Raw genomic sequence first — 259,881 nt, 5'->3', positions numbered from 1 at the left:
CCCACCATGAAACTCAGCATGGACTATGGCCTCGAAGCTGGCCAGATTCCCCTTCAGGGAAACCAAAGTCAGAGTGTTGGTCCCAGAAAGTGACTTGGCTTTTGTTCTGGGACACAGGGAGGCTCAGGGACACCCCATCGGAGGCTGGTCTCAGGGGGCTGACGCCACAGGGACTGCGCTAATCGCTCCACACTTATAGGTGGGTGTTGCCATCCCCTCTCTACAAGTGAGGAAACAGATTCCCAGAAGTGATTCCCAGAGGATTCCAGCCTGGCCATCTGCCTACTCCACCCTGATCCCTAAATCTGAATACCCAAGGTTGGGCTTAGGAGCCTCTATTTTTAACAAGCTCCTCTGGGAGAGTCCTCCAGACACTGAAATCCTCTCTTCACTTCCCCCACGATGACCTGTGCCCTGAAGTCTGCAGAGAGAGGGTCCGGCGTAGACAGGGATTAGGAAAAAGCAGGACATGGTCAGATAAGATGCCTAAACTCAGACAAAGATTAGGACCCATGAAGTGGGGGGAAGGGCTGGTCCTCAGGAATGTATTCAGAGCTGAGATTTCAGGAGAATTAGAAAGATCCCCCCGCACCCCTAGACCCAGAGTCCAAGTTTAGCTTCACAGCATGAAGGCTGCTTCAGGAAAGCTGATACAGCAAGAAGCAGCAGGAACCTAATACTTCAGAGGGGCCCAGCATCTTGCCCAGGGCCACCCTACGGAGACCTCACAGACCTCAAGGCTATGATCCAGGCCTGCTCACTCAACACCTGGCCAGCTGGGCCCGGCAAAGGCAGGGTGGGGCTTCCAGCCGGACCTGGAGCTTCATATAACTCCCCGCCACCAACCCCTCTGCCTGCCAGACTAAGGCATGGCTTTCCCTGGAGGAAGAAGAGGGAGTGAAGGTCCTTGTCTCTACTCAGGGATGAACTGCCCCTGTTGCAGGAGAGGAAGGGGAGAGGGGGAGGGAGGAGGTCAGAGCCAAGACCACATACACTCTGGGGACCCTGCCGAGACTGCAATTCTAACATTCCATGAGTGAAAGATTCCAAGACCCTGAGGTTGCAAAACCTCCTAACTCTTAAGATTCAGACAGGAGGGGTCCATGTTTTTAAGATTCCACCACCATACGATTCTAGGCTGTCAATTCTTGAAATGTCAAGTCCCATTGTTCATCACTGATCCCCAAACCGGAGGGTCCCAGCAGTGACAAAGCACAAAGAGAGAGCAAGACAAAGACAGAGAGAGAGACAGGGAGGGAGACAGCTCAAAGCAAACAGTAACAGCTCCATCCTTTGAATCTGAGTCAGAGATCTTGGCAAGGACCAAGGACCCTCCTTTTGAGTGTGATGCTGGATTTCCCTCGCTGGGAGAGGGACAGAATTGCCCACACCTGGCCCTCCCAGCGGCCAGGGGGCTGACTGCCCCAGGCTGCAGCTAAGCCCCACGGAGGCCACAGTGCCCACTGGCAGGAGGGCTAGACTGCTCAGTTCAGGAGCTTAGGAGAGGCCCCAGTGGCTCAGCTTAGGGAGGAACTCAACTGGGGTGGACACCCGCCACCCCCTTAAAGAGGAAGCTGCGGGCCAGGGATTTGCTGAGGAATCTTCCCCAAGCACCCCACCTTCCTGTTCAGAACCAGAGTCCTAACACCAGGCAACCGGAGGGTCTTGCTGCCAACTCCAGAGCCAGGTGCCTTCCCTCTGACACACAGGATGCAGCTTCCATGGCCACATGGGCCCTGCCCTCATGCAAAGGACCCCCTCACTTTCCAACTGAGGACACTGCCTATGGGATCTGGGAGACCAGCCCCAGGAGGTGCTTTTGGATTACTCAGAGCTCAGTGATCAGTCTGGCTGCTTCCCCTTCGGTGGACTGGGACTCTGGTGGGCAGGGGGCACAACATCAAGCCCCTGCGGCTGGCCCAGGGTAGGACTGGCAGGGACACTCACTCCCAGCCAGCCTTGCTGGACTCCAGAGAAGAGCAATTACAGGTTGGCCATGCCCAGCCCCAAACCCCAATCATAGCTGCTATTTCTTGAGTGCCAACAATGTGCCAGGCGCCATGCTTAACTTTTTATACAATGTCTTGCTTAACCCTCACACAGCTCTGTGAAACAGGTACAATTATTACTCCCCCTCCACAGACTAGGAAAGTCAGAGCCGTGAGTGGTGGCCTTCCCAGGTCCCACGGTCGGCCAGTGCTCTCTGACCGGCATCTATCGTTGTAATCACCATGCTATGCTGCTACCAGTGGTCCCCACGTAGCCCCTCTCCACTGTCAGACTCTTTACCAATCATATCCAGATCCCGAGAAGCACTCTGTTTGGGTACTCAGACACCCCTCTGACCTTGGCCTCCTGGAGCTGCTGTCCGAGCCATGGGCAGTGGGGGTGAGCGCCCAGACTACCCGCTTGAGGGGTTCACTTTAACCTCGGCCATGCAGGCCAGAGCTCTCAACCGGGACCTGTGGGGTCTCATGTAGTTTCACAGAACTCTGTTTCCTCTGGTCACAAACATGGGTTTTCCTGACAATGTTGGGGAGTTGGGGAGGGATGTAACTGGGGCTCCGACAGTCATGGGTCAGACCCGGCTCCCCGGACCCCCGCTGTTGTGACCAAGGAAATCTCACCAGCTGTGTCCATGGGCAACCCTGACCCTGTTACTCCAATGCCTTTGTAGGAGTATTTTTAGCAGAACTTTTCTTTTCCAAAAATAAATGTGAATTGCAAAAATTATCACTTGGACTCACGGTATTATTTTCTCCCCCCTGAGATTCCCTAGGGAACAAATGGGAGCTCCTAGAGGACTTCAGCAGGGTTCTGAAGAGTGACTAGGAGTTCTCCGGGGCTAAGGACGGAGCCAGGGGTCGGGCTGGGGCTGGGGTGGGACTTTGACCTTGGTTCAGGTAGGTGTTGAACTTGTGCAGTAACTCCTGAGTGTTCTAAGAACACTCATTCATGTTTAAGAGTCTGAGCTCTGCTGTCACAGGTCCTAGGATTTGAATCCCAACTCTGCCATTTGTTAGCTATGTGTCCTCAGAGAGGGCACATCATTGCTCAAAGCCTCATTTTCATGTCTGTAAAACGGGGCAACACTGTCAAACTCCCAGAGTACAGGCGAGGATGAAATGAGACAAAGCACAATGAGTGCTCAGTGCTCACAAACACAAGCTTTTAGCATTTTGCTGGCGGGAGGCAGGGCCCACGTCACGCACGCTGCTGTGTTCTCCGCAACTAGGACAAAGCCGGACCCACAGGAGGCTCTCAGTGAACACTCAGCAGGTAAACGTCAGCTGATGTTCTTCCTACTTACTCCTTCTCACCCATGGGACAGCGGAGACCTCTCTTTGTCCCTCCCGGCTCTACATGGGCACCCACAGGCTCAGTCATTTCACAGGGACAGAAGCACTGTCACTGCCACAAAAGATGTCATCAAGGAGAAAAAGGGGAGAAGTGGCTTCCCGCATAGTCTCTCACTGGTCTTGGTATCTGTAAGGAGCCCACCAACACCGCCCCAAGTGGGACTGCAGAAAAAGTCCACCCCTACCCCCTAAAAGCCCCATCAGACCAAAGTGTCTGCCTGGACCAGCCTTGCCCCAGCATCCCTGATGACTGGAGTCTTGGCACCACCAGCCGCCCCTGCCCTCCACTGCTGACACCTCCTCCCCTCTGGCCCCCGGATAGCACAACGGCAAAACTTGAGACCCTGTCACTACTGCTCTTGCTGCCACGGCCTCTCCTCCCTGCTGATGATGAAAGGTCCCAGGACAGCAAGAAATGTACTGCAGGCTGCCCCAGCCCCTTGTGCCAGCCCCGCCCCTACACACTCACAGCCATGCATAAAGACACACAGACACACATTCACACATAAAGCCATAAAGTCCCACCTGCTCACACACACATACACATAGGTGCAGGCTCACTTCCAAACTCACCCCACACCCTGCTCAAGTCATGTAAACACACACTCACTGCTGCATCCTGACAATAGATAACATTTCCCAAACACCTCCTTTCTGTCAGGCACAGTTCTGAGAGCTCCATGTATATGATCCTAATTAATCCTTAAACCCATGCTTCTCAAACTATCTGTGGTAAAAGACTGGGTTTGGGGGGCTTTTTGTTTGTGTGTTGTTTCTAATTTTCATGGGGTTTTTTTGTATGTCTATCCAATATGTGGTCTGACTGTGAATTCAGCATCCTAACTTGTCAGTCATATGCCCTCACACTTGGACCTCATGGCAATGTCACGCCACAGAAGTTTCTAAAATGTCTGTACCAATCTCGTCACAGACCGGAAACACACTGTCCTAGGACAGACACCAGTCCGTCTATATTTTGAGGAGCACTGCTCTAAACATCCCAGAAAGTGGACAATTGGCATCACCCCCATAGATGTGAAAACTACGGTTCAGAACTTTGCAGGAACTCACCCACAGTTACACAGCTAGGGATGACAGGAGCCAGGATTAGAACCCGGGTGGTCTGCTCCAGAACTATCTTATCCTTACACACTTGGGCACAGAGTTACATCACATACACAACAGAGGACACACACCTGCAGAGTACACACGTGTGGACTAGTGCTCCAGACACAGACGTGCCTGTATCTCTCCACTACCATCAACACACATGTACACACACAGAAATATGGGCACAAACATACAGGTACAGTACAGCACCTGGCACACAGCAGGCACTTAGAAAATGACTTGATACCTTCACGCCCATTTACATTCCTTCCATAAAGACACACACACGTGTATAGACTCTCAGACACAAAGAGACTAAAGCAGCCGGTTAAGAGCACAGTCTTTGGGTTCAGGCAGACGACAATTTGAATCCTGTCCCTGCCACTAATGCTGTGTGATATAGGGAAGTCACTTTACCTCTCTGAGTCTCAATGTCATCATCTAGAAAATGGAGATTTATTCACTATTTACTAAACAAGTATTGCTTGACTTCTACATGTGATGGTCAGTTCACCAGGCACTGGGAACAGAGCAATGAACAAAACAGACAAAAACATGGAGCTCACGTTCAAGTCGGGGCAGACAGGCACTTATGCAACTGAATACAAATAATATGTGGGGGGAGACGAAGTCATAAAAGTCATTGTGGGAAAGCAGTTTGGGGAGTTCTGGAGGGGGGTTGCAATTTTAAAATAGAGTAGTGGACACGGGAGAGCACATAATCTAAGATCCACTGGTGAAAAGATCAAGAACAGTCAGATTAACCAATGGTGACAGAATTCATGAGTGCGGAGAACGGAACCTTTATGAGGGCTGGATGTGTTCCACTTCTTGATCGAGGTGATGGCTGCACAGATACAGGTATAGGTAAAAAAAAAATCATCAAGTGTAAAGAAGAGTGTACAAGACACACTTGACAGTATTTGTGTTGTCCCTCAATTTATAAAGATAGGGTGGTCAGGGAAGAAGTCGCTGAGAAGACGACATCTGAGTGAAGAAATACCTGAAGGGGTGAGGGAGTGAGAGCACTGTTCACTGGAGGGAGAACTTCCCAAGCAGAGGGGATGGCGGGAGAAGAGTCTGGAGGATGCTGGGCACGTTCAGGGACGGCAAAGAGGCCTGGGTGGCTGGAACAGGAAAAATAAGAGGGAGAAGAGTGGGAAGAGTTGTAGTCCCCTGCAGGCCGTGAGAAAGACTTCGACTTTTCTCTGAATGAGAGGGAAGCCCTTGGAGTGTTTGAAAATACAAGTGCCCAGATGTAACTTCTAAAAGGATCACTCTGGGTGGGAAGTATAGCTCAGTGGTAGAGTGTGTGCTCAGCGTGCACGAGATCCTGGGTTCAATCCCCAGTGCCTCTATTAAAGGGAAATAAATAAAAGACTGAAAATAAAAGGATCACTCTGGTTGCTCTGCAGAATGATGGCTGGGAGAGTGTCAGGTTCTCCAGAGAAACAGAACCCCTAGGATTTATATTAAAAGATTTCAGGGAATTGGTTTACACGATTTAGCTGGCAAATCCAAAATCTGGAGGGTAGGCTGGAGATGCTCAGGCCGGAGCTGCTGCTGCAGTCCCGAGGTAGAATTTTCTCTTCCTCGGGGAAACCTCAGTTTTGCTCTTAAGGCCTTTCACTGATGAGATGAGGCCCACCCAATGGTCAACAGCAAACTCCTTCACTTAAAGTTAACTGATTACAGATGTTAATCACATCTACAAAATACCTTCACAGCCACACCTAAATGAGTGTTTACATAACCGGGTATTATAGCCTAGACACGTTGACACATAAAACTAACTACCAGAGGTGGGGGACACGAGTGGAAGTGGGGAGACAGGAAGTCACCATACTAACCCTAGGAGAGGATGCTGGCCTGGAACAGGTGGTAGGATAGTGGGGATCCAGGAGGCTGCCCTGAGCAACAAGAAAGGTACAGTGGCCACCAACTGAGATGGGGCAGACTATGGGAGGAGCAGGCGGGGAGGTGTAGGCAGTGGGAACAGTGGGGATTGAGAGTTCCACTTTGGATGTAAGTTAGACATACCTCTTAAACATCAACAAGCAGTTGGATATATGGGTCTGGAGTTAGGGAAGCAGACGGGGTAGATACAAATTTGGGAGTCTGGGGTTTGGCCAAGTGATTGTGGTAAAGCCAGAGAGGGAACAAAGAAGATGAGAGCAAATGCACGAGTGACAACAGTAACGGGTCTTGGGGCCAGAGCTGCTACAGAGCGCAGTGCAGCATGATGGGTGAGGACAACACAAAGGTGGTGGGACCAACACATTATTGTTGGGGTGGTGGAGGGAAGGAAGTGTTGGAAAGAGGATCCTGGAAGAAGTGACCTAGGAAGATAGCAGACAGTGGCTGGAAATTAGGGTGCTTAAAATTAAGATTATGGAAGGGTTGCTGTTTTCAAGGCAATGACCAAAAGAAGTAGGGTGGATGGCAAAAGAAGGGTCAAGGAACTTGACAAAGGGCCAGGGTGTTGGCAGCATCATCCCATGTGGTTTTTGAAAGCATCAAGAATCAAATTGGAGAGGTTGGAAGGCATGACATCAAGCCAGGAGCTAAAATATTCAAGGCATGCGGAGTAGGGATGCCCAACAAGGCGGGTAGTGGGAGGTCTATCTGATGGCCTGACATTCAAGCAGGGAGAGTGTAACAGACCCTACCTTGCAGACTTTCATGAAGGTTAAATAGTTAACAGGTGCCAGAGTGCCCAGCAGCAGACAGCCTGGCACATAGTGGGGGCTCCTCAGTACTTTCTGCAGGAGCAGCCTGCCATGCCAGTTCGGATGAGAGGCAGGAGGGTGGACTGAAGGTTGAGCTAGGTCTTCCTTCCATGGAGCTACTCTGCCCCCTGGGGGTAGGGGTCGGTAACAGGCAGTGTTGAGCCCCAGAGGAAGCTTGGCATCCTGGGGCTGGTGGGGTGTGGTATCTGACTCCCTGTCCCCTGCTCCCTACCCCAGCTAAGGTCCAGGTGAGTGTGTGCGAACCCAGAGACACAGTGATGGGGCCGGAAGCAGAGAAGTTGAACCAAAGGTTATCCATGTATCAGCTGCCCTAAATGCCCCTTCCAAACTCCCAACTCCTGACTTAATGATAATACTATGTCTCAGGTCCAGGCTGTTGGCCTCAGAATTTCTCTATAGTAAGAACTCAGGAGTATCCATTCTGGTTGAGATGAGGAGCTGGGAAATTCTTCCCAAGGTTGTAGTTACCCAGCCAGTAGGCCACTTGTCTGTAGATTTCAAATTTATTGGGAATGGCTCAGGGAGGAGGCAGCTGATGAAGAATGACACCCCTTGGCACTAACACCCACATTTTATCACTGAATGCCTGCAACCATCCGGAGATGCTTACTACCAAGGGTATGCTATAAAGTGTGTACCAACCAACCCGCCAAGCATACTTCATGAATGTTGGCTAACATTTCCATTTGAGTCAAGGAATAAGATAAGAGAGAAACAATGGGGGAGATGGGTGGGTGAAGGGACAAGACAGGGGAATGGGATTAAAATATATAAAAGATATAAAATATGTAAAGTACAAGGATATAGCATATAGCATAGAGAATATAACCAATATTTTATACTAACTTTAAATGGAATATAATCTATAAAAATATCAGATCACTAAACTGCATACCTGAAACTCATACAACATTGAAAATCAGCTTCAATTTTTTTTTTAAGTGAAACAAAGAAGGTTTATGTTGAAACTTTACACAATGACATGGGTGACTTCTTTGCTGAATCAGATAATAGTTTTCCAATACTGGAAGAGAATTTCCTCAAATTTTTGTGCTATTCACCATGTCACATTTTTAGATTTAATCTGCATTGACATGTTATCCATTACTTTCTCAGGTCTAGACAACCAACAAAACGATACACAAATCAAGCCCTGATGTGTGGCAATTGCCATTTTCCATGGTGGAAATACTCCCACCAAGGTCAGTTCCAAACTACCAGTGTGAGTCACTGAACACAGAGTTTGGAAGAGATGCTCGGTAACATACTATTTTTTCAATTTTTGGCTTACAAACAACAGAAAAGTGTTTCTCACCATTGTGGAGCCTGCAAGTCCAAGATCAGGGTCCCTGCATGGCCCTGGTTCTGGGGAGGGCCCTCTTGTGTGGTGCAGACTGCCGACTTCTCATTGTGTCCTCGTGTGGCAGAGGGCAGAATTCTGCAATCCATCATCACACAGTATCCCCCAAATCCAGACACAATAGACGTAAATAATCTCAAGAACACAGACAATAGTAATACATAGTAAAATAACTCGGCAGTGACTCGTTTTGAGTGTTGTCTTTGTTTTCATATAATTTGTGCTACCGTAAATTTTGCTTCCCAAAATTCCTGGAACTGTTAACAACTGGCTCTTGCCAGCCAGTGTGAACTGACTGCAGCACCACCCTGGGCCCTTATCCTGTTCCACAACGGTGGAAACTGAGGCTCACAGACACAAGGTATCTTATCTGTTCAAGGTCAAGCTGCATCCTAGTCGGGGTAACGCTCAGGTCTATTATTCTCTCCAGCTGAGTTCTTTCACCTGTTCCCTAGATTTTCCAGCTCCCTTCTCAGGAAGATCTGGCACCTTCGCTCCCCACATCTTTTCTCCGTCCCTAGAGCACTTCAGTACAATAGACAGAATTTCCTCTTCCTCCTCCTCCCTCTTCAAAACCAGTCCTGAGGCCGGACCCTTCCTCACACTGTTCCGGGGACACTAAACCCTGGAGCCTCTGAGGCCAGAGAAGGAAGAGCAAAGGACACCCAGCGCTGTCCAGCCAGCACATGCTCGAGTGCCCCATTCAGAAGGTTCGTCCTTAGCTCTCACCTCTAGGTGGTAGAAGAGCCGTGGAGCCCGCAGCGCTGTGGTGGAACCCCACCGATACACTTGTGCCCTTGGGCAAGTCACTTCACCTCCCTGAGTAAAATGGGGCTTATAAGCCCCACCCTCAGGGTTGACACGACAACTATCTAAACCCTGCCTGACTTCTTTTTTCAGTTTCCTTAAAGGGCATGATTCAGTGGATGCTGGAAAGCCGCCCACTTGTCCCCGAGGCCTGGAATTCCACTGTAAAGGGTCGCACCCTGGGTTTTCAGCACTGCCTTCTTCCAACTGTTCTTAATGCCATTACACTCGGAGAAGCAGCTGATCAGTCCTGAGCGTCCTCAGGAGTGACCTTCTTCGGGCGCCTCCCCTGACTGAGGCCCTGGGCTCTCCCCCTCTTCCCTCTCTCTCCCTCCTCTTGGAGGGAAAGCTGTGGCCTGACCTCCCCACACCAGGCCCACAGCCAGAGGCCCTGGCCTGGGTCTTCCCTTTACGGAGTCTTAGTCTTACTCTTACCGGAAGGGAAATCCCACCACGTTACCTGCAGTCCCTCTAGGTCATCCTGAGAGGCTCGTGGTTCACTGCAACCAGCCTTGAATGTTCGTCCCTGGACAGTCCTGATCCCTGATTAGCAACTGAATTCCCCTTTGCCATGTACCCTTGCATATTCAAAGGTTCTGGAGATTAGGACATGGACAGCTTTGTGGGGGCCAATATTCTGCTTAAGACAGTGGGTTACATTTCCATTAACAGACAACATTCTGATGCTCAGAACATTCCTCAACCTGTTTAATAACAGGCTCTCCTCTGATGCCCCTTCTGGGGTCCCCTGCAAATACCAGTATCTCTTGGGGAAGGGCCTGGGCAGTATCATTTTGCTAGTGTCCCCCATCAAGTCCCCCCAACCCATAATTCTTCCTGTACACTCCAGGTCTTCAGCTGCCTCAAACAGCAACGGCAGGTACACGTATTAAACTCCTGTGCACACTAGACACTGCTGGAGACAGGCTGGCCTAAGTTTGAATCCTGCCCCACCATTTGCTAGTTGAATAATCTTGGGAAAGTGATTCTTCCTACTCCTGAAGCTCAAGCACTTTGTCTGTAAAATGGAAATATCCCTTCCTTCATGGGATTTCTGTGTGGCTAAAACAATATAACATATGTAGAATGTCTATCCTGGAGTCTGGTAAACACCTATCCATCTATTCATCCATCCATCTGTTGAACTTTCCATTGAACCATCCATCCCTCTATCCTTTAATTTACTTACCCATTAATTTATTCATTAATTCCTTTGTCCTCTCATCTATTATCTACCTTTCTATCCACCTGTTCATTTGTTAATGTATCCATCCATCCATAAAACCATTCATTGAACCATCTATTCATTCAACCACTTACCCAAAAGAAAAAAAAAAGTGTGGGGGAGAAGCATGCTACATGCTTTAAATACATGACCTCATTTAATCCTCACAGTCCCACAAAAGAAGCAGTATTAGTGTTATTCCCATTTAATAGGTGATAAAACTGAGGCACAAGAGATAAATTAATCTATGTAAGACCCATTAAGTGGTATAGCCAGGAGTGAACCCAGCAGCTGGGCTTTAGAACTGTAAACCCTAAACACTATACTACCCTGCCCCTAAACAGGCCCAAGGAGTCTCTTCACCCCAGTGGAGGCAGATTCTGAATTCCCCACAACCCAGGCCACACACTGGACTGTCATTTTTGATAAGACTTTACCAAAGGTTCAGGAATAACCAGCAGAATGTTCAGGGGTATACAACAGGGGGACATGCCAGTCTGGCAAACCCAAATGGCTTCACTCACAACATGTTTGGAGCTTTGCAGGGATGGCTGGGAGGCTGGGCTTGTCTGGGACTGTCAACCTTAAGTGTCTACATGTAGCCCCTCCAGCACAGTGGGCCTCAGCAGAAGCAGACTATAAAGGCTCAAGGCCCCAAGAAAATATCCAAGAGAAGAAGTGAAAGCTGCCCGGGTCTCAAGGCCTGGGTCCACAAACTGGCATCTCATCACCTCTATCATATTCTGTTGGTCAAGCAGGCCCACCAAAACAGACTATATCCTAGACCACAAAAACACTCAACACATTTTTTAAAAATTGAAATCATACAAAGTGTGTTCTCTGACCACAGTGGAATCAAATTAGAAATCAACAGCATAAAGCTAATGGGGAAAGCTCTGAACACGTGGAAACTGAGTAACACACTTCTAAATAACGCATGTGGTCAAAGAGGAAATCTCAAAAACAATTTTTTAAATGCACTGATCTTAATGAAAATAAAAATACAACACATTAATATTTGTGGGACATAGCTGAAGCAGTACTGAGAGGAAAATTAATTGCACTTACATCAGAAAAGAGGGAAAGTCTTATACTCGTAAAGTAAGCCTCTACCTTAAGAATTTAGGGGGAAAAAAAATTCTAGAAAAAAGAAGAGCATAGTAAGCCCAAAGCAATCAGAGGAAAGAAATGATAGGAGAACAGAAGACATCAGTGAAACTGAAAACAGAAAAGCAATAAAGAAAATCAATGAAACAAAAAGTAGTTCTTTGAAATGATTAATAATTGACAAACCTCCAGCAAGACGAACAAAGAAAAAGAGAAGACATATATTAGCAGTCTCAGAAATGAAATGGGATATCATGACACACCCTGCAGATGCCAAAAGGGTAATAAGGGAATACTATGAACAACTCTACAAGTCAATTTGACAACTTTGATAAAATGGAACAGTTCTTGAAAATGCACAAACTGCCACAACTCACTCATATGAAACAGACTGTTTGACTAGTCCTGTAACCATTGAGGAAACGGAATTCATAATTTTTTGTAATTCCCAAAGAAGGAAATCTCCAGGCCCAGAAAGTTTCACTGGAGAACACTACTCAGTGTTTTAATTCTCCTTACAATCTCTTTCAAGAGATAGAAGAGGATGAAACACTTCCCAACTCATCTTATGAAGCTAGTATTACCCTGAGACCAAAACCAGACAAACACAGTAAAAAAGAAAAGAAAAGAAACTATAGACCAATATCTCTCATGAATATAGATGCAAAACTCTTTACCAAAATTTAGCAAATAAAATTCAGCAATTTATGAAAAGAATTATACACCATGACCAAGTTTGTTTATTTATTTCAGGGATATGAGGCTGGCTCATTATTCAAAAACCAATCAATGTAATCTTCAGATTAACAGGCTAAAGAAGAAAAATTACATGGTCATATCAATTTATGCAGAAAAAATATTTTACAAGACTCAAACCTTTGTATGATTTTTAAAAATACTCTCAGAAAACTAGGAACAGGGGGAGAATTTCCTCAACTTAAGAAGGCGCATCTGCAAAAAAACTTAAGTTAAAAAACTAACTTACAGCTAATTTACAGCTATTTCGTGGTCAAAGACTGAATGCTTTCTTCCTAAGATCAGGAACAAGGCAAGGACACCGACTCTCACCACTCTTATTCAACATAGTACTGGAAGTACTAGTCAGAAAAATAAGGAAGGAAAGTGAAGTAAAAGGCTTACAGATTAAAAAGGAAGAAAAAAACTGTCCATATTTGCAGATGACATAATTGTCTACATAAAAAATCCCAAAGAACCTAAAAACAAAAACAAAAGGTAAAACAAAAACCTTCTCAAATGAATAGGTGAGTACAGTACAGTCACAGAACACAGGATTAACACACAAAAAAACCCAATTGTTTTTCTATATACCACCTATAAACATGTGGCCACTAGATTAAAACTATAATACCATTTACAAATACTCCCCCTAAAATGAAATACTTAGGTTTAAATCTAGCAAAACATATATAAGACTTCTATGCTGAAAATTACAAAATGTTGATAAAAGAAAGCAAAAAAGATGTAAATAAATATACTATATTCATAGATTGGAAGACTCAACATAGTAAAGCTGCCAGTCTCTTCAGATTTAATAAAATTCCTATCAAAATCCCAGCAAGACTTTTTGTAGATACAGACAAGATTATTGTAAAATGTATACGAAAAGACAAAGAAAAGCTAAAACAATTTTGAAAAAGGAGAATAAGGGAGGAATCAGTCTACCCAATTTCAAGGCTTGCATTTTATCTACAGTAATCAAGACGGCACGGTATTGGTGGAAGGACACACAGACCAATGAAAGAGGATGGAGAACCAAGAAATAAGACCCCCCAACAAATATGCCCTACCGATTTTTGACAAAGGGGCAAAAGCAACCCAATGGAAGAAAGACAGCCTTCTCAACAAGTAGAGCTGGAATAACTGAACATCCACAGGCAAAACATTAACTTCAACCTAAATCTCACACCTTTTACAAAAATCAACTCAAACTTAAATATGTAACGTAAAATGATTTAAAAAAAAAAAAAAACCTTTAAGAAAAACCACAGGAGAAAACCTTTGCAAGTTAGGGCTAGGCAAAGGGTTCTGAGACTTGACACCAAAAGCATGACCCATAAAAGGAAAAATGGATTAATTAGTATATTAGTTTCCTGAGCTGTTGTAACAAATGACTGCAAAATTGGTAGTTTAAAACAAAAGAAACGTACTCTCTCACAGTTCTGGAGGCCAGAAATCTGAAATCAGTATCACTGGGCCAAAATAAAGGTGCTGAGAGGGCTGTGTTCTCCAATGGCTCTCATTCCTTGCCTCCCCTGCCTTTTGGTTGCATCATTCCAATCTCTGCCTCCTTGGTCACACTACCTTTTCTTCTTCCATCTGTGTTAAATCTCCTTCTGCTTCTCTTTTATAAGAATACTTGTGATTTCACTCAAGGTCCACCTCAGTAAGCCAAGAGAGTCTGCCATATCTCCAATATCAATAAGATCCTTACCTTAATCACGTCCAGAAAATCCTCTTTTGGTCATATGACATAACATTCATAGGTTCCAAGGATTAGGATGTGTACATCTCTGGGGGGCCGTTATTCAGCCTACCATAATTGACTTGGTCAAAACTTAAAAATTTTGCTTCATGAAAGGCCCTGTTAACCGACAACATAATGTCATTTGCAGCAACATGGATGCTCCTGGAGAATGTCATTCTAAGTGAAGTAAGCCAGAAAGAGAAAGAAAAATACCATATGAGATCGCTCATATGTGGAATCAAAAAAACAAAAACAAAAACAAACAAACAAACAAAAACAAAGCGTAAATACAGGACAGAAATAGACTCACAGACAGAGAATACAGACTAGTGGTTGCCAGGGATGTGGAGGGTGGGAAGGGACTACAAAATTGTAGAATACATAAACAAGATTACAGTGTATAGCACAGGGAAATATACACAAAACGTTATGATAACTCACAGAGGAAAAAAATGTGACAATGAGTGTGTATATGTCCATGAATGACTGAAAAATTGTGCTGAACACTGGAATTTGACACAACATTGTAAAATGATTATAAATCAATAAAAAATGTTAAAAAAAAATAAAAAAAAAAGGCCCTGTTAAGATGATGGAAAGACAAGCTACAGACCAGAAATTATTTACAAACTATGTATCTGACAAAGGAATGGTACCTAGAATATGTAAAGAATTCTCAAAACTCAACAATTTTTTAAATCCAATTAGAAAATGGACAAAAGACGTAAAGAGACATTTCACTGAAGAAGATATACAAATGGCAAAAAAGTACATGAAAAGATTTTCAATGTCATTAGTCATTAGCAATTAGAGTTACAAAAATAAAAACAGTGACAGTACCAAATACTTGCAAAAATGTTGAGAAACTAGATCACTCATACACTGCTGGCTGGAATACAAAATGGTACAGTGACTCTGGAAAGCAGTTTGGTAGTTTCTTTGAAAAAAAAAAAGATACCATTCGGCCATCAGTTGCCCTCCACGGCATTTCTTCCACACAAGTAAAAACTTACATTCACACAAATACATGTAAATAAATGTTCAAATCAACTTTATTCATAATAGCCTAAAATTGGAAACAATCTAGACGTCCTTCACCAAGTGAACGGTTAAATAAACTGTGGTACAGCCACACCATGCGACCACTACTCTGCAACAAAAAGACGCAAACTGTTGATACTTGCAACAGTTCAATGAATCTCCAGAGACTTATGCTGAGTGGAGGGAGAGGGAAATCCCAGAAGATTCCATACTGTATGACTCCTGTCAACAGAAATAATCAATAACCAATCTGTAATAAGAATAAAGGAGAGTTTTATTTGAGCCAAACTGAGGACCAAAGCCCAGGAGACAGCCTCTCAGGTAGCTCTGAGGAACTGCTCCAGAGAATCATGGTTTTCAGCACAGTTTTGTATCTTGTCAGAACAAATAACACCAAACATGACAGGGGTACGTTCCATCAAAGTTTCAAAAAAAAATACAGATTAGCAGGTACACAGCAAGTCAGGATGGCCTTGGCGCCTAAGGAGGAAGACTTATCAAAGGAGTAGTAGCACTGACATCTCAGGGAGGGAGGCATTTATCTCTGTCTTCAAAACCTACATTCCTTACTTCTGGACAATACACACTTTTCTTAAACAGTTACAGAAAAGCAACAATGCAGGTTTGATAGGTCCCAAGGCAGGCTGTTCTAGTTAGCATAAAGTTCAAGCTAAGTCATGTATAAGCCAGAATGCCTGCCCCATACCTCAACATGTGAAAATTTCTTCTATCTCTCCATTTATGTAATATTCTTGAAAGGACAAAACCACAAAAATGGAGAACAGATTGGTAGTTGCCAGGGGTTAAGGAGGGAGTGGGGTTGATAAATGCGTGGATGTGGCTAGAAAAATGCAAAAATGAGGGATTCTTGTGCTGATGAAAATGTTCTGTACCATGACAGTATCAAAGTCAATAACTTAATTGTGATACTGTACTATAGTTTTGCAAGATGTTTCCATTGGAGGAAACTGGGTAAAGGGTACACTAGTTATTTCTTACAACTGCATATGAATCTATAATTATCTCAAAATTTAATTTTTAAAAGGATGTGCGAAATATAAGCCTAAATTTTGTATTAGATTCAACAGGCATAAAATTCATCAAAATTTAAAAACTTCTACTCTTCAAAAGACGCCCATTAGGAAAAGGAAAAGGCAAACCAAAGACTGGGGGAAATCTTTGCAACACCTATATCTGACGAAGGATTTCTACTCAGAGCAGTTAGAGAACTTTTACAATATGATAAATACAATGCAATTAAAACCACAGTGAGACAGGACTTCACAACCACTAGCATGACTAAAATTGAAAAGACTAATAATGCTAAGTAGTAGCAAAGATGTGGAGAAACAGAACTATTGGATATTGCTGGCGGGAAGATAAAATAGTACCAGTGCTTTGGAAAACTGCATGGCAGTCACACACAGCTATTTACCCACGAGTAATGAAAGCATATATTCACATACAAGAAAGACTTATACAGGAATGCTTTTTCATAATAGCCCCAATCTGTAAACAACCCAAATGTCTATCAACAGGTAAATAGATAAACAAACTGTGCCATATCCATACAACCAAATACTATTCAGCAATAAAAAGGAACAAAATACTGTTTTACACAAAGATTTTAGAACCTCAGAATGAATGAACCTCAGAAACATCATGCTGAGCAAAAGAAGACAGACACATAAGATTGATTCCATTTATATGAAATTGCAGGACAGGCCAAACTTACCTAAAGTGATAGAGTAGATAGTGGTTGCCGGGGGCTGAGAGCAGGGGAGGGGACTGACTGCAAAGCAGTAGGAAGGACGTTAAGAGGGTGATGGAAATTTTCTATATCTTGACTGTGGTGATGGGTATAAATATTTCTCAAAAATCATCAAACCAATAATGTGTGCATTTCACTTTATGTAAGTTATAACTCAGTAAGGTTGATTTTTACGACACAATGCTAGACTATTTTTTGGTCTTAGATTCAACAAACACAAAAGTACTCTGCCAATTTGCTATTAAAGTTTCTAAATGCTCACTAAATTTCTGTACTTAACTCTTCCGCTCCCATGGATAACAGTTTGCCAGCCGGCTGTGGTCCACGGACCACACTTTGAGTAGCATTGCCCTACCCAACTCTGCCAACTTCTCAGGTATTTTAACAGACACCCCTGCAGCCTTACCTTGCAAAATTAGGTTGGAAAGCTGGGAAGCAAGAGAAGAGGGCACTCAGAAGAGAGCCCAAGGTCACTGGGTCTTGAATACCGGCTTGTGCGGCAGCCGCAGCACCCGGTACGTGTTAAGGCCCGGCACGTCGAAGCCGGGGGACAGCCCGTGGCGGTCCAAGGGATAGAAGTTGACCAGCTGCCCATGCTGGGCCTCGAGGGACAGCCAGGAGTCGCCGAGCGGCAGCGCGCACGGAAACTCGCGCGCCACGTGCAGCTGGAAGACGCGGCCGCGCAGGTGACGCAGCGCCAGCGTGCGGAACGCTGGCGGCACCAGCGCCTCCACCCGGGGCCCGAACTGGCGCAGGCGCAGCTCTCCTGCCGGCCCGGCGCGCACCTCGTAGAAAGTCAGGTTGCCGAAGGTGAAGTAGCCCGCGAAGGGGTGCGCGCTGGGCGGCGGGGCGGGGCTGAGCTCGGCCTCCCGAAGGGCCCTCTCCATGGCCGGCAGGAGCACGTCGTAGGCCTGCGCCACCAGGTCAGGCCCCGGCGGCCGCGGCCCGGCCAGGAGCAGCACGAGGCCCAGGCGCAGCGGCGGCACCAGTGAGAAAGTGGCGGCGTAGCCGTCCAGGTCGCCGTCCTTGCGCACTACGCGGTAGCCCCGCTGCGCGTGGAACTCCCACGGTGTGCCCGTCTCATTGGCGAAGTAGGCGCCGGGGCAGGCCAGCAGCGGCGCCAGCAATGTCTTGGCCGCATCGGGTCGCAGAAGCCGCCGGGGCCCGCTGCCCAGGAGCACCATGGCCAGCTTGGCCAGGTCGGCGGGGGTGGAATACATCTGGCCCGACGGGCGATACCAGCCGAGGTCGTAGAGTGGCGCCGGCCGCCCGCTGCCGTAAAAGCCAGCTGCCAAGCGGGCGCGTACAGGAGGCGTAAGATCGAAGCCCGTGTCTACCATCTCCAGCGGCTCCAGGACATTCTCCAGTATCCAGCGCTGGTAGTCACCATGGGCGGTGTGGGCTGCCAGGACATGAGCCAGAAGCGAAAAGGCCAGCGTGCTGTAATGGCATCTGGAAGAGGAGAGGGTGAAAGCTGGGATGCAGCTGAGGAGGGACATCTTTAGGCCCTAAATAGCCTCTTCCTACAGTAGGCTCGGACTGAAAAACCACCAGTTTAATTGAACTTGGCGGGACCTGCTTCACTGCATCCCAGGTGGCCAGACCCAGCAGAGACTTCGGAAATCATTAGCGACAACTCACTATTCTACAACTGGAAAGAGGAAGGGCCAGAAAGGAGCAGAGAATTGCCCAGGGTCACAGCATTTTTGGAGGAGACCTGGGTTTGGCAATGCATCTGGGAAAGTGGTAAAACAAATCTCCTCGGTCCTTTACACTAATTACTTTATCAAATGGAAAACTGGAGTCTCAAACTAGCGGGGGTTGGGGTTGGGGTGGGGGGGAGTAATGATAGCTATCATGTCGCTCAAGGATAACAAATAGGAGGCGGGATTTCACCCCTCCCTTCTTATATCAGCCATGGCAGACACCAAAAATGGGTAGGAAGTCTCTTTTCTTTCCCAGAGCAGATGCAGTTTCAGAATGTCTAAAATAGGGCCTCAGAAAAACAAGAATGGATGAAAGTGCACAAATCCTACTAGACATTCCTGAACTCCAGCCCAATCTCCTTTTTTTAACAGATGAGGAAGATGAGGTTCATAGAGGCAAAATACTTCCTCTGAGGTCATACAGCAAGTTAGTGGCAGAGCTGGAAGGACTCTAGCCTACATATGCCTGAGTATTACCTAGATCCTTTCTTCCCTAAGAGAAATGGGGCCTGAGGTTCAGCACTTGGAGAAGCAGAGGGGCAAATTTAGAATAAGGGCACTGCCTAGGGCCTGGAAGGGAGCATCTGAAGCAGAGGAGTGCCAGCTGTCCTCTGCCCAGCTCCACAGCCCCACTGCTCCAGGGTTTGGGCGTCTCTGTTCAGTGGCTACTCCAGCTATCCCCTCCCTATCTCATCAGCATCCCATTTATTTTCAGCATTTGGCAAAATCTGTATTTATCTTGTTTGTCTTCTCACTGTTAAGATGTTCACTGTCCACTCACAGGAATGCAAAGTCCATGAAGAGTGACCTGGTTGGATCTGTTCACTGCTGTTATCTCAGTTTAGCACACAGTAGGTGCTCAATAAATGCTGAGTTGATTAATAGAGAGAGCATGAGGTTCAAACAGAACTGGATTTGGGCCCAGCTCCCCACTGCCTTGCTCTGTCATCCCTCTGTGGGCCTCAGTCTTCCCAGCTGTGGAATAGGGGTTATCATTAGTGATCTCTGAGGTCTTTCCTGGCTCTGACCACCTAGGCTCTCTTCCAGGAGGGGGTGTGTCACCTTCTGAGGTTCCTAGCATTGGCAGAACATCAAGGCTCACTCCTCACCTGGTTCCTGGGTCTGCCACCAGCACATCATCCTTGAGCAGGCTCAGGGCCTCCTGGGTGCTGCCCCTCCACAGCAGCGAAGTCGAGCGGAGCCTTCGGGGCAGCCCTAGAGGGGAGCAGTGGTCAGACCTGCTGGGTCAGCTGAGGGTGGGATGATGGGCCCATGGGTGCACTCCTCTCTCCACCACCTCCCATGGGTTGAACAACAACAACAAAATCACCTTAAAAAAAAAATGTCTAGCATGGACTCTAATCCTGCCTGTGTTTCACTGGGCAAGCCATTCAACCTCTCGAGCCCTAATCCCTTCATCTGTATATGAGGGAAATAACAATTATATCATAGGGCTGGTGTGAAGACTTGGTGAAATAAAATGCTAAGCATGGTGCCTGGTCATAGTAATTGCTCAAAAAATAATTGTTATCATCACCCATAGAAGTTTGATTCCATAAAATTGTTAAGGTCAGTGTCCAAATAGGTTTTGTGGAAATTGCTCCTCTGACCACCTGGAATTTTCTGGATTAGGATTCTTGCCATCTATTCACTCAACAATAGTTTTCAAGCATCTCTTTTGTGCCAAAGACTGTTCTGGGTACTGGAATTCAGGAGTGAACAAAACAAAGTCCTTGCCCATGTGGAGTTTACATTCTAGTGGAGGGGACAGACAAGAAGCAAATAAACATTCATGGTATCAAGAAAAATAATTCCATGTATGAAGGGAAGGATTGTTATTTTATAGTAAGTTGTCAGAGGAAGGCTTTTCATGGAGAAGATGACCTGGAGGTGAGACCTGGAGGACATGAGCAAGAGAGCCACACAGCTCTATGAGGAAAGAATATCTCAGGCAAAGGGAAGAGCAAGTACAAAGGCCCTGAGGCAGTAATGTCTTGGTATGTCTAAGGATCAGCAGGAAACAGCCAGTGTGGCTGGAGGGGAGTGAGAAAAGGGGAGACTTTGGAGGTGAGAAATACTAGGGGTACAGGCACCAAGTACTTAGGGTGCTATAGGCTACTGTAAGGATTTGGCCTTTTTTCTGAGTAGGATGTGACCACTGCAAGGATTTGAGTAGAGGAATGATGCAATCTGACATATATCAAGGTTGCTCTGACTGCTGTGTGAAAACAGACTTTGCGGGGCACTGGCAGAAGCAAGGAAGCCTGTAAGGAGACCTGCAAGTGATGGTGGATTGGATGAGGGTCCTAGCAGTGGAGGTGATGAAGAATGGATGGATTCTGGACATATTTTGATAGTGGAGCCAACAGAATTTGCTACTGGAGGGGGTGTGGAGGGTGTGGGAGTGAGAGGTATCAGGGACGCCTCAAGGCTGTAGGCCTGAGCAACCCAGGTTTGGAGTCCCAAGTCCTGGGTTTAAATTATGATTCAAACATTTCTTGCTGTGTGGCCACAAACCATGTGCTTTACCTATCTGAGCCTCTACTTGCTCACATTTAAGTGAGCTGAAGCACCTGCAGTGGTTTTCCTGAGGTGTTGCAAGACTTAACTAAAAATGGATGAAAAGCTCCAAGAATGGGAGAAAGCTCTAGATGAGGGTGAAGGTCAGTCGTAAAAGACACTGAGAGCCTGTAACAGAGTTATTCAGGAAGCTGTATGCTCAGCTGGCCCCTTTGGGACTGAGAGGAGACATGTAAGGTGTTTTTAAACTGACTACACAGAGCCAGCCTAGTACTGGGTTCCCCAGGTATAGGTGACCAAGCATCTGCAATGTACCCCTAGAGGGAGCCCTGGGTCAGATTATAACCAGGAGTGGATGTAATAGAAGGCTCATGGAGCAAAAGCTCTGGGACCCCACCCCTGCATGACCCCTTCCAAGGCCTGTATCCAAGTTTGAATTTATAATATTGTATTTTTAAAGAGGACCCCCAAATTATATCTGCATCAGGCCCCAATAAATCTACGTCTATACCTGGCTGGTAATAACCAGAGCTACATTGACAAATACCTGCTGTGTGCCAGATACTCTGCTATGTGCTTGACATTCATTAGCACATTTAATCCCCTAAAATAGCAGGAACCAGTCATTTTACAGAGGAGAAAAACAAGGCTCAGAGCAATTACGTGACTTGCCCAAGATCACACAGTTAGGAGGAGGCAGAGCTAGAATTTCAGTGCTGGTGCCCTTAACCGCTGGGCTGACCTCCCTGAAGACTCTGATCCTGTCCTGCCTGGGCAACTTCAGGAGGCTCCATTCTCTAGCTGAGCCTCAGGTTCACCATCTGCTAATGGGAGTGATAACCAGCTATTTCCAGAGCCTGAGAGCTCAGGCCTGAACACACTTTGTAAAATGATGAAATAGTAGGCACTGGAGAAGGATTCCTACCGTCTAGAGCTGATGGGTTGATGACTGCAAATATGAGCAATAGAAGGTATTTGGAGTGGTGCTGATGGCGCCTGCCTCCTCCCCCTTCGCTGGGTCAGTCACCACTGCAGCACAGCCCCCTGCCCACCCACATGCACAGCTTCTCTCTAAACCAGCCCTCCTCATTCACAGGTGGAAAGTGGGCATAAAAGGCAATGGAAGGTCCTTCACAAGCTCCCAGAGCAATCCCTCAGCATCCAGCCCTTTCCTGAGCCAGTCCTGCCCAATTCCTGTTGACTGGTTTTGTCTTCCAGTATCCCAGCGTGCCTTTGCCCTCCCACCATGTTGACTTCTTGACTTTTTAGCACCTCTTTTGTTATCATTATCGTCAGTATTATTATATAATTTATTTTAGTAATTCATCTACATGATTCAAAATTCCAAAGACACCAAAGGGTACACAGTGAAAAATTTTCCTCCCACTCTTCTCCCCAGCCACCGAGTTCCCCTCCCTGGAGGCAACCCAATGTTTCAGTCTTTTTAGTTCCCTTACAAAGATCTGCGACGCACATGTAAACATATATATATAATCATATACATAACATATGTGTGTTATATAATATGTACATTATACTGATTATGTATATACATTCATATGTATGTGCATTATGTGTGTACACATTATTTTATTTATTTATATGGTAACATTCAGTATGTGCTGTTATGAGCTTTTCTACCCACTTAACTTTGTATCTTAGTGCATCTCAGTACATAAGGACATTATTACCCTTTTTTTTAAGGGCTACATAGTATCTGATTGTATAGCTATGTCATAGTTTATTTAGTTATTCCCCTATTTACGTTTAAGTTATTTCTATCTTTTTTTCCCTAGTACAAACAGTGCTATAGAATAACTGTGTACATACCTCCTACTGCACATGTGTGAATACTCTGTAAGAGAATTTCCTAAAAGTGTAATTGCTGAGTCAAAGGATATATGCATTTTTGTGGTGGATATTACCAGTAACCCTCCATACAGGTTGCACCAATTTAAATTTCCACCGCTCATGTAGAAGAGAGCCTGTTTCACCATAACTTCACCAACTCAGTACACCCACCATCATGGCCTTTACCAATCTGATAGGGGGGAAATGTCTCTCAGTAGATTTAATTTGCATTTATTTTGTTATGAATGAGGTTGAGCATCTTTTAATATGTTTTAATATTCATAAGAGCCATTTTTATTCCTTTTCTGGGAACTATCCTGTTCCTCTCCTTTACCCATTTTTCTGTGGAGTTATTGGTCTTTGTGTTGATTTATAGGTGATCTTTATGTATTAAGGGAAATTAATGTATAATTATAGAATATATATAAAATATGTAATTTGTAGAATTGTCTCCAAAATTCACTTGTTGAATTGTTCTTGATCCAATGAGCAGATCTTGACCTGTCAACTTGCTTTTGACCTGCCAACGGATTTTGGTTTCTCTACTTGATCTAAATTCCCAGGTTTCACCTCAGCTTTTTCCTCGTCAGCTCTTTCTACCCTTGGCCCACCATCCAGGGAGGGTGAAAGGGAGGTATGGCCAGTTCAGAAAGAGAGAGTGGGCTCAGCCTGGCTGGATGAGAACCTGTTCCTTGGTTCCCCGACCTGAAATGGTTTGGGCTGAGCTAGATTAAATGCAGAGCCACTCACCTGAGAGCTGGCTGGCCATCCGTCGGAGGGTGACGGGTGATGGCCTTGGAGCTGGGCCCACCTCCTCCAACCCATCCATCAGGTTCTGTTGTTTGGGGGCTGATGCCATGCCCAGTGGGTTGTTAATGGTGAAGGTGCTCGCATAACGTTCCAGAGGGTCATCTAGAGAGGCTACGATGCCCTCCTCCCACAGGCGGTACAGCATGAGGACGGGAAAGATCTTGGAGATGCTGGAGATCCTGGAAGGGGGCGTGGAGGGGAACAAGGGTGCACAGAGCATCCTGTTGGCCCCACAGTCCACCTCCACCCTGTGCCTCCAGCCTCCAACATTCTAGTATAATAGGAAAATGCTGAGTCTGCCCTTATTCAGTGTCTCAGATAGAAATTCACTAGCCTCTGCTAGTGAATTTGGGATGCTAGAGAACATTCCAGAGGCAGTGAGGCTGGGCCAGATGACACTCTTGAGCACCTACCCCATGCTAGCCCCTTCATCAGGCACTTCCCACTCTTGGACAGATCTGCCTCTCAACAGCTGAATGGCCTTCGGCAAGTACTAGACTTTCCTGAGATTCAGTCTAATTGTCTGTTTCATGGGTTGTAGAAAGAATTGAATGAGATTGTGCATACAAAGTGCTTGGCCACATACTTGGCAGGCAATAAATGCTCAGTAAGTGATAGCAAATGTAATTGTTGCCCCCTGCCTGGCACATAGCAGGTGCAGTGTGAATGGAACCCCTGTAATCCTCACAGCACCTCTGGGAGCAAATGTTCACTTTGCGTGGTGAGCTTTAAGGATCCTGCAGGCAACACCCAGGAGGGCAGACTCTGGGTGTGCAGCAGATTGTCCCAAATTGCTCCCATATGGGCCACTGCTGCTGACTAGCAGAGACCTGGGATGAAGGCCCAGGAACTGGCTACAGTTTCTTTGTGGCACATGGAAGGGGGGTAGGGTGGGACACAAAGGAGCCTTTTCTGATTTGGGTATAAGAGCTCTCCAGAAGGGATTCCTTCCTGACCTGTTATCGCTGTGGTGTGATGTTAGGCACTCTCTGGTCCTCTCTGGACCTCAGACTCCTCATCTATAAAATTGTCAAGACTTAATAAAGGGCTCTGATAGCTCAGACCCCAAGTCAAGATTCTCTTGAGTCCCTCTACCTTCTAAGTCCCCCTTTTCCTCCCATCCTTCACCCCCTCCACAGGACCCTGTTGGTCCCCAGCTGACCTGTACATGGTGTACTCATTGGGGGGTCCAGAAGCCGGGTCTGAACCATTCTTCCTTCCAAAGTTCCTGGTCCAGAGCACAGTGTCATTGTGGATGACTACTGCAGACATAGCAGCCAGGCCTGGTGCAGACAATGCCTGGCGCAGGATCCTGTCCACCTTGGAGGAGAAGCAGGTGGCTCAGAGTATAGGTGCAGAGACAGGCCCCTCCCCCTGCCCACATACCCCACTTACCATTCTGTCCACCATGGGATTCAGCCTGGTTCCCACCCCACACCCTGACGCACAGCACACCCCACCTGGCTCCCCTCCATTCTCTCCCCCTGGTGGCTGGAGGGGATCCCAGTGAGCCTCTAGGTCTCAGGTTCTCAAACTGTGTCCCATGGAGAGGGACCCCCTCCCAGCTGCAATCAGAGCAGTCCTCTGGAATCTGCTTTATGTGTAGGGTTTCCTCATAAGACTTTTGTTCAAAGAAACATTTCCTTGGAAAAATATAAAAGGAGGGAGGGAGTAAAACTACTAATCTAATCAAGCCTTTGTCTGATGCCTTAGAAAATCTCCAGTAGGCCTAGTCCGATTCCCTAGTGTTGGAGAATTCACTATTTATGGAGGGCCCCTAGGCACTCTTTGAACATTTATTGAAAATACCTAATTATTTTCAATGATGAAATATAATGATGATGATAAGAGCTAACATTTATTGGATACTTAGAATGTGCCAAACACAGTATAAAATGATTTTCGTACATTGTCTCACTTCATCCTCATAATAAGTCAGTGCTAATTTCTCCTCATTTTGCAGATAAGAAAATTAAGTCTGTGAGATACAAAATGACTTGCCCAAGTGGCTGTTGGTTAATGGAATCAGGATTAGAACGCCATGTAAACTCCAACCCCAGTTCTTATTAACTGCCAGACCATCTGGTTGAGAGGTTTCACATACCCTGAACTAAGCTTGGTCTACCTGTAGTTTTCACCCCTGCACCAGATTTGCCTCTCTGAACCTCAGTTTCTTCCTCTATAGATAGAGATCCATGAAGTAGTCATTTAAGAGGTTAGTGAGGTGCCTGGCATATACTAGGTGCTCACTGGAAGGCAGCCATGGTTATTATTGTTGCTTTATTTTTTTTAATTGCTTTGACCCCTGGGAGTCACATAGCACCCTTCTGCTCCCTCTCTTCACGAAAGCTTTCCATGTATTTGCAGGCAGTCATTGTTCTCTCTGCATTGGCCTACACCCTCTTTTATGTGGACACATCACCTTTGTCCCCTTCAACTGTTCCTTGGACGAAGTTTCAGCACCCTCTCCGCCCGCCACCGCCAGGCTGCTGCTCACACACTGCTGATCACGTTTCATTTGTCTGTATGTCTCCTGAGGTGAGTGACCTAAGTGGGTAGGGGGTAGGGTCTGAATGGCACAGACTGGAGCTGGCTGACAACCCCCTCTAGTGTTGAGCCATCCTGCAGTGGTAAAAGTCGTGCTGTGGGGTGAGTGTCTTTAAGCATATTTCGATGGCTTCTGTGATCCTCTCACTTCCACTTATGGCCCTACCAGGCTGAATTTTCCTGCAGTCCTCTTTATGTGCCTTATACTGACTCTGCTGCCTCTGGGCTTTTGCACATGCTTTTCCCTCTATCTGGAGCATACCCTTCATACCCTCAAGCTCCCTTATTGTAGACATGCCTATCCTTTGGGTATCTCCTACTTATTCACATCTCATTTCAGACAACACTTCCTCCAGAAGCCTTCCCTGAATCCAAGGCCAGTTCTTTTGTGTCCCCATAGCCCCCTAAACATCTTCTATCCTCACAGTTATCCCTGCGTTATAGCTGTCTTAACTGTTCCCCTCAATCCAAGACTAGTAACTCCTTGCGAGTAGGACAGTATTTTCTTCCTGCCATGTCCCTGGTACCCCGCACAGAGTAAGTGCTCAAGAATTATATGTTGACTGAATGAATGAATGATTGCTGCTACCAGTGCAGAGGGTGTGCCCTCCCCTTCATCAGCCGGGCCTAGCTGACACAGCCAGCCCTCTCCAGGGACATCACTGACCTTCTCCAGGGCCTCCTTCAACACAGGTAGAGGATGGACCAGGGGCACAGGCTCAGGGTGCTGAGGACACATCCTCACGGGGTCAGAGGTCACTTCTGGTCCCAAAGAACCTGGAGGGAACATCACATGGTGAGTGGAGGGGACAGAGATCAGGATAGGCATCTCAGGGTCATCAGAGATGAGGTGGAAAGGTGGCAGCAAATGCCAGGCTCATGCCTTGGGGCCAGCCTTCCCATTTGGCACAGCCTCACCAGGAGACATCAGCCGTGGGCACCAGTGGGCAAAGGGCAGGGTATGCCCGGGAGGAGACAGCACTGTCCCACACTCACCACCCGCTGCTTGGCCTTCAAGATGCCACCCTGGCCACAGATGCCAGTTCACAGCCCCTCTTTCCCACATGACCAGCTTCCTCCTTCCGTGTGGTCAGCAGATTCAGACAGGGTCCAGGTCTGTGGGACAGGCTCAGCCACGTCTCCCAGTTCTGATTATATATGTGGGTGGAGAAGTGGACTCGGGGCCCTACTTAGGCCTCAGACCTAAACCACCAGGAACAACTCATTCCATCCCCAGAGCTGGCATCCAGGCATCAGTGTTTGAGTCCCATTCTGCTCTTGTTCAAGTAGATGGCTTCCTTGGAACCTCAGGGAGAAGGTGTGGGCCTGGGCAAGACAGGATTCAGGCTGTGAGCCCATCACAGTGGCCCCCAGACCTCTCCATATCCTCTGAGGTCGGTGCGGGGTGGAAAGGGCACAAGAACCCCCCAGGAACTGTACCCTTCTCAAAGCCTTTCACTGCCTCCAGGGACCACCCAGAACTGGGAGAAGGCTCCCTGAGGGAGGTTCACTGTGGATGCAAACTCTTTAAACCCTCCCACCGCTTGAATCACACTGCCTCTGTGACTTCTTGTGGCCAAAATAGAATGAGGCTGAATTGATTGTATGCCTCCCCCAAAGCCACGTCTTAGTCGGCCTAAGCTCCTGGGGAACACTGCCCCTTGTGGACAAGCCTGGGATAGCGAGCTTGAGAGGGAGGGTCCACATTGGGGAGAGGCCCAGCTGACTTGGCTGCTGCATTGGAGAGAGCCCAGGTTAGACCAGCAGCAGAACTGCCAGCCAGCCCATAGACTCATGAAGCCAGTAGGTTTGGGGTGGTTTGTTACTCAGCATTAGATAACAGATATGGTCCCGAACAGGAAAATTACAAACTTTACAGAAGCTCTCTCAACAACTCCATGATACAGGTTTAATAATTGGAGTGGGGAGGTCTCAGCCAAAGCCTAAGCTTTGCTCAGCCTGGGACCCCAGGTCAGCCCGGTGTCTACAGCCGTGCCTTAATGTGCACTTTAACGTGCACAAGCTCGAAAATCGCCTGGGAATCTTGAAATGCAGATTAGATTTAGTAGATGTTGGGGTAGGGCCTGGGTGTCCTCATTTCAAACAGCCTCTCAGGTGATGCCCATGTGAGGATGAGGACATAGATCACGCTATGTGTAGTCAGCAGACCCAGAGCAGGTCCATAAGCTATTTGTTTCCCACTTGTGACAAATTAAATACAAAATTTGAAAGAAAGCATTTAGAAACTTTTTATAGCAGTTTCTCAGACTAATTTTGTGTCTGTTGAATCTAATTATTCAAAACTTTGGCTTTTATTCTGTGGTCTTTTTTTTCCATTCAATTTCTCTAATAATTCATTTCTATCTAGTAGTACTGGTCTACTATGGATTGGTAGTTTGATAGTTTGAGAAGCATGGCCCTGGGGGACAGATCGACCTGCTTACTTGGGGACTATTTGCTTGAGGGATTAAGATGCCCCTGATAAAGGAATTTACCCTAGAAAGAAAGGGTTGGGGTAGGAGAGGAAGACGCTGGCAAGAAAATAAAAGGAGCCATTTCTGCAAAAATCTATGGGACTTTGGGAGCACAGACCACCTTGTTGAGCCTTTGGCATCTGTATCACAGGATGACTCAGAGAAATGGAGAGAGACATTCTCCTCAGCTTTAGCAGAGACCTGAGATTCTGGACCATCCAGGATCCCAGCAGATTGGAAGGTCCAAGGGTTGCTTTAGCAACAGAGGGCCTGGACATTACCAGCAACGGAGGCTTATTTGCTGAGCCCTGACCAGCCCAGGGTGGAGATGCTCTAAGAAATGGCAGCTGCTGTCCATGGACACCTGTGTTGTTCTTTCCAAGGCATTAGATGTAGCTGAGGGAGGGTGTTTAAAGGAGGGCAGGGCCTGGAGATCCCATCATGGGGATTGAAAGCAGAGCAAGAGAAATATTGTTGGCACTTTTTGGGTTTTACCTGAGTTTTACCCCCAGAGTCAGTGGCTTAAGAAAACCCCAGTGGCATTAGACTCCGTTTATACACAAGGACATTGAGGCACAGAGAGTACAATGAATGGCCTAAAGATGCACAGTTAATGAGAGTTGGAGGCAGAATGGAGGCCAGATCTTCTGAGTCTGAATCTTATGGTCTCCCCCTGCACCCTCAGATCAAGAGTGGCAGCTCTAAGCCGTGAGGACCCCTGGGGTGGGGAGGAAGTCAAGGATGTTCCTATACTCACCAGTCTGCAGCTTGGGGAGGTAATACTGCCACAGGAAGCAGCCAGTCATGAGCACAGAGAGCAGGAAGAAGAAGCTGCAGGAAGCAGGGAAGAACCACTTCTTTTTCACTTTCAGCAGACTGAGCTTCCGGCCAGCCTGGAAGGGGAAGGATGAGGCATGCCCCCATGGGGATCAGCCAGAAGGAGGAGAGATGGGGACCCCTGCTCTGGCCTTGCCTATGCCTTAGGCTCACCCAGACATCAGGAGAGCCCACAGCTTGGGGTAAATTTCACACCTGTAAAACCAAGGCCCTTCCCACTGTGGCCTCTTCAGCAGCTCTGCCATGCATGCACCTCTGTACCTTTGTGCCTTTGCATAGCCTGTTCCTTCTGTTGGGCATGCCCTCTCTCTCCTATGCACTTAGTTAAATATCTAAGAACAGCTGAAATGCCACCTCCATCCTGAAGCCTTGCCCAACTCTCCTTCCAAGGCACTTGGTATAAGCCTCCATCTTGGTGCAAATCCAGCTCTCTCTGTAGAATATTAGCTAATCCATCTCATGGAGTGTGAGTTCTCCAAGGGAGGGGCCACTTCCTCACTTTCTCTCCTCCGTGACCTCTGGTTTATCCTGGATGCTCAGTACACTTTGTGGAGTGAACATGTGGGTCCTGAGAACATAGGACAAGGCTTTCCAGGAGACCCGCTTCCCTCCACTCCTTGCCACACACCCACTTTCCAGAACATCTGCCAACAGTGTGTCCTTGAACCTGGAGGGAGCACAGCAGGCCTGTGCAGAGCCCCCAAAGTGTGGTTGGCATCTCACAGTGGTGGCTGGTTCTGGGGAGCTGGTCACATCACCACGTCCCCCATGTTGCTCTGTCCAAATGAGTATAAAAACCACTGTAGTAAAAAATTAAAAAGGGACCTGCTGGGAGATCTCAAAGAAAGGTGGAGCCCAGAGAAATGGGGCCCTTTCCCTCAGACAGATTTGGGGGCTGAGGAAGCACAGCTAGGGAGGTGGGCCAAGGCAGGAAACAGGGAGTGTAAGACAATGCCAGCAAGGCCTAAAGTCCAGCAGAGAGAGGAGAAGAGGCCGGTTGGGGAAGTGGCAAGGTATCTGGAGAGAGAGCATGTGTGGCGACCTGGCCCCAGGAAGAACCATGGGTTTCCTCACAGCCAACTTAGAATTCGGGAAACACAGTACCACCTCCAGTTAGTGTCCCAGAGATGGTGCTAAGCCTTTTAAGAGGAGTGTCAGAGCACCCTGTGGGATGGGTGCTATTAGTGCCCTGATGTTACAGATAAGGCTCAGAGAAGTTAAGAGACTTGCCCAAAGTCACACAGCTATTGCAGAGCTGGGATTTGAACCCAAAGTTCAGTCTCTGACCTAGTCAGCCGAAGTTGTGGAATAGCCTTCACGATCATTTGTAGAACCTTCTCATTTCCAGGTGGGCAAACTGAAGTTACAAGAAGGAAAGGACTTGTCTAAAAAATAATGAACATCATATGTTGAGTGCCAACTTTATGCCTGGCCCTGCACTGTTCATTTAACAAGTATTACCCTCAGCTCCTTCCCTGGGAGGTCTGCAGCCCAGAGACGCTCACCTCTTTTCCCCTCCCTGTCCACTCTGGGACAGGCCTCCTTGTCTGCTCATTCATTCAGGATACAATCCCCAAGAGCTGGCTGTGTGCAGGGCACAGTGCTACGCCCTGAGGTTTCTGAGCCTTTGGCCAACATCTGTCTCTGTTGGAGCCAGCAGGATGGTAGAGAGGTTAGACACAAGGTCTCTGGGGCCAGGTGAAGTAGGGCTTGATTCTGGCTCTGCTGTGGACAAATGATTTCCCCTCTTTAGGTCTCAGTTTCCTTGTCTGCTTAATGGAATGACCGTTGTTCCTACACCTCATAAAATTTAGGTGAGGGTAAATGAGATAATTGCATGCGAAGTTCTAGAAACTGTCTGCTCACAAACTGGTAGCTAGTGTCATTGTAATAATTTCTCTGAGAGAGAGATGTAAACAGAACATGTCAGAGGGGTCTAGGGGCTCCGAGGTACCCATGAGCTCAGCCTTGGGGTGGGAGGGGGAGGACAGCTTCACTGAACAGATAGTTGGGGATAAGTTGGGAGCACTCAGGTGAGGGGCCTGGAGATTGGAAAAAGAAAAACAATCAGTTTCTGGTTTGTTTTGACAACTCAATGAGTTAATATACATAAAACACTTGTAACTGTTCCTGGCCTGTGATGCAAACTCTAGAAATGTTAGTGATGACAATGAAGGTGATACGGGGTGATTAATGATTTCGGCCAATATTTGATGCAAGCCTTTGTGGGGCTGCGCCTCACCTGGGTCTTCATTCTCTCCATGGTGTGGAAGAGTCCAGCCCCTTGAGGATTCAGATCTACAGCCCAGTAGACCCTGTGATCGGGAAATTGAGTCAGTGGAGTGACAATAAAGAGAGGTCCTGAAGGCTGGAAAAGGGAGGAGGGGAACAGAGAAATGCAAGAAGACAAAGAGGGGGATTGAGGATGGGAGGGGGGCCAAGCAACCCCCCATTTTGTGAAGCCCCACCTCAAAGGCAAGGGAAACGAGCTCAGAAAAAAACTTACGAGGGTGGCTGACTGTCCGGATCTGCCCAGATCTCAGATCTGTCCTGATTTTAGCACTGAACATCCCAAACCCCTTAGTCCAGGGGAAACTGGGCCAGTTGGTCACCCTCCCTATCATTGCCTCTGCTTCCAGCTCCTCCTCCCACTTCAAGCCTCAGAAACAACCCTGCCAGACCCCTGGGTGCTTGGCGCCAACTCACCTTCTTCTGGAAGGCTCAGGAAGGACGGGGCAATTCAGTTCTAGCCATGGTTAGACAGTGCTTCTGGGAGTCCCCTGTGTTTCAGGGGACAGGGATGGCTTCCTGAGCTCTAAGGCACAGGCTTCACCCAGGCGCCCCAGGGGCTGGCAGATGTGGCGCCTGATTTCCCAGCACTAATCCCTTCCTGTGTCCTGCACCAAGGGGATTAGTTCCTGGGGTCCCTGAGCAGCAGGGAGGGGGGCACATCTGTCAGGGAGACTGGGCAGCACCACGTGACCCAGGATGTTCCAGGCTAGCGGGCAAAGCAATGCTCTCTCCAAAAGGAGTGCCTGCCAAGCCCAGTGTGTGTAGGAGAGATGATAGGGGCCGCCAGGAAATAGCCTGGGGCTGACCCACAGGCTTCCCGGACCTGCCAGCCCCAGCTACCTCTGAGGAGCCCTGGGCTCCAGAGAACACAGTTTGAAGACCACTGAGGTCAGCCTAGTTGTTACATATTCAGAAAACTCGGTTCAGATCCGTTTTGTAACTTCATGTCCTCTTTGGGGTTTTTTTTAAACCTATAAAGGGGATAATATCTATGTTACCGTGAGGATTAAATTGCAATGTGTATGCAAAGCAGGTAAGCCCAAGACCTGGCACTAGTAAGGGCTCTGTTAAAGCTAGCTTCTTTTATTTATTTTTTTTTAACATTTTTTATTGATTTATAATCATTTTACAATGTTGTGTCAAATTCCAGTGTTCAGCACAATTTTTCAGTCATTCGTGGACATATACACACTCATTGTCACATTTTTTTCTCTGTGATTTATCATAACATTTTGTGTATATTTCCCTGTGCTATACAGTGTAATCTTGTTTATCTATTCTACAATTTTGAAATCCCAGTCTATCCCTTCCCACCCTCCATCCCCTGGCAACCACAAGTCTGTATTCTCTGTCCATGAGTCTTTTCTGTCCTGTATTTATGCTTTGTTTTTGTTTGTTTGTTTGTTTTTGTTTTCGTTTTTTAGATTCCACATATGAGCGATTTCATATGGTATTTTTCTTTCTCTTTCTGGCTTACTTCACTTAGAATGACATTCTCTAGGAGCATCCATGTTGCTGCAAATGGCATTATGTTGTCGGTTTTTATGGCTGAGTAGTGTTCCATTGTATAAATATACCACTTCTTCTTTATCCAGTCACCTGTTGATGGACATTTAGGCTGTTTCCATGTTTTGGCTATTGTAAATAGTGCTGCTATGAACATTGGGGTGCAGGTGTCATCCTGAAGTAGATTTCCTTCTGGATACAAGCCCAGGAGTGGGATTCCTGGGTCATAAGGTAAGTCTATTCCTAGTCTTTTGAGGAATCTCCACACTGTTTTCCATAGTGGCTGCACCAAACTGCATTCCCACCAGCAGTGTAGGAGGGTTCCCCTTTCTCCACAGCCTCTCCAGCATTTGTCATTTGTGGATTTTTGAATGACGGCCATTCTGACTGGTGTGAGGTGATACCTCATTGTAGTTTTGATTTGCATTTCTCTGATAATTAGTGATATTGAGCATTTTTTCATGTGCTTTTTGATCATTTGTATGTCTTCCTTGGAGAATTGCTTGTTTAGGTCTTCTGCCCATTTTTGGACTGGGTTGTTTATTTTTTTCTTATTGAGTCGTATGAGCTGCTTACATATTCTGGAGATCAAGCCTTTGTCGGTTTCACTTGCAAAAATTTTCTCCCATTCAGTAGGTTTTCTTCTTGTTTTACTTCTTGTTTCCTTTGCTGTGCAGAAGCTTGTAAGTTTCATTAGGTCCCATTTGTTTATTCTTGCTTTTATTTCTTCTAGGAGAAAATTTTTGAAATGTATGTCAGATAATGTTTTGCCTATGTTTTCCTCTAGGAGGTTTATTGTATCTTGTCTTATGTTTAAGTCTTTAATCCATTTTGAGAAAGCTAGCTTCTTTTATAACTTATCTTTTGTGCCACAACTTCTACCCAACCGCAGTGGCAGATATCAGATCTTTCTCAGTGAATATTCTGGAAAGTCACTATTTATTGATTTTATTTGGCACACTAGAATTACCTGGAGAGCTTTCAAAAACCACTGGTGTCTGGTTCCCAGGGAGGCAGCGTGGATTAAAGACTCCTCAATGATTCTATTGTGCAGTCAAGGTTGAGGACCATTGTCCCACACTATTGTGTCTCCACTCATTCTAAATGCGTGTAGGAATAGCCTGAGGATCGACTTAAATTTCAGGTTCTGAGTGGATGGGTCGAGGTGGGACCTGAGAGTCTCCATTTCTAACAAGCTCCCAAGTGATGTTGATGCTGGTCCGTGGAACACACTTCGAGGAACAAGAATTCTCTGCAATTCATGGATTGCACCAGCATCCACATAATTATCTCAGTAAAGCCTCACAATTGCCTCCTAGCCACCCTGTGGTTGGACAGGTCTTGAACTACTCTATTTTGCTGATGCTCAGGGTCAGGTACGTGAATGGGTGAAGATAAGCCTTTTGAATCTTCTTCTGTATCCCCCATGGCCAAAAATCTGGACTGACCCAGAAAAGAGCTTGATAAATTAGAGTGAGAAGAGATCTGAATAGTTTTGTCCAAACTCCACATGTATGGCTGGTGAAACAGACTCAGAAAGGAGGTGACCTACCAAGGTCACATAGAAAATTCAGTGACAACAATGGAGCCAGGTTTTCTTTTCCATTGTATCTGGCTGTTTGGTTCATCTTTACTGAGGCTCTGAGCAGACTACCTCTGAGTCACAGATTGAATGCTGACAATGTGCCCTATATAGGTGCTCAGTGCTTTCTGTTACCTCCTTTGATCATCACAACAATCCCTTGAAGCAGGTTTTATTCTGTCCCCATTTGACTGTGAGGAAACTGAAGCTCTGAAAAGTGAAGTCCCCAGGAAGTTGCAGGCCTGGGATTCGGACCCAGGAGTCCTCTCTGTTTTCCTGATGCTAATGAGCCTCCCATGTTTTTTCCCCCACCAGACTATGAGATTTTCTTAGTTAAGGACCATGTCTCATTCTGGTTTATGCCACCAAACCAAGGCTGAATATTTGAATCAGTAAACCACTCTAGGGTTCTGCACCTCTGCTGACAAAGACCTTCATCCCCAGGACACTAACTCCTCTCTGGGAGCTCCTCCCTTAGCCCTTGCCCCTTGCCCCAGTGCAACCATTTCTCTCCACCCAGACCAACCCCCCGCGACATGACTTAAAATTAGCCAGACCAGAACCCACATCATGTTGTACAGCAAAATAGCCACGTGGTGGCAGTAGATGCCCATGTGTAAAATCTTCTGAACCTGTCTGCACCTCCTAGAAAGGATCATTTATTTACTCGCTAAATGGTTTTCTTTCTCCAGGCATTTGTCCAAGAGCTTTCCATCCATGAACCAAGATAATCCCCATAATAGCCCTGTGCTATTCATCCTCTTTATAGTTGAGAGATCATGTTAGTCCTTTGCTGAAATAACCTTCCATGGCTGCCCACTGCTCTTTGGAAAAATCGAAATCCTTACCTTCATAGTCTAAACCCTACCCAGTAGACCCTTAAGTCAGACTGCTGGGGTTCAAATTCCAGCTCCACCACTCCTTACTTATGTAACCTTGGTCAAATTTCTTTGCTTCTCTTGAGCTTCAATGTGCTGATCTGTAAAATAGGGTAATGAGATAGAATCTACCCCCATGGGGGTGGGAGTAAGGGTTGTATAAGATGAGACACCTAAAGCACAGAATTCCATGGCTGGCATCAGCAAGTGCCGGACAAATGGCAGCCACTGTGATTACCATCAGACTCAAGGGCTTTGTTTAATGGCTAAACTATTACTATTTTGTCTTGCTTGACTGTTTTCCTTTGTTTCTACATTTTCTCTCTTCTCTGATTAAATTTATTCTTTGGAACTTGGGGAAGGCGTAGGAGTCTAAAGTCTTTCTACAAATGAGGTTGACAGAAGACATGGGAAGATTCCGTAGGGTCCTGCTAGGTTACACACGTGCAACTCAGGTTTTACTAGGGAAACTCAGAGGCAGCGGGCAGCAGCTGAATGAGGCATTGGGTCGTCCAACCTGTGGACAGAGGTGTGGGGACCCCCGCATACCTGGAACCATCCTGAAAAAGAGCCCCTCCCGACCCCGTCCGTCATTAATTGACTTTTTAATAGACACGTATGAGGTAAGTCAAGTAAAGAAAACCTGGTCTGAGCTCAAGCTCAGGGGAATCGTTTGCAGGGCTAAGGGCACCTGGAGACCCTGTAGGAATTAGAGACCATGTGGAATCATTTCTGCTTTGGGAAGGGAGCTCCCTCTGGAACCACCTGCTATCTCATTGCTGGGTACCTGGAGTGAGCCCCTAGGGTCTTCCAGTACAATCTAAATTGTTTTTCAAAGGTCCATCCCTGACTGAGGAGCTCATCCAACATAATCCTGCCAAACAGAAGTAGAAATCAACAGGGGTAGAAAGCAACTGGGCTTGTAATGAGACTTCCAATGGTGTTGGCAAGGCTGGAGGAGACATTAACGCTGGAGCAATAGTACAGAGCCCATCATGGAGGCCTGAGCCATCTGGCCATGGAGTCCATGCCAAGCCTGGGAAGAGAGCCCCATGTTCAGATGGAGAAATGGCCTGGAGGCACTGGGCTTGCTCCTACAGCAGCTGCATGGGCTTCTTGACTTGGCTGAACATGTTAACCCAGAAGCAGCAGGAGCTATTGGCCAATGTGGCTACTCCCCTGGCTGGCTAGTAAATAGTCCAAAGCTGTGTGGTTATCCAACGTAGCCTGAGCTAAAGAGTCATGATAACCTTCTTGGCATTGAGAAACCTGGCTGTCCCCATAGTAATTTCCTTCCAGAGTAGTTATGTATCATGATTCTTCCTATCTATGGGAGGAAAACCTGCATGAAAACCACATGCTTAATACCAGGAGTGTCTTGTGTCAGTGGCACCAGAGGCTGGAACTGGGAAGGTTACCTTTCCCGTCGGTCTTGGGTTATTAGGAAAGCTCATATGCAGGTGGCATTATGTCCAAGGAGAAAGCAAGGCAGGACCTATATCCAGAGCACAAAATGATTCTGTGGTCACAAAGGGCACTGCTCAGTATTCTGTCTGTAGGCCTTAATACCATCCCTGCAGAGAATGAGAACGTGGTTGTAAAGGCCCAGGGCATAGCAGTTGGTGGATGTGGCCAGCTGGGAACAATGCCTTTGCTATTGTCAAAGAGTGAGACACCGATAAGATCTCCCATAGCTGGGTACAGTGGGATGGGGAGAGTGGAATATTCAGTACTGTGATGGGTTCATGCCATGGGCCCTGGCCTGGGCAAATACTGGAGGCTGTTCAGCATTGCCTGTCCAGATCCACTCCTCCACCCTGGTCTATTTCCTGCGATTGCTTGCATATGTTCCTGCTAGATTTGCTGGGGTCTGTCATGCTCCTGGGATGATCCAACGGATCTGTCCTTTCCCAGAGTATTTACCTCCATAGGAACCCAGGAGTCACTCTACTGCCTGACACATCAGGTGAACTTGGTTCCCTCCTAGGTGCTCCCAGAGGATGATGAGGGAGTGGCTAATGTAATTGCTCTTTAAGCCCTCCACACCAAGGCTCGTTTATACCCACCACCTGCAGGTGGCAAGTGTGGAAGAGCAAGCAAATTCCATGTTGGCAGCTGGGGGGCAGTGCCAGAAAGATAATTCCATCACCAGATTGTATCAAACCAGGAAATCCCAGCACATGATGGAAGTGCTTATCAGAATGTGAAGAGTCTAGGTGTTACCTCCTTGGTGGAAGAGAACAGCCACCCCCATATGCCTAAACCATGTTCACAGTGTCAGAATCCATGGAAACCAATTGGCTAATTGTAAACTGGCCAGATCCAAAGGTCATTGTGTCACCTTGAGCCACCATGAGACACATGCCAATGTTACTGGCAAGTAATACACATTCCGTGAGCACCAGTGACTTCACAGGTCAAATGGGTCCTCATTGGGCCATCTCGGCCCCCCCATGGTGGTTTCACTGTTATGGTGGGTCCAGGCATGGATCTAGTGTACTAAAGTGTATATGATGGCCACAGAGTCTTAATGAGCTTTTTCAGTCCAGATGCTCTCTTCCAGATGAGGCAGGAAACCCCATAAAAAGACCAGCAGTACCCTCAGGCAGGGCCACTACTCTCCTGCCAGCACCATCCGGTTCCCTGGCTCAGAGGCTCTATCTCACTTTTTGCCTCTGAAACGGCTTACTTACCCCTAAAATTCTATTGGTTCCCTGAGCTCACTCCTGATTAGTTATTTCCTTCACTCCTGATTGGTCCACTTCCCTAACTTCTGACTGGTCCATTTGTAGTACTTCATTTGCATGGAGCTCACTCCTGATTGGTCCATTTCCCTCACTCTTGATTGGTTACGTCTCTCCCTCCTGATTGGTCCACTTCTACAAAGTTTGTAGTCAACTTCCCTTATACCTCATTTGCATACGATGTTGCAAAATATAAACTGGCAGCCTATAAAAGCCTGTGTAAACCTACAGATGGGTTCCAGAGTTTGGAGTGTTAACTCCTCTGGGCCTGCTGGCTTTATAAACCTGAGTTCTCCAATTCTCCAAGTGCTGCTTTGTCCCTTGCCTGGATCCAGATTGCTGTCACATCTCAGCTGTAACACATTTTTTCTGCAACACAGACGCAGTGCCTTACTGTGGGTTTGTTCATTTATCACATATAGATGGAGTTTGTGGCTGAATTGTTGCACACCTATCTCCACAGCAGGTGTTATACCATATGGACATTCTCCTAACAGTCCAGGTCTGAGTGATCCAATGGGCCTGGCCATACAGCGAGACCATTAGCAATGGCCCATGAAGCTATATAAAAGGGACTATTTACAAAGGTGTAAGCAGGCCATAGGGAACCCTCAAGGGTGAGGCAGTACTCCTGGGCTCATAACAGGGAAGATGCTACTGCCCTTGGGCCAAAAAGGAACCTGGGAGAAGGAGAGAGAGCCTCCCTGAGAGGAGGAGTGACCCTCTGTGAAAGTACCCAGCCAGCCCTAAACCAGCCCTAGGCAACCGCACAAGTGGGAACTGGGGAATGAGCACCTCAGCCTCCTCCTTCCCTCTCATACCCTGCCAAGGATCCCTGTTGACCAAACTCAACTGGAAGCCACAGGGCAAAGGCGTATGATGGTGCAGTCCGTGCAGGTTGGCCCCCTGGTGGAAAAGGCAAGAGAAGGATGGAGAGTGGGCCTCGAGGGAAGTGGGAGAAACCGACACACAAGGGAGAGTGCTGATCTTAGGGCAGTCACAGGAGTCTTCACTAGGAAGGGATCATTTGAGCAAAGACCTGAGATAGTATAGTAATTCATCTAATCCTCACAATTGATGAGGAAACTGAGGTACGGCACTCAACTTAGTTTTTGTCCAAGATCACACAGCTAAGATTTGACAGAGCTGGGATCTAAAGTCAGGCAGCTTAGCTCCAGAGATCCTGCTCTTAAACAAATTCGGATATAGGAAAGTCATCATGAAATGAAAGGGCAGAGAAAATGTCAGGACATATAAGACTGTAATCGGCAATCATAGATGTTATTTATTGAGCACTAACTGTATACTAGCCACTGTTTTAGGTGCCATGGGGGGATATACAGTTGAACAAGATGCTGTCCCTGCCCTCAAAGAATCCATCATCTAGCTGAAGGATGGGGGTGGAATATAGAAACGAGTACAAATCAAATCCCAGCAGAGTGTGTACATTCTATAGAAGAATTACAGATAAAATGCTGGGAAAGAGGAAAGAGACTTATCACAGCTGGGTTGAGGGAAGCTTTCTGGAGGTGGTGACTTTGGAAGAAGTGAAGAATTATAACAGCAGAAAGGGGAAGATAAGGGTTTCCAGGGGAAGAAACCATGTGAGCAAAGATGTGGCTGCATTTGGGGGATGGCCAGTCAGTTGGATTAGAGTGCATGAGACTTTTGTGGGAGAGAGATGATTTTAGGTGGGCCACCAACAAGGCATTAAGTCACGCTGGATCCCACAGTGAGGTAACTTCCTTCCCAATTCTTCCTGTTGGAGAAAAGTCTCAGGTTAGGGCTGGCATATCTTTCAAATGTTAACATTTGCTAATCTCCCTTTTTAACCCAAATTTTACAGATTTGGATCTTCAAAGCAGGCAAACAAGCTCTGGATGGAACTTCATAACATCGTTTTGTTTTCATTGTCTTTAGTTTGCAGTTAACTTCTACTTGAAGCAAATGATACTGGTTTTGTTTTGTTTTGTTTTACAGATAAATTATTTATTTTTAATTATTTTCCTTTACAGGCAAATTTATTAAGGAAAAATAGTCAATTTAAAGGGACAGCATTGAATTAAACATTCAAGTGGCTTACAGTTACGGCAAAAATCACCAAGGTGGTACACTAATGACCAATGTTTAGGATACTCTGGGATAGAGAATAAAGCATGTGAGGGAGAGTGGTGGGGAGAAAAGGCTGGGAAGGGAGTCAGACCATGGAGGGCCTGAATACTAGGGTAAGGAGTGTGGCTTTTATTCTGTCAACAATGGTGAGGCGTTGGCTCAGGAACAGGCAATGAACATGCCCAGAGCCATGCTTGGCCTCTGAGTGCAGGTGAAGGGGAGACTAGAGGCTGGGACAGCACCGGGGAGGCTGCTGTAAGACTCAAGATGAATAAATAGAAGGCCCTGGACCAGGGTCCAGGTGGTCCAGCTGAAAGAGAGGAAGGGCTGGGTACTAGAGCCCACGTCAGGTTGGGTCATACGGCGCTATCTGGCTGACCTGGTGAATACAGGTGTCTTTCCCAGAGGTGACCGACCTTTGAGCCTCCAATCCTCCTCTCCAGTGTGATTTACTAAGAGAATCCAACAGTCTCTGACTGGGCTTTACTGAGAAAAGGTAACATCAGAAGAGGCCAGCCCACCACCGTCTCTGACCGCGTTAGGGGGAATTGGAAGTGCAGTCAGACAGGATGGAGAGAATGGACTCACGCCTCCTCAGTCTGTGTTTCCCGGCCAGAAAAGTGCGACGTCGGCTGGGCCGCTTGTGGTGATTCATTCCATTCCACACGATGAACATCTGATTTTCTAAGACCTTCAGCTTCATTTCACTGAACAAGAGCCGTTCAAGGATCTTGTCCTGGAGGGCAAAGCAGGCATGCAGTTTCTCAACTTCTTTCATGCTCAGGGAGTGACTGTTGGGTTTGGTTTCGCAAGTCTTTGATTTCTCTGCCTCTTCCTAAACGCCCCACCACCAGGAAAAGAGGAAGAGTTAGTTAATGGTGATAATCCTTTCCCACGCCAGGTGATTTACAAACTTCATGTGAATCAATTCTCACGACAGTGGGAAGAGAGTGGGGCCCAGGGAGGGAAGTTCCCTTTCTCAGTATCTCCCAGCCTGTGTGACGGCCCCCAGACTCCCAGGACCCACAGCTGCCTTTGGTTCATAGGAATAAGTGAAATGGCCCACTAATCTGTACTCAGAGAGGACACAAAACCCTTAACCCAAATGTATCTGCCTCCAGAGCTTGTTCTTTTCCCAACATGCCTTGCTGAGAGTTTAGTCAGGCCTCATAAAATCTCCAACTGTCAAGTCTCAGTGGTCTCATGAAATGCTCTTATCTCTATAATTACCTGCACCCCTCCACCATGCAGTTAATAATGACACTTAATTTTTTTTCTTTTTGGATTCAGCTACAAACTCCTGGTCTGTAAAACCGTTTGAAAATTAAATATTTCAGACGTGCAAAAAAGTAAATATTATAACAAATGCCCATGTTCCCACACCAGCTTAAGAAATAAAATGTCACAAAGTCTTCTGTGGATCCCGTTTCCAAAGTGTTCCCCTCCCTCCCTGAGTCTTATCTCAACTGCAATCCTGAATTTGGTATTTATTTTTTCCAGCATTTCTTTGTACTGCTTTATACTAGTCCTCAGTGGGAGACTATTTTGCCCTCCCTTGGGGACATTTGGCAATATATGGAGAAATGGAGAAATTTTTTGTTGTCACAAAAGGGGTGAAGAATGCTATTGGCATCCTGTGGGTAGAGGCTAGGGATGCTGTCCAAAATTTAGCAAGCACAGAACAGTCCTTCGTAACAAAGAATTACCCAGCCCCAAATGTCAGTCATGCAGAGATTGAGAAATCCTGCCTTAATATACTTTCACTATACACAGGCATCCATAAACAAGACAGGATATTATTTTGCATTGTTTTTTAACTTTATATAAAAGATGTCATAATCTAGGAATGTTTCTGCTGTCTTCATTTTTCCATTTTAGAGATTTATCTATGTTATACTTGTTTTAAAATTTATCCATCTTAATTTTCCCTACTTTAAAGTATCTGTTCCCATTACCAAAGCACGTTGACATCAAACATGAAGTAGGAGAGTCTGGGATGGGCCCTATTTTTCAGCCCAGGCAACTCAAGCTTTGTGAAGGAAGTGCTTTGTCCTCCATCACCCAAGAGGGAGCTGAAGAGCAAGCTGTTAGAGTGGAGTCATGTATTCCTCAATCTGGCCCCCTTGTCCTGACGCCTTCCCAGTCTCCCCACTCTCTAGTCTAGCTGTGACTCTCCCATCACCCTGAGCTGAAGCTAAGGGCCCTCTTGCTCACCTGCTGGGGCTCTGAAGGGGTGCGCTTGAGTTCATACTTGACCAGCCAGTTGCTAAGCAACAGCAGAAGGAATAGGAACCCAAACAAGGCTGGCTTATAGCTGATCAGCCAAGCAATCAATGCTCCTATGGTGCCTGAGGAAGCAAGTATCCCGTGGAGACTCCTAAAAAGAGACATTAGTTCCCCCAGCATTATGACTTGGAAGCACCCAGGCCCCGAGACCCTGCTTCAGTCCCCCATCTAAGACAGTTGCCCTCCATGACAGGAGTCATGGCTGCCCCCTCCCCTGAGTCATAACCAACCCCTACCCCCAGCTGCTGCATAACAATAATAGTAACTACTTCTATGTCTTAAGCAGCCATAGTGATGTGCCAAATTTTGACAGGCATAATCTCATGACATCCTCACAATAGCCAAGTGGTTTAGGCCTTCGTGATACCTCTGTTATTCAACAGTAGTTTTGGGCCCAGTCACTGGGAATCAAATGACCAGTGGTACAGAGCCCCTACCTTCATAGGGAGGGAGACGACAAAGAAGTTACCCAAAACTTGGAAACAAGGCAAAAAGATTTCTGCAAGCTAGTTCACAGTCATACTAGGAGATCATTTAACTGGCCCACTTGTTGGTCACCTGATGCTTTAGGGGAAGATAATTTTGTTGGGCTTACTATTTAATACTGATTAGGGTCCTGACTGTAAAGTCAGATGGATAAATTGCTCCAGCAGTTTCACATGGGTGTACATCTCAAAGAATTGAAAGCAGGGTCTGGAAGAGATGTTGTGCATCCATGTTCATAGCAGCGTTATTCACAATAGCCAAAAAGTGGAAGCAACCCCCAAATCCATCAACAGATGAATGAATTAAACAAAATGTTGTATATACATGCTGTGGGATTAGCCTAAATAAGGAAGGAAATTTTGACCCATGCCGCAACACGGATGAACTTTGAGGACATTATGCTAAGTGAAATAAGCAAAAAGACAAAAGCTGTTTGATTCCACTTATATGAACTATCTAGTGTGATCAAATTTATAGAGAGAGAAAGAATGGTGGTTGGCAGGGGTTGGGGGTGGAGGGGAATGATGAGTTACTGTTTAAAGGGTACAGAGTTTTACAAGATGAAAAGAGTTCTTGAGACTGTTTGCAGAACCATGTGAATGAACTTAACACTAGTGAACTGTACACTTAAAAATGGTAAAGATGGTAAATTTTATATTATGTGTATTTTACTACAATTTTAAAAATTGAATTAGTTATTTCTGGGAAAAAAGTGTAAGTTGCAAATGATTTTTTTTTTTGCAAATAGATGGAAATGAGTTCTGTCTGATAGAAAAGATAACCTCAGAAGTTTATCATTTTATGGCCCTGTGGGACTTTTTTTTCTTACTCAACTTTGCAATCTTACTACAGCATTCTGTGTTCCATAGACCTGTGACTATATATCAGTTTCTCACAATCTCCTTTGAACCAGCTTTATCATCCTGCTGGTTCTCTCAATAATGAGTTAAATAAATCTTTGACATATGCTCACTGTTTTGTATGAGAACTTTATGTTCCAGTGTAAATTTTAATGGCTATGATATTCTAATATATTCAATTAGTTGCCACTTGTTGGGCCTTTAGGAACCTGAGATAAATACATTGAAGTTAAATCTCTGTACATACACTTAAAACTTTCCCTAGAATGTTTTCCTGAAAGTGAAATTGCTGGGTCAAAGGATACACATTTTTTTTAAATCTAATTTTAAATTTTATCAAATTATTAAATGTGCAAACCAGTCAGACAGAACTACAGGATTTAAAACAAACTAGTTTCCATCTCCTGTCTCACCCCCTCCCACCCTCAGGTTCTATGACTCAGACAACCAAATCCAACTCTTTTAGCTGTTTCTTCTGGTATTTATCTTGATATATCTAAATCATATGCTCATACTTTTATTTCTGAATTCCGCAGTTTTGACATTATATGCTATCTTTTTATGACGGAAGATGGGGATTTAGCTCCCTCCTCCATTTAGAACCTCCTCCGTTCCCACTTTGTCCCTCTTCTGTAAACCTCTCTCATTGCTCTCCTCCACAAACATTCTCCTCTCTCCATTCTCTCAATAAAATCCTATCCCTTTGCTTAAAACAATATTCATTGCTTATGTTACTACGGACATGTCAATATAGTTCACAACTGAACCATATATGATTGTATGTGTGTACATTATGATGTAGTGTGATTACACTTTCTTTCTGGCATAGCTTCTAGTTTTCTTGAAGTCTCATTCTTTCTGTTTGCTTAGTTTAAAAAAAAATTGACTTCACTGATGTACAATTGACATAAAATAAAATACACCAATTTTACGTGTATAGTTCAATGAGTCTGAACTAATCTATACCCACCCCAATCAAGGTACAAAACATTTCCATCACCCCCAGCAAGTTCTCCCCTGTTCTTCCGAAGTCAGTCCCACCCTCATCCCAGGCAACCACTGATTGGATTTTATCATTAGAGATTAGTTTTTACCAGTTTTTGAACTTCATATAAATGGAATTTTATTTTTGAAAATTATACTTTGAAGAGACAGACTTGTAAAGAAACAATTACAGCTCAGTGTCCTAGTGGAACTAAGCTTGAAGAACACAAGGCCTATTCCAGTGTTGGGTCACTGAAGGATTCCTGCAAGAATTAAAAGAATAAACCACCACCACCATCATGGACGTTAGAAAGAATTAACCTGGAGTAGAAAGATGTCCTGTGTGAGGGGACAGGGAACATAGTGGGTGGGAGGAGGTGCGAGTGAGGAAGTGCGAATGGGGAGAGGGACTGGATAAAAGGAAGATCATGAACAAAGCCCCGTAGGCAAGAGCAATCCCATTTGGACTCATCTGGATTTCCTAACTTCTGTCCATTTTATTACCACGAAAGCCATTTGCACTTCAAGATTTCCCCAGTCCAAGCAGGACAATTATGAATAGTAAATAAGACGATCTACAAGTTACATTTCAGTGTTTTCCCCTCAGTAGACCGTAAGCTCTTTGAAAGCAAGAACTTCATAATTAAACCCTTATCAAGTGGTAAGCATTAACCAATATTGGTTGAATTGACGAATGAGTACGTGAATGAATGAATGAATGAATTTATGAATACACGCAAACGGCTGGAGGAAATGGTCGTCCTCGGAGGTGCAATCTGACTCGGAAGCCCTAGGATGGGGGAAACAGGGCTGGGATCGACTCCAAAGGTCAAGGAGACGCTCTAGGAAAGCTTCGCGCACTCGGCCAGGGAGCCGCTCTAGCCGCCAGGACGCCGCTCTATGGCAGCGGGGAGGGCGGGGCCGTGGGCGTCTCAGGTCTTATTGTCCGGGCGCGGCGGGAGCGCGCTCGGCGCGTGCGTACGCTGGGGCTGTTGGCAGCGCGGACTGTGTGAAGTAAGGCGAGGCCGGGAGGCTCCGGACCCACGGACCGACAGACAGAGCGGCCCCTACGGCCGTCGGCGGCCAGGCGGCCGGACATGTTGTCTGGGAAGAAGGCAGCAGCCGCGGCGGCGGCGGCGGCGGCAGCGGCGGCGGCCGCCGGGTCGGAGGCGGGTGCCGGGGCAGCGGGCAGCGCGGAGAACGGCTCCGAGGTGGCCGCGCCGCCCGCGGGCCTGTCGGGCTCTGCCGAGACTGGGCAGGGGGCAGCCGGGGAGCGCACTCCCCGCAAGAAGGAGCCTCCGCGGGCCTCGCCCCCCGGGGGCCTCGCCGAGCCGCCGGGGTCCGCTGGGCCTCAGGCCGGGCCTACCGTCGTGCCTGGATCTGCGACCCCCATGGAAACGGGAATCGCGGAGACTCCGGAGGGGCGACGGACCAGCCGGCGCAAGCGGGCCAAGGTGAGGCCCGACCCCCTCCCTCAAACCCCAAGTCCGGGTGCCTAGCTTCTCTGAGGTGACAGCCCCTTTACCCCCCACCCCCCGCCCGGGTCTTGGGCCTTGAGCCTCGCGCTCACCCCCGACCTCCCGAGTCAGCCTATCTCCTCCCACCTCCCCTCTAGCTGGCTGGGTGGTGAGAGAGGGGATGGTCTTTGCCAGCGGTGAATGCGTCTTTGTGCTGGGACTGGGCGGTCCTGGGAAAGGGGGATCGAGGGGAGAGTATTTTACTCATTACTTCTTGTACCCTTTTTCATTTTCTTGACTGGAAAAAATGGCTCCCTGACGTGGAGTTAACGATTGGCCTTGCTGGAGACGTACATCACTTATTTGTCCACAGATGTATCTGGAAGCTGCTCAGCAGTATTTATATGTTTCACCTGGCAGCGCACTGGGGCTGTAGGGTGATGCTAAATAATTTACCTTAGCCATGGAGACCCGAGGAAAAAAAAAGGAACTTTTTTTTTTTTGAGCCCTTGCTGTGTGCTAGTTTTCCTCTTTTCTATCCTGGACGCCAGATGCTGTGTTCACAGCGTTACCAACATTTTATTTTTGCTAAATACAAACTGGCAGGCATTGCTACCCCATTTCAGGAATGAATAAACTGAGGCACACAGTTTGAGCAACTTGCGCTGTCACAAAGCTAAGTAAGTGGTGGAACTGGAATGTAAGCCCTGCACTTAAAATGTGATAAGGTATCACTAGCCTCTGAAACAAAGGACCACATGGGACGCCAACAGTGTGCAGGGCCCTGGGGCAGTTCTAGGGCACAGACTTTAGACTTGGGCCCTTTTCTGGAGATTCATGGTACAGTAGAAAAAACTGGAAATATGTAGTTTTAAGTAAATATTTAAAATCACACAATTTGTGTAATTTGTAAATGTTAACAGGTTTTCTATCTTTATGTAATTTAAATGAGTGTACCAGCACAGTGTGTATGAGAAGCCTCTTGGGAGCCTGCAGATTGAACTGCCTAGTTGAGAGATCTCTCACCAAAAATACCCTGTGCCAGGTGTAAAGGAGAGAAGTCTTTAGGGGGTGCTTTTACCAAAGCATGAGTTAGAAAAAGCACAGAGGTTGGTGACTCCTAACTCTCAGAAATGAAATAGAGGGCCGAAGCCCAATTAGTTTTAATTTTACTATTTCAAAAGAAATTGTGGCCAGAAACCAGGTGAACAGATATTTTTAAAAACAGGCTTATTGAAGTAATTCACATACCATAAAATTTACCATTTTTAAGTGTATAATTCAGTGACTTTTATCATTTTCACAAAGTTGTGCAGCCAGCACCACAGTCAATTTTAGGACATTTTCATCACCCCCAAGACACCTGTACCATTAGCAGTCACTCCCCATTCCTCCTTACCCCCAGCCCCTGGCAGGCACTGGTCTACTTTCTGTCTCTGTGGATTTGCCTTTTCTGGACATTTTACATCAGTGGAATCAAATAATATGTGGCCTTTTGTGTCTGGCTTTAGCATGTTTTCAAGGTTCATCCATGTTGTAGTACTTCCATTCAGTACTTGATAGCTCACTGGCCAAATAATACCCCATTGTACGAATATACCACATTTTGTTTGTCCATTCATCAATTTATAGACATTTGTGTTGTTTCCACTTCTTGGCTATTATGAATAATGTTGCTATGAACATTTGTGTACAGTTTTTTGTGTGAACATGTTGTTGGTTCTCTTTGGTATATGCCTAGAAGTGGAATTGCTGCGTCATATGGTAGCTCTGTTTAATTTTTTGAGGAACTGCCAAACAGTTTTCCACGGCAGCTCTGTCATTTTACATTCCCACCCGCAACGTATGAGGGTTCCAGTTTCTCCAATCTTGTTGACACTTGATATTGTCTGTCTTTTTATTATAGCCATCCTAGTGGGTGTGAAGTGGTATCTCTTTGTTCTTTTTCAAGACTGTTTTGGCTATTTTGTGTCCCTTGCATTTCCATATACATTTTAGGATTAATTTATCAATTTCTGCAATAAAGGCAGCTGAAGTTCTGATTGGTATTGCATTGAATCTGTAGATCAATTTGAGGCATGCTACAAGATTTCTGTCTTTGGAATTCTCCTGTGCTTATTTTAAATTTTCTTTCTGATTATCTGTGAAACTCTCAAAAGAAAAATGGATTACGTGTTTATTTGGAGAGCAACTACAAAGTAAGGAACTGGGGAAGCTGACCTATATATTCATAGCTAGTCTTGGGAGCCAGAGGAAACAGACCTCAAGGGATAGAGTATCCATAAAAGAGTAAAATGAAAACTGAGTCCAGTGTAGATAGGCTATGCTTCAAGGGTTTTTAGGTAAATGCAGGGATATATCTATACCCTGTGGCCTGGGAACTTATTCAGTTTGGGGGGAAACCTCTTTTTAAGAAATATATATACATAAACACACAGATGTATATAACATAGATATAATTAGGTAAATAAGTAAATGTATATATAATTGTGTAATCAAAATTAAGTTCAGGGTATTGGAAGGAGTCCATGCAATTAAGGGTCCCTGACATTTAAGTGTCATTAGTTTCAGAATAAATTAACCTGAGTGTGTATGCTAACATTATGGCAAACTAGGGTTTGAAATTGTTAAATTGGGCTGAGACTTTAGGAACACCACATAGCTTAAGGAATGGTGGCCTTAAGCTGGTCATTGAGTTTTTTAAAGTGTTCTGGAAAAGAATGGACTTCAGGAGTTAACTCATCCTCCTATGATTCATTTTCCTCAGGAAGATACATCCTATCTTGTAAGGTTATTAGATTTAAATACAGTGTAAACATAATGCTTATTGCAGTGCCTAGCATAATTAAGCAGGTACCCAGTGATTAAGTACTACTGGTGGAGAAAAGGAAGTAAAAAATGCTTGGAATATAATACAAAGTGGTTTGAGAAGCAACGGGGATTTCAGAGTGGACAACTGAATGTTGGGAACAATAGGCAAATAAATTTAATTGGAAATGAGGTTTTTCTAGGAGCAAGATAAGTTGGAGGGATCGGTGGTGTTCGGGTTGTAGAGTGGTGTCTAAGTTGTAGAAAGCCGAGCACTAAATCTGTGCTGTCCAGTATGGTAGCCACTAGCCACCTGTGGCTGTTGAGCACTTAGCCTGTGGCCAAAAGACTGAGGAAATGAAATTTTTTTTTTTCATTTTTACCTTCTCCTTTGGAGCAAATCAGTTTCCAATCACCAGACCCACATGTAAGCAAATACAATTACTCTCTATATAGTTTTCATGACAGTATGAGCGCCCTCACCCTGGAGAAACTTGGAACACTGAGGCTAGTTGTCAGACTTAGAAGAAAAGTCTCTCTTTCAGTTGTCCTTGAAATATTAGTCCTTAGTTTGAATGATTAATGAGACTTTTATTGAAAAGAAATGAGGATGGGTGTTTCAGGTAAGGAAATTTCATATAGAGGCACAGAAATACAAGAGGATATGTAAAATTAAGGAGCTGCATGAGGATGCTAATATCAGAGTCCACTCTGGTGGAAAGTGCCTGGGAATCAGCCCATCTGATGCCTCGTTGCCCAGCCCTGGGGCGTTCTGAGAGCAATGGTTATAAAACTGTACCGAAACAGAGGAACCAGGAACCGTTGGTGTGAATGATGCCGGCTGACGAACTAACATAACCTAAGCCAAGCTGTTGTGCTTGCCTGTGAGAACTAGCAAAATTCAAGACCGCTCCTTACATTCCAACCAGGCAGCTTCCTCTTGCCTATCAGTAAATGTGCAATAACCTGACTGCTCACAAAACCACGTATCAATATTGAGATAAGGAGACTTCTGAATTTCTAAAGTGTCTACAGTTGTACCTTTAAAGATTAGACTTCAAAATTTGCTGGCTGTTGTTTTTCCCCCCTTTCTTAGTTATTGCTCTGGAACAGAACTGTTTGCTGAGTTAAAGGTACCGTATGTGACTGCAGCCCATGAGTCATGTTAGCACCTGCCTCATCCAATGTCAACACAGGATTTTGCTCTTCCTCATCCTCCTTCATCTGCTCCCGAATTTCAGCCAACAGTCAAGATCACACCATGGTTCTTGGCAAACCCAAGGCCCAGATGCTGAATAGTTTTTAACAGTTAACTCATTACTGATGGTATTCTCATACCAACTTTTTTTTAACATTTTTTATTGAGTTATAGTCAGTTTACAATGTTGTGTCAATTTCCAGTGTAGAGCACAATTTTTCAGTTATACATGAACATACATATATATTCATTGTCACATTTTTTTCGCTGTGAGCTACCACAAGATCTTGTATATATTTCCCTGTGCTATATGATATAATCTTGTTTATCTATTCTACATATGCCTGTCAGTACTACAAATTTTTTTTGTCATTCCTTCTTTAAAACCTTTAATACCTTCTCTATTTCTTTTTCTTTTTACCATTTTTTATTGATTCATAATCCAGTATGGTAGCCACTAGCCACCTGTGGCTGTTGAGCACTTAGCCTGTGGCCAAAAGACTGAGGAAATGAAATTTTTAATTTTAATTTAATCCTAAATAGCCAGATGGTAAGTACTCACTAGCCACTCATGGCTAGTGCTACCTTATTGGAAGCACAGATGCAGAACATTTCCATTATCACAGAAAATTCTATCAGAAAGCATCGCACAAGACTTTGAAGTGTAGACTGTCCATGCTGTGAGAATTTAGAGAAGGAAAAGATGTATTTGTAAGCTTGGATATTTGGGGAATAATTTGCAGAGGAGGTGGGCCTTGACTTTTAGGCAATAGATTTACATAAAAAGGAGAGAGTGGCTTTTAGAAGTTTAGGGATGGGTAGAACAGCATTGAGGGCTTTTTGACTAGTGTGTTAGAAAATGATTGACAGGTAAGTTTGGCTGGTTAGAACCAGTTTACATGCTGGTATGAACGTTTTGGTGTTCATCTGTTACACTATCTGAAAATATAACATATTTGGAAAATTAATCTGGCAGTTGTGTCCTAAGTGAATTGAAAAAACAAAACAAAAAGACTGGAGCTTTAAAATGGTTTGGAAGTGAATGAATCACTGTAGCAAGGGTGTGGTGGAGAAAGGAGACTAAAGATGTAAATTTGAGATTCATGAGTGTACAGGTAAGAACAATTACCCTACTGACTCATAGCTGCCTATTGGGCCATCTTTATGTCCTTGGTTATAAGTAGGTGCAGAACCTCTGAAGTCTCAGAGGATTTTACTTAGGGATAAGATATTCCCAGTCCTTTGTGTTCAGAGCACCCATTCTCTTTCTCAGGGGAATGAATAGTTTTTATTTTCTAGAGTTTGTATGATTCATTCAGATGATTTTTAGTCAGTGGAGAAATCTTTTTTTACAAAATATTATTTTATGCATAATCCCCAAATAAATACTATTTGCCTGTTTTATATTGAGTTTAAATTTATAGCATTTATTTTAGTTGTCAGTCTTTGAGACAATGAGGCTGTTTGGTGAAGCCAAATTTGAGAATGGAGGGTAAGCATAATAGTTGCAATCTTGTTTCAGCCTCATTTTCTGTATTTTGTTTATGAAATATTGTGACGATCCAGTACTGATTGACAAGTACGTTTGTTAAAAACTTCTGACTTCTCACTCTGTGTATCCATTCTTCTCCTGAGTTCTCTCATCATCTTCACAGTCATTACTCTGAATTCTTTCTCGGAAAGATTGCCTATCTCCACATCATTTGGTTCTTCTGGAGTTGTATCTTGTTCTTTCATCTGGAACATACTCCTCTGCTGCCTCACTTTCTCTAAATAATTATTTGTATTATTACTATGTGGTGGCTTAATTATGTTTCTTGACCTTGGAGAAGTGGCTCTCTATAGGGGACGTCCTTTGTGTCCCAACAGTACACTACCCTCTCTCACCCAAGGGCTAGGAGCCAGCCAGTCCTAGAGTAGGGGTCTGGCCTGTGTTTGCGGATTTGGTTCTGCAGGCTGTGGGGTTGTAGTTTTCTTGCTTCTGATGTCTGCCTCCTGGTGGGTGAGGCTGGTCTAGAGATTTGTGCAGGCTTGCTGTTGGGAGGGACCCATGCCTGTTCACTGGTGGGTGAAGCTGGATCCTGGCCCTTTGGTGGGCGGGGTTGTCTCTAAGGGTGTGCAGAGAGGCAGCTGTGGGCTCAGGAAGTCTTTGGGCAGCCTGTCTTCTGATGAATGGGGCTGTGTCCCCACTAAAGAGTCCCAGCACTTAAGCATACAGGCTGTAGGTGGGTCCAGATCTTGATGCTAATGACCCAAGCAAGATGTCAGTCTCCAGGAGAGTTTATGCAGTTGAATACTCCCGAATATGTTTTCCACCAGCTTTAATGTTTTCAGGGTAAGCCACAGCCACCCCCCACCTCCCCAGGAGACCGTCTAAGACCAGCAGGCAGGTCTGGCTCAGGCTCCTATGAAATCACTGCTTTGGCTCTTGGTCCTGGTGTATATGAGAGTGAAGTCTTTAACAGTGAAGTCTCAGTTTTCTCCCAGTCCTGTGGAGCTCCAGCAGTTAATTAAGCCCCATCGTCCTTAAAAGCTAAATTCTCTTGCGGCTCCTCCTCTCCACGCCAGACCCCTGGGCGGGGATGCCTGACATGGGGCTCAGAACTCTCACTCCCGTGGGAGAAGTTCCACAATATAATTATTCTCCATCTTGTGGGTCGCCCACCCTGGGGGTGTGGGACCTGATTATATCATGAGCACGCCCCTCCTATCAGCCCACTGTGGTTCCCTCTTAAGTCTCCAGTTGTAGAGCTTTTATGGTAGGTTCTAGTCTTTTTTTATCAATGGTTGTTCAGCAGTCAGTTGTGGTTGTGTTGTTTGTGAGAGGAGGTGAGCTCAAGGTCCTTCTACTCCCCCATCTTTACAAGAACCCTTACCTTTAGATGTTGTTACTCCTACTTCTAGGTATTTTTCTGATCTCTCTTTTTCCTGAAAACTAAGAATTCTAGACTGCCCTTTTCAAAGTGTATTCCTTGTTGGTAGTTGTTACTTCATCAAAACATTGGACTAAACAATGTTAAAAAGATTGTTTTTAATGTAAAACTTCTTAGTACCTTTAACATGTATTGTGACTCTCAGAGAGGGAATCTGTAAAGAATGCAGTGTTTCCTTAACTTTAATCTTGGTTTCTTTTTCCTTCAAGTTGCATGGTGTCTAATGCAAAAGCTCAACTACTACAGTAGAGAGGACCTTATATTATTATTTGTGTTTGTCTCAAAGTTTGCACATTGCCCAGTTCCATAGTGGGCATTTGTTAAGTGATTATTGATTGAATGGATAGGATTGATGGACAGGAGATTAAAAGGCTGACTCTTTGGGACAGAGAGGAGTCAAGCACTGTTGAGAGGTAAAAGGAGAAAGGAAGCTGCATATTGTAAACATCTATTACATTTTTTAATTCCCTCCCTCTTTGAAACCCTTTTCTCCCTCCTTGCCATTTACCCATTATCCTGAGGTCTGTTCCTTTATCTCAGTCAAGTAGAATAAAGTTTAGTGCCTACGTTTTTGGAGTATTTATTATAAATTCTCTCTGTGAGATAGTTACCTGTGAGAATTTTTGTTGTTGTTGTTTACAACTAAAGTTTCAGCATATTAAGGGCCAGGAGACGTTAATTCATTTTCATTTTCTTCATTGTGCCGTGTTCTCTGTGTTCCATATTTGATAGATATATACAGTTAAATGAGATTCTTAGAGCATGGGTCAAAACTATTCAGTTTATCCATAATCTGTTTCCACTTTGTAACACAATCCCTGTTTTCAGTAAAACTCTTAACCTCCCCTAGCTGCCTAATCCCCCATCCACCAAATCCTGTGGTGTGTCATTTTAAAAAAAAATAAGAAAAGGCAAATAAAAGCAGTCAGCCATCTGGAGCTACTTCAGAGATATTTCAGAAGTTAAAATAGATTGCATTCACTGTAATCCATAGGACTATTCATTTCAGAAATCTAATAAAATAGGTATGTTATATGTGGAAACCATGTTGTCTTTGCCCTTTCTCCACATCCAATAAATTATTTTTGTTTGATTCATTTTATCTTTTCAGTGCACCCGGAATAGAGAGCTATTGTTTCTGTGGCTGCCTGGAATCTTTATTAGGGTGAGAGTCACAGTGATGATGTGACAGTGTTCCAAAGTTGATGACTATGTGTAATACCACATTACGCATTTTAACAGAGGTCCATATTAATCTTCCGTATCCTAAGTTGTTTTATCCCCAATAAAACATTCACTAAGATTGCTTCCTCTTCCTACTTATTACCTGGTTTTCTCCTGTATTATCAGTGTGAGTTAATAGTAAGATCTGTAGCCTCCATTTCTATATCACTTAAGTATTTGTTGTAATAAGGATTCTTTGCTCTGATCACTCAGTTCCTAGGTCACCTGTTTTGTTTTGTTTTGTTTTTTAAGCAAATGTACCTTTTCATTGCTTCAATTTGACTATTACCATTTGCAACTTTTTATTCCCTGCCCACCCTTCTTACCTCCATTTGGTTTCTGGAATTCTTTTGCTGTTTTCCTATGGAATAGTAGTTAGATGTACACATTGGCATTAGACAGACTCGTTATTCTGGTTACTACGTTTTTATCTGACTGAGGGCTATTTTAATTTTTTATTGAAACTTCCAGTGTGAACTTGATATATGCATACATACAGATGTGCGCACACACACACATGCACACGGTTTTTATGTGCAGAGAGCCTCAGAGTCATTAATCTGAATTTCAGTACTATGATGTGGAAGTTATAGATTGGACTAAATCTGAACTGACACAAGATTGTTTCATGAGAGTTTTTGTTTTTAATAGTTACCTGTTATGAGCCAACTTGTTCCTTGTTATTTGCTTATTTCTCTTAGAATTTAAGGTGAAAAAGCAATTCACTTTCACTGATGGTTCCAAATAGAGTTTCTGACTTTAGATGTTCATTGTATTTAGCTTTCCCTGGTATAATCTCCATATAGGTAGAGTACAGAGAGATGGATGAAAGCTTGGCCAACCTCTCAGAGGATGAGTATTATTCAGAAGAAGAGAGAAATGCTAAAGCAGAGAAGGAAAAGAAGCTTCCCCCACCACCCCCGCAAGCTCCACCTGAGGAAGAAAATGAAAGTGAGCCTGAGGAACCATCTGGTGAGTTGTAGCAATGAACCACAGTTTTGTTTTTTCTTTAAAAAATTAGTATAAATGAATTTATTCCTATCCTGCAATGTTATTTATGTCTTTGGTTTATACTCTGATATTGGCCATGTGTATTTAGTGTATGTTGTGTATATATATATCTCTGTATACACACACATATACATGCATACATACATATGGTACTGACATTCTTTTTGTGTGTATCTTTACATATAGGAGAAAAGTAAAGAAGAGGGGGTGGAAGGATAATGGCAGTGTAAGGCAGTTGGAAAGCTGGAGAAAATAAACAATTAGAGAAAACATATAGAAAGCCAGACCGAAAGAACCAAATCTTTCAATGGTAATTCTGATTCAGAATTTAGAGGTAGAATGGTTTAGAAATTATTCTGGCTAAATTACGCATTTACTTCACGGTTAGATACTTTCTGATAAAGCCTTCATAGTATGGATCAGTTTTGAAAAGGATCTTTTCCTGGTGAACAAATGTAAAAATATATTCCGAAGTCAAAACAGAAAAGGCCCAAGTGCCTGTTACTGTTTAGTTGTTGAGCTCTCCAGTCAAAGGAACAGTATAAGAAAAGGCTATGAAGAGATTCTAAGCTCACACTATCTTCACTATGACATGGAAAGATTATTGGACTCTATAGTCCTGGTTTCAGAGCTTCAGACATCTTGAAAGAATTCTAAAATCCTCTGAATCCTACTGAGGATACTCAGGCCAATTAGGAATACCCTTCTGTTTTGGAGAGATCAAACAAAAGTAGAACCTTTATTAATATTTTATATATTCTCCCTTTAATGGCATCTCATTAACTCTTTTTGACTTTTAATTTTTACGGAGTTTTTCTCCTTGAAATACTTTCTGTATATCCAGTAAGTCCAGGTCCATTCATTTCATCAATTCTTTTAGTCCTGCACCTTTTAAAAACAAAGTGCTGGTTTCAGACCCTATCTGTTGTATCTTGCATCACTTTCATAGGTACGCTGATTAAGACGTGCTTTCTTTCAGAAATTTTATCTTTTGCTTTCGCCTCTTTTTTGTTATTTTTTTTCTTCTCTATGATGTTATAGAAATACCCAGAGTTATTTTATTTTTTAAGAAAAAGATTAGTACTGATATATCACTGGAGTATTACAAATCAGATGTTAATTTAAACTTAGATTTAGAATTTATCAGATTCTGGCTAAGACTCTCAAAAATAAAAATTTATAATTTACAGTAATTATGTAATAAAGTGTAATAAAAAGAATACTGTTTGAGAACATTTAGAAAAAGATAGATTAGATTCTTGGTTCAAGGCTCCTCAGGAATCAGGTTTTCTAAGAATGATTTTCCTAAAACTTTCTTAAAATGACTTACTGGATGGTTACCTGTTGGGAGTGGTATGTTACCTTTGGGAGTAATGTCCCTGCAGTAAATGTGCCTCACCAACACCTCTCTTTTTGTTTTTTTCCTCCTCTTTCTAGTCTTTTACATAGAGCTCTCCTCCCTTCTTTCTGTCCTTACCTTTAACTCTTCCTTTGACTCTCTACTTCTGGATTCTTCTTTGGTTCTTGCCTTTCTTTTCTTCTACCTTTGTTACAGATTTGCTAATGAGATACATGGAGATAATCCTTTTGATAGTTATTTTATTACAGATCAAGAGGCTGCTGATCTCTTGATTAAAGGACTCTTAAGAATTATTCAGTAGGTGATCTGATATCTCAGATGCTGCCTCATCCTCTTTTTTGTGTGGCTGTCAGTGTCTCCAGTAAGTAACAGGTTTATCATAAGGTACCAAGTTGATGTACACTTCGTCCTTTGAAAATTTTAAACCAAGTCTTGGTGTTTTCTTTTTTTGTGAAGATTTTTTTATTGTGTTTTCTTTCTCCATAAACGTCAGATACTGTTTCTGTAAAAAGTAAATATCTTAACAAAGGGATTTAGGATTTGGGAAACTGTCTTTATACCATTATGTTAATTTTAGTCCAGTGATTTAAACAAGTTTTCTTAGTTTTTTTGGAGAAGGTAAAGTTTTGTTTCTTAAGTTTAGGTTATCTTCAGTGCCCAGAGGTGTGTTGATAACAGTCCAAACTTGCCAATATATTATTTGTGGTTATGAAAATAGTTATTTTTCCTTTAAAACAACCATAAAAATTTTTTTAAGCATTTGTAGGGTGAATTAGGGAAGTACTTTCTCTGGGAAAGTAATGGTAACTTACTGGACTATAGAATTTAGAAATAGTTTGGGCCTCATGGTGAATAATTAAATATTATCAAGGGAGTTCAAGAATATAGAAACTGTCCAGGGTTTTCAAATTTCTTGTCTTATCAGAACCAATTCTTTCACTTAAGTTTTAATTACAAAATTGAATGGAAGTATTGCTGTATGGATATCTTAAAATCTTGAGAGAAGGTATGGGTCTAGTTCTTTACCAGGTCTTTTCTTCATCTCAGTCATTTTAGGTGATAACTAGATATTAACTTATTCTCTTAAAATATATAGGTAAGGTTTGTATACATTTCATTCTTACCAACTTTTAAACATGTTTAGAAAATTTTGCTTTGCTTTCCACAGTGTTAAGAAGAATAAAAAGTTTTGTTAATTATGAAAACACAAGGTATTCTGAAGTCAGTGGGTCAAAATTTGACTGGGGAAGATTCCTCTAGGGGAGTTGTAAGAGGAGACCAGAAAGGGAGGTTGGAACCTTGGTTACCAGGCCAAAGAATTTGAACTTGGTGTCCTTTAAGCAGTGGGGGAGGATCTGGTCAGGGGAAGCATTGAGATTTTTTGAGTGAAGGGTGTTGGACCAAAATACATGTTTTGGAAAAATCAATCTGATGTGCTCTACAAGAGTGAAGTACAGGAGTAAAGAGACTAGGTTTGGAGAGATGATTTAGGCTATTTTGGTAATTGAGTTTATTAGATTTTGGTCAATGGAAAAATGTTCTCAGTACCAAAGTTGAATTTTTATGGAAATGAGAGGTTTTTTTTCTTGTTTGTTTGGATTTATTTATTTGGGAAAAGTTCTCTGTTCTGGGATAAACATTGTTTTTAAATTTGTCAATTTTTAATTATAACTTAATGTGGCATGTAGTCCTAAGATAGTCATGTGGATAAATAATATATTTTTCATACTAGGTATTGCTGCTTACATTTTAAAATCTACCTAATTTGTTTTCTTAAACATTTCCGTGTATTTTTTTCTTCTTTTATTTCCATGTATTTTGATATTTACTATACACTTCTGAATATATTTGTTTTAACAAGTGGTGGTTTTATTTGGTTTCCCAGTACCTTTTCTGTCAAGATAAAAGTAGTCGTGGCAATTGAACAGGTTGTCTTTGGAATTGAGTGTTTGATTGTTAGTGGTGTCACATAATAGTGGAATGTCTATAAAATAAAGTAAAATGTCGGTGGGTGTTTATGTACTGCTTTAGAATAACTGCCCCTGTGTTAAAATAGCTTTCTATTGGAGAAAACTTTTTTCCCTTCTTGACTCAGTTGTTACCCTGTCTACCTTAGATTATTCCTCAGTGAGGTTTCACTGTATTAACTGATTTGCTAGCACTTAGCTTTTTTATTTTCATGAAAAAACTTACTTTTTTTCCTCTTTACTGCCTTTCAGCAGTTAAAATTTTCCAGAAAAATCTCACTAGTAGTTCCTGGATTTAAATTTTGTATTGGAATACTGTTTAGGAACTTTGGCTTGGGAAGATATATTTCATGTTGGGCTAGAAGTAGCTTAGTTGTATATAGCTTAAGACTTTAATGTAAACTTACTCTAAAGTAAATAAAAAATTTGAAATGGGCTATTAAAATGCCTTTCTTAAGACTTCTTCAAGTTAATGGATTTCTCAATAGACATTAGCAGTATGTTTAAAATATATGTATATATGTGCATGTGCTTGTATGTGTATCATTTTTCCAGGCTCAGTGATGTGCTAATACTCTAAGGCTTCCGTTAACCATTGGTTAACTCTTCACATTGATTTTGCTAGATATGGTTGGCTGGTTGGTGACAGCTCTATATTATAACCTATTTTATTGAGTGACTGTGGGAAGAATCACTTTATTGCCTTGTTTAAAATAAGAATTCTTGTAAGAATATAAACAAAGAAGAATATTTGCTCCCTTTGTTATTGTGCTTGGTAATTTTGGATGTGTATGTTTGAAAGAGATGTGGGCTGTTAAACAAATTACAGAACAATAAGATGTGAGAGATTGGTATGACAAATTTTGTGTGGTTTTAATAATTTTGGGGCCTTGTTTGTGTAATAGCCATGCTGTAGATTAAGAGTATTTTTAAAAATCACACAAAGGGAGATGCAACCTAAATTAGTAAAAATACTAAATTTATAGAAAATATATGCAGTTTATGTATATGGGTAGAAGAATTTAGCTTAAAATTCAGTGAAATTTGATCACGAATACTGTTACAGTGAAAATATTCTTAAGACAAAAGATTGACCAAAAATTTAGTTGCTTATTTGGTATGGCAAAAATCTAAAAGGCAGAATCTTTCAGATTATCCATTAGAACTTGATATAATAGAATTTGACCAGAGAAGAGTTGAAGATGGACCTTACTTTAAAAGAAAAACTCAATGGCTGGTCCCAATATTTGTATCAAGGTCCTTATATTTTCATAGTTCTTTGTACATAGGGTGCCCCGATCATCTCATCTCCCCTGTGAGGCAGTCATACTGATTGCAGTCAAACTGATTGCTGGGTTTGGCAGCATGTAGAGTTATGGTCAGAGTTCAGGTGAATAGTTTTGTTTTTCACGCTGTAAGTATTTTCAGGTGCCTTCTCCCAGGCTTTCCTGTCTCCATGCCTGTAAGTGCATGCCCCCATACCCAGCAGGAGACCCTCTTTTGTAGATTTTCTAGAAGTTGCTTGGGAAACTCATCCCTGACAGGGTTGTTTATGTTGCCATTTTGGCCTCCTAGTGTCAACTAAGTGCCTGAAACCATTTAAGTTCTCATTATGTGAAGTATGATGCTTACATTTAGAAAACATTAATTTTCTTGCCTTTTTTTTTTTTTTGTATAGCATCATTTCAGTGTTCTGATTTGGAACTACGCTCCAGAATAACTTACTAGAGAGCCGGGGGAAAATGTCACAGGCTGAAAAGATAATCTAGATCAATTCAACAAAATTTTTATATTTTAATAGATAACTAAAAATGTACCAAGATATATATCACTATACAACACATGGTTTCCACTCTAAGATAATTTATAGCCTAGTATGAGATACAAATATATACATAAATGTATAAAAGAATGTATATGTAATGTAAAATACTCTTAAATTAAATGTTACATTTCAGGAAAAAATTTGCAGGGATGTAGAGGCAGAAAGAGTAGAAAGGAAGGAAGGAAGGAAGTCTTCAAATCCTTCTTTACTTACTGAAAGAGTTTCGGAAAAAGCCAACAAGAAACTAGTAGTGTGGAGGGGAAATTTTTTTAATAAAATAGAGACATTTCCCACACAAGATAAGATTCCCTCAAATGTGTAGCGCCTCATTCACTTTATTCTACGTACATTAATTATAAAACTACAGTGTTTTGTTCCAGGCATGGTACTGGATTCTGAGGGTTCAAGCTAAAAACTAGGTCCTCCTGCAAAGAATTCACAGTCCAGTTTAGTATTACAGATGCTAATTGACAACTATGATGAAATAATACAATAAACATGTGTTAAAATTATGGCAAGATCTCAGAAGTTGTTTTTAAATGTTTTTCCCAAATTCGGATTTTTGAAGTTTTGCATTAAATATGAGGGAATGAATTTAGGCTTTTATGAAGCAGTTTGAGAGCCTTGATTTTTAACTGTTTTAACTGTTTACTGGCTAATAAGAACCACTGAATCAAATGGTACCAAGTTTTGTTTGGTCTTTTGAGAGATTGAGCTGCTTTACTTAATGATGTGATTTTATTGATTTTTTTTAAATTAAGGCAAAATAGTAATTCATTTAGTCAAGCAACTTTATAATTTCCTTGTGTTCTTTTTCTACCATCCTTTGGTGTGATCGTGGAAAATAGAAGAGCAGGATACTTTGTCTATGACGATTTTCTTATCTGCAAAATGAGGCTTGCTATGAGGATCAGATGAGAAAATACGGACTCCACCTTTGTGTACAAATATCTTACATTTATTAAACACAGAGTTGAACCAGAAATAGGGTGATTGGTGTTTTAATCAGGAAAAAATCAGGTTAGGTTATGGACTAGGTTGATATGCATACTCTCACTTTTGGGAACTGGCAGGTGTTTTGTGGTAACCTATTTTCAATAGTATGAAATAGATCATTTTTTACAAAATAGATCATTCTTTAAGCTTTTATATGTTAAATCATAAGAATGGCAAATCTTGATACTTTGTAATACAGACTTTCTCTCCTCAGAAAATAACAAAAATCCATGTATCAACTATTGAGATATAACATGTTAACATTTGGCAATATTTGGTGATCACAAAAGTTTTAAAGGCATGAAAATAGGATTGTGTTTTTGTTGTTATTGGGTTTTTAGCATCTTCTGATATTTGAAGATAGAAGAGCACATATGATTAATTAATACCTAAGAAGTTGTATCTTTCTCATAGCAGTGTAGACTCAAATCGTATTTAAGATGGAAGGAGCTTCTCTACTCATAGTCCTGGAAGATGTAGATAGCCAGAGTTCTGAAAAACTGTTACAAGAGTGGGAAAGGGGGATTTTCCTGTTGAGATACACATTCATGGTTATCAGTTGTGAAAAATTATAATGGTTCTTTTAATAGCAGGTCCAGAATAAAATTCCATATTGGCCTTTTTAAAAACAGGTAAATAACTAGAAAAATAAGCTTTTTTTTTTTAACTACTCAAACACAGCTTAAGCTTCGTAGTTGAGCAACATAACATAGCATCTGAATTACAGACTTTCTTTGCAACATTTTGAAAAGTGAACTACAAACCAAAGTTTTGCAACAAAATAAGTAAGGAAAATCTCTGCTATGGAATGTGGAGGGAAATAGCATGTGAAAAAGTCAGTTCTTCCAGTTGGCTTCTAAAATCTTCCCTTTCCTCCCTAGCTTGTAGGGCTTTTACTTTCTTTTGTATGGGATTCCTGCTACTGAGATTCTCAGTTTCTGCCCCACTGTTAGGTCTTCAGAAGCAAAGCAGTGCTTGCTGCTCCTCCAGTGGTACGCTGAGAAAATTCCAGGCAGGCTCCTACCTTGGTCAGTACCGTTTTCCTGCTTTCTAGATGTTAAGAAGGCTGTCTATTTCAGTTCAGTATTTTAAATGTGTAACCCCAGGATTGCTGCTCTAATTGGAGGTTTCATTTTGGATAATTTTGTTGGAGAGTATTGATCAGTGTTAGGTGTTTTAAAATGCCTCTATTGTGCTTCAGAGGAACCCCTGAGGCTCTTCCTTCAGGCTAATTTAGTCACCCTCTTTAAGCCCAGTTTGCTTTCCTTTGCATTTTTTGAACTGTATAGATCATTTCTTCTGCCAAAAATCATAATCATAAAGTTAGCAGGAAAGAGATGCATCAAGAGTGGTATACTTAAAGGTGTTTTTAAAGCCACCTCTCACTGCATCCAGGACAGGAAGGTAGCATGGAGTGGTGATCACCAGTAACTCAATTTTTTCTCAGATTTTTTTCTTTTTTTTCATTATTTGTTTATGTTGACCAATTCCTCTTTGAAACTGACTTTCTTTATGAGATTAATCACAGTTACTTCAAACTCTAAGGTAACTCCATGCTAATTTAAAATTTCTTATTCCCATTATCACTTGTGAGTTCTAGTCTTTAATTTCCAACCATCTTTAGTGTGTTTCCATTTAATTTTACTATCATATCTCCCAGATTCTTCATCTGGTCCATTTTATTACTATTCTCCTGAATTTAGGAAGCTTGGAATCATCTTGAAAGCCCCTTATCTTTTTCATCAAGTCTCTTTTAAAGTCATGTGTCTTCCTGTGCACAATCTCTTTGACTTGTTATGCCTTACCGTTTTTACTGCTACCTTTTTATTCTAGTGAATTTCACTTCACATCTAAATTCTTTCAGTAGTCTTTTGATTGGATCTCCTTTATCTAGGTCACATTTTCCGTCTAATTCATCTGGTACAAAGTGACCAGATTAGTTTAATTAAACTATCACTTGTGTTTCATTGCTTTCCTGCTAAAAGTCATAGAGTTCTTCTACATTACTGTTAAGATCAAGTTTAAGTTTTGGCCCTGAAGGTGGCCCATTTTTGCCTACCTTGTGGGACCTCCCACTGCTCTTTGAGACTTTCTCTTTCATTAAGCAGGGTGCTGTGTGGTTCTTTGTACATACCATGTCTGTGCTTTTCTGCTTGCTTTTGTAAATGTTGTGGACCATGCTGGTGGTTTCGTTGCCTGCCCCCTACACCCCAAGTCTGTCCACATCTCTCTGGATTTGTTCAGAAAAGCTTCCCTGATTCCCTAAGTCTGTGTTAGTTTGTTTCCTTTAAAAAAAAAAAGTTTTTTTTCTGGATATCTTTCATCTTTCCTCTGTTAGATTATAAACCTTTTGAAAATAAGGACTCAACCTATTCTACTGTTTTTTTGTGCTTGGCAGTTTTTGGATGGGTATTCAGTAAACATTGAATTTGTGAGGTTATTAAGTAAGAAACTCAACTGACATGTTAATATAGTGGAAGCTATGTATTCAAAGATGGTTTTGACTTTTGAGATGTTTTTTCCTTCGCCAGTTTGTCAGGTTCGATTGAAGTCAATCCTTGGCAGTCACTTTTATTCTGTAAATTTGGTGAATTTTTGATTAAATAAATTTTGGTAAGTTGATTTTCTATTTAAAATAATTGCTTCCTGGAAAATTTAGATATTTCTCAAAATCTTTGCCAAAGTTATCAATGATTGTGATTCCAAGAAATTTAATAGTCAAAATGAAATGAATATGTTGTTCAGTATGTTCCTGGGAACAACAAACCAACGATTATCAATCACCTTCGTGCCTGCCAGATAAAAGTATTTGAAAGTATTAGGCTTCCTCTTAAGATATTATCAGAGTGGTCTCTTGAGAATTTGAATCAAGATGAGAAAACATCCAGTAGTATGACTATAAGTGAAATACTTCACTGTTCTTCAAAAATAACTAAGCAGATCTACAGAAGATTTATTAGAGGACAACTGAAAGGCTGCTATGTAAGGTAAACCAAAAAGGTATTATTTTCAATTTGAAGAAGATATGCACAGATAAACTATATTAAAGGTCTCTACTTCAAACTTGAGGATTTTGTGTGTGAGTGGGGTGTGGTGGGAATGAAAACAAAAGGAAGTCAGCTTGCTCAAGCACCAAAATCAAGGTGATGTTAAGCAGTTGCTTTTGTTTATTTTCATCTTCTATTTTGAATTTGAGCTCCCGGAAGATAATACCCATACTTGCCTGCTGTTCCATGTCTTTGTGCCACTATCAGAAGTAGAGTTCTAGGCCGGAAAGACCCAAAGAGCAAATGAATATGGCATTTTGTATGTTCTCATCAGAGATACTACCTGGATGGAAAGTTAGCTGCAAACGTTTATATGTATGCTGTTCTTAAGGAAACGGTGTATTGGTCTAGGGTACCACTAATAAAAATGGGGCTGTTTTCAGCTGTTTTTGAGAAGTGGGCACCCTCAAAATACTCTTGAGTATATTTTGATTAGAGAGAAAATAGCAACCTTATCTACTTTCAAGCAGGTTATAAATACTCATTAAGTCAGAAATATTTTTCCTTTACTTAATTATAAGCACTTTTTGTTTTGTTTTCCGTCATTTCTTACATATTTATAACACTTTCTGCTTGGTTTTCTCCTTTTTCTCTGCTTAAATAGTACTTTGGAGTTTAATTTCTTTCTTTCTTTTTTTTTTTTTTTTTTTTTACTTTTCTGCTGTTATGAGAGATTCCTTTTAAAAATTCTGGAGTATTGAATATTTTCCATATGTTTCTCCTACATATTTTTATCAAAGAACAATATCTTTAGAAGAATTGTTAGTTCCTTTTTTTAAAAGCAGAAGACGAAAAAGACTGCTTTACCTTGTTGTAAAAGAGCAACCTTGTTGACTGTTTGATCACGTAAGTCAGGGATAAGAAATCCAAATTTCTGTTAAGTACCATTGACAGAAAAAAAAAATCAGTCAATAAAGTAAACAGCATATTGTATGACATATAGTGGGAGAATAAAGAAAATGATAGAAATAAGAAGGGTAAAATAATCCAGACTTAATAGCAAGCTTGAAAGTCTTTTTTCATTTTTGTTTTTGTTTTACTTATTTGAGTGGTGAGATGCCACCACGACAAGAGACTGTTGTTTTCATTCTTTGCCAAGCCAGAAACATAAGTTGAGAAAGAGGATCTGTATTATTCCTAATGCCTAAATATTATTCTTAGAAACTACTTATTTCATTGTTTTCAGCCCCTCTTCCCTCGCTTCTAAAATATGGTTCAATGTTCTGATCTAGTTTACCAAACAAAGCAATGACAACAATTTTTAACTCTGAAAGACTTTTTTATGAATAAATCCATAACTTATTAAGAATGAACATTTTGAATTTAAGTAACATTTTAAAGGTAGAGCCTGCATTTTTAAGAAAAGTTTTCAGTTTGAATTTCATAATTAGAGTTATCTCTTCATAGTTACATGCCCTTTTCCAAAGGTTGTAAACAACAAATGATATACCTTGTACCTTGTCTGAGAAGCATAACCTTCTAGAACTTAAAGGACCCTTCATACAAGAGAATGTGTAATAATTTTAGAGTGAGATTCTATTCTACTTCCAAAGCAGAGCATATACCATCTAGCAATACATTCTAATGTCAAAAATCATTTATACTTAAACACCTTCATATACTTAAAGGTGAAAATGTCACTTTAAGTCTCACAGATCTGGGAGCATTCTTACAGTAAGGGGGCTATGTTAGTTTTACTTTCCTGCTCACTTTTAACTCAAATGGTAGAATAATCAATCTGCTTTCTAGTTGAAATTCTTTTAAAATAAACTGTTTAATGAAACTTGTCCGGTTTTGTTATTTTTACTGCACATACTTTTTAATGTACATATATGTACCTTTCATTGTTTCTAAGAACATTCAGAGCCCTAGCCTTTTAAACTTACATAGCTATCAAAGGAACAAAGCCAAACACAAAATAAGAATCAATTTAAAAAGACATATACACCCTACTATTAACAGCAACATTATTCACAATTGCCAAGATATGGAAGCATCCCAAGTGCACATCAACAGATGAATGGATAAAGAAGATGCAGCATATATATGCAATGGAACACAAGTCATCCATAAAAAAGAAGGGTATTTTGCTATTTGTGGCCCTTCATTCATTTTTTTTTCACTTTAAAAACCAGAACTTTACAACTGACATAAACATTTCCATTGCCTTAAAAACAACAAAACACCTAGAAATAAACCTAACCAAGGAGGCTACCCATACTCTGAAAATTGTAAAACACTAATGAAGGAAATTGAAGATGATACAAAGAAATGGAAAGATATTTTGTGCTCTCAGATTGGAAGAATCAACACTATCTGAATGGCCATACTACCCAAAGCAATCCACAGATCCAGTGCAACCCCAGTCAAAATACTCACGACATTTTTCACAGAACTGGAACAAACAATTCCAAATTTTATATGGAACCACAAAAGACCTCAAACTGCCGAAGCCATCTTTTGTAGGTCATCTTCTTCCCCTTCTTCTCTTTTCTCATGGTTTGATGACTAAAGAAGTTCCTTTAACATCTGTTATAAAGCTTGTTTGGTGGTGCTGAATTCTTTTAGCTTTTGTTTATCTGTGAAGCTTTTGATTTCTCCGTCAAATCTGAACAAGAGCCTTACTGGATAGAGTATTCTTGGTTGTAAGTTTTCCCCTTTCATCACTTTAAATACATCATGCCACTCCCTTCTGGCCTGAAAAAATCAGCTGAAAACCTTATGGGAGTTCCCTTGTATGTTATTTGTTGCTTTTCCCTTGCTAAGCTTGTCAAATTTTAGATCATTGGGGAATGGTGTTTCATATCTTCCAAAGATCACACTGTAGTTTCCTCATAGTGTGTCAGGTGGCTAGAAGCTTAAGAGGGTCATAGCATCTGTCTTTGTGATAGATTTTGTAAGGGTCTGGAAGATGATCTATTCTGACTCTCTCAGATTGAACTTTCAAGCTCTGATACTTTTCTGAACATTATTTCTGTACATTAACCAATGAGGAAAATTTCTTAGCAGGGTTATTGTGTAGCTTGAGGTAGAAGCTCCCCCACGATCTTGCCTGCTCGGGCGTTCCCCCTTGTTTTGTGTCCATCTGCAGTACTTGGCATATGACTGACTGCAGGGTGTCTTATGGTGTGTTGTAAAGTTTTACTGAGGAGGCACTGGCATGTTCAGATCTGGTACTGTCTAGTATGTTAGTAAATAAAACTTCATTTGGAACTGAATCTTTTAGTTGTCATCCCTTCTTTGAAGTCAAGGGGAGAATTTTTCATTAAAATGGTATCTTTTGCTTATTGTCTATTCTTTATAGATAGAAAGGTAGAGTTAAAGAGGCATTGAGCAGACACTAGATCATTGTTGCAACTCCAGATCCTAGAGCCCATGTCACACCCACTCTCATTCTAGCAGTGAGTAGTAAAAGACATTTGGAATCCCTTTCCCCCCACCCCCGGCATCCACCCTTGATTAACAGCAAGGATTTAGCAAGTAGAAATACTCTGTCCTTTTTTCTGCTACCTTTCAGTAATAATCAGCATGTAAAGTTGAAATTTCCTGACCAGAATTTGGAAGACTATAATGTGATTCCTTGGGCCTTGATTCCAGAAGAAGGAGCTCTCTGAATATGGATTTACTAGTTGGTGGTGAATTCGTGAATCACCAACTATTAGGCCTTTATGTCCAGATATTATCTCAATTTATGGAGTAAGGTCCCTGAGTTCTCCTCTTTCCTTCCACAGGGCAAGCAGGAGGACTTCAAGACGACAGTTCTGGAGGGTATGGAGACGGCCAAGCATCAGGTGAGGGTGGCATTAGATGCTTGCCACTTAGTAGCAGGAGCTGCCAAGTCAGGGATTGATGCTTGCAAGTGTTTTTGGCTGTGTACCCACATTTTAGCCAGAAGCGCAGGGGATCTTTAACCCACAGGACAGAGGAGTGTAGTAGGAGAGAGTGTAGCCAGGACAAAGGCAAGCAAACCTTTTGAAGTCCTCAGGCCGATCTCAGCCCTCCACTCTTCTTCATGTTTTTGAGGAGATGGCGGGTACTATTCTCCCCAGCAGCCTTTACAATAAGAATAAATAAAACATAGTTAGGAGTCGTGGGAACTTTACAAAGAAATACAGCTGTATACGCAGAGAGGGGAAGCCGTAGGCTGAAAGCCTGCAGAAAAGTAGGATGGAAAGGCATCCCAGGTCTAGTCAGAGGAATTATGCAGGCAGGTGACTCTTTTTAGAAATGGTTGTTAAGTGGTATTGGATACAGGTTTTTCAGTTAACATTACAGTCAGTCATTTTGCAGTGTAAACATTTTGTTTCTCATACGAAAATAGATCTTTTTTAAAAAGTCTGCTCGAGGTGCTCTTTGCTTTCAGACCAACTATGAGATTTTAACTTCAAAGAAAAAGTAAAGGGTTAAATGATTTATTGGGGCCCATCTGGAACAGTTAAAGTTTGTTTCAGGAATCCAAAGTAGAATGTCTGGATTTTATCCTTTGTCTCTTAAAGGATGTTATTGTGTGTTCCAGTGCTCAAAACTGGTTTATGTATACATTTTGATAGACTTGGAATAGGTTTGAAGTTTGTCACTTTTCAACTCTTAAGTCTACTTTAAAATTTATTTATTGTAGTTTGTATACAGGAGGTCCAGGGAATATTTGTATTTTACTCTATTGAAACAAAGATAGTTCAGCATAATACAGAAATTAGTACTTAGGGGATCCAGAATGTTAGAAGTAGACATCTTTAAATGCTGTCCCAAGGATTGGAGGTTGGTAATCAGTATATGGTTATCTTAGAGGAGTTAAAATTCTCATTTAGAGTCTGTATCTGGCAGATAAATCTTCAAGAATGCTTTTCATCAAACAATGTACAATCGGATCTTCTATGGAACTGTTGAGGATCAGGGATATAGTCTTTCGAACTTTAATCCCGAAGAAGTGAGTTTTCTTGTTTTTTGTTTTGTTTTTACATGAATAATAAATTTACTCTTTTGCTTAAGTAAACACTATGTTGTATTGCTGAAAGTAAAAGCAAACTTTCATATAAAACTGTGGTGCTACTGACTTAATATTAGTAGAGCATGCGTTTTAAGTGTTTCCAGGAACAGTGGTGACTATTCTGAACCCTTCAAAATCTCTTCTTCAGATATTTGTCTTGTTCACAAGACTACATTTGTGAGATGATAAGAGTTAAAAACTGTGCTTGTAAATGATCAATGTTCTTCTTAAAGCCAAATGACCCTCATGAATATCTTGGGACCAGGATCTTATCTTGACTTAAAAATTCACATCAAGTTGATATATCCTAAATCTTAAAAATTAGAAGGGAACTTGAGGTCATCTTGCCTAGCTTTCTGCCTTCAAACAGATGGTATTGGATCACCTCTGTTTTATCGGTTAGGTCCTAAAACATAGTTAAATGACTCAACCAGGTATATACCAACAACGGAGGAGTGAGAACCCAGAGGTCTCGTTTCTTATGCATAGACTATTCTTCATAGAATCATTTAAAGTGTGCGTTTACCCTAAAAATAAAAAATCTTAAAGCATAAGAAATCATAGAATTTGCCTTTTTTTCTTTCCTCTCCCCCTATTCTTTATTCTTTATATCTTTAAACTATTATAGGACTGGATATGGTGTTATCTGTAGTTGCTAATTTGAAGTAGTTTATATGTAGATCCTATCAGGCTTTTGTTTTCACTTTTTAGCTAGAAATCTAGTTACAGTTCATTTTGTCTGCTTTACGAAGGGAGAAAAAAGGCAAGTAACTCTCATGGAGGCTTTATTTTCTTTTCTGTTAATTATCTCTGCTACTTTAACTCTAGTCAAGATGCTGCCTGTGTCATACCAGAATCGGGGAAATGATTTTATGGAATAGAGGGCCTGTCTTCCCTCACATTCCCTTTTTCTGCCTCTCTCATTGATATATCTGGAAAGGTCCAAATTATTCCCTGAAATATTTAACTACTTTTACTGTGTTTTCAGAGGAAATATGAGCCAGTCAGACTATTAGAAGGGACAGTTCTGCTTTAGCATGACTGCATTCTGAAAGATGATGCTGGAAATTTCCTCTGTGAAGTGGTGAGAAAGAAGAATTGAACAGAGGGCAAGATTGGTGTGCAGGCATCCTTGGGGCTTTTAAAAAATTAAAATAGCATCTTTGAAACATTCTAAATTTTCAGAACACCAGATTCTGTAAGTTCACACAAACACCAGACTATAAAGCTGTATTCCAGAGCCAGGTGTGAATTATGTGTACTGCTGGTACTTTTAATATTATTGGAGTCTATTGTATTCCATAAGATTCTTCCCTCTAAAGGATCTACTTAAGAGTTAGGTCATCCAGAGTGGTCTGTTAGTTCATTTTGAAAATATCTTACAAAAAGAATGTTTTGATTTAGCTTCTGAACAGTTTAGGTTCCAAATTAACATTTTTGTTTCTTTGAAAAAAGGTTAGATTTTTTATCTTGTATACTTTTCATCTTGATTTTGATAATGATTTCCTTCCTTGGAATAATAGTCTTTATCTCTAAAAACCAGAAGGCAGGCAGTAATTCTTGAGAATTTATAGGGATCACTTTTCACTTTTAAAAATTTCATTTACTTACAAGAATAATTGGAGGGTTTTTAGATGTTATGTAGAGGATAGAGTTGGAGAGCAATGTTATTCCACATATACATTAATGTCACAACTTTCGGCTTCTTTAATAATTCCTTTTTTTAAACTTCTAATGTTTGATTCAAATATAATTTAAAACTGTCACATGACTTATATGAATAAAATTTCTTAATTGTTATATATTCTCCAGATTTCCCAAAGTTAGCCAGCTATATTGGAGTGATTTTTGATAGTTCAAACACTTGGATTGAGGAGCCAAATATAAGATTTAGTGGGGTTTTTTTCCCACATGATTTTTCCGGCTGTCATTGACAATAGTATTTTGCAGTAGGATTGATGTTCAGTGACTATTTATCAAACATACAGAAGATAATATAGCTAAGAAAGAAAACTACCCCTATATTTGGGAGGGAGAAGTAGAGTTTCTAGACTTCATTGGTGGTCTTGTTAATGGTACACACTCATGAAATATACTAAGAAGTAACTTTTTAAGAGGTATTTGGTCCAAGTACTCAGGATTATTAGGTAGATAATGTTCCATATAAATGTGGCATGTTTTGTTTGGGTCTTGGCTTTTTTTGTTTATTCTGATTTCGGAGTACAGGACTGGGGACATCAAAGCTGTATAATTTTAGAATTTCACATTACTGAAATAACCTATACCTCTAATAGTCGGTATTTCTTCTTTTCATGCCTTAATTTCATGTTCCACCCTCCACAATATGGCTGTTACTTATGATTTTTTTTTCCTTAAGGAATAATTAATTATCCTGACAATCTTTAATTTTAGGTTGAGAATCATTAAATGTGAGGATTATTAATTCAGTTTAGTGTTGTGAATACAGTATCTGTGCCCTCATTATCTACTGTGGATGGTTGAGTTTTTCTCCTGGTCTCCAAGAACAGTGTTTCTTAATGTGCAGCCCATATTAGCATTAGGTATTTTTGCTTGACCTCTTGTTAACTATTATTTTTTTCTAGGTAGTGTTTGGATGTCTTTATGCAAACAATACCTCAATAGCTTTAGCTGTATTTCTAAGTTTCATGTTTACCTGTCTTGTTCTCCGAATCTTACTAATACTTTTCCTTTAATGTTGCTTCTGTTATCAGTGCTTCCAACTTGTTTTATGTGCTTTAAAATGATTGACTGTGGTTACCTGGTGCTTATTTGATTACTAATATAATTACTTCATTAATATTGAATTTTGAAACTCTTTAAATTGTGTCTTGATATTTTCAGAAGCTGATGATTAAGTATATATTTATAAGATCATCTTAGAAATGCAAGTAAAATATATGTAAATGTATTTCTGAGGACATCTTATAAAGATAAACTTAACCACCAGCTTATAAAAACATCAACTTAATATCCAGTTTTAAGAATTATACTTATTATATAGGTTATATGTATGCATATACTGTATGTATATGTAATATATGCAGTGGCATACTTTATTTGCAATGTGTAGTAAAGCATTTCTGATGTTTCTGCCAGAAAATTCCTTCCTTGCTTGCTTCTGCCTCATCATTGTCGTCTGCTTAATTGCTCTCACTGCTTACCAGCATTGAATTATGAGAATTAATGGATGGTACCATTGATGAGATCATGTGTTGGTTATTAAACCTTAGCGTCCTGTTCATGTTCCCTGTTGTCGTACTAAAAGAAGGCATGGGATTGTGTTTTTCACCCCTTAGCCTCTTTTGCTTTCTTGTTAGTGAATTTTCCTTTACTCTAGTTCTTCAGTTTTAAAATTTATTGTATGCTATCAGTGATGGTAATTTTAATTAGCATATCCTCTAATTTTATTAAGTTTTTTGGTAGGTGAAGAAAATATTCTAAATGCCTTGTTATGTTTTATAAGGTTTATTTTTTCACTCATATTTTTTCACTCAAAGTCTGATTTTTGGAATGTTAAACTCAAAAGAATGACTAAATTCTAACAATGTTTCAGCTTTTGAGCAAATTGAAAGTTTTTTTTTAAAGGAAGTGAGATCAGTCTGCATATGAGGCAAAGCTTTACAGAGGTTCTTCAGACAAAAGAGAATTTTGAGCCATAATCATTATTTTTAGTTTTATATTCACTTGCACTTTTCCCAGAAGTCCTTTGCTTTTCTTTGTTAGGTGTAGAGGGTGCAGCTTTCCAGAGTAGACTTCCGCATGATCGGATGACTTCTCAAGAAGCAGCGTGTTTTCCAGATATCATCAGTGGACCACAGCAGACACAGAAGGTTTTTCTATTTATTAGGAACCGTACAGTAAGTTTCCATGTCAGCTTTTTCTACCTGGATTAGAAAAGGTGCATGTTACTTTTATAGAGAATGTGAGGTGGGGAAAATAGAAAGAGAGGAAAGAATTTTTAAATTATCTGTAATACTATTATTCAGAGATAACCACTGTTAAAATTATTTTTTTCCTCCAGATATCTTTTAATGTATATTTTAATTTTTGTTTTTACAAAATTGAGATCCTACTTCCATGCATTCTTTGGATTCTTTTCATTCGTCATAACCTCATGAACACACAATAAGAATCTCTAAACTTTTTTTTTAAAGAAATATACTTCTAAAATAGTCACTTTGTCTTTCCTTCCCAGGATAAGAGAACCCCTTACTCTGTTCTGCGCATCTGGTTCATCCTCCTCTTCTGGCTAAATGATTACTTTTAATGTCTGCCTAGTATTTTGTCTGACAGTTGGGTTGTACTTTAACTGTTGGGCAGTTAAATGTGCTTTTTTGCCTTATTATAATGAAGCTCTAAACAACTTTATACATTCATGGCTCTATGTCTTCTTCTTATTTCTTTATGATAGAGTTCTAGAAGGAAAACTATCTTGTTAAAAAGTACAAACACTTTTTAAGATTTGACACATGTTGTCAGATTACTTCCCAGAGAGGCTAACCCAGTTAACACCCTCATTACGCACCCTGTTTTTGTAATTAAAACGATGATGATCTATGCTGCTGTAATAGACCAAAATCATTTATTTTCCATTTCTTTGATTACTTAGACTAATTGTTTTTTCTCATGTATTAGTCATTTGTATTCTGTGAATTTTTCTTTCATGTCCTTTACTCATCAGAAATTCCATACCTAGAGAGTAGAGGAGGGCAGGATACTATTCAGAACATATTCATTGTACTCTGGAGTAATACAAAATAGAAGAAATTTATGTTGTAATTTCAACTGTTTTGAATAAGCTCAAAGAAGTCTTTTTAGCCATCACTAACGTCTCTATTTTGACCGTTAGATAGCAAAACCACTGCTAAATTTGGATTGTTAAATGCCAATTAGCTAGAGTGATTGGTAGGTTTTTATAGTACAGAATAAAGGTTCTTTTTTTGTGAAGAAAAATAGGGTGATTTTTTTTAAAGTTAATGGAAAATTCTTAATGTGTATTTCTGAGGCTGATTTGTCTTATAATTGAATCAGCTGTGTGTAGCATGTCAACATTTGTTCTAAGTAGATTTTAGACAGAATTGTCATTTTTTGTTTGTTTCATCTGAGGGAAGTTTTCACTTTTTACTTGAATCTGAGTGGTGGATTTATAGTGATCTCTATTTTCTCTGATCCATTCTGTGTGACCAGAAGTCCAAACTGGGGGAAGGATTAGCTGAGTTTAGAGTTGTGGTCTCTGGCTATAAACAGTACTTAAGTCATTCTCTACTGTAAGAATTGTGTCAGTTCTCTCATCTTAAACTGCATCTTTTGCTTTCAGATTTTAAAACCACGATTTTAAGATTATTCAACTAGAACTTATAACCTGAGCTTTAATTATAAGATGGAAGGAGGAAGAAGGCTTGTAATGAGGGTTTATGAGCTTGGCCCTGCTGTTTACTTGAGGAATTCCATTTTCCTTTGAGAAAAGTAGAGGGTACATATGGATTTAGTCATATCTCTTTGTAATTGGATTTATTTACACATTAATTCCTTCATTGAAACTTGTTTATAGAGCAGTCTTTATTTTTGGCTAAGACTTAAATATGGTATTCAGTTGGTCTTGCGTTTTGCAGATATTCAGTTTGAAAAGAATTCATTGTTAGAACCCATTGATCATACCATGTTTTTCATGCCTCACCTCACTGCCTTTTCAGCAGTATTCAAAAGAATTGACTCCTCCTTTCTTAAGTACACATCTCCCGTAGCTTAACACGGTATTCTAGTTTTTCTCCTGCCTCGCTGATTGTTGTCTTCTCTGAATGCTTTGTAGGCTTATCCTTAACAGCAGGCCACTGTGTGACCTGGTTGGAGTTCCTTTTCTCCTCTCTCCCCTGTTATTTCCCGCTAGGAACCCTCTTCTACACAGTTGGCTTCAGTTATCACCCATAAGCAAGCAGCTCCAAACCTTAACTTTCCTCCGAATCCCAGTATATCTAGATGCCTCTCTTGTCTTACCTCCTCTCTTACCTCCTCTTGTCTTGAAACTAAACTCATTATCTCTTTTTTCAGTGTCCCTCATTCAATGAATGGCATACCAGCTCATTCAGTTGTGAAAGCCAAAAATTGAGGCGTTATCCTTTGTACCTCTACCTCTATCCCCACTCCATGCATGTCCAATTGATCATTTCATTTTGTGTATTTTGTCTACTCAGTATCTCTGGAGTCATCTAATCCAAGTTTAAATACTTGTTGCTCACCAGCTGTGTGATCTTGACAAATTACTAGATATTTTTCTTTTTCAGGCTGAATATCTCCCAGCTTCTTCAGTAGTTCACTCATTTGACATGGTTTTATGTTTCATTAGTTTCTTGGTCAGGAGCATAACCCTTATTGTTTCACTGAAAGGAAAACCCATGTTTGAGGCCTTTAAGTTAAAAGGTATTTTAAAGTGATCAAATGGTATATGTCTATTTGTATGTAATACAGTTTCTATCGTTTAAATACAGTTGCAGTTGTGGTTGGATAATCCAAAGATTCAGCTGACATTTGAGGCCACTCTCCAACAATTGGAAGCACCTTACAACAGTAAGTAGTGTGTTCAATAGGACTGGATTGTGAAAATTGATACTGCTTTCCAGAATCTCATAGTTCTTTGATAATTAATTTTTTCATACATGTTTTCATCTTATTTCATCTTATGCTGTGCAAAAAATGAACCTTGTAGAAATACTATTTTGTATGTTTGTGTGTTTGTAATTGTGACTACAGATTTTAAAATTCTTATTTTTTAATTGTGTTGACAGGTGAGTGAGTTCAAGAGATTGCTAATAACTTCTTCAGACCTATGTTCCAGCTTTAATCCATGGAGTACTTTGTTGGCATTTAATTGGCTGGCTATCTGGCGTTCTCATTTCCCACTTGCAACCAACAAAGTCTCTCAAAGTTTTTGCTAAAGTAAATGAACATAATACTACTTTTGAAAGGGTTGGTTTTGTCCTTCATTTCATCTGTAATGGGATGTCATTCTTAAAAATTCTAAATTATGTGATGTGCATTTTGGACTGCTACACAGACTAATCATCCTAAGAATCACTTTTCTAAAGAAGTTGCGATACTTGAAGCTAATGGAAAAGATGGATAGAATGGCTTCATGATGGAGAAATAAGAAGAGTTAAAGAGTTTTCTGTTTAAAATGCTAAAAATATAAACATTTTAAATTCATTTATTCTGTAGGTGATACTGTTCTTGTCCACCGAGTTCACAGTTACTTAGAGCGTCATGGTCTTATCAACTTCGGCATCTATAAGAGGATAAAGCCCCTCCCAAGTAAGGACCTGGCCAGTGAATTTCGTGGTTTTAAATTAGATTCCAGGAGGCTTTTAGCATTTTATTTTGATTTCTAAATTCATATTTAGAGTCAGAATATTCCCAAGTTTATCTTCTTCTTAGTCAAACTTAAAGTAAAATCTCTTCATAAATGTGAACATCCTGTAATTTCTGGTTTGATAAATACCTGGTAAAAGATACTGAATTTCAGGAATGGGAAGTGTGCAGCTCAGTGGTAGAGTGTGTGCTTAGCATGCATGAGGTCCTGGGTCCATTCCCCGGTACCTCCATTTAGATAGATAGATAGATAAATAGACAGGCAGACAGACAGACAGATTATCCCCCTCCCCCCAAAAACCAAAAAGATACTTAATTTCAATTTTTAAAAAAATTAAAATTTGTTAAAAATGGAAAAAGTCAGTTTTGAAAGCGGGAAGCTTATTTTCTCTCGACCAATTCTTTATACTGCTGAAAGTTGCATTTTTATTTTTTAAATGCTTTTACCCATATCATGGTGTTTGGATAATGTCTACCAGGAATAAGAAGATAGAGATATTTTGAGAATTGATACATCTGTTTGTTTATTTTTAATACATTTATTTTATGCTTTAATAACTTTTTAAAAGGGAAACTAAAGACTGCAGAAGTAGAGCTTAAAGAAAATAGCTTTAAGAACAGGTTGACTGCTCAAATTATCCTAGAATAATTGTGAGGTATATGAGGGAGATTATTCATAATGAATTAGCCAAGGGTCACAGATACTGAAGTGCATGACTGAGGTAATGAGAAGCAAATCTTTTTGGGAGGGAGAGGGTAATTAGGTTTCTTTCTTTCCTTCTTTCTTAATGGACATGATGGACATGCTGGAGATTGAACCCAGGACCTCATGCATGCTAAGCAGGCATTCTACCACTGAGCTACACCCTCCCAACTGAGAAAGTAAATCTTAAGAGACAGGATTTCATTTATGAATTTTCAGTATCAAATTAAAGGAATTAAAGTGTATGAAGTTTCAGATATTTGCTAATTTGTATTCAGATAGTTTTCAGACTTTGAAAATAACTGAATTATTTACTTTGTAATACATCATGACATGTTAAGAGCCTAGAGGTTTTCTTGATTAAAAAAAAGATAAAAACTCTTAAACCTATAACAAAATATTTTAATTTTTGTTCATGTTTTGCTTATAGCTAAAAAGACAGGAAAAGTAATCATCATAGGCTCGGGGGTATCGGGCCTGGCGGCGGCTCGTCAGCTACAGAGCTTCGGGATGGACGTCACACTTCTAGAAGCCAGGGTGAGGCTTTATTTGGGGTTTAGAGGCCTGACCTAATGGAATTATGGTAAGGAAATTATCTGTTGCAAGTTAAGGAATCAGGCAGATGGAGCTGATTCATGCAATGCTCAAAGTACTTTGGATAGTATTAACTACGTTGGATAAAGCATTTTTGCCAGTAAAATTTTGCAAAGTGCTTAGTGAGGATGTAGAGTTTATAAATAATCCATACAGCCCTTTGAGGTATATTTTCAGGTCATTGTTTCTTGCAATTAACTTTCAACCTGGGGATCTTCTTGGACATATCCCTTATAGGAGGCAGTTATTTTTAGTGGTGGGAGAGAATAAATTGTATTGTTTGATAATAAAAGGAAAGAAGTTGTATCTCAGGCAGCAGCCATCTTTTATAGCCTGATAAAGCCAAGACATTGGCTCCTTATAATTAGTCTTAGCGAGAGAGATGGAAACTGAAGGAGGACAAGGATGATGGCACAGAGTGGAAAAAAAGAACACTACATTAGGATGCTACTATTCAAATCCTTTTCATGAGTAATTTTTGAGATTTAAGTATCTTTCCAGTGGCTTAAAGACCTCCCTGGACTCCTACCATTAAAAAAAAAATCAGGTAATCTAAATAATCTAAAATTTTATAAAAGCTTTTTAAGTGTTTTGTGCAGTGCAATCTAAATTGCCATTTACAAATTGCTAATTTTGTTAAATGCTCTTTTCAAGTAGAGTCTGGGGAAATCAAAATTAAATAATTCCTGATAAAGTCTTACTAAAAATAATATTTTGTTCATTAATTAGTAATTCGTGTGCTATCTGTCCTGTGTGCTAAGAATACAGTACGGAATGATGGGATCATTATTTTTCCTACCCATGTGTACAGGTTTTTGTTTTGCTTTTTTTCATTTGTTTGTTTGGAGTTTACAGAGTGCTCTCATGTAATCTATGACTGAAGTATCACTGCAGTTTAGTAAGGTTTCCCCATACTTGAAAATCCCCATCAGCAAAGATATACTTAGGCCTGTTTAGAAATGAGAGGTATTGTCAACATTCATGCTCAGCAGACACTTGCCCCAGTCATGGGGCTTCACTGGAGAGGTATTTGTCAGAGAAGTCATCTATCAAATCCTTCACAGCTGACTTTGACACTTTGGGGCAAGAGTCTGATACATGGTGGTAGAAGGATGGCCATTTAGTGTTGGAATTTGTGAACAGATTTTTTCTGTGTGGGTGGCTCTTGCTCAGCCTTTACAGTAAGTAAGTGGTATTAGAGACATTGGGGTAGAGAGCTAATGGTACCAGTAATTAAGTATGTCCTCTAGCTGTCAAATTGTTTCCTACCTCACATCACTTAATTCTGTACCTTTATAAAAAGCCATTCATTACCAACGACTCCCTCAAATAGTTGAACTTCATTTGCTCTTTATGGCCACATTGTACTCCATGTAAACTCTTAGCTACACCTTTCTTTTTAAAATTAAGAGAGAGTCCTGAGATGGTACCTTGGCAGGTTCTTATGGTTAAAGTAGAATTGATGATTTTAGCCATTTAATTTCTGAAAAACAGGATCGTGTGGGTGGACGAGTTGCTACGTTTCGCAAAGGAAACTATGTAGCTGATCTTGGAGCCATGGTAGTAACAGGTCTTGGTAAGTAGTTCTTAGTCTTGTGCTGTAATACCAGGTGTGAGATTGTCATAAAATTGTTTAATCTTGTATTTTAAAGTCATAGGAGCAATTTTAAAATATATTGGTTAGGATACTGTTCTTAGTATTAGGTAAATAGACAAACGTCTTCCTGCAAAGATACATCAGTATGTGCAAAATTTAAAATGTACATACATTTTACCTAGCAGATCCAGTTCTAGGAAATTATCCTAAGAAAGTAGACAAGTGGACCATGTTGTGTTTATAACATTTTCAGTGTGGTGTAGCGGAATGGTAGAAAAACCAGAGATTGGAAGATTAAATTATTATACAATGAGAACTGTACAACCACTGAAAATTGTGTACCTCCATAGTAACATGAAATTATGTCCACAATTTATTGCTAAGTTAAAAAAAGGTTACAAAACACTACATGTGTTATGATCCTTTTGTATGTATATGTTTGTAATTTTATGCACATAAAATCTAGGAGGATCTGTAACATTAACTAATTTGTGGCAATAGGTAACTTCTTGCTTTGTTTATGCTTATCTTACATATTTACTTTACTGTGGGCCCTTTTTTGATATATAATTCACATACCCTAAACTTTGATATTTTAAATTTGAGTAAAAATATTTTTGCTTTGAGGTTTTTGTTCTCTTTTCATAAGTATGTTGAATTTAATTGTTTGAGTTTTTTCTAGGAGGGAATCCTATGGCTGTGGTCAGCAAACAAGTAAATATGGAACTGGCCAAGATCAAGCAAAAATGCCCACTTTATGAAGCTAATGGACAAGCTGTAAGTTGATGACAAACAGAACTTTTCACAGTTTCTTTGGTTCAGTTGAAAATAATTTTGGGGAAATGCGTGGATAACTATACACACATACAAATATGAACTGAGGGTAGAAATGGTGTAACATTATTCTGATTGTTTCTTAACTCTGAGCTGTATAAGAAGGGATTATACATGCCTGTTTAGGCATTTATCTTTAAATGTTTATGAAGGCTAGGCTAGCTAGGCAGTTAATCTTTTTATCTGGCTGTGGCCACCTACTTCAGGAGACCTGTGGAGTTGACACCTGATTCTTCATTTCTTTGTATTGTGCCTCCCATCGTGTGTTTTAGCTTCGTGTGCTGTTTATGACTTCAGTTTTATGTTTGTAGGGTCAAGTTTTTGATGGGCTAATAGCGAAATGGTAATACAAATGTGTAGGTAGGTTAAAGTATTTGTTGACCAGAGGCATAGGAGCTTCCTCTACTTAGTATGGCAGTAGCATGGAAGTGATGTTCAGTATGAGACAGTGAGAGTGTTTTAACAACTCTGACAGGCTTAGACTGTCAAAATTTTTGTGGTGGGTGAAATTTAAAAGTTTGTGTTCATGGGGAGGGTACAGCTCAGTGGTAGAGTGCATGCCTAGCATACATGAGGTCCCGGGTTCAATCCCCAGTACTTCCATGTAAATAAATAAACCTAGTTCCCCCATCCTAAAACAAAAAAACAGAACAAAAGTTTGTATTCAATAGGAGTTTTACCATCTTACCTGTCAGGAGTGAGGGAGTCTACAGTTCTCAGGATATAAGCACATTATCATCTTTATATTTTAAGGAAGGGAGGGCTTGCTATATATATGAAAATTAGTTACTGTTACTAAAAGTGGTACGATTCCAACTCTTGAATTTTGTGGGATAGGTCCTCTGGGACAGCCTCACTTTTTCCTGTCTACCTTTAGCCTTTATGGGGTTCATATCAGAGAAGTATAGACTTTCAAGGAATATTTGGTTCCCATCCCCACCATTCTGGATCCAGATTTCTTCCCAGGGCTTTTTGTGGGGGTGGGAGGGAGGAAGGGAAAGCCTTCCAGCAGAATAAACAAAATAGAAAGGAAAAAGATGAAGTAGAAGTTAACTCAGTAATTCAGTAAACTTCTGTTACTCAGAAAGATCTGTAAAGGATATAGAGGCAAATAAGACAGTCCCTACCATGTATGACCCCACAGTCTGGTGAGACTTGTACACAAATAATCATCTTTTCCCAACTTTTTATTATGGAAATTTTCAAATACACAAAAGTAGAAAGAGTACTGTAATGGGCTCCCATTTGTCCAGTCTTGTTTCGTCTACCTAGTACTTTTGAGAGCAGGGGATGTGACATGACCAGGTAGATGTTTTAGGTAGATAGGCAATAATGTAGAGAATTGAATTGAGGAAGCAAAGTCTCTGAAGTGGATACATTAGTCCTCAAGAAGTAATGGAGTCCAAACCAAGGATTATTGCTGATCTTTGAGACGCTGTCTTTTTCTTTAGACCTTCTTGAATGTAGAGCAGGTTCATGTAGTCTTTCTAACAGTAAAAAGTGAGGATTTTTTTCTAGTTAGAGATATCCAGAGAAATTGTCTTCTTTCTAGGTATTAGATAAGCTTTAATACATTTTTAAAAACGTGTGTTTCTAAATAATATCCTAGTATTCATTCAAGTGTGGTCTACAACCAGCTGCTGATCCATGAACTAACTGTTGGTTACTAGTATGGGATGAGATAAATGGCTTGTTCCAGAGTGTAAATAAACCACATTCTTAACCATGCTGTTAGCTTAGATGATGACTTTTTAAAATTTATTTTTTTTTCCTGGTAGCAAGACTTTCTGTGAAAGAAGTGGTGCATTAGTTTACATTCTGGCATAAGCTCCTTACCTCACCAGGACCAGCCCTTTGAGTAGCATTGTAGTAAACAGTTGTTAAGCTGGTGTATGGTTTTCAGCGTTTTATTGTCATTCAACTCTGATCTTTATAGAATTTTTCTAAGTTGGTTTGTTTCTATTTGGTGCAGTAGCCAAGTGGTAAAGAGGATTCTCTTAAGTATTCTGAAATTTGGGGAAAAGTTCTTTGCAGCTTTGAGTTCTTCTTGCCTTAAATTAGTTAATCAAACATAAACCATGTTAATGTTTCTGTATCTCGCTGTTCCCAGTAGTCTAGCTCGGAGTAGGAGTGGACAACTGTTGACCAGTAGACTGGCTTTTGGCTTATAGGACAAGTACTAAGAGCTTATAGCCCCATTAATTTATGCTTACAATCACAGATGTATTTCATTGCTTTAGAAATCTAAGGAATAATTAGTCAGTTGCTCCATTCTCCCATTTTTCAGGGGAAGAATCTAAAGCTCAGGCATGTGCTTACCTGAGGTCATTATAGTCAACAAGTTGTAGAGCTGGGGTCCCTTGCCTGGTGTTCCAGCTTTAATGGCCACACTTGTTCCATTTTGTCTGGCTGATAGTACGGGGAAGGCGGGGGCAAGGGTGAGTGTGTAGTTCTAACTGCCAGTATGACTGAATCAGCTGAGTCTCCTTCTCAAAGAGCTTTCTTTTAATAGTTACTCTAAAGAGGCAACAAAGCTCTCCTTGAGTGACCATATTCAATCAGCCATTGATTTTTCTTTAGTAAACTTTTAAATGAAATTGGATGTGTTCCTCCATTCTCTGTGGACAGCCTCAGTGGAAAAGAGGATGACTCGATGGTTCTGTTGTTGGTACATAGAAATTAATTCTGTCATCGTATAAGGCCAGCAGTTAACTTGTAGTTATATATATCACTTGTAATATTATCTTAAAGACCCATCCATTTTGCTGCTATAGGAAAAAAATCCCATAGCAAGTGGTTTTTGTTTTGTTACCTTGTTCTTGTTTTAATCACTGTCACAAGAATCCCTGAAAGAGTTTGCCTCTCTGTTCTCGCTGGTCTAGCATTGGCAGCTAGAATGTTGAGCTTCTATGTTTGTTTTTGACAGAGGAAGCTTATTTTGTGGCTATGGTTGACTAGAACAAAGGGTTTTCAGTTTGGTTCTAATAGAATATATCCTTATAAATAGAAGTATCTTCCAAGCCCATAAAAACAATCAGAGCTCATAAAGCAGCTGCCCTCAGATTGATTGATGATGGAGTTGTGTACTCTGAACTATGCGGTAATCAGCTTTAAATGGATATGGAGAAGGTTGGGAAATAGAGTAATTCATACTTCAGGAGCATTTGGGGAGTCACCAGTAAGAGGACTGAAAACATGGACTGGTCGGGGAGACTGGGGAAATGACCAAGTGTTTCCTGCATCTCCTGTACACCAGCTAGTAACTCGGGGGCTTTAGATTCTGGTTTTGGTTTTGGCTTTTTTTGAGTAATGAAAAGGTATCTTAAATTCCTGAAGTGCTCAAGCATTCTGCATTGTGCCTTGTCTCCTTTTGAGGGAGTGTGTGTGAGAGAGAGAGAGATTGTCAAGTGAGATCCAAAGACTCAGTAACTACTTGGAGAAACATCTTTGAGAATGGCTCAACTGTCATGAGGAAGAAAGTTAACACTTGAAAGGTAACAGGTTCCAGGCTCAACTGTCATGAGGAAGAAAGTTAACACTTGAAAGGTAACAGGTTCCAGGCCTCTTAAAATACCATTAATTGGATACACTCAGTACCTATCATAACTTAGCAAGTTTTCATTTACACTCATATAGTGTCATGCCTAATTAGGTTATTATACTTTTGACACAGGTGTCTTGGCCTTTTCGGTTTTCATCTTCCTTTTCAGAAACATCTTTAGTATCTTTAAGGCGGTCTTTCTCTATCCTTTAAAATTATGACTGCCAATCCCTGCTTTTTATAAATGTAAAAATCTCATACCTTCCTTTAATGTTTTTGAAGTTCTAAAATAGTTCTTTTCCCCTCAGATATAGTTAACAAAACTGACTTTGCTTTTCCAAACTACATTAATTTATTCATTTAACAAGAATTTACTGAGCACCTCTATTATGTGCTAGAAACTGCTGGAGTGTACTTCTCCACATGGCTTCGTCCCTGCTCTAGAAAAGTTAGTTATTTACATCCCCTGAAAGATTCCTTTATGAGGTAAAAGATGGGAAGGAAGACAACAATCTCCATTCATAAGATCACACTGAATTTTATTCAGGATATACCTGCTGTCCTTAGTCTCCCTTTAGGGTTAATAGCTGTATCTCATTTCCCTCAGCTGTTTGGTAATCTGAGTTAGAAACTCCTTAGATGTAAATTTCTTCTTCTGGGTTTTACCAAAGAAACTAATCTTTCATTTTATCACAATTCTAGCAGTGCATAGGGATGGGAGAGGTGAAGATTGACTGTAGCCTCTGTTGGTCAGATCAGGCCAGTACAGCTTTTTTCAGGGTGTAATTCTTCCTGAGAATTTCTCTGGCTAAATCTCAGAACTTGGAGTACCCAGAACCTAGGTGCACTGAACTCCATTTTGCTCTGCTGCTAGAGAACTTCTGTAGACTGGAAGATGGATGGACAGTGTTTTTGAAGACCTAACAAACCTGTGATGATAGAATACAACCAGAGGTAGAACTCAGAAGAGCTGTCCTTCCTTTGAGATGACTTCTTGCAAGATCAGAGACCCTGTCCAGAAAGCTGCTTGGCTCTCCCGAAATGTATTCTGCATGGCCAGTCACACAGGCTGCCCGGGCCCTGACCATGTTCAGGAGTGCTCCATATAATCTACAGGATCAAAATAATCAGGATTGTACCCATGTAGAGCAGTGAGACTCACTAAATTTTTAATCTTGAAGGAACCATTTATTGAGAGCCTTTCATAGAGAAATAAATAGTTTTGAAAAATAATCAAAATCTATTTCAAGTGATAGCCTGTTTGTTTGATTCTTTACTAGAAAGCTATATCAAAGGTCCTTTCCCAAAAGACTGCTTCTTAGTTTGTTGTATGTTTTCACTGTGTTGTGGTACAGAAATCCAGTTGCATCAAACATGCTGCTTAACCCATGGTAATCATTTGCTGAATTCCTTTCTCAGGATGCAGTTTAAGAACCTAGAGTAGAATGGTCAGGTAAAACTAAAATTATTGTGCCTTGTGTTTAGAAATTGCCAACATTTCAAAATCCTTGCAAAATTATTTGTGGAACTAACAGAATCTGAGGGTTCTCACCAAAGGGAAAGAAATGACCTGAAATAGGTATTTAAGGGGGTGCTTAGGGTTGTCAATTAAAAGTTATTTTCATTGTCTGAATATGTCAACTAGAACATATCTAACTAAGCTTAATTTTAGAAAAAGATTCAAGATTTACATATATCAAAAACACATTTTGGTTTTCTCCTGGTCAGTACTGGTTTCCTAATGGACAAGTATTTCATTTACTGTTTTCCAAATATTTCTTTAATTTCAAAGTGGAATTTTGAAATTAATGGGGGAAAAATCCTGGTTTCAGAAGTATCCCTGGTTTCACTGGCAACATTCCTATAACTGCTTACCTAGCAGAAAATGGATGGGGCCTGACTGCTGACTAGAGCCCTGAGTTAGAGTGGGGTACAGGAGATACAGTTTCATCCTGCTGTCCGTCAGACGTGGCAGTGATCTTTTGGTTTGGTGTTTGTCTGTTTGATTTTGTTGTTGTTCTTGTTAACTGTTCTGTGTTTTTCCTTTTCTCTTTTATTGAATTTTGCTTTATTCCTCTCTGCTTTCTGATACCATCTCCCTTTACCACCTCACCGCCCCCACCCTCCCACCCAACTGCCTTTCTTTTGCCCATTTCTATGCCTTGACTTTCCCATTTTAGTCTCTGTACAGTCTTTTCCTTATTTCTCGGTGGTTGCAGCTTCTAAGCCAACAGAATGCTTCTGTCTTGCTGTGTGTTGATTTTACTGCTGTCATACAAAACTAAACTTGACGTGGCTATTGGGCTGTTATTTACAGTTTATTTCTTTCTCTGCTGCACTGGTTAAAAGGACACTGTCAAGGTATTTTTTTTTTCATAATTTTTCAAATCATTTTCCTCACTGTTTACAATAACCCATTAAAAGCTTGAAACTTAAATCTTTCCCTTCCAAAGATCCTCTCCATCCTACATTCACACTGGTTTGTTGTTGTAGAGTTGCGCCTATATGTTGGGCTGGTGCCGTTTGAGTTTTTGTCATTGAAAGCGCATGTAAAAAGTCAGGTTTTTTGTGGGGGCTGTGGGTGGACTAAAGGGGAAAGTGTAATGAAACAAGTGGGCTGCTCAGCAAACAGAGGGAAGAAACAAAAGGTCAAATTTGGTCCCTCTAACCTTGACAGTGTCCCTTTAAATATTTCTCTTCCACACACCCTGGACCCCAGTTACTGAGCCTTTGAGTGCTGCGTACTTTTTCAGTATGAACTTCCCTGTGTGACTGTCACCCTAGCTGCAAAGATTAAAGCTTGTCTAAAGCAAGCCATCCAGTTGACACTGGAAGAGCTTTAATCTGTATCGTTTGCTCACTTGTGTAGTGGCACATTCTGCCGTCTTGTACAGACATTTGTGATCTGGTCCCTCTTGCTGCTATAGCATCCTTTTGCTAGGCGTTTTAGAAGCCACACATAGAAATATCACCATTTGTATGCCAGAAAAGTAGTCATTCATATTGCATCTGTGATCAGTTAAGGTCTCATAACTATGTAGATTTCCTGTTGAAAATATAATTGTTTCCATTTTAAAGGAGCACCAGATTTAGAGTTTTTAGAACCCTCTTTTGTAACATCATTGCAGGAATTACACTAAGCAAGTTTCAGCATTGCTTTGAGCTGCTCTGTATATGACCATCACATCAGTGACAAAAAGTAACTGATGAGAAAGTAAACGAAATTCCTGACAAGAGGGTCACTTCCATCAGCTTTGATAGCTGTGTAATCAGAACAAGTAAGAATGTCACCAAGAGCTCCTTTCTTTGGCCGTGGAGTTGAATAGATAGGTCAGATTTGTTTGATCCATCAAGACCTGGGTACCACCTTAATATATAAATGGCACCAAGCATCCGAAGCCCAGTTCATTGCCTTATTTCTCAACATAAGCCAGAAGGTTCTCAGGGATTTATATCTCTTACAAAGAGATATAAAGGGATTTATATCTCTTAGGCTAAGGGGGATTCTCTAATTTGTAAAGATTTCCTGATCTCTCCCATGTGTGATCTTTTAGAACTTGATGCATTAAAATATTGTTTTGATTGAATTAGTTATAGTGTCTTGTCGTATTTTCCGTTCCAAAGAATTGCAGTCCTTTTCCTTTTCACTTTTTGGTGCAGATTGTACTTCTCACCACATTCTTTTTGCCATACCGTGATCCATCTGATAGAGTTGTGTGACTCATCAGTGAAGGGGCAGAGGCTAGTGCTTCAAAATCATCTGTTTAATTGGGAAGGGCAAAAATGAAGGTGTTTCAAATGAGAAGTAGAGTTTTACTGTGACGATCTTGTCCACAGTATTTACCACTAATTGTAAAAGATCACTCTTCGTCAGCCTTAGTGATCATTAGAACTTACTTTCATGTTTTGTTTTCTTTTTACCAATTCTAGGTTGATTGTAAAGTGAAATTCCAAATTTTGAATCCCATTTCCCAGTTGGTGCCCAGCTTTTTATGGCAGGAGATGCTTGCCTTAGAGAGATGCTCTTTCCTTCTCGCTAGTGCCATAAGTTCAGCAGTAAGAGTGTAGATACAGTGTACTTTGGGGCTGAATTCAGCAGTAGCAGGAGGACTGTGTCAGCTAACTGATGGGGTATCACTAGGCAGGGGCACAGCAGGGGTTAGGAGCGTGGTCTCGCAGCTTGATGATCTGCTTTGCAGTCTGTTCTCTTCCTCCACAATAGTGAGCCAGACCTGGTACCTCAGTCACTCAGAGTCTAAGAGCTTTGGACATTCAACTCTGAAATTAAATGGTGCCATAAAACCCTACTACTCTGAAAGAATTCTTATTAATAGCCATGAATTTTACTTCTCTTTTCCCTACTCCCACCTGAAATTTGTCATCTTTGAGGGAAATCAGATACCTTGGGCTTCTTTTTTCATCCTGCCCTTGTTCTGGAAGGTGCTCAGGTGTGTTGACACAGTCTTTGTTCTCTGGGACTTTTCCAGCAGTATTGTCTGCATGTCAGCCTGGCTTATCTCCGTGCATGTCAGCTCCAGGGCACCTTGTGTTCCACATGACTTCACTTAGCACCAGTGTGAATCCTGTGTCTGTTAATAGAGATGGAGTCCCAGCTCTGAGGGCAAAATTGTGAAAGTTGGAGAATATCTGGGCTGAAACATCTCATATCTCATTTAATAGAATTGACCACTTCATAGAAAAGACAGTTTGAATCATTGTCCTCAAAGGTTTCCCCTTTGAGATACATGTTTTGATCTTTTAAACTGTAGAGCATTTGTGTTTTCATGGATGGTTATATTTAGTCTTGTAAGGACCAACTCTGCCATACTTCGAATTTTCAGGTTCCTAAAGAGAAAGATGAAATGGTAGAGCAAGAGTTTAACCGGTTGCTAGAAGCTACATCTTACCTTAGTCATCAACTAGACTTCAATGTCCTCAATAATAAGCCTGTGTCCCTTGGTCAGGCCTTGGAAGTTGTCATTCAGTAAGTACTTTGGTACTGCTTATTGTTTTGTGAATTCTGCTTATAGACTTGCTGTTTAATGTTTTAAGTTTTTCATCAAGTCTTATTTGAGGTGGTTTTCACTTATTTTCATGCAAAACAGGTAAATCCAAAAGTAAAGCCATTTAAGATAATTACATGATCCTTAAGCCGCCTCTCTATTGTAAAATTTTCTTTTGTATGGTACCGAGTTAACTGCATTTAACATAGCCTAGAAAATAGTTTGCCACCAGCCAACTTTCTTGTTCCAAAGAATTAGAAATTTCAGTGGGCTTTGATGCCATCAAATTGTTTTTGATGGGCACCTGTCTTATGCAGCAAGGCTGGCTCTGTGGCCAGGATATGCATATTGTCTCTTCAGGTTACAAGAAAAGCACGTCAAAGATGAGCAGATTGAACATTGGAAGAAGATAGTGAAAACTCAGGAGGAACTGAAAGAACTTCTTAATAAGGTGAAATTCTGTATATTTTTTTCATAACTGAAGATGCATCAGTAAGGGGAAAAGGCCCTTTAATTTAGAAATTCTAAAAACATTTCTGATTTTTTTAATCTGTGGAAGCTAAAGTCTGCTCTGGTGGGGCTCATTATTCTTAGGCAATAATGACTAGCAAAAGACACTGTTTTATCTGTCAGTCTTTCAGCATGACATTATTGGCAAGTTGTTGCTGGGGGAAATAGGTTTTTCCTGCGTCAGGTTGCCTTTGTTGCAAAGCTGGCCCAGTGCCCTCTGCTGAAATCCAGGATGAGAGGAAGATCAGCTGTGCTGGGGTCAGGTTCCCACTGACGAAGGCAGCATGTCAGCAGCCAGGACCATGATTCATTGCCATAATTATTTCATTTGAGGTGGCAGTATGGGGACACTCCCCAGTCGTATGTCTGTTGAGGTCCTTGTTTACCCACCTTCCAAAGCCCAAGCTCTAGAGTGGGAAGCCATTTGTTTCTCCTCATCCTGCCAGCTGCAAATATGGGGGCTTTATAACACAAAATCTGGGTGCGTCTTGTGATCGGTCTCGGCCTCACTCTCTTGCTGTGCCTCATTTCTCCATCTTGACAGATGAAGAGCTCTCTGGCCCAGCTTCATGGATTGTGGTGCGTGTGCAATGAGGAGAGAGGCTAGAGAACAGCTGGTGTGGGGCTTCGGTCCTGAGCTTTAACCTTTACCCTAGTCTTTGTAGCAGCATCAGAAACCTGAAAAAACTAACATTCAGAATGGTTCCTTAAGGTTCTTTTTGTGATGATTTGACCTTTTACATATTTAAAAAACAAATCATGACAATTTGTTTCCCAAAACAATAAATATAAGTTAAATTGGTGATGGTTTTTTTTCCTGGTAGTTTAATTTATTTTAATATATTTTTATTAATGGGACGACACTCCTAGCTCTCCCATTTGTTTCAGAAAGCAGAGCCAATCCTGTTATCTGATAGTGATGTGATACTTCTATGTTGAATCATGTAGACTTCTTCCTGTTTTAAAATGTCATGATTTGGAAGAGGTATTAAAGAATTCCAGGGACCTTGCACTGTAACTCTGTTTTGATATAATAGCAGTTTAGGGGAGGAGCCAAAGCACATGCTTTGGCAATGAATTATATCACTATCTGAAATGGTAAATTTGTATTTTTCCCTCTTAGATGGTAAATTTAAAAGAGAAAATTAAAGAACTCCATCAGCAATACAAAGAAGCATCTGAAGTCAAGCCACCCAGAGATATCACTGCTGAGTTCTTAGTGAAAAGCAAACACAGGGATCTGACTGCCCTGTGCAAGGTGTGGTATACGTGCGTGCCTCATTGAATTTACTTGGAATCCTAGGAAACAGTATAGATCTGGGAAACTGGAAAAGAGAGAGCCACCAGCCAATCCCAGGTGCCTATAGTAGAAAGAAGAGGGTTTGGTACACAGGAGCTGTGGGGGACTTAGTGGGTTAGTTTTGTCTGCTTTTTCTGCAGAATTTATACCTTGTTTTCATAATCTCATCCTTCAGCTTACCTACATCTCAGTTTGGCCCTCTGTCATAGTTTAGCCCTGACAGTTTAGAATAATGATAATGAACATGGACTCAGAGTCTTAAGAGTCATACTGTCTGGCTGAAACCCCTTAACTTGTAGCTCTTAGCCACGTGACTTTGGACCCGTTAATTAGCTCATCTGTAACGTGGTGCTTCGTTCTGCCTCACTTGTAGGGGTACAGAATGCTTATTCCGTGCTAGCGTCATGGTCAGTGCACAGGAGTGGTAGTCGCTATTCTCTGTCATCCTTACTATCTAGCATACTAGTATGTTTCTTTATTTCCTCCTCCTGCCTCTCCTCCCCTCTCTCACACTCCCCACTTTTAATTCCAGGCTAACATTGTAACTTGTCTCCAAGAACAACCATCCTGGAGCCTTGACGCAGCCATAAGCTGAGGCACACTTGTAGATTGACCTGAACAGGAATGGGTCCAGGCCTTACATTTTGTGGTATAAATAACTGGGTGGGTCTCTGTCCCATCAAGATCAACCTGGTTCTCTTAATTTTATCAGGAATATGACGAATTAGCTGAAACACAAGGAAAACTAGAAGAAAAACTTCAAGAATTGGAAGCCAATCCCCCAAGGTAAGGAAAACAAAGAGACTCAGCTTTTACTGTTCCTTCTGTTAGATTTAGAAGGAAAATTACAAAGCATCCTGGGATTTTATTTGTGTTCGGTGACTGGACTGTAGATTGTTCAGTAAATGGAAGTAACCTGTGCACATAGGACTACTTGTCAGGTTCCGTAATCCCCTGCTCTTATATTTTAATGTGTGAGAGTGTCCTAGATGCTTAAACATACTGTGTTTGAAAAGATAGCCTTTCTCCATAAGATTCTGATATTTGAACGAAAATATAGTTAATGAAAATTGTCTTTGGGTGGGGTACAAGGTGGTATTGCTTTAAATTCTCATAATTCTGGGGACTAGGAAAGTATTACACTTTATTTCCATTGGATTTTTGACAGTGAACACATGTTGACAGTATACTCCATATTGTATCTGCTTCCACATACATCTACTCTGTTCTGTAGTCAGGGATGCTACCCATTTTTGCTGGGGAAAAAAAAAAAAGCCCATGCTTTATTTTCAATTTAAAACAAATAAGCTTTAGAATTTCTTCAAGTAAGGTGTAGTCCCGCTGAGATCATCCACATCAGCCTATTGAGAATAGTAGTAATGCCCTTTGACAATCTTGTGCTCTTCTGTTCTCTTTTTGCAGTGATGTATATCTCTCGTCAAGAGACAGACAGATACTTGATTGGCATTTTGCAAATCTGGAATTTGCTAATGCCACACCTCTCTCTACACTCTCCCTTAAACATTGGGATCAGGTAAAATTCCTTTATCATTTATTTTGTTGCATGGGGGCTGAGAGGGCTCCTTAGAGAAACTGTTAATGTGTTTGTATGTGTGTTTTTAAACAGTTCTGTTAAGATTTATTTTTTATACAACAAAACTTACCTATTTTAAGTGAGCAGTTTGATGCTTTGCCAAATTGATGTAGTCATGAATCACCATCACAATTAAGATATAGAACATGGCTGCCATCCTAAAAAGTTCTCTCTTGCCCCTTTGCAGTCAGTCCCCGGCCCTCCTGTTCCTGGCCCTACACAACCACTGATTTGCTTTCTGTCACTATAGTTTTGCTTTTTCTAGAATTACATATAAATTGAACCATACAGTATATAGCCTTTTGTATGTGACTTTTTTCGCTTTGAGATTCATTGTTGTTGGGCATTATCCTTTTTATTGTTTAGTAATATTCATATGCATTGTATGGCTATACCATAGAATGTTTATCCATTCAGTGGTACATTTAGGTTGTTTCCAGTTTTTGGCTATAAATGACTGAAGCTACTGTGAAATTTATGTCTGTCTCTTGGGTAAATATCTAGGAGTAAAATTGTCGGGTCTGTGGGAAGTAGATTTTTAACTTTATAAGAAACTTCCAAGCTGTTTTCCAAATTGCATTTCCACCAGCAGTGTATGTAAGTTCCAGTTGCTCCACATCCTCACCAACACTTGGTATTGCCAGTTTTTAAATTGTTAACCATTTTAATGGTTGTATAGTAGTTTTTCATTGTGGTTTTGATTTGTATTTCTGTGATGACTGGTGATGTGAAGCATCTTTTCATGTGCTTTAGGCCATTCCAATGTCAATTCTTTGTTGAAAGTCTGTTCAGATCTATTGCCTATTTTAAAAAACCTAGTTGTGTGTCCTTTTTTAAGAGTTCATTATGTTTTTTTAAATTCTGGATACACTAATACTTTTGTCAGATTTATGTTTTGAAAATATCTTCTTCCAGTCTACAGCTTGCCATTTCATTTTCTAAATGGTGTCTTTCAAAGAACAAAAGGTTTTAATTTTATGAAGTCCTGTTTATCAGCTCTTTCTTTTAGGCTTTGTGCTTTTTGTATCCTGAAAAATCTTTTTCTAAACCAGATTGCAAAGATTTCCTCCTGTTTTCATCCTGAACTTTTATGGACTTAACTCGTATGTTAGGTCTGCGATCCATTTTGAGTTAATTTTTGTGTATAATGAGGAGTGAGGGTAGGGTTCATTTTTTTTATATGGTTATCTAATAAATTATTCTAGCACCACTCTTTCTCTTCATTGAAAATTAAAGTGAGTCGATTTACCATTACTCCCTTCTGTTCAATATCTGTCTATATGCCGCTGTCACACTGTCTCGATTACTGTTGCTTTATAGTACATCTTGAATTTGAGTACTAGAAGTTCTCCACCTTTGTTCTTTTTTGAAAGTGTTTTGGCTATTTTTAGGTCTTCTATAAAATTTTAAAATCAGTTTATCAATTTCTACAAAAAAATACCTTCTAGGATTGTCATCTTAACAGTATTGTGTCCTCTAATCCTTGAACATGGTGTATCTCTCCATTTAATTTAGGATTTCTTTATCTCAGCAGTACTTTAGAGTGCTCAGTGTATAGGTCTTACACATCTTTTGTTAAATTATTAAGTATTTTCAGTGTGATGTTACTCTTGACCTGATGAGAAATCAAAAGGCTTCTTAGATGTTGAGTGGGCTAATCTCTAAATCTGAGATTTTGGCCAGACTTAAAAATTGTGTAGAAATAAATATTGCATTTTACTTACATATTTCATTTTCATGATACATTTTCCTAGTAAAATTGTTTTGACATCTTCATCTTTAGATTATGCCCTGGTCAGTATTTTTTAAAATCTGAATTATAGCAAGGATTGGACTTGTCAATGGTATAAATTTTACAGAATTTTCAGTTTCTTTATGGTTTTTTATATAAATACTAAATGAGTCTTATCCTAGTCACTTGATTTATCACTTGAAGTTTCAATGTGTTCATTTGTGATCATACTAAATTTGGAATGTAGATGGTGTGAACTCATCCATATGGGGAACAGATGAGTCAGTCACCAAGTAGTAAGAGTTCTGCCAGCCTAATGTTTTTACCTAATTCCTAAGAATTGTGGTATGTATCTCCAGGAATTTCATGAAATTAGAAATATCAGCTAGCCTTCAGAAGTTTCTCTATATGGAAAATTTTTCAGTAAATTCCAAGCCATAAAATCATTTTGGGAATTCTTCCAGGCCAAATCCTGACTTCTTTACTGTATGAATTATCTTGGGCCAGATTTTATAATCCTAGATTGCCTTCATCTTGTTTCACCAGCTTTAGTTTTGGAAGTCTTCCTCAACTTTAAAACCTGTAAGTTTAAGACATAAAAACTGATTTTGCTGTTAGGTAAAAGGAGATGTAATAATTAGGGTGGAGAATCTTGACATCCTACCAAATCTGTAATGGGTTCAAAAACCAAACAAATTTTTATGATATCTAATCATCTGAATTTACTGAATCAGCTTCCTTCCCTCTCTTGCACCCCTCATTGTGTAGTATCTGGACTTGGTGATGCAGCGTTATTACAATAAAAAGTATCTCAGGAATGAGTAAACTGCCCTAATCTCACTGCCCGAAGAGAGCCATTAGGGACATTTTGGTGTTTTTTTCTTTTCTCTTTAGTTTCCTGGGGCAGCTTTCGATGAAGGCTGAGTGCTTGTTCTTTAATTTCTGCCTTAGAATATTGACTGTTGCCACAAGCTGGTGTTTTCTCACTGTTACAGAACTCAGGATAATGGCATAAATTAAATTAAGAAAGTGTGAAAATATGTACTTTTCTGTCCTCTTTAGGATGATGACTTTGAGTTTACCGGCAGCCACCTGACAGTGAGGAATGGCTACTCCTGTGTGCCTGTGGCGTTAGCAGAAGGCCTGGATATTAAGCTGAACACAGCGGTTCGGCAGGTTCGCTACACAGCTTCAGGTATGTCAGTGCTTCACTGGTAAGGTACACCTCTTACTATGGAACACGGTACTGATCTTCTGTTGAGTTTGACTTCCAGAAAAAATATTGGGTACATCTCCTGATGAGATGTCTGGTAGACTGTGACTCCTGGATGTAAAAGTTTGCATCTACAGAAAGGCGAGCCTGTGGGGCCCTTGGAGGCTATAACCCTGTCACAGCATAAACCAGAAAACGGAGGTAGTTTTTAGCATCTCTAACTTGTGCATGAATTCATATGGTGTTACAACAACCAGTGAGTTTGGATCTAGTTTAGCTAAGTATATTCTTAAATACAAGGATTTGGGCCCCTAGGCTCCAGTGTGACCCTCCCGTTGTATTTCACCATCTGCGTCTTGGCATTTGGATCCATTCTGGCTTCTCTCCAGGTGGGCTAACTGCTTAGGCCAGTTTCTCATTTTGGGAACAGTCTTGCTGATAGGTTGATTTTAGAGATGGAATTGTCCTGTAATTCCTGTGGCATTGAGCTTGGTGCTCATTATTGCAGCTTTCAGGGTCCATTTCAGAGAACTTTTCATCCACCCACCTTTGGAATTAATAGTCTTTTACAGTAGCTAGTCACCCTCCTCTCCGAGAGTCCTCATGACAGGTGGAGATGTGGCCACCAATCTTGCCTCCATAGCAGACAGTGAAACAGTTTTCCATTTAATTTTCCTTTCAGAGGCCACTTTTAGCTGGTGGTGTTGAGAAGGTCTGCAGCCGTTAAGTAGCCGTTTGCAGGCGGGTAGAGGACAGTGAGACTAACTTTTGTGTGATTTTCCCTAGTTTTGTACCACAGAAAATGGGCATGTACAGAGCACTCACTTATTTTGAGCTATTCATGTGTTTTTCAGAAATTATGTAAAGAGGCATTTATTAAAGAAAAATTGAACATAAATGAGGGAAAATTACATTAACCTATTTTCAGTACCTTTTCTGTGGTCAGCTTTGAGCTCATTCACACCCTGGCAAGCTAAGCATCACAGTGTGTTCTCATGAACAGCGTGCTCTGCCGTTTTAAGCTGCATCCCTTAGATCTGCACCACAGTTTTCTGGTATCATTCTTCTCTTGGTCCTTAGTGAGCACCTAACCACAGTGGAGAGGTATTGGTTCCATTGGGACAGGCATTTTACTGTTAATTTTGGTCTAAATTTAACTTTGGTAAATGATAAGTTCCTGTTTTTAGTCCTGAAGATCACCAGTGTATCAGTCAGGAACATGGGGTAGTATAGTGGTTAAGGTCGAGGACTCTGAAGTTGACTGTTGTGTTTGAATCCCAGATTTATTATCTGTATGGCCTTAGACAACTTACTTCATCTCTGCCTTGCTTTTCTTGTGTAAAAAATGAGTAGAACTCACTTCATAGACTTGTAGTAAGAATTAACTGAGATCACGTGTTGATTCTGCTGCTCACTAAATGTTCAGTACCCTTGTCAGTATCATCCTTATCACCAATAAAGTCTTTTCTTTCAAACCTCTCTAGGATGTGAAGTGATAGCTGTGAATACCCGCTCCACGAGCCAGACTTTTATTTATAAATGCGATGCAGTTCTCTGTACCCTTCCCCTGGGTGTGTTGAAGCAGCAGCCACCAGCTGTTCAGTTTGTGCCGCCTCTTCCTGAGTGGAAGACATCTGCAGTCCAGAGGATGGGATTTGGCAACCTTAACAAGGTAACCTTCCCTGGGCACCTCTGCACACCCACTGTACAAGCACCAGTCTTACTGCCCTCCACTCAGGAGACAGGGTTGCATTTTTGTACATTTTGCTATCTTCTCAGCTCTGTGATATCAGAGTGAGGCCTATCAGTTCATTCACTTAGTGCCTAATTACATATAAAGTACCCATTGAAGACTGTCTTCTGGGGTCACTTCACAAACCCAAGCCTACAAAAAGAGAGCTCTGAATGTCCTTCTGAGCAGTGCAGTTACAATAGGGATTTCTAGGCTCATATTGAGTTTTATATTACTATATAATATTACATATTTTATATTATATAATATTATATTAGAAGAAACTTACTTAATAAGGTCTGAGGAAGAAGTACTTCCCGTTGAGGCGCAGCTGTGCTTAAAGCCACGTTCTGAGCGCTGTCACCAGCTCATGTGCTCTTTTTTCACGGTAGGTCGTGCTGTGTTTTGACCGGGTGTTCTGGGATCCAAGTGTCAATCTGTTCGGACATGTGGGCAGTACGACTGCCAGCAGGGGTGAGCTCTTCCTCTTCTGGAACCTCTATAAAGGTAACTGCTCTCTAGTTTTAATCTTTTGCATTTTCTTATAGTAGTAGAGAATTAGGAATATTTTGGTTTTCCTCAAATAGATGGTCTTGATTTTTCATTAACTCAACAGACAATTCCTGAAATCCCTTCTAGGAGCTGGGCATATAAAAAAAAAAAAAGAAAGAAAAGAAAAAACCTGCCTTCAAGGAGCTCACGACCTAGTAGGGGATACAGTAAGGAGGTAGGCGGTCTCAGAACGGGGCAGTAAGTAGAGTGACAGAGTGAGAGCCCAGGGCACTGCAAAAGAAAACATAAGACAAAGAAATCAACTCAGCTGGTGGGGACATGCCCAGGGAAGCTTCCTGGAAGGGGAAACTTGTATTCCTCATTCTCAGGCTTTTGTATCTGATTTGCCTCTGAATCTTTGATCACTTCCCTTAGAAGATATTTATCAAACTCCCAACTCCTGTTTTACATTCTTCTGACATTGGGTTGCTCTTAATTTTATATAGAGCTTTAAGAAAAAAAAACTATATTTAGACCCTGCCTCATTCCAAGAAAAGGATGTAAGACATGCTACGGTGCAGCAGAATCAGGAGGCCTGGCCTTTGACAGTGCAGACACATCAGTTAACCAGTTTGACTTCCACCCCAGTTCTTCCAATCACTCCTCATTGCCTGATACTGAAACATCCATCACATGGCTGGGGCCACTAACTCTTCAGAGGAGCCACTTGTTCCCTGAGCACATTGCTTCCAGTAATAGCTAAGTACTCATTCTTTCTCCCCATCCAGGCCATCATGTCCTGTCAGTGCCAGCCTCACTCTCTGACCTGTTTACTTCTTTCCCAGTCTAAGCCACTCTCACCTCATACCTGTTCACTTGCCAGTAACCACTGACTGCTACCCCTGCTTTGTCTTTTGATGGCTTTTCATTATCATGGCCATCATGAAGGCCACATAATCCAGCCCTTCTCTCTGCTTCAGCTTCATCGTCTATCCCCTCCCCTGCCTCCAGGCATACCTGTCTCCTCTCCTGGAATCCTAAAAGGCATCATGCTGTCTTCTATTTCAGGCCTCTGCATTGTGCCGTGGCCTGGGCCTAGGGTGCTTTTATTTTTTTCTCCTTCTCTTCCTTCCCAGCGTGGAGTACTCTACTGAGCCTTGAGGTCTTGACCTAAATGTCACTATTTCAGAGGCTTTTCAGGACACATGTACCTCCACTGCCTCAACTCTATAAATTATGTCCTTGCATTTTCTTTATATCCTATGTTTTTCTTCACAGCTTTTATCATAATTTCATAATTCTGTATCTCTGTGATTCTTTGTTGATCTACATAGTCTAGTTTACAGCTTTTATACCCCCAGCATCTGTTACTGTGCCTATCACATAAGGCTGTTGCAGAGAGTCACCAAATGGGTGAGTAAAGGTGATGATGAGTGTGGAGGGCCTGGGATGACAACTAAAAGGATGCAGCTCTGGTCATGGAGATGTCCAAGAATTCTGTGCCTAAAGTGCAGGGACACTTGTCAGCAAGGTCTGAAATTGCATCTTCAGGACTTCCGTATTCTGCCAGGTTAAGCAGTGAAGTCTGTGAGTCACACTTCACTCACTGTGGTTTGCCAGCTCCCTTCTGGAGACAGAATTCAGGTTGCTGTTTCAGAAGGATGTCTCTAGCATGAGTGGTGCATGTCTGTTGGTCATCAGATTTCAGACAGCCAAGAATAACATGGGACCTGATGAGGTACTTGAGAAAAGTCTATAGGAAAACCCTGGAATTGTCCTTTCTGTTTCTCTAGCTCCAATACTATTGGCACTAGTGGCAGGAGAAGCTGCTGGCATCATGGAAAACATAAGTGATGATGTGATTGTTGGCCGATGCCTGGCCATTCTTAAAGGGATTTTTGGTAGCAGTGCAGTGCCCCAGGTAAGTAAGTGGGAGGTGGGGGTGGTCGGGGGCAGACTAAAGCAGGGTTTGATGTGTCTCAGGTTGCAGCATAGAGTCTTGGTCAGCACAGAGTTTCAGCTAGAATTGAGGCATGTATGCTGGGTTTACATTAATGCTAATGTTAAGAGTTCCTGCCCTGTGTGTGGGATTGAGAAGAGCCCCCAGTACGGGGCACAGGGGATTGAGAAGGGTATTTGCTGCATTTCTTTGCTTGTCTTGCCTGTTGTCTCTGCTTGTGGAATCATCTTCCTGCCCTCTCTCCTCCCCACAACCAGCTTTTAGACACTGGCCAGACTCCCTTAGGGAAGTCTTAAGAGAATCTTTTGATACTTTTTTCTATTATTCTTTCTTTGGGCCCATTGAAACACTTTCAGGCTCTTATGATTCCTTTGAGAGAAGGCATATTGCTTCATGTGAATTTTGAAAGAGAATAAAGGTCAAGTCCTGGGTAGATCGGATTCGCAGATGAGAAGGCAACCTGGAGGCTCCCTTGCAGCCTGAAGGCATTTGTGTTTGGTCCTACAGCAGCAGCGTTCATCACTGGCTAACTCATGTGTCTGTTGCCTCGTTCTCTCACTTGAATCCCCATCCATCACAGCTTTTCCACCTTTCAAAAATGATTGATTTGGCCTTGGTGTCCAGTAATAACTTCCACTTGTGGTTTTTCCTTTAGCCCAAGGAAACTGTGGTGTCTCGCTGGCGCGCTGATCCCTGGGCCCGGGGCTCCTATTCCTATGTAGCTGCAGGATCATCTGGAAATGACTATGACTTAATGGCTCAGCCAATCACTCCTGGCCCCTCAATTCCAGGTGCCCCACAGGTGAGAAACTGGCAAACTATATGTGGGCTTATTTGGAAACAAGCCAGTATCCCAGGATCTCAGGGTAAAAATGATGCCACTGGTTTTAGATATGAATCATTCTGTCCTTGGACCCTTTCAGATAACCAAGAGCAGAGAGAAAGCACTATTATTTGTGTCTGATTTTTCATATATTGGCTTTGTCAATCTAGGTAGTCTCTGTTCAGAATGGAAGAGTCCAGAGTATAAACCAATTACTTTTCCCTTATTCAGATTTTCCTTCCTAAAAAACAAAACCAAAAACATTTTAAATTGTGCCCCATTTTGTACTGGTGCATAGGATTGTTGCAGGGTCCCAATTATTTAGAGGCCTCCAGGACATGCCCCTGAGAAAAGGCCTGCTCTGAGCTGAGGGGCAGAAGTTTTCCTGAATAAGAACAAATGCTGTATTCTCTATAGTTTAGTCAGAACACCCCCAACCCCCAGTAGGTACTACATGAAGTAAAGGAAGCTCTAGAACTGGGCATCCCCCAGAATAAACCAGTAAACAAGCACCAATAGTTAAGCATCACCCTAGAACTAAGGCTGGGGTGAGCTACTGTGTTTCTGCTTCTGTCAGCTCTAGGAAGGTGCCTGCTGTAAGGGAGACCCTTTTGGGTAGAATGAAGGCCCAGTAATTGGGGTGAGCAGGAGGAAGATGGAAGGAGGGAGCCTTTAAAGGCCAGCAGGAATCTGGCAGTTCAGACACAAGAGGAATAAAAGCCTATATTGCAGCCTGCTCATTTTCTCTAATTTTTTTTTCCCGCAATAGCCTATTCCACGACTCTTCTTTGCTGGAGAACATACAATCCGTAACTACCCAGCGACAGTCCATGGTGCTCTGCTGAGTGGGCTGCGAGAAGCAGGAAGGATTGCAGACCAATTCTTGGGGGCTATGTACACCCTGCCTCGCCAGGCCACTCCAGGCGTCCCTGCACAGCAGTCCCCAAGCATGTGAGACAGATGTATTCAAAGGGAAGAGGCTGATATGTATGTCTTTTGCTGCATAAGCAAAGCTCTTCTAGCAATATTAGATTCCACTGAGAAATTCACCCTGGCATCCGGGCTCGTGGTGGTCAGGTAGCCAAGGAGGTTGCCTCCTTTAGGTGATTTAGAGCAGGGTAGGCCTTGTCCGTTAGTGTGGGCGTCTGCGTTCTTTGTTAGGACTGAGGCAGGCAAGCACTCTGCGAGAACATCTAGCCTGTGTGTGTGGTGAGTTTTTATATTTTGAGAATAAAACTTCATAGAAAATTAGTCCTATCTTTTTTGTTTCCCCTTAGGGTTAGAGTTATATATACAAGGCAGGGGTGTTACTCCTTTGAAAATGCCTTTTATCCATGTTTAAATAAGTAAGATGTTTATATAAAGGAGAAAAAATGGTTTGGTTGAGTCAAAAGATAGGGCTGGGGGGGGGGGGGTTCCCATAGAGGCAAAGGGCTTCCTGGTCTGTGGGGCTGGACTTCCCCACTGGGGTTGTAGGGTAACTGTGCCAAGGGTATGAAGCTGCAGGTCAAGCATATGGAAACTGAATGAATTTTCAAGATAACACAAAACTTGATACAAAGTTTGGGTGGGCCTCTGGCAGACCATTCTGGCTCTATTCCACCAGATTCTCTCCATGGGTATGTGCTAACTTTCCACTTCTGACCAAAATACTGGTATAAAAGTTTAAAGAGATCAAGGGTTTAGGTAACTTAGCTGGTGTATTAATTTCCTATTGCTGCTGTAGCAAATTGCCACAGCGGACTTTAAGGAAGATTCCATTTCCTTGCCTATTTCGGCTTCTAGTAACTGTATTCCTTGACTTGTGGCCCCTTCCTCCATCTTCAGAGCACATTACTCCAATCTCCGCTTCCCTCATCACCTTCCCTAGTTCTGTAGTCAGATCTTTTTTCTAACTCACAAGGATACTTGTGATTTCGTTTAAGGCCCACCCAGATTGTCTCCCCCAATTTCAAAATCCTTAATCAGATTTGCAAAGTCCTTTTTGCCGCATAAGGTTAAAACATTTTTACAACAAAAAGGGATCAGTGCCTTTTCCTTCCAAAGGGCTCCTAACAGACAGTGTTACTGTAAGTGTATGAACATAATCTGCTTCTGGAAATTGGATTTCCCCGTTAGTCGATTCTTCCCTATAATTAGTTTAAATGAGGTTTTATTCTTAGTACAATTCAAGGGATATTACATTGGTGGTCTGACTGGAAGATGAAGATGGATCTTCCCCTAGTCTTGGACTGAATGACAGCTATGGGAAAAATTTACACACCAGGATCAGGGCAGGTGGTGTAACTGAGGTAAAGGTGAGAACAGCATGTAATAGAAAGTGTACTGACTTTGGAATATGACCTATATTTGAATCCTAGCTTTGCCATGAATATTGTTACCTCAGCGGGGTTAGGGTATCTGATCCAATGGTACGTGCTTTTTAAAGAGTTTGTTTTTTAAATAAATGGCATAGGCAGCTTGAGACACAGATGATGGGGTGTGTGTGTGTGTGTGTGTGTGACAACAGATAAACCTAAAAATAAAATGTAGCAATGAAACAGCTGCTATGATTCTAACTCCAGTTATATGGGTCTGAGAAATGTCCTTTTCCAAGCCTCAGCTACAGTTCCAGTCCTTACAGCATCAGTAATTGCCTGAGTATTTTAAATAAAATACAGTGAAATATACTAGCTACATCAGTGCATAGCAACAGTTGTACGCAGAGATGACATCAACAAAAATGGCATCACTGACTCACACGCACACAGAGCACGTGGAAACTAGGGAGCTTTATTGGTTACATATTGTGCTGCAGAGCCAACAGACAGCATTAGAGCCAGAGGATACATGCAGACAGGCAGCTTCAACTATACACATGCACCCAAGGAGCCCTGAGTCACTGCTCATGGCTTCGCCCTGGTTTCCAGCGACAGGGTCCAGCCTCCTTGGTCCCAGGCTTGGAGCAGGAATGTAGGAGAAGCTGCTGCACCTAGACTCCAAGGGGCGGCGGCGAGACCAGAGCACCTGCCTGAGCAAGTAGGTGCGGACCAACAAGATACTGATACCCCCTGGCAAGGGGGCCTATGATGCAATAACAGTTTGAGGGCTGTTTCCCTAGCCCTCCCAATCTTTAAAATACAAAAAAATAGACTATATTCTCTTAAAAATACATTCCATTCAGTACATGTTCTGAGCTGTGAAGCAGCAGGAAAATAGGGCCCCTTTCCTATGATCTTGGTTGTGAGGCTTTGAGGAGAACCCTGATCCCCACCTGGGGTATTTAAAAGGTAATCCCTAAAAGCAGCTCTTTCAATGCAGTCTTGTCAGATTAATGATTTAAAAAAACAACAACAACAAAACAAAACACCAACAAAGGCAGCTGGGGACTCAGAGGCAGGGTCCCTATTCCTTTACTGGGAAGTGGTGGCACTTGGCACTAACCCACCAAAATGAAGAACTAAAACGACCCCAGGATGACAAGTCCAAGATCAGTATAGACCCTCCCACACCCCACAATGGGGGTGAGTTATGTGCAAGCTTGCCCGTGGCTGAGGTTGGAGTCCTTGGCCCCACTGCAAATCCCTTTAACCCACCTCTGACCTACACTCTGTTTCATTGCCATGCAGAAGCAAACGCAGCCATGGCTTCTCTGCCCACCATCCCTGCAGCTTTCTCTGATTGTTTCTAGTATCAGAGTGGTGAGAGACGTGGCAGCAGGTGGAGACCAGCTCCTGGCATTTAGCCAGCTCTGCTTCCTCCAGCCAGGCAGCTCTGGAGTGCCAGGTTCCCCAGCCTTACTAGGAACTCCCACAGCCATACACCTGCCAGTAAAACTCAAGAGTTAGAGCCAAGCTGCAAAAGATGCTTGTCATAAAAGTGGGGTTGTTGGCTGGGGCAGTGGGAATATTTGGCTTGATTAGACAGCTATTCGACTATCAGGTCTCCCATTTGGAAGTTTCCTCCAGGACCCCTGATGGTGAGGCCTGGGTCCAGACGGTCACACACCTAGGCTGCTTTTCAAAAATGGGCCTTCCAACTTTGGAATTTGAGAGCCAGCCTTGCCAGCCATTTGAAGCCTAGAGGAACTGAACCTCTAGCCTTCACTTGCTATTGCAAATGGTATTTTCTGTAATTGCTGAGGACATTTAAAAATAAAACCTTTTTTACAGCGACTCTAGAAAATGTGCAGATTAAGGAAACAAAATATTTATCCTGAAATAATTGTTACAATCAAACCCTATTGCACTCAGGTTTTAAGATAGCAGCCCCAGCAAGAGGGCACCAGAGCTGTCCCTCTTCCATAGAGCATTTTGGGTGGTGGCAGATGTTGGTGCTGCTGAAACATGGAAAGATCCAGACTTTGGCACCAGGAGCTACAGCACCAGAATCCAGGGCTCCAACGCCCAAAGACAGGAATTATTGGCGAGATCTTTGTAGGCATGGCTTGGCGCCTGTTTTCCACCAGCAAAGAGCCACAGACTAATTTCCTAGCCTCAGCTGACCACCACAGAGGTCTGTTTTCTTTGGACTCTCAGGGTTGCCAACCAGTGAAGAATGGCAGGGAGACTTCAAGTGAGAGGCTGTAGCCTTGAGCTAGTTTCTGGCCAGTGACTCAGCAAAAGCAGCAGGAAGAGAATTTGAAAACAGCATCTTAAGTTGAGCATCTGAGGCAGCGATGTGGAGAAAAGGCAAGCCACATGATTGGCAAACTCCGGGAAAATGGAAGTATGAGCAAAACACTCCTGTCTGTGAAAGTCAGGTAGGTACTTCCCCGAGACTCCTCCAGGATCGCCAGATCTGACGCAGACAAGGGCGAGGTGAACGCTGGTTCCCACACTGAGTGGAGGCAGAGAAGCCCCAAGCAGCACTGGAACAGGAGACACACCAGCTTGCGTCATGGAAAGCCCGTGGCCTGCTGTGTGGCACTGGGCAAGGCTGGTGCTGCGAAGGGCCACAGAGACCACCTAATCTGACCCTTTCGTTTCATAGATTGGAAAAATGGGGCCAAGGGAGCTTCTCTGAGTTCATCCTCATGACATTAAAACATGGGGAACTGTAAAGAATAAGACCCAGAAAAACGGTGTTGGGGGAACACATGCAAACCCATTTGGACAGTACCTTCTGAGAGTGAGAATCACCTCCCCACAGGAGAGTGAAAACAGAAAAAAAATCTTAGAATGCCAGATTTAGGACCCCTAGTGACCATCCATTTCAAATAACTCATTTTACAGATGATAGGGAAACAGAGGATCCAAGAGGACGGTGACTTGCCTAAGGTCACATAGCAGGGAAGTACAAAGCCATGAAGAAAATTCAGTTTTCCTGACTTCTAATGCTGTCTTTTCACTATGAAGGAACAGTGTCTGCTTCATCAAGGTAGCTTTTTAAAGGGGATCCCCTTCTTTGAACTGAGAGAATGCAGTTTAAAAAAAAAAGCACTGCCAAGAGCGTATGGTTCCTTCCCAATGTCACTGGTATAAGGAAAGTAATCAATTTTTGTTTATGTGGCTTCCTGAAAGGTTTGCTGCATTCTGAACTGTATAAACCTGGGGCCCTTGTAGGCACGTATTACCTTTCCTCCAATGAAGTCATCGTATTGACAGTCGGTTTGCAGAAACCGTGGGCCCTCTCCTGTAGGAATGCATCAGCTTGGTAAAGTGCGATACCTCCTCCGTGGGGGGTGAGGAGGAGGAACAAAGTCCATGCCTTCCATGGAGCTATTGCTTTGTGGAGTGACTAAAGGGAAATCGCTTCTTCCTGTCCGCTTTTCCCCTTGCTGGCACTTCCTAGAAGGCAGAGTATGCTGGGTCAGGCCCAGTTTAGTCTGGGAATATTCCAAAGGAGGAAACAACGAAGTCAGCCTGAAGTCTCCAGCCACAGGAGAGGAGCAGGCAAGGCCAGCAGCATTCATTACTGGAGCCCCGGGAAGGAGATGCATGAGGCTTGTGCACTTCCAGGTGCCTCTGGAAGGTGAGCGGAGTTGGGGTTGGGGGGAGGGGTGACGTCATGCCAGTAGGTGGGTACCTGTGTGCTCTGCCCCCAGGAAACAATGGCCAGCCAGGTCCGAGAAACTTCAGCCTAAAGGGTAGTCCCATAAACCCTTAAAGGCAGCACAGACCTCTTCTGCTGTAAAAGCCTGCGGAACTCCAGAGAGGAAGAGATGGAAGCCCAGATGGAGCCGATGGCTGGTGGGTGCTTAGGCCCCTAGGGCAAACAAGCAGTGATGTGGATGTGGTGAGGAGACTAAGGAGTCAACATGAACCACACAGAAGGGGCTGCTCTGTGACACACAATCCACCAAGGAGTGGAGAAGGACTACTGGCTGCTGCTGTGTGGTAAGGATACAAGGGGCTTCTGCATCTTTCCTCATTTGGGGTCCAAAGTGGCCCACCCTACCTTGGGGACAGGTACAAGGAGAGAAGACTCATGCATCAGGGGAGGCTGGGCCTGGGTGACCATGTCCAGCTTGTAGTTTCTGATCCCCTCTGGTCAACTGGCAAAAAATAACTTAAGCCACAGCCCGGCTCTCTGGCACAGTCTCCCAGCCACAGCCTGGTATCTGGCCTGGCTAACTGGCCTTGGATCCTTCTAGGGCAGGAAGGTGGAAAAGCTGAGAAGCGGGAGCAGAGGAGACAGCAGACCTCATCCGGCTGGCTCAGTTCTCCTCAGCACACGGCCTGCTTGGCCGTAACCGTTCCTCAGCCCGAGCGCGCCCAGGCTCTGGCAGCCCCTGCTTCCCAGACAGTTCAGACCGTTCTAGGGAGTTGTGCAGCCGCCTGTAGACACTGAGTGTGCAGTCATCACCTTCCTCCTGTGCCAATAAATGACAAAAGTCAGCTGTGGAGGACAAATAATGAGAAACAAGACAGCCTCACACCCACCCCAGTGGTCCTCCCCCCACCAGCCCAGGGAGATGGAGTGCAGACAGACCACAGCAGGACTGCAAAGATCTGCTTTGGCCGGAGGAAGGCCAATATAAAGGTTCCAGCTACCAGCTCCGAGCTGCCGGGGCCCCAGCTCCAAGCTGCCAGGGCCTCCTAGGGTGGACTGGGCAGCTCACACTGAACAGCGGCCCTATAAGGACACGGCCTGGAATGGGGCACTGGAGTGCTCCCCTAAGCAGGGGCAGAGGCAGGGGAGTAGCTGAAAAGGAAACTGGACGGCTCTTACCCAACCTACAAACTACCAGAAGCCTTTCCTACTGTATCCCACAGTGCCCCTTGCCCTGTATTTCTCAGCCAGCCAGTCCTAGACAACTTTCTCCCTACTCCTCTTCTACTGGAATCCTGCCTTTTTAGTGCTCTTGGCAGATCAGAGAATACAAGCATGAGTGAAAGTCAGGTTGGCAGGGTGAAAGAGCATTGGATTTAGAGGCAGGAATCTTGGATTCAAATCTTAGCTCTTCCAGTAATGCATCTGGGTGGCCTTGGGTAAGGCACTTTCTGTCTCTGACCTTCAGTTTCTACGTCTAAAAAATGGGGCTAATATCCCCCCCCATATTCCAGGGCTGCTGGAGAGACTGAACAAGATGGCGTGGAAGTGCTCTGTCCAGTGTTAAGTGCCTTGTAAAGACCCAGGGCATTTCAAGTTAACACACAGTCACTACCTGACTTTCAAGAGAAGGGAACAGTATCTAGGTGAAAAATGCCTGTCTTCATTACAGGAGCCACATCTGAAAGACACTCCTGGGGGCTTCCCCTTCAGATGTTGTGCTGACACTCTGACCCTCAAAGAAGGGAAGATTCTTGATTGGTCTCTCCAGTAACAAGCCATACCGAACCAGCCCTGCCCTCAGACAGGTGTCTGGGACAAAAAGTGTTGCTCGGGCATAAAGCTTATCAAAGTAGGCCCACTGTGAGCCCTAGCTCTCCTCAGCCCCTATATGCCAGCAGTTGGCAAAGATCTGCTGTCTATTCCTTGGCTCCATCTCTATTCTACAGAAAGGACCCCGAGCTTCCTCCTTTCACCCAGAGCCTCCAGCAGCTGCAGCTAATTCTTGTGCTTCTAGGCAATGCTCTGTGGGGCCATAAAGGGAGCTCTGGCTACTCTGGCAAACAAGAGAACAGAGGCCATACTCTTTTTTGTGGCCTTCATCTATGAAGGCAAAATAGAGGAGACAAAGTGGGGAAAGAATTTAGGAAATTCATGCTGCTCTCTGCCAAATACCTTCTTCAAGGCCAAACCCATCTTATTTTCAACAGTTCTCAAACCACCCAGTTCTAAGCAGTGTTTCCCAGCCGCATGGTCTCCATAATCCTGAGTCACACAGGCCAGGGCAGAGGGGAACAAAGGAGAAGATAAAGGAGAAAACGAGAAAGGGGAAGGGGGGAGAGAGAAAGAAATGGGACTTACCATGCCTGTTGAGTGGTTCCAGGCTGTGGCCGAGACAGCATCTCCTACCCGATTCCGACGAGTGAGCACCTCTGACACGGTGAGGCTGCTTTGGGTCCTTCTGGAGGAGAGCTCGGGGGCATCTCCTGAGTGTCCCACCCTTTGAGTGCCCTGCTCAAAAAGGTGTGAACTGGGCTGTTCAAGGTCTGAACAGTCTGTGGAAGACCTTTGGGTGTAGGCGTTGGTTGATTCCACATTTTTACCTATTCGAGCTGGGGGGTCTTCTAAAGAGTTCAAGTCTCGCCTACTCTTCCAGGCATTCCGCACAGTAACGTGTCTGGCATCTGAAGAGCCCACTTCTAAAGGGGCACTATGGCTTTTCCACCTGATTGTCTCCGCTGCGGGTGCATGGCTGTTCCTCTCCATGGGATCTGATGGCTTGATTATAATGCTGCTCCGAGAGACCACAGTTTCTGGCCTGTTCTTCAGGGGCCCATCTCCCATTCTTTCAGCTTCTGTGAACTGCAGGGTGATGTCATGTTTGTGAATGGAGAGCTCAAAGGGGGAGCTGACGTGGTTGCTAACTGACGTGAGCTCTGGCAGCCCAACCTGGATGTTGCTGGTGGATGTGTGCCTCTCCCGCAGGGCCTCGCTGGGGGCGGCCCTCGGGCTGCTGCTGTCGGAGGGGTATATAGTTATACTGCTTGTCACTTTGTTTGGCCCTGGTTTGGAAGTAGATTTCTGTTTCTCCAGTGTGACCTCAGTTCCAGATCCTCCCATGATTTTTTTCACATCCTTATCAATGATAACAGGTTTAATGATGGCTCTAGACCGCAAGGCCTCTCTGGGGCTGAAGGGCCGCTGGCTTTTTACCCCGGCACCATTGGCCTCTGGGAGCTCCACGGCATTGGTGGGGGCTCTGACAGATTTCCCAGATTCACTTTCTGTTCCTGCATCTTTATCATTCTCAAATAAGGAGGTTCTAAGTCCCCCTCGGGGTTTGGCTTTTTCTCTACAGTTGGGCTGTTGCTTGGGGTCTGGCTCTGGAGTGATGGTTGTGTTTACCAATTTGGCAGTAACAAGAGACACCATGTCCATGTCATCATCTGAGTCTGGCTTCTCTCTGCTACTGGATTTGATGACTCGACACCTCAAGGCCTCATGCTGACCACTGTCTTCCATCACAACTGCTACGGGTTGATCAATTCCATCTTTACTTGGGGTTGAAAAGCCCTGAAGGATGTTCTCTTGGCTTCTGGAGCTATAATACTTTGATAAAGGTGGAGCCTTGGAATTGGATAAACTGGTATCAGCCTCTGGGGCGTTGGCAGCCTTTTTGCCCTTAGAGAGCCCTTCTGAGGAAGATCTCCTAGACGTAGCCAGAGCTCCAATGGCCTTAGAACTGCCAGAGTCTGCGGCCTGAGTTATTTGACTTCCATTGCCAGTCACCTGTCCTCTCTTGCCAAAGAGGGCTTCAGTGGAGGTGTCAGAAGCCTTGTCACCTCTCCCCGATATGTCATTGGGAACAGATCCATGGGTGGTATCACTGAATGTTCGTGTTGTCTTCTCTACTTTTCCCTTCAACCCACTCTCAGTACCTGACTTGGGGGTGCCCTTCCAAACTTTATTGTGCTCCTGAGCAGCTGGAGGGTAGCGGCTAAGCACCGATGGCTGCTCCCTAGACTTCTTCCCTTCACTCTGAGAGGAGCCAGACACAAATCGATCTTCAGTTCTCTTTGTCTCCTGAGTCCCACTGTCTATACCTGCCCCTGTGTTGGCAGCTTTGGCTGCCCTCCTGTTGGTAAAACTGGGAGAGGAAACCTGCTTGTTGCTCAGAGAATAGTTTTCATTGTTGAAAGCGAACTCCTTGTTTCGGTACCTCTCCCGCTTATGCTGAGGGGACAGCTCCCGGGCTGTGTGCTTGGACACAGGTGCCTCGTTCCCATGGCCTCTATACTTAGTCCTCTCGTGCCTGCCTTTGCTGGACAGGAAAGTGTCTTCCCCTTCCACCTCCCCATTCTCTAACTCTTTCTGTTTCTTGATTTGTAGCTTTACCTCCTCCAACTGGCTGGCTAAGAGTTTGTTTTTATTTTGTTCACTTAGGTAATTATCCTGAAGGTCATTATTTTTGGCCTTCATTTTCTTAAGCTCTTCCTCCAGAGATTCAAAATGTTTGATTTGTGTCTTAAGTTTCTCAATCTCTTGGTTAAGGTCTTTGACTTTGTTGTCTTCCTGATTTCGGTTCTTTTCGTTTTCTGATTTGTTTCGTGTTTCATTCTCTACCTGCTTCAGATAGTCCAGAGAGCCCTTCCTTCTCGATTCCTTGCATGGCAGTGTGGAAGAGATACCATCCTCGATGCGTAGGTCATTCCTTTCCAGAAGATTAGAAGCATTCCTTGTATAATCTCGATTCATTTTTTTGTTCTGCTCCAATTTTTGAGTAAGTTCTTTTATCAGTTTCTCGTTTTCTTTCTCCTTTTCATTCAAGTATTTTCTCTCACTTACAAAGCTCAGAGTTAATGATTTCAGCTTTTCCAATTCTGACACTAAACTCTGCTCAGTTTTATCCAGCCGGTCCTCAGAAGATTCCAGTTCTTTCACTTTGACCCTGAGCATTTCCAGCTCAGAGGAGATTTTCTTCGTCAGGTTTCTCTCCTCATTCAGACTCAAACAGAGTTGGGTACAGTCATTCTTACTCCTGCTAAAGGCCTCCTCTAGCTTCTCCAGCTCAGCCATTCGCTTCTGAAGCCGCTCAATCTCAGATTTCAGCTCCCGGGTGAGGTTTTCCTCCTCTTCAAGTTTCTCCTTCATCAGCTGACAGAGATCCTCTGCTCTCTTAATTTCCTCATCTTTGCCTTCGATTCTCAGCACTCGCTGGCGCAGCACCTCAATCTCAGCCAACATGCTGGAGTTGCTGCCTTCCGCCTGAATCACCTTGTCCTGGAGATCCAGGAGCTCATCCTCCGCTTTCTGAAGGTTTTTTGTGGCTTCCTCCAACTCATCGAGGCGGCGGCTCAGACTCTGTAACTTAAAGCGCAGGTGGCGGCTGGAGGCAGTATCCTTGTAGCTCGTAAGCTCAGCCATGTCTACTGACAGCCAGTGGGGGTTCCTAGAGGCATCCAATTCCACTCGAGGGGTAAGAAACAGTTACCTTTCTCTTGGCATCCACAATCTTCTTTGGCAGCTGAGGACCATTATCAGTCTACAGAAGAAAAGCAGAAAGCACGTCAGGCAGCAAATCTAGAGCTCCTCTTCAGCTCCCAGCTGTAAAGAGTTACCGTGTGCAATTCTTATGTCTAGAACACAGCAGGCGTTGAGATTGGTTAAATGAATGAATCTGAATAAACCTGCAGGAAAACACTAGTTCTTTATGGTTTTTATTAAGCTAATGCCTAGTTTTACCCTAATGAAGACCACCACCAGTGGCAGCACGGCAAAGACACAGAGAAATTCCTCATCTGTCACGGCAGGCTGCAGGAAAATCTTCACCATCTGCTACCTGCATAATCTCAGGAGAGTCATTAACTCTGTGACAAGTCATTAGGTAAACAGCCTTGGTTTTACTTGGTTGTAAAGTGGGGCTAATGATGCTTATCACATCTGTCCCCAGTACTGTTCTGAGTAGTGCATGGAAAGCTCCTGGTAACAAAGCAGTAAACAGTCCTAAGATTATTAAGAATTACAGCTTCAGGGAAAGGAGACTAGTGAAAAAAACCACTTCACTGACACAGGGGGATAACAGGGCCTGGACTCTTAGGGGAGAAAGGGAAATTCTCTATGTCTCTAGAGAATTTATAATCTTGGGCCTGCCTTCACTTGAATTCAGAGTTTAAATTTACACTGCCAGAGTGGAGTGGTCTGGTATCACTTGCTCTCACTGAGAATCTAACCTAAAGTGGTCTTGGCCTGGTAATAACCCTGGGAAACCTGCCAGAGGTAAAACAGAAATACTCTGGAGAGAGAGACTCTCTACCAAGGTCACACAAGAGTCTCACAGATAAAGTCCTGCTGAACCTGAGTTTACCGTTCAAAGTTACAAAACACATAAGGACCAATTTTTTACTACAACTGAACAAAGGAGATTTATACCAATAAGAACCAAAGTTAATAAATAGACTAGGGACCATAAATCAAGTATCTGCCAATGGTTAACGACATAAACAAAGGAATCAAAAACAGACAAGAACAAAATGCTATCAACAAAGAGCAGAAGATTTTTTAAATTAGCCAAACAGAATTGGTAGAAATGGAAAGAAAAATAGCAAATTAGATGCATATGGAGAAAACAGAGTGGTTTAGAGGCATGAGGAAATTACAAAAGGTAGCACAGAGTTAGAGACTGAAGAAATGAAATAGGGGAATAAAAGAGGTCCAGAAACAATAGGGGAATAAAAGAGGTCCAGAAATGAGGACGGTTAACAGGTAATCCAAAGGAATAGAGAGAGACAAAGAGGGAGAGGCAATATTTGAAGAGCTACTAGGTAAATTTCAAGAGTTGATGAAAAATATGGATCAAGGTAAATTAAGCTTTCATATAGTTTAGATACAAAAGATCTTTGCAAAGCTAAACAATGTTACCGACTGCTGAATCTTTTACGTTAACTAAGTTTAATTACCACATGAACAACTGTTCCAAATTCAAGAGGCAAAGTCCCAACCCAAGAAGGATAAAAATAAAATCTGCACCTAGACACAGCATAAGGATACAACAGGATAGCACAAAGAGAAGATCTTAAAAAAGCAACAAGAAAGGGGAAAAAAAGGACAAATATTCTGTGAGGAAATAACTGAACTGGATTCTCAGCAGAAACTTTTAAGTGAATATCAAGAAGACAAAAGAACATAATAATAAAGTTCTAAGAGAAAATAACTGTAATTACTAGAATTAAATACCCAGAGAAACTATGAAAGAAAATATAATTATTTTGAAACACTTTCAGAACACAAAAAGGAAAATAAAAACTTAAGTGTTTAACAGACCATCACTGAAAGAACTATTTATGAATGTACTTCAGAACACAAAAACTAACCACTTAAATGAGGCATGCGATGCAAGAAGGAAAAGAAATTAACCCAAACAAGCACCAATTCAGTTAAAGAATAAAAATTAACTGGAGGTTGGGGGCAAGGAGCAGGATAAAACCAAAGTGAAACTAAAACACAAGACAATAATAACATGTTAAGTCATAAAGTGAGAAATCAGAATTCAAGGATTCTTAAAAACGTTATGTTCTTTGGGAAAAGAACAGTGTCATTATAACTAACTTTAGACCTAGTTAAAAACAGATATTAACCATATACCTGATAAGGCACTAATAAGCATAATATATAAAGAACTCCTACACTTAACAACAAAAAAGAACTTAATTAAAAACTGGACAAAGGACTTGAACAGACATTTCTCCAAAGATGATATGCAACTGGCCAACCAGCACATGAGGTTCTGGGTTCAATCCCCAGTACTGACTCTAAAAATAAATAAACCTAATTATCTGCCCCCCCCAAAAAAACTAGGAAAGAACAAATATCTACAAGCAATAATCTAAGCTCCTATTTTAGGCAACTAAAAAAAGATGAGAAAATTAAAACCAAAGTAAACTGAAGGAAAGAAATAATAAAAAATAAAACTGAAACCAGAAAATAGAGAAAAATCAATGAAACCAAAAGCTGATTCTTTGAAAAGATCCATAAAAATCAATCAGCCTCTAGCCAGGCTAACTAAAAAAAAGAGAGAGAGAGAAAACACAAATTATTAATACCAGAAATAAAAGAGTAGACACCAGTAATCAAAACAGTATGGTACTGGCACAAAAACAGACACACAGGTCAATGGAACAGAATAGAAAGCCTAGAAAGAAACCCATGCACTTATGGTCAATTAATCTATGACAAAGGAGGCAAAAATATGCAATGGAGAAAAGACAGTCTCTTCAATAAGTGGTGCTGGGAAAACTGGACAGCCACCTGCAAAAGACTAAACCTAGAACATTCTCTAACAACACCATGCACAAAAATAAACTCAAAATGGATTAAAGACCAGATACTATAAAACTCCTAGAGGAAAGCACAGGCAAAACACTCTTTGACAGAAATCACAGCAATATTTCTTTCAAACCAGCTCCTAGAGTAATGGGAATAAAAGCAAAAATAAACAAATGGGACCTAATTAAACTGAAAAGCTTTTGCATAGCTAAGGATACCATCAACAAAACAAAAACACAACCTACAGAATGGGAGAAAATATTCGCAAATGATGCCGACCAACAAGGGAATAATCTCCAAAATATACAAACAGCTCATACAGCTTAATATAAAAAAAAAAAGCAACCTAATCAAAAAATTGGCAGAAGACCTAAATGGACATCTCTCCAAAGAAGACATCCAGATGGCCAACAGGCACATAAAAAGATGCTCAGCATCACTAATTGTTAGAGAAATGCAAATCAAAACTACAATGGAGTATCACCTCACACAAGTCAGAATGGCCACCATTCAAAAGTCCACAAACAACAAATGCTGGAGAGAGTGTGGAGAAAAAGGAACCCTCCTACACTGCTGGTGGGAATGTAAATTGATGCAGCCACTATGAAGGACAGTATGGAGGTTCCTTAAAAAGCTAAAAACAGACTTACCATATGATCCAGCAATCCCACTCCTGGGCATATAACTGGAGAAAAATATAATTCAAAAAGACACATGCACCCCAACATTCACAGCAGCACTATTTACAATAGTGAAGAAATGGAAACAACCTAAATGCCCATCAACAGATGCCTGGATAAGAAGTTGTGGTATATATACACACAACGGAATACTACTCAGCCTTAAAAAAAAGGATAAAATAATGCCATTTGCAGCAACATGCATGGACCTGGAGGTCATCATCCTAAGTGAAGTTAAGCCAGAAAAAGAAAGAAAAATACCATATGATACCACTTATATGTGGAATCTTAAAAAAAAAAAAAAGACACAAATGAACTTTTTTACAAAACAGAAACAGACTCACAAACATAGAGAACAAACTTATGGTTACCAGGGGATAAAGCGGGTGGGAAGAGAGAAATTGCGAGTTCAAAGTTTGCACTTCCTGGGGAGGGATGGAATTGTTAGGGATCTTGATTGTGGCGCTGGTTTCATGGGTGTGTACTTCTATCAAAATTCATCAAATTGTACATCTGAAATATGTGTAGTTTACTGTACAGAAATTATACCACAATAAAGTTGTTAAAAAAAAAACTACTCTGTATGATACTATAATGGTGGATACATGTCACCATACATTTGCCCAAACTCATAGGATATACTATGCCAAGAGTGAAGCCAAATGCAAACTATGGACTTTGGGTGATGATGTGTGTGGAGGTTTGTCAACGTACTCGGAGGATGCTGATAACAGAGGAGACCAGGGGAAGGTTGGCAGGGGGTATTATGGGAAATTGCTGTACCTTCTCCTCTATTTTGCTGTGAATCAAAAACTGCGCCAAAAAGTCATAATGTTTTTTAAAAGTTAAAAAAAAAACTAAAGTATGATTATGGGAATACTGGGTGCAGGGAGGGGTGAGATCATTGGAAGAGACAAATAACCAATAGGCAAAGGTGATCACCAAATTGTACACTGAAAACACACAAATTAACAGGACTAATGTTGGAAAGAATGACATTAAACAAGAAACTACACCCCTTGAGAAATGAGAGGCAGTAATTCCGGGGTTCAGCATGAAGCAACAATAAGGGCACTGGGTGATATAGTCTGATACTAGATTTGAACATAGGGGAAAGGAGGGAAGGAACACAGCCTGGGCCATAAGAGAAAATCAGCCACCATTTGAGAGAGAAAAACCAACTCAACAATGATCCCCTGAGAAAGTCCAGGCAAAAGAGAAACAGCCTTAAGTGGGATTTGAGGAAATGCCAAATACCACTTCTCTCCAACCCCAAGATCCCCTCCATTAATTGCACTTAAAGCCTAGAGCCACCAGATGGAGCCCAAGCTCAGCCTTCGAAACACGCCAATGCCCTGGAGGTGTTGGAAACACAGAGCCTGCCTCCCTCTCTCAGCCTCTCAGGTCCTGCCCCCCCCACCCCCGCCCCGGATTATTCCTCCCTCTCCACCACTGGGTGTCCCTGGGAACTATCTTCCTCTGTCTTATCGCTGCTTCTCTGGCTTCCTTTCTCCTCCTCTTCCCAGCTAACAGGCCTCCTCATTCTCCAGTCAAAAATGGAGAGGGGAAAAAATCCTTCATTTATGTATTTTTATGAGAAAGGAACCTTTCCCCTTACTCCCATCTACTTTTCCTACATACAAAAACACTTGTTTTGGCCTTTTGCCTAGTGGTACAGTAAAAAACAAATAAAAAACCCTACCGATTTATACACAGGATGGAGGTGATGGGGGACTGAAACAGTATGGGTCATAAACCACTTTTAAATAAGTAGACACAGAGGCTCTGTACTGGCACGGCAGCTACTGGAAGACAGTACATGACGCTTCTGAAAAGTGCTTTACAACAGCTCGTCCTCATAATATGCCAGCCAGCCAGCCAATAAACTGCATACTCTAAAGAGAGGAACTGATGTATAAACTTTACCTTAGGCTGTTTTTTAAAAAAAAACCCAGCTTACTTCAAATTTCATGTATACTAATTTATACTACAGTTGTCATAAATAAATCCCTTCTTTAAAAGAGGGAAATGTAAACTTTAGTACGGCTCCATCTATAAATTATAATTTGGAATTAGGAGAGTCCAGGAATTACACTGTTTTATTCAGTTGGCTTTTAGTGCCAATTGTATGTGTTCTGTTCAAGACTGATACGAATCAACCAGTACAGCACAAGGAATGAAAAAGCTAAACCCACTGAATAATACAGCAATACTGGAAATATCAAAAGGAAGAGTTATCACACACCACAACTCAAAATCCTTTAAAGGTCCACACTGCTTTCAGGATAAAACCAGAAATCCCCCACGGCATGTAAGGTCCTTCACGACCTGGCCCTACCTACCTCCTCAGCCTCGTCTTCAGACTCCGCACAGACTCCGCAAGCTTGCAGCTCCAGGACTTCACTAGCTTGACTGTCATTCCTTCTCATTTCTTCAAATCCCACCTTAGGCAACACCTCCTGGAAGCTCCTGAAGCGGCTCCTTCCTGAAACCTTAGGCCAGGTCAGGGCCTCCCTTTCTTGTGCTTAGTCTGCGGTAGTGGTCCCTTCACAGCACTTATCACCATGTACTCAAGTTTTATTTCCTCATTTTCTCTCTCCAACTTGTTTCTTATTCACCACTGTATTCTCAGCACCCAGCAGAAAGCCTAGCACATAATTAATGCTTAAAATCTGATGAGTGAATGGCTGAATGAGCCCCACCCCCAATTATTAAATGGGTGGTCAACCCTTGGGCACCAATTGTCAACAGAAAACTAAAAACGTTGTCAAGGAGCTCCTCACTCACAGATTTACAATGGAGAAAACAACTGACAAGAGAAGGTACAGTCGGCAGCCAGCACAGATGTCAGGTCCTGTGGTAACGCCCTGAGAGCTCTCGCCCCAAGCCCCAAGCCATGTGCACAGTGCTTTTCCCTGCTGGACAGTGACCCTTCTGGCTTTCAGCTCTAGGCCATGGAAATGGGACATAAATACCAAAAAATCACACCACTCATATAGGTTCTAGTTATTGGATCAAGTGTTGAGAAGGAGCAGAAAATATTTCTGGGTCTTCTTCCACCCCTTAGGATGGGATTCCAGAGCCAAAACACAACTAAAAGGTCATTTAGTCCACTGACTTCAAACCAGACTCAGCAAATCCCCTCAGGGCTCACCTGGGGAAAGCGCAGGGCGAAGGTCTAGAGGCTGTCAGACGTCTTTGCTCACAACTTCAAAGCAACCGATTTTAGCTTCTTAACATACCAGGCTTCCCCATATGACCTCAGGCAGAGTTCTACTGCTTTTATTTAAAATAAAACTACCTATTTGGCCCAATTCCTTTATTTTAAAAATGAAGGAACTGAGACTCAAGTCTTTTCCAGCAACTTAGTAACTTAGCCAAAGACTTTAGTCTCCTGACTCTCTACCCAGGACTCTTCCCATTGTGAGAAATCACTTCCCTACAAATTCTTAAGCATTTTCACAAAATGAGGAGCTCTCATTATACACAGGCCAATAACAACAGAAAGGTATAAAGGGAACAAATAAAGGGCAACCACAAATTGAGCATGACTATACTACAGACAATATATTAAGTATTTAATATACATGGCTTTCTCTAGGAATGCCAGATCTACAGCGTTCTTTCTCTCGAACAAATTACTTCTCTGAGGTTCTGTGATCCATACAAAGACAATATGCTAAACCCCTGGCATGTAAGGCACTTAGCAGACTACCCTGCACAACAAACAGTACACAGCCACAACAAACAGCCTTCACAGTAACTGTACGGGATGGGTACCCCTGAACTTGCCCAAGGTCACACAGCTAGTAAGGAGTATAGCCAGATGGTGAACAAAGTCTAGTTCCAGAGTCCATATTCCTTTAAGAATGCTACCCTGTTTGGTCATTGATCTCCATTCCTCAGTCCCTTCCACTGAAAAAGTAAGAGTATCAACCTGACCAGCTCACAGCACAAGTTAAAGTCAGCAAAGGCCTCTGAGAAGTCTTATGCACACCTAAGGCAAGTTTCACTAGGCAGAAGCCTCCTAAAAACAGTGACTCACTAAAACTGGTTTCAACGCTTCAATTCAGGGAAAACAAGGAAATGGATCGAAAATGGGGTGAGTGTCACTTATCTCTGACCTTTTGGCCTTAAGCACAGCCAGAGAAAGAAATGCTTCGCTACCTCCAGGACCATCCACAAAGGGAAGAGACAGATGCCGCTCTTTCCGGCCCTCCTGCATTCCCCATCAAGTACGCTTATCCAGGGAAAACGCGCTTATTCAGTAGACATCTACGGAACATCTACAAGGCACCCAGCATTCTGCCAGGTGCTAGTGGGAGGTCACTGAGACCCGACCTTTACCTTTATGAAACCAGAAAGCTAGAACCAATTGCAAAACAAGAATAAAGAGGCCTCCCTGCCACCTCACATAACCGAGCACCCACTCTTCTGCTCCCAGTCCTCTTGCCTTGCTTTTTAAACTTAGTACATTTCACCACCTGATATATGTGCACTGGAAGCTCAGAAGTGATTAATTGTGCCCAAGGGTGGGGTCTGGGAAGGAAATTGTTTATCTTAAGCAACAGAAATCATGGGAAAGTGAAGAGGGAAGGGTGGTCCATTCTTTAACGTCAACTCCTCCGCCTACACACACCAGTGTCTAACTCAGTTCCAGTTCACACTAGAAAGATACAGCACCAACGGGCTCTCACACAAAGCTCCTTTCTGCCAAAGGTCTTGAACCCAGTTCTAAGTGGCCCTGTCCAGCAACTGGAGGCTGGTTCTTTTTCCTGTCCTAGTGGGCCAGGAAGGTCTGAAATAGGACATAATCACACTTGCACTGCCCTTTCTCCTAACACAGCTGCCGTGATTCAATTCCTGTTCCCAACAGTCATTTAAAGTAAGGAAGGGGTCAGCAAGGTTTTTGTTACAGTTTGATAGTATTCTTATTAGTATACAACTTAGTTTGATAGTAAATATTTTAGGCTTTGTAAGGCCTAAGGTCTCTGTCCCAACTTCTTAACTCCGCCATTGCAGTGTGAGGCAGCCATACACAATGTGTAAGCGAATGTAAACTTTATTTACAGTAATAGGCAGAAGCCCTGTGGACCACAGTTTGCTAGTCCCTGATCTAAAGGAAAATGGGAGACTTATTTTTAAGCAGATTCCTCCTGACAATTTCTAGTTATCTGTCTTAAAACCTTAGGCTGTCCACATCTCACCATCACTTCTTGAGTGTTTTGGTTTAATTACTGGACTTAAATGATTTTTCCCAGAATCACAAATTCATGTATTTTAGAGATGCAAACCTCAGGGTTGGGAGCCCAACCAGCACGCAGAGATTCTCCAGTTTGGAAAGGATTTAGAGATCATTTCATCCAACCTCCTACTCAATGCAGAAATTATCCAGCAAGTAGTCATTCAGCTCCTTTTCAAACACTTCTAATGGGAGGAGGACACTCATTTCCTCCCAAGGCAACTCATTTCATCTTTGGACAGCTCTAAGATAAGATACTCCACTCATTTCTTCTTAGCACATTTAACCACTTACTTCCTTGAGAATCTGTTTAACATTTGACTCTTTTTACTAGATGGTAAGATCTACAAGGTCAGGAACATGGTTTTTTGTATTTGTAGCTGTTTTTTACTATGTCTCCAGCACTTTGAACAGTAGTACATAAAGGTATAAAGCAATTACTTACAGGGAGGGAGGAAGGAAGGAATGGAGGAAGGAAGGAAGGAAGGAAGGAAGGAAGGAAGGAAGGAAGGAAGGAAGGAAGAAAGGAAGGGCAAACAAAACTGCTACATGTGGAGAACTCTAAGTACCTCAGCTGTACTGACATGACAGGCACAGGGGAAGAGCAGAGCAGGTAACTGATAGGGTTGGGTGTAGACAGGGTGCAACATGGAAGCCCTGAAATCTCACAGCAAGTGCAGAGGCTTGAGGTGGTGATATCTGAGGAACAAGTTTAGAATTCCCCTCTTCTTTCCTTCCTTCCAAGCCTCCCCTGCCCCATTCTAATGGTGAACATCTTTCACTGCAGCACGTTTTCTGAAGCCTTTTCAAATAGCCCTTACCCCAACTAAAATGCACAGCCCAAAAACCTGTAGATACAGTAGCCCCCTCTTACCCACTGGGATATGTTGGTGGATGCCTGCAACCACAGACAGTACCAAATCCTATGTATATACTGTTTTTTCTGTACAGTTGACCTTCAAACAATGTGGGGGTTACAGGTAATGACCTTCTGAGCACTTAAAAATCCGTGCACAACTTATAGGAGGGCCAGCTATATGCAGTTCCTCTGTATATGCGGTTCCTCCGTATCCTGGGCTCTGCCAACCACAGGTCATGTTGTATTCAGTAATATTTACTACTGAAAAATATCCACATAGAAATGGACCCGTGCAGTTCAAACCTGTGTTGTTCAAAGGTCAACTGGACAAAGAGATGGAGTGAGATTTCATCACGCTACTCAGAATAATGTGCAATTCAAAACTTATAAACTGTTTATTTCTGGAATTTTCCATTTAATATTTCTGGCTGACCTGATCCATCCTAAGTGCCACTAAGTTTAAGCTTACATTATTTACTATTTTTTTTCCATTTCAACTTGAAAGTTTGAATCAATAGTTTCAATTGTTTAAATATTTTCTACACCTTCCAGTTTAGAAGCATTCACTCACTATGAATCTAACAGGCATGTCTTTTCTGTATCTTCACCCAAACTGATGTTCAAATTGTTAAACAAAATGTAACCAAGAGCAGCCCTCTAGAATGCCACTAAAAACAACCACTCGAGATGAGCATTCATCCATTAATCAGTACTTGTACATTACCTACATGCAAGGCAGCCCCAAATGTTCTTTGTCTTGGGGCCACATGAGAAAATGTTAAATACCTAATTTTAGCACTTAACACACATTACCTTGGTAGCATATTCCTAATCCCCAATCTAGTAACTTTTTCAAAAATGAATTGCCCTGATATACCTCGAAGTGCTACATGGTAACTACCCCTGGATGGTGTGGGGTTTTCCCTTTATTTTCTAATACTTCTGTAACAAAACTGTACTGATTCTTACAGTTTAAGCAAAATCATGGCAAAACTTAAAGAAAAGAAAAAAGCACTACTAGTTAGCATGAGTTACTCAACTTCAAGGGTCATCACTGTGTTCGCACTCTTTGCTCAGTCGGTTTTAGAATTTTACCAGGGATCACTGTCAGGTTTCCAATGATACCCTCAAACCCATGTGACCTAGAGGTTATCGCCAGATAAACCAAACATCTCTACAGGGAGAATCAGAATTTGACTCTCCTTTCAAAAAATGTATGTCCATAATCCATTCCCTTCTGGCTCTGCAGCACCACCACCCAGTCCGAGCCACTCACTGTCCCTGCGCTGACTGCTGACAACGGCAAAAGCTTCCTACCTGGTCTCCCTGCTCCTACCGCTGCCCAGCTTTCCCCACCCTCCACAGTCTATCCTCCAACAGCAAACAGAGTAACAAGCCTTTTAAAACATCAAGTCAGATCATGTCTCTGCTGCCCACTCCCCAGTGGCTCCCGTCTCACTCAGGAAAAAAATGCACTCCAAAGGTCTTATTCCAGTTCTCATTCCTGCGTCCCATACCTTCTCTGCTCTCATCTCCTAGTGCTCATTCCTGACCACTCCAGTCCAGCACACTGGCCTCCTTGTGCTTGGACACAACAAGTCACACTCAGAACTCAGGGCTTTCACACTTGCTGTTCCCTCTGCCCAAGGTGCTTTTCTCCCAGGTACCTCCCTGGGGGCATTCCCCAGTCTTTCAGATCTTGGCTTAAAATATCACCTCATCAGAGGTCTTCCCTGACGACCTTCCATAAAGCAGCCACCCCCCAGCTCCCCATCACTCCGTTATCACCTCACCCTGCTTTTGTTCTTCTGAGTACCTGCCACCTAGTGGTTGTTATTTATTTCTTTACCTATTTGTTTATTTACATCTAGTTATTTATTTTTTAAATGTTTCTACCCATTCAAATATAATACTTGAGAACAAGAATTTTTTCTGTTTTCTTCAATGCTGTATACTTAGCTCCAAGAACTGTACTAGGCACGGACTAGGTGGTATCACCAGAACATAAGCCCTAGTATACGGCAAGATACTCTATGTAAAAGAGGTGTGTGTAATACATTTTGTTGATGAAAATGATTACTTCCCTTCCTCTAAAATTCACCAAATATATTAAAAAACACTGGTGTTTCACTAAAATAGACTAAGGTGCTCTCAGAAAGATCAATGAACAAATGAATACGGCTACCACTCCGCCCAACCAAAAGTGAATTTCATTGCTCAGTTCCCTGGGGGAGGAAAAGTGCCCCCAGGGAAAGGAAAAGAACAAGAATCCTGAACTAATTAGCCAGGCAAGAGCTTGCCTCAGAGTTTCCCACTCCCTCAAGAAGAGCGCGTACTCTCCCTAACTATGCCTGTTTCCTGGAGGGGCTCCCATGACAATGAGAGGTCTTGCTAAGGTTCCTTATCCACATCCAGTCACTCCTATGCCTGGAACCCACCTCCCAGACTCATTCTCTGCTTGTCCCATTGCTCAACCTTCCTAGAGAAGGTTCTCTAACTGTTATGCAGCTACCCCTGGTGACCAAGACCACTAGGTCCTCTGGCCACTCACTGCTCAGGTTTCTATCTCGTTAACACTCTCCACTGCCGTGGTCAACACCACCAATAAAATACTGGCACACAGAATCCTGAAAGTTCTAGGAAAAGGAACCAGCTGTCAGTCACTGCCTCAACCAAGAAGTAACTTTCTCAAAAGAGAAACATTATAGGGCAATGGAAATACCCCAGTTTGAAATCTAGCCCTACCATCTACTACCTGTGTGAACTTAACTGATTTCTCTGTGGCAGAAGTAACAGCACTTACCTCACAGGCTGGTGTAAATATTAAGGGAGATGATGCACGTCAAACACGACTGTGCCTGGCATAGAGTAAGTATCCAGTAAATGGAAGCTAGGCCTGTTTCTGAAGGTTGGCTCGTGGATTAACTGAGAAACATGTGAGGCACTTAGCATAGTACCTGGCTCAGAACAGGTCATAAACAAATACTGACTTTGACTTTCCTCCCTCTCTTCTAATGGTGGACAAAACGTAGAGACTTCAGACACCACTCAATTCTGTCAGTGTGGCTACACAACATACTCACCATTTAGGTAATTAAAGCTTTCTGTCAGTGCTTCTGGCTGCTCCCCTGATGCCTGCTGTCTTGGGAACAGTCACTCACTCTCTTTCAATGGCAGCTGCCTCTTGACCTGGAGACAATATAAAGGAAGAGGCAGGTAAAACATAAACTGCACCAAGATGGGCTGCCCCAAAGGCCTACCCCAGAGACCTTCAGATAAAGAGACAAGGCAGGATCTGGGCCAGATCCCCACGCCGAAGGAAGCTGGCTCTCTCTCTCTCCTCAGGGGAGAGAAGGAGTTTGGTACCAGGAGACTTCCCTTTCCTATCAGATGGTACGGTCTCAGGACTGACCTCATTGTCTTTCCTTAAATTAACCAGACCCATACATTCCCCAACAGTCTAAAAACTCATAACATCTTACATCCAGAAAGGATCTCAGAAATCAACTAGTTAAGTGCCTTCATTTTAAGGAAGGAAACTAAAGCTTGGAAAGGGTGAGTCACGTAACTGCTTAGGGCTAAAGCTGGGATTCTACTAAAAATAAGATGCTCTGGAATATGGGTAAGAAAAAGAAAAAAAAACCCCAAACATCTGTGGAGCGTCCACCACACCCTGGGAAATATGTTTTATGTTTTATAAGAGACAATAAAACAATGATGTTACTCCCCTTATAGATGAAGAATCTAAATTTCAACAAATCAAGTGACTTGTACAAGGCCTCACCAGCTTGCTAGTAAGTGACAGTCAGGGTTAAACCAAGTCTGTCCAACTACAAAAGCCACGTCATCATGCTGACTCTCACTGAAGTGCCTTCTAGACTTGGTCCTCAAAACGGCCCTAAACCACCAATTATCAGTTAGAACAAAAAACAGAACTCTGCCTGCAAACTTTACTCCCAGTTCTCTAACACACCTTCTACAGGAGAGCTGAAACACCTACTAACCCATTGAATCTTACTCCTAACACTGGAGAAGAATAGCTGAAGAAGGAAGAGCTGAGTCAGACTTCTGTCTATCCCAGTCCTGAGGAAGAACGGAAAAAACAGCTTCTAAGCTAGTGGCAAAACTAACGCTTTTGTACCTGGTCTTACACTCACACTACCCACTCCTTTCATCACAACTGCCCATCCCTCCCTTACATATCCCACAGACCATCCTGTGACCTCCTTCCAAGGCTGCTGGTCCCTTTAATCCAATGTCCACACTTCTACCACCAACCCCATGACATACATTTACAGAGTCCATCCCTACCGCCATCCTCCCAGGAAGCTGGAAGGCTAGAATTGAGATGGAGAAATAGTAAAATTATAGCTTTTTAAAAATGGCTTTTTAGAAGATGAGGCCTTGAAGCCTCAAACTAGTAAGACTTAAGAGAGAAGTACTGATATGCAATGAAAACAGCTAGAAAAGAAGTAGAAAAAAAGATCTGTACCAGGGGCCACACCTAAGGGATGACCTGGGTGAGTGTGGGAGAAGCTTCAGCTCCTCTCCCCCACCACACACTTCAGAAAAAGAGTCAGTCTAAGCAGAGTAAGTATGACTGCCATACAGATAGCTTCAGGACAAGCCCACAACCTCCCGTCTTGCTCCCTCCACCCACCTCACACACACACAGCCCCCTTCCTCTAGAACCTTTCCAATATAAAAACTCTAAACTCCAAGAAATGGCCACACAAATCTGGTCTATCTTCACTAAAGTCTCTGCAACCCGAACAGCAACAGCGACAGCCCTGCTGTCAGCCGCTGTCCCCCACCTCCTGCCAAATGTGCGGGCCTATTAACACGGCCAGGAGCCTGTTCTCCTCAAAACAGGATGGACTACGCTGCCCCAAATCAAGCAGACAGGAACGCCAGATGACCCTCATTTGTTTTCAGCTGTCTACAGTGACTCCTTACTTCTAAGGGCAAATGATTTCTTGCCTTTGCTTCTGAATGTCACTTACTTCCTGCATCCTCAGTGTACTGGCCTTCTGTCCCCAGAAACAAGAGGATGACTGTAAACATCCTCAGACTCTTTAGTGCTGCCCCTTCAGAGAACTCTCCACCCCAGCACAGCCAGCCACATCACATCCCTCAGGCATCTCTTCCGGTGCTTCGTGCGGTTACCATTGGTAGTGACAGTGGCGGTACTGTGCGTATGTGCTATCTGTCCAGAAGCAGAGATATCTTGGAGAATCCAATCGCCTCATTTTCCACAGGAGAAAATGAGCACCGGTAAGGAGAAGACTTTCCCAAGGTTGCAAAGCCGGTGAAAGTGAACACGGCTGAGTCCACCTAAGATAATTAACAAGCCATACTGAGGAAACGCATCAGTCCATCCTCATTTGATTGCTGAAAATTAAAGGTCTCTTAAATGTGTATCACTTTTGTTCCCAAAACACTTTGATAATGGATAAAAATGTCAGTGGGGAATTCTGCTTCCAGTATGCTCCTCCCACACATAAACAACTATATACTCTGGATAAAATATAAAAAAACAACTATCTGAAGTGAACAAAAGCTGGCAGATTTTAGAAGAGAAGCTGAAAACTGGAAACTTGCAGGGGATAAATTCCCCATTTTCAGAGATTTGCCCTGAGGGTTGTCCAGTTGAAGTTTCAATTAAAAAACCAAACCCCAGGCTTTCTGTCCAGAAGAACCAGAAGACAGAGAGCCAGAGCAGCCACAGATAATGAGAAGTAAGAAAGAAGAGAGTCAGAGGCTGAGAGTCCCAGGTTCTGAGTGTAAGCTCTGCCCAGTCTCCAGCTGACTCCTGAACCATGCCTGCACAGGGCAGAATCCAAGGGCCTCAGCTAAGGACAAAGCTGGACCGAGAACTGAACTGCCACCCACTGCAGGCAGAATGTGCCATTTGGGGTCTAACCAGTTAACCTCCTACTAAAACAGAACAACAGAAACCAGAGTCTCCACAACATAACTTTCACATGCCTCCACGTCCAAGATACAATCTCAAATTGCATAAAGAGCTAGAAAAAACCAAATGCATTTGCAGGGGAAAAGACAACCTGCAGAGCATAACTCTAAGATCACCCAGATGTTGGAATCAGCAGACAAGGTTATTAAGGCAGCTATTACAGCAACTATTAAAAGGAGAGAAACTGAAAGAACATTTTAAGTGGAAATCTGAGAACAGAAATGCAGGATCTGAAATTTTAGAAATTCTCTGAATGGGTTTAAGAACAGAATGAAGAGGACAGAGAAAAGGATCAATGAAACTTGCCGATCAATAGAAATTATCCGAACTGAAATAACTGTGGGTCATCCACAGTTTCTAGAAAAACCACCCTCAGGCCCTTCACCTGAGTGTACACAATAATTACTGTTGTGAGAAAAGCTGGTATCAGAGAGAACCTGAATGACTAGGGAGCACAGAGAAACAATTACCTACAATTCTTTTGGACCAGGCCACCCCTCATCTACTAATTAATCTCTTGTGGTCTTTCAAATACAAGCAAAGAAGAAGGTGGAAAGGTGGAAAATGAGAGGGCAGGATAAAAATTTAAACCTGAGATAACCATAATATTCAAAGTCCTAAGAGGCAAATCTAGTGCCCCATTGTGTGTACTGAGAAGCAAGGAGAGAGTCATGTTTTCCCCTGTAATTGCTGAGGATGAGGTGGCGTTCTCAGGATTGTTCACGAGAAAAGCAAGGAGGGAAACGTTTTCATGTTTTTTTATGCCCTGTGTGGTCTTTTCAGCAAACAGCCAACCTGGTAAACTGGCTACTGGCAGGGTGGGGTGGGAACAACTGGCGGTGTGCGGCTGAAGAGTGCCAGCAGCCTGGTGACAGCCAACCTAGTGCCACCTAGAGTGGTAAAGCAGCTAACCTAGTGCCTTCTCTGACCAGCCTCCCACACTCAAGTCACTTGTGCTAGAGTTCAGCTGCAGAAGACATGTTAACTTCTGCAAGCCCTGCCTTCTTCTCACTCATGCCCTTCCTCTCCACCCACCCCGCCTGCGCACAGCAAAGAGAATCCAGAGCCCTCTAAGTGCTCTTTTCTGACTAAAGTAGGAAACTGAAAAAAAAAGGAGCCATCTAAGTGCAAAGAACCTTGGACTGGGAGCTCTGCCACTGACACTACCAGACTTCACACAAGTCTTTTACACTCTCTGGGTCTCGGTTTTATCAGCTGAAATAAAGTCAGAATTTTATCTTAGGTCCTTTCCGATAACAACATGTATGGCAACCTTATCCATGCTATCTCCATCTGCCCTCTAAGAAACCGTAATAGGTCCCAAAAGGCAGAAGTAGAGACACACCAATTTACGTGATTCATTAGAGTACCTTAGGGTTATATCGTTACTCAGACTCTTAAAAAATAGTTTTTAAAAAAAAAAATAGTTTTTAATTAATAAAATCCTGTCATTAATTCTTAAATTGTGTTAATAATAGAGATTTCAGTACCTCTCTTAAGTGGAGGGCTGCTAAAATAATGCTGCTCTTTTTCTAATTCTCCCAGGATAACTTTTTATCCATGTAACTTTTAGGATGAGAAGAAGGTACTTTTATCCCCCATATGACAGTTGAGCAAGCAGAGTTGTGACTCTTTTAGGAAAGCCAGAAACTGACAGGACTGGCCTCCAATAATCCCATCTCTGAGCTTCAGCGTTTCTTTACCTCACTAAAGAAGCCTTCCTTACCCAGGAGAGACCCCAAAATATAAACAAGATTGAAATTGGAGAGAAAGAACTTAAGAACTTTCAAGCACTTTGGAAGCACTTATTATTAATAAACAATTGATAAGACTAGCTTGCAATTAGCATATCTATTTAAACACAGGCTCTCAAGGACACCACCTGGCTCTGCTGTTTCCTTTCCTAACAAGTAGGTTATAATTGAGACTAGGCTTCCTTGCAATTAGCCCATGTTTGTGGGGTTTAGCAACAGAACCACATGCCTAAAACTGTTGTTTATTCACCTGTTTTAACAAAGTTGGCTGAATCAGAAGAACATGTTGGCTCCCTTTCACCCCTAGAAGTCTGTGATTAGGATACCAAGGGGCCACAAGGAGTACAGCAAGTAATGGCAAAAGTAGTTAAACAGCAAGTCACAGAAACTACCCTAAGGAGAAAAGAACCAAGGTGATTTATTACCTAATTTAACCTTCAGGATAGCACTATCAAGTAAACACCATCATGTTTATTTTACAAATGAGGAAAAAAATAAAGGTGCAAAGTCACATAGTGGTAAGTGGTAAATGGATTCTCACCTAGGTATTTCTGCCCCAAATCTTGCTTCCTCCTCGCCATTATACTATCCCTTTAAGAAATTAGCTCTCAGATATTACCCCCAAGAAAGCCAGTCCTGATCCACAGGCCAATCATCAGAAACCTTCATGAGGTAGATGTTTCATTCATTCATTTATTCATTTAAATATTGACTGACAGTGCATCAAGCTCTGAAGCAAGCACTGGGGATAAAAGTGAGTAGAAACAGAAACTGTCTTTGAGGCATTTACTGTACAGTACAACAGAAAAACACCAAAGGATCATATTAAATATAAAATACATGAAATACAATTAATAGAAAGTGACCCCCCTGGGGGAGATCTAGGAAGGCTCCAACTAGTAATGAGACCATTCCAAGTAGAAGAGGCAGTATGGTGAGCTTGAGAAATTAAAGCCAACCTGTGTAACGAAAGACAGGAAAACCAGTAGACACAAGAGATGAAGTGAGGTTGCAAAGATATGGAGAGAGACATACATGCAGGCCTCTGGAGCCCAGATGATGGATTTGGGTCTTTATCCAAATAGTTTAAGTCATTTAGTGTTAAAAAAGGGTAAGATGTGTACATTTCAAAAAGATCACTTTGGCTTCAGCATAGACAACAGATGAAAGGAAGTAAGAATGATGCCAAGAGATCAGTAAGGAGGCTAGTTCTGTGGTCTCAGAGAGATAACAGCTAACAATACTGGGTGCTTACAGGGCACTTATTGTGTACCAGGCACTGTTACAGGCAATTTATATAAATTTAATCCATATAACAACTCTGCTGAACAGATACTTTTATCAGCACTAAACAGATACTACCATAAGGTTAAATAATTTAACAGAATTACATGCCTCCCCACTTCACGTTCTCACTCCCCTCATGATCAGTCCCTTGCAAAAAACTTTAACTCACTTGACCCCCCCATCCCTTCATATTCAACTAATAAAACTTCAATCCTCGTTAAACCATACCAACAAAACCTCTCCAGGCCTACACCAAAGCAGCTAAGTTTATAAACTAAGTTGTGTCTCTACAGAAATCCAACTGCACTGGCTATTATCATTTTAAATTTATCACCACAAATTTCAAATAGGGCCTTCAATGCCGCCAGCAATCCTGCTATATTTTCCCTAGGAGGTTCACTCTCCTACTCTCCAAAATGACTCACATCTTTTTCTCTCTTGATAAACCTCTAGCCCCCATCAGCTAATGACTTAGTCACCAAGAAGCAGCATTCAGACCATCATTGTCCTAACTCCAAATCTAACAATACACCACCATTCTGCTTTCCCTACTGCTACAGTGAAGAATCTTCGTTGGTATATACGTTGGTATGTCCATCAGCATACAAATATGCTGGAGAATGGTGTTAGTTGAAGTGCAGTCCACAAACCAGCACTGGCTCACAAACTCTGACCGTTACACGTACAAAAGCTGAGAGTAAGCATCTAGGCACTTGTGTAGCAAGCTGACATGGCTGTAACATCCAAGCATACGATCAGTGGACTTTTCATACCGGGTCTGGACCAGTAAGGGTGTTGGTGAACTCACAGGGGAAGTCACATGTAGAGTAAGCTACGTACAAATCATACACAGCACTACCACATGGGGGTCCCAGACAGATTAGGGAAAAATTAACTGGTCCTGCATCACGGATAGCCTGAGAAGCCCTCATCCACAAAAGTGCTTCTCAAACTTGAATGTGTATACAAATCAGCTGAGAATCTCATTAAAATGAAGATTCTGATTCAGCAGGTCTGAGGTAGGGCCTGAGAGTCTATATTTTTAACAAGTTCCCAAATTGATCCAGAGACCATATTTGAAAAGCAAGATTCTAGAATTTCCCACCTTAAAAAACAAAACAACAGAAATAAACTCTCTCTTGATCGCTCATTTCCTTCCAGCTACGCCAGCCTCAGCGTCTCTGCTTCTCTTCAAAGAGGCTAAATACCTCTGGAAAGAGTTGTCTGTACTTTTCACTTCCTCCCCTTTCTCTCAGTTCATTCCAATCCTCAACACTCCACTAAAACTGTGCACTGGGGTCACAGGCCGCAATATCTCCAAATTCTATGGCCACCTCTTTGACCAATAAGTAGCATTTAACACAACCACTCTTTCTCCATCAAAACACTTTCTTCCTTGGTTCCAGGTCCTCCTCTGCTTGACCAGGGCCAGTCCTGGACCATTTTTCTTTATCTGTGCCTTCCCTTCTTTGGCTGGTCTCATCCAGGTCCGTGACTTAATATCATGACTTCCAAAGTTTTTATCTGCAGCACTGAACTCCCTGAACTCTAGAAGGGTATCCAACAGGCTACCTGACCTCTCTTACCAGACATCTAACTGACATCTCAAATCCATGTATTCTCATATTATTGATGGTCTTCACTATCTACTCTTCTCTCCCCAAACCCATTCCTCTTCAAGTCTCCTATCTCAGGTCACAGCAACACCATTCACCCGACTGTCCAGGCCAGACACCTGGGATCATCTTGGATTCTTCTTTCTCTCACACCGCACGTGCAAATCCATCACCAAGTCCTATCAACTATACTTCCAAATGTCCTTAAATCTGTCTCTCTGCCCTCTACAACCCCTAATAAGCACCCTGGTCCAAGTCCTGGACTTTCACCCTACCAACTACAATAGCCTCTCCTTAAGCCTCCCTGCTACCAACTATTCCCATTCTCCAAATAGTGACAAATTATATTTATAAAAATTTAATCAGATCAAGACACTATCCCGATTAAAAACAACAAAACAAAACACTTCTACTGGCTTGCCCTTTCACTCAGAATAATCTGAAGTCCTCATCATAGTCTACAAGGTCCTACATGATCTGGCCCCTACCTACTTCTTTGACCTCATCTCCTATCAGGTCCCATCCTCACTTTCTATTTCCTGCACACACTGTTCCCTCTTTCCTTTGTACATCTGGCTCCTTTTGGTCACTGATGAGTCAGCTTAAAATTTGCCACCTCTGTAAGAACTTGACCAGCCAATACAAAGTCGCTCTCACCCTCTAACATATCCCCCTGGCTTATGCTCACCTTAGCACTTAACCCCATCTGATACTTTGTCTATTTGTTTATTAATTTTCTCTTTCTCCCCATCTCTACCCCCATCTTCTGTCTAGCTCATCACCATATTCCCAGGGCCTAGAACACTGCCTGACTGACAATAAACTGATGAGTACACAGCACAGGAGAGTGATCTGGGCTGGAGGCGTGCATTTATGAGTTATGTGCACAGAGGTGTGGCTACTGAAGCCAATGGAGTGGATGAGCTCATCCAGGGAGAGAGGAGGGCCTGGGAGAGAAGAACAAGAAATAGCTGAAGAATGGAGGATGAGCCTGCAAAAACAACAGAGAAGCACGAGGAAGAACAGGGCAGTGTTACAACACTGGAGCCAAGAGATGAGCATTTCCGGGAAAAAAGGAGTGGTCAACAGTGTTAACTTCACTAAGAAAACTGAAGATGAAAAATATCTGTTGAATTCAGCTTCATGGAGGACATTAGTGACCTTAGTAAGGGGTGTAGTGATGAGGGCAGAAGCCAGACTGGAACAGGCAGAGTAGGTAGAGTGAGGCAGTGAACATAGACAGCTTTTTAGAAAGTTTGGCTGTTTGAAAGTGAAGGTGTGGATTAAAGAGAATGCAGAGTTGAAGAAGAGTTGTTTTGTCTGCTTCTGTTTAACGGGGACATTTATCCCAGCACTGCTGCACATGTAAGTTGCAAGTCACTCAAATGTTTCACACCCTCACACCCAGCTTAGACTGCTACTTCCCTTGGACTGATTCCTAGATGCCCACAGTTATCATTCTAGAAGTTTTTCTTTATATGTACGTCTCTTCCCCCTTACTACAATGGAAGATAAAAACACCCTTCTATATACTTTTGCTTGGTGCTGTCAGGATCAGAATACTGGGCTCTCTTACTAAAGGGCCTGAGTTTAAAAGGTTTTCTGCTGCCATTTTAATTCCAAGGCACATTGGGGGGGGGGGGGTTATTTCTACTCCAGCAAGAAGTTTCCTTCCATTTTATAGCCCCTAGAGAATTTCCCTTTGTCTCTATTCCACACTCCCTTATCCACCCTGCCTGCTGCCCTGGCAACACACCATAAAGAAAAGAGCACACATGGTCTTGGGAGTCAGAGAATCTGGATTCCCACTATAATTCAGTCACATATCAGATTAGGTGACTAAACTTCACAATCTCAGTTTCTTCAAGTGTATATAGAGATTATAATACCTAAACTTCATGAGGCTGTTGTAGGGGCTATACGAAAGCATACATTAAGTGCCTAAGCACATAAGGCCTGGCATAAAATATATCCTATAAATGTTAATTCAATTTTCTTCTCATTACCATTCTGATTAAGCCATACATCCCCTGCATAGGTTTAGTTTGTCTTCCCCTCTGATTAAGTGCACCAGGAAAAAGAAAGGAACCTTGAAGAATTAACTTGCCCAGTTCCAAAAGAAAAAAGTTTTTTAAAGAAAACTGAGAGAGATGGATGGGTGGGGCCAGACGTGTAACCAAGCAGCGTCTGAAAGGGCAGGGAGGATTCCCAAGTGAGAAGAAATAGTCAGGCTCCCTGCCAGGTTCTCCTGTGTCCCCCCCTCCACGTTCCTTCTTGCAGCTAAGGCTGTGTCTCTTTATCATGTTCTTTTAGTAAGTCATGCTTGCCAACAAGTCTCAAGTCAAAGTCTTCAGTATTTATTAAAAACAAAAAAAACAAAAAAAAACCCAGCACTCACACTCACACACATACTGGGCCATACAAAGGGCAATGGAATCCTGAGTCCTAGTCCTGTCTCTCCAACGTATTAGTTCTGTGACCCTTGCAGAATTACTATAATTCTGAGTGAAAGTTTCCTCATCTGTAAGACAGAAATAACAATCTCTCTTGACTACAAGACAAGATTGAAAGGATCGAATGGAATAATGTACATGAATGTACTTTGCACACTATTAAACACAGTTATTGTTATATTATAGGTACACAAAGCAGCTACAGAGTCTACCTTTGGCCAGTCAGGTGTAAGTTTTACTGAGACAGCCCCAGTTCTGGAGTACTCACCCTATTCTATGACCCAAGGCTACCTATTTCCAACTCAAGTCTTCTGACCCCGGCAGCTGAAAATTTTGTACTTTTTCTAATTTCACTTGCTTCCCTTAACTGAGCAAAGTTTTCTGAATTTCTGACTCAATGGCATCCCCAAGATGGTAAAGATCACTGGACCTGATGATCTCTAAGGGCCCTTTCATCCTATGCTTGCAAAGCACTTTGTCCGCCTACGTGAACAGTTTTCAGTCTACTTTGCATTATAGCTTTATCTTGTATCATCTCTGAAGGAGAGAGCATAAGGTCGTCTTACTGAGATTTATATTCCGCACAGCACGTGACATGGAGCTCTGTACACAGAAAGCACTCAAAAAGTACTGGCTGAATTGACTCAATGCTGATTTCTAGTTTTTTGTACTTACTGTCCACACCACACAATAATTACAGACTTTCTTATCCTTTAGCAGCTCCATAGGCCTGGAACAATGTGAAACACACAGTCAGTATTTTTTAAAGGACCAGTTTAAGGATCATTTCTTGATCAAGGTGAAAAAGTTCAGAGCCAATCGACTTATCTTACGATTGTTTAACAACTGCCTCCGGTTACTGACATATATAAACAGACTGTCACAGATGGAAACTGTTTAATAGAGTTATCACATGGAGAAAGGTAAATGGAATGCAGAGGCTGGAGACCCTTTTTCTCCCCAGTGGCATCAATAATGTGGTAAAAAGGCAAATATATCAATAGACAGCAGACCTGGACTCTAAGTTCATCTCTAGAAGGTAGGCAGTCTTCTAAACAGCTCCGGGTGACCTCTACCTCCTAGTATCCATGTTCTTTGGGAGTTCCTCCCCTTGACTGTGGGCTGGACCTAATGACTTGTTTGTAATGAAGAGAATATGGCAGGAGTTATGAGATGTCAGTTCTGAGATTAGGTATAAAAGACTACAAATTCTTTTTTTTCCCCTAATTCTATTTTTTGGGTGTTTTCTTTTTTGCGGTGGGGGGGCAATTAGGTTTCTTTATGTATTCTTAATTTTTTATTTTATTTTTTAGTGGAGGTACTGGGGATTGAACCCAGGACCCTGTTCATGGTAAGCACACACTCTACTGCTGAGGTATAGCCTCCACCCTGAATTCTTTCTTGCTGCCACCTCTTGCTCACTTTGATGAAGCTAGCTGCTGTGCTAGAAAGGCCCATGTGGCAAGGAACTGAAGGTAGCCTCCACCCACCAACCGGCAAGGAACTGAGGCCCTCAGTCCCACATCCTCGAGGAGCTGAATCCTGCCATTGACCACTGAGAGAACTTTGAACTTCCCCAGTCACACCTTGAGGTGACTGTAGCCCTGGCTGACATCCTGACTGCAGCCTTGTGTGAGACCCTGAACCATGGAACCCAACTAAGCCATGTCCGGATTCCCAACCCAGAGAAACTGAAATATTATAAATGTATATTATTTTATGCTACTAAATTTTGTTATGCAGCAATATATAACTAAGATACCCTGTATATTAAAAAAAAAAAAGCAGGGGGGATGGATGGAGAGAACCTCTGGATTAAAAGATTTTTTTTTTAATTGAAATACATTCAGTTACAATATGCCAATTTCTGGTGTACAGCACAATGTCCCAGTTATGCATATACATACATATATTTGTTTTCATATTCTTAAAAGATTCTTAAAAGACATATCAATCAATCACAGTGTGTGGACCTTAACTGGATCCAGATTCAAACAAACTATAAAAAACAAAACAGAATCATTACATTGATGAAACAACTGGAATTTGACTAGATATCTGATATTAAAGAATGCTTGTTAAATTTTTGACGTAATATTAAAATTATAGGTTTCTTTTTAGCTTTTTTTTCCCTTTCTTGGGGGGGGATTAGGTTTATTTGTTTGTTTGTTTGTTTGTTTGTTTTAATGGAGGCACTAGGGATTGAACCGAGGATCCTGTGCATGCTAAGCACAGTCTACCACTGAGCTTTACTCTCCCCTCCTTAGATTTCTTTTTAACTTAAAAAGTCCTTAACTTTATAGATGCATACCGAATGCTTACAGATGAAATGATATGATGTCTGGAATTTGCTTCAAAAATAATACAGGATGGGATTAAGTGGATGAGGGAGGGTACAGATGAAACACTGACCGTAAGTATGCAATGGTTGAAACTGGGTATGGGTACACGGGAGTTCATCATGAAGCTTCCTTTTGTACAGGTTTGAAATTCTCCATAACAAAAAGCCTAAGAAAGGGAAAAGGGCTACGTAAAATCCAGGAGCCCAAGGGCCCTTCTAGTTCCGACAACCCATGATCCTACAGCACCTCAAAGCCTATGCTCTGACCTTCCCCAGGTTTCCTGAACTGGATATACCAGTTCAGTCCATGCCAGTGACCTATATTACCACTTTCCCACAAAAACTCTGTTGAGTACTTATACCTAATGAGTTACTTAAAATATTTAGAATTTGGCCTTAGTAGGTAAAGAGAACTGAGTGATATGACGGCTAATTGCTATAAGGTACCTGGCACAAATTAGGGGAAACCACCCTAGGGCTTTCTAGTGGAGGAAACCATTATCCGTCACACCTTTTTGTGGCCTGCCTTAGGACACACCAGCCTCTGACCAGTACAGGTATTTTTAAATTTCCTCCTTATGCTGTGTATAAACTTAATTTTTAAAATCCCTTACAGTTTTCTTTCATTACACCTCAAGTATCTCGATGGCTATGAATGACCTATTTTCTAATTTCCAATTTTTTTTAGCTAATTGAAAAAGAAAAGCTCATGGGTCTACAATTCCACAAGAAAAGAACTACAACAGGGAAGAAATTATCTGCTTTTTCTTGTCAGTCTGATTCCTAGGTTAGAAAATATTTGAAGTTCCTACTAAACAAGAAGATTCACAAAACAGAGTGAAATTGAAATAGACAAATGGGAACTTAGTAACTAGTTCCCACACTCTTCCTTGGGTACAAAACCACTGCTATTGCCACATTCCACTTCTACTACACAAGATGTCCCTGCTCTAATGTGCCATGATGGCTTCAATCACCCATGCAATATTTACATTCTATCCCCTACCCTTTACCCTCTCTTTAGGAACAGTCCTAAGATAATACTCTATCTAGCTGAGGGGTTTTCAACTCTGGCTAAATATTAGAAAAACCTGGGGAGCACTCAAAACTACCACTACTATCTTACAATTGACTCAATTACAATAAGTCAAAAAAAAGAGGGGAGAGCAAGGGAAGAGGGACCACGCTACATATAAAAAATCAAGAAACATAATTCAATGTACTATGTGGACTCTGGGTGGATCTTTATTCTAACAAACTAACTGCAAAGACATTTTTGAGACAATTAAGGAAATCTGATTATGACCTAGGAATTAGATATTATTAAGAATGTGTTAACCTCATCAAATTTGGTAACGGCACGGTTATGTGAGAAAATGTCCATATTTAGCAATGCATATAGAAGTGTGTAGGGGTAAAATAACATGAAATCTAGGATTTGTTTTAAAATTCTCAACAAAAAGAGAAAAAATGAATGAAGCAAATGTAGCAAAATCTTGAAAAGTACTCAGTCTAGATAAATAGATATATGTAGGTTCACTGTATTAGCCTCCCCCGTTTTATGAATGTTTGAAATTTTCATAATAAAAAAAATTAATGCTGACACCTAGGTACAGTCATAAAACTGTTTATCAGCATCTACCACAGCTGAACATATGACCCAGCAATCCCATTCCTGGGCATATATCCAAGAGAAATGAGAGCCTGTCCACCCTAAGACATATACAAGACTAAGAATGTTCATGGCAGTTTTGTCACATAGCCAAAACTGTCCCAACAGTCCAGCAATAGCAGAATAAATAAGTAATTGCAGTACATCCAAACGATGAGACATTACACACTGCTACACGCTACATGGATGAATACCTAGATATGATACTGAGCAAAAAAATCCAGACCCAAAAAGAGTGCACGCTGACTGATTCTATTCATATGAAAACTCAAGATAAGACAAAGCTAATCAATGGAGAGAGAAGTCAGAATAAGCAGTCACTTGAGCGCCAGGATTGATGAGGAAGAAGCACGAGGGAGCCTTCCAGAGTTTTGGAAATTTTCTGTATCTTGATCTGATGCATATCTTGATGTGAGTAGTCTTTATATGACTGTATACACATAAAAATTCACTGAGCATTTTACTGGAAAATTTATAAATTTTACTGTAGATAATGTCTCAATAATGAACAAATAAATAAATATGGGAGTAAAAATCAAAATCATAGGAATCAATATTTTACAAAAGCTCTGTAAGCAATTCTAATATACAGTCAATGATAAGAACCATTTTTCTACCTCAATAAGGTCACTCCCAGGTCTTTTTACTTCCACTGCAATAGTAACTGTGAAACAAGATAATAAGAATAGAAGCTTAAAAAGATTGTGGAGCGAGACATAGGGAGAGAGGCCCCTCTTAGAAGAGCAAGGACCCAGGGTGAGGGAGGAAAAATCGAGGTCATTGTTAATGGAGCTAAGAACAGAAGTGAAAGAGACAGTGAGGATGACAAATCGATTCTAGTTCTAGCTTATCACCGACTAGCTGTGGGTGTGGCCTTAGGCAAACTGCTTCATTTCTCCAGGCTTCACTAAGGTCTCTTACAGTTTTTTAAACTGGAGAGGAAGGTGAGAGGCATCAAGTAAGAACAGGCCCTTTTGAAAGACCCTAGGTTTACCTCTAGCATAGCACTTATCATTCTGTATTGTAATTATCTACTGGTTTATCTCCTCCCACCAAACCTTGAGATCTTAAAAGGCCAGGATCATGTATTTCATCTCTGAATCCAAGCACATGCATAGAACTTGGCACTTAATAATAGTTCAGTAAATGTTCAGTAACAGCTAAATAGCTGAAAATTATGAGTGCCGATCTTGTTCTTATAAGTATAGATGAAAAAGAGTGATTCATCTCCCACATATACATTCCTTTCAAATAACACTGAATAATAGTATTTCCCTTATTGACACCAACTAAAGGAAGTCCAGATTCTAAAATGCCCAGAATCATCAGAAAGGCTCCCTAGGGATGTCCTACCAGAAGGACTCAAAAGTCCATGCCTCCTCCTCCCTAAGTAATATACCTCCTAATAATATCTGATGCTTATACACCATTTCATAGTTCAAAGCACTTTCATTCCCACAATCTCAAATAATCTTCATGAACAAGTCTATAAAGAGGTATTATCAAATCCATTCTATATAATGAGCAAACTGAGGCTCATATTTTAAATACTTTGCTGGCCCAAGGTGAGCTGAAATCTACTAAAGGAGGGCTTCCATATGCAGCCTTTCTCCAGTGCCCAGGAGGAGGAGAAACAGGAACATCACCATCTCTGCTCACCTGCATCAGTCCACTGGCTGCTTCTGCTTTATTGAGCTTACTACCTCTTAAATTTTCCTTGTCCCTATGAGAATCAATTACTCAATTTTTTTTTCCTTGGCAGGGGGAGGTAATTAGGTTTTGTTTTTTTTTTTTAATGCAGGTATGGGGATTGAACCCAGGACCTCATGCATGCTAAGCACACACTCTACCACTGAGCTATGCTCTCCTCCCTACATAGATTATGTTTTAAGCAAAAAATAAGCCCAGCCCAAGGAGAAAAATCCCAAGACTACAAACAGCCACACTCAAAACCTTCTGGCTAACATCCTTGTGCATAAAGTTAAAGAAATAAGAGCAAAATTTGCCCCAGCAGGGAGATGTAAAACCTACTGACCAAGCAGCCCCGCCACACTCAGGCAGTTAGTCATGCACAGCTGATTTAGCCGGTACTTGTTTTTATATTTTCTTCAATAATTTGTACCATCTATTGTCTTCTCACCACTGCAAATACTTCAAAGGCAAAGGTCATACTTTCCAGTTAGGTAGGTCCATCTCCTATAAATGAGCTTACTATATATATCCAAACCAAAATTGGACCATGTTATTCTGACCTAATAATTTATATAAACTTTCTCAAAATTAAAAGTTTAAATACTTTAAGTAATTAATAAGCTGACATTCTTCAACACAATAACATATAAATTCTAGAGTCTCTAAGAAACAAACAACGAAGGACACTTAGCACCTACAGTGATGCCAGGTACACATTTGAGTGGGAACTCAATAAAGGTGAACTGAGTAAGTGATAACTGACAGCTTAAAAATCCATTAAAAAATCACTCAAGGCAGAGTGAAACAACCAGGAACCAGGAGAAATGGATAGAGAATGACAAATTAATTGGAGAAACAGCAAATCAGATTCTAAGGCAATGTCACCCAAAGCCATGCTTGGGGTCCCACAAGGGAACACTGGATTTAAGCACTGCAGTACATCCACAGCAGAGATCTGCAGGCCAAGTGCACACATTAGGACAAGGACCTACCATGTGGTTCTCTGCTTCACTAGCATCTGGATCAGCTGTAGCTCCCCTTCTTCCCCTAATTACTCCCCACTACCAATGCCCTGAGGCCCAGCCACAGGACTGCAGGAGTTAATAAACCCGGCAATACTAAAAGTTTAGGAGGAAATCAGCATGCCACCTGACACTTTCCTGGCACAGCCTAAGCCGATTAGATTACAAACATGACTGCAAGATTCCACTACACTGATGGAACTACTCTTTTTCTGCAAACTAAAAATAACCTATTTATCAAATCAGGAGCATTCCTCAAGTATTTTTGCCCTGTCAGCAACCAAAAGTTCCACTTCCTCAAATCCTTCATCTAGTCTAGTGTTTTATTGAATCCAAGCCTCCTCATGTCCCCCAGCTTTCCCCCTCTTCACCCTAATCCTGTGACTACAGCAAGAGACCTAAACCCCTTTCTTAAGTCAAGCTTTTAAAGTTTCCTTTCCACTAACAATACATGTACAAAAGCTTTGTGGCTCCTACCTTACGCAGAGTCACAAACAGAAGATGGGCTGAGCTGCTGCAAAGAGTAATGAAAAGCAAAGAAAAAATGAAGGACAAGACTGGGCATGATCAGGAAGTTAGCTAAATGCTTTTCACTCAGGCAGGAATGGAAGGAACCCCACCCCTTAGATGAATAAAGCGTAAGGGTGAATGGTTTCTAGTACAGAGCAAGACTGTACTTTATCACCTTACAACATAGCCATCAAGCCTGCCTGATGCATACCCAAAGAGCTCTGAGTACCCCACAAGAATCATTAGTCTGTTCTAGGGTTGAAGTGACATTTTCAGAGGAAACAAACTTCCATTAAGTTAAGCCAAACAAGTCAGGCTTAAACTGCCGATTTCCTAGTCATAAAGTGCTGAGAGAGGAGCTCAAATCATCAGTAGCTCCCACTCCTCTCAGGCCCGGGGGGTAAACCAGCACTCCCTTTCCAAAGGTGGAAAAAAACATGGACTTTGAACTTCCTTATGGGCCCTTGCTCTCTGCAGTAGCACCAGAGGGCCACCATACTCTGCCACCCTAAAGAGACCTAACAAAGCATTTGCTATTGTAGAACAGTTACTTGGGGTACACATTAATGTACTTCCCACAGATCCAAATTTCAAGTCTTCTCTAGTTTTAACCTTTTACTATCTCTTTAAAGCAAAACAAAGAAAGTCTTTTCTATAAAACCCACACTTTCAGAAACATTCCTCCTGAAAAAAAAATCTAGCCTTCGACCACCTAAGGTACACTGTGGTAAAGTTCCAGGGCGGAATCCTCACTGTGTCAGAGCAAACTGCAAGCTGTAGCCCTTCTAGGGTTCATGAAAATAAAGAACATCAGATCTGGAAAGATCTTTGGGAGTCAATTATCCAGTCCAGATTTTCATTTTAAAGATGGTGAAAATAAGGCCCAAAGAGAGGAAATGGAAGCTTGGAGCAAAGCTGGACCTAAGAGCAAGGTGTCCAGACTCCCAACTCAGGCCTCTTACGCCACACCTTACCTCTGCAGAATACTGAGTTCATGGGAGTCGAGGGGCTAAGGAAAGAGAAGGAAAAGAAAGCATAAGGTACCAAGCAAAGAGACCAGCCCTCTGTGAACTCGCCTCCTCCTCTACTGTTTCACAGTGTGACTCAAGGCCAGTTACTGTTCCTCCATATGCCTTAATTTCAAGAGCTTGTCTCTTAAATATTACATAACTTTTACTCACCTCCTATTAGGGCCTCCCAGTCACTGGGCAGGCAAAGTCAAAATCAACCAAACACTAGGACAGAATGACTATTAAAACCCTCAAACAGAAATATGACATTCTTCAGGGGAAGGGAGCACATTTTAAAAAGATGATTCCATTGGATGACCCCATTGAAGGAAACCACATTACCAGAATTTTCAATTCTCTGAATATCTGTTTCTTTAAACAGTAAAATGAAAAGTACAGACTTCGTTTCATTCTAAGGTCCTTTCAAGTTCTAAAAGGCTCAACTTCTTTTCAAGAGGTCCCTACTAAAGGACCCAAAAGGCAAGGTACAAAATAAGCTTGACTGTAAGCCTGGAGATGGGTCCTGGTACATGGGCTTCCTAGCTACCAGTCTTCCCACAACCTGACAATGAACATCAGTGGTACCATTAAAATTAAACATGGAGAAAACACTGCATACTTTCTTCGACACTGTGCCCACTAGAATTTTGGCTGTGATGCCTTTAAGAACCTGGTTTGACCATCAACAGATGGTTTAAGTTTCCCATTGCTGATTGTTTCCATCTCCTCCCTTGAAATCAAACTGAATGTTTACTGACTGTCTACTACTAAATATATTAAATACTCTCTCAATATCCTCATTCTGTTTATTTTCTCTTTCATTTAGCCTTTTGCATGTTAGAGATTTAAAGACCAATGAAAAAAATTAAAAATCTTAATCACAAACAAATAACTAGAATTTTCAATTAACAGAAAATAAAACAAACAAAAAAACCATTGGTGTAAGCAAGCTTCGTTCTAAATCCTATGAGTCTATATAGCTAATTCAGTGTTCTTCCAAAGGGTGCTCCTTCCCAGGGATGTGGCTGATGGTGAAAATGCAAAATAATGTAAGCAAAGAGTTTCCTTTCCTGCTGTCTCATCAACACACCTTAATATGGAGGCTACAATATATCAGAGATTAAAGCCAAGAATTCAATCAATGCAAAAGGAAATGCAAGCTCCACCATAAACTGTGAAAAGTAATGAATCTTAAATAAGCAGGGACTTGTGTGCCCACCCACTAAGCCTGGAATAAAGATGATTTCTATCAACAAGATAACAAACAGTAATTTTCAAACCCCAGTATGGATACAGAATTACCTGTTAAAATTGCAGATTCCCAGGCACCACCCTTGAATATTCTGATTATTTGGATCTGCTGTGGTTTGCATTTATATTCTGATACAGATAGTCCAAACACTATACTTTTAAAGATACTGTGAGAAGCAAAAAAAGAGGGTTAGGTCTCAACACCTAAATGTACATTTTCTGGAGTAGTGTAACTTACAGTATGTGGTCCAAAGATAACAAGCAGGCTGATTTTCAACAGAACTGGACCCACTCTTTCCTTTCAGTAGACATTTAAGAATTAATATGGGCTGATTTCAATGACTCAACAAGGCAATTCTCCCTTCCGCTTCCTAAAGCAACTTCTAAAGACAGTGCTACCTCCACTCCTCAAACCAAAGAGCCTTGCTTCTTATCTTAGGGGGTCACTGGCTTCATTCTAAGACTTCTCAGAGAAGTTGGCCATGTCATCCTATCCAAAGTGAGATCTTAGCTAAAAAACGTTACCCCTTCTCTAACTTGCTCTTGCTTCTCCTGTTACATTTCTCTTCGTGGTACTTAGCATCACCCGAGATTCATTATACTTCATATTTAATATTTATTTACACTCTCCCTCACTAGAACGTAAGCTCTATTAGAAAAGGAGCTTCCCTGCCACTACCATTGTATTCTTAGCACCAGAAGAGCACCTAGCTAAATGTTCATAAATGAATAAAGCACTATTTCAGAAAACAAAATACCATCAACAGATGACTGGATAAAAAAGATGTGATACATATATACAATGGAACAGAAAACAAAATAAGTTCCTGGTCTTTCATCCTATTCAGTTTACTTGCCACACTCACTGTCATCAGACTTCATATCCTGGGTGGTAATTCTTCTTCGTTTTGATGGTTACATCATTCAGAAAACTGAATCTAGGTGTCACCCCAGGTAGACTTCTTGCCATGTGACTTTCACTACCTTATGGTAATGTGAGATTTTTTTTTCCTCAACTAAACTGCAACAGAGGTTTAAAGGTCCAGCCTACAGATGTTTCCAAATGACTTATACTCCATAGGAATGATTTGGCTTCTACTATGTGAGAAGTCAAATGCAATGTTGGCAAACACCAATGTGAGAGCTCCAAGTTTCAACAAAAGCAGAACATTATGCTGGCAGCCAAAATCACCTCACTCTATTCTAATGTTAGGTCAGCCAAACACTTTCTGTCAAGACTCAGCTAACTCTCACCACACACATTTGTCTATTCATTCGCTATGGGCAGTAAAATCCCATAAAACACATACTTTATATGCTTTATAAACATCACCCTAATCCTCAAAACAACCCTACATGATAGGTATTATTATTCCCATTTTATAGATTAGGAAATTGAAGCTCCAAGAAGTTAAGCAATTTGCAACTCATAAATAAGTAGTAGGCTGGGATTTGAATGCAGGTCAACTTGACTTGAAATTCTTGCTTTTTTTCATTACAACACTCTCATTCTTAAGGCTCCCCACCACCACCATCTCCATCTCCCTCCTTCTGTACTAAGCCTGGCACATAAAGGACATTTGATAAATGTTTGCTGAATCCATGAGAGTTAACGGGGATATTTGAACACAAACTCAAGAATCCACCTAAGATCAAACTCTTCAGTCCAATTTTAGTTTTAAAAACAAAAAAGTTCATTCAACTCCCTTTGAATAATAAAAAGTAAAGAAAAATGTAGCTTTTTCAGTTTAAAAAAACTGGGTTTATTCCAAAATGGAACCTATCAAAACATAATTCATTACTATGGAAATCTGGATATAAAGCAAGTGAAATCACAAAAGCAGTGTTGTTTAGCACACTAAAAGGTGGACATGAAGGAAAATCTGAGTTCAAGCTTCAGCTAAGTTTCAACTACAAAACAGGGATAAATGCTCCTGCCTCCCCACCTAACAAGGGTGCCCTAAAATTCAAATGTGATAATGCCTACAGAAACACTTCAAAAACTGTACAGTGTTATACAAAGATAATTATTAGTACGATTTGAACCTTGATGACAGAATAAAAGCCTGACATAAGACTCTTAACCTATAAGGCTAGCATTATTAAAAGTGCCACTATATTTAGAGCTTGGTAAGAGGTGAATGTCCTGCACTCCAACTAGCTTATCCTTAGTAAAGAAAGGATGTGGCTTACACATTACTAATTTTTTTAGGTCTAAGTTGTCTCTCTCCAACTGCACCATTAAGTCTCTTGATGACAGAGAACTAGGATATAAACATCAGTGTCTTGTTTTGTTTTGAGAAGGACCAACAATGACCTCACCACAATGTATGGGGGGAAGGAAAAGACAGGCTCCTCTATACCCAAATAATTCCTTCCTTCAGGCCAAGGCTCTTATCCATTTGGAACAACAGTTGTCAGATCTATAAAAGGGGGTGAAAGAGTCCATACGATTTTTTTCCAGCTATAAAAGCTCTAATTCTTAAGGAAAGCCAATAAACACTATCAGCATAAGCCTATATATTGGCTTAGTCCTTCACATGCTAAAGAGAAAATAAGCAAGACTCAATAATTTTAAATAAAAGACTAAAGCATTGGTCTTAATGCCACAAAGTACATTTATCAATGATATTGCTGAGATTGGTAAGGAATGATAAAAAGTGGGGCTTAGGTAGAAGGGGAGAGATGGAAAGAGAGGAGGGGAGGAGGGGAAAGAGAGAGAATAGGAATTAGTTAAGGCACTATTGGGACTGTGTATGTGAAAATGGTTGTATTTTAAATAATGAACAAGATAAGAAAATCTCATCATTAGGCTCACCATTCTCTTACTTTCAGCCCTCAGACATAAATTACCATGCTCTATCAAGATCCACAATATAAAAATGACAATGAGATTTGTAATCTTGCAACACATTTTAGCATCAACATAGCCTTCTTAGAGTTTCAACATTTCCCACAATCCACCTCTCAACAAAAAAAATCCTCCAACTATTCAGCACATGCTAGTGATACAAATCCTATCAAACTTGCCTAAGGAAATAAAATCACTTAAAAGAAGCTTCCTGGTTCATTCATCTTCCGTATGTTTCTATATCTATGTACAAGTCATGTGGCAAAATCCCAATTCAATTTTACATCTGCAAGCAATCAAGGCTGTTACAATTTCAAAGAATACAAGCGCACGTAATATTAGACAAATATTAACTGAATAAACAGATTTAGAACACAAATGACTAATGCACAAATCAGACTGACGAGGAGTGCCCACTACATCCACAGTCTAGGGTCTACATTCTTCAGTCTGTTACTCAAGGCCCTAGCATGCTGGCCATCACCTTTTCCCTTCCCTGAAAGGACTAACCTACTCAGTATTTCCTGAGGACAAATTCCTTCACAGTATACCTTTACTCCGACAACATTTCCCCTGCCTGGAATGACCTCCACCTCATCAAGTCTATTCAAGAAACAATTCAATGTCGTCTCCCTTTCAGTGTAGCTCTTCCACACCCACCACTCATTCACTCCCCCTTCTTGAACACCTTCTGCTGTTTCACATATACACATATACGATATGAAAGATGTACTGTTCTCTTATACAGGACACTCTTAAGACTTTTTTTATGCATTTATACCATATTATTCCAACTACAATGCAAAACTCTTTGAAGATGGAGTGTGGACTTGTTATTTCTTTGTATTTCCACCAGTAGAATGTTATAACAGTTATTTAATTTAAAAAAATCTATTTAAGGAAAAAAGCAAAAATGGGAAGGTGAGGGCTATATTCTCAGGATACATCAAGTTAATGTTAAAATCAAGCCCTTATCAATGACCTGAATCCTTCAGTTATTTTATGAAGTACAATCTGTATTTCCCTACACAATCAGGTCACTGCCTTCTTCCTCTACTTCATCTCCTATCATTTGGCCACCACACTCTCTGATCCCTCTCTCTGCTCCTTTCACACCGGCCTCCTCGGGTCCTCGGAAAGGTCAGCTTGGCACAACCTTAGGATCTTTGTATGTGCAGCTTCCTCTGTCTTCTCCAGGATCTTCCCTTGGCTGCTGCCTCCACGTAATTCTAGTCACAGTTCACACGTCACTTCCTCAGGATGCCTTCCGGACAATCCTAACTAAGGGTACACTCCCCTCCTCCCATTACTCCCTACTGTTATCAAACTGTTTTGTTTCCCTTTATATCTATCTGAAATCATTCTGTTTATATAAATTTACTGCTCATCTCTCTCAACTAGTATGTAAGCTCCATGATGGCAAGAACTTTGGCAGTCTTGTTCCCCACTGTATCCCAGTGCCTAAAACACTACCTGGCACAGAGGAAACAGTCAGTAAATATAAACCAGAAAAAAAAAAGTTTTTTCCGCTCAGCTAATACTGTAGTTCTCCTCAAGCACGTGAATACTTTTTTCTACTTCCTTATCTCCCACAGCACCTAACAGACTAAATGCACTAGAATTACTCAATAAATGATCAATTCCAGTCTTTTCTGGCATGCCCTTCCAGTTACATCTTTAATTATGTCAACAAATACTAAGTACCTACGATGAACCAGGCACTAAGCTAAGCATCATTCTAATTTCTTACTTTTTTATTTATCATGTTCATCATTGATATTCTGGAAAGTCCAGCACTTGATCATAAGCTAAAGTGCCCTTCCCCTACAGTCAGGTGACATTTTTTTGACTGATGAAATGCAATTAATTGTAGCTACCTGCCCGGCACCATACAAACTTAGTACAGTCTTCCAAGACCACTACCCATCCTGCAGATACCAAAATCTGCCAATGCTCAACTCTCTTATATAAATGGGCATAGTATTTGCATATAACCTATGCACATCCTTCCATATATGTTACTTACAACCCCTAATACAGTAATTGCTATATAAATACAATGTAAGTACTACGTAGATAGTTGCCTCATGCTTAGCAAATTCAAGTTTTGCTTTTATGGAACTTTCTGGAAAATTTTTTCTCCAAATATATTCCATCTGTGGTTGGTCGAATCCACAGATACAAATGGCCAACTGTAGTTATTTTTTAGTCAGAGACCACATACTATTCAATTATATGCCAACCTCTCATGTATTATTGTTCTTCAATAGAATATCTCTCGAACAATTTATGTTGGAGAGGATCTGGAGAAAAGGGGATCCTGTGTATACTGTTGATGGGAATGTAAATTGGTGCAACCACTAAGGAAAACAGTATGGAGGTTCCTTTGAAACCTAAAAGCATAACTACCATATGATCCGCAATTCCACTCCTGGGTATATGTCTGGAAAAAAACAAAAACACTAATTCAAAAAGACACATGCACCCAAATGTTCACAGTAGCATTATTTACAATAGCCAAGATATGGGAGCAACCCAAGTGCCCACTAACAGATGATTAGAACAATAAGATGTGGTATGTAAGTAGAATATTACTCAGCCATAAAAAAGAATGGAAAACTGCCATTTGCAGTAATATGGATGGACCTAGAGAATATTATACTTATTGAAATAAATCAGAGAAAGTCAAATATTATAAAAGGTATAACTTACACGTGGAATCTAAAAAATAATACAAATGAATGTACATACAAAACAGAAACAGAGTCACAGATATAGAAAACAAACTTGTGGTTACCAAAGGGGAGAGAGGAGGGAGGGACAAATTAGGGATAAGGGATTAACAGATACCAACTACTGTATATAAAATAGATAAACAACAAGGATATACTGTATAGGTGGGAAATTATACCCATTATTTGTAATAACCTATAATAGAGTATAATCTGCAAAAATACTGAATCATCTGAAATTAGCACAATATTATAAATCAACTATACTTCAATTTAAAAAACTGTAAGACATTCTTCAGAAATCTGGAGATAAACCACAAGTCTCCACTGTATAGCACAGGGAACTATATTCAATATCTTATAGTTAGTAACTTATGGTAAAAAAGAATATGAAAACAAATACATGTGTATTCATGTCTGACTGAAGCATTAGGCTGTATACCAGAAATTGACACAACATTGTATTGTAAACTGACTACACTTCAATAAAAATATATGTATACAAAGAAAAAAACATTTTTAAAAGTAATTCAATTCAGAAAAATACATAAATAAAGAGTATATCAAAGAAAAAAGAAATCTGAAGACATCTGAATTTGGACTAATATTATTTATTATTATTAGAAACATAATTTTTTAGGTGTAATAATGGTACAGTCGTTATGTACTACAGTGTCCTCATTCTAGGGGGTTACACATTTGCAGGTTATCGAGTAATTAAGAAAAATGGATTATACATACAGATTTATAGCCACTTAAGTATAATAAGGCAAATAGTTAACAATTATTGAATCCAGGTGAAAGGTATGAGTATTTAGACTACTGTGTTGGCTTTTCTGTAAGTTTGAATTTTTCATAAGAAGGTGGTGCGGGGAAATGTTTCTCTTAAAAGATGAATATGTGCATTTCTCTAACCTTTAACTACTGGTTGGTTTTCAATACAAGCTTTAACACATAATTAGACAAAAATTGGTCCAGAGAGTACTGTAAGATCCACAAACTGAACCACTAAAACACAAGAAATATCAACAGAAGAGGTAAGAAACAAGAAAAGCAAGCCACCCAAGGCAAAGACAACTTCTGGTCCATATTAGGCCAGGTCCCTTCTGAGGCAGCCTTGGGCTCAGAAGAGGAAGACGCCATATTTTGGAATCCTGCTTCTAGACATGCAGACCGAATCTCCCACCCTCACTCTTCCAAAGACAATCTATGATGAGAAACTAAACCAGAGAATCACAGTGACAATATATATGAATAGGGCTTTTTTAAGCTCATTAATATTTTTAAAATACAATTTGGTTTTTACTGCTGTTGATACTTAAGCAGACATTAACAAATATAATCACAACCAAAAGTGTAATAACTATTCAGGCAATGATCATCGATGGATGCGAAAACCATTTGGCAGGAGAATAAGACATGGACATTGTCTCAAAGTCACCCCATGGATTACTTACAAAGGGAGCAGGTACCTTTACAATGAAGTGATCAAACTTACCATCAACAGTAATGGCACAGTCATATCCACTTACTGGGGGGTGAGGTGGGGGAGACTTTTGAGAGATTCAAGACAGTTGTACTTTTGATTCCAATGTAATTTCATATTTCATCAAAGATTTGGAAAAATCATATTAATATGAACAGGTCGTTAGGAAAAGGCACAGTGCCAGTATAAATCATTTTCATCAGGAGTCAAAGTAACCAGAGAGAACATGGACTGAGACAAGTGTAACCAGGGGTGCTGGACTGGAATTGTTATAGTACGTACAGGCAGTCACTTCAAGATCTCAGAGCGATATATAACTTTCTAAGGCTGAAAATAGGGCCTTGAAGGAAGGAAAGATGATTAAAAATTAAAACTATGTTCAATTTACACCTAAAATATGTAACAAACATGTCAGTTATACTTGATGCTACAAACTAATTAGGAATCAGAATTCGGAGGCAAATTATTGTAGCCCTTAGTTGAAACACAAGCAAATTCCTGATACATCATAAAAAGATTTTAATCTAATAATTCATGGCAAAGTAGTATCCTGAAAATAGCAGTGAACCGAGTCCCAGACACCTCAGTTCTCATCTCAATTCTGCCACTAACTAGTTATACAACCTGAGCCAGGATCATAGTAAATACTCAGCAAGTGGGATGCTAAATCAATGTTATCAATTTTTTTGTACCTCTAATACATCTGTAATAGAGAACTCTAGATTAAAAGATCTTTGGAGGTCTTTTTTTAAACTGTAAATTCTTTAACAAAACCCATGTTTATTTATATGACTAGAAGTAGTCAGAATTAATTATGACTAGTTTTAAAGAAAGAGAGGGGCCTTGATTGAAGAGAAAAAAAAGTTGTCCAGCAAAGTTAACAGCATGCAGTTGTTCCATGTAAACAAATAAGATGGAGGGAGATCAACATGGTGGAGCAAGAGGACATGGGGCTCACCTCCCCACCATGAAAACATCAAAAATGTATCTACAGGCAGAGCAATTCTCATCAGAAACTGGCAGAAAGCAACTATAGCCACAATAAACAGTGAAGGGATGAAGATGTAAAATATGACCTCAAAAACACAAAACATGGGGGAAGGGAGTAAAAAAAAATGTAGATCTTTTTAATAACAAATGAGATGGAGTATAATTTGATTTGTAATGCATGTGCTCCCAAGGACTGTATCAACTCAAACAACTTTAGTGGTGAATCTTAAAGATTATCCAGTCCAAATCACTTCACAGATGAGAAAACTGAGACCCCTAAAAATTACATGATAGCCCAAGGTCATAGTATCTGGGTGTGGCAATGCTAAGACTAAAACCCAAACTTCCCCAGGTTCCTGTCAAATGCTCACTACCTAGCTTGTAACCCAAGGCTTCCAGAACTGCGTAACTTCAGTCCTACGCAATCACTTCAATCAACATATGCTCTTTCAGGACCTCTAGTTCTACCAAATCATATATATGTATGAGGTGGGCAACAAATTCTAGGCAAAGCGATCCAAAAACTCACAGAGAATATTTGCAAATCATAGATCTGGTAAGAGACTAGTATCCAAAATATACAGAAAACTCATATAACTCAGAAATAAAAAGTCAACAAATTAAAAAATGGGCAAAGGATCTGTATAGGCATTAAACAAAGGGCCAATAAGCACATGAAAAGATGCTCCAGCATCATTAGTCATTAGGGAAATGCAAATCAAAACCACAATGAGAGTCCAACTCCACACCCACTAGTATAGCTATATTCAAAAAGGACAATAACAAGTCTGTGAGAATGTGGAGAAGTTGGATCCCTTGTATGTTGCTGGTAGGAGTGCAAAATGGTACAGATGCTATGAAAAAAGTCTGGTAGTTCCACCAAAAGTTAAGCATAGTTACCATATGACCCAGCAATCTTACTCTAGGTATATACTGAAGAGAAATGAACTTATGTCCATACAAAAACTTGTACAGAAATCTTCATTCATAATAGCCAAAGTTAAAACAATTCAAACGTCTACCAACTGATGAACAGATAAACAAAATGTGGTATAGTCATACAATGGGATATTATTCAGCCCTAAAAATGAATGAAGTCCTGATACATGCCATAATGCAGATGAACCTTGAAAACAGTGTGGTAAGTGAAAGAAGCCAGACACAAAAGTCTACATAGTGTATGATTCTATTTATATGAAGTGTCCAGAATAGGTAAATCCATAGAGACATAAAGCAGATTATGGTTGCCAGAGACTGGAGTTAGGGGAAAATGGATAGTGAATACTAATGGGCATGGGGTTTCTTTTTGGGGTGATGAAAAATATTCTGAAATTATTGAATGATTGCACAAACCTGTAAATACAGTTTTTTTTAAATGAATTGTACATCTTAAAATGGTGAATTTTATGGTATGTGAATTATTTCAATGTACATTTTTGTTTTGTTTTAAAACACACAAAGACACCAAAGTGAACTTCCCACTCATGACCTCTCAGGTTGAAAAAAGAAAAATACCAAAACATGGTTAATGCCTCAGTCTCAATTCAGTATGTATTAAGTCATGTGCTATAAAGTAAGAATTCAGTGATAAATACTCTGTTCTTATGACATTCACAGTCAACTGTAAGTACACAAAGGTAAGTAAATAAGTATAACCCAATGAGATACATCCAACAACAAAAGATGTACAAAGTACCAAAAGAGTCAGGAAAGGTTTCATAGAAGAAAAGATGTCTAAACTAGATTTCAAAGAATGAAAAGAAGTTCTCTCCAAGCAGATAATGGGAGCAAAAAATGCTATATATATCAGACCATGCTAAGTGTCCTAATGGCACTTAGAAGTGGGACAAATCATTTCCCTGGAGTAATCTAAGAGAGCTTCATGAAGTGCCTCCATCACACAATGGATAGCGCATTGGACTTCTAAGAGAGCTTCATGGTAAAATTTAAGCTGATCTTTGCAACTGAGTAAAATATGCTTATGTATTATAAAAAAGAAGGGACTGGACTTTGAGATAAACTTGAGGAAACAATGAATCCTGGGCAGAATACAATTAGAAACACACATATTTAGCTCAGCACAGTAAGAGTAACCCAGTCTGCTGAAGCAGCACTCACCAGGTGCTGGTGCTGGTATGACCTGGGTAGCATCTTAACTTGCTTCTTCCAAAGAAATACTGCCTGTAGTATTTCGGTTGCTTCAGCTGTTTTTCACACATGTGAAGTCTATGTGCCAGGCTGGCTAGCTTGCTTGCTTGCTTTCCTCATTTAATCTTTACCACAAACCTGAGCTAAGAACTAGTATCAATTTTAATGAGGAATTCAACATCAGAAAGGTTAGAAACAGCTCACAGTACTATACCGATGCATTGTTTGATGTCATAAATTCATTCTCTCAATTAATCCTTAAAACAACCCTAAGAACCAGGTATTATTATAATGTATTTCTATCTTGTAGATGAGAAAACTGAGATTCAGGGAGTTTAAGCAATTTGCCCGGGGGTCACACTGATAATAAAAGGCAGAACTGGGAATTAAATCCAGGTCTGCCTGATCTTAAAGCTTTCTTCCACTAGACATATTGCTTCATCTATCCTTAACCATTATTCAGTCCCATTCCTTAGGCTTCAGTGTTTATTCTCTGCATTTCCAGTGACTAGTAGTAGTAGTCTCTTACGTGAACAGACATAACATACATTTGCTGAAGGCATCATTTCCATGTATTACAGAAATCCTAGCCAAGAGAAACCCCAACACAAGGTGACTCCTCAAAAACTGTTCTCAGGTTTTTCCAAGGAGTAGGGAAGAGCCTCCAATGCTCCAGCTGACTAGAGCAGACTCCTGAGGGAGAGATGCAAAGAAATCTTTTCATCAAAGAGATGGAAAGGGCAAGTCAGACTAAGATCTGGTTATAGCAATGCAGAGATCATGCAGTACATACTGCAGCAAAGTCAGGTGCTGACAGCTGAGCACTAACACACTGCACAAGGCAACACACACACACACACACACATACATACACACACATACATACACACACACACACACACACACACCCCTACCTAGAAGCAGTTTTATCCCAAAAATGCATCTCAACAGCTGCAGTAAACTAACACAGGACAGAGTGGGATTCAGCTGAAGCATCTCAAGAGTTAAATTCATGAAGCAACTCACATGACAGCAATACTGGTAGCTCACATCTCCCACTCATTTTACTTTGTTTTCCCACATAGAAAAGGTAAGCTGTTTTCTCAGTTCCCAGTGAATCTGATACCCTTCAAATGTTGTTTCTCATCTTGCTAGATGGCTACACTAGGACACAGGAATGACACAGCAACATCCTCCCCATCTCCCTTCTAACAGCAGGAAGAGCATCAAGGACCAGAAGAGACGAGTAGCTTGGAACGATTCTCCTTCTCATTCCAAATACCTCAGGTATGTCCTACTTACATAAAAGAGGTGACTATTATGACACTCATCCCAAATCTTTTTTTTTCTCTTTCATATTAAATGATCTTTTAAGTTTTATTCCATTTAATTTTGTTGGTATCCTTACACAAGTTTCTTCATTGATTTCTCATCTGTAAAATGGGACTAAATATGCTAGACTCCAGAACTTACCTCTCTCATAGGAATGTTATTTGAAATAAATGGTATTTAAAGTACTTGGAAAAGTTAAAAGCATAATCTAATAATAATAGTGAAAATCTGCCGTATGTCTATTTCATGTCATCCTAAGCCCTTTACATAAACTCCTTTATTTCTCATAACAAGGCTATCAGGCAGATACAATTAACTCCATTTTTCAGATAAGTAAACTGAGGCACAAAGAGGTAGAATACTTTTCCAAGTTTACACAAGTATATATGGTAGAGCTGAAAGTCAAACACAGGCCACATCTGTCAATAGTTGTGAGTGTATATTTCTAAACTAATGTAATGCACAATGAAAATTATGTTAGAATATTACAGCATGTGGCTTAAGGAAGCAACACGATAACCTAGTCAAACATTCAACAGATATTTAAATTCTACTTTGTTCCCACCACCACACACTATCATCTGTACCCATTCTGAGATTAGCATGTAATAGATACATTCATGCAGAACAGAGGCTCTGGAGTTACAGTGTGTCACTTTTAACTGCAGTACAGACAAGTTACCTAACTGTGCCTCAGGGGCCTCCCGTGTAAAACAGAGACAATGTCGACCACAAAGAATACGAGCCACACTCTGTTTCTTACATGTCAGGTGACATACTGCAAAATCCCTCAGATCAAAATGACAGTATCTTCTTAGAAATTATTTACTCCAACTTCTCATTTGAGAAATCTGAAGCCCCAACAATAAGGTGACTTTCTTAAGTTTATATAGCTAGATAATCACAAAGACCTCCAAACCCAGTCCAAAGCTCCTTATCATCTTTCCTGGGCTGAATAATTCCATCTCCTGTCAGGGCAGGTGATAAATATCAGAGGACAGAGAATGACTCAAATCTCTAAGGATGAAAAAAATTTAGGACGCAAGGCTTCAACGTTCATCTAACATAGCAAAACAAAACAACAACAAAAAAAGTGGCATTACTCAGTACTGCTTCCTTCTCAGAAAACCATGTCATCTCAAAAATTAGCCCTGTGACATCTCTACCAGGTTAACCCACATTTGCTCATGATGCTCGTTCCTGGCTATCTCTGCAACTTTCTGAAACTGCCTTGGCAAACTCAGGTCAAAATCTTAATGATCTCCAGGGGACTGTCACAGTACAGTGTTACTATAGCAAATACTCCTGAAAATAAATGAGGCTTGGAAATTCTATTACACTGAAATTCTCAGTGTAGTTTTTTTTTGCTGTGATAGAATCGGATCTGTTTTTGCAGAAATAACTTCCCACGCAAATCATACTAAAATAAGAGAGAAGACATAAAACTTTTCCCATTAAGGCCACTAACTGATATTCGTTATACTTTCCCAAATTTTTTGGAGCACTTCAAATCTCACATGGTTTACCAAAGAACTCAATTCATATCACTCTTTCCAAAAGTCTTCTCTAAAAAAGACATGTCTGTTTTTAGTATTTAACCAGAGGCAAGACCAGAATCCATTCTACACACAAGACACAGCAGGATCAGGGAGAAAGGAAGAGAGAGCAAAGAAAGACTGGCAAGTCAAATCAATTATTTACTTAAAAGTCCACAGGGTACAGAGCGCCAATGTGCTCCACCCCTTCTCTGCTCGTCAGTACAGGCCACACGATGAACACCAGAGTCCAGTAGCCAGCCAACTTCCAGACAAAATGGCCCTACCAGGCTAGATGGGGCCAAACACACATTTTTAACTCCTAATCAAAAACCAGAGATTCAAGGGGGAAGATGATCAATAGTTTAATTAGAAAGAGATTAAGGATTAAGAGATTAAGGCTATGAAAATCCTTGAATTGGAAACTGAATCTTCTGAAAAAGCCTTCACAGCCAAATGTTAAGGACAGAAACAAGACAGGAAAGGTATTAAAGAATGAGCAAGTGAATGTAAAAGAAAAAGCTGCAGGGGAGTGGATGTAGCTCAGTGGTAGAGTGCATGCTTAGCATTCAGGAGGCCCTGGGTTCAATTTTCATTCAATTCCCAGTACCTCCATTTTAAAAAAGGGGGGGGTGGGGGTGGGAGGAGGGTACAGCTCAAGTGGTAGAGAGCATGCTTAGCATACACAAGGTCCTGGGTTCAATCCCCAGTACATCCTCTAAAAATAAAATAAATAAGTAAATCTAATTATCTCCCCTCCAAAAAAATAAAATAAAAAGAAAGAAAGAAAAGCTGTATATAGAATACTGCCTTTTTTAAAAGATGTTTCCAAGTGAAAGAAAAAATCAGCAATAACTGTAAGTGACAGAAAGGCAGAAGGATTTTATTTAGTTGTTTTAGGATAGAAAAGAACTTAGTGTATTTATAATCTGAAAGGAAAGACTCAATAAAGAGTGAAGCTATAGATGCAAGAAAGAGAATAATTGATAAGAAAAGTGAGGTACTAGACGAAGTGGGTACTAGGGAATGGGATGGAGTGGGAAAGCGATCCATGTGGGTCCTAAAAAGTTACCAAACACAATGAAAATGGAGACAGCAGATGGTAGGATCTTTGAAAAATCAGAAGCCACACAAAAACAACAGTCTGGAATCGACAGTGAAGAACCAGAAATATGTATACTGATTAAGCCCCACTCTCCAAGGAGACACAGAGTATTTAACAGGAATAATAGTATTCATTAGAAGAAAAAAAAAGTTGTTTTCAGTAATGGGTTAAGAGATGGGGGAATATTGGGAGAAAAGATTAAGAACCTAGGACCTGACTCACAGTTTGTGCACTGGTTCTACCAGACCCAGTAGAAGCAGCTGGAAAAGGAACATCCGGAATGAGGTGGAAAGAGATGGGGCTTAGATTTACAATGTTGAGGAGATAGTAAAAATAGAACTTTGAAGTAATTATCAACAGCAAACATAGGAATAGTAAGGTAAAGAACTGTGTATGGCTGCAGACGATGGAGGAATGAAGAGAGAGGAACAGACACCAAAAAAGTGCTAAATATCACTGACAGTGAGTCTCCAGGACTAACTACATTTTCGAGTAGAATGATCCTCAGTTCCACTTTCCCAGAAGCTGAACCCTGAAACTTCCTTTCATTTCATTTGCCAAGATTAGCAATCTGCTGAACTGTGTCAAAAATTTGGGGGTTTCTTGTTTTCTGAATCAAACATTTGTTTTTAATAAGGATTTGTTCCTCATACAAAAGGATATGAAGGACATTATCCAAAAGATAAGTGAATGTAATTGACTAGAATCAAGGCTACAGACCATATTTGGTCTTTTAAGAAGACCTCACCCCACCCCACCCCGACCCACACAGGATAGAAAAGGATAGATAACACGAGTTAACATTTTGGTACCACTTCACTGATCTGAATTACTGCCTAATCAATTATCTCAACTGACCCACACTTCATTCCTATTCTTATGAGGTCTAATCCAAAAATAGAGCAGTGGAAAGAACACAGGATTTGTGTCATGGTGATCTAGAGTCCTAACTCTACCAGTCCCTCAGAGGTATTTTTAAACCCCCATGAGCTTCAGTTTCATTATGCATAAAGTAGGAATAATAGTACCTATTTCATGAGGTCATTGTAAAGATTAGTCAACAGACATCAGGTATCTGCTACACAGTAGATGCTAAATAAATGGCAGAAAATGTATTCTACTAAAACATGCTGCAATGACAGAAATTGGAAGACTATGTTAAACTAACATCATTATAAATTAAGCCATCCAAGGTAAACCAGTTTATTGCTACCCTACTGTTAATATACATAGGACAAATTCTGTTTAAAAAATTCCTAAAGTAACAAATGTATCACCAAAATTCCGTTGCACTTGATAATCTAACTAATGATGATGTTATTTGCTGGTATACAAATTCCATAACTAAGAATTTATACAATGTTTAGTGGTTTCAAACATTATTTTTTGTTTGGTTTTGTTTTTCCCCAAGTAAGTACTACTTCCGAAACAAAGGAAATCTTTTAACTTCCAATTCAATCCCAGGGCAACAGCAGAGACTCTCAACATATCTCAAATAAATGGAGTTGTAAAAACACATGAATGTAAAGTAGTTAGCAGAGAATCTGAGGCAAAGTCTATGTCTTGACCCCATTCCCAACTTCAATTAACTAGATCACAAACACTCCTCAGTTCTTCTGATCCTATAATCTTTGAGTTATCATTACTTTCTCTGCATCATCAAGTTCTATCTCTTGTTCAAAACGTCTCTCCAATACATCTTTTTTTTTTTTAACTCCGTAAATTCAGGTCTCAATAGTGTTCACACCTGAATTTCTATAAATATTCTTAACTGGCCTCCTTTCTAATATCTACATAATACCTCCTGATTAATCAGTCTGTAACTCCAAGTTTATGAAGTCATGGCCCTACTTAATAAGTTTTCAATGATTCCCAAATGTTGACAAGATCAAGTCCTAATTCCTCATTTTAACTTTCAAGACTGTTCATAATCTGATTGATCATTTCCTAACATTATCTCCTCCTAGTCCATAACCTAAACTCAATTATAGGATTAGATAAGTACTCTCAGTTCCAATCAATAATACAAGTTTGTTCCAATCTCAGTATCTATGCTCTTGCTTTGCCCTGGCCTCAAAAACCATCCCCATCCTTTCTACCTATTCAAATCCTATTCATCCAACACTGTAAAACTTTAGTTAACTGCCTCCAAGAAGCCCTCACAGACCACTTCAGCCCAGACTAATCTCAGTAAACTATTACCTGTCATTCTGACGTAAGTTAGGAGTATAACAGACCTCCTAGAGCAGTCACCATTGTCTCATAGATTCAATGTCATTTTCACCAAAAAATACCAAAGTAAACTTTTCATAAGGCTAAATTATTCAATATAAAAAAACTCGCTTCATCTGAGATGATGCGCTTTCATTTCAGTTTTTAAATGTTCCATCTTTTACAAAATGGTGGTATTAGATGAGAAGATGGTTTTTCATTTTCATGTCCTTACTTGGAAAACAAAAACCTCTTTTGAAATATGACTGGTTTTATGAAACCCAAGCTCTGAAACCACAAGTCTACATCGTCCATTTTGGCATTTATATATGGTCCAAGGCTGTTAATGGAACTGTTTCACAAACTAGGTACTGTCCCCTCCCAATAAGAATTTTTAATTCTTTAAGAACAAGGGCTATAATATTGCACTTCTTTTGTCTTTTTGTTTTCACCACATTAATTAGGCCTGGGTTAAATATAAATCAAGTACTGTAAACTGAGCAGACTAAACAAAATTCTTGGCTTTTAAATTTGATGTGAAACTAACCAAGTATGAAACAAAGGCCAGTGTTCTTTATCTCCTCTCCATTCCTCGTCCCTAAAATTCTCTGCACCTTTCTGGATCGTACCTATTTAATTAACAACCACCTACCTCCCAATATTTCTGCTCAAATCCCACTCCTCTTGCCTCCCTTTATGATCTGGAATGTTATCCCTCAGTTACCTTATTATTTCTCCCTGCTCCATGAACTGCCTCACCACCCACCCCTCTCTTTTTCCATCATAATACTTTAAGATCCTCATAGTCTCTTTCAAATTGCCTTGGAATCTAGTCTTAATAGCATAACATAATCATCAGTCCTCAAGTTCCTACCAAAAAAATTGTAGAATATGTTGGAAAGTATATAATTTTATCAAATTATATTAAGAATATCTCATATTACACTCCAGTAGAGCTGTGGAAAAAAGCATAAAAACTGGTATTCTAATACAAACCCACCAGGGACCATTACTTTGTTACACAAACAGCCTAACTACATTTGTAATTATCCTCTATGTTCAACCAGCTTCTGTATATTCTGTAACAGACATCCATTTAAGACATTTACTATATCTTTAAGTTTATCAAGACCTAAAAATGGTATTCTTCCTATCCTAAGGAATATAAGCCAATGTTGACCTCGTTTACTTAGGGAATAATGATCTTTTTTAAATACACACAGTTCATAAAATCATCTTGCGTTCTGGCTTGAGCAACGTAACGTTTAAGAGCAAGCCTGGAGTCAGATCCTAGCGTGGCTTTCAGCAGTTGTGTTGACTTTGGGCAAACTGATCTCATATCTCAAGGACTTTTTATCTATTAAATGGGGATAATTAACAGTATCTACCCCAAAGGGTTGCTAAGAGGGAGATTAAATAAAGACAAAAAGCACTTAAGTACAGTGGCTGGCACACAGTCAATGAATGTTAGGTTTTACTATTATTAGTCCTCAGTGAGAAAGAATCCTTAGAAAAAAATTCAAGTATAAGACTTAAATGAGCTGCTTATTCACTGATATTAGATATAATTAACTAAGGTGGTCCTAAACCAGATAAATTATCCCAGGTAATTAGGAAGTCAGTACATTTGTGATAGAGCTGTTCCAGGGTTTAAAGAGAAAAAAACTGAATTCTAATATCTTGTTCAGTATTTAACTTTCCAGTTAACTTGAAAGTGGATAAAACCAGAGACTACGTTTAGAAGCAGGAAATGCTGTCAGACCAAGTTGGATGACACCATTTTTCTATCCGAACTCTTCAGCCTCTGTAGAAAGCCTACACAAATAATGCCTTGGTAAGCAGGTCAGGAAAATATCTTTCACTTTTTAATTATAATTAAGTTCAAATCTGTTCCCATACAGATCTGCCTCTCAGCAAACTAAAAATGTTCCTTTTCCCTCTTTTTTAAAGGACTAATTTTTAAAAGGCCATAAATCAGACCATATTAGTATTAATATAAGATAATGCATTCATTAGAATTTCAATTCATAGTATACAAGTTAAACAAGTTATATTCAAGTAGTTATTTTATCCATAGAGGTTCAAAATGAGTGCAGTTATTCGTCGTTTTGGGAAGCAAGACTCCTGCAACGATGCCACCAAGGCTCAAAACTCTTTTGAAACTCTATTTGTAAGATTCTCAAAGACAATCCTCACACGCAAAAAAATCCTAGTCTCCACTTTTTAGAACTGCATCTCATTTATGACCAAAAACAATGTTGATTACTCACTTCATTCACCAGACTTATCTCTAAATTAAATATAACTCCTCACAAATGAAGACTTCTACCAGGATTAAGAACATGCAATACAATCTACAGACAAGTTCAAAAGAAGTATACCAAATATTTCAGTTTGGAAATCTCATTAAAATAAATATGTAAGTACTTCTCATTTTGGAAACTTCTTATACTTGTTTTTAAAAAGCAGTCATATTACTTTACAGATAACCCTCAGAGATAACTGTAAAACTACGCAGTAATAAAAATGGGAATCAAAGAGCATACCGGATCTATGTAAAAGCAGCAACATGATACTGTGGCTAATGATTAAAATTGTTAAATTGAACAATTAAACTATCATGCTGCCATAACATTTGCTCCCAGAATGCCTCTGAAGGAACAGTGTTTAATAAGGTTATTAATATCCACTTCTCTTGAAAATTTACATTTGGATCACACCTACTTGGGTAAATTGGAATTCTCCAAAAGAAATAACTTCAAAGTTATTTTTTGTTGTAACTATTTTTTTTAAGAGATGGATTTGGGGTAAGAGAAGAAATTATCCCAGCTTAGTTTACCTAGCCTAACACATCTTGCTCTTATTACCTTGACTATAACTTATTTATCAGAGACTTCAAAATTTGATTACTGTTCCCCTACTAAAGATAAAAATCTGTGATAGAAGTAATTCATGCCAAGATTTCAGCAACAAGAATTCTAAAAAAAAATTCTAAATCTGACCCTCAACAGCTTTGTGACACTGGACAAGACACATAGCTTCTCTGTGCCCCAGTTTCCTCATCTGTGAAATGGGGCTAAAGTAATAAACAATATACATACTCCATGTGTGTGGTAAGAATTAAACCCATGGTAGGTACTCAATAAATATTTGCTGAATGAATGATTAAATGAATTAATGCATATAAAATGTTTAGGATAATACCTCACAAATAGCTACTATAACTAGTGTTATAATAATGACTTAAGATCTATACCTGGAATAAGCAAAAATAAATAGCTAACAATATTAATATCACTATCCCAAAACTCTATAACCAGACAATGTTTATAAATACTTTTCAAAAATTACTATGGTTTAGGGGATAGGGTATAGCTCAAGTGGTAGAACACATGCTTAGCATGCACGAGGTCATGTGTTCAATCTCCAATACCTACACTGAAAAAACCAAATAAATAAATAAACCTAATTATCTCTTGCTGCAAAAAAAAAAAAAAAAAAAAAGCTATGGTTTAAATATTCTCATATGTTACCAATAGCCCCAATTTTCAGTTGCAGTTTTTCTCTTTCAGTGATGAAGAGCTAGCTAGAATATCCAGAAATTCTCTCTCCCTCGTACCAATTAAAATCATATAATCAACGTCTGGGCTAAGGATGAGCCTCTTAAATATACATTTATTTAGTAGGAACATAAAGGAAATCAAACTAGTCACTGAGAAAGCTGCTTAGCTTCATCAGAAATTAATAAAGTTAAAATTCGACTTTTAAAAACTCTTGTGTTTCTTCTAGTTTGCCAGTACATAAAGAATATTACCTGACTTTTAGACTAAAGGATATTAATTATTAAATAATAAAAAGAGGGAATTTTTCTTCTATTCCTTGGACAAACAAAAATGCAATGATAAAACCAAGATAATGACTAACAGTTTATGTACCATTATGATAAAAGCACTTTTCTTTCTTTAATAACATTTTTTATTGATTTATAATCATTTTACAATGTTGTGTCAAATTCCAGTGTTCAGCACAATTTTTCAGTCATACATGAACATATACACATTCATTGTCACATTTCTTTCTCTGTGAGCCACCATAAGATTTTGTGTATATTTCCCTGTGCTATACAGTATAATCTCGTCTATCTATTCTACAATTTTGAAATCCCAGTCTATCCCTTCCCACCCTCCGCCCTAAAAGTACTTTTCTATGTTAAATTATTTAATCCTCACAACCACTCTCACCATTTTAAAGATGAGGAAACTGAGGTTTTCTAAGGCTACAGGACTGGAATTGGAGAACTAACCTTACAAGGTAAGGTGCTACTTAACCAAAATAGTCAAAGAACAAAAATAAGACACAAATGAGTAATCAACTGTCAAAAAATCAGAATATAATAAGCCACATTAATAAGGCTCTACTTGAATAAAATCTAATGATTCAGAAATGTTCTTCACAATCTCATGATGCCGAGAAGCCAACCTTAGGAACAATTCTACCCTGAATGTATAAAGTGTAGGAGACTGGGCTGAACATGTACTAACTTTGTAATCTATTCTGAAAATTTCTTTTTGTAATGAATTCCTCACATAGTTTATCATTTGTCTTCTCACATTTCAAAAGAAAATTTCTGGTTACTGAAGCTTATTAGTGGTTTGAAGTATGGATAAATGTAAATGTGTTCTACCTGTACTTTTTATTTTGATCTAGGTGGAATAAAAGTTAAAAAGCAAATAGGCTGATTTCATAAATTATTTCTAAGTGGTTAAAGAATGAGATAACAGTGAGATTATTAAAGTTAAAAAAATGACTCCAATGTCTCTCAGAAACTTCCTGAAAACCTCTGCTCCAATGTTTCCATAAAAACAGTTATTAAGCTACCCTATAATCTTCTGATCTAGTTCCATCAGAAAAGTCAAAATGATGACTGCTTTGAAATACATAGTAGGCACCTCTTAAAAAACAGATTTACATTTATCACTCAATTGTGTTACATGTGTATTAAGATAAACCGTATCAGTTACTAATTCAAATTTGCATTTAAATTGGCTTAACGTAAGCACACACAAAATTAGTACATGTATCCTTCTACCTGTAATAAAAGAGGAAAAATAACTTACTGGTGAGTCAGGGAAGGTGGCTTTAAACTGACTTAATTGGCTTAAATTTTTCATTGTCGACATCAAAATAAAATGTTATTCAACAGAGCAATTCAAATGAGTATTACCTAGTATCTCATTTCAGTTAATAACTCCAATCTGAGAGCATTAGGCATGCACTTGATTAAGCGTCATTCCAAGAAGGAACTGTGCATAGTTAGTTCTTTGCCAGTGACAGGTTCCAAAGAAATGTCCACACCAGGACTGGATGCCTGTACTTTCACATCCTAAGCACCTGAAGCAGTTGGGGGCACTCTTGGCCTTTGGATTACAGAAAACACTAAGCAGAATTCTAATTAAAATGTTAATAAGCCTGAGAAATTAAAATTGTTACCTATACATAAGCATAACAAGGATTGCTAACCTTTTCAGGCATTGCTGTTTTCATCTATTTCTTTTGTAATTTCTCGAGATATGTCCTTATATTCTAAGGAATTTATAGGTCATCCTTTATTGTATAACTCCTTTTCCAGACTCATAAGAGGGCCTACTATGTACAACGCTCAGTGAAAGGAACTGAGGGGAGTACCTGCTAAGACAAAGTTAGCTTCTCATCAAATTAGGTAATTAAGCTAATCAAATTAACCAAGAACACAAAGGAGTGTTGTTGGCATTACAAGCCACAAGATTTTTGAGAAAGAAGCTTTTGATCCAACTTGGTAGATAAGATACATGCTAGAGTGACTTAACCAAGAACAGGTGTTATCAGCAATAAATGTCACAAAATTTTAGAGAAGAGAGATTTACTATTGCAAAGTCAGGACAGACTTCAAAGAGGGGGAATTGAGCTGAGCCTTGAAGGGTGGAAAGAATGAAATAATTTAACAGCATAAGAGAAAAGGACAAATTATAATGGAAACAAAGGTGATGAATTGGGAATGTGGTCATTAAATATTTATTAAATACTTACTATATGTCAGTTACTGTGTTAGGTACTAGGTATACACTGGTGAACAAAACAGATGAGTTCCCTGCTCCTGTGATGTCTAGTGGGGAAGACATATTAATTACACAAGCAGATGTATCATTATAAATTGTAACAGGTGCTGTAAAGAAAGGCAACAGACAGTAATACAGAATAACGGGAAAGGACAGCAAGGTAAGATGATGAGGGAAAGTATCTCTGAATCATGTGCTGAAACTTGAAGGAGGCACCCAGACAAAGAACAGGGGAGACAGTGTTCAAGAGAGAGACATATATACAAAGGCCCTGAGGTAGGAACGAATTTGTTGCATTTCAAAATAAAGCAGCTAGTGTGACTGAAGCACAGTGGACCACAAAACTGACATAAGATGAAGTTGGTAGGCAAGTGCCAGGTTACACAAGGCATTAAAGGCCAAGACAGTTTGAATGTGGATTTTATTCCAAGCCCCAATGAAAACCATTAAAAGTTTCTGCATACTCACATACTGTTGAATAAAAGGAGCCAGACCCAAAAGAGTATATGCTAAATGATTCCATTTTCACAGAAGTACAAAACCAAGTCTATCGCTGTTAAAAGTCAGGATGGTGATTACCCTGGGTGGATGAAAGGGCAGCAGGAACTAGAAGGGAACTCAATGGGGGCTTCTAGGTCCTAGTAATGCTGTTTCTTGATCTGGGTACTGGCTACATGCGTATATTCAGTTTGTGAAAAAAAAAAAACAACAAACTGTACTCTTACGTGTACTTTCCTACATATAAAAATTATATACTTCAATTAGAAGTTTAATACTTTTTCTAATTTTTTGCAAGTTTTTAATAACATGTTAAAAATTATTACTCTGTCCAGATAAAATGGGAACAGAGGAGCTCATGCAAATATGGAAGGTCTTGATTGACAGACTAACCCGATGGAAGATTTCAGATACATATAAAATAGGAGGAAGGGTAAGTAAAAACAGCCAGTGAATACAAAATACCATGTTTATAAAGAACAAATGCTGGGTCTGGAAAAGGCGTTATACAATAAAAGATGACCTATAAATTCCTTAGAATGTAAGGAGGTATCTCTAGAAATTAAGAAAGGAATAGATGAAAAAAGTAATGCCTAAAAAGGTTAGCAATGCTTGTTATCCTTTAGCTTACATTTTAATATGGTGTTTTCATAGCTCTTCCCTTGCCACCCCAACCCCAATACAACAGAGAGTGTAATGAAATACAAAGATCCTCAACTTGAGCACCAATCATATCTGAGCTCGTCTGCCCGCCACTAGCGCTGGCAACAACCGCTCTGAGCTTAGCTCCCTCATGTATAAAGAGGATAATGACTACCTCATAGTTATTATTTTCTTTCTATCACCACCCAAAATGTTGAGCTGGTAGACTGGTGTTTTAATTTAATTATTATTTCCTAATGGTATATGGAGGGCTGATGGTTGATGGGTTTCCATTCTCAAAATTCACAGGTGAGAGAAGAGGATCATAAAAGAGTCAACATACAGAAACAGAACAGATAAAGAAAAAGGAGGAGCTGCAAATCAAAACTACAATGAGGTATCACCTCACACCAGTCAGAATGGCCGTCATTCAAAAATCCACAAATGACAAATGCTGGAGAGACTGTGGAGAAAGGGGAACCCTCCTACACTGCTGGTGGGAATGCAGTTTGGTGCAGCCACTATGGAAAACAGTGTGGAGATTCCTCAAAAGACTAGGAATAGACTTACCATATGACCCAGGAATCCCACTCCTGGGCTTGTACCCAGAAGGAAATCTACTTCAGGATGACACCTGCACCCCAATGTTCATAGCAGCACTATTTACAATAGCCAAAACATGGAAACAACCTAAATGTCCATCAACAGGTGACTGGATAAAGAAGATGTGGTATATTTATACAATGGAATACTACTCAGCCATAAAAACCGACAACATAATGCCATTTGCAGCAACATGGATGCTCCTAGAGAATGTCATTCTAAGTGAAGTAAGCCAGAAAGAGAAAGAAAAATACCATATGAGATCGCTCATATGTGGAATCTAAAAAACAAAAACAAACAAACAAACAAAAACAAAGCATAAATACAGGACAGAAATAGACTCATGGACAGAGAATACAGACTTGTGGTTACCGGGGGGGGGGGGGGTAGAGGGTGGGAAGGGATAGACTGGGATTTCAAAATTGTAGAATAGATAAACAAGATTACACTGTATAGCACAGGGAAATATACACAAAATGTTATGATAAATCACAGAGAAAGAAATGTGACAATGAGTGTGTATATGTCCATGAATGACTGAAAAATTGTGCTGAACACTGGAATTTGACACAACACTGTAAAATGATTATGAATCAATAAAAAAATGTGAAAAGAAAAAGGAGGAGTAAGATAAAAATGAGGCTGCTTCTAACAACTCAGAGGCTTCAAGCATTTTCTAAGCCAGAGACTTGAGCTAAAGCAGACTGGGACAGGTTCAGTGACTTGAGAAGTTATAAGAAGGAAAAAATAGCCTATGTTTTCCCAACAAGACACAATTTCTATCTAATGTATTCCCTTTGTGGAATATTAGCTAAAACAAGTTAGAGATTAACACTAAGGATATTCTCTCATAGGTGGAAGGGCAAGGCCTTTAATCATTTTATAGCATCCCCACCCTTAAGAATTATTCGAACAACCATAATATGTAAAACACTTCTTAAATACAGCCAAAGATGTTAAAGTTTTATACTTCAAGAGTACCATTTCAAAAGAGAAACAAAAATAAAAAGTTCAACTTGTTAATAAATCTTCAGGTAATTTTTTTCCCCACAGTGTAATCCCTGTCCTAAAAGTAATGAAAACCTGGTTCCTCACAAGCTTTATCTTGCCACTGATCTGACAAGTGTCCCTCTCTTACTCTTCTCATGCACCTCACCATCAAATACCTAAGGTTTCCCTGTTTCCTACAAAGTTGGCACACTGACTCTCTGGTATTCCCTCTGATCTCACCAGTATTGATTCTGAAGACAGAAACTTCACAACATTCCCAGGGATCACTGTGCTAACTAATGCCTAAGAGATAACACACAGCTAAACAAATGAAGGCGGTCGTGGGATTACACAACTTTGTACATTTGTCAAAGCTCAACAAACTGTACACTTCAAACTGGTGAATCTTACTGTATGTAAATTATACCTCAATAAAGCTGATTTTTTTAAATGCATGCATGCATTCATCCAGCAAATATTTACTAAGCATCTATTACGTGCACCAAAGTTTATACCAAATCTTTCAGCTTGACTCTCTGGACCCTACCTATATGTGACGTGCTCTATCCCTAAGCTAAGTAATGTGCTCTATTCATAAGCTAACACTGCTTATGCCAAAAAGCCATGTTACATGAAAAATGGTTCCATTTCTGATCATGAATGACACCTTACTGATGGCCTCTACAGAAGTACCATTAGTTATCCACGAGCTTCCACCACATAAATGAAATCTATGCTCTATATTTTAATACAAATGCTTCCATCATAAGAAAAAAATTAAGTACCTACTGCATATAGGACATACCACTACCACAGCCTTTTATATTTGTCTTTCTACCGAAAAAAAAAAACTAGAAAATATCAAAAGCTTACTGACAACATTGTTGGAAGAAAAGGCAGTATCACTGGGGAACAGACTTAATTGACTCATTCTAGGATCCACATTGACCCAGTGGCTGAGTCAAAGATCTGGAAATCAGGCTTCCTGGTTCCCAACGCAGTATGCACAGTGGAGATAACCACAGACCTTAGATAGTGCCTTGGGTTTGAATTCCAGCCACTTCTTACTAGTTGTATGCATAAACTTAGGAAAGTCACCCTCAGTCTGCTCATCTGTGAAACAGGGATGACAACTACTACCTCACAACATTGTTGTGAGGATTATGAGATCTATACCACCTAGCACAATTACTGGGCACAAAGTAGGCAGCTCAACAATATTAGGTTCCTTTCTTGGTCTTAAATTATTTAAGAGTAAGAAAATATCAGTAATTAGGGCTAACTCACAATCCCTGATAGTAACAGGACAACAATGAAACTGTATTTGCTGCCTTGTTCATAGCTAATCTACTCTCTTCCCATCCCACCATTTCCAGTTTTTCAAACTTCAGTTACTATGTTTAGAAGTAATTTAATTTTAGAAACCTGGAAAATTCTTCTGAGTAAATTGAGCAAAACCTTCATCTGCCCCAAGGGGAATTCTGAGCAAAATAATTATTTCTAAGAGAAGAATTTTTTTCTACGGGTCTTACTCAATTTAACCACATGAATGCCACCAAAGCTGCACGCAAAGTAAAAGAAAGCCACCTGGAACATACTGTACAGAGTCTCTGAAGAGAAACATCCCCCTAAAATCCAAACCCATCCCCTCCCTAATCTGAGGTAGTAAAATCTTAATAGGTGATCTGAATTCCCCGGGCTCTGACATCAATCCAACTCCTTAGGCCAGAACTGCAGCAGTTTGTAAAATGCCCTGAACAAACCCCACCTCTCAAAATATCCCCAAAAGGCTCGGAGGACCAGAAGAGTATTCTCTCCTTAACCGTCAGATAAAGCGCCGGGTGCTCAGAAGCATAATTCTTCTCCCAAGGTCATTCAAGTCAACGAAGGTACGACGGAGAATCTGCAAGCAGTCTCTTTTCGGAGATCACATTGCAGGGATTTGGGGAGGGGGGGGTGCCTATTCTTTTCCCCTCTCCCACCCTCAAGTGTGAGCACTGGTCTCGGCATTTCCGAAACAAGCCACAACAAGCTCTGCAGTGTTAGGAAAGGGGCTGACGCGATGAAGAAACAGATGCTCCAAAGCAAGATGGTCTTTCTCGGCTCGCAGAGCCTCCTCCAAGGTTATTAACAGAAACCGCAGGCACCCCAGGGAGCGCTACCCGGCCCCGAACCTCCAACCCAGCCGCCCCGGGAAGCCGGGTTCCCTGCAGGCAGCCTCCGCAGCCCGAGGCCACCGGCCCCAGAAACCGCACTTCATTCCTGCGTTTCGGGAAGCCATGGCTCCTTCACCACACGGGCAGGGGTTGGGGTGCGCGGGGAGGCGGGCCGCGCGCGCTGCGGAAAGTTCACCGCGGCGGCGGGCGGGGGGCGGCCCCGGCCCGGCTCGCCCGCGTCCCCCTGCAGATTCCACCATTAATTAGTCCTAAGGACTGTCTACTGGCAACTTAAACAAAGCGAATGCCTCGAATTCCTTCCCGGGCCAGCGGTCTGGCTGCGAGACCAGCATCGACCGGGACGCGGGTCGGCGCTGCGGGCGGACAGCTGCGGCGGCGGCAGTGGCGGGACCCCTCCCCACCCCGCTCGCGCCCCCGCCGCCGGGCCCCGCAGCCCGGCCCGCACGCCGGCCCGAGCGCTCCCAAATCTCCCTCCTTCTCCTCCTCCTCCTCCTCGGGAGCTCCCGGGCTCTTCCTGTAAGATCACTTCCTTCCTCCCCGGGTGCCCGCGGGCCCCGCGCAGCCCCCTCCCCGGCGGTCCCGGCCCCCCGCCCGGCCGCGCCGCTCCCTGCCCCCACCGGGCCCCGCGCGCCTCCCCCACCCGACTCCCAAATTCGACCTAAAACTCTCCTCTGCCCCCACGAAGAAGTCCCCTCAGCTCTCTGCCCCGAACATTTCTCCTCAGATTGTCGCTCCTACCAAGAAGTCTCTCAGAACCTTCCCTCCCCCTCCAAAGGAAAAACCTCCAACTCCCAAAGAATTCTCAAGGTCTCGCCCAAAGATCTCCCCTCCCCAGCTCTTCTCCGAAATTCCTCTCAAACTCTCCCCACACCTCAACTCCACACCTCCCCAGCCCTCCCCGGGGTGCGCCCGCCGGCTCTGCCCGGTCACCCCTGGGTGCCCTGACCCCTCGGCAGGGCAAGTGGCCCCCTAGGGACGCCCTCCTCTCTGCCCGGCCTCCCGCGCCGCGCTCCCGCCGCCTCCCCGCGGACTCCTCACCCCAGCGGCTCCGGCCCGCGCTCCCGCCCGCCAAAGGCTGCGGCGCTCGGATCCCGGTGGCCGGCGCCTCCTCCGTCTCCCCTGGACTGACAATGAGGGGCGGGGCCAGTGGGTGACGTCAGCGTCCTGGAAGGCGGGATCTCCTCGAGGGGCGGTGCTTATTAACGGTCCCGCCCCTTTCGTCTTTCTCAACCCCTTCCCCGGACTTGGACTTTTCCAAGTTTTTTATTGCCTGCCTAGCTAGATGCCCAGGGCCTGTGCTAGGCGCGGTGGAAAATCGAAATGGAAGACAAGATGTCCTGCTTTCAAGAGGGGCACTCAGGGGATTGTGGGATTAAATGAGATAATCCCTGTAAAGGTATTTAGCCCAAGGCCTGGTATGGAGTAATCTCTCAACAAATACTACTTCTATTACTCAGCAAATGTGGGAAAGGAATTCAGCTTGATCTCAGGAGGCAAGGGTTCCAGTCCCTGGCTATGCTATTAATTCCTCGTGTGAACTTAGACAAGTCCTTTGCCATGTATGTTCCTCACTTTCACCTTCTCCAATAATTTTATGGCATATTTCCTGTTGACCTACTATGTGCAGGGTAACTAGGGCCCAGAGAAGTGGGGAGTGGGACCTTTGAAGGAAACCCAAGACCCACACCCAGCATGGTACAGGACACAGCTAGAGACGATCTCCTGGCAGATGCCCTCCCACGTACTGGCACAGAGCTGCATTCACAGGCCGGAACACAGATGCGCTGAGGGCTGCTTCATCTCCAACTGTAGCAGCATAGTTGGTCTCTTGAGACATCTCTTGTGAAAGCTTCTTATTGCCTATGGAATACAGGCCAAAGGCCTGGCCTGGCCTGATTTCTTCCTACCTTTACACACACACACACACACACACACACACACACACTTTATCCAAACTTCCCCTAGGACACCCACTGCTTTCCCACATCTGCCCTGTTGCTCATGCTCTTCCGTTGCTGTCTCATCTCAGTTTACAACTCCTCCTAGTTTCCCCCAGCCAGAAGCCGACTCTCTCTCTCCTCTGAACACCCATAGCATTGTGTTAACTCTCATGTGGGCATGAACACATTTTTAACTTGTGTCAAACTGTCCTCGCCTTTGTTTCTTAGCACTTCCTCACTCCCTTGAGGTCAGAACCCACACATGTTTGTGGAGCTCAGGTTCTGATGCCAGAAAACCCTGGGATTATATACCCATATTTCTGGCTCTTTTTGAGCCTCAGTCTCCTCATCTGTAAAATGAGGAGATTAAGATAGTCCTTGTAGCGTTTGTTTTAAAATTACATAAGACACTATGTAGAAAGCACTAGGCACAGTGTCCCACAAATGATGTAGCTGTCATTCTTATTTTCATTATTATTATCATCATCAATATTATTTCTACCTCCTAACACCACATAGCACCCCCAGTGATAATCTACCCAATCATTTCATAATGCAAGACTTTGAGGTCCTGAGAGAGGAAGAGGCTCACTGAAAGTGGCCCTGCAGAGCACTGCCATTGGAACAGAAACTCCAGTCTCTAGACCCCAGGTAGATTCTACAGAGTCGCATCTGACACCCCAGAATGCCTCTATCACTCAGCACTCCTCCAGGTTAGGGACATCTTCAAGTTCTCATTCTTTGCAGCAGACCTGACCCAGTTCTCCCTCATGCCTCTCTCCTCTCCTTTCCCTTACAGAGAGATGGGTCTGTGTTAAACTGTCCTTTGCACCTCCACACTCTTCTAGCAGAGCTGCAGCAAGACACAGGATATTTCCAGAGTGCTAGCCTATACGAAGAGGGAAAGGACTTTGGGATTCTGATTAATTTCCTGTAAGGCAGATAGGCAAATGGCTGTTCTAAAATACCCGGGCTGGTACTCAAGGGCCCCTAACGAATTGTGGCTTATTTTTAGAATAAGAGACTCAAAAATGCCACTTCGCATGAAAGGAAGGCATAGCCACAGGATTGCTACAGGCAAAGAAAGGGATTTTACTCAGTCCCTCCTATATGCTGATGCTGATTCCAAGCACTGCAGAGAACTCAGGACATAACAGGGGAAGTTCTGAAGACAGAATTTTCTCTCTGGGATCCATGACACCATCAAGCACTTATTCATTCATTCAAGGCAAAAACTTTGGCACAGGACCAATCAGGATTCAAATCTCAGCTCTGCCACTTACCAGTTCTGTCACCTTGGACTTTCAAGTCTCTGCACCTCAGTTTCTCACCTGAAGAATGGGAATAATAATAGTACCTATCTCATAGAGTGGCTGTGAGGATCAAATGAAAGAACTCGTGAAAGAGCTTAGTTCAGAGCCTGGTACCTAGTTCATGCCAGGATATGGTGGCAGCTCTTACTATTCCAACATGCCCTCCCAGTAGGACCTCTCATGTGCTGGCCTCTGGGCTGGAGGCAGGGCTAATAGTCCTGACCACAGGAAGTTCAGTTGTTAAAAGGAATGTAGTCGATTTTCATGAATAGGCAAGAAAAGGTGTCTACTGGTTATTGTTAAAAAAGAGTAAGAGTAAATTGCAGAATTACAGGAGTAGTTGGAACCCATAATTATAAATTATATGCTTAATATATGCATTAAAATGGAGAATATAGAGAACTAAATAGGAGGCATTTACCTTTTTTTCTTTCCGCTTTACTTTTCTTGTTTGTGGGGGGGGGCAGGAATTTTCAAAAAAGACTCTACTGAATGCTGAGAGAGGAAAAGGGTTGAAAACACAGCTATAACATGTATCAGCAATAGACATCTGAACCAACTGTGCGTACTGCTATAGAAAATCCCACAGGGTCCATCTCATTCTTCGTGGCATTCCAGGCAAAGACCCTGCCCAGACAATTCTCACTTTCTCCCCACTCCCCAGCTCTTAGCTGCACTTGAACTTTCAATGCTACAGCCAGAGTCAAGGCTCCTAAACAGAACTCTTAGGAACCATGGCAAGGCTGGTAGGAGAGACTTTTTTTAAGCAGGAAGAACTTTGCTCCCTGTCCTGTGGCCCACCCCCCACCTCCCAGGTAATAACAATTTGTCAGCATCTTGTACCTATAGTGCCTAAACCTGCCTGCACTTTCATCATCTTCGATATCTTTCTGCAATTTAAACTTTTTACAAGGAGGATGTGTTACTTGGTCATCAGAAAAAAGGCAGTAAAGATGCATATAAAAAGAAAGCTAACCAAGCTGAGGTTGGTTCACTTTTGCTGGTTTGCAAACAATAAATTAGAACAACGTGGTTGAAATCAGTGCTAAGTCTCACAGAAATCACAGAAAGTGAAAGTGGGGAGGGATAAAATTGTCCTCAACTTCTCTTGCCATCCCCCAAATGGCATGATTTTAAGTCCCATCACATTTCAGACCACCCACCAACACATATATTTCATTCATTCATTCGACAAACACATATGGATTCTTTACTATAAACCAAGCATCATACGGGTATGAGAGTCATTATTTCTATCTTGCAGATTAGAAAAACAAGGCTCAAAGAAGTAAACTTGCCCAAAGTCTCACATTTAGGGATCTAAACCAAAATCCTCACAACAACAAAACCTAATTCCTAAAGGATACGGGCTGGCTCATGCAGGCAAGCCTCGCTTGTGTGGCCTGCTGTTGTCTATGGCAGTGTGCCCTCATACACTCCTTTCTAGTCCCATTAAAAAAAAATTTTTTTTTTAAATGAAGGATATGGGCTGAATTCTGAAGCCAGTGTGCACTCAGGAAGCCATGATTGCCTGGGTGGCCTTGGGCAAGTCACTGAACTCTTCCCAGCAGCAGTTTACCCATCTCTGTGGGGCAAGGGCATATCTGGATATTTTATGTAAGTTAAGCACTTTGTAACTTATAACACATAATTCAAAGGGAAGTTGTTATGTCAGCTCTTCCAGGACTGAGTCTCACCCATTATTGGATCTCTTGGTGCTTTCCCTGTTAGTGCTTCTCCCAATTAATCTTCAGCTCGCACTAACACATTTAGGACAGCGTTCCTTGCACAAACTCATACTATTCCCCTCACCAGCCTGGGACCTCCTCAAGGAGGGGACTGATGCTGATGCTTACTCATTTCTGATTCCCTTCTGCCCTCAGTGCAGCGTCTGGCATGCATCCCTCCATTCCTTCACTTTTATTTATTTCATAACAAATGGCTGAGAGCCTAACATGTGTAAGACAGTAAAGGTCCCTGCCTTCTTGGAGCTTAAGACTGGTGGAGTAGAGAGACAAGATAACATTAAACACACAATTACTTTCTAACAATTGTGTTAAATCCCACAAGGTATCAGGCCAGTTGCATTGAGGGCTTGGGGGATGTGAAGTGGGGACCTAACTGAATCTGGGACACTGGGAAGGCCTCCTAGAGAAGGTGGCCTTGAGGCTCAGAGAGGTTAAGAAAGTTCCTCAAGGTCACTAGGCTGGTAAGTAGAAAAGCTAGGATTTTAACCCTAAATGCCTGATTCCAGAACCATGCTCCTCTGCTAGACAACACTGCCTTTTATCTCCTCCCTCTTATTCATCCCTGGCTCTTACTAGTGAGAAGGGAGCAAGGTATGTCTAACACTGGATACACTAAAGCAATGTTTTTTTCCCGATGTGGAGACCAGGGCCCCCTTTGAGAATGTGGTGACATCCAGAAAACTTCTCCCAGGAACTACATGTATAAAGGCAGACCCACAAAATCTTGTCTGCAATTGCAAGTGTTCATATGCATCCTGAGGCCCACGTTTAGACCTCACAGCATGAAGGACTGAAGGACCTTATAGTGAAATTCTCAGAATCTCAGATAAGACACCAGGGCCCCAGGAGGACCTCAAATTCACAAACAGACCCCAGCATTCTATAGAAAAGATTCTCAAGACCCAGGAGAAAGAGCTTGGGATCCTATAGAGACCCAAGTCCCTCTAGGGTAACAGCGGGCCCCTGCAGAGACATTCTGAAGATGCTACATTGACTGCAGAGGGACTCAGGCCCTCACAAAGCTGGAGCTACCACACAGGAACCCATGGGCCTTGGAAAGCGATGCTTCATAATCCTTTTTGGGTCACTGACACCTTTGAAACTCTGAAGGAAAATGCAACACACGACATGCTATACCCAAAATCAAGAGGTTCACAGACCTCTGGGAGGCCATCAACAGCCCCCAGATTCAGGGCTCCTGTTCTCCTGAACCTCCCTCCCCCACAAGCCCCTCAAGAACCTGGACCAGGACCCCAGACTCAAAGCACAGACTTGAGAGTCAGACCCCAGGTCGAATTCCGGCCCTGCTGTTTAATAGCCACGACCTTGGACCACTCACCTACAAACCCTCAGGCCTCAGAGTGCCACCTCCCAGAAGAGAGGGTCGGCCAGCTCTCCCTCCCCAGCGCAGCCCCTGCGGCGTGGGCTCCGTGCCGGGTGGGGCGCTGGCGCCCGCAGGACTCAGCCTCTCGGCTCCGGCCGCCCGGGACCCGCGCTGCAGCACTTCCCTGAGATCCGAACGGGCGGACTGCAGCGCGAGCGCGGGCGGCGGGGGAGGCGGCGCGCTTGCCGCAGTGACAGCTCCGCGCCGCCGCCGCCGCCGCCGCGGGCCTGGGAAGCCGGCGGGGCCGTTCCCACCCGCCCGGCAGGGCGTTCCCGCCGGCCGGCTTCCTGCAGTCGGGGCAGGGGAGGGGCGAGGCGCGGAGGGGCCGCGGGGCCCGGCAGGCCTGGTTCCTGGCTTTCTCTCCGCGTTTCCTGAGCAGGACCGGCCGGGGGATGGGACCCAGCACAAACCTCCTTCCCGGGAGCGCAGCCAGGAAATCGCGTCCTTGTTCACTCGGGTTCCTCCTCTGTGCCGGACGGTGCCGACTGCCGTCTCTGATCTTCTCGTCCTTACAGCGTGGGTATGATGCGACCCACTTACCCCATCGGGAAGCTAAGCCCACAACACAGCAAGACTCCAAACCTGTGATGGAAGTTGATTAATTCCATCAAATAGATGAGAAAACTGAGGTTTGAAAAAATGAAGGGACTTACCCAAATCACAGTAAAAATATTACTACTAATACAATAAAATGCTTACTACCTACCAGGCACCGTGCTACAAATGCTGTAAATGTACTTGTGTCATTGAGTCCTCAGAATGTATGAAAATAATATTGTCCCTTTTTTATAAATGACGAAACAGAACAAGAGAGGCCAAGTGGTTTCTCCGATGTCACACAGCTACAAAGCTCCAGAGCTGGGACTTAAATGCCAGTCTCCTGTTTCCAGAGCCTACTTCAACTTCCCAGATAGCCTACTTCAACTCATCACAGTGAGTAACCTGAGTAAGAACCTTGTCTCCTTTGTTTCTGTGTCCCCCAAGCCCCACCTGGAACCTGACACAAAATAAGGGCTTAGAGATGACTGTGCAGCCTTGCACAGAAGCTGAACATTAGAAGGACTAGTAGGAGGCATCTAGCCTGACTTCTTCCAGTGCCTTCAGCCAAGTGAAAATTCAGCCTCTGCTTCAATACATCCTACCATGATAAGCGCTCTCTCTCCCGTAATAATCCATTCCCCTTTTGGACAAGTATGTTTGGTCTAAAACGTCAATACTTCATTTTGCTCATGGTTCCTTACAAACGGAGAAAGCCTATTTCCCTCTTCACGGCCATAAGACACATTGTGTGTTTCCTTAGCCATTTTATATGGGTAGACAGTTCAATTATTTTAAGTTCCTTGTGAACTGAAATAATGCCATCTGTTCACTAAAGATGTTCCCCTTACACATATAGAGTCATTTCAGAGAAAAGCAGCCCAGAGTACATTTTCCAGCACCCCTTGCAACTAAGTATGTGACAGTGGGTTATGGGCAGAAACCACGTGTTCTGTGTCCAGGACAAATCCAAGTTAAGATCTAAGTCTGCTTTCTCAAAGCTCCCTCTTTTCTCTCCCATCTGCCAACTGGATGCCAACACCAGGGGGACCTGGGAGACCACACGTTGAACATAGCAGAGCCTTGGCCAGCCTGGGTTTCACTTAAGTTGCCTTACAGAATGGTGCCCACTTTGAACTAGCTTCCATTTAGTGTTTAGGCATTGAGATCTCAAGATTTCTCTATTAAGCACTTAGCTAATTTAACTGCCACTGGGACCAACGTGGGTTCATTGTTATATCCTCCACATCACGGAGCATGGTTTTTGCTCAAAATTGCTCAAAAGATATCCATCTAGCACCATCTGTGTCTGGCTAGTTCAGCTGGTCAAAAAGAATCTCTGTTTATCTCATTGATACATTATGTCCTGTCTATTCCAAAAAGGGCTGGTTTCCATCACAGCTACAAGCCTTTCTAATGGATAATTAGAGAGCAAGAATCAAGGAGTAATGAAAGCCTGGACCAAAGGCCAGTGGAAAAAAGAGGGAAGAAAGATGAAAAATTGGCTAAGTATAGCAGAAATTCTAGGCCAAGTTTTCTAAGGATAGCAACTGTGACAGAGCAAAAACCATGGCTTTGAGTTTCCTGGCAGTCAAAGCAAAGAGGGAAATAGGATGAGTTACGAACTATATGGGAAGGAGTTGTCATTAAGCACACAAACCCTGGAGCCAGAATGTATTATTTTGAAGCCCAACCCTGCCAGTTACTTAGGCAGTTATTTAACTTCTCTTTGCTTCCATTTTTCATCTGAAAAATGGAGGTAATATAATAATAAAACCCCTCTCAGGGTCATTGGGAGGATTAAATGAGTCAAGCATATTCAGTTTTTATAACAGGACTGTCACATGGTGAATTCTATGTAAGAGTTAGCTATTGCTATAGTCTAATTGGAAGAGTCAGGTCAGTAATTTGGGAGACAAATTTTTCCCTGTACTAAATTCTCAGAGGAATGCATTATAGAAGGGACCTCAACTAACACAATGGACTATGCCTTGGTCAGACTTATGACAATTGCTGGGCCCTGTATCACATGGTTATTTGTCTCATTGACTTTTGGTCCAGACAAGTCTTGGCATTCTACTCGCTAGGTAATTCTGGGGGCAGGTTGCTGGGGGGCCCTAGGTGCCTTTCCAATGACCTGTCCATAAGGCAAGTGAGTGTTGTGGTGACAAGCAAAGGAATTGGTGTCAGACAAACCCAGGTACATTTGTACCTCTTCAAGTCTCAGTTTTTTCATCCATCCAGTGGAGACAATAACAATAATAATAGATAATGCCCACTTGTGAGAGTTGCTGTAAAGACTGCATGAAGGAACATACACAAAATCTTTACCACAATAACTGGAACTATGGGAAGACTGCAGTACACCAGACCCGCAAATTAAGGAAGAAATCGATGGAATAAAAGAGACTCTCACCTGAGACCTCTGGAGTAAGGAGAATCTTTTTCTTTTCAATTGAAGTATAGTCAATTTACAATGTCATGTAGGACAATCATTCTTAATGCTTCAAAAAGTGGAACAGAGCTCTTCTGGCCTCTTTGGTCTTGGCTGCAGAAGCGAGATGACGAACAGAACGTCATCATTTGGAAAGTGTCAGAATAAGACGCACACGTTGTGCCGCTGATGTGAATCTAAGGCCTACCATCTTCAGAAGTCGACCTGTGGCAAATGTGGCTACCCTGCCAAGCGAAAGAGAAAGTATAACTGGAGTGTTAAAGCTAAAAGATGAAATACCACCGGGACTGGTCGAATGAGGCACCTAAAAATTATATACCGCAGATTCAGGCATGGATTCCATGAGGGAACGACACCTAAACCCAAGAGGACAGCTGTTGCAGCATCCAGTTTATCTTAAAGATTTCAATGATTAGTCATGCAATACATGCTCTGGTTTTGAAAAACAAAAACAAAAAGTGGAACAGAAATGGCACGTTTCCCCCGAATGTGGCCCCAGGCTGACCAAAGCATCATTTCTTTGCTTCTGGCTAGAATTCCCTTGGCCTAATTCAATGTGGTGTGTAGCCTAGGCTGGCCCATTTTGAGCAGCCTGGCTTGGTGAGGTGTTGCAGAGCCAGAATGACCACCATGCCCTGGCAACAGACACTATTTTTGAGGGTCATTGAGAACCAGAAGCTCCCCCTTGGGCTTTCACACATTGGGTGCTTCCCAGGTAACCAGCACAGAGCTGAGCTGAACACATTACCTTGTCCAGCCCTCACAACAGCTTCAAAGGGTGAGTCCTACTGGCAGTCACATTTTATGGATGAGCAAATGAGGATTAGAGTAGCAAAGTGACCTCTCTAGGGTCACACAGCTAAGAAGTGGCACAGCTGGAACACGAGAGAGATGTGCCTAATGCTAGCTTGTGTTTCTAACTATTAGACAACACTGCCTCTCACTCCACCCTGGCCCAAGATGTCTCTCTCATTAGCCTAGGCTCTCTCTTCCTAGGCTGGTCTGTTTTCCTCAAGGATCTTCTAGGAAACACCTGCTGCAGGGACCCCCTACTCCTCGTACCTGGGCCCAGAGCAGCTCCTTATCCTGTGGGAACTTTCTTATGGACCAGACAGACAAGTTTCCACAGGACACCTCAGAAGCTCTGAGTGGACGGAATATCAGCCACCATTGCCATCACCAAGTCCAGTGTGCAGCTCTCATTTACTTAGCCTCCCGGTTGGTCTCTCTGCCTCCAGGCTCCCCCACCTCCATACCTCCTTTCACACACAGCCACGGTGATGGCTCTCAACACTTACCTGACCCAGTCATTCCCCTGCTGAATAATCTTCAGTAGATCTCTGTTTCTCCTGGGATAAAGTTCAAAGTCAGTCACTTAGTTTAGCCCTCAAGGCCCAGCCTACTTTTCCAACCCTCTCTTTCCTCTCAGGCATCCTTGCCCACCATGGCCCCAAACATTCATAGTTCCCAGCCCCAGAGCCTCTGCACACGCAGTTCCCTGTGTGATGTGAGGTGAACAAATAAATGAACGAGCTGCCAGGCCTAAGCTGGGCTGTTGAGGCTGTCAGATGCCATTAACCTCACCTCTTCCCTGTCCTCTGATGGAGATGTCTCTGCCAGGGGGAGTTGCTCACCATCCACCTGGAAAAGGGACCAGTCCGGAAGACAGCACCAGCAACTCCATCTCTATGTAGAGCCTGGGGAAATAAGGAACTTATCCTGCATCCATTCTATGAGTCAGAGGCTAGGTGTCAGGGAGGTGACCTGATAAAGCAGCAAAGAGGAGCTAGATTTCCTACCAGGTCTGCAAGATGCCCGTGTCCAAGCTTTTAACACTTACCCTCTGCTCTCTCCTTAGTTGAAGCAGAATTCAGTTCTGTATATGTATATAGTGTATACAGTTGCCAGAGTGCTGTCCCAGAGCAGGCAGCCTTCCCACCTCATCATTCCCACTTGCTAAGGATAATTGCTGTTAATGAGGGAAGTGCCCACCCACCTTTGATTTCTGGGCCTTTCTCTTGTACCTCTTTGCCACCTGGTGGTCATATCTGGGATAGACCAGGATTTCTGCCAACCTCTCTGAGGTAGGAGGCCTAGGGTTGATGATCCCTTCAGTCAAATCTTCCAGGGTGGCATTTTCATCTCAGCTTACATCCCCCTCTAAGGTCCCAGGGCTTACCTGTGCCTGAGGTTCTAAGAAAGGCAGAAGTTGATTCTGTCACACTGTGGAATCTTGGGTCTATCACTGCTCCTCTCTGGGCTCAGGTTCCTCATCTATTAAAAAGGGCCTGAAGAGACTGGGCCCCACTTGCAGCTCTGACATTCTAAAATCTGTGTCTAAAGTTCACCAAGTGGCCTGTGACTCGGCCTTCTTCCTTACCCTGTGGGAAGAATGAAAATTCCAGGCGGGCAGGGAAGTTGCTGGCTTGTTCATTCTTTATCACAAGTGCATGGGGCAGTTGTGATACACAGCGTCATATACAGAAGCTTTACTGGCTTTGGAGCTGCATTAATAGAAGCATTGCATATATAATGAAGGAGGTTATAGCCCTTCTGCCACCTGGAGTCCCATGTTCTATTTGGTATCAGAATGTTGAAAGGGACATGGAGAAAGTGTAGCTCATTCATAGGAGAATGAACCAAATGATGGCTGAGGGGAAAGACCACAAAACCACATTTTATGGGGGAACAGTTGAAGGAACCAGAATATTGACTCTGGTATACAAAAGACTCAGCGATTACATGTATCTTCCTTCAAATATCTGAAGAGGGCATCTGGAGAAAAGAGCTGGGAGAACTAGGAATTAGGGCTGCTACTTCAAGCAGACAGATATTTCTCTCCCCAAAACCAAAAGAAGTTTTCAGTCTGAACTAGATAAAGAACAGGACTGAATTTGAATCTCAGCCTGTCCCTAACTAGTTTTGTAACCTTGGGCAAGTTCCTTGGTCATGTTAAGCCTTGGTTGTCTCATGTGTACGATGGGTATAAGGTGGAGAACACAGGACTGTGGTGGGGATGGGATGCTACAAAGAATCTTTACAGCGCCTGGTGTGAGGCCCAGTGCCTAACTAGTGCTGGGTGAGTGTAGCTATGGTTAAAAACATGGCAAGGTAGCGAGCTCCCTGTCACTGGGTGTGTGAGCAGAGGCTTGAGGTTACTTGGTAGGAATGGGAAGAGGTCAAGGAGCTAGTGAGACTGTGGTTTGGGGCAGTGGTGCAGGCAGGTAGCTAGCAGTACTTGCTCTTGGTCTCACTGACTAGATGTTTATCCTGGCTTTGCAATTTAGTTGCTGAGATACCTTGTGCAAAGTACTTAACCTTTCTGAGCCTCAGTCTCCCTACCTGCGAAATGGAGATAATAGGAGTTCCCACCTCACTGAGTTGTTGGGGCTTGAGAAGGTAAAGTGATCACAATGTGTGAACTGCTGCTCTGATGGTAGTGCTCTGATTGGGGCTGTCCTGGGTGACCTTGAAGGTCCCCTTCTGTCTGATAATCTCCACATCTGGAATCTCTGCTCCTGCCCTTTGGGAGCAAAATGCAGGGTCCTTGGTGAAGCAGATAAATGCACTGCCTTAAGACTCTCAGATGCAGAAGACTGTTTGCCTTTGCTCCTTGCCCGTGGCAGTGTAAACAGGGCACTGTCCCTTCCCTCCCCCACAAGCCAGCCCTTCCTGTGACAGGAAGATAACCTGGATGGCACCTGAGGAAGCTGAAGGTGTGGGGCATAGGATGGAGTACGGGACATGCACAGCACAGGACAGGCTGTCTGGCTTTCTAATCTGCTCATGCACTTTGGTCCCCAGATAAACCGTGAGCTCCATGAGGGATCCAGCTGCTGCACTGGGTTCAGAAATTAGCCAATAGCAGGGGAAGGATCAGAGGTTGCCAAACGGTGGCCCAGGGGCCAAATCTGGCTTATAGACTTGTTTTGTAGTCTGCACGGTTGCACAGTGGTTTGTTTTTTAAATTAGTTGTCAACCTTTAAAAATAAGAGAATTGCATAGAAAATCCCAATTCCTTACCCTCTTCAAAGTCAGAAGAGCAGGCAGTTCCCTGCACAGCATACACAAGTCAGGTGGAGATGAGTGGTAGTAAAGGCATCATAAATATTAAAGAACTGTTCCGTCTGTTGGGGACAGGGGAAGGACCCTTGGATGACAGGCCAGCATTGCTGAACTTCACAGGGGTGCCTCCTTTGGTGGAGGGACATGTGGTACTCCCCCCCTTTTATGAATGGCCCCTACAGTCCCTTGGGTTTGTGATCCCTGGCATAGAGGAAAGAGCACTGGCTTTGCAATATCGAGGGATAATGGGACAAGTCCCAGTCTGCTTATGGGACTCATGAGTGTGCTGAGCTCCATTTCCCCATCTGCAAAAGGGGAATAAGGACACAGATTGTTCCTGGGGCTGATATGAAGACTAAACAAGAAACATCTATACGACCTCTGGAATACAGTAGGTGTTCAACAAAAATTCCTCATGAGAAAACCATGCCTGGACTCATTCAGTAATCTCCCAGGTTTTGAATGCTACAGGGTTGGGCACAGTGCCAGGTCCCAACCACCCTTTGAGGCTGGCGTTATTGATATCCAGTCTGTACAGAAGATTAAACTGAGGCGCAGAGAGATACTGAGCAAGTAAATGGAAGAGCTGGGATGGGTAGCCTAGTTCGTCTGGTTCCCAAACCTGTGCTTTTCCCACTACCTTACGCTGCCCCTCACAGCCACCTGCCATCTGGGCCCTGGCCGCATCCCCTGGGGTTAAGAGGGTGGATGCTGAGGTACAACTGTTGGCCTCGAATTCTGGCTCCATCACTCACTAGCATGTGACACTAGGCAAATTATCTAATTTCTTGGGACTTCTATCTGGAGGAAGTCCTTCCAGTACTTTATCTGGAGGAAAGTAAAAGGACCAACTTCACACACGTTAAATGAGTTAATGTTTATAATATACCCAAGGCAGTACCTGGGTACATAGTCAGAGCTCAATAAATGCCTGCTATTGTTATCATTAATTGAGCACTGGCTGTGTGCCAGATACTGCGAGCACAAAGATCAGTGAGAGTCTGTGTGGGGCTCACAGTCTGACAAGAGATCATAGGTCAGAGTGACGTGCTGTCAGACAGCTTGGCTGCAGAAGTAAGAGGGGGATGGTGGTTAATTTTACATGTCAACTTGTAAAGGGCTACAGTGCCCAGCTATTTGGTCAAATATTATTCTGGATGTTTCTGTGAAAGTGTTTTCAGATAAGGTGGACATTTAAGCCAGTAGACTTTGAGTAAAGCAGATTGCCCTCCATAATGTGGGTGGGCCCCACCCAATCAGTCAAAGGCCTGAATAGAACAAAAATGACTGACCTCCCCTAAATGAGAGGGACTTCTCCAGAAGATGGCCTCTGAACTTCATCAGCAAGATTGACTTTTCTATAGCAGACTGCCTTTGGACTCAAGGTGCAACTCTTGTCTGAATTGTATAAATCAATTCCTTAAAATAAACCTCCTTCTGTATAAATGCACAACCTATTCTGTTTCTCGGGAGAACCCTGACTGAAAGGGGCAGGGGGGCACTATAAGTACCTCCGCCAAAGGAGGCTTCCTTATGCTGTTTGGCAATGCTAGCCTGGAGGAGGTCATCCAAGGGCCCTGACCCTGTCCCCAACTGATGTAACAGTTCTTTAATGTTGGGATGCATTTACTACGAGGATCCCACAAAGCTGGGAGAGACAGCCCATATAGAGGCTGACAGAATCAGGATTTAAAATCCACTTAATATTCAAAACAACATGTAGGAACCTACAAGAAGAAATGGAAAGTCCTCCCCTTGGGCTCAGGGGTGCAGAGACAGAGTCAGAGGCCAGGGGGTGGGAGAGTGCCGCCAGCTGAAAAGGACTAGGGGTATACAAGCCTTGGCTCTTTGAGTTTGATGACAAGTAGACTACAGGCCAGTTCCTTTCTGGGTTAAGGGAAGAAAGGCTGATGGGGCAAGAGGCTGATCAGCCTGAGGAGGCACGGCTCTAGCCTCCAGGTTCCCGAAGGGCAGGGTCGGGATGGGCAGCCAGAAGTTACTGGAAATCAGATTTGGGCCCAGCAAGGACAGTCAGTGCTGACCAAGATGGCCTGGGTGTCTCATGGCCACTGATCTCCCTGTCACCAAGAATGTTTCAGGAGGTAGGCCTTCTTCATGATGTAACCAAGACAGTGCTGTGAAGGGAAAGAGTATGCACTTTGGATGGGATGGACTAGATTCAGGCTAGTTAGAGTGAGTGTGACCTCAGATGAGTCACCCTCTCTGAGCCCGTGTACCAGAGGGAGTGCTCCTGCTGCTTTGGAAATCCCTGGGTCACTCTCAAAGCAGCCAAAAAACATAAGCTGTTTATCACACTGGTCACACAGAAACATTCTCTGGCTGTCCGCACTTCCTGCCCAAGGCTCCAAGCCCATGCCAACCTGACCACGCCTCATGTTGCCCAACCTTGCTGCTATCCAGCCTGTGGTGGGAGGGGGTGGCCAGGTAGCAAGAGAGAGGTATATCCTCCTGGTATCTGGTGAGATGCACTCAGCAGCAAGTCACAGAAAAATCCAGCAAACAGTGTTTAAACCATACAGATAGTTACTGCTCACTTAGCAAGAAATCTGAGACAGGCGGTCACAGGGATGCTTTAGTGCCTCAATGATGCAGTCGAGATAATGGGCTTGTTCCTTCTCCTTTGCCATCCTCAGGGCATCCACAATGTTCTTCTGCAGGATTATAGGATAGCTGCCCAAACTGTCCATCTTCACAGGACTGCTTTCAAGCAGGAAGAACTTTTTTTCCTTGCATGTCTCTTTTCCTGCAGAGTATCTTTCTCAAAGCCCCTAGCAAATTCCCCTTATATCTTGAGTGACCAACTTGTCCCCTTTTGCCTGTTATTTTCCGTTTTGTAACTAAATTCACAGATACTGGGAACCCCCTTGGTTCCTGGCAGATCTGACCAGTTGGTTTTCCCTACTTACATCCCATTGGCCAGAACTGGGTCACATGTCCCCCCTTGACCTATCCCTAGTAAAGGGAATGGAAGTATCCCAACTGGTTTAAACCAATCAGGATTCACCTCCTGGGGGACCTGGCATGTTGCCATTTGACTGGTGTGGTGTTCTGTGAGCGAGGCAGCAGGGCTGGCTGCTGGATGGGCACCCTGCAGTGTCCACCACACTCCCAAACAAGGCTCCACCCTTCCCCAGCACCATCACCATCACGCTGTGTGTGTGTGTGTGAGTAAGTGTGAAAGAATAAGGAGCATGACAAGGATGCTGGGGGAGGGGGAGGGGGGAAATGGCCCTAAATACAGGCTTCCTCTGTGGTCATGGGAAACAAATTTATTTTTAATCTGACCTTCATGTGGCTTCATTAATGTGCGGTTTTCCAGGCATGATATCCAAATGGGCAGCTTTCAGGTAATAATAACAAAGACCAGAAGACAGCTGATCGTTCTCCTAAACTGGTCTATTTTTTATATTTCCCTGGATAGAAATTATGGGAATGGGGGCATCTGTGCAGAAGGACAGAGGGGCTGGGCATTCAGCAGGCTAAGGGGTCAGCCCCAGCCCTGGCTCCTTGGGGACACGGGGGTCACCCAGCCTCCTCACTCACCTCTTGCCTCAGCTGCACTCAGGTCAGAAACACTTTGAGTCTGTCCTAGGTCTACCTGACACCAAATCTCATGATTTGTGAGGTTCCAGCCCCAGGGCCAGTCACTTTCTCTTAAAACTTTAGAGAAAAAGACATCAAGAATAAGTTATTTGTAAATCTGGTGATGGTGTTTTGTTCATTCAAACAAATCTTTATTGAGCCTCTACCACGTGCAGGCACTGAAGTGTGTTGAGGATCAAACAGTGAAACATGATACATAAGATCCCCACCCTTAAGCAGCTGACACTCTAGCGGTGGCAGGTAGACATAAGCAAGAACTAAGATAGATCATCAGTAATAAATATAATAAAGAAATAAAGCCAGAGCAGGGATGGAGACACCTAGGTAGGTGGAGGGGAGGGGCGCCTGCTCGTCTCCATCACAGATCTGCAAACTGCAGCCTGTGAGCTGCCACATATTTTAGTAAATAAAATTTTATCAGAATATAGCCAACCTCGTTGACTTACATATTGCCCACGGCTGCTTTCACGCTACAATGGAAGAGTTGAGTAATTACAACAGGGATTGTATGACCTGCAAAGCTGGAAATATTTACTATCTGGCCCTCAAAAAAGTTTGCCATCACAACCAGATCCCATTTCACACCCACCAGAATGGCTATAATCAAAGACAGACACAAACAAGTACTGGTAAGTACAAACAAACTGGACCCCTTACACATTGCTAACGGGAATGAAAATGGTGCAGCCACTTTGGAAAACAGTCTGGCAGCTCCCCGACAGGGTAGACGTAGTAACCGCAGGACCCAGTGATTCCACTCCTAGGTATGCACCCAAGAGAAATGAAAGCATATGTCCACAGAAAAAAACCTGTACAAGAAAGTTCAAAGCAGCATTATTCATAATAGCCCAAAAGTAGAAACAACCCAAATGTCCACCAACAGATGAATGAATAAATAAAATGTGGGACAGCACAATGGAATACTACCTGGCAATAGAAAGAAATGTAACAGTGATATGAGCTGCAGTATGGATGAACTGTGAAAAGATGATGCTAAGTGGAAGCTAGTCACAAAAGACCACATATTGTATGATTCCATTTGTATGAAATACCCAGAATAAGCCATCTATAGAGACCGAAAAGAGCCTGTGACTGCCTAGGGCTGGGGAGGCTGGGCAGTGATGCCTAAAGGGTGCAGAGTTTCATTCTGAGGTGATGAAAACTGATTGTGGTGATGGTTACACAGCCCTGTGAAAATACTAAAAGGCAAGGAATTGTACACTTCAAATGGGTGAATTGTACAGTGTATGAATTATGAATATATCCCAATAAAGCTGTTTTTAAAAGATTTACCAACCTTTGTTCTAGACAGTGAAGGAAGGTCTCGAGGTGGGGTACTTGAGCCACTTTTGTAATTAGCTCAAAGCTCTCAAAGAGTGACAGGTGGCCTTTTACTGAGCACTATGTGCCCGGCACTGTGCGAAGCATTTTACAACCACTGCCTTATTTAATCCTCACAAAAGTCCTGTGGCTTAGATACTGACAACTCCAATTAACGGATGAAGAAACTGGAGCACAGAGAGATTAGGTGACTCACCCCAGGTCACACAGCTGATAATTGGCAGAACTGGGATCCAATCCCAGGTGTTTCTGACTTCAAAGCCTGTGCCCTTAACCACTGAGACATAGCGTGTGCACACAGTTCCCTGTCCAGCCTCTGGATTCCTGATCTTTCCCAGATAAGGAGATGGCCCAAAGCAAGACAGAGGAGGTGGGGAAGAGCACAGCCTTAAAGGAAAGTTGGGAAGGGCACACCGGGAGCAGAGGAGAGCAGTGAACACGATGACACGTGCCCCTGGGGTCAGAAAGGACCATTACAGGGTGAGGAAGACACCAACACAGTGGTTTAAGAAATGTTAGAGATGTGCGAACCACCTAGTGCAGAGAAATCACCTAGCGCAAGAAGTAAGAGAGGCTTATTTAAAATGCAGGGTTCTAAATAAATAAATAAATAAATAAATAAATAAATAAATAAATAAAATGCAGGGTCCTGGGTTTCACTGCCAGAGATTCTGATGTAGTGTGTCTGAGTTGGGGATCAGAAATCCAGTGTTGTCAAGCTCTCTAGGAGATTCTGATGCAGATGGTTGAGGGCTTATACTGTGAGATGTCCAGCAGAAACTTCAAGGTCTGCACAAGTCTCCTCTGGGTGCTCCCCTGCCCTGATCTTGGCATCCCTCCCTTTCTCTCCCTGATATTCCATCTTCCTGACTCTCTTTCCCGGTGCCCAGGGGCCCCACGGAGCTCTGGAGGCTGCCCAGGCTCCTTTCCTGCTCTTTTCTCCACCTGCCGTGACCTTCCCTACCTCCCTTTGTTCTGCCCCATCTTCCCCAAGAAGCTTCATCACACCTCCCTTTCCTTAGTCTTCCATCCCAAAAAGGCCCATCTTTGGGGAGTCTGCTGGTGTGCCTCCTCTAGATGAAACCTTCCCTAACCATAGGCAAGTTTCTTATTGCATCTGTAAAATGAGTATGAAGAGCAAATGAGAAATTGTATGCAAGGAGCATTGCAGGCACTCAGTAAATAGTAGCTATTATTTTTATATTGCTTGACCTTGGGCAGGTGAGTTTCTGTATCTCTAGAATGATAAGAGCTCTTGTATTAAAATATACAATAACATACCTATTATTTTCCTCATTTTACATTTGAGGAAAGTGAGGCAAAGGGGGATTAAGAAAGCTGTCCAAAAAGCAATGAATGCTAGATAAATAAAAACAACAGGTTCCACTAAAAAAAAAAAAATGAAGAAGAAGAAAGCTGTCCAGGGTCACCCAACCAGAAACTGATTGTACCTGCATTTGTACTGAGGCTTCAGGCCCTCAGCTCTAATCTTCATGTTATACTGACTTTTGTTGTTATGAGGCTCCAATGAGATAATAAATGCATGTGGTTCATGCTCAGTAGATGCTGGAGACTGAGTTGAAATGTTTCTACATCCATTGGGGGGGGATTACTTAAAGACTTTACTGAACATGATGTCTCATGCTTCTTATTTGACAAGACTCAACACCTTAAAATCTCTAACAAGAATGGGATGTAAAAATAATTCAGGGAAAAAAATTCAGAATGGTGTAAAGCTTGGTAGGTACAAATCTTGTCAATCTACTTCAATAGGGGTGATTGTAGATTTTCACTTCAGAACATTAAGATGGTGCAGAGATATTGGGGAGGGAGGATGGGCACAGGGTAGCTGATCTGGTTCCAACCATCCCACTTCCCTGCCCCTGCTTCTGAATTTCTCTGTCACTCTATATCTTTGGCATCGCAAACGCTGAATCTCTCCTCATGAACAACTGAAAGAGATTCAATCTAAGAAGGACTCAGTGGAAGGAATACTTAAGAGTTATTTTCCAATCAAGGTGCCACACAGAATGGAAATCCCTCCAACCAACTCCAAATTCTCTTTCAACTCAGGCCGTTAATCTCATCTACCCTCTTTTGAGTGTCATACAAAACTTAGGTAGACCAGAAAGCCTCCTCCTTTGAGCCTGGGGTCTACCAATAGAGTCAGGCAGCTTTCCACGTGAATTCCATCCATGGGAAATGCTATGTGTCTTTTCCTTCCAAAATGGATGAACCATGAAAATATTATACTAAATGCCAACTTCAGCCTTGTCCCTTTTCACACAGCTGCCCAACTTTTGGTGGCTGAGGTCAAGAAGACAACGGGAAAAACAGAATGCTCAACAATTCTATTGATTGAACCAAAACCCAAGATACCAAGATTAACCCAACTCTGCTCAACAATTCTATTGATTGAACCAAAACCCAAGATACCAAGATTAACCCAACTCTTAGGAAAAATAAAAAAGACAATTCCAATGGGACTACAGGACATAAAAGATAACAAGAGTCACCACCAAATAAGACTAAGAGCCTTTCCGGAAATGGACAACCTTCTGAAATGCTTGTCGGAACTCTTCGTTAAACACAGTATAGATTATTGGATTGATGAGGGAGTTTAAATAGCCTAGCCAGGTGAAAAAGTCAAAAAGAGCTGGGTGGATCCAGCAGGAGTCCCGGCAGATGGGGAGGACCAGAGATGCAACAAAGAAGGGCAGCCAGCAGACGATGAAGGCCCCCAGAATGATCCCCAGGGTTTTAGTGGCTTTCCTCTCTCGAGCTGCCGAAATCCTCTTGCGCTCCAGGACGCTGTCTGCAAGCTTGATTTTCACGTGGTTGAAAAAGAAAGGGGAACCGGCAGAATGAGAGTGCCCCTCATGAAGGCTGGGGTTGAGCGAGCAGAGCGAGGACCCCGCGGAGCCTGTGATGAGCTGGGCTGTGGTGGAGCGCTTCCCGTAGAGCGAAGGCGGGTTCAGGATGCGGTTCCGGGCAGCCACGTAGATCCGGCCGTAGAGGATGACGAGCAACACAGATGGGATGTAGAAGGCCCCACAGGTAGAGTAGATGGTGTAGGAGATCTGAGAAGTGTTCACCAGGCAGTCTGACATCTCTTCATGAGCCTTGGCCTGCCGCCAAAAGAGTGGTGGGATGGAGATGCAGATGGAGATGAGCCAGACCACGGCGATCATGGCAGCCGCATGGCCCACTGTCCGGCGTTTACTGTACTCCAGGGCGTCCGTGATGGCCCAGTACCTGTCCAGAGCAATGACACAGAGATGCAGGATGGAGGCCGTGCAGCATGTGATGTCCGAAGACAGCCAGATGTCACACAGGATTTGGCCAAAGCTCCAGGTGTGGGTGGTGGTGTATGGGATGCTGATGGGCATGACCAAGATGGAAACTAAGAGGTCAGTCATGGCCAGGGAGCCAATGAGATAGTTGGCTGGGGTGTGGAGCTTCCTGGTCAGGAAGATGGTGGTAAGCACAAAGGCGTTGGAAAGAACTGTGGCCAGTGTGATGATGGAAAGGACCACCGCAAGAGAAATCTTGAGGGCTTGGAGGGTCCCTGGATCCCAAGCCTCTGGTGTTTCTGTGGCATTCAGGGATCTGTTAGGAGTCCCCTGGAGAAGGCCTTCCACTGACTGGTTTGGCGGGGACATTCTAGGTGGCTCTCTCTTCCCACAGACTCAGACACACACAGCTCCTTCTTTCACAGCAGTCCTGCTCACAGAATAAGGTCATCCTTTTGTTTCTTGCCCTCAGAACCGACCACCATGCAAAGACCTTGAAACTTGACTATTTAAAGAACACACTGAGGTGACTACTACGTGGGAGTTAAAGGTCTTTCCCAAACCAGATGAATCCCAAGATGTCTCATTGTTCTGGAACTTTGCGCAGCAGCTGGTCAGGCCCAGTGGACACATGCTGGGTTTGTTAGACATTTATCAGGACATCACAACAGTGTAGGCGATGTTCAGGGATTCTTGCCTTTGGCATTCTGGCTCCTCCCAAAGCTTGAGGGAGAAATGTGTTTAATGAAAACTTCAGAATTTCCCTCATCCTATTCTGAGAAGATTCTGGATTTCAGGTTGCCTCTGGGAAGCTTTCAAAACTAGAGACAAAAAGAAGTACCAGATGATTCATTGAGGCAGGCCAGTTAACAGCTCCCAGTCTTTCCAGGTTTGTCTTGACACATCACGAGGTACTTTGGTTCCTGTCCCACTGAACGTTTTGAGCCTGGACAGACAAAACATTCTGGTTACCAAGACTCGAAGGATGCATGAGCTAGGAGAAGGCAAAACAAACAGATCACTGTGGGTTCATCAAGAAGCGCACATGTTTAGAAGCTCTGGTGGGGGGAGGGGGAGCGGTTAAAGAAAGAAAAAAAGTTGAGTTAGGCTCTAGAAGGACAATTTAGACACTTGAGATTAACTATAAGATTAAAAGGATGCTGCTTAGTGCTGGGAGTGGTGCAGCGAAACTGGCACTCTCACAAGTGTCAGGAGAATACAGGGGAGGGCGATGCGCCCACCCCCACAATTCCCAGAGTGGGCAAAGTATCATAGCTGCTGGAAGCATCACAGGCTTCTTACAAGTATATGAAACCAGCTCTGTAAATTGTGAATCAGAAATCTTCCTATTTATTCAGCAAGAATGGAAACTAAACAAAATAACTATGTACACACACACAGAGGCCACTAGGAAAGATACCAAATTGTTATAATGTATTTCTCTAGGAATTGGTGGAGGGTGACCTTTCTTCTGGTCTTATGAATTTTCCATATTTCCTAGAATTTCCTACAGCATGCATGACTCTTAAAACAAAACAAAAAGCAAAAATAAAACCACCTTTGGGTTAAGCAAAGAAATTAACTGCAAAAATAATAACCCTGAACATTTTTCATGGTGAAAATTCAAATCCAGCAAATACATTTGGCTTTCCAAATGAAAATTGGAAATTTGGTCACCAAAAGTTTTTGAAGAATCACTTTCTTTTCTCCTCTGTGCCTCTAGACTTGAATCTGGGCTTCAAAGTATTTAGAACGTGGGCAAGCCCTGGGGTCTGTAGTCCATGGAGCCTGGCAGGCAGCCCCTGGGTATATGGGGTTGGCAAGAAGAATGCCAAGATGCCTTAGCCCCACTGTGTCTCCCCCTGCCTTGTGTGGAATGCCACAACTCCACCAGGAACCCCTGTGGTTCATTTGATCTCTTCCTGGTCAATTTAGCAAATAGGACTTGCCCTGAGAGCATTCACAGCCCAGCAAGGGAAGCACACATGTAGTTTCAAGGGTCCTGGAATAGAGCTGGCAAGGCAGAATACACACACACACACACATACACACACGTTTCTTTAAAAATGTGATCATTATACTTATGTATGAATTTGTTTCATAGTTTGTATGTTTTTCAACTTAATATATTTTGAACACTGCTCCATCAGTCACTCCCACAGTATCAGTAATCTTAAGGGTTGTGTGCTGTTCCACTGATTGCCTACATTAAGGAGAAGAGTTTCTGTAGTCAAAGTCGGGGGGGATGGCATTCTTGGTGGCTGGAAAGGAAAGAGCAAAGGTCCAGAGGCTGGAGTGCAGACAGCAGAGGTGGGTAGCGGACAGGGCTCAGGAGGTGGCTGGTGCCAGCTGTGGGGGTAGCAGGGCACAGGAGAGAGTTTGGCTTGGATTGGGGCAGTCTGGGCTCTACCTTTGTTCTACCCCAGCCTTCCTGTATGAACTTGGGCAAGTCCTCAGGTCTCAGGTTTCTTCCCCAAAACAGTAGCCACCCCACCTGCAACTAGGGCTGCGGTGGGCCTTGTATTGCTGCTGGCAAGGTCAGCCTTTGAAACCCACTAAAAGGCTGGGAGGTGTCGATAATCATTATCATCCTCCTTCCCTTCTGGTCCACTTGGCTCAGGGCTTTGTTGGGAAGGTTCAGTCTATGTCTGTTGATTGATTTTAAAACATTAAGAAGCTAAATCTGTAATGTAGTATCTTCCCTCCTGCCCCCCAAAATTGTGAGTGCTTCATCTTTAAAAAAATGCCTGCCCAGAGGAGAGGAAATAGCCTCAGTTTAAGAAGACATATCTTAAGCCACCCGCTCTAAAACATTCCCAAAGTTTGAAGGATATTATCATAATATCTTTCATAGGGCTCTTGGTATGTTCCAGACACTGAGTTAGCCTTGGGGCTGGGGCTAAGAGTCACTCCACCTATGGCCCCCAACTTACAAATGAGCCAACCAGTGATCAGAAAGGTGATGTCAGTTGCCCAGGGTCACCCAGGTGGAAGTGGAAAAACCGGGTCCAGAGCCAGCTCTGAAATTTCCACTCTTCTCCACAATTCAGGCAGAAAAGCCTTAAGGCATGTATGCTTCCAGGAATGAATCTGGTTTGGAATCTCATGGTGATAAGTGAAAATGGTGATCCCTCCTGCCACCCTCTCCGCCCCCATGCTCCACCCAAAAGCCCTCTGGCTGAAGATTTCCTCCCACTTTGCTTCGTAAGGAAAATATGAAGTCGGGTTGGACTGCTTGGAATTTTCTTCCATCCAGAAGGTCTGGGTGAGTGAGGTGCTGTCATTTCTCACGGAAGGAAGGCTGTTTGCTTGCCCCATGAACCCAGGTGCTCACTCCTTGGGTTCCAGGCATTCCAATGACCTCATTCTAGCGAAAGGCGTGGGCTCAGAAAGGCCTGAGGGGCTGGTAGGTGACATCTTGGGAAGAAAGACAGGGCCGATTGCCTCGGTCAGGAAAGCTGGACTGTATTTTGCAGGAAGCTACACAGTTCTGAGGCCGTCTCTCTCCTCTCCTGTCCTCCTCCAGCTTGAACAGAATTGGGGGAATTTCCCACAATCCAGCTGCCTATAAAGATACAGACTGTCACTCTTATCACCAACCATAGACTGAAGGCTCTCTCCCATCACACTTCAGGTAATAAAATTAAAAGTGCAAATTAAAACAACAATAAGATACCATCTTCACCCAGCAGACAGGTGAAAAATCTTAATCTAGGTCATGTCATGTCATTTGGTAAAGGTGTGGAGCAACAGGAATTGTCACATCCCACTAGGAGAATATAAATTGGAGGACCCTTGTTAGAAAACAATTTGGTCTTATCTCTAAATCTAAAAATACAATGACTATCTCATGACCTAGTCATTTCACTCCCGGGTATAGAAGACAGAGAAATTCTTCAGTGTGTTCACCAGCAGACAGGAACAAGAGTCACATGGTGTTGACTGTAATAGCAAACCGGCAACCACCCAAACATGCACCAGCAGCAGAATGGGAGAACGTGGCATATTCCTGTGATGGATAAACCAAAGTGCACGCATCAAAGTGGATGATTCTCACAAACAAAACACTCTGTGCCAACATCAAAAATGTGCCAGAAGAAACAAACTGTTTACGGATATAAATATAGGTGGAAAAGCCATGAGAAAAAAGGCAAGGAAACATTAAATATAAAATTCAAGATACTGGTTACCACTGGAGGGGAAAGAAAGCAGGGATGTAATTGTGGAGGGGTTTTAAAGGTATCAGTGATGCTCTATTTTTTAAGCTAGTGGCAAGTACCTGGATGTTTATTATTCTTTAATCTGGATGTATGTTATACACACACACACACACATACACACACACACTTTTGTAAGGAATGATATATTTGTAACTTTTCTTTATCAATTTTGTACATTATAAAAAAAGAGAACCACACTCCCAGCACTGATACATCAATTATGACACATGAGTACCTTTTGATACATCTTAACCCCCAAGATCTGGGTTCTGGTCCCAGCTCTGCCACTGACGAGTTGGGTAATCACGGGCAAGTCATGACTTCTCTTTGACCCTCAGTCTCTTTGCTGGTAAAACAGGAACACCAGCATGGCTATGCTGCCCCAAAGGGGTGTTTAGTAGTTCCAATAAGATCATGTATGTGATGTGCTGTAACTGTAGAGTCCTGAACAAATGTAACCATGGTAACAGAGCTGGAGGGGAGTAGCTAAAAGCATACATTTTAGGTCAGGCAGGCTCAGGTCACTGTTCCCTTTGGCTCCACTTTCTTTCTGTGGCCCTTGGGCATGTCACTTAAGCTCTCCAAGCCTCAGTGATGGAGGTGATAATTCACACTTCACAGGAGTTTGGGGAGAACTGGTAAGAACATATATCCAAATGCCCAATATAGTAAATGATGACTTCTCTGGTTTCTCTAGGATGTATCCAACCATGTTCAGGTCTCCAGGCAACAAGGTCTCTTCCCTCACCAGAAACAAGGCATCAGCCTCCATTTTAGTGAGTGATATCTGCCATTATCAGAACTACCAGCCATACCAGGGAGGCTCCTCCCTGCCCACGACACTCCCGGAAGCCATCACAGCAGCAGCAAGGACCTTCCTCAGCCTCTCCTCTAGTCCAGCAGCATCTCCTCAGGAGTCCAGATCACACAGACTCCAGCCACCCTGTGTATCCCCCAGCTTCAGCGTCTCTGCAGAGGGGTGGGAAGTAAAAAAAAAAATCACATAGACCTGGGTCCCAATCCTAACTTGGTCCACAGAGCCCCACTGACCACAGCTGACTGGACCAGGGTGGACATGTGAGCCAAAAAGAGCCCAGCAGATTCTCTCTTGGGAATTTATAAAGGAGACTGTGAGCAGCTGGGCGGATAGATGATGAAGGGGAAGCAACTTGAAAGCTAAGGATGCTGGGGCAGGAATCCGGCCACAGCCATGACCGAAGCCAGGGCAAGTTTGGAGGAGGAGCAGAAAAGCCATAAGTAAACAAACAAACAAAACAGGTCTGCAGAGAGAGGCAGAACAGAGCAGACAGAGAAAGGAGCAGACAGAAGGGGGAACCACCTGCCCTGGAGAGGAGGAGGAAGGAATCTTCTAGGCTCAGTGATACTCCTTCTTATCAACTTAGATGTCCATGAGCAACCTCAGGACCCAGGAAAGCTCATTTGTACCAACTCACACTTCTAGTAGAGCCAGTTCAGACGGACACAACAGACCCCGAGAAAGAGTAACCAGACAGAGGGTTTTCTCCTGTGCGTTTCCTCATCTGTAAACTGGGGTCCCAGCACCTTTCTCCCAGAACTGCTATGTGGATTCAGGGAAGGCACAGTGGCTACCACACAGCAGGTGTTCTTTTTTTATGACTCTTAACTAAGACTTCCCATCGGAGCTCAACTCACTCAGCCTGCAGGGAGATCAGTCACCTCCCCTTGAGGAAGTGTCTTTATTTTAACTCAGCGAATCATAAAACCTTGCCAGAAACAAAAAGGACGTATGGGTTTAACGTATTCTCAGAAGCCAGTCCCATCCTTTTGTAGGAAAAAACAAAAAACAAAAAAACACCAAGGCTGTGATAAAGATTTGTTGCAGTAGAATAAATCTCCCACAGAGGAATTCCTGTCTGTTCTTTCTCTAGAAGCTGTGTGGTACGGATGAGTGAGCCCTGGATGGGGAAGTCGGGAAATCATTCTCCACACATCTGAAGAGTGCTTTATATTTCACAAAGTACATCCACATCTGTTATTTCATCTCATTCCCTCTACCACATAGGACCTCCCACAGTCTCAGCTCTCTCTTCTGTAAAATCAGGGTATCAAGTCTGTCTCCTGAGGGTGTCATGCGTGTGAAATAAAATATGTGAGGGAGACTGAAAAGTTTTAACATGGGTGTGTGTGTCTATCAATCAACCAACCAACCAATCAATCCATACCTGAATGCAAATCTTGAAATCTAATCAGTTTCTTGAGCAAGTCAACCTTTCACTTCACTTTCTCTAATTACAAAATCTGGAAAATGTCAAAAAAATAAAAAGTGGCTAAGCCTCTGACCCAGAACTTCCACTCCCAGTTATATACACAACAAAAACATGTATGTATATTCACCAAAAGGTGGGTACAAGAATCATTCATTACAGCACCATTGAACACCCCCAAACTGGAAACTACTCAAACAAACATCAGCAGTAGAATTGATAAATACATTGTGGCATATTCAGACAGCAGAACGCTGCACGTCAAGGAGACCGAGCCCCAGTTCCCCGCCGCATACTACCACACGGATGAATCTCATAGATGTCTGGAGAGCAGACGAAACTCAACATCATGACCCGTGTGTGATTCAAACTTCATAAAGGTCATAAACGGGCAGAACTGACCTACATGGTTGGAAGTCATGCTGGTGTTTTGTGCTTGATTCGGGGATGCAGTGACTGGAGGGATCATGATGGGGTGGGGTGGGGTGCTGCTGGATGAAGGTCACGGTCTGCTTCTTGAACCGGCTGTGTTCACTTTGTGAAAATTCATCAGGCTACACACTTGTGTTTTGGGCACTTTTGTTTTTATAAAAATTTCCCCCCGAAAGTAGTGGTTAAGTGCCTAAGAACCTGAGGTTCTATTGGTCAGAGGGAAATCTTGGACTTGTCATTTAACCTCTTGGGCTCAGTTTGTTTATGTGGAAAATGCAGATAACAGTATCAACATCATAGGGCTGTTTTGTTCAAGGGAGCTGAGTAGAAAGCACCAGCCGTGTGCTGGATGCTCCATACATTTTATTTTTAACAATTCTTCTGCCTAAACCTAGCTCGGCTTTGGCTCTTTTCCTTCGTTTCTACCCCAGCTGCCACTGTCTTGTTACAAGCCAACATCTTCTCTGGCTTAAATGGTCTCCCTGCCTCCGTTCCTGTCCTCTCTCCATTCTCTCACCACATTACACCCAGAATCTTCCTTTTAACTACAAGTCTGACCATTGTCACTCCCTTAAAATCTTCCAGCAGCTCCCACTGCACCTGGAACTGAGTCCCAGCTCCATAGCTTGGTTTAAGAGACTCATCATAAACTGGTCTTTAACTGCATGTCCAGCATCACCTCTGAACCCAGCTGGCGGTGGCCTTCACTCTCCAGCAGCACAGATCTGCTTACTTTCCTGCCAGCACCCTGCTGCCATTCCCACGCCCCAGTGCTCGTTCCTGCTCTACACCTTTGTCTCCACTGTGTCCTCTGCCCAGAAATTAAGTCACCCTTCAGGACTGAGCTCTGGCATCTCCTCAGGAAGCCTTTTTTAACCTGCCTGCAGTCCATCTTGGGTTGGGTACCCCTCTTCTAGATGCCCACCACCACAGCTCTTACCACACAGGGCTGTCTCCATCACTGGACAATGAGTACAGAGACCTTATGTTATTTGACTCCTATAGCCCTGACACCTGGCCCCGGGTAAGAGGACAATCAATGTTTCTGAAAGGCTCCATGAACTGGTGAGGAATGGGCCCCGAGAACAGAGTACTGGACTGAGAGATGGGAACTCGGGGCTCTGGCTTGGTTCTGCCACTAATTCTCTGTGACTTCCCATAAGACAGTTCCTCCTCTGGGCCTCAGTTTCTCTATCTTGAGAATGAGAGGGTTGGGCCAGATCAGAGAGTCTGTTGCTGTGCATCAGAATCACCTGAGGGAACTTAAAAAATATATAAATACTGTTTAAAAAAAAAAAAGATGTTCAGGCTTCACCCCCCGAGGGTTAGAGCCCAGGCACTGTAATTATTCAAAGCTCCCCATATGTTTCTAAGGTGCAGCCAGTTTTGGAAACTGCTAGTCTGGGTGATCTCTGGTTATCTTTATCACTGGCAAGCTGGTTATCTTTAAAAAGTCAGACAGGTAAAGCTTGCTTCCAAGGCCTTTGCAACAGGGAACAGGAGAATTCAACCCCTTTCTACTTTCCGTCTTGCTCTCGGTCAATTACCAATCTTCAACAGGGGAGGGACCACCCTCAATGACTACAAAGGCTCTCCCTGAATTCTCCCATGCTTGTCAGGAGGAGGGCAAAGAGGTTTTAAACTCTCACCATCTGTCCCAAATACTACCCTATGGGGCAGAGTTGGTTTCTCCATTTTACAGATGAAGAAACTGAGGTCCAGAGAGGTAAAATGAAGAGCCCAAGGCCACACAGGCAATGTGTGGCCCAGCTGGGACTAAGAGCCAGGGCTGAGAAACTCCAGAGTAGCCACTACTGGCCACATGTGGCCACTGAGAGCTTGAAATTTAGCCACTGAGATGTGTTGCTGTAAGTATATAAGATACACCGAGTTTCAAATATTTAGTTCAACAAAGAATGTAAAATATCTCATTAATAATTTTTATATGAGTTACATGATAATATTTTGGATATACCAATAAAATATATAATTGAAATGAATTTCACTTTTTTCTTTTTTAATGTGGCTACCTCTAAATTTTCTAAATCTAAAATTACATTTGCAGCTTGCATTATATTTCTTTTTTTTTTTATTTTAAAAAATGTTTTTAATATATATATATATATATACTGTTCATTGTTTCTAAGAACAGTTTAGAGCTTTAGCATTTTAAACTTAAGTAGTTATCAAAAGAATAAAGCCAACCACAAAACAAGAATCAACAGAATGCAGTAACCCAATCATAAAGGACAGTCACATGTGCTTACGCATTCAAGAAATCAATCATCTAAGTTATAAATAAGTAGTTCTTTTGTGTCCTTTTTTTAAAAAAAAGATTCCACATATAAGAGATATCATATGGCATTTTTCTTTCTCTTTCTGACTTACTTCACATAGAATAAGAATCTCCAGGTCCATCCATGTTGCTGCAAATGGCATTATTTTATTCTTTTTTATGGCCGAGTAGTACTCCGTTATATACATATATCACACCTTCTTTATCCAGTCATCTGTTGTTGGACATTTAGGTTGTTTCCATGTCTTGGCTATTGTAAATAGTGCTGCTATGAACATTGGGGTGCATGCGTCTTTTTGAATTATACTTTTCACTGGTTATATGCCCAGGAGTGGGATTGCTGGATCATATGGTATGTCTATTTTTACTTTTTTAAGGAACCTCTATACTGTCCTCCATAGTGGCTGCACCAAACTACATTCCTACCAACAGTGTAGGAGGGTTCCTTTTTCTCCACACCCTCTCCAGCATTTAACACTTGTAGACTTTTTAATGATGGCCATTCTGTTTGGTGTGAAGTGATACCTCACTGTAGTTTTGATTTTCATTTCTCTAACAATTAGTTAGATGTTGAACATCTTTTCATGTGCTTGTTGGTCATCTGTATGTCTTCTTTGGAGAGATGTCTATTTAGGTCTTCTGCCCATTTTTTGATTGGATTGCTTGTTTTTTGGGTTGTTTTTGTTTGTTTAATATTAAGGTGTATGAGCTGTTTGTGTATTTTGGAAATTAGTCTCTTGTCAGTCGCATCATTTGCAAATATTTTCTCCCATTCTGTAGGTTGTCTTTTCGTTTTGTTGATGGTATCCTTAGCTGTGCAAAAGCTTTTAAGTTATGTGGCTTGCATTATATTTCTATTGGTTAGCTCCCCTCTAGACCAGCGGGTTACAACAGGGGTGATATCGCCCCCTAGGGGTCAGCTGGGGACTCTGTTCTCAGGGAACTCCATGCAATTTAGGGAAGGGGTTGGGACAGCACTGGGTGCTGTGTGGGCAGGGGCTGGAATAGCAGTAGTAGTAAAGTAATGGCCAAGAGTATTAAGAGCTTATTTGTGCCAGGCACTGTTTTAAGATTTTCTCCTCTATCAACTCATTTCAGTCTGATCACAACCCTCTGAAGTTGATGCTAGTATTATACCCATTTCCCAGGGGAGGAAGCAGAGGCTTAGAGAAATAGCTTGTCTAAGGCGCCAAAGCTAGGACACTCTAGATCTAGAATGGAAACCCGGCTTGCTGGATTTCAAGCTCCATTACCCATAAAAGGTGCTGAGTCCAGTCAATTCCACTCCCTTCTTCATTCACAAATATTTAGCCACACGTGCCGGCACATGTTCAAAAAATCTCTAGTGGGTACCTGTTATGTTCCGGGCTCTGTCAGTCTTACCTGAATGGGGTCTCTCTGTGCCAGGCCCAGTGACAGGAGGGAACATAGACACCGTCCCACGCTCAGCACGTAGTCCTCTGCCTGCCTTCTCAGCGCAGCCCAAAGAGAAGGGCAGGAAGGTGGTTACCGCAGCGCTTCTCACACTTGAATGTGCACATGAATTACCTAAGATCTTGTTAAAAATGCAGATTCTGATTCTGTGGGTCTGGAGTCGGACCTGAGATTCTGCATTTCAGACAGGCTCCCAGGTGACGCTGAGCTGTGTGAGGGGTAATAGTAACATCAGCCCCGAAATTTAAGAAGAACCTCAGGGTGTCACAGAGCAGGAAGGACTCTTAGGAATCATCTAGGCCAAATCCCTGATGATGCTGACAGGGAGAAAGGCTCAGAGAGAGTAAGACACCTACCCAAGGTCACACAGTGAGTGTGCATCTGTGCTCCTACCACTGCCTCCTCTTTGCAGCAGCATCCAGGACAGGAGTATCCAGATGCTCTTATGCCCATTTCACACCATATACTTTTGGAATTTTCAAATCCTCCCCTCTCCAACCCCTCATCTGAGTTTCCATACTAGGGGAGTTATCCTGGGAGCAGGCTGGTGGGGCAGATCACATTCTGCAAGACTTTAGGGCGGTCTCCCCTGGCCCTGGAGCTCAATTTGCACACACATCGCCACCAGGATGCTACACATCTGGGTCCCCAGAAAGCACCTGAGCTGATGGAGTGAAATTGTTTTCAGGACAGAGGAGAGGCGGTGTTCTCCAGACTGACTAAACAAGGTACTAACAACAGGAATCCATTTCCTAGAAATTAAACACTGAATTTGTTGGTGCTTACAGGATCCAAATCTGCTATTCACCATCTGCTTTCCCTGCTGGGAGGTACAATACAGCCGTGATTAGAACATAAGCTTTAGAGTCAGGTAGAGCTTTAGAGTTAGGTAAGCTGAATTTGCATCCCAGCTCTGTCATTTATTAGCTCTGTGACCTTGGGCAAGTTACTCAACCTGTCTGAGCCTGTTTCCTCATCCATTCAATAGCTATTCGCTTAAAGCTTACCACCTGTTGGCAAGGGCAACACAGGTTTGGATCCTGCTCTTAGGAGGACACAGCGGCCTGGCCCTGGGGAAACCCTCCTGGAACCTAGGACCACAGAGGATGACAGTGGAGCACGCAGGGAGCCACGGGATAGTAGGGGGGACAAGCAACCTGCTGCAACCCTAAGATCCCCTGCTTTGAAGCTGAGCACTGGAGGATAAACAGAATCAGCAAGTGAAGAGGAGCTGGGGCCAATGACACCTATTCCACAGGACTGCAGCTTGGCGAAATCTTACCTGGCCTGCACCCCAAATCCTTTTCCTTTGTTTCCCATTGCTTACCTACCGAGAGACTGCACAGTCCAGCCCTCTCCTCTCATCCTCCTGTTGACCTGCACTCAGCAAGAGCCCCCACCTCCAGCTTGGCTGAGACCTCCTCCTGCAAAACACTCTGGTCCTCTCACTCCTCTGAGCCTTTGCATGGGCTATTCCCTCTACATGGAATGCCTTTCCTTTTGTCTCCTCCACCCTCTCTGGAGATTTCTCTGGACCCAAGGGATAGAACTGATCCTCCCTCCTCCCCACCACCCTGGACTTATTATTACACATCATACTGTACTCCCCTTGATTGGGCTCACTTGCTGACTGCCTGTCTCCCTATTGGGTTCCGGAAGGGAGGGGGACTTGCGTGTCATGAGGCCCAGGGACCTCTGTGTGGGGTACCCTTCCCCTTCATCCACCTGTTCAACTGCAATGTCACCCTCAGGATCAAATTCAACTCTCTCCTCTTTGCTGAAACTTGTCCACTCCATCCACCCGAGTGTGGTCAGCCTCCCTGCTCTGTGCCAGCCGGTGCTTTATGTTCATGATTCATACTGTACATCTCCCATCATCCTGTATGCAGTGCTTGTGGGTCTCTCTCCCCACAAGACGGTATATTCCTGGAGCAGAATCTGGTTTTTGTTCACAGCTGTATGTGTTGGGCTCAGTACTTTCAGTGGTTCAGTACTGATTTGCTCAAAGAATGAATGAAAGAAGGACACTGGCAATTTTAACTTTGTCCCCCCCATCTTTGTACCTGTGGCCACAGTATCCTTTGGTCATCCTTCCCAGATGTTTCATAGGGGACCCAAACTCAACTGAGCCACGATCTTCCTCATCCACACCGGCCCCTCCTGACTTCCTTTGTAGGCATTATCCTGTTCTTACTCATCCATCCCTAACACTTGGAACCCTCCCTCCCTCCCTCTCTTCCCCAGCATTTAACCGGTTATTTCTCTTTTATGAACGAGGAAGCTGAGGCTCAGAAAGGTAGTGCAATTAGCTCAAAGTTACACAGCAAATAAATGGCCAGGTTCAGGGCCTTGCTCTGAATAGCCCAGATTCCCTAGCCTGACCTCTCACTCCCCTGCAGGTTTTGTCTCCTCTCCCCTGACTTCTTTGTACACATTTGGGGGCATTTGTCTTGGTTTGGGCTGTTCCCTCTGCCTGGAAGAGCCATTTTTCCCATTCCTCTGCCTACATATCTAGTGTAATCTGCTCTCTGCTCTCTGTGGCCCTTCTCAAAGCCACTTCCTCCAGGAAGCCTTCTCTGGCCAACTGGATGCAAAATCTCTATCCTTTGAACCCTCTCCTGACTCTAGGTTTGTTTATGCCTCCAATGCCTGTGCCTGGAAGCTCCCTGAAGACCTACCTATTTCCTCCCCCCTCCAGAGACCAGAGCAGAGTAGGCTTGCAATCAACACAGAGTAACATCATGTCAGGCTCAGATGAGCCGAGGAGAGATAACAGAATTCCCTCTCTCCTGTTGAAAACTCTCCAGTGGCTCCCATCTTAGAACAAAATCCAAGATTCTTACCATGGCCTGCAAGGCCCTCCATGATTCCGCTACCCTCCAGCCACCTCTCTGACCTCATGTCTTAGCAGCTGCTCCCCCTCAAATTTTACCTCCTTGGCAAAGCTTTGACCAGCCCCCATGAAGTATCTCTCAAACTTTACCTTCTCACCCCACTTCATGTTCATTTTAGCACTTAACCATATGTGATATTTTCTGCTTATTTGTTTATTGCTTGTCTCCCCTGCCTGCTACACCACCATGCACCTTCCATCTAGCTTATTGCCACATCTTCAGGGCCTAGAACAGTGTCTGGCTGACAACAAATAGATGGATCTACAGCCTGAGGAGCGATCGGGGTGGAGACATGCATTTATGAGTCACGTGCACAGAGGTGGTAACCAGAGCCATTGGGGTGGATGAGCTTACCCAGGGAGGGTGTCTACCCTGAGGAGAAAGGAGGGCCTGGGAGAGCAGAGCACCTAATGCCTGTAGAAGGGAGGATGAACCTGCAAAAACAACAGAGCTGAAAGAGGAAGAATACGAGTGTTAAGTCACAGGAGCCAGGAGATGAGAGTGTTTCCAGGGGAAGGAGAAGTCAGCAGAGAAAGTTAAAGACTGAACAGGGCCTGCTGAATTCAGCTTCCTGGAGGACACTGGTGGCCTTGGCAGGCCCCTGCCCCTCCATGGGCCAAGGATGGGAGCCATCTGTGCAATAAGAGGGACCTCTCAGGTCCTGGGAACTCTCAGCTCTGAGATTCTGTATTTCTGCTCATAATCACATCACTGTCACCAAAACGACTAGTCATCCATCTGTGGCCTAGGAGAGAAGGGATGACCCGGGGTACCCATCTTCATTGTTTATCCCTCAGGTAACTGACAAACTTGGAGGAGGTAGCTCTGTATTTCTGGGCCTATCCTAAGCACCTCTGTGGGGAGGAGACTTAGGCCCTTCCAGTCAGGTCCAGCGGACCAGCCCCCTCCCTCCCATGCCATCCTCTAGGTCCCGGCTTCCAGATGCCTCCATGACAGAGACCACCCACTTCTCCCCACCAGCTGGACAGGAATGAAGGCTGCAGAAAGCCCCGCCGCCCATGTAGCTTTGCGGGCTGCTGTTGGTAAAAGGTCCCCTGATGTCCTTGTCAGGAAAACTGAGACCCAGGCTGGTGGTTGTGCCCTCCAGAGGAAAGCAAAGACCCACAACGTGTGGTTGATTAGATTCCAAGGAAGAGAGTGGGATATTACTCCTACCAACCAGAACAATGATGATTGAACTGTTGTCTGCGGCCAGGTGCTGTGCTGAGCAATGACCCTGTTTGATTTGCTCAACACTCTGAGGTGGCTATTCTAATCCCCATTTTACACGGGAGGAAAACAACGCTCAGAGAGGTTAAGGGCTTTCCCAAGGTCACACAGCTAGTAAATAGCCAAGCCCTGTTAGCTAATGCAGCCAGTCTGACTGCGAGCCCCAGCCCTTAATCCTTAAAACCGCCCCAGAGCTAGTGAGGCAAGGGACTTCAGTCTTACATTTTCTTACAAGCAGCATAAATTGGGCAGGATTTATTCCCCTCTCTGCATCTTCAATAAAGCAGATTTCTTAATGCCCCTCCATTTCGGACATTATGTAATTAGCTGGGATTTGTACAGGACTTCACAGTTTATAAAAAGGCATCCATACGGCATCTCATTTATTCCCACGGATCCCGCATGGTGGGAGAAGTAGCCTCTCCATTTGATAGATGTGCAAACTGAGGCTCGAAGAGACGCAGTGACCCGCCCAAGGTCACAAAGCAAGTCAGGGCCCCAGGGACACTAGACGCTCCGACTGCCCTCCAGAAAGGGGCTGCCCTGCGGCGCGACTACTTGGCCGGCAGGGGGCGGCGCCCGGCTCCCCTCCGTCTGCCCAGGCCACGTGGGGGCGTCGCAGCCCCCGGCCCGGGGTAGGGGGTGCCTCCCGGCCCGCCAGATCTCGCTGGGGCTAGGGGCACCCGGAACGCGCGCCCGGGATTCGGCAGCCGCCCCCGGGCGCTGCCTCGGCCCACTCTTCATTCTGGGGCTCCAGACGGCGCCCCCGGACGCGCCCCTCCGGCTGGGCAGGTCCTCCGGGACCCCTTCCCGCGTGCGCCCTTCCCGTCCCATGGCTCCGAGAAGAGGGACGCCCGGGTCCGCGGGGCGCCGCCTCCCCGCCCAGCTCTCCGGGACCGCCCGACTGCGAGCTGCCAGGGCCCCGGCGCCCCTCCCGGGCGGCACCAGGCTCCGAGTGCTTACCCGCTCCCGGACACGCAGGTGCGGACAGCGGGCTCGCCCTCTCGGATCCTGCTTCCTCGCGCAGCGCCTCATCTCCCCGCTGGCTGCCGCCTCATCTCCACCGCGACCCCCAGTCGAGCTCCGGACGCCACCCGCCCAGCCGCCCCGGGGACTCTTCCCTGGCCCGCGCCCTCGCGATCCCCGCCTTCCTCCGCCCTGCGGCTCCTGCACGCTCCTCTTCCCGCGCCCGCCGCTCCTCCTCGCTCCCCTCCCCCAGCTCCTCCCCCGTGAGGCTCCCTCCCCACTCGGCCCCCCGCCCGCCGGGAGGGAGGCTCGGCCCCTTCCAGTCTGACCGGGTGGCCCGGAGCTCCGAGCGCTCGCCGCGGCCGCCGCAGCCCCAGGGGCGGGTGGGCTCTGAGGAAGGAGGTGGGGAAGGCCCCAGCTCCGCACTCCTGTGTCCCCACCTGTAGGAGAGGACGGGCAGGGTCCGCAGTAGGGGCTGGTGAGAGGTGGGCCCTGTCCAGAGACTCTTGGAGAAAGCCTGGTCTCCCCCCTCCATCCCAGTCCCCTGTGTTCCTCCCTAGTTAGACATTTCCCCCCCCCTTTTATTTAACAAATATTCATTGATCTGTGTGTCATCATGTTCTAGGCACTGGGGACGTAACAGTGAACAAAACTGATGTGGACCCAATGGAGCTTACGTGAATGTAGTATGTAAAACACGAAGTGGATAGAGGTGAATAGCATGGAGGAAAATAAAGCAGGGAAAGGAGATGGAGAGTGAGGTGCAGGCTTTGAATAGGGAGGTCAGGGGAGGCCTCACTGGGAAGGGGGCATCTGAGCAAAGACAGTGGTGAGGGAATGAGCCCTGCAGAAATATGGGGAAACAACACTCTAGCGGAGGGCAGTGAATAGTAAGGAGTTGAGATCAGAAGCAGATTCTGAACAGGGTACCCAAACCCCCAGGTTCCAGCAGATGTGAGGGGTCCCGAGGTGAATCTGCCTGGTTCTGAGAACCAGGGTTGAGAAAAGACTTGAGCTCAAAGAGGAACAATGTGAAACGTCCACTGAGGAGGCACAGGGTTGGGCACCTCTGGTCTCCAGGTTCATGCCCTCAGGTGGGGCTGGCCTTCTGTCTCCTTAGCGGCTTTTTGTCTCCTTGTTCTTTGTGTATTTCCAAGGCTTGTTATTGGGTGCCTCCGCTGCTGGGATTGTGTCTTCTTGATGAACTGGCCCTTTCCTCATTATGAAGTGACCCTCTGTCCCTGGCAACAGCTCTCGTGGTGAAGTCTCCTTAGCTGGGTGTAGGGCAAGGCCAGCAGCAGCCACAGCCACTGGCTTATTTACAGCCCACACAGCTGTTTGACATCTGGCACACCCAAAACTCAGCAGTTCCTCCAGACTTTCTTTCCAGTGTCCTTCTATGTCCTTCTGCTCCACAAATTCTTTACCCACCTGGCCTTCCCCTCCTTTCTCCACACCGTCCCCTCCTGGTTTACCATTTGATGATTGGCCTAAAGCCTTCATCTCTCTCAATCTCTCTCTTTTTTGGAAGGCTGTGATCAATGCCCATTAATAATGCAAAAGTTCTTTTCGTGTTAATGCAAGTCCCTGGCAAATAAATCACTGGCAAATAGACAGGAGTTATCGGCATCCACACCTTGGCCCCCTCCACTCTCCTCAGGCCCTGGGCTCTTTTCCCAAATAGGAAATAGGAAGATTGACCAATGTCAAATGTTAGACATTTCCCAAAATAGGTACTGCTGCTGATGACCCAAGTTAAAGAGTCTAGAGGAGGAAAGGGTCCTGTGTACACAACCCAACCATTTACAGCTGCTGCCAGGGTCCCAGCCTGAGATCTGCAGTGGGGAAGTTCACATGGCAGCACAAATACAGACATACCCAGGGGGTTGTGTCCTCACTAAAAAGACCCTAAGAGCCCCAGAAGCCACCCTGACCAGGGATGAGAAACAGAAGGGACAGGAGAGAGGGTAAACCTAGTACAGCATCTCAGCACGCGCTAACACAGCGCACATCATTTAACACTAAAAGCAGCTGGGGATGCTCAGTGCCACCGGAAAGCTGGTTTAAGGAAAAGGCTAGGTCTAGGGGAGAGGGTTCATTTCAGCTTCTCAGCCCTTACCCTGGGCCAGTGGATGTGTTCAACACAGCCCCCGCTTTCAGGAAATTCACAGTTCAGGAGAGAAAACTCACATGCATTTAAGCACAGCAGAGTTGGGGAGGAGAATTGTGGGGAAACCTGAGGAGCTTAGAGGAGAGCACACCCCACCTGGGAGGTGGACAAGGGCCACAGCTACGCTGAGCCTTGATGGGTGGGTAGGAAGCATCTGAGCAAAGAAGGGGGGAGGGAAGCAGAGACATTCCCTGGTAGAAGGAACACTGTTCCTTCATGTGCACGTGTGTTCATGTGCAAAGACACAAAAGCTAAAATAGAGAATTTGGTTCTGGAAACTGCAAGTCTGTAGATGTTGCTAGAGTAGGGGAAAGTGGTCAAGATGAAGCTGAAAGGGCAGGAAGGGGCCAGCTTATGAAGAACCTTGAATGCCAGGTGAAGGAGCCCATGCTTTACCATGAGAGCGGTGTTAAGTCAGGGAAGGGCTTTGAGCAAGGGGAGTGGCGTGATTGGACAGGGCAGGTTGACAATTCATGGTACTCTGATGCCCACGTGGAAATCATCAGCAGTCTCATCACCATCCCCACTGCTGCTACCATGATGAAAAAGACCTGGGGCAATTCCTGATCAGCTTCCTCCCCCACCAAACCATCCTCCATGCTTCACTAAGCAGGTTTCTAAAACACACAGGTCTCCTGCCTGGACAGGTCCAGTCCCTCCCCACTCCCTCCTGAAGAGGTCCTGACTCCCTTATCCTGGAATTCCAGGCTCTTCTCAGTCTGTTCCCACTCTATATGTGCTGCCTTCTCAAACCTGGCTCATGCTTTTTCTTCCATGTGGAAAGTTCTCTCATTTCCATTGGTCAGAATCCCTCTCATTTCCAGAATCTTTCATGCCTGCCTGGCTTACCACAACTCAGGGCCCAGCTCCAAAATCCCCTTCTCTGTGGGGTCCCTCTCATTCCTCCTGAAGAGAATTGGTGGCTCTCTCCTTGGAGGTCTGACTGGCAGACTGAGGGTTGAAAGTGTTGATTCAGTGATCAGACTGAGTTTGAATCTTGATTTCACTTCTCAGTGGCTGTGCATCCCTGGACAAGTTGTCTAAATTCCGTGAGCCTCAGTTTACTTGTGTGTAAAACGATCACAATTACAGAACCTACTTTGTGGAGTTATGTTGAGAGCCAGCTTAAAATTACGTGTCTAAGTACATAGTGCAGCACCCGGCACACTGTAAGCCCCGTATGAGTGTTTCCATCACTGCAATTGTAGGTGGAATGCCACACCTTTAACAACTATTTTTCATCCATCTCCTCCAACATCATGAGTTTCTGAAGGATTGGGGACGTTCACCTAGCTATGCCCTATGCCCAGCACTGGGTCTGGCACATTGTAGACATCCAACCAAAGATAGATGGATGGATTGATGGATGGATGGATGGATGGATGGATGGATGGATAAATTAATGAAAGAAGCCACTTAGACACTGTTGCTCCTATGGAGTCTACTCTGCTTGGGAGGTGGGAGTCAGACTTGTCCTTTTCTGAACAGGGTTGAATGAATCGTGTATCAGGGGACTAGTGTCTGGGGCAAGCTTTGTCATCAGACAGCCTGTGGTTTGCAATTTCTTTAGGGGAGAGCTGTCTAGACAGAGGGGGCATCTCCTCCAGGGGGGACTGCTTCCAAATCAGAATCCAGAGGAGGGCTTTTCAGGGAACCAGAAGCCCAGCCTTTCTCTGTTTCCTTCCTTCCTCACCAGTCAAGAGCTGACGAAGCAAGTCTGTTACCTGTCACAGCAGGGGAAATTAGTTCACAGTTTTGACCTGAGGACAACCAAGAGGGGTACAGCTGGCCCCCCACCAGCTAATGTCAAGGAAAAAGAGAAGGGTGGAGAATCCATCAAGGAAAGGAATTAATATTTATCGAGCAATTCTTCTGTGCCAAGCACTAGGCTAAGTGCTTAACATCCGCCTCTCTGTAACCCTGCAAGGAAATACTATTGTGGATTGCCACTAGGCAAAGAACCAGACACAGAAGTTAAGGGACTTCCTCTTGCAAGGGTAGTAACAGGATGGGACCTCAATTAAACCTAACTCCCCCGGCATGTGCTCCCCGCCATGAATCATGCATCTAGTCAACAAATATTCTGAGCATCTTCTCCCTGCAGAGTGCCAGGGTGAGCGGTGCGGGTCAGCAAGGATAATTAAGACGTGACTTTTACTCTCAAGGAGTTTATAACGTGAGGACAGAGGTTAAGCCTTACTTACCTTGGTATTCCCAGCCCAGGGAATTCCCAGTGAATGTTGAATACAACAGATTGTCAGAGCTGGAAGGGTCGTTGGAGTTCAAATATACCAATCCTGTTAATTTACAGATAGGGAAACTGAGACCCAGAGGGAGGAACTAGCTGGGCTCTGGAGACAGACTACTTGGCTTGAATCTCTGCTCTGCCATTTACCAGCTGTGTGACTTTGGCCTGAGCCTCAGTTTCTTTCGGAAAAAAAAAAAGAATAAATAGAATTGTGAGAATGAAGTGAGATCATCCATGTGTGGGATTTAGCATAACACTTAACATGTAATCCCACAATACATTTTGCTCTGATTACAATTAACCGGTCACGCAGTGAGTAAAGATCTGGACTAGACCCTGGGCTTGGGACTCACAGTCCAGTGGCCAGTGTTCTTTCCAGCTCCACATGGTTCCTTGTGTCGATTAGTGTGGTCAGGGGAGCATGGGAGTCACCTGGGGAGGGGAATGCACGTGATCAGGTGTCTGCTGTCCTTGGGGACAAGTGCCTAGATGTCCCCGAGCCCATAGTGCAGTGCTTCCTGCCACTCCTCCTCCCCATCTTTGAAGTCTTCCTGCCCCCACCCCTCTGTTGACTGGAGTCCAGAGACTCATTCCTAACTAGAACACACGAGACTCCTGATAACATCCCACACCTCCCATTGCAATTTCCTCTGGGCCAGACGGGGTGGGGCCGCGCCGGGAAGGAGCCAACAGGAAATGCCCCCGGGAGCAGTGAGGGATGGATGTCCGAGGGCAGCCAGAGATATTATCTCCAGCACAAACCTCCTTGGAAGGAAGAGACAGATCCCACAGGAGAGGTTTTTCTGTTTGTTTTCCTCCGGCTTGACTTCTAACCAGAGAATTTAATTAAGAGCTTGATTGCTTTGCCTAGGGAATAGAATTCCAAGGGGATAGGAAGGCTGAAGCTGGTGGCGGCCAGGAAGGGAGGGAGGCTCAGATCACCCTGTGATGGGTTTAAGCTGCAGCAGAGATGTTCAGCTCCCAGGAGACATTTGGTGTGACCCCCAAAACAAGAATCTTTCCCTACAGGATCTTGGGAGGTTTTAGATTCTATGATACAAATTGTCAGAAGTTTAAACCAGCCAAGGAAACAGGCCGAGCTTGGTATTCCCAGTTTTCCCATTCATACCACTCTGTCTTCCCTGGGGCTCCTGGGGTGTGAGTGGAAAGCCAGTGGCCCTGAGTTCAATTTCTGATACTTTAGCTCCCTGACCCTCAGTATCCTCATCTGTAAATTGAGGACAAGCCCACCAACCCATTCATATGATCTACCTATAAAGTGAGAATAATAATATCTCTCTTGCAGAGTTAGAGGGCAGGGAATAAACAAGGCAGAACCTGGAAAATAGAAGAGAGATAAATATCAGAGAGAAAAGAGACTGGGCTTGGAGTCAGGCCTGGGAGAAAATTCTGCCTCTGCTACTTTCTCTCTGTGTGAACTTGGGCAGGTACTGTAGTTCTCTGAGCCACAGTTTTCTCATCTGTAAAATGGGGATGTTACTGCCTTCTTCACTGGTTATGGTGAGAATTAAATGAAACAGGATATGGAAATATCTACCACCGGGCCCATATTAAGTGTCAAATTTGAACACATCTCACCTTCTCTATCACCACCAGGTCCCCAGAATTTTTCATGGAGGGAAGGAATTTCTGAGGAGGGGTTGTTTGTGGTTTGGGATAACGTCCTACATCTCTTCATTTGCAAAGAAGAGGACACAGTGTCCTGACTTTCGGCAAGGCCGACTTGGGGATGGGGCCAGACTGGTCATTTTAACAAAATCCATTGATCAGTTCTGGTTTTTTGTTTTGTTTTGTTTTTTTAAAAAGGCCACATTCAACTTAGTGTAACTTGTCAATTATTTACGGATGGAGGTATGTCCCCCAAGAGGAGCTGATTTTCTGGTATCTTGGTTTAATTCATAACGAAGCCACTTGAGAAGGGCTTTGATGCTTCTGCCCCCATATGGCCAGCAGGAAGCCTCTAACTCGATGTCCTAGCTCCAGGCAGTTTAAGAAATGTCTTAGGGAGAACTGAGGCAGGGAGAGACAGAGAAAAGCACACAGACCTGGTTTTGAGTCCCTTCACCTGTTAGCTCTTGCCAGGTGACCTGGGGAAGGACCCATCATCTCTCCAAAGCTCCATTTCTTTTCTCACTCCCTTCATTTCAATTTCCTCTCAACTGTCTCCTCCTGGAGGAGGCCTCCCCAGCACCTCGCTCTCAATCATGCTCTTTCCTTTTACCCTGTTGCAGTATGTTTTTCTTAGCAATTACCCAACATATTTTCAGTTTACCATCCATCTCCTCCACTACTGTCTATTCCATTTGGCAGGCCCTAGATTGACAGCTGCACATGATAGATGCACAGTATTTCATGAATGAATAAAATAATGCAAAAGGGAGCTATTCCTCCCCTTTCAGGACTGTGGTGAGGATTTTAGTGTGTTTACATCCCACCCCTCCACTTACCAGCTATGTGACTTTAGATGAGTTACTTCCCTGCTCATCTGTTAAATGGGCATAAGAAAAGTACCTATATTGTGGGGGGCACATGAAATGATGCCTGTAAGTACTTAGCACATTGCTGGGTAGACTGTAAATGTTCAATAAAAGCCAGGTATTTGAACAGACAGTGGTTGAATTGCAAGGTTTACTCCAAACTTGGTATGTGCTGTGCAGGAAAGTCTAGAACTAGGGTGTAGGATGGACGAAGACAAGTGTCAGACCAGGCAGGAGGAAGTGTGGGGCTGACTCCAGGCAGCCGCTGTGGGGAAGTGGAGGGGAGGAAAATCACAGTACTGACTCCAGACCTAGGGGGAGACGCAGAGAGCACCCTCAGTCAAACAAGATCTTGCAGTTCCCAGAGGATTCCAGGCCGGCACTTCTCTGAACATTTCAATCAATGAGAGAGAGAGAACTGAGGTCAGAGAAACAGATGAGGCCAGGAGGGTCACAAGGCACTGGGCACAGCACTCAAATAATCCCTTAATTAATCTTCACAAGGGTCTTCGAGGAGGGGATTATCATCCCCATTTTGTGGATGAACTCTCTGAGGCTCAGAGGGCTGAACTCACTCCCCAGGTCTCCTTGGGGAGAGTTGGAAAAAGACTACTGCCACCTGCTAATGGCTTGCTGGACACCAGGCACTGCCTGGAGGAACACTTTCCATACAGTAGCTCCCAAGGGATCCTGAGCAAGCAGCTGTACTTTATTATCCTCATTTGACAGGTGAGGACACAGCACAGAGAGGGTGCTAATTTGCCTAAGGTCTCACAGCTAGTAAATGTCGAAGCCAGGATTCCAATGCAGGCAGCTGCTCTGGGGCTCTCGCCATTTGGCCTGAGTCTGTTTCTCCAAAAATGAAATAGGACTCATATCCTCCTCTCTTACAGGACAGAGGGGGACAGATTAGATCCTAATTCACAGGGGAGCATCATGCAAAGTATAAAGTATGGAGTGAGGGATTGCTATTCTGGAACCGAGATTAAAGGAGATTTAGGAAGAGTAGCCAGCAGTGTGCCTGTCCCCCCGCTGCTGGCTCCGCAGAGTTGCTTCCCTGCCTCTCTCCCCCTCGTATCCCTACAGCTCATGAGCAGCCTTGTTCCTGAAGGGTTCTTCCGCTGTGTACACGAATGTTTAATTCTCATTACAGAGAGGAGTTGGTAGATATCAGGTTCTTTCTCCAAGTTGAATTGAGCAGAGAGGAATAGGGCTGATGCTGTAAACCTACACACATATCAGCCTCATTACTTTACAGCCCCGTCGTACCACGCCCACTGGGACCCAACCATGCCGAAAGCCAGAATTTAATTCTAAAAAGTGGCCTGGAAAAAAAAAAAAGGATGTTTCTAAATTTAACCCTCAGGTATTGTGGAACGATCAACTCTCGTGGCTCCAAAAAAAGGCAGTTTGACAGTTTCTGAAATTCAAAAGAACTTTCTGGCATGGATAATTAATTGACAGATACATTTGGGATATTCCTAAGCATCCTTTTAAAAAAGCTCTCAAGTGTTCCCTTCAAAACATAAAGCCCTATGGATCCCGTGTAGAAATAAACATTCATTTGAAAGACAATTTTGAAAAGTTAGAGCTGATTTTCACCCATCAGACTGGAGACATTTTAAGGTCAGTAATAGCCAGCAGTGTGGGGAAACAGGACCCTCATTCACTGCTGGGAGAAGTGCATATGAGGACAGTCTTTTTGGAAGATAATTTGGCATCTACTATCAAAAGTTTAAGTGAGCGTGTGTTTGACAACTCCATTGCTAAGTATCATCCTAAAAATACACGCTCCCACATGCGCACAGATGTATTTTATCATTGTAAAAAAAATGAAGATGATCTAAATACCTCTGTATGCCTTTTAGTTAAATAAATCATATTATATCTACATCACGAGCTATCATAAAGCAATTAAAAGTAGTTTGGCAGATCTCTGTGTATTGATATGATCAGCTCTCTGGGTGAAAAAATCTTAAGTGGAAAAAGCAAATTACAGAACAGCGTATGATGTGATCCCATTTGTGTACCAAAACTACATGTGTGTATATGTATAACTATTAAAATGCACATAAATGCTAGAAAGTAACCTGGAAGGAATCACACCAAGCTGCTAACAGTGGTCAGCTGAGAAGGGAGGAGGATGGGGCCAGGGACTTTCTCCTTGTACTGTCTTATCTGTAGTATATTGTTGGCATTTTTTTATAAGCATGTAACTTATGTGATTAAAAACTACGTATATAAAAGGAAGGGAAAAATTAATGATGAGGTTTTTGAGGAAGCTACTTTGTATTAGCAAACTTCATGCTCCACATTATATAGGAGAAGTTTCTTCTGGCTCTAAAATTCTACAAATATTAAAACAATAAATAAAGGCATTTTCAGTAAAGCAAAGAATACAGTCAGCCCTCCATATCGGCAGGTTCCACATCCAGAGATATTGGGAGCCAAATGCAAGGAACTTGAGTATCCACGGATTTTGGTATTCACAGGAGGTCCTGGAACCAATCCCCCATGGATAACGGGGGCAACTGTACTGCTAAACCAAAGGTTTCCCAGCCTGCCTTGAGTCAGGATCACTCGTGAAACTTGTTAAGCATCTCCAGGGATTCTGAGTCTGCACAGCTATTCTCAAAACTGTTTCTGGGTTGTTATTTTATTTTTATGTTATTTTAAAACAAAAAAAAAAAGTAATTGAGGATCAGAAAGGGAAAGAGATCTTCTTAAAGTCACAAAGCAAGTTCCGCCGGTCCCCATGTCTCCTCACCTCCTGCCAAGGCTCTGGACAAAAAAATGCTTCCCTTTTCCTTCCCCTCCCCCCCAACCCCCACCAGATTGGACCAGCCGCAGGCACCACAGACTTAAACCTCAAACATTTTAACTCAGCTCTGAAGACATTTCCTCCCAGGTGGAGGAAGAGCATCCTTTGAGGAAGATGCTAAATTGCTTTAATTATATTTCTTTCAAAGGCACAACATGCCCATCTGCTTTCGTGGTGGGGGGGTGTGGGTGCCCGCTGAGCACAAATACAAATCAACCCAAATACAAACACCATTAGCAGGTCCGTGCAGCCCTGTAATCTAGAGGAGGGAGAGTAGTGCCCATGGGGTGGGCAGCAGGTCAGCTCAGCTCCAGGGCGCCCCTCGAACCTGGGTTCCGGTTGGAGCGTGCAGGGACTGCACCTGGCACCAGCTCTTGACACTGGGCTGCGGGGTGGAGGGCACCATGCCGTACTCGGGAGAGACTGCAGAAGTGGGAGCCCCCTGCCTGGCAGTGCCGACCCCCTGCCGCAGCAGGGCTGTGAAGTCACAGTGTCATTGGAACTGGGTAAATGTGAGAAGCAGAAGGGGCTTTGGAATCTCATTGGGGAAAGAGCTCATGTGCTGGATCACTCAGCTCTGGATTCAAACCCTGGCCCTGCCACTTACTAGCTATGTGACCTTGGACAAGTTATGTAGCCCTCTCTGGGGTTTTCTCTTCTGTAAGATGGGGATAGTAATACCTGCTTCATAGGCTGAATTGAGGAGGAGTGAGGAGATGTGTGTTCAGCTCTTAACATGAGACCAGGCATGATTAAGTGCTTGACACTTAGACGTTTTATTATTTCTCATTATTATTCACCTACCCTTCCCTGAAATGCCTAGGATTGACCCCCCCCCCTTGTATAAGTCCCTTTACCCTCTTAGGACTCAGTTTCCTCATTTATAACTCGAGGTCCAGAGGACATTTCAGCTCTGACCACCTAGGATTCCATACATGAGGACGGTACCAGGCTGCCTCGAGAGCTATCCTGAGGGAGTGCTGGGGGAAAGCCGAATCAGGGAAGAGAAATCCCCAGGCTCATCACTTAGAACAGGGTGCTGGGGACCGTTAGGGGTGGGCTGAGGGTAAGGGTGGTTTTCTGGCAAAGAGAGGACGACTTGGGCACATGCTACGTAGTGTCCGGCTTTTTTTTTTTTCCATACAGGAACTGATGGGATTGTGGATGATGGTAGCAGCTTCTATTTTTTTTGAAACCTACTCTGCAGGTGCTCATTTAGTCCTTGCTGTGCTTTATGCTGCACCACCAGCTGGGAACCACTTTAAAATTAAGAAATGTCCTTGAAAACGGTTGCTACTTGCCTGCCCTCTGCTTGACTATCTCCCTGGAATCCTGACCCACATTTGGACATTTAGAAATGTCTTCTTCTTATGGAGTTATCCTTGGTTTGCCCCAAATTCAATGAAAAGAATACCTACCCATTGAGTGACTCACAAAGTCTAAGTAAGATATTTACAATCTGTCTCTTTACAGAAAAAAATTGCTGATCTCTGGTCTAGAAAAGTGGATCTCAGGCAGGAGGATGCCCTCCCAGGCAACGGGGCTTAGGTTCAAATCCAGACCTAGCTGTGTGGTCTCAGCCAAGCTACATCACCTCCCTGAACCTGTTTCCTCATCTGTAAAGGAGATGAAAACAGTACCTACCATGTCTTTTTTTGGGGGGGTGGGGTGGGAGGGGGAAGGAAGGAGTGATAAAAATGTTCTGGATTTGGATATAGTGATGATTATCCAACTTGGTGAATATACCAAAAAAAAAAATCCCTGAATTGTATACTTTAAAAGGATGAATTTAATGATCTGTGAATTATATTTCAAAAAAAAGAAAAAGAAAAAAGACCCCTACCTCTGAAAGCTGTTGTAGGCTGGAATGAGATACTGCAGGGCGCCGAAGAATGAAGAGCATAGGGGCAGCACCTGACAGAGGAGGTGCTTTCGTCATCATCCTCATCATCATCTGGGGGTGGGCACCTGGAACAAAGCAGCGTACCAACCGACCTCTGCTATCTTCTCTTTTGCAATACCTAGAATAGCAAAGCAGCTGGCAATCTAGCAAAACACATCTTCACATTGACATTACACTATCTAAATTAGAAATGTTTATCTTTTAAGATTAAAAATAAATTTCTTTTTCCTTAAAATATTATCAAACTTGACACATTGCACAACACACAAAAATAAACGTTTCTCCATGGCACATGACACTACGCACGACGTCAAAATAACAAATTAAGGGGAAACATTTCCACATAAAACAAGAAGTGAATACCAAAAAAATGGTCCTAAGAAGTAAACAGGAAGAAGGCAAAGAACTTACTAGAAAAACAGGCTGAGGACATAATCATAGAAATTGACTGCAAATGGCCAAAATGCTTCTGAAAAGATGCTCATCCCCACAGAGACGTCAGGGAAATGCACTTTCTGAACCAGGAGATTTTTTGCTCATCATATTGGCAAAAATCTGAACAACTAACAAAATGTGGGGGAGTATTTGTGAGCCCACAAACTTGCTACAACCTTTGGGAAAATAATCTGGCACTATCTATTAAAATGTAAAGCATGCATACTTTTTGATCCAGCATTTCCACTTCTAGGAATCCATCTGGTGGAAATAAAAGCTTGTGTCCATACAGACAGGTGGACAGGAGATTCACCGAAGCACTCTTTGTAAGAGCAGAAACCAAGAAACAGGAAGCAACCTAAGGTCCATCAGTGGCAGAGCTGAATGAATTAGTCTACCCCCGCCCCCACGCCCATGGAGTGTTATTAACTACCAGAGAGAATGAAATGTTGCGTACGGATACGAATGACCTGTAGACGTGATATCAAGTAAAAAAAAGGCAAGGTGCAGAGCAGAATACGTTATACGTACAAAACATACTGTTATGTAAAACTGGAGAGACAATGTATATATACATTTGCTCATCCAGGCTTAACGTATGTCGGGAAGGATACACAAGAACGGTAACCCTGGTGGCTTCTGAGGAGTTAGCCCAGCGCCTGGAGGGGAGGAGTGCGGAGAAGTTCATCTCTGAATATGCTTGTGTACCTTGGAATTTTGAACCATGCGAATGTATTATTTTGGGCACTTGGCCATAACATATTATCATGGGGGAAGGGAGAGGTAATTAGGTTTATTTATTTAAATGGTGGTACTGGGGATTGAACCCATGAACTTATGCATGGTAGGCATAAGGTAGGCACTGAGCTATACCCTCCCCCCATGTATTACTTATTAAATTAAAAATAAAATTTTTTGTTGGGGGAGGTAATTTGGGGTTTTTTTGTTTGTTTGTTTGTTTTAATGGAGGTACTGGGGATTGAACCCAGGACCTTGTGCATGCTAAGCATGCACTCTACCACTGAGCTACACCCTCCCTCCAACTTCTTCAATTTTTTGATTAATTAAGAGAATACACAGATCTAAAAATATTGAAACGATGTCCACAGTATATTGTTAAATGAAAAAAGTATGTTCCAGAATATATAAAAAATGATTTTTTGTAGAAAAAGAAAGCAAAAAAACACAAAGAGCCCTACTATACACACACACGTGCACATACCTTTGTTTAGGCATTAAAAAAAGATTTTTTCTCTATACATGACCACGCATAACTCTTTTTCTAATATATACATACACATATATGTTTTTCTTTTCTGATTCTTTTCCATTATGTTATTACAGAAATTGAATATAGTTCCCTGTGCTATATTGTGGTCCTTGTTGTTTATCTATTTTATACACAGTAATGTGCCTCTGTTAATCCCCAACCCTTAATATACCCTCTCCACCTTTCCCCTTTAGTAACCTTAGTTTGTTTTCTACGTGTAACTCTCCTAACTGAAAAAAATAAATTGCTATTGCTTTGATTTGTTTTTTGTCACGATGCTTAATTAATTTTGAGCTGAGAACTCTGATCTAGAAGATTTTCAGCAAATCTTTGGTGTTTCAGATGTGGTGGGAAGAACTTCTCTTGGCTTCCTGTGCCTGTTTTGGTAGGTTCCTTGTCCTCAGAAATTTCAGGTTCTCTGTTTTTAACCAAGCAGGCTTGGATCTCCAAGCCCCTCCTTTGCCCAGCACAAGAGAAACATTCAGGCTCTCCAGTGTGTTAGTGGGATTTGAGGGGCATGTTTCAGGAAAAGAACAGGGAGACACAAGCAGGGCGAAGAGCAGAGGCTCGGGGACCCAGGGCCAGCCCCTGCCCTCAAGGAGGCTGCCCGGGCAGAGGCTCTTCCAGCTGCCCCGAGCCGCCCAGGTTATGGTCCCTAGAGCGCTGCTCAGGCCCCTAAGAGTTCCATTTTCATTATTTTTGGAAGGAGACAGTTGGTGGCTTTGTTCCCCAGTGACACCCCTAAGACACTCTGCTCAAATTGTTAGTCCCAGATTTCCATCCAGCCTGGTTTCCACTGACTTGATGGCTCTCCCAGATTAATATGCTGGTTAAGAGCTCCAGAGTCCAACAGACCCGGTCTGCTAGACCACCACGTCCTACCTATGGGATTCTGGGCAGGAGACTGACTTTCTCTAAGCCTCAGGGTCCCCATCTGGAAAGTGGGGGTGAGGGTGATAAAGCCCCTCTCCCTGAAGATGTTGAGAGAGGAAATGATGCTGCTTGTGAGCCTGGCACATGGTAGATGTGACGTCGAAGCCACTGGCCTTCGGCACAGTGGGGTACAGCCTGGGGGAGGGGATGCTGTGGGGTCACAGTGTGTCTCTGGCTCTAACTGCACGGTGACCCTCAGGGTGACCTCATGGGTGTGGCTGGCGGGGACAATGCACAAGTGCTTTTGGGTGGAGACGCGTGGGCTTGAGGATGAGAAAAACATGTCTCGAGTTGTCTCCGGTGGGCAGGGGGATAACAGGACCTGCCGGTTCAGCCAGAACTGTCTGCCCAGCAGGGAAGGAGGGGCTGTCTCAGAAAAGGCTCTGAGGCCCGATTTTTAAAAATAACCCTCCAAGTCCCTCATGAGGCAGAGGCAGTGACCCCACTTCTCCTGCTCCTGACACCTCAAGTGAGATTAGACAAGCACAGTCATTAGCTTTTTCAGAAATAACCGAGGTAGCATTTGCCACCCCAACAGCTGAGGCTGCAAATGCCCAGTTGGTTTTAATTATTTTCAGGGACATAGTTGCATCCGTCAATCACAGACCCACCCCACAGGTGCTCAGTGGTGAGGGGACGGGGCCTCACTCTGCCCTCAGGTTGTTGCTCTCAGGGAGGTCAGGAAGGGTAGGGAGAAAGCGGGGTGCAGTGGGACTAATTTAGGGAAACCACCCAAGAGAAAACCGGTCCTCTGTTCTGGGGTGCTGGCTCCGTGGTGCGCTGGGCCTTTGAGCATGGGAAGGATGGTGACAGGTACGGAGGAATGGGTTTGCATCCAGGCTCCTCATTTCTTAGCCATGACCTTACTCAAGGTCATACACCTTGTCTCTATTATCCTCATCCTAAGCTATTATGGGTCAGGAATTTGGGAACATTAATGTGGAAGCAGTGGGAATACTGGGAAGAAGAAACCAAGGCCTAGGGAGGTACCGTGGCTGCCTGAGTCCTTATTTTTAGGGATTTTTTTGGTGGAGGGAGGTAACTAGGTTTATTTATACTTTGAGGGAGGTATTGGGGATTGAACCCAGGACCTCATGCATGTGAGGGACACGCTGCACCACTGAGCATATACCTGCCTCCCCCATCTTCAGCTCTTTACGCTTGTTAAACACTCTCAGCTTTTCAGCGTTCTCAGAGCACCTGGAAAGTGAGGAGGTGGGACTAGCTGAGCTCCAATCGTGGGGAATGGAAGGGGCTCTCTTTCTACCTAGGAGCCCCTCTGATTTCTGGGGGGTTCTGTTCTGAATTCTGACTAACCCCACCATTTCCACTGTATGGCATTTCCAAATTCCTGACCAGTAGCCTCGGTCCAAAATAGGTTCAAACAGCTGCTCACACAACCTGACTGGTAGCAGACTGTGGCCAGGCAGCTAAGCCCTGGAAATTCACTGCCTGGGTTCAAATCCCTCTTCACAGCTGCCTAGTTGTGTGATCTTGAGCAAGTTGCTTCACCACCCTGTGACTCAGTTTCCCCACGTGAAAAATAGGGATAATAATGGTACCGAAGTGACCCTGCTATGAAGTTTAAATGAGATAACACACCAGCGGTCAGCCTCAGGCCAAGCCCATGATAAGGGCCTGTTAGCTAATAACAGACCTACAATAGGTCATTTCCACGTATCTGCCTCCCCCCTTAGAGTGCAAGCTTGTGGAGGGCGAGGATCGCATCTATTTTATACCTCGCACATAATGGATACTAAAAAAAAAAGTGAAATAAAAGTGAGTAGGATTCTAGCTCTTGGCGTTCATGCTTTGGAGTTCTGGAGTCATGTTCTGCATGAGTGATGTTTTAATACTTAATTTTAGTCTCATACTTCTCATAGTCTGCTTGCACAAAATTACACGTCTCGGGACTTGTCCTTTTTACTGCAACTATAATGCAACTCTGTAATTTTTCTTAAATGTTACCTCCCTTCCTAATCTATACAATCCATAAGGGAAGGGACCCTGCTTACTTTGATTACCTCTGACTGTACCCAGAGGCCTAGCTCAGGACCTGGCAAACATTAGACACCCAATAAATATTTGTCAACTGGCTGATGACTCAAACGCTTAGCAGAAGGTGTGGTTAGTGAATGGAGGAACGTTGCTTTTTAAAAAGACCAGTGAAACACTAGCAAAATGTTAGTGTTCTATATAAAAAATATATATCAAAATATATGCAATTAGAACAAGAATTAGTTTAATACAAGTAGCCAGCTATCACTAATTCTCAACTATTTTTTTTCCCTCTTAACAAAGGCACTGAGGATTGTTCAAAACCTCATGCATACCAAGCACATGTACTCTACCTCTGAGCTCTGCCGTCCACCCCGTTAACTATTATTTATTACTGCTAAGCTTAACTTTGACTTGGGGCTCTGGCTAGAATAGAAAGTATCTTTAACTCACTCTCCATCTCTTAACTGTCTAAAACTTCCTGGGATGTATATCTATACATCTACATTTGTGGGGCTTGAAAACACCTTAACAACAAAAGCCCTTAAAAGTGGCTTTTCTTACAGGCCAGCAGTGTTCTCATAGCCATAAAGACTACACACTTTTAGATTGGAGTGCTGATTAACTTTACTGGTTTCCCTTCTTTCTCTACTCCTATTTTTCTCCCTGTATCTCAATCCATAGACAGAAGAAAACACAAGGAAGAAAGTCTGTGTCATGTGGCCTCTGCCCATATCAGAAGCACGAACCTTTTAACTGTTTTCCCTGAGCAGAAAAAGATTACTCTTCATCTGTCAGCCTTTCCCTAGTTACGTTTTCTCTTCTTTTCTGGAGGAAATTGCTTCTAGCTTCTCCCCTCCTCTTCCCTTCCTGACCAATTACTTAGCCGGATGTCCTGTAAAATGAAGTTTATATTAAATCGTTTCCATGGCAACATCACACACTGGCTCTCTGGTTCTAAAGTAATCATACCCCTTTTCTAGTTACAAAATCAAGCTGGCCAAAAAGTAACTTTTCTTTAAAGTACACAGACAGAGGTGGGGCAGGGTACAGCTCAGTGGTAGTGTGTGCTTAGCGTGCATGAGGTCCTGGATTCAATTCCCAGCACCTCCATTAAAAAATAAACCTAATTACCCCCCCACAAAAGAACAAAACAAAAAGTACACAGACAGAGCCTACCAAGGTTTGTACAGAGAAATAAAGTGGCTGCACAAGACAGGAGTCTCTTGACAGACAGGTTGAGATGAATTCCTGAAAAAATCCTCTGTAAATCATGGTTATTTACATTGTGCTAAAGCCATTTTAAGTCTGCATAAGAAAGCTTGTTGAATTATAAATATCAGGGAGAGATCTCATTTCTGGAGCCCTACCGGCTATGTGCGAGACTGTGGACAAAGCACTCTGCACACATGAATTGCTTCACTTAATTTAATCCTTTTTGCATCCTGCAGAGATTTTTGCCCATAGGTTGTCATTAGAGCCACTGGGCATCTGCTGCCATGAAAAATGTTTCGGCCCCCCAAATTAACTAGCTGGAATTGAAGCAGTCAAACATGTACCTGCACATCCATTTACTGTGCCAGGCCCGGTGCCAGAAGATCTGGCCACATCCTCTCATTTAATCATTATTAGAACAAGCTTAGGAGATGGTGTTAGCCACCTATTACAGGTGGGGAAACTGAGGCTCAGGGAGAGAAAGCTATTTGCCCAAACCGCGAGGAAGTTACCAAACTGGGATTTGAATCCAGGTGGGTTTAATCTCAAAGCATGTGCTCCTGTCACTCTGCCTCCCAGAAATGCTTCCAGCCAGAGAGGCAAGGAAGAAAACATCACTTCTCAGAAGACACAGGCTTCCAGGTCCGTGTGGATATCCTGGGCAGATTCTGTACCGGGGTGGGTAGCTCTGGGGCATGGGGGTGGGGAGGGAGGAAAAGGAAGCACCCACCATGCCTGTTCCTTAATGTTGCTGAGCTTTAGTTGGTTCCTACCAACTGTAATGCTGTCTTCCTCTCCCATCCCCCTCAACTTTTCCATCTGCTTGGCTCCTACTCACCCTCCAAGTTTCAATTTAAAATCTGCCTCCTCCTCTGTGAAGCCTCCCTGACTTCTCAGGCAGATTTCAGTCTAACAGATCTGGCTCAGGCATTTATGAGCTGTGGGGCCTTGCAGATTGCTTTACCTCTCTGAGCCTCGATTTGCTCATCTGTAAAGTGGGGTTCTCACAGGATCGTCATGAAGTTCCAATATGATAATGTGTAATGAAAGCAGGTAGCAGAGCTCCTGACTGTAGTAAATGTCAACTCCTAATATTGGCCTCTGGTGGTACTTTGCTCCCACTTCCAATACTGCAATGACCTTATTGATAATTTGCTCGTCTCCCCTGCCCTGGTGGGCAGGATCCTCATTTTCTCCTCTGTATCCCCAGACCTGGCACCAGTGAACGTTTGTTGATTGAGTGTATGAAAGGTTATCTGGGAGCATCTCCCAGAACACTGGGCTCCTGGAAACTGGAAAATGTAGGGCTTCCCCTGCTTCTCAAGTGCAAACACCCCCAAGAAAAGTCATTGACCAGTCAAGCCTCGGCTGGGCTTGTGTGACATACAGCTAGGAAAGGCCACAATTTGGGGACCTGGGGTAGGAACGTGCATGTCCTGGGGGCAGGAAGAGAGACTCAACTTTGCCCAGTGCTAGCCAAAGCTCTGAACAACCTCATGGTTCTTCAAATCTATTTTTGGAGAGAAAGCAGAGTATATCAAATAAGTAAATCTTATAGGCCATCTAAGTCATGTATTCTTCAATCACTGATGTCGTAACTTCTAAGACTGGTCCATCAAAGCAAGAGAGAAAAAAGGGTTGCAGCCTGTAGGCAAATGTGGGGGAGAGGCAGGTAGGTGGGGAACTGCTTCCCTACAGCTGACTCAAGGCCTCCCTGCAAAGCTGCAGGCCCTTCTCAGCCCAGCCTCCTCCTCCCGTGTTACTCAGCACTATGGCCACCTGAGGACATGGAGGAATGGGCCTCTTCCAGGCTGGCCAGCCAGTGACCTGCTCGGCTCATGACAGCTTTCAGACAAGGGGATCCTCAGAGAGCATCCACAGGGGTGGCTGAGATAGAAAAGAGAAACAGAGGAGGCTGAACCGTGTCTGGGAAGAACTGGATCACAGATGAACTGCTCGGCTGAACTCCCCCCAGGCTCTCAGCTCAGACGTGCTCAAGTCACTGTGCGTTTCCCTGTGGCTCCTCCTTGGCCTCTCCTGCACCAGCCTGTCATCGACACAATATTGGAAAATAGGGAGAACTGGAAAGGACTGGGAAAACACCTGGTTCCACTCAGCGAATTTCCGGGAGTGCCCACTGTGTGCCAGACCCCGAGCACACAGAGATTGATAATGACAGTAATCAGCAGGGAATGTGTGCCCACCTCGTGTCGGGCGCTGTTCTGAGCACTTGACAGGTAACAGCTCACTGAGTTATCACAGTCGCAAGAGATGATAGACGCTGTTATTATTCCCATTTTACAAATGAGGAGGGGGAGGGTAGAGCTCAGGGGGAGAGCTCATGTTCAGCGTGCACAAGGTCATGGGTTTTATACCCAGTCCCTCCATTAAAAAAAAAAGAAGTACAAATGAGGAAACTGAGGCACAGGAGGTGTAAGTAACTTGCTTAAGGCCACACAGATAGTAAATGGCAGAGCCTGGATCTGACACCAGGCAGTCAGGCTATGGGCTCTTGGTTACCATGTTGGTTGTCCTTGCAGGGCCTACAGTCTTGCAAGTTTGTGTGGATGAGAGACAAGGAAACAAGCCGTTTCGGGGTGCAGAGGAGGGGCTGTTAGGAAAGCCTTTCTGGAAGAGATATATAAGCTGAGATTTGAGCCTCAGTTTCATCATCCATAAAATGGAAATAAGAATAGCACCTCTTTCAGAACGATCCTGAAAGACAGGAGAGTTTAGAAGTTAAGAGCATGCTCTCTGGAGCCAGACTTCTTGGTTCAGATCCCAGCTCCACCATACATTAGTTTATTTGACTTGAGCAACCGTGCCTCAGTTTCTCTGTCTGTAACTTGGGGATAATAATAGTATCTATCTCATAGAGGTATGGGGACTAAATGAGATTTTACATCAAACAGTTATTGAGCCTGGCACAACTTTTTTTTTTTTTTTTTGGTACGGGGAGGTCATTAGCTTTATTTATTTATTTGTTTAAATGGAGGCACTGGGGATTGCACCCAGGACCTTGTGCATGCTAAGCAAGCACTCTACCACTGAGCTAAACCCTCCCTCAGTTAAGTTCTTAATAAATGATATTTGTCATTGGATATGACCATTGGGTTGTCAGGAGCAGTGCAATGAGACAAAGCACAAAGAAGTTAGCGCAATACCAGGGCACAGCAAGGGTCCTATAAGTGGCACAAGTTGTCTCTGCTGTCACTTCTCCCTGAAAGACTGTGGAGGACGGGGCTGCCCCATGGGTTCCCTGAACAGGGTGACATTCTCTCCCCTGCCTGTAGGCCCCCTGCTTCGCTCCCTGAAAGCCCAACTGTCTAGAGCGGCATCTGATGCCCATTGCAGACTTAGTTCTCCTAACCCACCCCAAACGCATTTACCAGTTGTCAGCCACTTATCAGCAATTAAGCTTCCTTTTTAGATGTCAAGACAGAAATACATCTTGCTGCTGAGTGGGGAGGCATTCAGATAGGCTGTCAGACTTAAGTTCTTAATGTTCTTTTCTGGTTTGGCAAAGACTTTCATAGACTTATGTACACTGTTAAAACCCAGAGAAGCCCATTTTACATACCTGGAAACTGAGGCCCAGGAGATTACAGTGAACCAGGGGCAGAGGCCAGGGGGAGCCATGCTGCATGTATTCCTTTCTCAAGCTTTAAAAAAAGTGCAAAACACCATATGCACAAAAGTATATATAATGTATCCTACTGTTAAAGAATCATAATGAAACCCCTGAACTTCCATCCAGTGTCAGAAATAGAATTAATGCCAATATCTGTGAAGGCCCTACTGTTGCATTTATTTAAATACAGAGAACATCCACCCAGGGAATCCATAAAAAGAGGGGCCCCTCCTAGTAAGACGCCCGTGAAGGTAGCTCTGGGTCCTCTGTTCTCTGTAATTCTCTGTGGTGGAGCCCAGATTATTAGTTTGAATACCCCATTGTCGTTTTCAAAACCAGACATTTTCCCTGGTGATGTTATAGCCAAAAGATTTAGCCCCTCAAGGTCATCTTGGTCTCTCACCTTCAGGAAGTTGGTGGTCCTTCCCCCAACTCAAGTGGTCACCACAATTTGATTTCCACCCATAGAAAGGGAAAACATTGCCCCCTTCATAATAGTCACCATTTATCGAGTGTTCAGTGGTCCTGGACTGTAGGATAATACATTTATATCGTTTTAAGCTACCAAGTTTGTGATAATTTGTTACAGCAGCAATAGGAAATGTATATACCCACTCTTATCAAAAAATAATCTCAAAGAAAGGTTATTCTTGCTCACGGGATAAGACTGAGCTCTTTAGGTTTGGCCTGTTTAGGTACATAGGTGCAGTGAGAATGTTAATTTACCACATAGACTTCATACATTTTTTGCAAGTTTTCATAAGGAATCTCAGGTTGAATTTTACATTTAGGTCAACTCCTCCTTCATGAGTCCTCCAAATATCTAAGATTTGGGGACCTGCCAGGAAGTGACCTTCCTACTCACCTGTAAGGCTGGGAACTCTGTAAGCTGGGTGCCAGGTCTGTTTTCCTGGGACGGCTGTGAAACCATTGGTTCGATTTCCTTAAACGTGTCGGTCATACCAAAAGTGGTAATTAAATAAGCATCATTTTCAAATATGACAAGGCAAGGCCTTGCTTGCAAAACCAATGTTACGAATTATAGAATGGTTAAAAGGAGGGTATATTCTTAACAAACCCATGTAAATAACTATACTGCCATGAAAAGTATGGACTCATCAGAGTTTCTGTGGGAGGGGAGGAGGAGAAGGGCCAATAAGGATAAGATATCATTTTTTGAAGTTTCATCTCAGCTTGCAAAGCAGAGTCTACTAAATTGTCATGCGTTACACACATCTTATGAAGAAAGAAAATGCTTCCTTATATACAGAAAATAGAACATCAATAATAGTATTTCAAACTATAATCATCTCTCATCAATTAATTCAGTCCTTTGCAATCTAAATCTTGGGTGCAGTTTCGTGAAGCCACCCACTTCTCGTCTAAAAAGAGTTCCGGAAATCCTGACCTGGCTCACTGTTATAGTCTGAAAGCTGCCTAAGCGATGACACCAGAAGCCTGTGACTAAAGGCTGTTCTTTAACGTGTCAACAGCTTGAAGTAACTAGTGCAGTTCTTTTTCACTTGGTGGCAAAAGGGAGACTTTGAGATGGTTCTTCTTTGTTGAAGACATAAACTCCTGGCTGAGAGCTGACTGTTGAACCTTTAGAAAAGCATCAGAGTAAATAAGACAAAATCTGTGAGATGACCTCAAAGTGAAACTGAAGATCATACTTCTATTTGTCTTAACAGTGTGAAAATCACACTCTTCTTTAAATTGCAAGCTTATGGGAAAATGAAGGTAACTGAGTAGACCTAGGATCCATGGACAAATTTCTGAACCCTCCACATTTGTACCAAATATTGTATATGCATTCTGAAGAGAAATGGTTCATAGCTTTCACCAGATCCTCAAAGATGTGTCCTCAAAGAGGTTAAGGACAGCTAAACTGAACGGGTTTTGAGATTCTTTCCAGCACTGACATTCTGATGTTATGATCAGCCATCACTCCTCCTATTACTTCCACGGGCTCCTCCCCCCCCCCCCCCCGCCCCAGCTGTAGGGCAGAAACAGCTCAGTAGCTCAAGCAGCATTTTTCTCTTTCTTCCTTCTAACAAGGATACACTCATCCTCACCCTCTGGACTGAAACTGCTCTGGATCACTGCTGAGTGCCTGTGCTATTTTTCTTGCTTTAAAAAATTTAAAAATTTTTAAACACTCTTCAGTGTATAGGGTGTTTTTGTCACTGTATATTACCCAAAGTGATTTTTCTTACCTAATTATTTCTACCTTCCAGTAACCTAAATTCTACTGTTTCAATTTGGACCTGTTTCCTCTTTAAAAATCCTACTTGGCGATTATATGGTTCATGTAAAATTGTTTTCAAGGCAAATGTTTGGCCAGAAATCTGGGACAATTTGAGCAGTAAAATAATGAGTGATAGTAATGGATTATAAACCATAGAATAAGAATCTGTGGGTCCATACTGATAAATGAGTAGAGAAGGAAAAGTTCTTTACAGTAAACTGATAACTAATAAATATAGGAGGAATGATGCTAAAACTAGTGGGCAAAAAATTTTTTTAAATAATAAAAAATAAAACTAGTGGGTAAAAGCTCAGTGAGGAACATAGTCTCAAAGAATAGCCCCTTGAATTACTTATTAATTTCAAAGGGAAAAAAAGTAACTTTACAATGGAGAGATCTGGCAGACACCATCTTAACCAAATGATTAGACCTGACATCCTTGATACATTGGGACAAATCAACAAATATGTCTCCTGACAGGATGCGCTGAAGACATGAGACCACTTCTGGGTATTTCTGCTAAATATGCATACATGATCTGAACCCAATCATAAGGAAACATTAAGATCATCTCAAACGAAGGAACAAACTACAAACTAACTGGGTTGTCCTCTTCAAAAAAACCACAAGAAAAGGTTGAAGAACAATTTCAGACTAATAACTAAATGCAACATGTGATAATGGCTTGGATCCACAATTGGGAAAAAAATAGGGGTAAAGATTATTATTGGGACAACTGATGAAATTTGAAAATGGGCTGTGGATTAAATAACAGTATTCTATCAGTGTTCAGTTTTCTGATTTCAATAGTGTACTGTGGTTCTGCAAGAGAATATCTGCTCTTAAAAGATACACATGAAATAATTATGGTCATAGGGGTACAATGTCTTCAGTTTACTCTCAAGTTTCAGAAACACACACATACATTCAGAGAGCGGGAAAGATGAAGCAAATGAGGCAAAATGTAAACAGTGGGTGAATCTGGGTAGAGATTATAGGGAGTTCCTTGTAGTATTCTTGCAACTTTTCTGAAGTTTGAAATTATATGAAGATACATTATAACAAAAATAGTTGGCCAGAAACCTTTTATTTCACTGCACAGTGCTAAAAAATATTCCTAAAATATAAGTCCACTTCCTTGGCTTTGTAAATATCTCTAACTGAACCTCTATGAAATAATTCAGAGGTTCTTCAAGATCCTAAATCTTCAATAACCATTTACTCATCGAGAAAAAAATTTTAATTTTCCATGTGGTCAAAACTTACCCCCTTAAGGCATTCTTCCATACATATGTGGGGGTCCTTCTACGTGTTAGAAACGTTGTAGCTGTTTGGTGGGCCAACAAGACCAAGACCCCTGCCTTCATGAAGCTTATAGTCTAGCAGAGGGACACAGACAAGAAGCAATATTCCTAATTAATAAGTAAATGATATGTTATAGGTTAAATGGTGATAAGTGCTGTAGAAAGAGTAGAGCAGGGTGAGGGGATGAGAAGTGCAAAGGCAGGGGAGGTCAGGAAAGGCCTTACTGTAGAGAAGCACAGGCTTGAAAGAGGTAAGGGAATGACCTTTGCAGATATCTGTGGAAAGAGCTCTCTGGGAAGGAACAGCCAGTGTAAAGGTCCTGAGGCAGAAGTTGCTTAGTTTCAAGAAACAGCAAATCATTGCAGCAGCCTTGAAGGTCCTATAGATCTGATTCTTCTTACCTTTCTGATTTCATCTCCTACTCTATCTGTAACTTCATAAACACTTTTGTTTTAACTATACTGGAACAAAAATACCTTCTAAAAATGCATTATTTCTTCTCAAATACAAGCACCACTTTTTTTTTTTGACTGCAGGTTAATGATTATACTGTACTATAATGGCACTAGTCACAGGCTATCCTGAGTGCTGCATATAGATTAAAATGTTAAGTACTGTCAAAGTATAACATGTGAATGTGTGAGCCACGTTCAAGAAAGACACAGGAAAGTCCAGGACTGTGTGTACAGACTGTTGGTTTCTCATGTGTAGGGTTTTCCCCCAAATCTGCAGGCATCATCTGTTTCAGAGAGTCATACAACTTCAGATTATCTCCAAGGTCCCTGTTAGCTCTAGACTGACATTCCATTTTCCAGAAGAGAAAACTGCAGCTCAGAAAGAATAAATGACTTACCTAAAGGACACACACCAAGGAAAACTAGTACGAGTCTCTCCTAGCCACCTGAAGCCACCTTCTCCCAACCCTCGACTTTCTCACTCAGCAGCTCATTACTGTGTCCCTGAAGTTCCCTCATCTAAGAATAAAACATTTTACCTTATTGTTCTCCAGGGACAATTATGGAGTATTTCAGGTTGTGTCACTGATTACTCGCTACCATTTTGCAACTCCAAATAACTTTAGGTTCCCATAGCAACCCAATTTGCTCTGGAAACTGACATTGTTCCCTAATCCACGTGGGAAGGAGCAAGAGCTTCTCCCAGAAAACACAGCAAGTGGGAGAAGCCATGTCATGGAATGTGGAGGGTGGGGATGGCTAGTAAGGACTTTGTCCAGTGAAAGACGATGAACCTAACATGGTCACCGAATGACCAACCAATCCTTGACCATTCTCAATGGGCCTCAAGGAGAGATGTCTGCCAACAGAGTGTCCTCATATTGCAAGAAGCATTATGATACTTGGCAGGACCAAGGTAAGAAATTAAGACCCTAAGCTCCATCAAGTGAAAGATACTTCTACTAAACTTCATTAACAGTATACAGTATTTTTCATAGAAAAGATACTGCAAACACAAAAGATTAATGTTGGTAGATAAACGGAAAGGCCTATCACATGCAGAATTATTTGGGAGGTTGTGTACTGATGTCTGCAACTTACTTTGAAATGGATCACAGAAATAAGATGAATTGATTGGTGGAAGGATAAATAGACCTGAACTAAAAACCAAGCATATAGTAAAATAATTGTAGAATCCAGGTGGTTGGTATAGGGGTAGACACTGTGAATTCTTCCGACTTTTCCCCAAGTTCGAAAATTTCATAATAAAACTTTGGAATAAATGCACATCACATTATGAGAACATGGAAGAATGAAAGTGTGAGGGGAAAAAATGGTGGGGAAAGGAGAAAGAGATAAAAAGGGAAAGAGACAAAATATCTTCAGTGTCCTTCCTAAGCTGATTCTCTTTCTCACTTCAGTCCTTGAGAGTTGCTTGAAGCAGATTTTAATTGAATTGGGTTGAAATTATTGAAATAGCTCTTGGTGTCAAAAGGAAACAAAGGAATTTTTTTAAAAAAAATCTAGTAATCTTGATGTTTTGAATTTGGCTACTGTTATCCTAACAGATGTTTATGCAAAATAAAATAAGCATCTATAAAGGGCAGGGTAGAATTAAACAAGTGTCTTTTAGTCAGGAAGTCCAATATCCCCCCAAAACAGAAGCTGAAGCTGGACAGCTTTTGAACATCAGGTCTTTTATCACTCAAGTCCTCAGACTAGTGAAATAAATAGTTGGAAAACTTCAAGGCTGATGCTCATTCTTTTACGGAGTTCAAAACTGTGAGAGTCAAGGTAAAAACCAAACAAAAAATCTTTGATATTTAAAGAAAATTTTCTGAGCTACTGACAGTTTCATAAACACTACGCGTACAGGGAAGATACAAAGCAACAGACTGATTACCTGTGAAAATAGTGCCACCTAGTGATCAGAACGGGGAATACTCTAACAATGTCTTCACTGTTTTCTTCTTAAGAGGAAGATTATCTACTTGTCATTTATTGTTTCCATTGTTCTTAATTATTCAACAAACGTAAATAAGGAACCTCTGGAATACTAGAAAGAGCACAGCACTTGGAGCCAGAACTTGTCACTATATTTCTACTTCTTTATATCCCTTGTGTTTCTAGTATTAGTTTTGAATGTAATTTCTCACAAGGACTTCCCCATTATCAAAAGGCCCATGAAATGGTAATTATGTGATGGGATGGAGGTGTTATCTAATGCTGTGGTGGTAATCATTTTGTAATATGTAAGTGTATCAAATCAAGACACTGTACACCGTAAACTTACACAATGTCAATTATATCTCAGTAGAGCTGGGGGCTTGGGGGTGAGGGTAGCAAGAATCCCAGAGACCAAACTGCCCTCCATACACATCTGCATATATTTAAGATGATTGTGGTCACCTTGGTCATGTCACGGGAAATCCCACCTTTATAAATAATTCCTTTCTCAGGGTCTGGAAGATACTCCATTCTTACAGTTTTCTGATTAAAACAGGAATGCCCATGAGTGATACCTTAAATGAAAAGGCCTGGGTTCTGATATCTGCTGTTTGCTGATTGTGTGTGATTTGGGGAAATCACCCCCTTTGAGTCTGTTTTATTTAGATGTTATCTGCCCACTCTACTTCATAGAGTTGTTATTGGATTTTAAATCTTATGTTTTCTAGTAACACCCATCTGTGGGATCTTCCCCAAGCAGAGAGGACTCTGCTTCAAACCCCTTGAGTATAGCAGTAGCTGTAACAGCAGGGAGTTAGGGCAGAAACAAAACTGCAACGATGTTAATCATTTTGCTCAAATCACAAAGTTTATATATATAGATCTGGCTCCAAAGCCCTTAAGTTAAAAAAAACTTTTTGATTGTGAAACACCAATACAAATAAGTGCATTAAACATAGATTCATGAATAATTATAAAGTGAAGACCCATGGAATCACCATGCAAGGCAAGAAATAGAACTCTGCAAGTCTTGTGTTTCTTCCATTCTTTTTTTTTTTTAAGTTGAAGTATAGTTGATTTACAATGTTGTGTTAGTTTCTGGTGTACAGCACAGTGATTCAGTTATACACACATGTATATATTCTTTTTCATTTATGGGTTATTACTAGGTATTGAATACAGTTCCCTGTGCTATACATGGGACCCTGTTGTTTGTCACATTCACGTATATATATCCTGAAGCATGTGCTCATGAGTTTCTCTAGGGCACAACTTTACGGAGCAGTGATACTGTATCATGGGATATATGTACGTGGATCTTCAAATTGACTAGGTAAAGACAAACTGCTTTACAAAGTGGTTGTTCTAATTTACTATGTTTAGTATAATTTACTACATTTACTCTAATTTGCTCTAAAGAAAACCAGCAGCAAATGAGTTCTCATTGCTCCTTGTCCTCACCAACACCTGCCATCGTCAGGCATTCCCGATTACTACCGAGGCTGAGCGCTTATTTGAATGTGATTACCAAAGTATGCTCTTTCAGGTGTGCTGATTCATGATTCAAGTCTTTGGCCCAGTTTTCTGTTGGGTTACCCATGCTCTTCTTTGCACTCTATCTGCATCGTGACGGGTTCTGGATATGTCCAAACAGCAAAGAGCTTAATCTTTGTAATACCCCTAGTGCTATACAGAGCCAGCCACAAAGTATGGTTTAAGAAACACATGCTGATGAAATAGTGTACGTCCATAATCCTTACTGGCAATGCCAAAACACAAAGAGTTATGGAAATCAAATGAATGGTTCTAAGTTTGGTACAAGATTCATTTGGAGGCAAAACCTGAACTGACATGAGGCTGATTATCGTTGCTTATCGTGTTTCCTGCAGAAATACTAATGATTAACTACGAATGCAGCCCCAGACCTTGCTGTGAGATAGCATACAAGTTATCTTACCTATAACCCAGAATAGCTTTCTAAAATCTGAGAATTTTATAGTGAACACATATGGCCACAACGATGTTGAATACAGGATTCTGGACCTGCCATTTATTGAAGACTTGAAGTACTTCTAGCAACATGGGTAAGTGTCTTACATACATAATAGATCTGTTGTGAAGATTAAATAATGTATTAGTCCTTTCACATTTTACATAGGAGACACGAAAGGTTCAGACAGGTTAAGTAATTTGCCTAGTCACACAGCAGAGGTGAGATTCATGTTTACTGAAATTAGTATACCTTACAAAATGCATACATGGCATATTATATATACTGATGCTACAGAGTCATTTAAAGATGTCAATGAAACATACTTAAAAGTAGTTAAATTAGTGAGCCAAATTGAATGCCTACAGCATAGGCATTGGGAAATGTGATTTAGATGGGTTAGTTACAGTAACACAAAGCAGAAGGCACCTAGTGCACTGCTTTGAGGTGAAAACTCTGAGGTCCAAAGAGGTTAAAGGGCATGCCCAGGGCCTGACAGCTGGTCAGTCTGGAGAGCTGAAGACATTAACTTTAGTCTGCTGAACTATAAGAGGGCTTCCTGACACAGATACCAACCATCAACACTGCATTTCTCTTCTCGTAGACTTTTAAGACAAAACGGAACTGTTATTTCTGAAAAATTCAATATATAAAAAAAACAAATTTTAATAAGGTGGTCTCTCAAATCTCCCCCTCTCACCTTGCAAACTTCCATATTCATGCCTCCAGTCTCAGAGGATGAGATTGTCTTTTTGTCCAAGGTTCCACTGCTTCATCAGGGCCTTTCATTCTACTCACTCTCATCTTCTCTGGGGCCTTGGCTTCACAATCATTGTCCCTTCCCATATTTTTAAACTTGCTGTTTCAATGGACACTTTCAACATTAAAAAAAAAAAAAAAGGTGGGGGGACCTCCACTCTCCATTCCCTCCATCTCTTTTCCTCCCTCCTTCCTTTTTCAGCACACTTAAGAATAGTCTACAACACCCCATTTTCTCACCTCCCACATATACCTCAAAGCACTAGCAATTCGCCATTCCCCCTGGGTGTTCCACCGGCATCATTCTGGCAATTTCTTTGGGCACATCTCAACCATCTTTCTCACACTCTGTTGTATTTGGTGCTGTTGACTATTCCCCTCCTTGGAGCTCCTTTGCCTTGGGTTTAGCGTTGCTCGTTTCACAATTCTCCTGGAGGTTTTGTCTACAGCCTTCACCTCTCACTTGAGTGTCAGACCATGTGTAGGTGGATAGATTTCCAAATTCAAGTTCCTGGCATCTCTAAAGACACATCAATCTAACTGTTTTCAAATTCCTTAGTCACCCTTCTTGAGCCCAGGCCAGCTCCTTCATTCCTTATCTCAGGAAATAGCTACTACCTACCAGATAATCTAACTAGAAAGGTAGTGACCACACCCTTCCTCTTACTCTGCCTCCAAATCAATCCCTAATTTCTGCCTTTACCTTATCAAATAAGCTCAAGGAGAAGAGAATTTTCACTGTGTCAGTTCAGCTGAGCAAGTATTTACTGAGCACCTTATATACACTTAAAACATAACAGAACTCACCTCAGTGTAGAAATTAAGTAGCCTAAAAATCTTAGAAAATGTTATACACATACCAATTTATTTATATTTAAGTCAAAATACTTCTGGAGAAATCATTGTAGACAACTAAAATGTACCAGCAATCATAAATAGGCATTTCCAAGTTTGCATGTCAAACTTTTGCATGTGAACTCCAGCTTTTATAAACTTGGTTTAACAAGAGAGCAAATAGTTCAAATTCATCCCAAGTCGTGGCAGCCAGCCCCCAACTTGGCCTCAAGGAGTCGCACCTCCTGGTAATAGTCTTGCTCTTGTGTAGTCCCCTCCCACTGAAAGGGGGTGACCTGTGTGACCAATGGGGTACTGTGGGAATGAGGGAGGCTTTCGCTACATCATTCCCTTGGGGGTGGGGAGCTAGCTGCATGTCATGAGGACAGTCAGTCAGTCCAGTGAAGAGGGCTACTTGGCTAGGAACTGAGGTTTCCTGCCAACAACCAGCACTGCCAGGCATGTGAGTGAGTCACACCGGAAACAAGGCCTCCAACCTCAGTCAGGTCTGCAGATGACCAAAACCTCCTGAGAGACCTGAGTCAGGTCACTGAGCTAAGTCACCTTCAGATTCTTGGCCCAGTTTAACTGTATGAGATCATATTTGTTTTAAACTGCTAGATTTTGGTACTCACATAAGAAACGTGGAAAACCCTACAGAAAAGCATTCACATTGCTGACCAAGTGATGGTGAGATACTTCGAATGGAATGGCTATGGGAAAGCTTTGAACGTTCTCTCAATTTTTAGAGACATGAGAATTCACCCTGGAGAGTAAGTCCTACTGAACGTCAATAGTATTGGAAAGTATTCCATTTTCCCACATGCCTTAGAAAACTTGAGAACTCACACTGAAAAGAAACTTGTGAATGTAAATAATAAAGGAGAGCCTTTAATGATGTCTCTTACGTTAGAAAATATATGAGAATCTCCCCCTGGATGCAAAACCTTTGAGTATTAATTTTGGAAAAAAATTTCAGTGATCCTTGTCTTCACTGACAAGAGAATTCATACTGGAGGGGAACCCTAGGAATCCAATCACTAAGGGTACCTCAGCCTCAGTTCTCCACTGAGTGGCCACAAAATTCATACTGAGAACAGAAAGTGTAAACATTATGAGCATGAAACTACCTTTATCAATATCTCATCCTTAGTTTGGGCCACTAGTTCATTCCTTTTTAGTCTTTTTTGTTTTAGTACAAACAGTGATGTCTATAGTTCTCCCCTAAAATAAACCTTAAATTACATTCTTAAAAAAAACACTAAACAAATAAATTGCTAAGTTTTGGAGGTAATTTGTTATGCCACAATAGATAATACATAAGGAATATCCTGTTTAATAAAACGCATAAAAATTTGTCCTCCAATTTTATCTATTGGCATGGGGAAAACAAAGACTCTTTGTTGTGAACAGCCAAGAGGTCGAAAATGTCATAAAAAGTTATTTTGAAGTGTACTCCATAAATCAATCTTCGTAGGACAGTTGACAATTTCCAAATATGGCGTGTGAAGCTAACTCTAGAGTATATCAGATAATTCATTTTTTAGAAACTGAGGACCAAATCAAGTACCCTGCACCTCAACTAAAGGCATCAATTGATGATCATAGGTGAGTCATACAAGCACCCAAGAAAAGAACCCCAAACTCAGACTCCTGCTGTTCCTCTCTCCACAGTACTAGTCACATGCTTGGGTTTTAGACTATTTCTGCCAAAGCAAAAGGCAACGAATAACACTCCAATTTACCTTTACGTTCATATTTCCTACTCCTTTCACTTCAGGTACCGCTGAGCCAAGCTAAAACAGAACTAACGGCCAGTCCAGAGAATTACACCTTCCTAAAATCACTTTCAAACCTCTACCATGCTACTTTTTCTGTACAGGTCACATGTTTTACACTTAAAATCTCTTACCTGACAGCTAATTATAAAAGCAGGTCTTGTTTTGTTTCTTTTTTGTATACGCAAGGCTTGGCACTTGGGCACATGGTAGTCGTCCAGTAAAGGACAGGTGTATACACACTACTATTTAGGAGCTCAGTATTTTAGTTCCTTCTGCTCCACCATTTTAGAAGACACCCTTCTCATACACCTCTGCTTCTAAAATGCTGGCTTACTTCAAGAATCATCTCTAAGAAGTCTTTTCTAACTTTTACCACCTCCTACCCACAGCTGTCATCCCGCCTCACACGAAATGGAAATAATCTGCTCCACTGGAAACCTCACTCACAGACCTCTGAGCTGTACTTCCCTCATGCCGTCATTGTACTTTCTTGCCTACCTTGCCCTCCCTATCAAACTGTGACCCAAAGCGCAGAACCTGAATCGCCTATAAGAAGTCAACTCTTAGTTGAGTGGATGAAAGACCTGAGTGTGGGAGTCCCAGTCTCCTCAGTCTTCCTTGAGCCTGCCCTCTGCTTGCTCTATCCTAATGTTCACTATAATGTATTAAGTCTTTTTTGTGTGTATCTCCACCACTATACCCTTCATTCCCTGAAGGCATCTAGAAAGGATCAAAATGTCTAACTCAACTGGAAGAAAATGTACACATCCTCGCAGGCTGGAATTCATTCACTCATCACTTTTCCCCTGAATGTTGTCGTCAGCATATTGAAGAGCCACCCAGCACATCTGTAGAACGCTATCAAAGTTCTTTATTAACATTCTGCCAATTATACAGGCATTCTCAACTTGGAGCTGCCTCTTTCAACTATAAATGAATATTCTCATCCCCTTTAGATATCGGATGTATCAATTTACATGAAGAATTCAAGGGTTAGATGAATAAGCCCAGGTGCAGTAAGACTAATGTTAAGAAGAAATGAGGCACCAAGGCCTCGTGAAAGCTAACACCCTTTCGCTGCTGGTCAGACACCGCCAGTCGGATTAAGTTCAAGTTCATGTTCCCGTTTACTCTGTAGCGGCCCAAATGTAACTGAAAGCCTGCTAGTCATCATCACCTGGGAGCTTATCAGAAACTGCAGACTCTCGAATGGTACAGATGCTTTAGAAACAGTTTAGCAGTTCCTCAAAAATGTTCAAGTTAACCTACGGTTAAGATCTACTGTACTACATTGTGCCAACAGTTAACAACAGTGTATTGTGCACTTGAAAATTTAAGAGGGTAAATCTCATGTTAAGAGTTCTTGTAATTTTTTTTAAAGTTACCACACGACCCAACAATTCTACTTCATTATATTCCTAACAGAAACAAACACATGTCCACAAAATCTTGTACACAAATGTTCACAGCAGCACTATTCAAGATAGCCAAAAGGTATAAACAACCCACATGTCCATCAACTGATGAGTATATAAACAAAATGTGGCATGCCCATGTAATAGAATATTATTTGGCCATAAAGAGAAATGAAGTATCTGTTACATGTTACAACATGGATGAATCCTGAAAAATACTAAGTGAAAGAAGCCAGTTACAGAAATCCACAAAATGTACCATTCCACTTATAAGAAATGTCCAAAACAGGTTCGTCCGTGGAGACAGAAAGTAGATGAGTGGTTGCCAGAGACACCAGCAGGCTGGTGGTGATAGTGATGAATGGGGATAACTCCTAATGGACATTGGGTTTCTTTATTGGCATGATGAAAAATGTCCTGAATGAAATTAAGACAGTGATAGTTGCACAATTCTGCATGCTAAAAAACCCCCATTGAATTGTATACTTTTAATTAGTGAATTCTATATGAACTGTATTTCAATAAAACTTTTTTAAAAAAATAAAAGAAATGCAGACTCTCCTGCTGACCCTGTATCTCTCGAATCAAAATCTGCATTTTAACAAGATCCCCGGGTGATTCACATATGCATTAAAGTTTGAGACACACTAATCTAGAAGAAAATCAGTAAAAATTATTTCTCCAGTCAATTTCATTAACTATTATGAAATAGTTGATTTGACTTCACCAGGACAGATTTCTCTTTTCACAATTGCTTGAGATATACAATCAACCAGTATGCACAGTGATTTTTTTAACGTCTGATTTTTCCTTTAAAAATGTGCAAAGTTTTAGTATGGGGTGACACCTGCAATGAGCTAAGGGCAAAGCCTTGGCATATGTGTCATATTTTAAAACCTCAACAGTACTAGGTATATAGTAGGTGTTCTTACTTTAAACCACCAGTTTTGAAAGGGGTGGCAGTAACATAAAATAACCAAAGATACAAATCCAAATGGGAAATGAGACCAAAAAACCCACTCACTTCAGAAAATAGTTTATTAAAGGTCAAATCAAATTTACAGAGATATAAAACAGTAGGGGCTAGAGGCGCAGAGTCTTCAAATACACTGTACATACAATAGGAAGTAAATTACCTACCTGGAGTTCTCACAGCAGTTTTATTTTGCACAGAACCTAACCTACTTTTTAAAGAATCCTAGGAAAAGTCTCAGTAGTCATATTTTCTCATGACTTAACAGCTAAAGAAAATGTCCCCATTCTAAAAAAAGAGAGGGGTGGACATAAGGGCCAGTAGGTGCTAAAGATAAAATATAACCATGGTAGGCCCAGTTTCAGCACTTTTTAAAAGATGTGTGCAAGCACTCTGCTCGGGGGGATGGGGAGATGGGGGGAAGGAGGGAAGGCATCATGCAAAATGACTGTACTAGACCCAAGAGTTGGAGAAAGAAATTTTTTGGTTCTCTAAAAAGTTTGGCAACTGTCATCTACAAACTTTCTATGCTATTTAAACTTTACTTTTTAAAAACTAGGCAAATTTCATTAAGAGTTTGGAATGTCTTCTGGGTATTCATAGCCAGGTACTGCATAAAATTTCACACCCAAACTGAGAGTACAGGCTCTGCAATCAGCCTGCCTGGATCCAAATATTGGTACTAGATAATCGTTGTACAAACTTGGGCAAGTTCAGTTCTTTGTCTTAATGACTTAGAAAATGGGTTTTAATAATAGCACTTATCTCATAGAATAGTTATGAGGATTAAAAATACAAATATTATATATTTGTATTTTTACACATATATATATATATATATGTAAAGAGCTTAGAACAGTACCTGGAACACAGACATATTTAGTAAATGTCTCTTTCATACACATGCGAGCAAAGGATCTTTCAAATACAATTTGTTATATTCAGATTAACATGCTAGCTACAGTGGACTGTTGCTGGGGAAATGGAATTAGCTTCATTTTATTAGATTTTGATTCCCTAAATTAGAATTCTATCCATATCAATAAAAATGAATTTCTTGGGGGAAAGGGGTATAGCTCAGAAGTATAGCACGTGCTTGGCACACATGAGGTCCTAGGTTCAATCTCCAGTGCCTCCGTTAAGGGAAAAAAAAAAAAAGTTACAAAACTGACTTTCTTGAGGATACGAACATGCTGCATGCTAGTTCATTTTTTTACTCCAGAGTCTTGCATATGCCTTTTATACAGGAGTGTAATAAATATGGAACAATTTAATCCTAGTAATTTAAAAATTACCTCTATAACCAATATATGTTAATAGAGACCTATAAAACCCCATAATTTTACTCTTATTTGACTATATACAATGCAAATGTAGTTCCGGTAGGAACTCTGAAGCACTTAAAAGTTTTTCTATATATAAGGGATAAAACTAAAACTCAACTAATAATAATTTTTAAAGAGAGGATTTGAGCACAAAAGAACAAAATTGGCACTTTGTACACTTCAATGCAAGTCCCAGATTAACTGCTGAGAAGTAGAGGGAAAATTCCACACTGGCTGGAACAACTCCACCTTCTCCACTATTGCTGAGAACCACACGAAATGGGGGCAAGACTTTTTGAAGCTCAGATTAAAGCTGTCCATTTTTACTAATACAAAATAACTGATTTAAAAATACCTAATAAAGTCTTTCTTCAAAACAGACATCTCACTTACCTTTTCAATGTATTTCCTAAAAACATTAAAGACAGATGTAAGGCTTAGCTGGCAATTTCCATGAACTCAGTTCTTTTCCTCTCACTGCAGTGGAGCTGACGTGACAGAGCAGGTTTGGGAATGCTAGAAATGAATTCCTACTTCCCTTTGCATTCTTCAGATTCATTTTCCCCCAAATTTCTGCACTGGTTGGCTTCCATTTCAGCATCAGTCACGAAATCTTGAAGGTTAGACACAGTAAATAGGGAAGGACATAAAATTAAGTGATATGGGTGTAGCTTTGAGTTGCACAACTTTAATAGGGATGAGTCATACCTTAAAGTATGTGAAAGTGAATTTCATATTCTGTTCCTCTTTGAAATTCAGCTTAGTCAAACAAAAGGTATTATTCTGGTATAGCCTAAATTTTGTTTGTTCCTTTAATAAATGTTGAGTGAAAAAGATGTAATTCCCATGAAGACCAAAACACAAGTTGATCAATTTAGTATGAGTCTGCACCCTTGATTTACTTTGCACGATAAATGTGTAAAGAAAAAACAATTCTAAGAAAAGGAATGAAAAATACTAGCAAATTGTCTTGATTTTCTAATTTGCCAAATTTGAAAAGGGTATTTTACTTACATATCACTTAAGTCAGAAAAAGAAAGTGCATCTTATCTGATTTATTGTTAGTACAAGTTTTAAGTTAAGACTTATTCAATTGCTTTCTTATAGGAAATTGCACGAAATTAACTGAGAAAAAATATTGAATAATTCAGGTAGAATTAACAACTAAGAAATTTCTTAATGCTTTGCAAAATCATAAACTGAAAATCAAACTTTCTACAGTTCAAATAGTTAGCAAACAAAACTACTTTTATTTGCTTCCTGTAAATCATTAAATAGGTTTGCTATACTCACACACTGACACTCCAATTTCCTTTGGCAGCCCAAACTGACAGAACTAGGTCTCTGTTTGGGAATGGAAACGAGAGTAGCTAGATTAGGGAAATTCAGGCTGACAAAACTCGCTTTTCAGGGGAATGGAAGAGGAAGCAATCGGTACGCCGTAAGAGTTGAAGCATTCTGACCATATATCGGGCAGTTATCCTTGTTGAGTGGCTCTGGATTCCAAATAACACATTCTTCCTTAGTGTACTCATTCCATCACTGGCTGAGCAGTCCACACTGGAGACCATTTAAAAACGTGCAGTTTGTAATAACCATTATCTATCTTAGCAGCTAGAAAGGCAAAACAGAAGTTAGCATGTAAAACTACCTTTAGGAACTAGGGCAGAATACTAATTCATGAATGACAATGATAGCAACTAGAAGCAATTTTTCAGAAAAGTATAATGAATACATCTGGTCCTGACGAGTTGGGTTTGTTTCTAAGAAAAACAAATCTCAGAATATCTTCAAAGTATCCTCCAAGTACCCTCTTTCCTCCACAACTTCTACTTTTGGATTGGCATTCCAGAAGTGCAAGGAATATAAAATATCACAGTTAGATGTTTGCTAAACAGGAAGGAGAGCCAGTGGATTTACTTATATTGCCCAATTAAATAATAAACACGGAAATCAATATGGCTTCAACCCAGAAAAGAAAAATCCATGCATGAAAATCAGACATAGCAACAACTGCTCCTGATGTCAGATTTTAATAGCAAAGGGCAAGAGGGACTCATGTTACCTACTCTTTATAAAGAAAAAAGCAAAATTCACTTTAAAAAAGAAAAGGAATCACCATTTACAATGATCTGGGGAAAAAACTGAGAAATCTGGGAAATTTCATAAAACTAGGTTTGAGAACAAGCTGCGTGAATGGGCTCAATGCTTCTTAGTTTACGGTTAAAAAGCACTATTCAAAGGGAAGAGGAAACGTACATGTAAGTTTCTTTCCAAGTTTCTTTGCTCAAAGATAAGCAATTGGGCAGAGCACTTGCGTTAAACTGGTATCTGGAACCGCCCTTGCGTGAAACTGGTATCTGGAAATAAGGGCAAAATAAAATACTGTGTGTTGCAGAGCTGAGATGCATCCTGGATTAGATGTACTAAACTAAGAGCTGTGAGTTGGCAACAGATTTCTGCCCTTCGATATCCTAGTTTGTAGTATTTTGTTCTTTTAACAGCCAACTAGTATTAAGATTCAAGGTTTATATTTTGAATCAGATTATTCTTCAGTCCTGCATTGTGAATTTTCAAGGTAAATCTTACCTTTAAAGTCAGTGGCAACATCTAAACTACAGAATACTTCTGTTGCTATTTCAAATCCTCTAATATAATCTAATACACTTAACCACAGCTTCACTGACATCACAATTGCTCCTACGGACTAAAAGGGGGAGGGACGGGAGAAAACTGAGAAATCGTAATCATTATACTGCTCCATTATACCAATTGAAGAGAATTAACCGTATGAAGAACAACTTTTTGTTTCTCTTCATGCCTGGTTTATAAGGAATTGCCTGACCACTGGACATAAGAAAAAGTAGAGTTCCTGGCACAAAGTTTTCACAGGTTATTTTCATCATTCATTTGAAGTAAACACCACGAGATATCTATGACACATATAAAGGTGCTTATAATCTCTCACTTCAGCGTTAATTGAACAGTTGGAGCTATTCATATATCTTCTCTAACAGTGTAATCAAGAACCACATGAGGTATAACCTCATGATAACAGCCATATTTTTCTGGCCTACAACAAATGCAGCTACATTTTTAAGTGTTTGCATGGTTCTTTAAAATATTAATTTCAAACGTATACAATCATTAACATTCTTGTTTTATTTAAATGCAATATTCAGTGTTCCTGACTGAAGTGGGCTCAATGGACCAGTCTTTCAAAAACAATATACTCGATTCACATATATTTTATTAAGTACAGGTGCTAGCTTGTATCCCAACACTTCTACTCAGTTTGCTCGACTGGTTCTCAATTCAGAGACAAAGCCAAGAACAAAACTGAACCTGTAGACTAGGCCTTATTAACACTGAGCCAAAATGGCCACCAATTTTAAAGAGGCAATCTCTCCCAATCTGGGGACACTCTGGCCCTAACAGTAAACAAACGGTCAAGTCTAAACTCTACCCACAAAGTGGAGATTCCTGTAGCCTCAGTTCATGAAAATGCATTTTAAAAGATAATAAAGCATTGATTATTTTAGTTGTGAAACATGAATTATCAAGAAAATAAGGAGCCAGAAAAAGTCTTGAGCATAATTTCAACTTTTTTTCTATATAAAATTTCCTGATAATCTAAAGCCATCGAAGTGTGCTTCATGAAGCTTTTATCATTCGCTGATGATGATGGTTGATCAGACTCATGAATATTTAGATTTTTCCTTTGGAGATGCTGTTGCTCTTGGACTGAATGCCACTAGCGCCATTGCTACCTGGATACAGAGCACCTGCTGCAAATCCAGCCTGGCTTCCCATTCTTCCCCAAGTATGCTTAAGGAATGAAACACTCATTTCACATTAGTGTAAGTAAACCACACAGGAAGCAAATCAGATTACAAGTTACAAATAGTTATTCATGTCATCTCCTCCCTTCAGAATGCTGATCCCACTCCAGTTCCTGCAACTTCTTCTCTATTTGCATTTTTTTTAATCTAAGAAAAATACTTTCCCTTCAAATTCTCTTCTCCCAACATTTAAAGGCTTTGCCCACCCCTCATTCTTTGAAAAAGATGAGCTAAGCTCCTGGAAATTTCAGGGAAAAAAAAAAATCAGTGTCAAAACTAGAAGCAGATTCATAATAAAAGTAAACTTTTTATTATTACTTTTTGGGGGGGAGGGGATTAGGTCTGTTTATTTTATTTATTTAATGGAGGTACTGGGAATTGAACCCACTCTATCACTTGAGCTATACCCTCCCCTCCCCCACAAACACTACTTTTCATGTAAATTATCACCCAAAGGGTCAAATTAAAGAGGCAGTTAATCTGATTAGCACTCTCTCCCCTTTCTTGATACCTTTGGTTCCAAGTGTGGACCTTAGAAATTATGGTTACTGGCAGGCTGTCAGGAGACAATCTGACAAAGTGAATGTAGCTTACTTGTAAGCATGGCGACTCCACCTTTCTCTTAAGGAGATATGTGGGAGCAGTGACTGGAGCTCCTGCATGTTTCATGAGCCAAAGGTTATAAATTTCTAACTCAAACTTCAAAGAATAAGAAATCCTAAGTGTTTCACTATCTTTTAATCACTGGCCAATCAGTAATTGCACTCTCCCTCTTCCATGAAAATACTAACAGGCACTCTAACACCATTATACACAACTCCATTAATCAAGCGCCCACTTTCCCTTCTAAAGTAAACTTAGGTCACCTTTTTTAAAATGCTGAAGCAAAGAAGAAAACTAGAAAATCTAGATGTGAATGAATTTTGCCAGCAATTGCTATGTAACCTGGAGTGTCACTTTTATAAGTAAATGCACATAACATTTCCAAATGTCAGCAGCCACACCTGTATTAACACTGTTTCTCCTTTTTACAAAATAGGTCAATTTCTAAAAAATCCACTGAATAAACATAAAATTTTATATACCAGGTGAATTTTCTATTGACAACAAACTAATTCCAGAGATGCCTTACAATCTTTATTTTTTTTTTCCAGGAGAAGGTAATTAGGTTTACTTATTTAATGGAGATACTGGGGATTGAACCCAGGACCTCATGTATGCTAGGCATGCACTCTACCACTGAGCTATGCACCCCAACCTTTATTTCTGGTAGTTCTCAACCTTCTTCTTTCCTCCACTAGTTTTTTGGGATCCCCCCCGCCAAGTAAATTCTCCAACAGACTAACAGTTCTACCTAATACCTTGGGTAAAACTTCCAATTTGATCTTGCTAAATTAGGTTACTATAAATAAGATATAAAATAGAGTTTTAAAAAATATTTTTTTCTAAATATCTTAAAAAAATCACCATCAAAGTCTTGTTCTCAGAGATCTGATTATCAAGTAGGAAGAGAGAATATATATTATGCACATGCAGAACATAAGAAACTCATGTTCTGACTGACTTTGTATAAGAACCCAGTCCTTTCCAATCATTGACTGTGAAGTTCTACTCCAAGTCAACAGAGTAGGTACATTTCAGGTAACTCCAAATAAAAGAACAACTGCAGACATCTAATTTTCAAAGAATATATGTTTGACAGAAAAATGTGTTAATGTTTTTGGTGTCACTAAATTAACTTCAAAAATTTTAAGTGTATTAAGGGGGAGGGTATCACTTAGTGGCAGAGTGCGGGCCTAGCATGCATAAGGTCCTGGGTTCAATCCCCAGTACCCTCCATTAAAAATAAAAAAAACCCTAATTAACTCCCCCCCAATTTTAAATGTACAGCATGTTTTGTTTCTAAATTAAAATAAAGGATGTTTTAAAATAACTTTATGGGCAAAGGAAATATGATACTTTCAAAGTTTTGTTTTTTTTGTTTTTTTGTTTTTTGCCTTCTACAACTTCTAATCATAGAAAAGAACTTATAAGGACATGCTGGGTTCATCTTGGCACACCTGGCAGATACATGAGAGACTAGGGGGTTTATATCCAATGAGGGTTCTGGGGAAGTAAGAACGCATTTGGGACAAAGCAGCAGTAAGGCCTAATTCTGATAAATCTAAAGTGTGTTTCAGATTAGTATTTGTTACTCACTTTACAATTAAGTAATTCAAGTCCTGCATAAAATTTCACAGAGGGGAAATAAAGTCCTAAGTATTTCCTAATATAACATGAGATCACCTTTTTTGACTTAAAGGATTAAGAGATTTGATGTTATGTTTATAAAAATAGGAGAATCAAAATATTCACAATCTTTTTGGCAAAAGTTATACCACTTAAATTGTTACGTAAATAATTTTCAGACTGAATATGGAAAGTATGCAATTAAAGGTAAGAGACTTTATAACCCTAGTGTGAGAAAATGTTCCATATTATACTTTTTACCTATGTCCTTCTTCAAGTCTGAGTTCCAATACATGCTAGTGAAAAAAAAGATCAAAATTAGCATTTGTGCAAGTTTTTCAGTTAATACTGCAAATAGAATCACCAGGGAAAAAAGGCCAGAATACAAAGAACTCAAATATGTGACATAATAAGAAACCCTTGAGACATACAAAATCAAACTGTATTACTTACCAAACCTCTTATACCATCTCCTGATAAGTATCCAGGAAAAAAATGTGGGAGATCTAAAATGTATCATAAACAGGCAGAGAAAACACTTTAATAGACCTCCCCCTAAATAACATAATTCAAAATGAAAAATTTCAAGACAAGACATAGGTCAATAAAGTATAATTATTTTGAAGTCTTATAAGATTTCTAAATTTAGGAATAAAGTCCCAGTTTTCTGCTCCTGAGGATGCTGAAATAGTTTGAAAGGAATACAACAAAGAAAAAGAAAAAGCACAATTAAATGGGGGTGGGATCAACACAGAACATGGGGTAGAAGTAAAACTGCAGGGAGGAGAGGGAGAGAAAACATCAAAATTAAAAACAAAACAAAATAAAAACCCTTTCTCTACAACACTATGGAGCTCAATTTTTCTTCTTCTAGTTTTACTAAGATGTGGGGTTCTGTTTTTGAACAGACCAATCACTTAGTATTTGAATCATGGCTCTACTACAAAAACGTTCCTGCATTTCAGTGTCTTCATCTGTAAAAGTGAAGTTGTGAAGATTAAACAGAACACCTGAAAAGCACTTTGAACAGTACCTGACACACAGTAAGCACTTAGCAATGCTAGCTATCATCATTAAACAAGAGCACATATTCATTCAAATATTTTATTAGCTATTATTTTCACAAGGTCAAAAGCACGCATGTCCCCAATGGGCTCCCTGAATGGCTGAAATTAGAGTCAAGATTTTTGACAATGTATCTAATGATACTTAACTTTCAGAATAGCTTCAGGCAAACTCTTTCAAATGTTCCTTATGGAGGAGTAGCTGATCCAAATATGAGGTAGCTAGCACTCCTCTTGTCTGGCATCAGTTACTACTATTGATATTAGAAGACGGAAGGAAGTAGACCCTTATATATATGGTGTGTCTGCAAGCTAAATGTAGGTGGCTGAATGTTCAAGTTTGCTGTAGGGATAATCAAAGTGACTAGACAAGTATAAAACCAACTCACCCTTTTATCCCTTTCCTCTACAAAACTAAAACCTTTATATATATATATATATATATATATATATATATATATATATATATATATATATATACATATATATATATATATATATATATATAAAAGCAAACATATATCAATCACAAAACGCGGAAAAGAAAATATTCTACAATGCTAAGGGCAGAGCAATAGAAGCATATAATAGCAAATTAAATTTTACAAATTTAAACCTTATATTCTAAAATAAACCTTGTTTTTAGCTTGTATTTCAAAACTCCCCACAACAAATCTTAACCTAAGAAAATGCTTTGTTTCTAGCTCTAAAAAGCTAAACATTTCCAGAGAAAGATTAAAGTGAAGGTAAGCTTTTAGTTCTAGTACTTGCTTTAGCACAAACTAGATGAACAACCCTGGCCATGTCATTCAACCTCTCTGGGCCTAAGTTTTCCTATTGGAAAAAGGGATACTAGTGCCTTACACAGGGGTTATTGTGAATATTAAAGATAAAAAGCACCTAGCTGCCTATGTCCTGCACACAGGAGGAACTCAATGAATGGGAGCTATTCTTTGACTACTGTGAAGGAGGTTGGACTAGTTCTCAAATCAGAAATTCAAAATACCCAGAAGCCTTCCTTTCTGTAGTTTCCCCAGGAAGACAGATAGAGCACAGAGCATAGGAGACCAGTCTAACAGACTTTGTCTAAGGGAGTCTATCACCATGATTAAAGTACAGATTTAAACAGTTTCACTCACAGTATGGATGACTACCACAATATGGACATATACTGCAATAACATAACGGTACCTCTGCTTTCAGAAAATACAACAGCACGTGAAACCAGTGTACCCACCTGTGCAATTTTTAGGCCAGGACTGTTTTCTGTTTGGTTTTGTGTACTTTCAAGAAGTAGTATTCTGAGAACTGTGAAGCAAGAGACTCCTCTATAAACAGGCAAGGGCAGAGACCTTTAAGTTTCCTTTTGAGTCACTAGGTACAGTCTCAAAACCTGATGCAAACTCTTATATTCATGTGACTAACTAACCCTTCTGCATTTTTCTACTTACAGATTTTGTTACCCACTGCATCTAGATAAGTTTCAGTACAATTTTGTTGTCAAATTGCCAAAGTGATTGCAAATGCTCCTTGAAATGGACCATTGGTTGGAGTCTAGAAATCATTTTGTATGCTGCAACTTTCGTAATTCAAACCATATGTCCTTGTTATTTCATGAATGATATCACATTCCAATTCATGTCTCTTATGTGAGTAATCTCCAAAGTAACTGTTAGGAAGTAATGGGTTAAAGCAAGTTGGACAGAGGCAGTATAACCTCCCTAAGGCTAAAAGTAAAGGTTTAAGTAGAATCAATGTTAGACTGGGAAAGGAATAAAAGATTAGAAAAGGTAAGATGCCTGGGAGGTATATGAACGGTCTCAAATTTCAAGAATTTAGACTTGACACCACGATGTAATGGTAATGTAGGTATTTGTGCAGAAATTATTATGGCAATTGTATAGGAAGAGTAGTAAGAGAGATTAGGTAGGAAAATTAGGAAAAGAGTTTTAATAACCTAGAAATTGACTTGTAAGACCCATAGTAATGCTTCCTAACCTGTGAGTCTTGGATTTGGAGGTATATCAAGCCAACTGAATGTGAACTTTCTCCCTTAACAGAACATTAGCTCCACAATAGGAAAGGACTGCCTTATACCCAGAGTATATTTGTCTAGCATAAAGATGACTCTCCAAGATTATAGTCTAAATCTATAAATGCTGTTGTTAATAAAATAATTCACTTAAAAAGCATTGCTAAATTCATAGAATCTTCTAATACAAAATTTCCAATCAACTGATGAAGTAAAATAGTTGTCAGTTCTTATGGTTGGTCTGGTATTTTTTTCTACACTGGTTCCAAGTCATTTTCCTGCAAGACTAAGAACTACAACCATAGGATAGTAGGTTAACAACCAGAAAAAGGAAAAGACATTGTAGAAGAATCAGCATGGCTTAACAGAAAATCCAACTGAAGAACTATTAAGATTGCAACCTGTAGAATCAAAAGGTGCTCCCTAAACACATAGTTGTTTAATGGCTGTGTCTGTAAGGTGGTGTTCCTTTTGCCAGATGCTGCTCCTTGTATCCTCCCTCAGTGCCAGCAGAGTACCAGGAACACATGTACTCACAAAATGTTTGTTAAATGACTTTCAGCATTATCAAGTTTCATGTAATCTAGAGGTACATATGAGGTTAGAGACTGAAAATAGTGGGGTTAGGGATATAAAATCCAGTACTCCTAACAGTAGTTGAAATCCCTAAAATGGGACAAAAAACACAGGAAGAGGGAATTACAGAGTACACGAAAATACACAAATTGTGGAATCAAACAGAGCCAGCAAAGCCAGAAAAGTTTTGAATGTTTACTCAATTGTGTCAAAAATAAGATGATCAAGGATGATTGGGGGGTGGGAGGAGGCAACTAAAATGGCCTGAAGATCACTACTGTCATTAGCACGCTGGCTCTGACTGAACGGCAATTAAAATGGTCTGTAAGTATGAATCTCCTAGGCAGAACACAGCTGGATGGAACCCCAAAACAACTGAAGGCACTTTGGATATCTATTTGAATTCTGAACTTGATCTTGGTGCTAAGCATGACTAGAGACAGCCTAACTTTGAATAATACCTTCCAGGTCATTAAGTAAAGTTCCAGTTCTGTTACTGCTGAACTGTTTATTCACAGCCACATATATGCACATGGTCAGAACTGATTTTCCCAGAAGTTCACAGGCAATCAGGATGCCACTCAACTTTGTTTACGCATACTATATATAGGCTTCTTTCTCTAGGAATCAAAAGTGAGTGGAAAAACAAATCAGGAAATAAGTTCTGGTTCTGTTCTATCTTTAATCTATGATCTAGCCTAGGCAAATCATGTGAATTAGGAAGTGAAATGGAAACAATAATGCCTGACTGCTAAAATGCACACAAACAGAAAGAGAACAATTGCAAGTAATCAGAAAGATGCAAAAAAAAAAAAAAAAAAAAAGGTAACACTACAACACAAAGCCATGGTTACATATGCACCCAGCATACTTCATGACCATCCAGTTACCACATCAAAGACATAAAAGAAAGCCAGGGAAGGTACAAAACAGGGCAACTAGGAAGTGTTTACAAAAATAAAGTGGCTTTTACCTTCAAAGAGTAAGAACTCCAATCTGGAAAGAAAGACGATAAAATTGAATTCCATGTAAAATCATAATGGTTGCAGATAAAATACCATACTCTGGCTCCAATGTACTGAAAGCAATTTAAAACAAATCCTGAAGCACTCTAACTAGATATTTTAAAATTGGAAAAAGAAAATCCCAAATTATAGGATATTTAGTAAACTTGTAACAAAAGCCGTTAAGTATTAAAAAAAAAAGTTTGAAAACTGTAAATAGGTTTAAGGTTCAATTAATGAAGGCTACATTGATAGCACATTTATTTACAAAAGGGAAGCTTCTCAGCTACTCAGACGCCATCATTAATCTTACTATCACACAAAGTAATTCTCATGCTGTTATTTCTGTGAAACTGGCCTTTGGCCCCACCTAGTTTTGCGCTGGAGAAACTAGTAGTCTAACCAACCAGGGAGTAGTATCCCAGTTACTCAATATTTCAAATAAGCCTAATGACATTTACTGAATAAGACTGAACAGAGCAAGTAAAAACCCAGAAGGCAGTAGAGAGTGGTGGTTAAACTGTGAACTCTGGTATCAGACCAAACTGGGTTCAATTCCAGATTGGCCACTTCTAGTTAGGAGATCAAAATGTCTGTGTGTCTGTTTCCACATTCATACTTACTTTACAGGGTTAATAAATGTTTAATTACCTTAAGACACGGACAGCACATTGGAAACATTGAGTATCAGCTCATCTGTCAAGTTTGTTTTTGACTGAAATTATGACCAGTTCAACATGTTAACCTCAGTTCTCTCTTGCTGACTGAAAGTTCTGGAAGGCAATTATAGGTCTCAGAACTTTAAAAAAATGTTCATGGGTGAAACAGAGACTGAGCTGAAAAGGTTAGAAAGTCACTGGATTAAACCATGTTTTCTTAACAGACATGGAATTCTAAGTTTTTTGGAGAAAGATCTATTACATCTATCTTTTCTTTCTCAATCACCTCAGCAGTCACTCCTATCAAATGTATCAATGTCCTAAAATACCATTGACAAAAAAATGTACTATCAGACACTAGATTAACCAGTTTTGTTAAGACATAATGGAGTATGAAACAGCCTGACCTCTTAAGGGGTCTTATGAATTATAGGGAATGCATAAATTTTTAGTAAATCAATTTCTTTGGAAGAAAGCAGTATCTGTATGACTGTTCATCTTCAGGGAGGTAAGAACTGTTTCAAAGAACTGCTCTTTATTTCAATCTTGACCAGGGATTTCTCACTTAAGAACTTAGTTTTCAGTAAGGGAAAAACAGAAAAAGGAAACCTACCTTCACATTTGTTCTTTCAGATTGATACACTTCATCACCCTATCTTCATATTGTCTTATTTTCTTTAAATTTTGAACTGTATAGTGAAAATTCTTAAAATTAAGTTACTTTGAACATATCCAGTGGACACTAAACTTAAATTAAAATAAAAACTCATGATATATACATTTTATAAACTCCTCTCTAGGAGTAATCCAAATCATACACATTATTCATGTATTCCAATTGTAAACTGAGTATTTTATTAGGAAGACAGAACACATTTTAAACTTCCGATAGTGTTCCTGGAAGATTTGGTTTGATTATCACTACTATTTATAAACTTATTACTGCCTCCTGGAATCTTCTCTAAATTATTTGAGGATAATGATCATGACTTACTAATTTTGTGTTTCTAACTCCTGAAACAAAACACTCAATGGCTGTAAAATGAATGAACCACACATCAATTATCAATGTTAGATATAGACTAGACTTAACCTTTTCAATAAATAGCTGACTATCTAGATCTGATTGATAATGTACAAGATGAATGTATTCAATGATATCCCTTCCTAAGCATTAACATGTTGATCAAGATGTTATTGTACTTTCTGGGAAAAAAAAAAAGTTAGTTACTTTTATAATGGTTCTCAAGGACAAAAATCTAGGACAGGAAATTTTTGGTAATTCCTACTGTCATACTGAAAGCTCATACTCTTATAAAGGAAGCAACTCTTGCATATTTTGTAATCTTTTTAAGGTGAAAAAATCATGTTACATTAATAATAAGATTAAAGCTAATAATTTTCAACAACAAATCATGATGAAATCTCAATTTGGGTTTGCAATTTATTAGAATTAAACATTTTCCTCAAATGTTTACTGATAAGCAAGATCACATAAATTATATATTGAGAATTCATGTAAGTGTTCAGCTGCTGGAATACAGTTATTCAAACTTCCTTCTTCAAGGCTACTATACATCTATAGATACTTAAAATATTCTGCCTCAGACAGCATCTCTGGGTAAATTTTAAGAAGCACTTATCATTGAGCTATTTTGCAGATTTAAATATAAAGCAAAATTAAAACATACTATTTTTAAAACAGCAATGATAGTAACTTTTCAGAAAATATTGGCCAGATCCTTTATTAATGTAGTATTTCATTACATTATTCTAAATCTTTAATAAGCTCTCTCTGGTAGACATTAAGTCTACACCAAATAAAACTAGTCATGTGAAAATTTCGTTAAGGGAGAGAGAGTTTTTTTTAGAGCCAGATCAACTGATCAGTTATAAACTCAAAAAAAAAGTGGCTTCAGAGTTTAGGTCTGGCAAATATAAATAAGGCTTCACCTCCTCCCTTATATAGCTCCACATTACTGTCATGGTGACCTTAAATTCAGGGCCATTGAGTGCTGAGAATCCCTGATTCTATTCTGAAATACCCGATTATTTTAAGCAATAGACCAAATTACACAGAATTCTAGAGGACATTATAGTGTTTAAGAATTTGTAGGCTTTTAACAAAAATATATATTGTTTTCTATATGGCTCAGATCTTCATGCAACAGCAGAAAACACCCTGAATAATCTGAAGCCATTATTATTTTATTAAAACTTTTTAAAAAGACCACCTTTCTTTCTTTATCAGGGAAGATAACATTTTCTGCAAGAGTGCAATCAGCAAAGTAGTTCTCCACATGACCAATATGAGGGCTGAGCATACTGGCTTCTTTTATGTGTAATTCTGTATGTTGCTTGCATACATGAGCGTGCACACACTCAGGTTTGGTAAGCAAAGACTTTAACAAACTTTTCCACCATGTCCTTAAAAGATGTAGAAGGGCTGAAATCAATGTTAAATGATGGGAATGGCTTATTATACCAACATTTAAAAAATACTTTTTAACACTAATATAGACAGGAATGAAGGTAA

The 259,881-nt window shown here is 42.1% G+C and overlaps 5 protein-coding genes and 1 pseudogene across 9 annotated transcripts; 2 read left to right on the top strand and 4 right to left on the bottom strand.

Moving 5' to 3' along the window:
- Positions 1-17,485: 17,485 nt before the first annotated feature.
- On the bottom strand, positions 17,486-32,128 carry LACTBL1 (lactamase beta like 1). The gene is made up of 7 exons (XM_072975148.1): positions 32,003-32,128; positions 29,681-29,816; positions 27,117-27,226; positions 25,065-25,222; positions 23,843-24,081; positions 19,831-19,936; positions 17,486-18,467 (listed from the first exon to the last, which is right to left on the bottom strand). Exons 1-7 carry the CDS (start codon positions 32,021-32,023, stop codon positions 17,486-17,488), a joined length of 1,752 nt encoding a protein of 583 aa, XP_072831249.1. The 5' UTR covers positions 32,024-32,128.
- A 9,214-nt stretch (positions 32,129-41,342) lies between these two features.
- On the bottom strand, positions 41,343-43,360 carry TEX46 (testis expressed 46). The gene is made up of 2 exons (XM_031683780.2): positions 43,089-43,360; positions 41,343-41,709 (listed from the first exon to the last, which is right to left on the bottom strand). The coding sequence occupies exons 1-2, from the start codon at positions 43,278-43,280 to the stop codon at positions 41,413-41,415; spliced, it is 489 nt and encodes a 162-aa protein (XP_031539640.1). The 5' UTR covers positions 43,281-43,360; the 3' UTR covers positions 41,343-41,412.
- A 3,076-nt stretch (positions 43,361-46,436) lies between these two features.
- Positions 46,437-102,565, top strand: KDM1A (lysine demethylase 1A). 2 transcript variants are annotated; one of them, XM_072975147.1, is made up of 20 exons: positions 46,437-46,944; positions 55,917-56,082; positions 69,048-69,107; positions 74,048-74,181; positions 76,810-76,888; positions 77,537-77,629; positions 78,820-78,926; positions 80,478-80,559; positions 81,263-81,357; positions 89,797-89,939; positions 90,319-90,409; positions 91,592-91,726; positions 92,481-92,554; positions 93,191-93,302; positions 96,157-96,289; positions 97,792-97,979; positions 98,432-98,546; positions 100,325-100,452; positions 101,147-101,293; positions 102,084-102,565. In XM_072975147.1, exons 1-20 carry the CDS (start codon positions 46,588-46,590, stop codon positions 102,267-102,269), a joined length of 2,625 nt encoding a protein of 874 aa, XP_072831248.1. In that variant the 5' UTR covers positions 46,437-46,587; the 3' UTR covers positions 102,270-102,565. The 2 variants fall into 2 exon arrangements, with proteins under 2 accessions (XP_072831248.1, XP_006196815.2); XM_006196753.3 differs by lacking the exon at positions 69,048-69,107 and having other exon boundaries at positions 46,438-46,944.
- A 1,502-nt stretch (positions 102,566-104,067) lies between these two features.
- On the bottom strand, positions 104,068-173,505 carry LUZP1 (leucine zipper protein 1). The gene is made up of 4 exons (XM_072975146.1): positions 173,406-173,505; positions 125,474-125,579; positions 109,649-112,829; positions 104,068-108,107 (listed from the first exon to the last, which is right to left on the bottom strand). The coding sequence occupies exons 3-4, from the start codon at positions 112,709-112,711 to the stop codon at positions 107,952-107,954; spliced, it is 3,219 nt and encodes a 1,072-aa protein (XP_072831247.1). The 5' UTR covers positions 112,712-112,829; positions 125,474-125,579; positions 173,406-173,505; the 3' UTR covers positions 104,068-107,951.
- An 8,345-nt stretch (positions 173,506-181,850) lies between these two features.
- LOC116282929 (large ribosomal subunit protein eL37 pseudogene) lies at positions 181,851-182,144 on the top strand (annotated as a pseudogene).
- Positions 182,145-192,267: 10,123 nt separating this feature from the next.
- HTR1D (5-hydroxytryptamine receptor 1D) lies at positions 192,268-209,999 on the bottom strand. Of its 4 annotated transcripts, none has more exons than XM_072975830.1 (5): positions 209,783-209,999; positions 204,645-204,903; positions 200,492-200,567; positions 198,523-199,256; positions 192,268-195,013 (listed from the first exon to the last, which is right to left on the bottom strand). In XM_072975830.1, exon 5 carries the CDS (start codon positions 194,434-194,436, stop codon positions 193,303-193,305), a length of 1,134 nt encoding a protein of 377 aa, XP_072831931.1. In that variant the 5' UTR covers positions 194,437-195,013; positions 198,523-199,256; positions 200,492-200,567; positions 204,645-204,903; positions 209,783-209,999; the 3' UTR covers positions 192,268-193,302. The 4 variants fall into 4 exon arrangements, with proteins under 4 accessions (XP_072831931.1, XP_072831932.1, XP_072831933.1 ...); XM_072975831.1 differs by having other exon boundaries at positions 199,103-199,256; XM_072975832.1 differs by lacking the exons at positions 198,523-199,256; positions 200,492-200,567.
- Positions 210,000-259,881: the final 49,882 nt, after the last annotated feature.

The sequence above is a fragment of the Vicugna pacos genome, chromosome 13 (assembly GCF_048564905.1).
Source record: "Vicugna pacos chromosome 13, VicPac4, whole genome shotgun sequence".
Classification (NCBI taxonomy): Eukaryota; Metazoa; Chordata; class Mammalia; order Artiodactyla; family Camelidae; genus Vicugna; species Vicugna pacos.
This window is presented reverse-complemented; position numbering and strand designations above follow the sequence as displayed.

Coding starts and splice junctions, on each gene's coding strand:
- LACTBL1 (XM_072975148.1), bottom strand. CDS start 32,023: ATGGAGAGAATGAAGACCCAG. Junction 27,227..29,680: donor CCTCCCCAAGCTGCAGACTG/GTGAGTATAGGA, acceptor TGTTCCCTCCAG/GTTCTTTGGGACCAGAAGTG. Junction 18,468..19,830: donor GTGGCAGACCCAGGAACCAG/GTGAGGAGTGAG, acceptor CTCCTCTTCCAG/ATGCCATTACAGCACGCTGG.
- TEX46 (XM_031683780.2), bottom strand. CDS start 43,280: ATGCTGGGGGAACTAATGTCTCTTTTTAGGAGTCTCCACGGGATACTT. Junction 41,710..43,088: donor CCCCTTCAGAGCCCCAGCAG/GTGAGCAAGAGG, acceptor TGGGGCGTTTAG/GAAGAGGCAGAGAAATCAAA.
- KDM1A (XM_072975147.1), top strand. CDS start 46,588: ATGTTGTCTGGGAAGAAGGCAGCAGCCGCGGCGGCGGCGGCGGCGGCA. Junction 90,410..91,591: donor TGAAAGAACTTCTTAATAAG/GTGAAATTCTGT, acceptor TTTCCCTCTTAG/ATGGTAAATTTAAAAGAGAA. Junction 97,980..98,431: donor GATTTGGCAACCTTAACAAG/GTAACCTTCCCT, acceptor TTTTCACGGTAG/GTCGTGCTGTGTTTTGACCG.
- LUZP1 (XM_072975146.1), bottom strand. CDS start 112,711: ATGGCTGAGCTTACGAGCTACAAGGATACTGCCTCCAGCCGCCACCTG. Junction 108,108..109,648: donor GGAACCACTCAACAGGCATG/GTAAGTCCCATT, acceptor TTATTGGCACAG/GAGGAAGGTGATGACTGCAC.
- HTR1D (XM_072975830.1), bottom strand. CDS start 194,436: ATGTCCCCGCCAAACCAGTCAGTGGAAGGCCTTCTCCAGGGGACTCCT.